Genomic DNA, 225,544 nt, shown 5'->3' with positions numbered 1-225,544 from the left:
TCCACTGTTTTCCCAGGCCACAAGCAGAGAGCTGGATTGGAAGAAGAATAGCCTGGACTAGAACTGGAGCCCGTATGGGATACCGGCTCCTTAGGTGGAGGCTTAGTCTACTACACCACAGCATTGATTCCCACAAATTTGTTTCACTCAATAAATCCAAACTACCACTGGATATCATGTTGAGCTCAGGAATTCCTTTCAGAATTATAGATTGTGTCTTAGCACCAATGTCTTAACACCAGTTTTTTTATTTGAAAGACAGAGATTCAGAGGTGTGGCAGAGGTGGTGGTGGGGAGGACAGAGAGAGAGACCTTCCATCTGCTAGTTCATACCTCTAGTGTCCACAAGTGGTCTCCCTTGTGGGTGGCAGGAGCCCAAGTGCTTGGGTCATCTTTGCTGCTTTCCCAGGTGCATTAGCAGGGAGCTGGCTAGGAAGTTGAGTAGCCTGGACTCGAACTGGCTCTCATGTGGATGCAGGTTTTACAGATGGCAGCTTAACCTGCTGTACCACACCAGCCCTAAAACCAGTTTATTTAAATATGTTTTCCAGAAAGTATCAGAAATATACTATGAACTATCAAGCTGTTGGAACTATTTTTTTTTTAGCAGAAATAAGCTGAAAGGGAATTGAAAAAGACATTTTAAAATTAGTTGAGGGACAAAAGGGCAAATTTATTGGACTTACTCTAATCAGCCATAAGTTCAACAAGCTGACAGGCACGCAGAAAAATTTGCCCTTCTCATTACAGATCAGTATTTCTTTCTCAAAGTACTCTGGACAATTCCTCATTTCAAATGACAAGGTGATTTCCACTTCCTGTTCAGATTTATCATAAGCCCAAAGAAGTACTGCTCTCTGGGTCGATCCACACAAGGACCCTGTTACAGACTTCTTAGAACTCAAGATGGTATCTTAAAGAACCAATAGGCCAATGACCTCACTGTGTGAAAATGAGCCACTGCCTTCAACACTAGTGAATAACAGGCTAATTTCTGTCTATTTAGGTGCAAGACAGCTACCCACATAGCTCTACAGATGTCAGAAGTATTTACCTCTCAAGTTTGCTGAAGTCGTTTCTCTCTCTGCTGAATAGGGGCCTGTCTTGGAGCTAGTAGCCTCAACTAGTCATTCAATGTACGCATTTCCTCCCTGACACCTTTGCAGAGAACCTTCCAAAGAAGTTTCAGTACTTCTAGGAGTTATAAGATCATCATCTATCCAGGGAACCTTTTGTTTTGGCAAAATATCATGCAATAAAAAAGGTCTTCAAAAAGCCTTTTTCCTTTTTGGAAAGAAATGTGTATTGTGTATTGTGAAAAAAAATTATGCTTAGATTTCAACTATTTTGCATCAAAAATAAAATTAGTTTTTTAAAAAGATTTATTTATTTGAAAGGCAGAGTTGGGGCTGGTGCCATGGCACAGTAGGTTAATCCTCCACCTGTGCTGCCAGCATCCCATATGGGTGCCAGTTCTAGTCCTGGCTGCCCCTCTTCCAATCCAACTCTCTGCTATGGCCTGAGAAAGGTAGTAGAAGATAGCCCAAGTGCTTCGGCCCCTGCACCTGCATGGGTGACCAGGAGGAAGCACCTGGCCCCTGGCTTCAGATTGGTGCAGCTCCGGCCTCTCACTCTCTGTAACTCTACCTCTCAAATAAATAACATATATATAAAAAAGGCAGAGTTACAGAGAGGCAGAGGCTGAGAGGGGGTCTGAGAGGGGGTCTTCATCCACTGGTTCACTCCCTAGATGGCCACAATGGCCAGAGCTGGGCTGATCTGAAGCCAGGAGCCAGGAGCTTCTTCCAGGTCTCTCATATGGGTGCAGGGGTCCAAGGACTTGAGCCATCTTCTACTGCTTTCCCAGGCCACAGCAGAGAGCTGGATTGGAAGTAGAGCAGCCAGGACTCTAACTGGTGCCCATATGGGATGCCAGCACTGCAGGCAGAGGCTTTACCTGCTACGCCACAGCATCAGTCCCATAAACTTACTTTTTAAAATTTACTTTCCACACCCATTTTTTGAAATACCCTTGTATTTGCCAATATTTCTGTATTTCCATGACCCTGGGAAGTTACCAGTGCTGTGTTTCAGAGCAGAATGCTAGCCATATTTTTCCATGACAGAATTATCCCTAGATAGGTGGCTAAGAAAAATACTGAACACATTTGCTTGGCTGCTATTGGTTGGTGATGCTTCTCTAAGCCCTGGAGTGCTCACCAAAGCCCTCTAGAAAGTCACTTGGGAGAACACCTGTGCCTGATCTCAGAGATGCAGCTGCCTCCTGGGTTCAGTTCCTATCCTGTGGATCAACAAAGGATAGGGCAAGGGAGGTGAACCCCTTTCTTCTTGACAAGCTCCAGGCATTTCTGCTTTTCTTATCTACCTCAAATCTTCATCCCAGAAGAAGTGAGCCAACAATTTCATATAAAATGTCCTACAGTGGCTTCTAGTTTTATCAAAGAAAGAATATTTAACAGAGGACTTCATAGCTATGTAATCAGTGTAACATTTCATCTTTGCATTGACTCAGCATTCACCAGATACTGTGAAGAGGCATACAATTTTATTATTTTTATTTATTAAATATTTATTATTATAAAGTATCTTGATATAGTGATAGATTTTCTTGAAGACCAGATTCTAGACTTTAGTCTAAGCCCTGTTCATGGATTGTCTCACCTACTGTCTATATCCAACCTGTAACATTGGTACTGTTATCCTCCCTTTAGGGAGAAAGCCATGGAGACTAAGTAATTTACTCAAGGTCAGCACATGGTGGCGCTGTAGTCTGAAGCCAGGGCCTGACTTCTTAAATACCACTGCATTCTTAAGAAGTACACTTCTAATGAGGTTTGACCTGTAGTGTACTAAAATTTTCCATTACCTTCTGTATTATATATTATCTCACAACTAAAAATTGGCCTCTATTCCAAAAAAGATTTTTGTGCTATTGAATACTGGAGATGTTCTGTTCTGTGCTGCCCAAAAGGGTAGTCAATAGCCAAGTATGGCTCTTTAGCATTGAAATACGGCTAGTGCACCGAACTACATTTTAAATTGCATTTAGTTCAAATTTAGATGGCCACATGTGGCTAGTGGAGACAGTATAGGTCACCACAAATTTAGAGGATAAGGAAGTAGTTTTATTTCTTCCAATTTCTCTATGAAATTTAGGTAAATCAATAAGTACTCTGTGGAAAAGAATGAATGAATAATCTTTAAAGAGTAAGTTTCTCATTTCTAAGCTAGGAGCATAAATCTTATTATGTTAGGATTTTCACCATAATAAGGTGTTATAATAAGAACGTAATAAAATATGTAGTCCCAGAGGAGTTCCTGAAGACAGTTACATGATTTGCAATGTTTTTAAAAGGCTGACATTTTATAACTGAGGGTCACTACTTGTTAAATATACTGTTTTATCTTTTTCTCTAATACAAAAAGTAATTTGTTTCCTTTTTCTAAATGGATGCATGGTTGATCTATCCTTTTAAAAAAAATAATGATTACTCGAAAAACAGAGTGACACAGCGAGGGAGACAGAGAGCATTCCCTGATTCATTTCCCAAATACCTGCAACAGTCATGGCTGAGCCAGGCACCCAGAGCTCAACTCAGATATTCTATGTGGGTATCAGGGACCAAGTACCTGAGCCGTCACCTGTTACCTCGCAGGGGTGTGCATTAGCAGGAAGTGAAATCTGGAGTGCACCTGGGATGCGAGCTCAGGTACCCCTATATGAATGGGGCTGTGTCACAACCCTACTCCCAGTTTGTTTCTTGACAAGACATAGGGTCCATGAAAACAGAAGAGGGCTGCTGGTAATGGAAGGATGGGAAGCAGTTTTAGAATTGGAGCCCAATGGACATTTTCTGTAGAAGCCACATTCAAAATTTGTAAATTTGGGTAGAGTAAGCACTGTCAAATTTTCCTCGATACTGGGTTTATCCCGTTACTTATACATCACATATGCACATATGTACTTTTATAATCAACTAATTCAGGATTTTGGACAAAATACCATAAACTGCATAACAGGCAGTTTTAAAAAATACAGTGGGGCTCTCCATCAGAGAGACTCGGGGAGCAGCCAAGTCACGTGGTGGATGTTTCCTGACTCAGCTCAGCGCCGGCAGGGCCCCCACCCCCACCCAACCTCCAATGTGCTAAAAGAACTCATCTCAAACAACTTCAGCTATCTTATTACAATTTGGATTTGCCAGGGCACAAGTTTCTCTTTTGCCTGATGTTTATTAACCTTAGATTTCAAAATCATAAGAGCACTCATCAAAGAAGTATGAGAGCAGCTCCGACTCTGGAGATTTCCAGCCAGGTTCTTTTGCTACAATGAAATCAGCTCTTCATATTTCAGAAACCAAATGTTTCCTTTCTAAACCCTAACTGGTTTACAAATAGCACAATGCCTACAGATACAAAGGGGGAATATGCCTCATTCTCCACATTCAAACCAAAAATGTAAACCTGAAGTCTCCATTTAGACCCCTGGCAGAATGGGGAGATTATTTCACATGTGTTAACCAGGGTAACATAACTGCAACTGAAATCCCAAAGCCACCGCTGTTCAGTTCTTTGTTCCGCCTGCCAGAGACGATGTCGCAGCATAATCAGCAGCAGCAGCCCAGGGGACGCCACCCTCTCTGGGTCTGTGGGGATGGCTTTGGCCACACCAATGCAATGTCATCAGGCCAGCTGCAGGCTCTTCCTTGAGGTTTTGCTGTTGTTGACGACTGTAAGGCTGAACTCCGTGGCCAGGTCCTCCTAGTCATCACGCAGCACTGGTCATGGGACCGCAGAGGGAGCTGCATCCAAGTGGGGGTGGGAAGCTCACAGGCACAGGCCGGCTGCTGATGCAAATCTTCCCCAGGTTCTCTGGTGTCCCTGCCAAGAGGCAGCTGGGAGGGCCCCATGGCTACATGCCTATTGCTGTAAGATTGCAATTTGGCAGCATCCTGGATGTTGTACGGGGACGGGCGGGGGAGGAGATGGTGGGCCCCTTTACTCAGCGCCTCGCCGGAAGGCACAGAAGGATGAATTCATTGTGGCCAGCGGTCCCCGCGCTGCAAGGAGAGTCAGGGGCTTCGAGAGCTCGGGGAGACGCTCGGGCCCCAGGTCTGCTCTCACAGCCCGACTTCCCCCCAAGGGTGTGAGCCAAGGCCGGCCATAGGGGCTGCAGCCCGGGGCGAGGTAAGCAGACCTTTGCAGGTCCTGCGGCCGGCGGCAGGCACGCGCTCGGGAGGCGTCACAAAGGGCCGCGGCCTGCGGAGGCCGCGCGCGCAGCTCTCCAGGGCGGAGCCGACGGCCCGGGCTGGGCTGTGCGGAGGCCGCCGAGGCTGCGGCAGTCGGGGGTGGCCGGGCGGCAGGCCTCCCGGCTCCGAGGTCCAGAGGGCAGGGAGCATGCGGCAGCTGCAGCCCGAGCCTCCGCGCCAGGCCGCCGAGCTCCCCGGGCCCCGCCGCCGCCGCGGAGGGGCGCAGAGCGCGCCGCCAACCGGGCGGAGCTAGAGGCGGGCATTTGCACCGCGTCGCGCCACCCGCAACTCCCCGCCTTCGGCCTGGCCGGGAGCCGTCGTGGCTGATGCGCTGACCGCGGGCGCAGCTGCCGCCGCGCGTGGGGCGAGGCCTGAGGCGTCCGGGCAGCGGCTGCACCCAGCAGAGCGCGGACCCGGGGCTCCGCGGGCGCGCACCCCGCGCCCCTGCCTCCTCCCGTCGCCCCTCCTCGGCGCACGGTCCACCCCCAAGCCTTCCTTCCACCCACCCTAAAGGATGCGCTCCCCCGCGCCCAGCGGCAGAGGCCACCGCTCCCAGAAATGTGTGCGCCTGACCCCCTTCTCCGCGAACCCAGGAGCTGGCGCCCCCGCCCTGTAGGTAGGTGGGTGGGGCGGGGCCGGAGCTCGCGGCCGCCTGCGGCTGATGCTGCCGGGAGAGGCCAGGGGCCGGGGCCGGACCGGCCAAACTTGCCTCCCGCCGCGCTCCGGGGAGCACTCGGAGGTGTGTTAATGGAGCTGGGGCGCAGCCCCCTGCTACTCTGCAGACCTCTTGGTGGGCTCAGGAGGCCGGGCGGGGGCGAAGGAGAGCTTGACCCTTCCCCGGCCAGCCCCTGGGGGCATGTGGGGTGCGGGGTGGGGAGGACAGGCTGGCATGCGGCGGATTGGCAGAGGGGACCGTTGGCATTTCAGCGGCTGAGGTGGAAATGTCACTGCGATTTTCCGACTGGATTAGCAGATGGCTCCTTCTTGTCTTTTTTAGCCCGAACAGGTAGACAGGCGAAGCATTCTGTTAGCGACAGGGAGCAGTCGCTGTGGCTTGCTGTGTTTCATTTCAGAGCTAGCTGGATGTCAAATAAAATTGGTAGACCAGACCTTTCCCGACAACAGTCTAGGGCAGGTTGAAAGAGTCCTTCTAGAAGTCGGAGTGTCCAGGAGGTGGGTGAGGCCGGGGTGGTGTTGTGCTGCCCAGTTCGGAGCCCGCGGCTCGGAGAAGGGCGGTGCTGGCGGTGAAGTTGGATACAGGTGTCGGGTCAGGCTCTGCCGCAGGGATGCGCCGGGTCAGCCAGCAGAGGCGCCTCGTGCTCAGCCCCGCGCCAGCCCGGTGGCAGGGTTTGTGTTTTCGAGAAACTGGTGATGAATGATTTTTTTTCTCCTCCAGGTAGGAACTTTGTGAAACAGAGCTTTTGACAAGATTATCTCTTCTCAGACCGTGATTCTTAATTTTATATTAAGAAGTAAGGTCTAGAGGTTGGGAAATGGATCATTTGTAAACTCTGTTTAGGTTTAGAGATTTGGAGAGATGAATCAGTAAAAACTCCAACCCCCAGTTCCTGTAATCTAGTGCCTTCTGCGTTTCAAGCTTCATCTAAAGACGATTTAGAACTAGCGTGTAGGAAGGGATTCTTGAAAACTTCATGGAAAATGCGTATTATGAAAAAGCTATGCGTGGATTTAAAAATTTTTTTGCCCAAAATTAATTCCATTTTCCATGAACTTTTTGAAGCATGCTTGTTATTTGTTCTGTAGCAGTGAAGTTTAACTGGATTTTAAAAATTACTACTTTATTTAAATTGGCACACTCATCTATTTTAACATGCAGATTTCAATTCTGCCCTTTTTAGGACCAAGGCTATCCTTCTGGAATATGTTATTAAATGAGGTAATTGTCTCCAAGTCCTAATTTCGTGTCTGAGCTTGCAAATTTTCCAGTCTCATTGGTGATCAACTCCATTTAAACTCTCACACAGTTTTAAAGTACAATTCATGTTTTAAAGAAAATTCTGAGTTACTTAAGAGGGCACAGTGATTTGGTTAATAAGTCACATATTAACTTGTTTTATGGTTGAATTATTGTGGTTTGCACTAATTATAAAGTATTTTATTGCAGGTGTAGGTAAAAATAAACCACTTAGATGTGTCTCTGATTACTAAGTAATTAAAAATGTGGTAGGAATACAAATTTTAACTGTCTTCTCAGTATATAGATAAGCATATCCGTTTCCAAGTTTGACAACTCTAGTGGTTGTTAAGATGAGGCATTTGGAACAAACAGGGTCTTGCTGCTTTAAAATGTTAACGTCGTTTTGCAGGAAAAAGAAATCAAGGCTAACCGCATCACATTTCACGTGGCTTATTTTTGTGCAATGATATTTCCAATTTGGATTTCATTTTTGTTTTCCTGCCATATCAATTTTATGAGTCTATATTAGCTTCTTTTCAATCTCTGCTTAAAAAATTTTTCTGGGAGTGGCCGCATCATTTCCTTTCTATCTGTGGTTTTAGTACATCTTTACCATCCTCACTACATATTATCCAGAATTATTTTCATACAATATGGTAAGCCTCAGTTTGTTATTGTTGCTTTTCTAACCTGGTGTCCTCAGTTGTGTGAAGCAATAAACCTTTTAACCTTTTTGCACAAAAGGCAGTAATAAGAGTAAGGATCCAACAGTGGGAGGGAACTTAAGGAAAGATCCAATTTGGTATGACTTATTAAGACAAAGCAGAAATTCTCCATGCAGTAAAGATAATATATTTTGCATGTCTTAAATTTGTAATCAAGGGTATTGAGCAGTTGGTTTACATTGTTTCTTCTTGCTGTCTCCTGTGGCTACAGACAAGTCTTTTTACTTTGCTACAGATAAAGGTTTATTTGTATGTTTGACAAGAGAAGTTGAGTTCTTAACAATGTATTGTAACTCTGGGCCTTGGAGTCACAGTCAACCAAGAGCTGGCTCCTAACCTCACAGTGGAATAGGCAGTTTTCACTTCTCCGTGTCCTACAGCCAATGCGCAGTGCCTCTGAGATTGGATGAGTCACTTCTTGGGTCCTGTCTCCTGAGCTCCCAGTATCTGGTCATCACACATGCTACTGGAGTGCAATTTTAAGACCCAGATTACTCTATCTTATCTTTCTGTATCTTCCTTGAGGTTTTACTTTAGGAACCTCTCTTGCTGAATATCACTTACCTGCCTGTTAAAAAATCCAAGCCCATCATCTTCTGAAGTTCAGTAGGATCTATTCAGTTCACATAGGCTGAACTCCAAGTTGTTATTTGCATATAATTCATAGTATGTGAAGAAAATGTATTAATCATTGGAGTTCAAGTAGAGGGAAAATATTGTTGAAGAATAGTTATTGTGTACTGGTCTCAGCAGTGGTACAAAATGCTTTTGCTTCTGCACAGACGAGGGGATAGGAATTGTCTGTAAATTTGATCAGAAGCTTAATTGAGAGAATTGATGTTTATGGAGGCTTGGCTGAACAAAGACTGAGGAGTCGGCCCATTCTTTTCCAGTGCTAGAATAGTCAGATCCTCCGAGGCTGTGTACTTTCCTGACCTTGTTTTCCATCTTTGACACCCCTCATTGTTCTCCCTCTGAGAGATTCTATTAATCAAGACACTCCAAAGAATCCTATGTTTCAGGGAGGTGGTTAAGGTCATGATCCCTTCTAAGGTTCCTGTTGAAGGACCCTTGCAAGAAATTTAGTTATAACGAAAGCTTTCCTTCACCTGGAAGGTAATATGTATGTGTCTTTTTAGTCATGAAAAATGAGAAACAAATTACTGACTATATTTCCCTTTCTAATTTGGCAACTAGGAAATTTACAACTTAATTTAAATAACCACTTAAAAATTTCTAAGTTAATATTGATGCTGTCACTTTCCCTTTGGTCTTAAGCTTCTGTTCTGTTTCTCTTGCTTCCAATTTCTGTCTCATTATATTTTTTTATTCTACTGGATTATTTTAAGCCAGCCTACAATCTTTGTAGAACAAGGCAAAACATAAAACCAAGTGAAAATATTGCAGAATTGATCTTTGAAGAAAGTATGTTTTTGATGAACAGGTTTTATGGGTTATGTTAAATGTATTTCTGATCAAGTAGTGTAAGTTTAGTGTACTGAGCTTGTATATACAAATACAGGAGTACTGCAAAAAGTTCCTGGAAAATAGAGTTAAAAGAAGTTTATTTTACTGCAAAAAATATGTTGAAATAAATGCATACAAAGGACATTCAAAAAGTTTGTGGAAATATGTATTACAAAAAAACTTTACATAAATTTCATATTTTTTGCACCTATATAAGTTTCTACTCTATTTTCCACAAACTTGTAAAAGTACCCTTTTGTATATAGTCACATGGAAAGCATGTTAGTTTTGTAAAACTAAATTCCACTTCTTTTTTTTTCTATTACATTTATGTTCTCTTATTACTAGTTTGAAGTTGGTAAAGCTAATCAATGTAAGCCAATTCTATCTTGTAAACTTCCTTTGTATGCTATATTAGATTCTTAGGAGATTCTGTATAATAAGAAAGGAGTTGATGTTTACCTAAAAGGCCATCCTAAAGTGGCTTCACACTCACCACTGCATTGGAAGCTTGACCTTCACATAGATGGTTCATGCTTGTTTTAATAAATTGTACGTGGGGTCTTCTCTGAGCCATCGTTATTTGTCATGAAATTTAAAAGACCTGCCTGAAATATTTAACCAGAGTTTCTTCATTCTTACATTTTGACAACTGTGAAGTTGGTTGGATTTTGCCAGATAAATTGTAATTTACATTTAATTGATGCCAAGTTAAGTTTGATATGTTTATCACCCAGCTCAGTAGAGAAATTGGCCTTTTCAGGAATCAGGCACTGGTGTAGTCTTTGAGCCTGTGACATAAAAATAATCTGAATTTACAAGTGTACCCTGAGCAATAAGAGAGGGTTTGAAGAGATACATGGGCAGAATTTTTTTTTTTATGAAGTGGCATCTCATTCTGATAACCTCCATGTCTTTTTTTTTTTTGACAGGCAGGGTGGACAGTGAGAGAGAGAGAGAGGGAGAGAAAGGTCTTCCTTTGCCGTTGGTTCACCCTCCAATGCCTGCTGCGGCTGGCCTGGAAGAGGGGCAACCGGGACAGAATCCGGTGCCCCAACCGGGACTAGAACCCGGTGTGCCGGTGCCTCAAGGCGGAGGATTAGCCTAGTGAGCCGCGGCGCCGGCCGCCTCCATATCTTTTTAAAATTTATTTTTAGAATAGGTAGTACCTTCATGTTGCTTAACAAGTGCAAATAAGCATACAGGAAAAGACTGCCTGTCATCCTTACACACCCACCCCCAACTCCTGCCCGGCCCACTGTTGCCCAGTCCTCAGGCAGCCAGTGTCATCAGCTAGTTGAGACCCTTCCAATGGTGTTTTACACATAAGTAGGCCCTTATGAACACAGAGCCTCTCATTTCTCTCTCACCCACTTCTGTAATTCCCTCTTCCACCTCCACTGCCTCCTTTGGCTCCTCAGATGCCTTGGCCTGTTGTCTGTATTCCGCTTTCCTCTCCGTGTCAGCCGGCCTGCCTTGCTGACTTCCCTCTTCAGACCTGCTAGGGGGTTTCCATCACACACAGGAATGAATCCATACACCTTCGCCCAGCCCCTAGGGCCATGCAGGATTCGTTTCCTACCCCCTGCCCCTTCCAGGCAGGCATTTGACCTACAGTCATTCCTAGCTAAGCCTCCCTCCTGCATTTCATTTTTTCCTTTAAAAAGTCTGATAAAAGTTCGAGGTGTCATCACACACCTGCTTTATCCCCTACGTGTCCTTATACATGGACCCCGAGTTAAGAATCTCTGTTTTAGTCCTACTAGACCGATTGCGTTTCCTGTCCATGTGTGCTCTTCACGCTGGTCCCTCAACTTGGAACACACTCTCCTATTTGCGTTAGAAAGCCACACCCAGTACTGGCATTACCTCCAGGAGCTTTCTTTAGTGGACACTTCATAAACTCCTGGAGCCTTCCTCATGGAATTTAGTGTTTCAAGTAGGTGTCCACACGGGGAACAGATATTCTGCATAAATAGAAAAATCACCTTTCTAGTTAAAATTAACTCTGATTTTGGATAGTGTATAAGATTGGTCCAAAAAAAAGTTGAGGCTTCTATTTAACTATTCATCCCTCTTCTTCCCTCCTCACCCCTCCTTCAGTATAACACATGTCTGTATCATTTGTTTAGCAGCTCTGCCTTACTTGACTAATTCTCAAATCTGTGTTTACACTCATTAAAAATAGCTTTCATTTGGGAGGGTGGCTTTTGTGCCTCTGACCCTGGGTATTCCTCTGTAGTGGGTGCATAAAGCTGAAACCTTCAAAGAGGTGTCAGTAGAGTTTAGGGATCTCATAGGAAAAAAGTTGCTGTTAAGAAATTGAAAGTTTTTAACATTGACCCTGATAGGTGACATGAACAGTCTAGACAGAGTTGCTCATCCTAAGAAGTAACTTCTGAGTGTGTGTGAGGTATTTTTAATTCCAACTCAGGCAATCAGAGGGTATTCTGGGTGCTCAATTTTATTGCAAAGCACTTGGCATGAAGTAATTTGCTTTTCATGACTGCTTAACATAGGATTTAGAGAGTGAGAATTTAATGGCGTTTGCTTAGCACTGTTTGTGTGAAATTTCTGACTGCTAGGTTATCGTAACCACTAACCAGGTGTCTCTTGTAGAATAGGAATAATTCATGAGACAGTTCTGTAGATTCACATGCCTAAGGATCTCTGATTTTCCTTCTGTGATTCTGACCTTCCCATGCAATCCTCAAATTTACTGACTTCTTTTCCCAGATATGTTGACATCAGGAACTGAGAGTTGCCCTGAGTAGCGGTGAAAATACTGTCACCATTGATTAAGAGGAGCCCCTGCTATATGAGAGAAGTCTCCATTTCAGGCAATTAATCAATCTGGTGGGAAAGTCTACTCAGTTCCCTGGTTTCTGGTGATTTCCTCAAGGTACTACCTGTCTGTAGGCTCTCACTGAAATTGCTAGTTAATAATACCCTTTACTGTTTCAAATCACAGAGCCTTCAAATCACAGAGCGAACATGCCTTCTCTTTAAGAAACATTATAAAAAGGAATATGAATAGAACATTCACAAAACAGGAACTTAAGATGCCCAAAACATGAAATAATGCTGACTTCCTTGCATAAAAGACATGCAGATTATAATTAGATTTTAGAAGTTAGTAACAGCGCTGGTCAGGGTGAGGTTGTGTCATATCCTTGACAGTATGAGAGTATGTTGTTACCATACCTTAGATGGACAGTGGTTCAGCTCATGGACTCCCTTGGCACCAGTCATTCTTTTCTGAGTATATTCTAAGGAAGCAATCAGAGTTGAGGCTGAAGTTCAGTGATGAGCCCATTGTCTCTGAGAGACAGATGGTGTAGAATAGAGGTGAGAGCAAGGATGCTTGAGCCAGTTGCTAGCCTGGAATCCTGTTCCATCATCTACCTGTGTGAAGTTAGGCTAAAGTTAATTCCTCCACACTTTGAGTTTTCTCATCTGTCAAGTGAAGACAAAAATAGTATTTACCTCCTACGACATAGCACAGAGAATCAGGTAAAATACCTGCATCCTGGTTGGTACTGAGTAAGTAATTATGAAGTATTCATTTTTTTATCAGGGGTGTTACTGTGAAAATTTAAGAAAAATCCAACAATTCAGTCATTTTTCAAGTGACTGTGCATAAGTATGATAAAATATTTATCCATTTGGCAATATCTAATCACATGGGAGATACTGATAAGAATTGAATAAGTCATCATATTATATGTACAAAAAGAGCCTAATTTGTTTTTAAGGTACATCTGCTTAACAGATAACAGGAAAGTGACAAAATATTAAAATTCTTTCTCCAATAAAGGAACCATAGGTGACTTACATTTTCTTTTTTCACATTTTAATTTGCCATGTATTATGAATAATTGTTAGAATTATTATAATTACTATATCATAGAATTCTTATTTTTTTAGGTTTCTTTACCAAATGCATATTCATTTTGACATATTTTACTTTCTCTTCCTCTTTTCAAATCTACTAATATTTCACTTCCTCAGTATCTTCCCCCACACACCGATGCTTGGTAGTTTCCTTTCTTTAAAAATTTTTTTTTTATTTATTTACCTGTTTATTTGAAAGGCAGGTTAACAAGGGGAGAGAGGGGTGGAGGAAGAAAGAGAAAGAAATCTTACATTTCCTGGTTCAGTCCCAAATATCCACAACAGCCAGGAGGCTGGTAATGCATCCAGGTGTTTCCTGTGTGAGTGGCAGGAGTCCAAGTACTGAGGCCATCATCTACTGCCTTCCTAGGTGCATTAGCAGGAAGCTGGATTGGAAGTGGGAAAGTTGGGACTTCAACCAAGCATTCCAATATGGGATGCAGACAACCCAAGCAGCAATTTAATCCACTATGCCACTCTACACCCTGCTTGGCATTTTATTGGCATTTATCTTGCTTGTGTATAGATCAGCTTCCAGACATTTCTTCAAGTGTAAATAGGCCACGTGAAGTGAGTTGTGAGAGTTTAGTGGTGGTAGCTTTCTCTTGGAACTTTAAGCCAGAGGAATCTGTTTAGGTGGTGGGGGCACCGAATCCTCTGCATGTTTTACACATTCAAGTTTGTCTCCTGCTTTGACCCTGCTTGACCTTGGTGCTCCAGTGGAGTCAGATTCCTCAGTAATCCCACACATACAGGAGGGTGACTCCTACCTCCAATCCATCTGCAACCCTTCCTATCTGAAATTTTTTTCCACATTTCTTCCTTCAAAGTCAGTCTTCCACACTATATTGATACTTAATTTCCTGAATACTTTCCAAACCATCTGTCCTACTCTGATTTCAGATCTTTTGGCACTTAAATATTTGTACCACAAATGGACTGAATATTGGCTTTCTTTATTGCCTAGTTTTGTTATAGTAACTTTATAGGGGTTGCATTTTGTTTTACTCTGTGTCTATCAGTTTGTAGCACAACAGTATCCACTACATGCATATAGAACACAAGAAATTGCCTAAGAATTTGGTAGTCATATTCTTAGAATTGATTTATGAGTTTTTCAACTCAATCATCCCTTTTGCAATCCTTTTTTCCTTTTGTGTCAAGATCAGATTGTTATCTTAGTTGGTGCTCTCAGTGTTAGAGATACTTCTCTGAGGATCTGATAATAGATTTTCACTGCTAAACGTCTAAAAATTAAAAGGTTCAGTTGCTGAGAACCCCAGAGTGAGGAAATGTGTTGACAGTAGGGATCTAGTAATATGCAAACTAATCCTAGTTGCAAGGACAACTCTACCATTAAGTGTAAAATATTGCTTATTTGCCTTATAAATCTGCCAGAGAATATTTGAAGTTCATAAATATATTAAGGTTTTATAAATCTATACATTCTGGAAAGTACCAAATTCCAGGAAGAGTTTTTGCATATCTGCTCTCATAGTGTAGATCAGCATTTTTCAAAGTGGTGAGAAATGGCTGGAAGGTCCGTATCTTTTCACGACTTCCAATTTTGCTCTGTGTCTTTTATATGTTAGTGCAGAAGACATGCTTTTGTATGTTACAAAAATTAGGATTTTATGCTCAGTTACTTCTACTGAATCGGGACCAGAGCTGATGTTGTTAAGCTAGGTTAAGCTGCCGCCTATGACATGGTATCCCGTGTGGGTGCCATATTGAGTCCCAGCTGCTCTGTTTCCAATCCAGCTCCCTGCCAATGTGCCTGGGAAAGCAGCAGGTTGGATAGCCTGAGTTCCTGGGCTCCTGCCACCAATGTGGAAAACCCAGATGGAGTTACAGGCTTCAGGCTTTGACCTGGTCCACTCCCTGCCCTGGTGGCCATTTGCAGAGTGTACTAGCAGATGGTAGATCAATGCTGTCTCCCTTGGTCTCTGTCTCTCTCTGTTTCTCCCTCTCTCTCTAATTCTGCCATTGAAATAAGTAAAATAAATATTTAAAAAAGAAAAAAATACTGGGGCTGGTGCTGTGGTGCAGTGGGTTAAAGCCTCTCCCTGCATCATTGGCATCCCCATGGGTTCCTAGTCAAGTCCTGTCTGCTCCACTTCCTATCCAGCTCCCTGCCAGTGTGCCTGGGAAAGCAGCAGAGGATGGCCCAAATCCTTGGGACCCTGCACCCACATAGGAGACCTGGAGGAGGCTCCTGGCCCCAGTCGTGGCAGCTATGTGGGGAGTGGACCAGTGGGTGGAAGACCCTTCTCTCTCTGTCTCTACCTCTCTCTGTAACTCTTTCAAATAAAATAAAATAATTCTTTGAAAAGAAAAAATGTGGGGACCACTAATGTAAATAAAAAGCATGATATTAGTATTCCATAACCTGAAGTAAGTCAGTTTATGAACAGTATATTCTGTGTCCAGCCTAAGCTGGGAGCTGTGATGAGTTTTTCACATGAACATGCAGGGACAACTTGAAATACATTCCTTGCACTAAAAGAACCTGTGGTCTGATTGGAAGGAATGTGGGTAAGACAAGCAACTAATTAGAACACAAGATCTATGGCCATTACAACTCTGATTGCACCCAATCTCGTCTGATCTCGGAAGCTAAGCAGGACCGGGCCTGGTTAGCACTTGGATGGGAGAAAACAAGGCAAGGTCCTACAGAAGACCATGACTGCTATGTAGCCAACTTTTTATAAGGATGCCTGTCATTGGATTAGGGGCCTACACATTCCAGTACAACCTCATCTTAACTGATTACAAATGCAGTGAGCCTATTTTCAAATCAGGTCACATCCTGGGGTACCAAGGATTATGACTTCAATGTGTTCTTTTTTGGGGGGTGTGAAACAATTCAATTCATGATAATAGATGATCTATAAAAGCCTATAGATGAATATATAAGACAGTGTATAAAATATCAAATGATGCCTTCTTGGCTAAAACTTGAGCCATGCAAATCCATTTTGAGGTAAGTGACAACTGGAAGAAAGGGAAGCTTCCTTGGCTACTTGTGTCACTCGGCAGCTTCTGTCTCTGGGATTTGATATCCCAAGCCTAGGTAGAATTATTCATATAAGTAGTAATATGTACTGTGGGTTTTGTTTTTCTTTTTTTTTGTGGATCAAGATGTTTCCAAGGGTATATTGAGTCTTTTTGTTGTGGTAATGCCACATAACAACCTCAAAACCTCTAGAGTTTAGATCAACAAATTTTTTTTCACTTCATGAAATCGGCAGGTTGACTGTGGTTTGACTGCTCTTGGCTGTGTTTGGTAGGTCTGGGCTTGGCAGAACTGACTCCAGAATTGAAGTAGGGAATTCAGGTCCATTCCATATATCTTTATCCTGGGGCCTGAGCTGAAGAAAGAAAACAACTGCCTTGAGCATGCTCTTCTGGTAGGGAGCAGAAACTTGACATTCTTAGTGCTTCAAGTCAAAATATGTAACATGGTAAATCTTCAGAGTCCATTGGTCAGATCAAGTCACATGGCAAATTGAGTGGAGATGTACTCCTGCTTGATATGCTAGTGCAAAGCTCCACAAAGTTATATATCAAAGAGCATGGGTCTCTTTATAGCAAATGTAAGAGTGTCCACCAAAGAGCCATTTTTTTTCCTTCCCTCCCTCCCTCCCTCCCTCCCTCCCTCCCCCTCCCTCCCTCCCTCCCTCCCTTTCTTCCTTCCTTCCTTCCTTCTCTCTCTCTCTCTCTTTCTTTCTTTCTTTCTTTCTTTTTGACATTTTCTTAATAGCTTACATATCAAGCCATTTAATCACCTTTTAGAAGAAAAATACACTTAAACCATAGACTTGGTTTCTTAACCCAGTCTCCTGGAAAATTATAGTTGATTACCATATATATAAATTTTTTTTTTTTTTTTCAAAAAAGTGGTCATAGTACTCAGAGTGCTGGTTCAGTTTCACTTCAGGCCTAGTTCCTGCTATGTTGATACTTCCCATTTTGTCTTGTTTCTGAACCCATATTGGTGTATTTGCCATATTTTACATTGTGCTCACCAAAGCACAGTTTGCCTCTCCCCATTGTTGCCCAACATCTGAGATAGATTCCAGTAGAACTGCTGTTTTCTTTAGTGTGATCTGATAGAGAACAGTTTTGTTCAGGATAAAACTGTTTTCCAGTTTACAGATGTGGCTGTTGATGTGTAGCCCTGTTGATAAAGAACCATGAATGATTATTTTGGGAGATGTTCTGCTTTTCAGACCTTCCCTAGCAATGTTGGCCCCTGTGACTTGGACCCTTCCTTCCCATTAGAACTTCCTCTGTGTTCATGCATTTTATCTCATATCCAGTTTTTATCCCACTTTTCTTTTAGTTTATTTTATATGACTGTTGTCTCCCTTGTCAAAAATGAACGTCTCCTCACAGTATATTGAACCCTTTTTATATTCATAGTTTTTAGTATAGTGGTAGTCAGATTCTTAGCACATGGTCACTGCATTGAAGAGAATGACTCACAGAGGTTAGAAGGCACAAAGGATTAAGTACAGATTATTAATCATCACTTAGACACTCAAAGTAAATAAATATGTTGAAAGCACATTGAAAAGAGTGATCATGCAGTTACTTTTTATTTTGAAAATGTATTCAATCACACATATCATCCGCAGAAAAGAAAAGTGCATGTGCTTTTCCTTAGTGAATCAGCAATTGGTGGGGGTAGGGTAAACTTTGTATTTTCTTGATAAAGTCTCTGAAGATGCTCAGATTTAATGCTTAAAAAATTAATGTTTATAGCCAGTATTTTAAGTGTTTTTTGCAAAGACATTCATTTGTTTTTTAAAATATTTTATCCATTATATTTGATTTTGTTTTCTTCAGTTAGCTCTTAATTCAATCAATCGATTTGATAACACCCAAATAATAATTAGTAGTAACAGCTTTTTTCTTTAGACTGTCCCAATAGTTATTCATATAGATCTTTTGGAAGTTATGCAGTTCTCAAGTATAAGGAGAAATTCTTCATTTTCTTGGATGTCCTACTCATTGCAAGACATTTGGCATCTCTGCTATCCCTGACTAAATGCCAGGAAGTGTCTCCTACACGACCATGCCCACCAGTGCTTTGGTGGGGGGTGAGGGTGGGCAACTGCAGACATTGAGAAACACCCTTAAGAGGAAAATCAAGTCCTTTGGGCAAGCTAATATTTTGAATTAGAGATTTTTAGGGCCCGTGTTGTAGTGCAGTGAATTAAGCTGCTGCTTGGGATTCCTGGGTTCGAGTCCTGCCTCTGATTCCTGTCTAGCTTCTTGAAAATGTGCACCCTGGGAGGCAACAGATGATGGCTCAAATACTTGGGTCCCTGTCACCCACTGGAAGACCTGGATAGAGTTCCTGGCTCCTGGCTTGGGTATGGCACAGTGTTGGCTGTTGTAGGCATCTGGGGAGTGAACCAGCAGATGGACCATCTGTCTCTCCCTCTCTCTTTGTCAATCTGCCTTTCAAATAAAATGAAAATGAATTTTTAAAGGAAAAGATGTCTCTTTAAAAATTTTTAAATTTTAGTTCCCAAAAGCTATGATTTTAGAAAAACTACACACCTGAGTTTTCAGTGTGCTCTGTGCTCCTGAGGATCACTTAACCCACGTTATTAAGGCAGAACAGCCAAAGCAAGACAGGCCTGGTTAAAATCCAAACTCTGCTAACCTGCAAGATATGTAGCCTTGTGCAAGTTACCCAGGTTCTCTAATCCTTAGTTCCTTTATCTGTAAAAAGGCAATTGCAAAGATTAAATGTATCTAACAGATGTCACTAGAGTCTGGTACCCGGTGAAACGCAAAAATCCTACCCCCTGAGATTTCAGCAAATCCAAAATAGGATTTGAGAAAATCCTATTTTTTCAACACCTGGAGAGCTGTTTTCAAATCTGCCCTCAATAGAAAAACTACATAGTGAGTAAGCGAGGCAGACCGAGTGACTGGAAAGATTATAGGAAGCAAATTTCTTGTTTAGTGCTGACACACGTTGTTTGATCTTTATGGCCGTGTGAATAGTTCATATTATTAATCCTTTTCAGATAAAGAGTCTGAATCCATTCAGGGTCAAAGAGCCGTGAGTTAGTCAGAATGATCAGCTCTGTGTAGGCCCAAAGAAAGAAGCACTAGTAATAACTGCTAATACAGTTCAAAAGAATAATAAGAGGATGAACAGCAGTATTCTGGCTGTTGTCCTTTAGGGTATAAACCCTGAGCTGTGTTCAGGATAGGCATAACCAATGCATTGTAGTGAGCATGAAGTGCATTCAGGAAGTATTTACTGAGGGACCGGCGTTGTGGCATAGTGTGTTAAGCTGCCACCTGTGAGCCAGTTTCCTGTATGAGCACAAGTTCCAGTCCTGGCTGTTCTACTTCCTATCCAGCTTCCTTTTAGTGCTCCTGGGAAGGCAATGGAAGGTGGCCTAAGTATTTGGACCCCTGCCACCCATGTGGGAGACCTGGATGTAGTTCCAGGCTCCTGGCTTCAGCCTGGCCCAACCCTGGCTATTGTGGCCATTTGGGGAGTGAATGAACCAGTGGATGGAAAATCTCTCTCTCTCACTCTGCCTTTAAATAAATCTTTTAAAAGAATAAAATATTTATTGCACTGATTATGTTTTAATGGGTTTAACTGGAAAACCCATTCTTTTAATTCATTAAATTAAATAAATGACCTCTTAAATTTTAAGAACAGAAGTAATGATATGTCTTTGAATGTTCTGGAGATATTTCTTTTAGCAGCTGGCATATTCTTTTCTGTTTCTGTTGCATTGAAATATAATATTCTACCAATCTGATTATTTCCTGATAGAAAATAGAATTTGTAAACACAGAAAATCAGAATTTGGAATATTGATTAAAATTTTTTAGTTGATTTTAAATTTCAGAGGTCAATTTTTTCTAATGATTAAAATTTAGTACCTTTTGTATTGAGTTTTATAAGAATTCTCCAAGATATTTTTAATATGTTGAATGCATTCTGTCATGAATACAGAAATCAGCTTTGAGCAATTTTCTCTCTCTCTCTCTTTTTTAAAAGATATTTGAAAAGCAGAGTTACAATGGGAGGTAGAGAGAGACAGTGAGAGAGCAAACACCACCTTTCATCTCCCCAAATGGTCACAAACAGCCAGGTCTGGGCTAGGCCGAAACCAGGAGTCCAGAACTATATTCAGGTCTCCCTTGTGGGTGACAGGGTTCCGTCCTTTGGGCCATCTTCCACTGCTTTCCTAAGTGCATTGTCAGGGAGCTGGATCAGAAGTGGAGCCCGCTGAGACTTGAACCAACACTCCATTGCAAGTGGTGGCTTAACCCACTGTGTTACAGTGCTGGCCCTGTGAATAGCTTTCTACTTGCACAGAAAGCAGTTAGAGGGGAGAAATCTGCATTTGATCATACAAAAACTTCCTGGAGGCCAGGGAAACACCACAGCTGCCTGTGTTGTTCCCCTCTGCGAAGCACAAGAGAAAACATCCTTTGTACCATCAGTCATTGTTTATCTGCTACAGGAATGTGATTGTCCCTCATAAGGGCTAAAGAGTTTTCTGAAGATAAGTCCCCACTATTGCTTAGATCACTTCAGATGATCTCTAAAATAAATTAAAGTGATAGGATCCATATCATCAAGGTGACTTGGGAAGAAAAGTTTTATCTGGGGGCCAGCACTGTGGCATAGTAAGCTAATCCTCCACCTGTGGCACCAGCATCCCATATGGATGCCGGTTCATGTCCTGGCTGCTCCTCTTCTGATACAGTTCTCTGCTGATGGCCTGGGAAATCAGTCAAAGATGGCCCAAGTGCTTGGGCCCCTGTACCCTGCTCTTTCATTTTCTGCTCCTGTGTAGTGAAATGGACTCTGAGCATACATCTCCTATATCTAAACTTGGCCTCAGAAGCAAGCATATGACTATGTTATTATGTCTTCTAGTAAACTTAGGCATAAGAACTTATTGAAATACTTGTTTTCAGTTACTTTCCTTTTGGGCATCATACTAATTTTTAAAGTTTTTTTTTTTTTTAATTTTATTTGCAAGGCCAAGAGACACAATGAGAGACAGAGAGAGTTTCTCATCTGCTGGTTCACTCACCAAGTCCCTGCAACACCTAGGACTGTGCCAGGCTTGAACCCAGGAGCTGAGTACTCAGGCTGCATCTCCCACGTGTGTGGCAGGAATCAAAGAACTTGCGCTATCACCTGCTGCCTCCCAGGGTGTGCATTAGCAGGGAGTTGGATTGGAAGTGGAGCTCCTGGAACCCAAACCTGCGCTCCAGTTTGGGATGCCAGTGTTGCAAACAGCAGCTTCACCCACTGCAGCACAATCCAGCCCCCAGAGCAGAGTCTTAACTGCAGTTGTAAACACCCCCCCCGCCCATATTGGTTTTATAAAAGTAAGAATGTAAGTAGATTATATGGCTATGAATTTCAGTTTCATATTATAAAAAGACATATAATAAAATATTTGTTTAGATGAGAATGTTGGGTTTGATCAGGATGAGAACTGCTCCTCTCCAGCAATCGCACACAGTGATTGTTGAGCTCACATATGGTCACTTTTGGAGACAAGGAAGCCATTCTGTTTAGGCTGCTCATTGCCTGTCTGTAGCAGTTTTCCTTATGTTGGTTGTGACCTTTCTCCTGTTGTATCTAATGCCTGCTCTTAGGTGCTCCCTTGAAGATCTGTCAATCCTAAATCCTCTGCTGCGTGAAGATGCTTTAGATATTTTAAAACCATTGCCACTTCATCCCCAGTCTTCTCTTTAAGCTAAACCCAGCCAACTCTTTGACTAACCGTGATTAAATTCAGTTTTCAGTCATTAAACTGTTCTGGCTGCTTTAATTTCTCTGTGTTTGACCTCTAGCGTGGAACCTGGAGCGATAGGCAGTCATCCTGAAATATTCTAATCCTCAAAAAGGCTAAGACAGACTCTCATAAGCTTTTTATTCTGGGTTAATTTCGTTAGTGACTGGGGGGAGAATGGGCAGAGGACTCCCGCAGCTGGGTGTTTGGGAATCGCTGTTATCTGACATCACACATCACAGTCTCTGGTGTAACCTCTGGCTCTGCCTCTCGCACGCCTCAGCTTCTCACCTGTAGAACCTGAGATCCATCTGGGGCAGATCCCACCTTGTAACTGTGCACTCCCTCCCACAGAGGCTGAAGTCTTCTTGAGTCTTAAGGCTGTTATCCAGGATGCAGCTGGCTCCTCCCAAGGGCTGATAAGGCCTCTATACTTTCATGCTAGTCAGGAAGACAGCGCCGCGGCTCAATAGGCTAATCCTCTGCCTTGTGGTGCTGGAACACCGGGTTCTAGTCCCGGTCGAGGCACCGGATTCTGTCCCGGTTGCTCCTCTTCCAGGCCAGCTCTCTGCTGTGGCCTGGGGGTGCGGTGGAGGATGGCCCAAGTGCTTGGGCCCTGCACTCCATGGGAGACCAGGAGGAAGCACCTGGCTCCTGGCTTCGGATCAGCGCGGTGCGCCGGCCACAGTGTGCAGGCCGCGGCAGCCATTGGAGGGTGAACCAACGGCAAGGGAAGACCTTTCTCTCTGTTTCTCTCTCTCACTGTCCACTCTGCCTGTCAAAATAAATAAAAAATAAATAAACTTTTAAAAAACTTTAAAAAAAGAAAGAAAAGATCCTGCTTTCACCTGGTGACATCTTCCCTCCAGGTTGAGGTGGAGGTTGCCTCCTAGCTCTGTGAGGTTAGGTAGTCAGTGCATACTTCTTAGTGCAGTAGGTCATTGACTCCCTTTACCCATCTAATCATAGAAGCATCTGCCCACATATCCAGCTCCCATTTCTCCATCTTATTCATAAGCGTATTAGAGAAACTGATCAGATGCCTTTTAAGTGCACTTACCCTGTGTTCAACTCATTTTCCCCATCCACTAGAAGAGTCACTTGTCAAAGAAGGAGGTTAGGTCAGTGTGGTTTGACTAAGCCCGCATTCCCTGGGTATCCAGTCCTCCCCCAGCCCGGCTCTCCACTCGCCCTGACCACCCACCTTCCCTCCTGCTGGCTGTGCATCCTCGTTCTGCCTGATGAGCCCGAGCTCCTGTGCATTCACCGCTGGGGGATCCCTGCTCTGCTGCCTACCCAGCACTGGCCTCACCGGTGACACCTCCCCGACACTCCTCCCCTTTGAGGTGCAGCAGCTTCCCTTTCTGTGTCTGTGGTTCTTTGTAGCTACCAGTGATATCAGAGCTCTCACCACTTCTCATTCTCCCAGCTCATGGGTTGCAGTCCCCTGTTCTTCCTGAGCTTCCTGGCCAGTGAGTGCTGCCATCATCATTGTGTCTATAGCAGAATATTTAGTCCAGGATAGCTTTGAAAAGGGAATCTTTTTTTTTTTTGGTGGCTCTGCTGAATGGTTGGTTTTCTTTCAGAGTTCACAGCTTCCTCATCTGTGTCCTTAATAACCTGCCTTCACTCAGATTTCTGAAATTTTCTTGGGGATATATATGATATTCTGCAGTGTATGGTTTACACAATCCCCTTTCTAGTTTTTGTTGAAAATTAAAATACTTTTGCCTGTTATCAAGCTCTTACACTTTTTTAAATAATTTTTTGACAGGCAGAGGTAGTGAGAGAGAGACAGAGAGAAAGGTCTTCCTTCCATTGGTTCACCTCCCAAATGGCTGCTACAGCTGGCGTGCAGCACTGATCCAAAGCCAGGAGCCAGGTGCTTCCTCCTGGTCTCCCACGCAGGTGCAGGGCCCAAGCACTTGGGCCATCCTCCACTGCCTTCCGAGGCCACAGCAGAGAGCTGGACTGGAAGAGGGGTAACCGGGACAGAATCCGGTGCCCCAACCGGGACAGAACCCGGCACCCCGACCAGTACTAAAATGCAGGGGTACCGGCGCCACAGGTGGAGGATTAGGCTAGTGAAGCTCTTACACTTTTGACAATTCATTAACCTGCCAATGACTTTTTAGATATTTCCTTTTGATTTTTTTTTTTTTCAGAGAAAACTTATGGAACGATCTGGATTTGTCTAGCACAGAGAATCTAGGAACTTGGAAAGAACCTTTTTACTCAAGTCAAAAGAGAGCACTGAAACACCTGTTTATGTGTTTCATGTCAAGTTTCAGTTCTCGAGGTAGAGAATAAAGGCGTAAGAGCTGCTGAGTTCTCCAATAATTTTGCCTCCAAAGACTTCACTTGTTCCAAGTATCAGATTGTAGCTGGTCTTTGATCATCACCATGCTTCAGGCATAACTTTTGTTTTTTTGCTGGTGTTAAGTCTTGGTTTTTGTTGTTGCTTTGCTTTTGTGACATACACGTGGTTATCAGGGGTGTGCTCTCCAACTGCTCACCTTACAAGCTTTGTGGCACATGTTGGTGTCTGGTTCTCTGTCATCTGTTTCCAGTTTCTTGTGACAGTGTCAAGCTTCTGGCCTTGGTTAACAGCGAAATTTGAATAGTTACCCTTTGTTTAGATGACAGTGTGGCTTTGAGAGAGGCCGCACACCTGTCATGTCTCCATAGGAGTGTGAGCATATTCCAGGAGGAAATGTCCATATGCAAAGGTACATTTTGGCTTGTTCCTTAAGTGCTAAACAGCGTGACTGAGCCGTAACCAGTGTTTCCACCATGATTTCATTTGTATATTAGGAAACATGTTATTGGGTAAACAGCCAATGGGCATCGTGGGTACACTGGTGTTTTTTTTCTAGATCCAGCTGGTCATACGTGAGAGCTCAAGGATGCGAATCCAAAAGTCACCCTGTGATGTGCAGGTGCATGCTGGTTTGATATAGTTAGGCACTCTCTACCCAGTCTATTCTGAAGTTCTCTCTAAATGGTACCATGGCCTCAAACAGGGAACACTATGCTGGAAATACAAAAAGCACTTTGTCTTCAGCCAGGCTCCTATAAGGGAAGAATTAGTATGTGCCATTTTAATGTGAATAATGAACTGAATTTAGCTTTCAGTTGAGTATACTGATTAAAGATTGCAAAAAGAAATATTTACATGGACCATTCATTGTATGCTCCCTCATAAAATCCTTTTCGGTCTTGAGCATACTATAAATGCAGGAGATGCTTACAAGCCAGTGTGTGGATGAGTCTAGAGTGTATTGATGTGAGGCGAAGTCAACACCAAATGAACCAAGGGCTTTTAAGAAGTCCATTATCTCCACTTATAATGGGAGTGCAGTTCCTATTAGAGATTGATTTAAGGAGCTCTGATTCTTTACCAAAGCATGAAGTCTGCTCTGTGGTGCCCTGCAAATCATTTTTATAGCTTCCTCTGCTGAGCTCTCTCTGGTTCATCTGCTGGTGGGTTTAGACCCAAAAGGACTCTCTTGCTTAAAGGCACATAAGAATTCCCAGAAACTTAGAAGTCAAAAAGGAGCATATCTTTCATTTACCAAATAGAATATTGAAAAATGAAAAAAGCTTTACCAGTTCTGAGTAGACACAGCAGCACCAGATGTCAGTTCTTGGATCATTTAATCTTTTTCTCTTGTGTTTATTTTTGTCAATATTTTCCTGCTGGAACCAAGCACTAGTTCCTGGCTCAGCTTGTAATATAAAAAATTTCCAATTAGATTGTTATGACCTCATTTTTATTCATGAGGGGAAACTTAATAAACAGATCATCACATTTTTGTGCATGTAGGAGAGGAACTTTAAAATAAACCACCTGGCCCAGGACAGTAACAAGGGCCTGGGATTCTGATTTTCTCTGGAGTCTGAGGGAGGCTGGCGTGACTCTGCATCCTCAATTCTTAATTTGGGTGGAATTCTTACTTATAGACTTGAATCAGTCTCCCATATAATTGACCTTATCCCAAGTTCTGGGTTAAGTTAACTCTTTGCTTAGCTCTTGGATGAATTTTCTGCCTACATCTCTGGAAGGAAGTGTAAGGAAAGTATGAGACATGGTGGCAGTTAATTTGAAGGAATTTAGAGTTTGGGATTGAGGAGCCTAGATAAAATGTTTTTTTTTTTCCAAAGTACAATGATTCTTCAAAAAGTTTGTGGAAAGGGGCCAATGCTGTGGCGTAGCAGGTAAAGCCGCTTGCGGTACCAGCGTCCCATATAGGCGCCGATTCTAGTCCCAACTGCTCCACTTCTGATCCAGCTCTCTGCTATGACCTGGGAAAGCAGTAGAAGATGGCCCAAGTCCTTGGGCCCCTACACACACTTGGGAGACTGAAAGAAGCTCCTGGCTCCTGGCTTTGGATTGGCACAGCTCCAGCCATTGAGGCCATTGGAGAGTGAACCAGTAAATGGAAGACCTCTCCCTCTCTCTCTCTCCCTCTCTCTCTCTCTCTCTGTTCTGCCTCTCTATATCTCTTCAGATAAAATAAATAAATTTAAAAAAACTGTGTAAAATGGAATTGTGTGGATTTTGGTGCCAAATAATTTTAATATGTGCATACAAGTGGTATTCAAAAAGTTCATTGCAACATGTGTATGGAAAAACTGTGGATTTCAAAAATTTTGGAATCAAAACATTTTTAAGTTTAATTAGTTTATTTTATTTGAAAGGCAGAAAGAAAAAGAAAGCTCCCATCCATTGGTTCACTGGTTAAATGCCTACAATGGCTGACAGTGGGCCAGGTCGAAGCCGAGAGCCAGAAACTCAGTCCAGTTCTCCCATGTGAGTCGCTGTGACCGATTACTTGAGCCATCACCATTGCCTCCCAGGAAGCACTGGACATTGTAGTTTCCAGACTACTTTCTCTGGCTCACCTCAAAATGCTTTCTGGCTCCAAAGATTACTGAAAGACATTAGAGATCCTAGCAGGAAGCTGGAATCAGCAGCCACAGCTTGGACTCAAAACCAAACACTGATGTAGGAGATATGCATCCCATCCCATGTCTTAACTGCTAAGCTAAATGCCCACTTGCAGACTTATCTTTGAATTCCTCCTTTGCATGAACATTTTCAGGTCTCCCTTGCAGTAAGATAAAATGTGAAATATGTCCTAAGAGAGGAGAGAGACAAGCACACAAGTGTCAGGGAAGGCTTTACAGCAGAACTGATACTCATGCTAGGTGTGGTCAGAAGGGGAGAACTGATACTCATGCTAGGTGCAAGACCCTCAGATCTGGGGAAGGACTGAGGTGAGGGCAAAGGCACAGGGCTGTGGAGTGGGTGCAAACCACAGTGTGAGGTGGCGCTAACGAGAGCTGGACACACGGTCACAGTCTTTGATTTTTCTTCTTCCTTTCATCATTCCAATTTGGGAATAAGTGTTAACTTGTTGTAGTATGGTTTCCTTGTAGTATGGTTTCCACTCCCACTACTCCATGGAGAAGTCCTGCTGGAGGCTTTCAGTGACCGCCGTCCAGGGGGCAGGTGCATCTCTGTCCCTGTAGAATGTGTGCAGAGGCATTGGATATTGTTGATTCCAGACTACTTTGTCTTGCTCTCCTCAACATGCTTTCTGGCCCCAAACATTACAGAAAGACACTGGAATGTATAACCAGCTGTATTTAAATCCTTCTCAACTATGGCTGATGCTGTTGAATTAGGGAAATTCATTAGTATCTCTCAGCCTTCTTTGAAAGGAAGAAGAGATACCTAACTTGGAATGTGGTTGTAAGGGTTAATAGAGATAACTTAGAGTTAATATGTTGAAGTAAGCGGCTGCAGGCAGGCAGGCAGGCAGGCAGGCATCCGGGATGCTCACTGTGTGCTTCCTGGCAGAATGTGCCTTGCCCTTTTCCCTCTCATTCTGTTGCCCAAGCGTTAGCCTCCTCTATCTCAGATTCCTTGTCTCTCTTGTGTACCTGTTGAAACACTCACCACCCTGAAAGTTTAGCTTTCGCGCCTCCATCAAAATTGAGCCTTTTGTCCTCTGGGGTCTCAGGACTGTTCATTGGAAAGCTGCAGTGACTACCAAATATTTTGGTTGTTTGCATCTCTTACTTTCCCACTGGATGATAAACTCCTTCAGGATAGAGGCATGGCAGGGAGATAAACTGGGTTGAGACAGTGTCCCCACGACTTCTCTACAGTGCCTTACACATAGCTGTCATGCCTTAGGGCTGACTTCATCACCCTATTGTTTTGTCATTTCTTTTTATCCCTAAGTATAACCATATGCTGTTAATTCCTAAGTTTTTTCTGTAGCCCTCACTGCCCTCCTGAACTTTCCATGTGATCGAAGATCTGGTGAATGTCCCCAGCTGGCTATCCCAAAAGGCAAACTGTCCCACACTGATCTTCATCTCTCCCATGTGCAGTCTGCCTTTACCCTGCATATTGTATCCTTTGATGTCCTAGTCCTCCCAGCCACTGAAGCAGAAATTGGGAAGCCATTCTTCATTGCTTCCTCTTCTGTGTCATCTACATTGAATGAGTCACCAGCTCATTTGCCTCCTAACTATCTTTTTTTTTTTTAAGATCTATATTTATTTGAAAGGCAGAGTTACAGAGAGGCAGAGGCAGAGAGAAAGAGAGAAAGAGAGAGAGAGAGAGAGAGAGGAGGTCTTCCATCCACTGGTTCACTCCCCAGATGGCCACAACGGCTGGAGCTTTGCCAATCCAATGCCAGGAGCTAGGAGCTTCTTCCAGGTCTCTCATGTGAGTGCAGAGGCCCAAGGCCTTGGGCTATCTTCTGTTGCTTTCTCAGCCCATAGCAGAACTGGATCAGAAGAGGAGCAGCTGGGACTTGAACCGGTGCCCATATGTGATGCTGGTACTGCAGGCGGCAGCGGCCTTACCTGCTGCTCCACAGTGCCAGCCTCTTTACTGTTTCTTGAATTCATCCCCCCTCTTGCTATACCAGCAATTGCTGCCTTTGTTTGGGCATCTTCTCTCAGCAAGTTTTACTGTCATTTCTTTCTAATGAGTCTACTTCACCCTGTTCCTATTTTGTCTTCTACCTCTACGACCTCTTTATGCCATAACCCCACAAGTAAAACCCTTTGGTGGCTTCTTTTCCTATATATCAGGGAGGAGAAAATTGGTTTTCTCTTGTCAGCCAGCCCCGATCCATTTGGTACTGGCTGCTGCAAACACTGCCATTGGGCACAGAATGAATATTTAGTGACGTTGACAGTGCAGTGGAGTGGGCCAGGCATCACCCGTGGCTCGGATTAAGGTCAAGTGCTTTAGATAGCACAGGATCTTCCACAACCCTGATCTCCCCTGTCCTTATCCATAGCTCCCACCATTACCCTGCATCACATTATACCTTGGAGCAGAGGGAACTATTTTCCCTTCTTGATTTTGTGCAAGCTCTACCTGCTTCCCTCATACTTAACAACAACCTTAGTGTGTGAGAGGCATGCATGAGGTGGTTCCTGCATGAAGTTAAGTGTGATTTTTTTAATTGTTATTGGGGCCAACACTGTGGCATAATGGGTAAAAATGCCTCCTTCAATGCCAGCATCTCATACAGGTGCTGGTTCAAGCCCTGGCTGCTTCTGATCAAGCTCCCTGCTATGGGCTGGGAAAGCAGTAGAAGATGGCCCAAGTCCTTGGGCCCCTGCATTGTTGTGGAAGATGAAGAAGCTGCTCCTGGCTCCTGGCTTTGGATTGGTGCCGCTCCAGCCTTTGCAGCCATTTGAGGATTGAACCAGTGGTTAGAAGAGCTCTCTCTCTGTCTCTCTCTCTCTGCCTCTTCTCTCTGTAACTCTTTCAAATAAATTAAAAAAAAAATCTTAAAAAAATTGTTATTTTAATTGACAAGTAAAAAACTTGTGTTCATCATATATAACATGGTATTTAAAAAATGCACACTGTGGAATGGCTGAGCTGGTTAAGTGTTATTCCTCTAGGCTCTCTTGGTACCTGGTCCCTTCTCCATAACACACATCCCATTGTCTTAAAAACCTCAGTGTCAACCCTCACAGTAAATTCCATGAGAGCAAATATCATGACTCATTGTCTTTGGTCTTCAGTAGTTAACACGATACCTTTCGTGCAGTATGACTTGTGCACCACATTGCATACTGAATTATAATGAATTAGCAAGGAATGTTGATGGATGAATGTCTTTTGCCCTTTTTGATTCAAGTGATTGGTGAACGTCCTTTTGCTTCAGGGTGAAAGGACAGATTCGAGGAGTGTTAATGCAGAAGGTGTAGATTGGCAAATCAGGCAGTCAGCAGCCATTGGAAATTTTTGAACAGGAGAGCATGTAATGAATGTGGTATTTAAGGAAGATTGATCTGGAGACAACCTTTTATTATAGGTTTAAAGCTCTGCTGGCAAGCGTAGGTGGGGTGGCAGGGGTGGGGAGAGGGAGAGGCAAGCGTTTGAAGCCGTTCAAGAACAGCTTCCTGGGTCTCTGTACTTTCATTTCCACATTTGCTCGAGTGGGATATACTTGCTGGCTCCTTTCCTAATATAAAGCGGAACACTGTGGTTATTTTTATTTTTAAAGAAAGAACATTCTTATAAAACACCTAAGTGAGCCTTTTTGCATAGTTACCTATGTGCCATATTTGTTGTGAATTACTTGGAAAGATGGATTATGAGTTCACAACATTAAAAAAAAAATTGCACCTGCATAGCTAGGCTACAATTGTCCGAAGTCAGTGAAGTTTTCATTTGTGTACATTTTGAAATAATTGTTACTATGAGGAAAACTCTTTAGTTGGGCTTTTCATCAGCCCCTTTTTTAGTTTGACATCTCTATTTTCAGGGTAGTTTTGCATTTTTTTCTCTCTCAGGAGCATTTGTGTTTTGTGTTTGACTCATGTGACTGTGTTTCCTGGTTAAAGTTTGTCTTTCATTTGTTTCAAGCCATGTAGTTCTACCCTGCTTTATTCTTAGTATTGGCCATTATAAACTTCTTAATTACAGTTGCTTTGTTATTTTTTATTACAGGGTTATGATTCGTTGATCAAAACGGACTTTTACAAATACTTTGCACTTTTGATTGTTTATTATGGATACCAAGGAAGAAAAGAAGGAACGGAAACAAAGTTATTTTGCTCGGTAAGCATTGACTTTGCAAAGTTGTTTCTGTACTTAAAAAGCATTTATATATCTATGAAGACTTTGTAAGTTTTGCTTGCCCTTTTTTGTTTTGTGACTTCATGTATAGAGCAGGTAATCAGTAGAGGGAATATCTGTCTTTCAGAGTATTTTCAAAATATATCTGTCGTTCAAAATATTTTGCTTCATCCTTTTTCTTAATTGTGTTAGAGGGGTAACATTTGGTTCTACTCTTTCTTGGCCAGTTCTCCCAGGCCAGTGCTGCTAAGAGAATCTAGCGGCCTGCACTGACCTGCAGGTAGCTCTGAATTTCATGTTTGGTGACTTACCTTGAATTTTAAGTTGCATAGGCTTAGTTCCTGCCATACTGTAGCTTAATTGGCAAAAGTCTGTGACACAGTTCAAGCTTACCACCTTATGGGGTGTCCATTACTAAAAAGTGTTTTTGTAGATAGGCGGAGTAGGGGAAATTAAGGCATTGGAATATGTGTCACTTTTAAGGCTTAAACTCTTTCACATATGTACATAAGCAATCTAGTATGCGATTGGTTACTGTTTATAGGCTTAAACTTCTTTGTGGCACACTCACTAATCATAATAAAATGAATGACATGTTAAACATTTATAAATCATTTTGATAGAATTTTTTCACGCTCAGACAATATTCTTTTTTATAGATTGATCTTTGTGTTCTATTAAATTGAAATAATTATTAAGGTCTGAATTTAACCTCATTCCATCCCCAGTTCCCAAAGCATGCTCCTTAAAGATACATTTCCTGTTTCTTAAATATAAGTCTTGGAACTTAATCCAAAATTTGTTTTGTTGATGTATTTATCCAAAAATTATGCTGAATTTTAGGTTGCTCATAGGAAAAGGAAGGAAATAATTTAAGGACTGGCTATATAAGTACTTCATTATTTATATTAAATCAGTCTCTGACATAGGTTAGTTTATAGAAATAATTTAAGGACTGGCTATATAAGTACTTCATTATTTATATTAAATCAGTCTCTGACATAGGTTCGTTTATGCTCACTTTGCCAGCGAGGTAGTTAAGACTCAGAGTCTTATGTCTATTTTATGGAGGGTTCGAGTCAGCATTCAAACATATGGCTGTCTCTCAAGGGCGTGCTCCAGTTAGGAGTAATGAACCATGAAGAAGGATTTTTTGGGGAAGCAAGATTTTTTATTTGAAAGGCAAAGTGACAGACAGACAGACAGACACACACACACACACACACACACACACAGAGATACAGATGGCCACATTGGTTGGGACTGGGCCAGTCCAAAGCCAAGAGCCAGGTACTCTGGTGCCGTGACTCGGATAGGAAACCTAGGACGGATAGCAAACTTAGGAGGGAAGAAACGGGAAGAACTGGGAAAATATCAGAGAGAGAGACTAGCAAACAGCCTAGGGAAAATATCGGAAAGAGAGACTAGCAAACAGCCTAGGGAAAAGCCGGACGAAAAAGGTGCCGGAAGGAGCTATTGAAAGCCTAGGCATAGACTCAGATACGGACTACGGGGGGAAAGCTGGGAGAAATCTCTAAGGTCGAAAGCGAAAGTGAAAGCTAGAACAAACAGACTCGGATGCGGACTGTGGGGAGAGGCCAGGAGAAATGAGGGAGGAGTATTGTTGGAGGAAAGCTTGGGGAAACATACCGGGTAGAGAAAAATGTTAGGGAAATTGAAGCCGCGGGGGGCAGGCCGAGGCGGAGACGAAAGCCACTTTGGGATTCTCAAGTTAGCCCGGGAATAGGGGGCGAAAAGTTAAAACCAGAAGCGGAAACGTAAGCCTGGTTGGGATCCGTCTGATTAGCCCGGGGAGCAAAGGACGGGAAGCCAAACCGTGGGGCGGAGACGTGAGCTGGGTTGAATTCGCCAGGCTAGCCCGGGGAACTTGGATTGAATGCTAGTGGTGGAGACGTAAGTGACGCTGTGTGACTCGCGGAGGCTGCCGTGCGCAGAGAGAGCGTGCGGGGCACAAGTAGATAGGGAACGCTGGGCTAAGTGCGAGACCGCGGAGTGTGCACGCAAAGCCGAGCCGCGCAGATGAGAGAGACGCGGGCTGAAGCGGCTCAGCCGGAAAGCCTCCGAGAAATAGCCTCGGGGCGGGCGCCGGGAGGCCGCGGGGATAAGAGAAACAGAAGTTTAGAAGTAAAATGAGAGCGGGAAGCCGCGGGGATAAGAGGAACAGAAGTTTAGAAGTAAAATGAGAGAAATAGGAATGCTGGAAGATAGAAGTAAAATGGGAGAAATAGGAATGCCCGGAGATAGAGAAATAGAGAAATAGAAAGGCCTCCCCTCAACATGGCAATGAGAAAGCTTGGATTCGGTCTGCCCGATTAGTGAGGCGATGAGCACCTGCGGCGGCTAGCAGCTTATGCGCCGCAGGTCACTGAAGACAGGCACGAATTAACATCAGAAAGGCCTCCCCACAATACTGCAATTAGAAGGCTTGGATTCGGTCTGCCTGATTAGGGAGGCGGTGAGCACCTGCGGGCGGCTAGCAGCTTATGCGCCGCAGGTCACCGAAGACAGGCACGTTATCAACACCAATAAGTCACCCCACAACATGGCAATGAGAAAGCTTGGATTCGGTCTGCCTGATTAGTAAGGCGGTAAGCGCCAGCAGGCGGCTCGACCAAAGTATGAGCCGCAGGTCACCGAACACAGGCACGCATCAGCGCCTAAAAACCTCCTCACAACATGGCGAAGAGAGGACCCGGATTCGGTTTGCCTGATTGATAGGACTTGTAAGAACCTGTGGCAACTCTAGCAAGTAGAGCAGAGTGTGTGCCGCGGGACACCGAAGACAGGCGCGTATCAACGCCAAAAATAAAAAGAAAGGGGGATCTGTGGGGAGCAAACCGGACTAGACTGAGTTACTGGAATTAAGACTTATTCTATGCATCTGCTCTCCCACAATATGGCGCTGGGAGAGAAGTAAACAGCTTCCGCACAGCTGCCTCCAGTTCAACCAATAAACTGTAGGACTTGCTACTGATTGGAGGAGAGCAGCGTACTCGGCGTGTGGGCAGCCGAGTTGGGATTGGCGGAGGAGGACTATAAAGGAGGAGAGAGACGGCATGCACAGGGAACATCTAAGGGGAACATCTAAGGGGAACACCTGTGCAGCCCCCGAGAAAGCCGGCCGGCGGTGTGCCGCTCCCCTGCGGAAGTGGGGAATGTGGCCAGGGGGAACTGCCCTTCCACGGAGGTGGAAGGGACAGTAGCCAACCCGGGAAGAACCAGCAGCAAACCCGGGGAGGGCCGAGCAGACGAAAGAACAGCGCAGGGTCCTGTGTCGTTCCTCCACGAAGAGGGGGAGCGACAGTACTCCATCTGATTCTCCCTTGGGAGGCTGAGGTCCACATACAAAGGCCATCTTCTGCTAAGTTCCCCAGCACATTAGTAGGGAGCTGACTTGGGAGCATAACAGCATGGACCTGAACCAGTGCTCAGATACAGGATGCTGGCATCACAGTCAGTACCACAACACAGGTCATGGAAAGCAGAATTTAATTTACTAGTTGTGGTGAAATGTCTTCTGGTGTTCAGAACCAGAGAGTAACAAGATTGTGGAAGGAAGAAATCAGGCATCTAACAGGTGAAATGTTAGATAGGAGATAGGATGTTTAGAATAAATAAGAACCAGGGCCAGTATTGTGGCACAGTGGGTAGGCCACCACCTGTGATGCCAGCACCCCATATGGGTGCTGGTTTGAGTCCTGGCTGCTCCACTCTGATCCCGGCTCCTCGCTTCATTCTGGCCCAGCCCTGACTACAGTGGGCATTTGGGGAAAGAGCCAACAGATGGAAAATCCCTCTCTTCCTCTGTCTCTGTCTCTCTCTTTCTCACTCTTCCTTTCAAATAAATAAATCTTAAAAAAATAAATAAGAACCATCTAACTTTATGTTGAGATAACTATAGATTCATAATAGATACCCTGTGTTCTTTTTCCAGTGGACCCCAACACTAACATTTACAAGCCTATAATATAATATCACACTAGGACATTGACATGGATATAATCCACCAACTCTATTCAGATTTCAGTATGGTTCCAAGCACTCACCGTGCCTGTGTTTTTTTTTTATCACATGTACAGATACCCACCAGTATCCACCATGACAGCCAACGTACAGAACAATTCTGTAAAAGGGATCCCACCTTTCATAGCTAATGCTCAACTCCCATACAAACCTGCCACCCCGACAACTACTAACACACCCTCAATTTCTGTAATTTGTTATTTCAAGAATACTATATAAGTGGATTCATATACTATATAACCTTTGGCAATTAGCTTTTTAACTTGGCATAATTCCTGTGAGATCCGTCCAAAATGCTGCATTTATCAGTGGTTTCTTTTTTCTTATTGCTTAGTAGTCTTTCGCGGTGGGGAATCTATCACAGCTTTTTAGTCATTTACTTATTAACAGACAGTGGGGTTGTTTCCAACTTGAACTGCCATGAGCAGAGATGCTCGAATCAGCCATATGTGAGCTTTTGTGTGGACATCGGTTTTCAGCTTCTGGGATAAATGTCTGAGAGTGCTGTGATGTGGGATGCCAGCACCACAACCGGCAGCCTCACCTGCTTTGCCACAGTGCTGGTGCCATTCTGTTAAGTGTGTAGCGATAGCTTGCTGAGGTTTCAGTTTGTTTTCCTTCCTGACTGATGAAATTAAGCATCTTTTCATGTGCTTATTAGCCATCTGTATATCTCCTGAATTCAGTGAAATCTCTTTTCATGTCTTTGCCATTTACTAATTGAATTGTTCATTTTTTTTTACTGTTGAATTTTGAGAAATCTTTATATGTTATAGATATTAATCCTTAATCATATATGCGGTTTACAAACATTTTCTCCCAGCCTGTGGCCTGTTTTTGTTTGTTGGTTGATTTGCTTTTCATTTTATTTGGGGGAGAGAGAGAGAGAGAGATCTATTGCTGGTTCATTCCCTAGATGCTGGCAACAGCCAGGACGGGGCCAGGCTGAAGTCAAGAGTATGGAACTCAGTCCAGGTCCCCCATGTTAGGTAGCAGAGACCCAAGTACTTGGGCCATTGGCCATCGCCTGCTGCCTCCCAGACGATACATTAGCAGGAAGCTGGATTGGAAGTGAAAGAGCTGGGGTGCAAACCAGGCACTGCTATATGGAATGTGGGTACCAAGCTGTGGCTTAGCCAGCTGTAGCACAATGCTCAGCTCTGTGGCTTGTTTTCTTATGTTCTTATCAGAGTCTTTAGTAAAGCAAAAATTTAATTTTAATATGTTTCAATTTATCAATTTCTTCTTTTGTGAATTATGCTTTTGGTGTCAATTCTGACAGTCTTCAGCCTAACTCTAGATTTTGAAGGTTTTTTCTTAAGGGTTTTATAATGTATATTTTATATTTAAGGCTATTACCCATTTCAAGTTAATTTTTGTATGAGATTTTTTTTTTTTTGGTTTGCCTATGGATGCCCTGCACGGTGTTTTTAAAAAGGTGTGTGCCTTTTCACCTGAATCCAAAGTGATTCCAATAATAAAAGTAATGGGCAGTTCTTGAATAGCCACCTGCTCAGTGTTAAAGCTCTTCATGTCCCTAAAATGTAGAGTAAGGGGCGACTCTTAAACTGAGAACACAACCCAAACTGTTCTGGAAGAATAGCAGTTTTATCGCCTTTGATATGTCAAATGCCTACCTTGACTTCTTCTGAAAAGTATTCTGAGGCTAAAAAGAAAAACATATCCAAAAGCGCTTAAATGCAACCTTGGGAGATGTAAGATAAGGGCATAAATCTGGAGTGCTATTGAAATAGTACTTGGGGTTGGCGCTGTGGCAGCAGGTTAAAGCTGTGCCCTGCAGTGGCAGCATCCCATATGGGCGCCGGTTCGAGTCCTGGCTGCTCCACTTCCAATCCAGATTACTGCTGGTGCTCTTGGGAAAGCTCTGAAAGATGGCTCAAGTTCTTGGGCCCCTGCACCCATGTGGGAGACCCAGAAGAAGCTCCTGGCTCCTGACTCTGCCTGACCAAGCCTCAGCCACTGCAGCCATTTGGGGAGTGAACCAGTGGATGGAAGACATCTCTCTCCTTCTCTGGCTCTCTCTCTGTAGCTCTGTGTTTCAAATAAATAAATCTTTAAAAAAAAAAAAAGAAATAATATTCAACATGATTTGTTATTGGGAAGTGACAGAGAGGAAGCTGAGAAAGAGAGAAAACAAGCCTGTAGTTTCCTTATTATAATACAATGACCAGAAATGGTCAAGCTATTAAAAGCAAAAAGTGATTAAAAAAAAAAAAAAAACACAATCCCCCAAACCCCGTCATTAGAAGAGAGCCAAAGTTTTGCTTCTTTTCAAATGCCTTTGACAAAACTGTGCCACTGTCGTAAAGAAGAATCACTGACAGAAGTCACCTGGATGCCGGTTTCTGACAGCATGGGGCAGGTTTCTCTGCAGTAGAGTACTTAGAGGCCATGGAAGCAAGCTGTCTGCAGAGGAACATTAAGGGCAGACCAAAGTGAGGACCCCACAGTTTTCTCTTACTGAGTCACGCCACCTGTCTCAGCTGTTTGCTCGTGGTCAGAAGAAAGCAAGGACTTTCCCTGAGGTTCTGCCTGCTACCACAGTGGTGTATCTGAAACCCCAGAACTTGCCTTTCACTTCCGTTTGGGCCTTGCTCCTTCCTGGTCCCCTTTGCGGTGGTTACATGGTGCGAGTGATATCTTATCATGCAGCTTCCTAAACACTGTGTGACTGTTTGGGTAAGTGATTCTTTACCAGAACTCCTTTGTTGATGGCTGTCTCTCTGAATGTAGCATCGAAGTTAAATTTAAAAGATGCTATTTTGATGTTTGGTTCAAAATTTAGTGATTTGAGTGTCACCTGGTCCTTCCTTCCTCATAGCTTATCTTGAAATACTGCTGTGCAAGTTGAAACAGCAAGGGTGGGTTAGTATCACTTCCAGATTCATTCTGGGGAGGTCCTGGTACGTTTTCAGGATCTCCTCACCTTGGCCCCCCTGGTTTCAGGAGCTGCAGTGTAGTGTTGTTCATTCCAGAACAAATGAGTCATGAGATCCTTTCCCATGGGTTTGCAAAGAATTGCTGTGTTCAAAAGCAGAGTCTTATAGGTGTATTAATTCTGTGATCCCTGACAGATATTGAGAATAAATGAGAACTCACTGACGCAAGTAGATTCTGCTTTCTGTCCTGTTTGTCTGTGTGTGATCAGGACCCCCACTTCCTCTTCTCCTGCTTGTGGTTGGAATGCAGGTCTTTTTCCAGTAGTGCCATATGGGGCTGTCTTCCTCCATACTCATTTGACATTATTTGGTTTTTGTGAGTTTCATGTAGATCCCCCTATGCTATTTGTATGTGTGCTTGAAAGTGCTTTGAAAGTGTATTTTTCAGAATCAATGATTAACTGAAGACACCAAAAATACATTTGTATTTTTGAATGGAAGTGGTGTGCCTTGGAAGGTTTACGTTTGTCTCTGATAAGGTGTGGGAGGGCTTGTGCATGGACTCTGAGTGATAAAGCGTCATCAGCAGACCCTGCCTCCTCCAGGTCCCCCCTCCCTAGATCTGCTGGCTCCCACCACCAGTATTCCCTGGTTATCAAGAGAAGCAGAACGGCCACTCCCACTGCATCTCTGCTCTTACCAACCACTGCAGAGCTGGCACCACAATCCCTGCCACCTCTGGCCGCCTCCGTGGTGATGGATGCAGAGTGTAGAACCAGCCTTAGCTCCCACCCTACTTCTCAGATACCTCCTCACCCCTCTCCCCAGCCTCTGCCCTGGCAGTACAACGACCGTGAGCTTATGACCTCAAGCAGAAGACCTGATATTTGAAAATCACTGCTGTGTATACCTTGGGCAAGTTTCCTAAACTTCTTTTACCTTCCATCTCTTCAATTGCTAAATGCAGCATCCCAGCTAAAAATGGGGAGAAGAAGAAGCCCAAATGGTATACCACAGGGAAGACCAGGGCTGAGCTGCTGGTCCTTCATCCCATTCTTCAGGGAAGAGGATTTGCAGACCATTTGAACCTACTGCATAGTTTTTTTAGTGTGCATGTTTAGGAAGTTATATAACTTTTCCATTCAAACAAAACAAACCAGTATAGTTGTGAAAATTGAGCTGATAGAGCGAGAATGCCTGCTACAGTAGGTATTCAAATATTCTTTAAAAAATTATGTATTTACTTACAGAGAGGAAGAGACAGCGAGAGAGTGAGAAAGCAAGAGAGAGATCGTCCATCCTGCACTCAGTGGTTCACTCCCCAACTGGCTGCATAACCAACTGTGCCACAGTGCCTGCCCCCTCAAACACCCCTTTGATAACAAACCATACCTAGCCTCCTGTACCCATCTGTGCCCTCTTCATCACATAGTTCTCATATTGATGCCCTAGTCCCATCCTGTGAACTGTTCTTGGCATTCAGATCAGAGAGCAATGACAACATTACAAGTTGGAATCATAGTTTCCCAAAGATGATTTGTTGGCATCGCTAGGCTCTAGAATATGATAAAACTGAATTATATATTGTGGTCTAAATGGCCTTGAGAAATGTGAAGCATCCTTTTGTTTAACAGTTGGACCACATGTCCACGAGGCTTGGTGGACAGATGTGCTGGCTCTGTGGCTTTCCATGCATAAAATTGGGAATCAGAGCCCCACTACCTCTGTTGCTTGGCATCCTATGAAGTCTCGCATGTGCTGGAGATATGGACCCTCTCAGCCCTCAGAGTCGCCAGGCAGGGATGGGGTGGCCAAGGACCTAGGCCAGTCACCTTTAGCTACGAGCTGCACCTTACCTCAGTACTTGGTGTGAGTACTATCCTTTCTGTACATGCCTTGCTGTGACACAAGCTTGTAAAAATGGATCCAGATTGTTTTTATACCTAAAAGCTAATAAATAGAAATTTTGATGCCCAAATATGATTTGACTGCTGGGGGAATTTGGACTCAAAGGAGTTGAATAACTTCAGTGCAGTGACACAGCAGGTAAGCAAAGGAGGATTTGAGCCCACCTCTGTCCTGGACCCTGTGCTGCTTGCCCAAGGCTGTGTGACACCTTGGTGGCAAAGACTAGAACACAGCTTGCCTGACCTGCTCTCTTCACAGTGTGGGTTGAGTCCTGGCAGCTTAATGTTAATTTGTACATTGTAAACTAATTTGGAGAAATGTATTCTGGATTCTAAAGATCTGACTTAAAAAAAGTAACATTTTAAAAGTAACATGTTTATGATTTGAAGATATCCCATACCACCTGTCTTGTTAGTTTTATCCATCCATAGTATATTTAGCGCCAGAGTATTAACCAGCCAAGGCAATAGGGAACATGCAGTAGTACTCTGCCTGTGTGAGTCAGGGTCTTGCATTGCAGTTTTCCACTTTCTACTCTAAGATAACATCTTGTCCAAAAGAATAATTGCCCATAGTAGAAATGAATGCAGAAATGCATTTAAGCCGAAAGCCTCTGTTTGCCTCTTGGTTAGGACCTGAGATCCCGTGGAAGGCATCACCTGGGCAGGGCTGGCTGACATCCACGCAGTGGTTGACATCAGGATGTATTCTGTGTCTCCAGACTCACAGAGGCAGACTTTGAGCCCTAGGAAAGAACTGTCTCTTTCTGTAATGCCCGTTGTAAGAGTGAATGAACCACGTGGGTAGAGGGGTGTGATATGAACTCTGCCCTTTCTTTAGTTAACAGGCTGTAGATTGTTTTTTATTGCTGGCTAAAGGCCATTAGAGAAGATTTGACCATTCTTAGTATGTCTGAAATTTGAGAAGAAACATACTACCAGTTGTTGGATTTAGATATTCTATCATATCACAGGTTTTAATTGTGTTAAGATTTCAACAGCAAATAGAGGCCGGCGCTGCGGCTCACTAGGCTAATCCTCCGCCTGCGGCACCGGCACTTCGGGTTCTAGTCCTGGTTGGGGCGCCTGATTCAGTCCCGGTTGCTCCTCTTCCAGTCCAGCTCTCTGCTGTGGCCCTGGGAAGGCAGTGGAGGATGGCCCAAGTGCTTGGGCCCTGCACCCACATGGGAGACCAGGAGGAAGCTCCTGGCTCTTGGCTCCTGGCTTCGGATCAGCACAGCGCGCTGGCCACAATGCGCCGGCCGTGGTGGCCATTTGGGGGGTGAACCAACGGAAATAGGAAGACCTTTCTCTCTATCTCTCTCTCTCTCACTGTCTAACTCTGCCTGTCAGAAAAAAAAAAAAAAAAGCAAATAGAGCAGTTTTAAGGATCCAGTCTGCATTTACTCTGTATCATCTTAATATTTGGTCATTTTATTCTGTGAATTTCACTGTGCCTACTGATTTTCATAAAAGTTAATACTAATGGCATTTGTTGGTACTTTTTATATTTTTTCAGCTTTTATTTAATAAATATAGATTTCCAAAGTACAACTTTTGGATTATAGTGGCTTTTTCCTCCCTTAACCTCCCTCCCACCTGCAACCATCCCATCTCCTGCTCCCTCTCCCATCCCATTCACATCAAGATTCATTATCAATTATCTTTATAATTTTTATAATTCATTTGAAAACCAGAACTAGAAGGGGAGAGAGAGAATGTGTATGCATGTGTGTGTGTGTGTGTGTGTCTGTCTGGCGGTGGACTGAGAGAGAGAGAGAGATCACTTATCTCCTAATTCTCTCACTAAATGACTAACAGTTGGGGCTGGTCCAGGATGAAGCTGGGAGCTAGGAACTCTATCCCGGTCTCCCACATAGGTGGCAAGGACCCACATACTTGAGCCATCATCTGCTGTCTTAGCATCTGCTCCATTAGTAGCAAGCTGGATCAGAAGTGGAGGCAGGACTGCCTCCCGAGTACTCCAGTATGGGATGCAGGTGTCCCAAGCTGTGGCTCCACCTGCTGTGCCACAGCATCCACCCCAACTTGTAAGTACTTTACAAAGTGCTTTCAAGACATTCCTCACAATGATCATACAGTAGATATAAATGCAGATGATTAATTTATTGTTTAGGAGGTTAAGGACTTGCCCCCAATTACTTAGCCTCACAATGGCAGTTCTGAATCCTGAATCCCTGAATCCCTATTTACCGCGTTTATATCTCTGTTTTTCTTCATTCTGCATTGTCTCAGTTTACATTGTGTGAAATAATTTTACTTTGAAAGGGAGATTAGAACAGCCTATTAGCATCATAACACAGTAAATAGGAAGAAAATCATAGATGGCTTTAGTAGTAGAATGTTTTAGTTGACTTTACTGGAAACCATACTGATTTCAGGTTCAGGGAACCATCGTTGATGGCTGTTGTGTCGTATGCAATCACAGCACTGCCCAGGAATATTCTCTTGCATGACCTTCATAGCTCTTGCTTGTTTGTTTATGTGTTTACAGTCAGTCTCCTCTTGAGTGGCCATCTAGGGGGTGGAGCCTTTAATAGTTCAGGTCACCCTCAGTGTTTAATAGAGATTGGTATGTAACAAATGTTAAATATTTGCTGACAAACTGACAGACTAAGAATATTTGAAACAGCTTCTTAACTGTAGGATATAAATGGTTTTTGAGTCTCAGTTTTTATCACCACAGAATTTTCAGGATTCAGCAGTTTTGTTAAGAGGTTTTCACAATTCAACACTTTTTTTAATCTAAAAAAGATTAAGAATGTTTCAAAACCATTTCTTACAAAAAATTTGTAATTGCCTTTTTTAACAATATTGTTATCATTAACTCTTGCCTGCATTGTAATGTTGCTTATGGCTTACATTTCCTATTTCTCAATTAAGCTCAGACCAAGAGGCTCTTAAGGGACATTTACATTGCTTATCATACATTACTGTGAAAAACATCCATGGTCAGGTTTGATCGTCTCATGTTTCAAGGAAATCATTAACTTTTTTTCTAAAGAGATTAAAAACAAGAAGGGCTTATAAACAGCCACTAACAGGTATATTGTGCTTAATTTTAAAGGGACAGGCAGAGTTACTTGATTTGATTCCATATAGAGTACTGATTTTTCAGGCCAAAAGTTACAACCCATTGGGGATGATCAATGGGAACCAGCATTTTTTTAATGGACTGGAACAGAACAGATTGCACTAGGCTAAGCTAGGCTGAAAAGAAAAATATCAGAGATGGTGTGTGTAGTAATAAAAAATAATCACTCATAAAAATTTTGTTTTAAATATTTATAAGTGCATATTTAATCACAAAATGATCTTTTATTGTGGGCCACGATCTCAAATGCCTCTAGGATATGGAGAGTGAGGTTATTTTTTTTTTATCATTAAAAAAGGAATTTCTTTGAAAAGTATTCATCTAACACACATTGAGCAGTTGTTCCAAGGCAGCTGTGCACAAAGTGCCTGTTCTGTAAATATCCCTTCCCACAGAACAGTGTCCTTACACTATTAGGATAATGTCAAGGATCAATGACAAGCAGGCTTCTATTTAACCTGAAATCACAGAGTGATTTGGATATCCCAAATTCCAAATAGAGACCAATAAAATTGCAGCAAAACCCCAGGTGGAATTAACGCATTTATGAAGCTTGGATCACTTTGGACCCCCTGTAAATTTCTTCTCTTCCGGAACTACATGTTAGCCATGGAGCCTTGGGTATAGTTTTCTTTAAAACAGAAATGATAATACTGTCTACTTTATAAGGTTGTTGAGAGAATTAAATGCACTAAAATTTATAAAGAATATTTTTTAAAATAAGCACTAATGAATTTTAGTAGAAAATTGTGCTCTATAAATGAGAAAAAGTAAGAATAAATACATATGCACACATCTTATGTAAATTTCAAGCTGTTCTATATCCCACGCCCCCAACCCATCAATTTACATAATCTAGGCATAGTTCTCAGTGAAAGGCCTGGGAGTCCACAGTCCAAGATTCCAAGGGAAGAAAAGTGATTGGAGCCAGTCAGCTGTCCACTCAGCTCTCTTATTGTTTTGACAGTTGAGGACAGTTGCATCTGAACTGGCTCCTGAATACGAATTTAAACCTAGCACTCTTGGCTTGAGATAGCTTTAGTTATGTTGCTATAAACCGAATGTTCAGGCCCCTGCTCCCCCTGAAATTCACGTATTGAAGCCCCAAGTCCCTGGTGTGATGGTATTAGCAGCTGCATGGATCTTTAGGAGATAATTAGGTCACAAGGGTAGAGCCCTCAAGATAGAATTAGTGCCCTTTTAAGAGAGACACAGGGAAGATGTTTTCTCTCTGTCTACAGTGGGAGGAGACAGCGAGAAGGCAGCCAAGTACAAGCCAGGAGGAGGGCTCTCTCCAGGAACTCCAGGACTCAAATCAGCACTGAGACCTTCAACTTCCCAGCCTCTAGAACTGTGAGAATAAATGCAGGTTGTTTCCGGTCTCCTTGCTGACCTCCACGGAGTAGTTATCAGCAGCAACACCAACTAAGATGCTAAGATGTGCCAGCATCCAACGCCTTCCACTGTTGCTGCTCAGAGACCTTTCAGTAAGAGAAAAGTGAGTTCTGAGCCAAAAATTCTTTGTGCCACAGCTCTGAAGCTTCAGTTCTCACACTTGCAATTCAGCTGCTGGTGTCTTTTCCCTGAAAACTTACATCTGAAAATTCCAACTAATCATCTTCATTCTGTCTACCCTCATAAGTCAAGTTTTAACTGCCTAGTTTCCCACGCATCTTGCCAGATTAGTATTCCTGGGCAGAGCTCAGATATGTCACTTCTGTGTCCCAGCTTCTTGCTGGCATTTGAGATTCTTACACAATATGGCTCGTTCCTACCCTTCTGTCTTTATAATATACTTTGGTTTTCTGTGCATGTCGTGCACTTTTTCCCACTTAGAACTTGGACTTCTGTATACAAAGCTGTTTTTTATTCTCCTATAGACAGTGATGAGTGCATCCTTCTGTCAAAGCCATCTTTAATGGTGGCTTTGCCCTCTGGAGGCTTTCAGTGTCATTTTTCCCCTCTTACCCCTTAGCCCTTAGCTGCCCTCCCCTGCCACTTGACTCAGTGGGCATCATGAGGCTTCTTTGTGTCTGCTGTCGGGGTCCCTACCCCAGTTTATGTGTTGGGATTACCCAGTGTCTTTCCTTATGTGTCTATTGTTATTTATTCTCAGTTCTTTTTCCTTTTTATATTCCTCCCAGGATCAAGCCCTGTTTGTCAAATGTATCTCACACACATCTATGGTGTAACAGAGACTGATTTGCATTGTCATGTAATCTTGTAATTATTCCATGAGGTTTTCCCTGTTATCATCCTAATTACAGATATAGTTGCTAAGCCAACTATAGATATGTGCCTTACCCAAGGCTACGTAACTATGTAGTAGCAAATCCAGGTTTCAGCCTGGGTGTGCCTGACCTCACAGCCCACACACTTGATTAAGCTATGTCAAATTGAACTTTCTAGAGCCTCATGAGTTTTAATATGAGGGTAAATGGGAATTACTAAACAATAAAATGATGAAATATGGTATCTTCTGATTTTCAGTAGCACTTGTTCATGGGAACTTTGGGAAGAAACTAGGATATCTGGTCTACCAAAGAAACCTTGAACATCCCCATGTACCAACAAAAAAAAATACAGTCTCCTGACCATATATTTTTGAGGTGAGGAAATAATTCCTCTATTACTTCATTCTAGGTTCAAGGTTGCAGGCTGTAATAGCTGTAACTCTCTGAGCTTGCATACTTTTGTGGTAAATAGGATGAGCAGGTGCTTAAGCCACAGGACATTTGTTCATATAGTTTTACTACCCTTTTCCTTTGTTTATTTCCATTTCAAATAAAGTTTGCATAAACCAAATGATTAGGGTTTCATTATTTTTTCTGTACTCATTTTTGGGACATTGTACCAGTGAACAGACATGTAGGGGCCTTGCCTACTTACTTTCAATTTTTGCTTTTTGCACATAATGGTAATGACAAGGGTAGGGGGCTATGTTTAAGGAGCCCTAGCAAGAGACAGGTTGTTCCAGGATTTGCAAATGTGATTCAGCACCAGACAATGCAAAGTCAGTCTGTCAATAGCTTAGAATATGAAATTGAATGTTCAAGGTGCAAGAAGGGGGAGAGATGAGCTGGTTGAATTGGAGGACTTCCCAGGCCTCTTCCCAAAGCAAGACAGGATCTAGCATCTGTTGAGGCAGAAGGTAGTGGAGAGTGGGAAAAGCATCCCTTCTCAGCAATGCTGTTATGTGGGGCTGGCATTTGGCACAGCGGTTAAAATAACTCTTGGGACACCCACTTCCCATATTGGAGTGCCTGAGTTTAAGTCCCAGCTCTACTTCTGACTCCAGCTTCTTGCTCAGTGCACCCTGGGAAGCAGCACGCGATAGCTCTAGTACTTGAGACACTGCTACTCATGTGAGAAATCCAAATTGAGTTCCTGGGTCCTGGCTTCAGTCTGGCCCAGCCCTGGCTGTTGTGGCCCTTTGGGGAGTGAACCAGTGGTTGAAAGATCTCTCTTTCTCTGTCTTTCCCTCCTTTTCTCCTTCCCTCCCTCCTTCTATTTCTTTCTCTCTCTTCCTTTAAAATAAATAAAAAATAAGTAAATAAATGAATTTAAAAATTCTTTTACTAGAGCTAAGAACCGATTTAATTTGAGGAAGAATCAAAGGTGATTTTGAGGTTTCATGAAGTGAAATGAGAAGTGTAGTTGGTTATGAAATAAAAAATGTTAGGAATGGAGAATATGAAGGAAAATTAAAATATAGAACAACCAGAGAATGGGGAAGATAAAATATGCCAATAAATTTTAAAGTGGTATTTATTAGTTTATTTACGGAATGCTTAAAGACAAAATGGTCAAAATGTGATCTTTTGAACTTATGAAGCAATTAGAGGCCAATTATGCATGTTGTAAGTATTATTTTCTAAACAAATTATTAATTATATTTCTAAATCACCCTGGCTTTTTAAAATATAATTGGCACATGTGCTTTCAAGGGCACATCTGTTGAACAAAGCAGACTGGACTCAGCATTAATTGAGTTCACTTTTGGATAGGTGAAGTAATTTAAATCAAATCCAAGTCTGAGATGATTGAGCTGAGTCATTAATCATTGCGTTAACTTTTCCTGGGGGTGTGAGAATGTGTTACTGTGGACGGTGACAGCCATAGTGCATGTACCTCACAATTTTGAGTGAGAAGGGGCTTTGCTTTTGAAGTTTCATAATACGCAATATAAAGCAGATGAGTTTTGCTATTTTAGATTAACTTTGTTAGCACAGCAGAAAGCTGAATGGTAATTTGGTTATTTCATTTGCAGAAGGTAATTGAAGCAGATGCTGGTGAGGTCACTGGAGACTGCAGTCTCCATCTCACTGGCTCCATCTTTAGTTTTTTTCAAGGGAGGTTGTTTCCTTTTGTTGATCAAGATCAACTGCTTTCGCTTGATAATGAGAGAAATTTAATTTTGCTTACCACAACTTGAAGCTTATGTTATGTGGATGTTTTTCTTTTATAAGAGTAGATGCATTTTAAGTATAAAAATGAGTTATCTGCACACATTTATATGTGTGACAATGTATAATATTTTCCTTTGATAACAGTATATGGATTTTTAAAATATAGAAATCAGTTGTAAGCATATGCATATATATTTTTATTATCTTTTGGTGCAATTACATGAAATTACATTGCCAAAGACTGTTGACAATTAGATTGTTATGCAGCTAATTGAGTTGTGAACCTAATATGTGTAATCTTTACCTTTTTGTTATTTATTTTTAATGCAGAGTAAAACTGTTTCCTAGGTTTAAATTAATTTAGTATTTTCTAATTCAACTACATACTTGACTCCTCCCAGGTCTTTTAATCAAATATAAGACTTTTTCAGAGTCATAGAATGCTTATATTTGCATTTGAAATCACATGTGCTGTGGAGAGAAACACATACGTTGCTTGCGCCACAGATAGACCTCAGATGCCCACACCTGCTAAGTCCAGAAAGTAGAGTGGTGAGCAAAACAAATATGGTCCTTGCTCTTAGGGAGAAGTTTTTTTTTTTTTTTTTTGTCATGAAAATATTAAACAGAGAAAACCGCAAACACATAAGCCATTGTACACTGCCTTTTTTTGCCATTAGGGAAAAGCTGTTATAAAATTATGAGGACTAATGGGAATGTATCCACTTTAGACAGGAGTGATACTCAAGGAAGGCCTCTAGAGAAAAATGGCATTTATATGTCAAGTAATGCTTCCACCTGAGGTCATTAAATGACACATATTTAATAAATTCACTGGGTAATCTGTGTTTTTAGGAAAAGGGCTGGGGAGAGAGGAAAGGAGGGGATTCTTAGGTAGCAAAAAAACTTAGATGAAAAGTCTAAAGGTGACAAAAGAATTGGCTGGTCCTGGATCCACAACACAGCCATGTACCCTTGAGCAGAGCGCTTTTTAAAGAGAATTTTACAAGAGGGGAGAAGAGGTAGACTGAGGCAGGCCATGCAGGCCCTTGCTGGTCATGGGTAGATTGGTAGTGAGCAACTATTTAAATGGAGATGCTGTGAACTGAAATGAGAAAACTAGCAGCATGACAGTTTTGAGAGGACAGCTCAGTAATTTTAAGTTTGAAAGTGAGTTTGAGTTGCTGATGAGACATCCCAGGGGGTCACAGTTAGAGATGTGAATCTAAAGTAGAAACAGTGAAAGCATGGGCCAAGATGGCAACCTAAGAGCTGTTGGCCTCAGCTGTGGGAACACAGCATAACATACAAGGAGAGAGTAGACAATAAAAAGAGAATAGAACTCAGGGGTAGGGAAAGCCCAACACTTAGTGGTCTTAGTATAGAAGGAGAAGTAGGGTGAAGTCCAGAAGAGGCAGAATCACAGCAGCCAAAAGATGAGAGCATGTCAGCGGGGGAGACTCATCAGTAGTCTTGCAAGCAGCTGAGTGGTGAACTAAGCTGAAGATCGAAAAGTATTCATTGACACTGACCATGTGGAGGTCACCAATGAGTGAGAGAAGCCAATTTGATGTGAATGGGAAGGAAGAAGGTGGCCCTCAAACCTCTAGGCAATTCTTTTGGGAATTTGGCTGCATAGGGAAGCCAAATATCCAGGCCTGGGCAGTAGAGAAATACGGGGGTCAAGGAAGGATATGTTTGTTTGGATGGAGGAGGCGTTATGGCCTGCTTGTCCACTGACAGTGATCCATTGGCAATGGATGCCTCGGAATTGCCAGTATGTAATGTCCAAGGATATTAGGAAGCAGTCGAGCAGGAGATGAGCCATACCAAGTCCCATGCACCCTGGCCATCTTCGGCCCATAGCATGGTATAAAGTTCTACTTGTGTATGCTGGTGGCACCGTGGGTTCTCTGCTGACTGCTCACTCTGTGCCAGGGGCTTCCCAGATATGACCTCACTGACTTCTCAGAACAACCTCATGAGATATTTGGTGTTAGTTTCCTCCTTTTTATTTTATTTTGTTTTTAAAAAATGTATTTATTTAAAAGGCAGAGTATCAAAGGGAGAAGAAAAGGGAGAGGGAGAGAGGGAGAGAGAAAGAGAGAGAGAGAGAGAAAGAGAAAAAATCTTCCATCTGCTGGTTCACTTCCCAAATAACCGCAATAGCCAGAACTGGGCCAGGCTAAAGCCAGGAGCAGGAACTCCATCCAGTCTCCCAAGTGGGTGGCAAGATTCCAATACTTGGGCCACCTTCTGCTTTCTTCCCAGGTGCATTCCCAGGGAACAGCATTGGAAACAGAACAGCTGGGATTTGAACCGGTGCTCCAGTATGGGGTGCTGGTGTCACAAGCTGGGACTTAGCCCGATGTGTCTCTATGCTGACCCCAGTTTCCTCATTTTCACGGCAAGGAAGCAGGCTCAGAGTGGTTGCCAACCCTCAAGTTAGACAGCTAGCAAGTAGTGGAGCCAGGATTTCTTCCTACTTGTGTCTAACTCCAAAACTTTTGTTTTTAACTTTTTGTTCTTAACCTCCATATTACCCTCCAAGTAGAATATAATTAGAATAATTCTGTTGCTTAATGGAAATTTTATTTGTAATATTTTAAATGAAAACATTAATTTAGAGGTTTTATAATTTAAAATCATAAAATTATAACAAAAATTTAGGATTTAGAAGTTTATTTATTTTTATTTTTAAAAAATATTTACTTATTTATTCAAAAGACAGACATACAGAGAGGCAGAGGCAGAGATACAGAGAAAGAGAGAGAGAGAGAGAGAGAGAAAGGTCTTCCATCTGTTGGCTTACTCCCCAAATGGCCACAACAACTGGAGCTGTGCCAATCTGAAACCAGGATCCAGGAGCTTCTTCCGAGTTTCCCATGCAGGTGCAGGGGCCCAGGGACTTGAGCCATCTTCTACTGCTTTCCCAGGCCATAGCAGAGAGCTGGGTCAGAAGTGGAGCAGCTGGGACTAGAAACTGGCACCTGTATGGATGCTGGCACTGCAGGCGGTGACTTTTACTCACTATGCCACAGTGCTGGCCCCTATAGAAGTTTCTGTAAAAATCTTATAATCATTGGTAAAAACCTGTTATAATATGCAGTTTGTAATATATTTGTATATCAAACATAGTTTGAGAAGTCCTAAATGTTTCAGTTTAGAAAGTAGAACTTTTGCATATTATTTTAAGAACCAGATCTATAATGCTATGGAGTAGAATATCCTGATGCTGTTATAACATTTTTTCTGAATGATATGGATTCTTGAAATAAACTGTGACAGCATTTTAACATATTATTAGTGTTTTAGTGTAATGCTGTTATAGGTGAGCTGCAATCATTCTTGTCTGTTTAAATGAAGAATACTAATCTTAATGGTATAGGCAGTGATGACTGTGTAGTAGCATGATGCACAGTTTGTTGAGCATGGCTCATTAGGCAGATTGTAGCATCTTCCTCTGTGTACAAAAAGCAGATGACAAGCAGACATGTCCCTACATTTTCGAGTAAACAGCACATAGTGAAATGCTTGTGTCTTTTGAGCTCTGACAGTAGCTGGTAGATTTCTTTCGCTGTATACAGAATTCTGATGTGTCTCCATGACCTTTTCTTGTTGCACAATTTTTTGGGGGGAGAGGGACAGGCAGAGATTAGACAGTGAGAGAGAGACAGAGAGAAAGGTCTTCCTTTTCTCCGTTGGTTTACTCCCCAAGTGGCCGCTACGGCCAGCGCGTTGTGGCCGGCACGCTGAACCAATCCGAAGCCAGGAGCCAGGTGCTTCCTCTTGGTCTCCCATGTGGGTGCAGGGCCAAAGGACCTGAGCCATCCTTCACTGCACTCCCGGGCCACAGCAGAGAGCTGGACTGGAAGAGGAGCAACCGGGACAGAATCCGGTGCCCCAACCAGGACTAGAACCCGGGGTGCCAGCGCCGCAGGCAGAGGATTAGCCTATTTCACAAAGGCTTAATCTTGTGGCCATATCATGTGAGGAACTTCACTCTCCTGTAAGAATAGGTGAGGCTTGTAGAAGCACCTGCCAACATGGTCATTAGATAATGCCCTGAGGACCTGGAAGTAATGATTGAGAAATTAGAAGAAGACAGCATTTTCTTTTCTAAGCATCAGGTTCATGTTAACTTGGTATCCTTTATTTTCCTCACTATCTCCTTAATACTGGCACCATTTCTAACACAGTCATAAATTCCTTTATTTGAAAGATATAGGTCATCTGGGCTGGGATTTTGACTGCATCTGACAAATAGCCCTTTTCCAGCCTGGACTTGAACTTTCTAGCTATACGGAAGTCTCAGGGATGCCCAAGGCTGCTCATTTCTTGCTTGAAACATTCTTGTTAGTTGAAAGTTGTTTTCTAATTCATCATTTCATTGATTTCAAAGTTCTTTGCACTAAAGTAAACATCTTTTGATTCCATTTTCCATGAATTTCCTGAACTACCCTTGTACAGCTTGAACAGTTTTGACTTCCAAACAGGCTGAATTGAATAGCTTTATGCACTATACCATATTAGTGCCACCAGTACATTAGATTATTACTTTTCAGCATTTCAACTTGTTATGAAGGAATTTTCTCTAAATTCATAGAACCAAATTCTCTAGTCCAAACATTTTCCTTTTATTGTCAAGAACATAGAGATACATTTTTCAAGGGACTTGGTGAAATTTTGATATATGTCCCCTGTAACTTGTCCATCAAGATGCCAAGTATCAAGGCACTATTTGAATTATGTTACTTTGTATTCACTCACCCTAGTGTACTGTCAATGGCCCCTAGCAGTGAATAATTATCTTAATTTCATGACACATGTGTGGTTTTAACATCTGCCAGTTCATTTTTCCGGGAGTCATTGTCAGGCTGCTTAGTGTGCCATTTCTAGTTTACATTTTTCTCTTGAAATCAGAGGAATTGTTCTCCACTTTCACTCTTCTCCCCTCTCATTTTGCAGAATTTACTACTAATGGTTGCACACTCGCTTCATATACAACTAGAGACTTCCTAGATTTCATTTTCTTCCTAGCCATTGTGGCTTGTCCATTTTAGCTCTTTTGCTTATTCTTGTTGATAGACCTGCAGAAGTAGATTGGAGCTGCAAAATTCGATCTACTTTCCCTTTGTTGTAATTTAGCTTCACTCATTGTGTCATCAGTAGTTGGCCTATTTGCTTCTTGCCCCTTCATTTTCTTGATATCCCTAAAATTGTCTGACTAGTTTTCCTTTGCATTGTTTGCAGCCTTCTGCTCATTCTGCTTCTGTGTAGGCTTCTGTGGTTGTCTGTCATTTGCTTTTCTCCTTTTGATTGTGCTTTACGTGTGCCTCCTAGCCATCCCTTTATTCCCTTGAAATCTTGAGTTCACTGGGGCATATTTCTTTCTCGAGTTGCTTTCAGCTTTGACCCTTCAACAGGCTCATTTGTGATGTAGTTGACAGAATTTTTTTTTTGAAAAACATTCATCCCTCTTGAACCATTTCCCTTTTATTCTCTGACCATGAGATTAACCTTCCCCTCAGCAAGCATTTGTAGGGATGTATGGTAATAGCAGAATGCTTATACAGTGGTAGCAATGGGATAAGTACTGGAACCAAGTTGACTGCCAAGTGCTGTGGGTATCAGGCAGGAGAGCTGGCTGTTTAGAGGATCCTGGATGTGATAAAAAGATGACACTGAGCTGTCTTTATGTGGAGTAAGTTCTCCATGGAGATGGGAGGAGAATTCCAGGCAGAGAGGAGACCGTGGACAGATGCAGGTACTTGTGAAAGTCAATGGGATTTTCACGAGACTGGGACACAGAGAGATTGTTTATATATACTCTTTGGGGGAGAAACTTGACATTTGGGTCAGTTCTTTCACACTATCCAGTGCTTAATTCCATTGCGTCCTTTTGATTTACTGTCACAGTCTTCAACTAGATGGTAAGAGGAAAACGTTGAAGACCCAAATCCACGAGATTCCCATTCAGAACTTCAAAGACCCTAGGTAATCATTTCAGGCTTCTGCCACTGAGGCTCAGTCTCTTGTCCATGTGTCTAACAAGTTCCTCCAGATGGTTTTGATCATTCTTAGAAAGTTCTCTGCCACTTTCTCATTGTGTTGATGAAACCTAACTAACTCTATCAGGTCAGTCTCTTTGGTTTCATGCCCCCTGACAAGGACCCCCAAATACTATATTCTTTTAACTATTAAAAGATCAACCAAACAAGTACTGGATTTATTTTCTTGGTTGCCAGGCAAAGAACATGTACCAATTCATTGGTCATCTTACTAAGAATTGATTTTGCAGCCTGGGTAGAGGGGATGAGTCCAGAAGAACACAAACAATAGATTTTAACCAGTCCCCCTTTTTAACTGGTCAGTAAAGAGCCTTGAGTTTGAGCCCTTGAAGGCTAAGGATACTCAGAGATCATAGTTTTATACCAGCTTGGGCCGGAGGTTCACTTAAAACTCATAACCAGTTCGAGTGAATACAGCACCAAGTTGATCTCTTGGGGAAATACTGCTGCAGTGGGAAGCTTTTGACAGCACTCATGAAGGAGGGCTCATATCTCTTAGTCTCCTTTGCTGTTTTGCACAGCTGGGGCTCGTCCAGATTTCAGATCTGCAGGTTGGCATCATACTTGGGTCATAGCTTGGTTTCTGGGCCTTCTCCATTTGAAAATTCTGTTACTGATTTCAGTTTCTCTCTGGAACTTCAGAATAGGTTTTTTTTTCTTTCTTTGTGTGTGTGTGTGTGTGTGTGTGTGTGTGTAAGAAAGATTGATTTTATTTATTTGAAAGGCAGAGTTAGAGAGAGAGGGAGAGACAAGGAGGTCTTCCGTCCACTGGGTCGCTCCCTAGATGGCCACAAATGCCAGGGCTGGGCCAGGCCAAAGCCAGGAATGAGAAACTTCTTCCAGTTCTGCCACCTGGTTGGCAGGGGCCCAAGCAGCTGGGCCATCCTTCACTGCTTTTCCCAGGCCATTAGCAGGGAGCTGGATTAGAAGTGGAGCAACAGGGACTCTAACCAGCACCCATATGAGATGCTGACACTGCAGCTTAACCTGCTGCGCCACAGTGCCAGCCCCTCTTGTATTTTATGTAAATTATTTTCTAACTTCTAGAAATTCTGCTTACTGAAACAGGCTTTTTTTCAAAATAAAATTTCTACTGCAGTCTATGTTACCATAGAGTGAAACTATTGGCCATGGAAATTTGGTGATGTGTTAATTTGAGGTCATAAATTTTAAGTGATTTTTATAGTTTAATCTCATTCAAGAAAAAATGGGAAATTAAGGAGAAGTGGAAATTCGGAGAGACAAATGAGCACAGAATGAAGATCACACACATACTTGTAAGACATTCAGTTGAGCAGATACCTGAAACTCAGAAGAAATCAGTGATGAGGGCCGTTTATTTCAGTCAGGGTGGAGACACAAGGCACTTTAGGAGCGAGGCTCTCTCCTCCAACTCCATTGCAGTGAGCACTTCCCACACTGTCCTAATGCAGAGAACCTGCTTGCTCAGTAGATGCAGCCTTAAGACATGACTCTGACGGGGCCGGCGCTGTGGCATAGCAGGTAAAGCCACTGCCTACAGTGCTGGCATCCCATATGGGCTCTGGTTCAAGTCCCAGCTGCTCCACTTCCGATCCAGCTCTCTGCTATGGCCTGGAAATGCAGAAGATGGCCCAAGTGTTTGGGCTCCAGCACCCACATGGGAGACCTGGATAAAGCTCCTGGCTCCTGGCTTTGGATCAGCCCAGCCCTGGCCATTACAGCATTTGGGGAGTGAACCAATGGATGGAAGATCTCTCTCTCTTTCTCTTTCTCTCTCTCTCTTTCTCTCTCTCTCTCTCTCTTTCTCGCTCTCTCTTTCAAATAAATAAATGAATAATAATAATAAAAAGACATGACCCTGAGCTCCCCTCCTCTGCAAACTCAGCCCCCACCCCACTTCTTCCTGTAGAGAAATTATAGAGCAGCTACTGGCCTGCATATGGCCATTTATGTCTCCTTTTTCTCCTTCCTTTTTGTTGGTTCTACAGAGTTGTTTCCTCTGAGAAATAATCATAGACCTTTACAAAAACTGTCATGTTTAACTATAATGCCTTTCACTGTTTTCTAAGAATCATTTATGCAAAAACATTTGGGAGGTAGGACTATCAAGAAGTGATAATCTTTAAAAATAAGATGTACTTTGATCCACAGTAGGAGAGTATTAAAAGAAATATGTGGGTGGCTTCTTTTTGGTTTGTTTTTTCAGTAGTCACAAATGTTTAGTTTTAACCATGGAAAGTTCCCATGAAACACTTATCTGTGTGTCAAATCATCACTAGAGAAAATACAATAATACTTATTAAGATACAAAGCATGTATTGAATATAGATAATTTAGTTTATATGTCTGAACTACAGCTATAAGAAAATTCTAAGAAATTTCATAAAGTATGACCATTTTATTATTTTTAGGGAGAGCAAGAGAGCTTTCATCCACTAATTTTGACTCCCCAAATGCCTGTAGTGGCTGGATCGTCTGGGGCTGGGGCTGGACCTGAAGGCAGGAATGAGAAATACAGTCCAGGTCTCCAACATGGATGGCAGGAACCCAATCACTTGAGCTATTACTGCTGCCTTCCTGGGTCTGCATTAGCAGGAAGTTAGACTCTGGAGCCGGAGATCTCAGTTGAACCCAAGTACTCTGATGTGGCAGGAGGGTATCTGAACTACTAGGCTAAATGCCTGCTCCAGTTCCTGAGTTTTAGGAAGTTATTTAATCACAGTTACCAGATCACCAGTACTTGGAAACCATAAAGGTTTTCTCTTAGAAGAGTTGTATTTTCATCAAATTCTGCTTTCAGCAGACCAATTATAGTCCAAGCTTGCCACATTTTTCAAGATCTAAAGACTAAAAGATAGATAACTTGCCCCAGAATCCTGAAAGTCCCCTAATACTGCAGGATGAAAAGCACCTTGATTTAGTAGTCCTGAGGTACAGCAGGTATCCATTTTATTAGTATGTGATAAAAATTGCCACCTTCCTAACTACCATTCAGCTCAGCTCAGCTCAGCCAGTCTACATTTTGGAGTGGACTCACATGGAGCATCCTTACTGCTTATGCAAGTTTCCATAATTGGATCCTTTTCCCTTTAGTTACAGGCAAGTAAAGAAACAGATCAGAGGCTGGTGTTGTGGCTCAGCGGGTTAAGCTGCTGCTTGAGGAGCCAGCATCCCAGGTTTGAGTCCAGGCTGTTCCACTTCCCATCCAGCTTCCCACTAATGTGCCTGGGAAATCAGAGGAAGATGACCCAGGTGTCTGAGCCCCTGCCACCTCCATGGGAGACCCAGAAGAAGCTACTGGCTCCTGGCTTCAGCCCAGCCCAGCCCTGGCCCTTGGAGTGATCTGGGGAGTGAGTCAGTGGATGCAAGATCTCTGTCTCTCTCTTTGTAACTCTGTCTTTCAAATAAATAAATAAATAAATAAATCTTTGAGGAAAAAAATTAACAAATCAAATTGGTTAAGGAGAAAAAGGAATTTGGGGATTACTAGTTCTCAGAAGATTAAAGTCTTGGGTTAGATTTGACTTTAAAAATTCCTGTATATAGGGCTCTAGCAATGTCCTCATGACTCATTTTTTTTTTCTGTCTTTCCATTCCTTGGGCTCCCTTTGTCAGGCTTTCCTTCATAAATGCTGCCAACTCTGAATGCCCCTGGCACAACAGCAGGCAAAGCAGAGGCCTGAAATGCACTTTCATTGAACTGTCTTAGATGGTGAGCTGGTTCCTGGAGTAACAGTCACAGCTGGGCAGTCTCAGAGGTGGGCATTCTGTGCCTTTGTTGGACAGGCATGTGTCAAGCATTTCCTTCCTGAAGCTAGGATGGAGCTCTACTCAGATCTGGTATTAGGGTGAAGGGTGTATATTTAATGAAAATTGCACCTTGTTGCCAAAATAAGGAGAAATAAAGAGAAGTCTACTACAGTTATCTGTGGCATGTCAGGTGCTGTACTAGGCACTGGAGTCAAAGCTTTGAAAAGTAGAATGATACATATTAAGCCTTTTTAAAACAGGTTTATTTATTTATTTGAAAGAGTTACACAGAGAGAAGGAGAGGCAGAGAGAGAGAGAGAGAGAGGTCTTCCATCTGCTGGTTCAGTCCCCAGTTGGGTGCAACGGCCAGAGCTACACTGATCTGAAGTCAGGAGCCAGGAGCTTCCTCCGGGTCTCCCACAGGGGTGCAGGGACCCAAGGACTTGGGCCATCTTCTACTGCTTTCCCAGGCCTGAGCAGAGAGCTGGATCGGAAGTGGAGCAGCTTGGACTTGAACCAGCACCCATATGGGGTGGTGGCATTGCAGGCAGTGGTCTTACCCACTATGCCACAGTACTGGCCCCCCTATTAAGTCTTAATATGTTTCTAGGCCCTGGAGTGTTTTGAAGGAGGCTCTGAGTATTGTAATTCATTCCACCAGTGAGTGGCTGATTTACTGAAATGACTTTTAAGAAGAAACTTTTCTACCTGAGATTCTATGATTTATGCTTTTCAGAACAATAATATGAAAAGGCAATTTGTTTATTAGTTTAGATAATTATTTTGTTATTTTAAATTATTGTTTAACTTTTTTTTTTTGACAGGCAGAGTGGACAGTGAGAGAGAGACAGAGAGAAAGGTCTTCCTTTGCCGTTAGTTCACCCTCCAATGGCCGCCGTGGCCGGTGTGCTGCGGCCGGCGCACCACGCTGATAAAACTTTTAATACTATGATAGCTTTATGTGGATTTCAGAAAGTTCAATTCAGTACTTATCACTAGATCTAATAATATCTAAATATAGAAGAATTAAAATACTGAGATAGAGTGCCTTTTTGTGTGTATAATAATCATACTCAGGATATAATTGTTGGTAAATGTGCAATTTTAGTTCTTGCTTGTGCCATTGTATAATTGAAATGAATATATGGGTTAAATTTTGAGCCCTCAATTTTTTAAATTTATTTGAGAGACAGAGACAAGGAGGGATCTTCCACCCAGTGGTTGGTTCACTCTGCAAATGCCTGCCACAGCCAGGGATAGGCTAAGCTGAAGGCAGGAGCCTGGAAGTCTCCCAACCTGGGTCTCCCAAGTGGACGGCAGAGACCCAAGTACTTGAGTTGTCACCTGCTGCCTCCCTTAGTTCACATTAGCAGGAAGCTTGATTGGAACTAGATCTGAGACTTGATCCAGGGACTCTGGTGTAGGATGTGGGTATCCCTAGTGGTGACTTAACTGCCTGCCTTAATCCCTTTTTCATAAGGCACTTTTTGCTCAGGATATTGAAGATTCTTTGGCCTAAGACACACAAACACAAGCCATAAGACTTTCCTCTATTCAAATTATACTGAAGTGTAGGTAATATACTCCCCACAAAGAGTCTCAGTAATAGTTGAAAATATATATATATATTTCCCCCGTTATTAAATATTATTATGATTTCATTTTAGTTTTCTTCAGAGGCCATTTTAAATCTCAACCAGAATAAGATCCAGCTGAGTTTTCTTATGGCTTAATGCAGGCTCCAGAAAATCCACAGGAAATTTGGATGTCTACAATTCTAATAATAAATGGTTAAGAGTTTTATAACGTGTATTAAACTTAATAGAAATTTCTAAGAGCAAAACATCTGAAACTACATAAACAAGTGCAAGTCTGTGAAAAATTATCATTTTTTAAAAAGATATTATTTATTTATCTGAGTGGTAGAGTTACAGACAGAGAGAGGGAGAGATAGAGAGAAAGGTCTTCCATCCAGTGGTTCACTCCCGAAATGGCCGCAATGGCCAGAGTTGAGCAGATCCAAAGCCAGGAGCCAGGAGCTTCTCCCGGGTCTCCCAAGCAGGTGCAGGGGCCCAAGCACTTGGGACATCTTTAACTGATTTCCCAGGCCATAGCAGAGAGCTACTGGATTGGAGGAGGAGTGGCCAGGACTCCTAAATTTTTCTCATTTTAAGAGTTAAAAGGGATGATGGGTTGGGGGTGGTGGCAATGTGGCATCCTAGGCTAAGGTTCCTCCTGAGTTGCTGGCATCCCCATGTTGGTGCCCAATCCTGGCTATTCCTCTTCCCATCCAGCTCTCTGCTATGGCCTGGGAAAGCAATAGAAGGTGGCCCAAGTGCTTGGGCCCCTGCACCCATGAGGGAGACACTGAAAAACTTCTGGCTCCTGGCATTGGATTGGCTCAGCTCTAGCCATTGCAGCCATTTGGGGAGTGAACCAGTGAGTGGAAGACCTTTTTCTCTGTCATTGCCTTTCTTTGTCTTTAACTCTACCTCTCAAATAAATATATAAATCTTTTTTAAAAAAATTTAAAGAGCAACTTTATTGGAGATATTGGGCTCTTTTAGTCTCTGTCACATGATTAAATTCAAGGGTTAGATCAATTCATGCAGTTTTACATAGATACCTTATGTTTAGCTTCCTTTATCTTTCCCAAATTAAAGTTTATTCATTTTATCATTCATTTCTCATCATTCATTCATGTGCCATTGTTAGAACACCTAAAAAAAAAAAAAAACTGTGTATGTGGAACCCATGTATGCCCAGCCTTATTTTGATCTGGTCCCAACATTAAGTCCTCTTCAGTAAAGTAAGTGTAACAGAAAAATAATTTAGTTGTTTACTTCACATCTCAGAAATCAGCCAAGCCAGGGACAACTGCATGATATTTAATGACAATTTTAATCCTCCCCCTTCCCTGCATCTCTGACCTTTTACATAGGAGTCAGCCATGACTCCCTGTTTTTGGTTATTTTATTTTATTTTTTTTTTTATTTTGACAGGCAGAGTGGACAGTGAGAGAGAGAGACAGAGAGAAAGGTCTTCCTTTGCCGTTGGTTCACCCTCCAATGGCCGCCGCGGCCGGCGCGCTGCGGCCGGCACAGCGCGCTGATCCGATGGCAGGAGCCAGGAGCCAGGTGCTTTTCCTGGTCTCCCATGGGGTGCAGGGCCCAAGCACCTGGGCCATCCTCCACTGCACTCCCTGGCCACAGCAGAGGGCTGGCCTGGAAGAGGGGCAACCGGGACAGAATCCGGCACCCCGACCGGGACTAGAACCCGGTGTGCCGGCGCCGCTAGGCGGAGGATTAGCCTAGTGAGCCGCGGCGCCGGCCTGTTTTTGGTTATTTTAAAGATTTGTTTATTTATTTGAAAGGCCAAGTTACAGAAAGGCAGAGAGAGAGAGAGAAAGAGAGAAAGAGAGGCAGAGAGAGAGAGAGAGGTGTTTTCCATCTGCTGGTTCACTCCCCGAATAGCTGCAATGGCTGAAGCTGGGCCTATCTGAAGCCAGGAGCCAGGAGCTTCTTCCTGGTCTCCCATGCAGGTGCAGGGCCCAAGGACTTGGGTCATCTTCTGCTGCTTTTTTGTATAAATCTTTCTCATCTTGGTGTCGCTCCCCCATTCGCGGAGGAACGACACTGGACCCTGCGCTGTTCTCTTTACCCAGCCCCTTCCTGGGTTAGCTGCCATTCCCTCACTCGCAGAGGAACGATGCCGTCCTGGGTTAGCTGCCGGCCCCCCCCCCCCACCTCCGCGGAGGGGCGGCACCCCCGCCGCTTTCCCCGCTTCCGCTGAGGAGCGGCACACCGCCGGCCGGCTCTCTCAGGGGTTCCTCAGGGGTTCCTCAGATGTTGCTGGTGCATGTTGTCTCTCTCCTCCTTTATAGTCCTCTTCCACCAATCCATGCTCTGCTGCCCACACGCCGAGCACGCTGCTCTCCTCCAATCAGGAGCAGGATCAGCTCCTGCAGCTTATCAGTCAAACTGATGAGGCAGCTGTGTAGAAGTTGTTTGCTCTCTCTCAGCGCCATATTGTGGGAGAGCAGATGCATAGAATTAGTCTTAGTTCCAGTAATTTAGTCTAGTCTCAGTTGCTCCCCACACTTGGTTCCACATTGTTTTTTGCAGTGCTCTATTTAGGTTCTTTGGCAAAACTGAGACTTTCCTGTGCACTTCAATTCATTAACAGCTGGGGTGGTGCTGAGCTCCCAGGCCCTCTGCAGGTGCTGCCACCCTCTGCATCCCAATGTGCTCATCACTGTGGAAACTTTCCAGACCAAACTCTGGCCTTTAAGGGTTGTATGGAGGTGCAGTTATGCAGGTATGATTGATTAAATCATTGACTGCTGATGAGTCCACTCCGTCTCCAGGTGAGGGTAGGAGGGTGGGAAGAAAGTTACACCCTTTCAGTCTTGGCTTGATCTTGCTCATGGCCAGCCCCCATCTCCAGCTCCCTGGACATGTTCCCTCCTCCCCAGCTGTGAGTCTTCTCATTAGAATACAAAGACGCCCTTATCATTTAAGAGTCCAACTGTTATAGGTGGTTTGTGCCAGAAACAGGGACAAAGACCAAATATTTGCTTTGTTATTGTGCTGCAGGTATTCCCTGAGATCAGTGGAGAGTAAGCTGGTGCCTTTGAGAGGTGACCATTGATGGAGTTTTTTAAAGCGCCTGATCAAGACTCATGTGATGGTCTCTAATATAAATATATGTTTTCTACCTTCAAAAAAATTCATCTAAACTCAGTAATGAAGCAATGCACATCTTTTAGCCATTAAAAAAACAAAGACTCACCTGATGAATGGTCAGTCCCACTGGAGATGGTCCTCAAAAAATAGGAAAACAAGGACTGGGTTTTTTTTTCTCAAAAAATCTCTTCTGGCTTTCACTTTTACATGCAAATGAATCCTCTTAACCTCAGAGTTCTACACTAATTTTAGAAAGAAAAAATTTCAGAGTAGGTTCTATCAACCACCCACTCATGAATGCTGTTTTTGAACAGTGTCTCTTTCCAAGCAAATGGCCAGTATATATCAATTGGAAAAATACCTCTGTGACATTGAATGGCTATACTGGATGTAAACCAAGTAAACTGAGGGCATCTGCCAAGATAACTTTCCAATTTTTATAGCTGACATCTGACTATTTTATTGAAAGAATCTATGATGACTGGATGAGTTATGAGTTATAAGGTGCCTTTTAGTAAATATATGTGTGTGTCTGAAATTGTTCCAAAGCAATTTAAAATTAATAAAATGGATTTTTAAAAGTTGAGAGGAGGGAGAGAAATTGAGCTGGTGCATATTCTAGTTTTCTAATTGTTTTCTTTCAGCAGATCATTCTGCTGTCAACTTTATGTCTCACTGGAGTGTCAGTACAGCATTAATTTATATAATGAACTGATTATTTTCAGAGTTGCATTTTCTGAACCTTTATTTTCCTCCTTGCTTCTTCACTTGAAGCAGTTATCAGGAAAGTTGGTTAAAACTGACAAACAAAATCCCTGGCATCATTGCATTTGTGTTTGCGATTTTTCAGGGTAGCTATGCTTTCACTGCTTGCTTTATTTAAAAAAGAATACAAGAAATCAAACTTTTCTATTTCTCCAGAAGAATTGTGTATCTGAAATATATTGCTGTTATAGAAAAATATGTTGCTAAAATATGCATATATCTCAATGCTGTTTTCTATAAAATTGAGTAGTCAGAGCATACATTTTTGTACAAGTGAAAAACAATTTCTAAAAATCTGACTTCCCCCCAAACCACCCTGGGTAAAAAGACTGGGACTGGCGCTCTGGTGTAGCAGGTAAAGCCGCTGCTTGCGAAGGCGGTATCCCATATGGGTGCCAGTTCGTGTCCTGGCTGCTCCACTTCTGATCTAGCTCCCTGCTGATGGCCCAGGGTAGCAGCAGAAGATGGCTCAAGTGCTTGGGCCTCTGGGCCCACGTGGAACACCTGGAAGAAACTCCTGGTTCCTGGCTTTGGCCTGGCCCAGCCCCGGCCATTGCCACCATTTGGGGAGTGAACTATCAGATGGAAGATTGCTCTCTGTATCTCCTTCTCTCTCTGTAACTCTCAAATAAATAAATAAGTCTTAAAAAATGACTCAGGGCATGCTAAGGAGCTCTGCTAAAAAGAAAAAAAAATAATTGGACAACCTTTTGGCTTTGGGAGTAATCATAAACAGTGAAGGACTGATTTCATGTTGAAGTGATAGACATGAAAATGAGATTCAAGCCTTTAGAAATCCTGCCTGTTAAAGTTTTCCCTCTAGTGTCCCCACCTGAAAGAGCCTGTCTCTAGTCACCTGATAGAAAACCAAAGCTTGTGTCTGTGGCGTGTTCACTGAGTAAACTTGGGTTTCCTTTGGAATTTGTTTCGTCCCAGCCCTGCCTGCAGTGAGCCTTTTCACAGGCATGGTTTGCACGTGGAAGCTAAGACCCTTGCTGCAGTGGCACAGTGCTCAGCTTACCATGGTTTACAACACAAAAGCTACATGAACCAATATGCTAAATGAAAAACAAAGCTGCCCAAGATAGCCAGGTTCTAAACCTTGGGACCTGAGAATGTTACCTTTTGTGGCAGAAGAGCCTTAGCAGATGGGATTAAATTAAGGATCTTCAGGTCAGAAGATTGGTTTGAGTTATCTGGTTGGGTGCTGTAGCTCCATCACGGGTGTCCATAGGGGAGGGAGACAGAGGGAGATTCAGCTGTGACTAAGGCAGTGTGACCTTGAAGCCAGACGCTGTGCTCCTGGTTCTGAAGGTGGAGGAGAGGGCCACAGGAATGCAGCTCTCAAAGCTGAGGAAGTCAAGAGCCCCCCCTTCAGTCTGGCAAATCCGACCGCAGTCCACTGATCTGAACTGTAGGAGAGGAAGTGTGCTGTTTTACATCATCATGTTTGTGGGAATTTGCTGTGACAGTCATAGGAAACTAACACAATGCTAGTTGAACTTTACATGGGTATTTCAAAAAGCTCTTGAAGGGGCTAATGTTCTAATATTGTGGCTCAATGGATTAAGCCACTTCTTGCAACACCAGTATCTCATATAGAAGTGCACATTCAAGTCTTAGCTGCTTTGCTTCCAATTCAGCTTCCTGCTAAAGCACCTGAGAAAACAGCAGAAGAGGTCCAGTAGAATTCCTGGCTCCTGGCTTCAGCCTTCAGCCTTACCCAGATCTGGCTGTTGAGCCATTTGGGGAGTGAACCAGCAGATAGAAGATTTTTGTATATTTCTCTCTCTCTCTCTCTCTCTCTCTCTCTCTCTGTCACTCTGCCTTTCAAGTAAATAAATACACCTTTGTTTTAAAAACGTTCATGGAAAATACATATGATGAAAAATATATGCATGGAGTTCAGTTTTCTTTGCAGCACAATGAATTTGCCTGTTAATTTCATTTTTTTTCATAAACTTTGTGAAATACCCCCGTGTTAAATTAGCCACATGCATAACACTGTTGGAAAGCAAAAGGACATAAACAGCTTCCAGATACTTTGCCACTACTTAGCATTATGTTATCTTCTGTGTTGCAGTGTTTATCAACTTTTTCTGGGTTGATAAGCAATAAAATTCCTAACATTTAAATATAGAATTTACGGGACTTTGCTGATTATTCTTAAACAACACAGTGTTCTGATTACCTGGACCAAGTTTCCTGACTTTCTTCCTCTGTAGCTGAGGTGTAGATCACCATTGTATAAGCTTTCAGTTCTAATTCATCAGTCTAACTTTTAGAAAAGGGACCTAGATTCCCATATGGAGTATGGGAGTACTGTATGTGTAACACAGCCTGTCCTGTTTCACCACTACCAGGCCAATGTTCTACACACTGTGCATCTGTTTTGTGGCAGTGTCGCAGTAATCCTGGTACTGTGGTGGTGGTGGTGGTGGGGTGACTCGTAAAGTTCTCTGACATGTCCAGCATGAACCACCCAAGATTCTGCTTGGAGAGTGTGAAATTGTTTGCATCTGTTTCTGGCCCTGTGCTTTGGTTACTTGAGGTCCCTAAAATTACCTGAGCCCAGCACTGTTTCAGTAGCACAGGGAATCCTGGAAAAGGGAAATTGGCTTTTTGTGGCTTGCCCCAGATCAGCACTGTTTTCTTATTGATCTCTATTAGAATGTGGTTGTCCTTGAATCCAAAGGCAATTCAGTTAAGTGTATGTGTAGCTGTGTGGGAATATACCACTAGTTATTGAACTCAAAACCAAAGAGTTGCTCTTCTTTTCTGTATCAGTTCTGTGAAACCAAAGTAGAAAAAGAAGAATGTACTAGAATTAGGTACATCTATAGATATTTCCAGTGGTTGTTCCTAAATTTTTTGTTTTTATTTGACCATGATTCCAAGAGTTTTCACTGAGGGAGTGTGGTATATATGTATGTATTAACAGTTGTTCTTCTCATGTCTAAGTTTCATTTTATTTGGCACATTTCACAAACAGGGATTTGCAGTAGAAACTGAAAACTCAGCCTCTCTTTATATCACAAAATAAAAATGCATTGCAAGAAGTGATATTCTTCTAGAAATAATAAATAGCTTTGCACTGGTGACTTCATTCACAGCAGGGTTAAATAGCATTAATATGTACAGGGAGGGAAAGAATGTGAATTTATCTTAGTACCTGGGATTTATCAAATAACTTCTTTCCTGGGTTATATATGTTGTGTTTTATGTTCTCTAATTTACTTAGATCCTTAGAAATCTCCAAGTGTACCAGCAGCAGCACAGCAAATTAGGAAGTTCTGGTTCCTGAGCTCTGGTGTGAGCCAAGCACAGGCTCCGGTTAACAGTAAAGTTAGCTTTCTGCACACTATTTAATCATGTGAGCTTACTGTTTTTATTTCAAGGACAAGGACACGAGGCTCATACTAACATGCCAAAGATGCACATCCAAGGAGCAAAATAGGATTTAAACGCAAGTGTTTTTGCACAAAACACTGAGCTTTAGTACCTGTTTCTCTGAGTCTGCGGGTAGCAAAAGTGATCAAACAAACAGGAAAAAAAACAGCCAGACTCTGAAGGTCAGAACAGTGCAGTGACCAGGTTGCAGCCTGAACGGCCAAGGGCGAGATCCAAAAGAAGGCTCCCCTGAGAGAGATGTAGCGGCTCTGCCTGTTTGGGGGAAAGAAAGGGCGTTGGTCTGCAGTCCAGGAATTCACTGCAATAGCTGAATCCCGAGAAGGAATAAATCACTGAGCAAAATCATCTTAGGCAAAATGTTTCCATAGCTGTAGATACTACATTTTTTCTTGTTTATTGACCTTATCTTTACCAAAGTAGAAGATACTTGAGTATCCAAAATCCAACATCAAATTATATAAGTGTAAAGTCAAAGTTCTTCTCTTCCCCTACCCACTGACCAACCATTTGCCCCTCTACACCACCAATCCTGTGTACATACATCTGTATGTTTATATTGTGATTAGTTTGGGTGAGAGGCTTACCTTATTTTTCTCCATAAAAATGAGGTCATACTGTACTACTATTTTATGGATTTTTTTCATGATATTGCATTGTATCTATGTCTTTTAATGCAAGTACTCATATTTCCCTACAGATAATTTTAAGGAGAAATTTTTTTTTATTTAGTAAATATAAATTTCCAAAGTACAGTTTATGGATTACATTGGCTCCCCCCCACCATAATTTCCCTCCCACTCGCACCCCTCCCATCTCCCACTCCCTCTCCCATTCCATTCACATCAAGATTCATTTTCAATTATCTTTATATACAGAAGATCGATTCAGTATATACTAAGTAAAGATTTTGTCAGTTTGCGCCCACACAGAAACACAAAGTGTAAAAATACTGTTTCAGTACTAGTTATAGCATTACTTCACATTGGACAACACATTAAGGACAGATCCCACATGAGAAGTAAGTACACAGTGACTCCTGTTGTTGACTTAACAATTTGACACTCTTGTTTATGGCGTCAGTAATCTCCCTAGGCTCTAGTCATGAGTTGCCAAGGCTGTGGAAGCCTTTTGAGTTCACCGACTTCGATCTTATTCCGACAGGGTCATAGTCAAAGTGGAAGTTCTCTCTTCCCTTCAGAAAAGGGTACCTCCTTCTTTGATGGCCCCATTCTTTCCACTGGGATCTCACTCGCAGAGATCTTTCATTTAGGTATTCTTTTTTTTTTTTTTTTTCCAGAGTGTCTTGGCTTTCCATACCTGAAATACTCTCATGGGCTTTTCAGCCAGATCCAAATGCCTTAAGGGCTGATTCTGAGGCCAGAGTGCTATTTAGGACATCTGCCATTCTATGAGTCTGCTGTGTATCCCGCTTCCCATGTTGGATCATTCTCTCCCTTTTTTATTCTACCAGTTAGTATTAGCAGACACTAGTCTTGTTTGTGTGATCCCTTTGACTCTTAGACCTATCAGTGTGATCAGTTGTGAACTGAAATTGATCACTTGGACTAGTGAGATGGCATTGGTACATGCAGCCTTGATGGGATTGTATTGGAATCCCTGTCATGTTTCTAACTCCACCATTTGGGGCAAGTCCGATTGAGCATGTCCCAAATTGTACAAGGAGAAATTTTGTTTTAAAGAACCATACTGGGGGCTGGAGCTGTGATGCAGCAGGTTAAGCCACAGCCTGCAGTTCTTATAGGCTCTGTTTCAAATCTTGACTGCTCCACTTCCAATCCAGCTCCGTGCTAATGCACCTGGGGTAGCAGCAAAAGATGGCCCAACTCCTTGGGCCTCTGTACCCATGTGGGAGACCTGGATGAAGCTCCTGGCTTTGGCCTGGCCCAGCCCTCACCATTGTACCCATTTGGGGAGTGAACCAGTGGATGGAAGATCTCTCTCTCTGTCTGTCTGTCTCTCCTTCTCTGTCTCTGTAACTCTGCCTTTCAAATAAGTAAATGCATCTTTAAAAAAACTAAAAGAACTATACTGCCCTCATGATTGGTCAGTCATGTATTAGTGTATTAATTTGAGAGAGATAGACATTCCCATTCCCTGGTTCACTCACCAGATCCCTGCAGTGGCCATGACTGAGCTGGGCAGAAAGTGGGAACCTGGAAATTCAATCCCTGTCTTTCATGAGGGTGGCAGGAACCCAAGGACATGGGCCACCCAGGGTCTGCATCAGTCAGGAGTGGAGCCAGACATCAAACCCAAGTACTGTGATATGGGACACAGGCATCTTAACCACCAGGTTAAACACCTGGATTTTTTTTTTAAGATTTATTTATTTGTTTGAAAGTCAGAGTTACACAGAGAGAGAAGGAGAGGCAGAGAGAGAGAGATGATACCGGTCACGGAGGGGAGGGCGGTTGCTGGAGCGAGTCTTGTGGGTTCTTTTCCTCAGCTTAGTATGGAAATAAAAGGCCATGAAACAGTTTGCAAAGAGACAAACTTTCATTTGATTGGCAAACAATAGAGAAAGCATCTGGTCTGAGAGGAGACCAGGCGGAGTGCCTGAGCAGGACACTGGCTTTGAGGAAGTGTCCCGAGTTTTTAATGCATTACTCTCTGTTCATTGGGTTATCTTATTGGGGGTGCCCATTGGACAGAGGGTCTTACATACATATGTTGATTGGCTTGGGGCTCTTAGCTCTGGGTGAAACATTGCAGCCACCCTAAAGGTGTGATTTAAGGCCACAAGGTCACTCAGGATAGCCTGGATCTCCTGGAACCAGTCTGACTTTCCCCAGGGGCTCAGCCCCCTCCTCTGCTAGCTCTGGGTGAAAGATTTCACCCACCCTGAAGGTGTGATTTAAGGCTGCAAGCTTGGGGCTGGTGCTGTGGCATAGCGGGTAAAGCTGTCCTCTGCAGTGCCGGCATCCCATATGGGCGCCAATTCAAGTCCTGGCTGCTCCACTTCCGATACTGCTCTCTGCTGTGGCCAGGGAAAGCAGTAGAAGATGGCCCAAGTCCTTGGGCCCCTGCACCCATGTGGGAGACCCGGAAGAAGCCCCTGGCTCCTGGCTTCGGATTGGCACAGCTCCGGCCATTGTGACTGATTGGGGGGTGAACCAGTGGATGGAAGACCTCTCTCTCTCTCTCTCTCTATCTCTCTCTCTGCCCTCCTCTCTCCGTGTAACTCTGTCTTTCAAATAAATAAATAAATACTTTAAGAAAAAAAAGGCTGCAAGGTCACACATGCAGCACAAGAAGCTGTTAGTGGGGGAGATGCCAGTTGGCCTGGAGACAGGCTGTGCAGCCGCAGCTAACAGTTTGCTTGAGAAGGACATTCTACCTTTGTCTGAAGGGGCCCACAGACCCCAGCCCCACTGGCTGGCCTCAAGGGAGAAAGGTCTTCCATACAGTGGTTCATTCCCCAGTTGGCTGCAACAGCCGGAGCTGCACCAATCTGAAGCCAGGAGCCAGGAGCGTCTTTTAGGTCTCACACATGGGTGCAGGGGCCCAAGGACTTGGGACATCTTCTACTGCTTTCCCAGGCCAGAGCAGAGAGCTGGATTGGAAGAGGAGCAGTCAGGATATGAACTGGTGCCCATATGGGATGCCGGCACTGCAGGTGGTGGCTTTACCAGCTATGCCATAGGTCCAACCCCTGGATATTTTTCACTTTTTTCCTAGAGCTGGTTAGTCCCAGATTGTAGACCACTGTTTGGTGGGAAGTGGAGAAACTGTGGTTTTGTTTTTTAATAAATGTTGTATATGAAGGGTGTTCTGTCTTGACTTCTGAACATTCCCTTTTCTGGCAGCTCTGTCTTGGAAAGAAAATGTAATCAGATATAGGGAAGTACAAGACTCTTGGGAAGGTTTAGTTTGGATTTTTTTTTTTTTAAATAGTAACAGCTTTAGCACATTTCCTATCTTCTCAGCCAAGTGTAAACAGCTAGAGTCAGATAGGACCTTGAAAATCATGTCAGCCTCTTGGCTTTGTTTACTTAGAAGTCCCAGAGAGTATATCCTATTTCCTAAGAAGGTCAAAGAGCTGCTTACCCAGAGCCAAGGCCAGAACCCAAATCTGGGGTCACATCTTCCTGTGAGTGCATACCCTAAGACACCCACTGCATTGTCAATCTAACTGCCCCCAAGTCAGCCATTAAATTTCTGTAGTCGAGGTCATTTTATTTTAAAGGCAAGGTAAATATACACCATAGAGTACTTTACAACAGGCAGTACAGGGAGGCCCAGGCAAATTGGCTCCAACCTAGGTTTGTGAATTCCTGTTGCACAACTCAGCTTTGCCCTGTGACCTGGGGAAATGGCCATGGTTTTTCTCAGCTTTCCTTTTCTTATCTGTAAAACAGAGATAAAATTTCCTACGTCACTGGGCTTTAAGTAGCATAGCGTGATATTTGTATAGTACATAGCATAGTGCCTGATTCCTTAGTCAACTCAGTAGCTGATGCTAGAACAAAGCTCTTTCAACCTCTTCATAATAGCTTTTCGAAAAAGTGAAGCTCAGTTTTTAAAAATTTGACAATACTTGTAAAAGCATTCTTACAGTAGAAAGGAAACTTAAAGGACTATATTTTTGACAAAATTCTTGAATACCTATTCTACAGGGTATACAATTCAAAAGGTACAATGAAAAGTAATTTTTCTTACTAACTCTTCTCCCATCCCTAGGTAATAACTTTTTTTCCGGAAACTCACTTAGCCAATTTTTTGTGCATTATCATTGAGTTTATTTTTTTTACCTTATGTAGCCTCGTTGTTGTTGTTTCTCCCCAAAGAAACCTTTTATTTAATGAATACAAACTTCATGCATTTCATAAGTACAGCTTTAGGAACATAGTGGTTCTTCCCACCATACCCACCCTTCCACCCACACTCCCATCCCTCCTCCTCCTCCCTCTCCCATTCCCAGTTCCATTCTCCACTAAGATCCATTTTCGATTAACTTTATACACAGAAGACCAACTCTATACTAAGTAAAGAGTTCAACAATTTGCACACATACACACACACAAAAACTGTTCCTCAACAGTCGAGACAAGGAGTGTTCAGTCGCTGTATCTTGAAGTTAACGTCTCTTCTTTTTTTATTTTTAGAAACTTAATTAGCTTTAACGAAGTACCCAATAATGATACATCTTTTGCAAGCACTTAAACATAATTATAATACAACTCTTTGAGGACAGAGGTCCTGCATAGGAAGTTAGTACACAGTGACTCTTGTTAATTTAGCAATTAACACTCTTATGTATGATGCCAGTGATCACCCAAGGCTCTTGACATGAGCTGTCTAAGCTATGGAAGCCTTTTGAATTCACAAACTCCATCAGTATTTAGACAAGGCCATACCCAAAGTAGAAGTTTGCTCCTCCTTTCAGAGAGAAGTACATCCTTCTTTGATGACCACTTTTTTCCACAGGGGTCTCACCCACCGAGATACTCCTTACCCTTTGCTTTAGTCATTGCTATTAGGGCTAACAGTTATTCTAGGTCAGTACTGTCCAGTACTTTCTGTGATGATCCAAATGTTCTATTTGTACACTATCCAGTACAGGACCCACTAACGTGAGTCAGTTGAGCTCTTGAAAAGTTTTTCTGATAATTGAAGAGCTGAATTTAGTATTTTTATTTAAGTTTAATTAAATATAATAACCATTGGTGACTGGCTAGTGGCTACTGTATTGGACAGTGCCATGCTGAATACTTATGTCTGTGACATAGAAATGCTAATTTACATTAGTTTTAAAAGTTTATCATTCAGTACATTTTCAGTTATATAGGGCTAATATATTTTATATCAGATATCTAAATAAGGAGATGGGAGTTTGTTTTTGAGAACATGTTGCTTATCTGAGAAAGCTGTGAAATGGGCAAACTTGTAGGAGAGCAGATCTCAACAAGACAAGAATGTAGGCTCATTCATTCAAGAAATATTTATTGAGTTGCCAGTGTGTACTATGCATAGGTCCTGGAGGACAGCATTAACTTTGCCCTCATGAAGCTTTCATTGCATGTGCTAATAAAAGCCTCATCACTTGGTGCTTTTTTTAAAAAAAAATTATTTATTTGAAAGTCAGAGTTACACAGAGAGAAAAGGAGAGGCAGAGAGAAAGAGGTCTTCCATCCGCTGGTTGACTACCCAGTTGGCCACAGTGGCCGGAACTGTGCTGATCTGAAGCCAGGAGCCAGGAACTTCTTCCGGGTCTCCCACATGGGTGCAGGGGCCCAAGGACTTGGACCATTTTCTACTGCTTTCCCAGGCCACAGCAGAAAGCAGTATCGGAAGTGGAGCAGCCAGGACTTGAACCAGCGCCCATATGGGATGCTGGTACTGCAGGTGGTGGCTTTACCCGCTTTGCTACAGCACTGCCCCAACTTGGTGCTTTTTTAAAAAAACAAAGTATTTATTTATTGAAAAGAATTACTGGGGCCGGCGCCATGGGTCACTTGGTTAATCCTCTGCCTGCAGCACCGGCATCCTGTATGGGCGCCTGGTTCTAGTCCTGGTTACTCCTCTTCTAGTCCAGCTCTCTGCTGTGGCCCGGGAGGGCAGTGGAGGAAGCCCCAAGAGCTTGGGCCCCTGTACCCACGTGGGAGACCGGGAAGAAGCACTTGGCTCCTGGCTTTGAATCGGTGCAATGAGGTCCGTAGCAGCCTTTTGGGGAGTGAACCAATGGAAGGAAGACCTTTCTCTCTGTCTCTCTCTTTCACTGTCTATAACTCTGCCTGTCAAATAAATAAAAAAAAAAAAGAAAAATAAAAGAATTACACAGAAAAAAGAAGAGACGACGCATACACACACACACATGCACACACACACACGCACATCTTCCATTTGTTGATTTGCACCCCAGGCCAGGCCAAAGCCAGTAGTTTCCCCCAGATCGCCCATGTGGGTGCAGGGGCACAAATACTTGGACCATCTTCCACTGCTCTTCCCAGGCAATTAGCAGGGAGCTGGATCAGAAGTGGGGCAGCAGTGGTGCCTATACGGGATGCTGGCGGGCATTGTGGGTGGCGGCTCTATCCACCAGGCCGCAGCACTGGCCTCTACTTGGAGCTTTTCCATGGTGAGCTCCACTGCATATCAGTAAGCCAAGGAAGAGACCTCTACAGAGACTCAGAAAGGAACTTGCACAAGGCTGTGGCTTTGGTTGCTGTCAGTGCCCTGAACTCATTTCCTTTAGTAAAAAGAAAAGCTTCAGAGGAAAAGCAGTTTTCCTTCAGCTACTAGAAACGATTTCATCAGCAGTTACTCTGCTAGCTCTGGGCTGGGCCCTGGAAGGAGAAAGTCTGCATGTATTCTATGGTATTGCCATCATTTTAATGTAAAAAAGCCAGCAGATCCCAGTATAGCAAAGCTCCTTCTGCAATAGTCCATCATGCAGTCCTCAGCTTCCTCCTGCCCGGCGCTGGGGTCAGCGTTTCCTGAGAGCATGGCCCCCAAGCGCCCGTCTTCGCTCCTTCCTCACGCGAAGAAGCCAAGAGCAGCTCCTGGCTCGAGGCCGGCGGACACATCGGCCTCTCGGGGTTTGTTGACCAGAGAAAAAGAACAACAAGAAGCAATTGAACATATTGATGAAGTACAAAATGAAATAGACAGACTTAATGAACAAGCCAGTTAGGAGATTTTGAAAGTAGAACAGAAATATAACAAACTCCGCCAACCATTTTTTCAGAAGAGGTCAGAACTGATCGCCAAAATCCCAAATTTTTGGGTACCAACATTTGTCAACCATCCACAAGTGTCTGCACTGCTTGGGGAGGAGGATGAAGAGGCGCTGCATTATCTGACCAGAGTGGAAGTGACAGAATTTGAAGATATTAAATCAGGTTACAGAATAGATTTTTATTTTGATGAAAATCCTTACTTTGAAAATAAAGTTCTCTCCAAAGAATTTCATCTGAATGAGAGTGGTGACCCGTCTTCGAAGTCCACCGAAATCAAGTGGAAATCTGGGAAGGATTTGACGAAACGTTCAAGTCAAACGCAGAACAAAGCCAGCAGGAAGAGGCAGCACGAGGAGCCAGAGAGCTTCTTCACCTGGTTCACTGACCATTCTGACGCGGGTGCGGATGAGTTAGGAGAGGTCATCAAGGATGATATCTGGCCGAATCCATTACAGTACTACCTGGTTCCTGATATGGATGATGAAGAAGGGGAAGGAGAAGAAGATGATGATGATGATGAAGAAGAAGAAGGGTTGGAAGACATTGATGAGGAAGGCGACGAGGATGAAGGGGAGGAAGATGAGGATGAGGATGAAGGGGAAGAAGGGGAGGAGGATGAAGGAGAAGATGACTAATAGAAAACACTGATGGATTCCAACTTTTTTTTTTTTTAATTTTCTCCAGTCCCTGGGAGCAAATTGCCATCTTCTTTTTATTTTTTTCCCTCTTGTGCTCAGTCTCCCTGTTTTTGAGGTCTCTTTTCTCTACACCATGGTTCTCACCTTATTGTGGGGAAAATACCTGAAACAGAATACAATGGGAAAAGAATCTCTACCCCTTTCTGTTCCAAATTCATTTTATCCCTCTCGTCTCGACAAAAACTGTATGGAATCAACACCACCGTGCTCTGCGGGAAAAAGAAACCCTCCTGCTCCCGGCTCTGCTGGAAGCTGGAGGGTGCCAGGCCCCTGTGTAGTAGTGCATAGAATTCTAGCTTTTCTCCTCCTTTCTCTGTATATTGGGCTCAGAGATTACACTGTGTCTCTATGTGAATACGGACAGTTAGCATTTACCAACATGTATCTGTCTACTTTCTCTTGTTTAAAAAAAGAAAAAAAAAACTTAAAAAAACGGGGTTATAGAAGGTCAGCAAAGGGTGGGTTTGAGATGTTTGGGTGGGTTAAGTGGGCATTTTGACAACATGGCTTCTCCTTTGGCATGTTTAATTGTGATGTTTAACGGACATCCTTGCAGTTGAAGATGACACTTTTAAATAAAATTCTCTCCTAATGATGACTTGAGCCCTGCCACTCGATGGGAGAATCAGCAGAACCTGTAGGATCTTATTTGGAATTGACATTCTCTATTGTAATTTTGTTCCTGTTTATTTTTAAATTTTCTTTTTGTTTCACTGGAAAAGAAAGATGCTCAGTTTTAAACGTTAAAAAAAAAAAAAATAGTCCATCATGCAGTTCACTAGGCAGCTCAGACTCAGAGCTGAGCCCCACTGCCTCATTCTGCCACTGAAGGAGGTCCGGATGGTGTGTTCCCCTTTGCTTCTGGCCTTCCCCTCATCTCGCCCAACGGTGCTTGCTTCTTAGCATGAACAGTGCATTACAGTCTTTGGAAAAAATCTTATGCATTTTGAATATGTATTATTTTCATAACATAAATAAATAATAATAATATAGTATATATTACTATAAGTCCAGACAGAGAGATGAGGACAGCCTTTACTGATTGATGGGAGCAGAGATCAAGAAGTAAAGGTGAATTTGAGAGGGGAAAATTTAGGGGTGAGACTGACAGGGCTTGGGAGGGGGTTGAATTAAAAACATACTTCTTTTATGTGATTGTGACCTATTTTAATGAAAGACAAATGCACCATAACAAAATATAGGTTTTTTTTTTTAAACTTGTATTCACGCGATCAGATGTTAAATCTTTCATTGCTCATCAGACACTCATCTATCTGGTTTACATGATTTGCCAGGTATACTTTTAGTTTCCAAAGTAAAAGTATGCATTTGGGGTCATTAAAAAAGCTTGGATGAAATAAGGAGAGTTCATTTCTCTGCCAGATATATATATATATATTTTCCAGTTTACCTACCACTAAATGAAGGGATTACAGATCTCTACTGGGGAGTTGTCTTACTGTGAAAAATGTTGACTTGAAAACAAAAGAGAAGGCCTTTCGATGAAAGCCTCTAAGGGGACTGTTTGGAAAGTGTTCCCTTAAAGCACTTTGCACAGTTCAGCCCTTGCTTCCCCTTGGACGAGCTGTTAAAAATCTATCTCTATGCTTGGGAGAAAGGATTTTACAGACAGCTTCCAGAAACACATGTCTGATTTTCAGTTGCAAGATCAGAGTGTTCTGGTTATATTGATCCCCTCTGGAGAGACAAGTTCTCAGGAGTACTTAAAGTCAAAACAAAAGATGCAGCTGATTGTAGAGTTTCCCAAGTATCAAAGGGTCCTCTGTTTTCTGCGAAACAAATTGGCTATTGCTGTTTCTCTGGCGTTTTTTCAGAAGTAGCAGCTATGTTTGGCTATACGTGTTGACAATAATGGTCTGTATACAAAAGGGGAGAAACGAATAAAACAATGCAACCCATTTTGCTGCTTCCATGTGTGAAAAATCAGTCTTTAATGAGATGCCCCCAGACAGTGCTGCTCTTCACCAAAACACATGCCCCAGATCTGAGTGAGTTTAATTATCGAGGGGACAGCGAAATGAGGACGTTCAAATCGAGTTAAGGTGGAAAAATTCGGAAGGTTGAGAAGCAGTATCTCTTTTCTCTCCTCCTGAAAGGAAGGATTTTTGGGAAGGGAGCACCATGGTTCATCTCCAGCATGCTGTTGATCAGCAAGTGTTCAGGGAACTCAGTGGACGCACACACAGCCAGCATTTCAGGAACAAAGATCATCTCTTGGCACAGGCAAACCTCTCTGCATGAAAAGATCTCTCTATGTTATCTCGCTACCGCACCTTAATTTTAGCCCCATCCCATACTCTGGGATAGGAGAAAGCTTGTGTCGTGAGGAGCATTATTTTACTCAGCGTAGTGAAGAGCCTCCTTCTCTTCTAAGGGGAAACAGTTTAAAATTGGAGGATAGAAGATACAAGTGTGTTTACTGAAAATAATCCCCCTTTGGGCCAGTGCCACAGCTTACTTGGCTAATCCTCTGCCTGCGGTGCTGGCACCCCAGGTTCTAGTCCCAGTTGGGGCGCCGGGTTCTGTCCCCGTTGCTCCTCTTCCAGTCCAGCTCTCTGCTGTGGCCCGGGAGTGCAGTGGAGGATGGCCTAGGTTTTGGGCCTTGTACCCACATGGGAGACCAAGAGGAAGCACCTGGCTCCTGGCTTTGATCAGCACAGCTCACTGGCTATAGCGTCCATTTTGGGGGTGAACCAACGGAAAGAAGATCTTTCTCTCTGTCTCTCTCTCACTGTCTAACTCTGCCTGTCAAAAAAAAAATCCCCCTTATGAGTATCTCGTGTCATTTGGTTTGTGAGTTTTTTTTTTAAACTTGCAAACGTAAAAAGAAAGTTAAATAAGAGATGGAGATTGTACTCAGCTATGACTTGTTTCTACCTCTCACGTCTCCTAGGCCACATGTTCATTTACTAGCCAGTGAAAATCTAAAAAGCTGGCTGCCCAGTGTTCGACTTTGTTGAAATATCTTTTTAAAAAATATTTATTTATTTATTTGAAAGTCAGAGTGACAGAGAAAGAGGGAGAGACAGAGAGAGAGAGAGAGACAGAGAGAGAGAGGGAGGGAGAGAATGAGAGAGATCTTCCATCTGCTGGTTCACTCCCCAAATGTCTGTGACACCTGTGTCTGGGCCAGAGTGAAAATACAAGGTTGGAACTCCATCTGGGGCTCCCACATGGGTGGCAGGGCCCATGTCCTTGGGTCACCTGCTGCCTTACCAGGCACGCTAGCAGAGAGCTTGATCAGAAGCGAGCAGTTGGGACTTGAACTGGCATTGGATATAGGATGCCAGTGTCTCTGGCCACAGCTTGACCCACTGCACCATGAAGCTGGCCCCTACTGAAATATTTTATAGAAGATGAGACCAGAGAATGTCATATATTTTATCATGCTTAGTTTGCATGCAATTATGATTGTATTAGGGGTATTTTACTATTTCTGTTTGTATGTTGATATTACCTCAATTAATCATAATAAAAGACCCTGGTAGTTAAGGAAATACAATTTTCACCATTTAGTATATAAGAAAAACACTGCTCTTGCTGTATGCCATAATTTTTGATATGTTGTGTGTTCATCTTCATTTACTTTCAGGGATTTTTTTATTTCCCATTTGACTTTTTTCTATGGCCCACTTTTTATTCAGGAGCCTGTTGCTCTATCTCCATGTGTTTTTATATTTTCTAGAGTTTCTTAAGTTGTTAATTTCCAGCTTCATTTCATTGTGGTCAGAAAAGATACATGGTGTGTTTCAAATATTTTTTTTGTGTGTGTGTTTGTTGACACTTGCTTTTTGGCCTAACATATGGCCAAAACATATCAGGTCCTCAGCCTGACGTTAGAGCTCTCTTCAGGTCAAAGCCTCCGGGAGGGACCTCTCTAGATGGTCAGATTGGTTTGTTTAGCATTCCAGAGCAAAGCAGCGTAAGATCAAACCTTAGTCACGTAGTATCCTAAAGTTACCCCGGCTTTCTACTCAAATGTTTCCTTATCCTTTGCCCAACATCAAACTGTGCAGATGCCCGAGAGAGCAGAAGAAGTAGAAAGGGCTAAGAGGAAGCTCACTGCTAGGCACTTTCTATCCAGGCATGGGGGAAGAGGTCCTAAATACAACACATGTATGTGTGAGCGGAGTGCGGCATGAATCAGAGGCCCAGGCCCTTGTTCACAGAGACTTTACATTGTGATGAGGCAAAAACGTTTTCAAGAAGGACTAACAGTACAGAGTGACGCATCCATTAATTACACAGCTGAGCATCAAGTAGAAAATGTTTCGAGTTCCTGGACTTCAGTGAATTATGAGAGACTTCATCTCTTGAACATCTTTGACTCAGGAAGAAGGAGGTGAAAAGTGTCAAGTACGTTACCTAATGTATCAGTCGGCTCTTGTGTTAATAATCATGGTAATTATGCTGTGTCACTTCGGCGTTTTCTGTCTCAGGAAATGCACGTTTTTCTTCACCACTCCTGTCATGTGTATAAAGGAACCAAATTGCTCAGACCTGATCCACTTCCCATCTTACCAGAGTGTTATACTGTGTGTGAGCCAATTAGGAAGGACTTATTTGTACAAATGAACTTACCCATCAGTCTAAAAGGGACCCTGAACACAACAGAAGCACTTTTTCTTTCTCTAAAGATTTATTTATTTGTTTATCTGAAAGGCAAGAGAACTTTCATCCACTGACTTACTCCCCATCTGGCCACAACAGCCAAGACTGGGCCAGGCTGAAACCAAGAGCCAGGAAATCTATCCTGGGCTCCTGTGTGCAGGGCAGAAGCCCAAGCACTTGGGTTATCATCTTTTGCCTTCCCAGGCAGAAAACTAGATTTGAAGAAAAGTAACCAGGATCCAAATCAGCACTCCAGTATGGGACGCTGGTGTCAAAAGTAGTGGCTTTACTCATAGCAAGAGTCTTGGGTGATTGCTGACATCATAAATAAGAGTGCCAATTGTTAATCAACAACGGGAGTCACTGGGTACATGCTCCCCACGTAGGATCTCTGTCCTTAATGTGTTTTACTATGAAACTTAAAAACAACACTACTAGTCGAACAATACCCTATACCTTGTGCGGTTGTGTGAGTGCAGCCTGTTGAAATCCTTGCTTAGTATATACTAAGTTGATCTTCAGTATATGAAGGTAATTGAAAATGAAACTCGATGAAGGGCGGGATGGGGGGGGGGCCGCGGGAGGGAGGGAGGTTTGGGGGGGGAAGCCACAACAATACACAAGTTGCACTTTGTAAATTCACATTTATTAAAAATAAATAAATAAATAAATAGCTATATAACAAACAAAAAAAAAGAAAAAGAAAAAAAAGAACTTAATACTTTACCCTTTTAGTATTTTTTATGTTCTACTTAAAACTATTGGTTGAACTCTGTAATTAATACACAATTACTCTTAGGTGTTTAATTAATGCTATAACTAGTACTCAAATAGTATTTTACACTTTGTGTTTCTGTGTGGGTGTAAACTGTGGAAATCTTTACTTAATATATGCTAAATTGATCTTCTGTATATAAAGATAATTGAAAATTAATCTTGATGTGAATGGAAGGAGAGAGGGAGTGGGAGAGGAGAGTGTTGTGGGTGGGAGGGAAGTTATGGGGGGGGAAGCTATTGTAATCCATAAGCTGTACTTTGAAAATTTATGTTCATTAAATAAAATAAAATAAAATAAATAAATAAATATATATATATATAAAAAGTAGTGGCTTTAACTTGCTGTGCCACGATGCAGGTATCACATTTTCTCCTTTCAACGTAATAGTCCAAATAAGGCATTGTAGTAAGGTAATGGTATATCTAGAGGTTTTTTTTAAAAAAAATATTCAACATTTAGTAATCTTACGAAGAATGTTTTCCCCTCAGGCCAAAAGCTTTTCCCAGTAATTTGTTGAGATGTAATATTGAGGGATTAAAATTGAGGAAAGGCCATGAGTCTTCACATAAAAATTTTTAAGTGATCAGAAAAGAAAAAAGACCAAGAAAATGTAATTAATAATATTATTTGGAAAGTGTTTATAATATGATTCCTATGAGCAAATAATTTCTCCAATGTTTTCCTTTTTTTCTCATTTCTAGATTGAAAAAGAAAAAACAAGCCAAACAAAATGCAGAGACAGCCTCAGCTATAGCCTCAAGGACTCATTCTGGGAAAGAAGATGCTACCACAGTAATTTTAGATCAAGACAAGTGTAACATTGCTGTGGAAGAGGAGTATATTGCTGATGAGAAAAAGAAGAGAAAAAGTAATCAGTTAAAGGAGATCAGGCGTACAGAACTAAAGCGGTATTATAGTATTGGTGAGTAGTGATGGCCCTGCTGTGGCAGTTTCATCTGACAAATCCAGTAATTTTTAAAAGACTATAATTTGTAAATTATCATCGTCATCATGCTAACAGTTTATTGGGCTGCTACATGTCCCAGGTCCTTTATATTTATAGTCTTAAGTGATAGGAAAGTAGTGGAATAATGTTTTATCTCATTCAACTTTGTGTTCCCACCATCCAGCAAGTGTTTAGCTCATACTGTGTGCTAATGAGCATGTATCTAATGAATCATCTCTTTCTTTGTATGAGAAATATTGTCTTTATATATATAGTTAAATATTTATTTATTTATTTGAGAGGCAGAATTAGAGAGACACAGAGAGAGAGAAAGGTCTTCCATTCACTGATTCGCTCCCCAGATGGCCTCAACAGCCAGAGCTGCACCGATCCAAAGCCAGGAGCCAGGAGTTTCTTCTGTATCTCCCATGTGGTTACAGGGACCGAAGCACTTGGGCCATCTTCTACTGTTTTCCCAGGCCAGAAAAGAGAGCTGAATCAGAAATGGAGTAACTGGAACTTGAACAGGCACCCAAATGGGATGCCTGTGTCTTAGGTAGAGGCTTTGCCCACCACGCCATGACACTGGCCCTGAGAAATATTTTTATTAATGTATATAGGTGTGCCCCTACAATGTTGATAGAAATGCCTGTCATTTTTAGCATCAGTTAGGCAATAGAAAATTAGTAGCAGACATGGCCTAGTATCTGTCAGTTTAAAAAACACACACACAATTGAGAGCTTTAATTAAATGCAGTCTTAAACAAGTCCACTGTGTTACATAGTTCTCAGAATAGCTATTGCATTTGAAATCACCTTAGCAGAAGTGGCATATCTGTCTTTGCTTGGGTCATACATCTCACGCTTACTGTTCTACCACAGACAGGCCTGGAGTACATTCCAAAGAGACTGCAAATAAAGGGTACCAGCAGTCAGAACATGATGTGTTATAGATGTTATGGCACAGTCGAAATTGCTATGCAAAGAAAGAGAAAACCAAGGGATGTGTCTGAGAACACAGTGCAGAGACAGTCTATGAAATGTTGCCTTACGGAAGAGTCAGGAGGCTTGTTCTGAAGGGCCCTAAACTTGATCCCAGTTAATGCCAGACTTACTGGGAGACATAACTTGTCTCCATGTTCATTGTAGTTTTCTAACAGTGCTCATTGCAGGTAAAAGGGCCTGCATGGATGGGGTCGTAAGTGCTGCATTGCTGACATTGCCTTAGCAGAGACAGATGAGGTGTCTGAAGCAGAAAACACGTGGCTTGTAGCATTACAGGTGGCTGAGATGATTAAATAATGTATTGCATGGCTTAATGGATGCTTTTCATCTCAAGCCTTTCAGTGTCTTATAAAAAGCTGTAATTGTCAGTCTATTGAAAGACATTTTCCGTGTGTGTGATTAATAAACTTCCTCCTAAAATTTAAGGTATTGATTATTATCCCTTATTTCTAAAAACAGGGAGAGGATTAAGAGAGATTGTTTTATTCATCTTCCTTTATAGATGACTTCTTGCTGCATTAGGATAGTTTTTTAATATCTTCTGTTGCATTACACTGAGCCAAAAACAATACCCAATAAAATCAGCTCAGACATCATCTTTTTCCGGAAAGGCTTCCTTGACCCTATCCAGGATACACTTCCCTTCTGCGTTGTCGTAGATTTATCTGATTCCCTGTGTGCAGGCCGAGTTGACATAGGCCCTGTTGTATTAGCTTTGTGTAGTATCTGCAACATTACAGCTACTCTTAAAAGGTATGTTAAACAGTAGATGTGATACACAGATCAGTGAACACTCTGTTATGTAACTTACATGGAAATTCTAGAAGGATATAGGTGGCAAGAAGTCACTGGGCAGAATTATCCTGTGACTTTATCCGGAAGCAGTAAGAGATGCTGCCCATGATGACGATAACAACCAGTTTGGAGGTTTGGGACATTTCTTTAGGGGAACCCAGTGCGTAGATCAAACTTCTGGGTGGGTCTCTGACATCTGGCTATAGCCAGCATGCTCCCACCCTTGCATGTTTGCTGGACCTCACAGGGTCTGGCCTGGCACGCTCCTTACTCTCTTCCCAGGATGCCATTCTGCACCACTAGGTGGAGCATGAGACCTCCAGTCAAGGGTCAGTGCAACTTCAGTTCCCTGCTGCTTTCGATGGCTCTGGTCTAGGGGAAGCAGACAAGAAAATGGAAGATCTTGTTGGCCCAGTAAAGATTTGGACTTCACCCTGTATACAGTAGGAAGGTATTGGGGGAGCTCCGTGATAAATCTGAAATGATGAAGGTAGGCTCTGCTAATCTGGACAGGAAAGGGCCCACTGAGGAGAGATTTTATTTTTTCATCTTCTATTACTGTCAGCAGGGTTCTTGTGAGTTCATTAGTATATCCCCATTAATATATATATAATTTAAAATATGTTATCGATACATTGAATATATTTGCTATATGGATGAGTTAGTAATTAGTACAATGGTTTATTCAAATAATCATAGACACATCAGTTGAGAAAGCAAGCATGGTGTTAGAAACATCCTTAGATATGGAGGTGATGTGTCCTTTTTGCCAGTTTTCCTGTCACCCTAGACAGAAGCTAGGGGAACGTCTAGGAGAGCTGAATTGGTTTTTCCCCTCCGAGAAGAGTTTATGCTCATAGAAGTGGCAGTGTTTGCGGATTAGTGCAGTGTGTGAGGGAGAGAAAGAAGAGTTGAGAACGGGCAATCAGGACATCTCAACAAGGAGGAGGGCTGATCATAATTTGTATTTAAAGATGTTTTTGCGAATGTCAGTGAATTTGTCTAGAGGGGCCTAGATTTTGGGTGAAAGACCTGTAAATTATTACTTACAGGTGAGAGGCGAATGCATACATGTAAAAAATAGGATCAAGAGGGACAGGGAGTCAAAATGAAAATAATGTTATATTGTTTTTAATTTCATTTTAATTCAGTAGGGAAAACTATGATTTGAAATGATTACTATGAACATTAAAGATTTATTATTGAAAAGCTAAGTTCATTCTTCAGAGTGTAAATTTTCCTTAAATAGGTCTCTGACTGTAATAATCACAAAATTAGCCACACTCTTATGTAAGTCCTTCATATTTGTTATAATGGCCATCCAAATTCAATTCTCTTAAAATTTCTACTATCCAGAATTCTTGGTAATATTATATTAAAACATTATATAATCAGAACATAATTTCACTTTCCTCCTTTATTTATATCTCCATCTCTTCCCAATCTCATACCTCCATGGCTAAGTAAGTTTGAACTGAAGAACTCCCCTACCTTGTAATGTCATTTACATTTGTAAAACTCCCATTTCTACCTCTGTTTTCTTAGAAACAAAGATGTGCAGTATTTGAGGATTAATCCACATACATGCCTTTAATATAAAAGTATCTTGTGGTACAATTCATGCCAGCACCTAGCACAGCACCTGTCAGGCAGTAAGCATCAAAAAATCTTCAGAAATAAAGGAGCTCAACCCTTCTGTGCTTGCATTTGTATTAGTATTTGTATAGGACTCATTTTCATTTATTCTCTTTATGTAAACCTAAGGATCTATTTGGTAACGTGTCATATGTTTCAAAATTAGCTGTTAAGTTAAAATTGACTCATGTATGCTGGTATCTTTTAAAATGTATTAAAAGATAATTGCACATCCTGTTATCCATGTTGCATACTCTCCTACCCTACAGTATTTATGTATATTTTATAGTCTGAACAACCCAATTTCTTAGTTCCACATTGTGAGCAGGTAGTGAATTCCTGACAGACCTGTGGAGTGGAAAGAAGTTTCCATTTCTCATGACTTGGAACTTCTCAAGCCTCCACAGGGCCTTCGGGGCCCCTCCCTCTTGGGCCTCGATGGACAGTTGTTTTTTTTTGTCTCCTCTCTCCGTTTTCAGTGTTATTGCTGTTGACTTTTTCATCTAGTTTGCAAAAACTGCTCTACCTAAACAACTCAAAACATCAGCAATGTGCTGAACCTCATTCTATAGAAAAATCGTTCCCAAGAGATTTGGGATCTAGAATTTCAGAGTTGCATTTCCTTAGAATCTCTAGTAGTTAGGGAGTGTGAATGTGTGCAGGCAAATACCTGTGAAACAAATGTCTCCCCTCTAAGCAGACCTGACTATGATCGTTCCAGCTTTGATTCAAGAACACTCCTTCCCTGTCCTGTCACAGCCCCGGCACTCCCGTCTACACTCTCTGTCATACCCGTTCTTGTCACTGGTGAACAAACAATATAGTCATTGAAGCAAGCAGCTGCGTTTTCAAAAACCTTTCAGAGAGCAGATGAGCTTAAACTCAGAGTCCAACCCCATTGTAATCAGAGTGGTCTGTACTCTGCAAATTTCTTCCCTAATTCATCTGTTGTATTATATCATCTTTGTGTGCATTATGGAAACTGTCCCTGTTAGAGAACTGACCAAATGTGGGTTAGACTGAGGGAAGGACTACAGATTAGACTAAATAGGGTCAGTGGTATTTAAGCTTTGAAAAATCAAACTAGAAATGAATTGGGGAAGTGATAAAGGTAATATACTCTAATTCTGTTTTGTCTATTTGGACTGCTATAAAACAAAATACCATAAACTGACTGGCTTACAAACAACGGACATTTATTACTCACAGTTCTGGAAGCTGGAAAGTCCAAGATGATGGTTCTGGCAAATTCAATCTGGTAAAGGCCTGCTTCCTCATAGACCACGGTCTTCTCACTCTCACCTCACATGACCAAAGGGCATGGGATCTCTCTTGGGCCTCTTCTATAAGGGCACTAATGTCATTCATGCAGGCTCTGCCCCCATGACATAAAGACCTCCTAATGGCCCCCACTTCCTGGTAACATCACCTTGGGTATGAGTATTTCAGCATAAAAATTGGCAAGGAACATAAACATTCAAGCCAAATATATTGATGGAAGGATGTGGCCAAATCTTTTTGGAGGGCATTTGGCCATCTTCATCTAGAGTCTTACCTCTGCATATGCTTCGACCCAGCAATCATCTGTGTACAAGTTTACCCTAAGGAAACAATCATGAGCATATTAGAATAACCACAGTGACTATCGTTGCATTGTTTAAAATAGCAAGAAAATGAAGACAACATAGAAGACACACAATGGAATATTGTGTGCTGTTTTTCAGTGATGTAATATAGAAAAACAGTTGATGACATGGACAAATTTCACAAAATATTAGAGTAGAAAAATGGGTTGGTAGTAGTTGTTGATCATTATTACATTTTTAAAAAAAAATACCTCATCTACATGAGGGGGCTGGAGAGCAGCTGGAGGTCTCTGCACCAGGATGCAAACATTGGTTCTCTCTGAAAGGAAGTACAATGGATGATTCCTAGTTTCTTCTTTTTGTTCATCTGTTGTTGTTTTTTTTTTTTTTTAACTGAGTGCCTCAATATTTGTGTCCCTCCAACTTCATATGTTGAAATCCTAATCTGAAAGATGATGGTATTAGAAGGCGGGGGCTTTGGGAAGGGTTAGCCCATGAGGGTGGAGCCCTCATAGATGGGATAAATGTCTTTGTGAGAGAGACCCCAGAGAGCTGCCTTGCCCCCGTCCCCCACCATGTGAGGGCACAGCAACCATGCCCCATCTGTGGGCCACAGGAGGGCTGTCACCAGACTCTGAATGTGCCCGTGCCTTGGTCTCCGACTTCCTAGTCTCCAGACCTGTGGGAAATACATTTCTGTGCCTTATAAGTGATTTATGGTATTTTGTTAACAAGAGCTTGAGTGGCCCTAAACAAGAGTTATGTATAGTTTTGAATCATGTGGAATTGGCTTTTTTTTTTTATTTTCTTCCACAGTTTAAATTTGCCCAATTAAGTCCTTGACCCATTTATAAAAACCCAAAAGCCATTTTGAAAAGAACCTTTGGAGGGTGGGAGAGAGGATAGGAAGGAGAGCAGTAACAGCACTGGTTTTGAGGAAGAGCAGAAGGAATCTATTTTGGACGAGTATCCTGTGGACTAGGTGCTTTGTTTCACTCTTTAATTTGTGATTTGTCATGTTCCTATAGGAGGTAATAGCCTATTTTTTTTTAATTTATTTGACAGAGTTAGATGCTGACAAAATGATCAAAATTATCAGTTTCTTCATTTACTCAGAGTTCGTTACCCAGTTAGCTACTGGATTAGCTCATTCATTCCAGAGCCACAGGAAAGCCTGCTCTGTGTTGGGTATAAAACACTCCATGAGCTCCTAAAGTGCTGTGCCCTGGAAGCACTTGCATTGTAGGCTTGAATTCATTCTGACTCACTTTGGTCAAGGAAAATATTATTGTGACTTGCTCAAAGGAAGGGACGTTACAGGTACTATGTGACCTTTCTTTCCCTTTGTGTCAAAAGATGAAATACACAGGTTATACTGAATACAGAGTTCATTCTTCCTTGTCACATAGTCCCTCTCTCTTCTTTTCCTTTTTATTCTAACAGCTTATGATTTAGATTTTCCAGAAGCTACCCTTGAAATGTTAAGTAACAGAATTGAATATTTCTGTTATTCTTTTTTATGATCAGTCAATAAATTGAGAATTTCACTGAGAGTTTATTTCTTTAAGCAAATATGAGTTCTATGTTTTCTTCAAAGACACTTATTATGATTTTATTTTTTATTATTAAGCTTTGAATTTATCCACATGGATTTGAGAGTGATCTAAATTTTTCTCTCCAAATCTTAGCCAGTGTTCATGCAACCTCATTTAATCATGAACTCTAAGCTCTTTGTGCATTGTGGAGTGCTCTTCCTAAATTGCCTTTTTATTTAAGATCTATTTATTTATTTATTTGAGAGGCAGAATTATAGACAGAGAAGGAGAGACAGATAAAGGTGTTCCATCTGCTGATTCACCCTCCAGGTAGCCACAATGGCTGGAGCTGGGCTGATCTGAAACCAAGAGCCAGGAGCTTTTTCTAGGTCTTCATGTGGATGCAGGGGCCCAAGCACTTCGGCCATCATCTTCCACTACTTTCCCAGGCCATTAGCAGAGAGCTGGATCAGAAGTGGAGCAGCCAGGACACAAACTAGGGCTGCAAGCAGAGTCTTAACCTACTAAGCCACAGCACCAGTCCCTGTCTTTTTTGTTTTAAAGATTTATTTATTTTTTGATAGAGTTACACAGAGAGAGGGAGAGACAAAAAAAGAGAGCTTCAATCTGATGGTTCACTCCCCCAGATGGCCGCAACAGCCAGCATTGAGTCAGGCGGAAGCCAGGAGCATCATCCTGGTCTCCTATGTGGGTGGCAGGGACCCAAGTACTTGGGGCCATCTTCTGCTTTCCCAGACCATTGGCAGGGACTTGGATTGGAAGTGGAGCAGCCAGGCCACGCACCATTACCCATAAGGGATGCCAGTGTTGCAGGAGGCTTCTTAACCCACTTTGGCACAATGGTGTCTCCCTGAATTGTCTTATTTAATCCCTACAACAACTCTTTGTGGGAGGCTGGTTTCACCCCATTTTATACACTGGGAAACCCTCTGTGATGAAGTAAAGTCCCTTACCAAAGTGAGGGACACAGTACGAGTGCACAAGGAACCAGGGGCAGAGGCGGCAAAACCTCCCCAAAGCCTCCCATCTAGCCTGATATTTAGGGGGAAGGCAGCCTTTCCTTATTGACTTATTTATTTGAAAGTCAGAGAGAGAAAGACAAAAATCTTCCTTCCATCTGCTGGTTCATTCCCCAAATGCCTACAACACCTGGGGATGGGCCAGGTCAAAACCAGGAGCTGGGAACTCAGTCTGGGTTTCCCACCTACCTGAACTGTCGCCTGCTGGTTCCCAGAGTATGCATTAGCAGGAAGCTGGAATTGAAAGTGGGGCCAGGACTCAAACCAAGGCACTCTGATATAGGATGCTGGCTTCCCAAGCAGTGCTATAACTATTGCGTCCAATGTCTTCCCCCTTCTCACTCATTTATAATGGTGTTTTTATTTTACACTAAATTCTTTTTAGTTATGACAGCACCAATTTATAATTGCTGTACCTTTGTGTATCAGTAGAGTGTACCATTAGGTACTTACGAAACATTCTTATCAATTTGGCAAATGTCCCTTCTCCCAAACTTTTTAGTTTTGATTTAAGTTACATTTAATTTAAACATTAATTTGAGGGGCCGATGCCATGGCTCACTTGGTTAATGCTCCGCCTGCAGAGCCGACATCCCATAGGGGCACCAGGTTCTAGTCCTGGTTGCTCCTCTTCCAGTCCAGCTCTCTGTTGTGGCCCAGGAAGGCAGTGGAGGATGGCCCAAGTGCTTGGTCCCTGCACCCACATGGGAGACCAGGAGGAAGCACCTGGCTCCTGGCTTCGGATTGGCGCAGTTTTGGCCATTGCGGCCATTTGGGGGGTGAACCAATGAAAGGAAGACCTTTCTCTCTGTCTCTCTCTCACTGTCTATAACTCTACCTGTCAAATAAAAAAAAATTAATTTGAATAGAAAATGAAATATCTACAAGAATGAAATCTCCTATTTAGGAGCAATGTATGTTCCTTTATTCAAATTTTCATTTCTTCAGTAAAACTTTCAAACTTTCTTTATGTATGTCTTCCCATTATTTTGTTATGTTTATTTGTAGATATTTTATAGTTTGATCCCAGTATGCCTGGGACTTTTCCAAGTACAGTTCTATTACGAGTGTAAAAGATAATTATATCTGGCCACCTTAGTGAACAATTTTGTGAATTTTTCACATTTTCATGATAATATTGGTTCTTCACTTAGAAGAAAATTAATTTATTGCCAATAATCAAATTTTCATGGCTGGCGCCATGGCTCACTAGGCTAATCCTCCACCTGTGGTGCCGGCACCTTGGGTTCTACTGCCAGTTGGGGCACTGGATTCTGTCCCGGTTGCTCCTCATACAGTCCAGCTCTCTGCTGCGGCCTGGGAAGGCAGTGGAGGATGGCCCAAGTGCTTGGGCCCTGCACCCTCATGGGAGACCAGGAGGAAGCACCTAGCTCCTGACCTCAGATCAGCGCGGTGCACCAGCCACAGAGGCCACTGGGGGGGTGAACCAGCGGAAGGAAGACCTTTCTCTCTGTCTCTCTCTCTCTCTCACTGTTTAACTCTGCCTGTCAAAAACAAAAACAAAAAAATTTTTTTTTCATTATTTTCTTTTTAGCATTTAAAGCTTTTATGTTTTGCTTTGTCTAGACATTCCAAAACAAAGTCAAATATAAATCATGAAAGTAGGCATTTTTCTATGATATTAATATTGGTTAGTGTTTTATTTATTTAAATTTTGATGTTTGCTTTTGGTTTCCTGTAAGGGTGCATCTCAAGTTACACAGGTGTGCTGTAGGAGAACTTAGAATAGTTTCTCCAGAGACCGTTGATGAACACACAGGTGCCCGTAGTGCATTCCAGGGCGACTGCAGCCTCATTGCAGGGCCGTGAAACGTGACTTCCAATGAATGGCAGGGATTCTGTTCTTGTCTGTGGGGTTTCCAGACTATTTCTGAGGTGTTTCTGTATTCATTTCCACTACCAGGTTTTTTCTTTGTTGTTTTGTTTTGTTTTGTTTTGTTGTCAGGCAGAGTTAGCCAGGAGCCAGGTGCTTCCTCCTGGTCTCCCATGCGGGTGCAGGGCCCAAGCACTTGGGCCATCCTCCACTGCCTTCCTGGGCCACAGCAGAGAGTTGGACTGGAATAGGAGCAACCGGGACAGAATCCGGTGCCCCAACTGGGACTAGAACCCGGGGTGCTGGCACCACAGGTGGAGGATAAGCCTAGTGAGCCGCACCGCCGGCCTAGGTTTTTTCTTTGTGACTTTAAATGCTGTGGTTTGGCCTCATGTGATATTAGATCAGCCACTGTGTATAGTCTGATGGAGTGGTTACCACCAGGCCCCGAAGCCTGAGTAGCTTCGCTGAATTGTTCCTGGGCACAAGTGGAGTAAGGGGAGTGGGGTGGAGATGCTTAGCGCCTGGTCTCTCTCCTGCTGCTCCAGTGGGATCCCTCTTCCACAAAGCTGGGGGTGAGGGCCTCATCAGTGCCTTAGTTCACCCTGAACTCAGGTCATGAGCCCATTATTCCATACCCAGAGGTGATGTCATAAAGTCATTTAGTTTTCATTCTTTTGTTGAAACTGTTGATGTATACGTGTGCCAGGCTTGCATTGCTTTTTCAGAAACATGTTCCTAGTGAATGTCAAAGACTAAGTTCTTCATCATGCTGAGGAAGTTCACTCTCAGTTCCTTAACACTTGCATTTTAAAAAGAATTTTGTTCTTTTTAAAATACAAAGTGGGGGCTGGCACTGTGGCATACTAGGCTTAAACCTCCACCCGCAGTGCCTGCATCCCATCTGGGTACCAGTTCGTATCTCTGCTGCTTTTCTTCTGATCCAGCTTTCTGCTATGGCCTGGGAAAGCAGTGGAAGGTGGCCCGAATGCTTGGGCCCCTGCACCCATGTGGGAGACCTGGAGGAAGCTCCTGGCTCCTGGCTTTGGATTGCTCAGCTCCTGCCATTGCAGCCATTTGGGAAGGGAACCAGCAGATGGAAGACCTTTCTCTCAGTCTCTCCCTCTCTTTCTGTAACTCTATACCTCTCAAAGAAATAAATAAAATCCTTAATAAAATAAAATACGATGTGCTGCTTATTCATCAGATTTGGGGGTCATGTGTCAAAAGTGATCAATTAGGGTTCTTCTCCTATAAGCAAGTTGTAATAACCTATCATGTAATTACCATTTCACTGCTGTGTTTCTGGAATGAAATCTTTTGCTAATGGTTTATAATTCTAATATACTACTCTGTTTGGATTGCTACTTACATCTATTATCGGCATTATTAATATTTTTTTCACCACTGATTCTGTACCTTGCTCTAACCCTGCATTCAACTCCTCATTTTCTCAATATTATGATAGTTCTTCATTTTACACACAAGGAAATGGATGCACAAAGACTTCCAGTAACTTGCCTAACATCACATAGCTATCAAAATGCATCAGAATTACTAGTTGAGCCTAGCTCTTTTTTTAAAAAATAAGATTTATTTATTCACTTTGAAAGTCAGAGTTACAGAGATCTTCCATCCACTTGTTCACATCCCTGATGGCTGCTGTGGCCAGTGCTGGGCCAGGCTGAAGCCAGGAGCTTCGTCCTGGTTTTCCACATGAGTGGCATGAGTCCAAACACTTGAGTCATCTTCTACTATTTTTCCCAGGCCACCAGTAAGGAGCTGGTTTGAAAGTGGAACAGTCAAGACTAGAACCAGTACCCATTATGGGATGCTGCATTGTAGGTGGCAGCTTCACCTGCTATGCCACAACACTGGCCCCTGAGCCTAGCTGATTTTGATCCCTACACCAAGGTGTAAAGATGGTTGGTGACTTAAAGGAGATGCACATGACCTGATTTTATGATGGATATCATTAAATTATGGTAGCCAAATGCATCAGTTTTCATTGTGGTGAACAGGTTCTCCTTTCATAGATCAGGGTACCTCTTTCTTAGAAAGATCTAGAGAGACACAGTTTTTGCACCACTGAATCCCCCTCATTTGGATGCCATGAAAACCACCTTCCCTCCTTAGGTGAGGCGTTGAGCGCACTGTGCTGCCAGCTTCCTGAGCCCCATTCAGAGGATCTTCTGATAGAACTAGATGAGGTGGGGAGAATTGATTGTCCATGGGGAGCAAGGGAGAAGGGGCCACACACATTCAGTAGGAGTCCTGCTACAATTTGAAAACCTGATACTTTTCAAAAGTTTTGTGTGTGGTTGTTCAGATCGTTGGTCGTACCGGGGGTAGGGGAGGTGGTCAGGAGAGAGGCTTCCTACTGTCTGTTCTGTCCTTCCTGAATCTCTGTAGAAATCATGGAATCAAGATCCAGGGAATTTACAGGTGTCTCCTTGTACAATAGTGAGTGACGCCCACTGTCCTGACCTCGTTGCTCCCTGGTGGCCTGTGACAGGAGGTAGCTAATGTCTCAGGTCTGAAGGACACTCATGTTGACTCACTCTTGCTGGTTTTTCTCAGAACCAAAATATCTACCAGGACTACATTCCTTAACACCCCCTTTCTTTCCCCTTAGGGATTCACCAGCCACATCTAACGTACTACTTGAATTCTCAAAAATCCTCTCTTTGAATTTCAACTTCTTTTCTTATCTTTTCCCATAGATGTGTTCTCTGTCTGTGGTAAGCAGAATAATAATCTGCCTCCCTCCTGCCTGAATTCTGCCTGAATTCATGTCTTAATTTGCAAAGCCTGTTAGGTTACATGGCAAAGGTGAAATGAAGGCTATAGATGGAATTAAATTTGCTAATCAGACGATCTTAAGGAGAGCTGCCTAGGGGCTAGCACTGTAGGCATAGTGGGTAAAGCTGCCACCTGCCATGTGGGCGCCTGGTCTGAGTCCTGGCTGCTCCTCTTCCAATCCAGCTCTCTGCTATGGCCTGGGAAAGCAGTAGAGGATGGCCCAAGTCTTTGGGCCCCTGAACCTACGTGGGAGACCCGGAAGAAGCTCCTGGCTTCTGGCTTCAGATTTGCTCAGCTCCAGCCATTGTGGCCATTTGGGGAATGAACAGGCTGATAGGAAACCTCTCTCTCTCTCTCTCTCTCTCTCTCTCTCTGCCTCTCAGTAACTCTGCCTATATTGTCAAGGTGGGCTAATCACAGGGATCCTTAAAAGTGAAAGAGGAAGGCAGACGAGAGAGAACTAGAGAAATGGAAACATGAGAAGGGCTTGGGCAGCACTGCTGTATTTGTAGAAAAGGCAAGGGAACCTCAGAGCTTCCAGAAGGAAAGCAGTGAGACCCGCATCAGACTTGTAGCCTGCGGAACTGTAAGGGAACAAACCTGTGGTTGTGTTTAATTCTAGCCACTAAATTTGTGGTGTTGGCTACAGCAGCAACAGGAGACCAACAGATCATGCCATTCTCCCCTCCCCTCCAGCATCTCCCTGCTCTCACCTGCATCTGAAGGCCCACAGGTGGCCGTTTCAGCAGTGTGTTTGCTTACTCCTTCCTGCCATCCTGCTGTGGAGACCTCACCTGTGGGTGACCCTTCATGGTTGCTTCTTAACATTCACAGCATTGAGACTTTATCTTTGCCACAGTAATAACTCTTCGAGGGGCCGGTGCTGTGGCACATTGGGTTAATGCCCTGGCCTAAAGTGCTGGCACCCCATATGGGTGCCGGTTTGAAACCCAGCTGCTCCACTTCCAATCCAGCTCTCTGCTGTGGCCTGGGGTAACAGTAGAAGATAGCCCAAGTCCTTGGGCCCCTGCACCCGCATGGGAGACCTAGAAGAAGCTCCTGGCTCCTGGCTTTGGATCGGCGTAGTTCTGGCCATTGCAACCAATTGGGGAGTGAACCAGCGGATGGAAGACCTCTCTCTCTCTGCCTCTCCTCTCTGTGTAATTCTGACTTTCAAATAAATAAATAAATCTAAAAAAATACCCTCTTTGAGATCTCACAACCTTCTGCTCCCTGATGCTGTGTTCTTCCCATTACATTTCAGCCAGTGTCCCCACTCCTACGCTTCTGTCTTGTAATCTCTATGCCCTTTGGTTAGCCATTTATAGGTTTCTATCTCCCGGCTTCTGTGCAGCATTTGACAGTGTCAACAATGCCTTCCTTTAACTCTTTCTGTGGCCTCTGTGATAGTATTCATTTTCCTAATCCTTCAATTGCTTCCCTCCCACCCCTTCTATCTGCCATGCTTCCTTTTGTTCCCCAAACGTAAGCCTTCCTTAAGTCCTGTCCTCCAACCCCAGCCCTCCTCCTCAGATTTGTTGTGCGGCCATCTAACCTCATCCTAGACTTCACAGATTGCCTCCACATGGGCTCCTTCATGACAGCCTTCCTGCTGTTCCAGGCCCAGGCATACTGCTAGAATCTCTTTTAGCCCCAGTACTGGAGAAAGAGAGAGTTGTTTTTTAGTAAACTTTTGTCTGGGACCTTTTCTTTTCTTTTCTTTTCTTTTTTTTTTTTTTTTTTGACAGGCAGAGTGGACAGTGAGAGAGAGAGAGACAGAGAGAAAGGTCTTCCTTTTGCCGTTGGTTCACCCTCCAATGGCCGCCGCGGCCGGCGCACCACGCTGATTCGATGGCAGGAGCCAGGAGCCAGGTGCTTTTCCTGGTCTCCCATGGGGTGCAGGGCCCAAGCACCTGGGCCATCCTCCACTGCACTCCCTGGCCACAGCAGAGAGCTGGCCTGGAAGAGGGGCAACCGGGACAGAATCCAGCGCCCCAACCGGGACTAGAACCTGGTGTGCCGGCGCCGCTAGGCGGAGGATTAGCCTAGTGAGCCGTGGCGCAGGCCCTGGGACCTTTTCATATGCAGGAACATATGAATACTCATGTTCTGAACACTCATGTTTCAGGACTTTTGGGGAGGGAACTAAGATGCACCTGGTCTGAGGTTAATGCGGCAACCCTTTTCCTACTCTCCAATCCAGCTCTTACTGCTAAGATTTGTGCAGGGGGCTGGTGTGTGGCTCAGCAGTGCCAGCATCCCACATGGGTACTGGTTAAAGTCCCAGCTGCTCCTCTTCTGATCCAGTTCCCTGCTAATGCATCTGGAAAAGCCACTGGAAGATGGCTCCTGCACCCATGTGGGGGACCTGGAAGAATTTCCTGGCTCCTGACTTCGGCCTGGCCTAGCCCTGTTCATTGCGGCCATTAGGGGAGTGAACCTGCAGATGGAAGATCTCTCTTTGTCTCTCCCTCTCTGTCACTCTGCCTTACAAATAAATAAAATAAATCTTAAAAAAAATATTTATGTAGACTGAACCAGGCCTGGCTTGAAGGGCCTATGTTTTCTTCCTCTGAGGGTTTTGTCAATGAGGTGAGTCCTTATACTGAACTGGGAAAATCCAGCTCTGAAGATTGTTTCAGAGGTGGGGCAAGCAGGAGGTTCAGTTCTTGGTCTGGAGTGGTTTTTAATGAACACCTCCCACTTCCCACCCTGGCAATAGAGGCTTTTAACATTATTGGCCTCAGGTTCCTGAAAGCAGAGTTTGGGTGAGTATAAACTGCTGTGAGGAGGCTGGAAGTGGAGGTGTCAGTGCCATTAGGAAACCGTTACACCTTTAGGGATGCTCGTGCTAGATTTCAGTCCACACACACACACACACACACACACACACACATCCCAACACGCAGCAGAGTACTCCCTGCCCGTGGCAGTTCATGTCTCTTCCTAGCTCTCCAGGGCCAAAGGCCAGAGACCTCTCCGGTGCTTTGTGAACTATCTGCTGCACATCTCGTCTCGGTAGGACACACAGCACCTCGCTCAGTGAGGCACATAGTTGGATGTGTTTACAGCTCACTGCAAAAACATTTAAAAAGCAGTATGATACCTTACTGTGTGCTATGACTATATAAAGGGAGTTGTTAGATACTTAGAATTTACCGTTTACTTCTCTGCTTTCTGTATTGAGCTATATTTCTACATTGTTTTACACTGTTTTGGCTGTGATAGACCTATGATTCTCCCAGTGTAATGTTCTGTCAGTGAGGAGTGTTGCCCACAATCAGACCCATCAGGCTCATTGATGTGTACTGGGAAGTTCATTCAGCCAAATCCACTGGGTATCACATTAAGGCACAAGACATTCAAAGATGGGAACATCGTGATCGCCCCTGAAGGATTGTAAAATCTTTGTGGAGGGAAAGCCTTTTGTTTTTCTCCGTTGAGTAATAATATATGCTTGACATTTTTCTAGCCTATCCATCTCTGCCAAAGAAAGGTAATTTAAATTTTGTACTAATTTGGGTGCGCATAGTTAAGTTTATTGTGAAAGGTTCAGCCAGCATGCAGTTATTGGTAGCAGCTGGGCACCTAGTAAATGCTCGTGAGATGGTGGCTTCTAATAGTATTCTACTCTGGGATAGAGATAACTGCGTGCAGCTTGTGGGAGGGAGGGGGCCAGAAGCTGCCTCAGAGGGAAAAAGGAAGGCTCAAGAAATAGGAAGCATTTGCAAAAGGATATTCAGAGACTGTCCTGAATCAACAGGACCTAAGGTGATGACTGATTATGCTGACAGTGAGAAGGTCAAAGGGTACAAGAAAGAAAGTGGAGATGAGCTATTGAAAGGAGTGAACAACATTCCATCTAAGCCAAAGCCATCTGTGGAAGCGTGTGTCTATGAGTATTAGCCTGTGATATCCATTTTCCACATGAACAAAGCAAAAGCAAACAATATGTGTTTTTCTGATTATTTAGAATGGAAAAATAGTTTTGTTAGCATTTCATTGTTTATATGCCAAGAGCTATGCAAGCTAGATTTTATGTTTTATATATAAATCCACAATCATTAATCCCATCTTCCTGAAGTAATTTCAATGACTGCCTGGAGTGGGGAGGTCATTTTTTTTTCAGTCTTAGGGAATTTTTAGTGTGCCTTTGGTTCTCTGAATGGATCTGATTGGAACACATAAATGACTAGAACAAGACTTCTAGATCAAATCAGCTTCTATTTAAATGTATTTTCTTTCCTCTTGGTTTTGAATTTTAAACAATATAAAGGAAATATTTAAAGCCAGATGTTTTCATGCTCCTGTGTCACCTTCTCCTGCAGTGTCCCTGTATGTGGTCTGTAGGTGATACGATATCGTTGATGACATTTCTCAAGTGGGCTGTTAGTGACACTTCTCAGATCATGGCATGCCATCGCCGGTCAGAGCAGGCCTCCTTGTAATTTACTCATTGATTTCCTTTTACCCTATTCTCTCTTATTTCCCTCTCCCACTCCATGGCATTCCATCGTGTGCAGTGTGCGTAGGCTCCTATGTTTATATGCCCTTGAAAAATGGTTATGGTTGTTTTGTTTCATCTGTTTCAAATGTACATAAATGACACTGTTTTATACATCCCATTCTGTTTCTCCTGATACAAACTTATTGCTGTGTAAACTTCTAATGACTGCCTGGAATTCCAGAGCAGAAGGACCACTTTGTACTTACCCTCTAGCCCCTGACCGCCACCACTGACTTCCAGTAAATAGCCTCAGGCAGGCTACTTATGGTACATGAATGTGTACCTCTTGGCAGGTGGTGCACATCCGTGAGTTAAGTTGCTACATGAAATGAGTCATAATTCACTGGAATGGCTGAGCAGGTTACTTTCTAGGTAGCAACACTAGAATATTCCAATTTTTTGCTTTCTCTGTTTCTCCACCATCATGGTGAGTGTACCTGACTCTTTCTCACCATGCCTTCACACAAGACTTTCAGAATCAAGAGATTCCAGGCTGCCTCCCAAAAAAAAATTAGTAGTAAAATCAGGTATAACTCCAAGAGGTGACGTTGGAGAAGAACCAAGCTGGGTCTGTAAGGAATTACACTTGAGAAAGCACATAATTTATGCTGTATCAAGGCTTCTGTCTTCTTAACTATATTAAGCTGCAGATGTCACCATTGTTGGACTAGCTGGACATATTTGGGGCTGTGACTTGGGGATTGGCCCAGTAATAAATATGTGAAACGTTTTGGGGAAAAAAGGAATATTCAAACTTTTTTTATTTTGGTATAAAATGATGCCTAATTATAATTTGTACTCTTCTGATCACACAGATGTTAGGGCATCTTTTCATAGTTAATTCTATTTTATATTCTCTTGGTAATTTTTATTCATTGTGATATGTCTCTACAATATTCAATATATGGATTAATATACAAGATGTTTTTAGCCATAACAATGGGGCTTAATCATATGCAGCTGTCAATGGTTGAACATTTCTGAGCTATAAGAACAGGACAAATGTATGGTCCAACTTAATACATACAAGTTTTTCCAAATTTTCATTACAATGAGAAATATTGCAGTAACCATATGTTATGATGTATAGCATGTCTCTTATTTTGAATTTATCCTTAGACTGAATTCCTAAGAGAATGATTACTGAATCAGGGAATGAACATTTTTATGGCTGTCATACCTGTTGCAAAACCACTTTCTAAAAGGGCTGTACTGGTTGGCATTATGCAGCATTTATATCATGAGTCTACTGGTTTTAATCCAACTTTACCATCAATATGTGGTACATTTAAAGTATTTTAATAACTTTCAAACTTTACCTTACCTATTTTTTTTTTTTTTTTTTTTTTTTTGCCAGGCAGAGTGGATAGTGAGAGAGAGAGAGACAGAGAGAAAGGTCTTCCTTTTTGCCATTGGTTCACCCTCCAATGGCCGCCACGGCCCGTGTGCTGCGACTGACACATCATGCTGATCCGAAGCCAGGAGCCAGGTGTTTCCCCTGGAATCCCATGCGGGTGCAGGGCCCAAAGACTTGGGCCATCCTCTACTGCACTCCCGGGCCATAGCAGAGAGCTGGCCTGGAAGAGGGGCAACCGGGACAGAATCCGGCGCCCCGACCGGGACTAGAACCCAGTGTGCTGGTGCCACAAAGTGGAGGATTAGCCTATTGAGCCGCGGCGCCGGCCACCTATTTGTTTTGATTTCTATTATTTAATTGCTGTTAGTATTAATCATATACTGAGGTCTTCGTTGATAAATAGTATGCTTTATGAGATTGCTATATTATGTCTTTAGTCCATTTTGTTAGTGTCTTTATTTTAGTCAATTGGAAGGTGAGTTTTCATGTAGTGTAGTTCATGCTGTCTTCAATTTCTGAAAATGAAATCATTTACCTGCAATTTATTCTTCAGATGACAATCAAAACAAATCACATGACAAAAAGGAGAAGAAGATGGTGGTTCAGAAGCCCCATGGTACCATAGAATACACGGTAAGTAAAAACAGAATGGAGTGGACATTTGTTAGTATTACTAGGTTGACCCAGTGTTTCTCCTTTACACATCCCGCTGCTTACCTGGATTTTTCTTTTCTACCTGCTAAATAATGAAGCTTCTCGAGGCCTGCTCTAGGTCATTTCTTTCCCTCTGTATTTTCTTTCTGGAAAATTTTATGTGAAGCAATGATCTGAGGATGTGAAGGTGATCTGGCTGCAACACCTGTCACCACATTGGTCACCAGCATTGCTTGGGCTGATCAAACAACACCTTCCCTCTTTGCTCCATGTCCCTCCCCCCGCCCTCCCAAATCTGGGTAGAAGCTAACTCATCATGCCTACTTGTCTTCCATGCTTGGTGCTTTTTTAAGAAGTGGTGGCGCCATCATCCATTCATGTATACAAGTCACACCCTTATCTTTGTATCTTCTCTTCACTCTCCAAGTTCATTCCTACATTCTGTGTTCATCCAGAAAGAATGGGCTAGAACCTTTCATTTTATACTCTCATAGAATCATATCCCTTTACATAGTATGTTTCAGTGTAGCATTAGTGATTCATTAGTGTGAGTGTTATTTTTATTTTGTGCCTTCAATTTGTGTATCCATGGAGAGACTGGACTCCTTTTTGTTCACCATCGTGTTCATGGCACCTTGTAAGATGTAGACCACCATACTGTTAAAACAATACTAACTTATGCTATGATGTGTACATTACCACAGCACACTGTGTGGTCTGTGCTTATCTCTCTGCCTTCACCATGAAGTTAAATAGTTAAAAATTTTAATTTCTGGAAGTTCCCTTTTATACACCCTCCTAAATTTTTGTAAAAACACTTTACGACTGTTTCACTGTAATCTGTTACTCTGTTTATTCTGAGACATTTTATTGCATTAGTAGATTTTGATTCCAGGGGCAGTGGTAAGTTTAATTCTGTGTCTGCATCTTTATTTTTTCACCATTCCTCATCCTCCTGCATCCTCCTCTCATCTCCGTGTAATTCAAGGCTCACCTAGTGGAACCAGTTCTGCTTCCAGGGTCAGCCACCAGTCTAGACTTAGGGCTGGAGATGGGAACTTCTTCTTTTTTAAGATTTATTTAATTTTTATTTGAAAGGCAAAGTTAGAGAGAGAGAGAGATTTTCCATCTGCTGATTCACCCCCCAAATGGCCACATGGCTAGAGTTGGGCCAGACCAAAACCAGGAACTTCTTCCAGCTGTTCCATGTGGGTATAGGGGCTCAAAATCTTGGGCCATCCTCTGCTGTTTTCTCAGGCTCATTAGCAGGGAGCTGGATTGGAAGTGGAGCATCTGGGACTCAAACTGGTACCCATATGGGATGCTGGTGCTGTAGGCAGTGGCTTAACCCTATAGGCCACAACTCTGGCCTCAGGAATTTCCAGTGACATTCATCAGAATGACTTCCCACCAGCAAGTTTGCCCACTGACTCTGGACAGGGAACGCCTAGGGTATTGACATGACTGCAGGCAGCCAACTTCTGGTGGGGTTTTCTTACAGTGAAGTTTCTCATCTTCTCATCACCCTCTATTCCTGTTTCTCTATTATAGAAAGAGAGAGGTATACACCTAGAGCATATGTCACACATTTTATAGATTTAGGGAATAATACTAATTTGGTTGACCATGGAAAATAGTCCTTTTAATGACTGAACAAATACAAGTAGCTAATCTGAATTTCTTTCAGATTTCCTTGCCTTCAAAATTCTTCATTTGTTAGCTGAGTGACGTTCATGTGCTGATCCCTGGGGAAAACACCGCTGATAAGTCACTGTTCAGGAGCTTTGAGTGCAGTGAAGAGACAGGCAAATAGAAAAATGATGACCTTAGAGAAAATTGCCCTCCCTCTCCTATGCATAGACACTGTGTGTTTTATTTCTTTTCTTCTTACAGTTTTATTTTACATCTCATGGACTTCTACTTCATACTTCTAACTTGTGTCAAAGTAAAAATAGGAAGTTATTGGTATACTGTGAAATTTGTTGATGAGGGAGCCCAGAAATTAATTGAATTTAATAAGACTTTGCTTTTGTTATATTAAGAATTGAGAATGTTTTTATTTTCTTACAAAGTACATGTGGATGAAACTATTACCTTTTCATTTACTCCTATTGTGGCTAGATTAATGTTGTCTATCAAAATTATTAATTCTGCTTTGTATATTGAACCTTTTCTATTACTCTGTTTGATTACTCTAGGCTGGAAGCCAGGATACCCTAAACTCTATAGCATTGAAGTTTAACATCACTCCCAACAAATTAGTGGAACTGAATAAACTTTTCACACACACTATTGTTCCAGGCCAGGTAATTAATTGCTTGTTGAATATGACTTTTTCCCATTTTTAATGCCTGACTATGGGTGTCATGGAATTATCATGTGATAAGTAGATTGGCTTAATCTCTTCTCCTTTAGATTGAAGAATTCTGAAAGTGAGATGAGCACCCTGAAATGATTGACATAGTTTATTATCAATATTGTTAGTGAGTGTAGTAGGTGTTTCCTAGGGCATCAAAGAAAGTTCTAAATTAATGTCATGTTTTCCCTCTGTCCAACAACAGACATTCTTGGAATATTTAATTCAGAATTGCAAGTTTCTTTTTTGTTTGTTTGTTTGTTTTGACAGGCAGAGTGGACAGTGAGAGAGAGAGGGACAGAGAGAAAGGTCTTCCTTTTGCTGTTGGTTCACCCTCCAATGGCCGCCACAGCTGGCGCACTGCGGCCGAAGCACCATGCTGATCTTAAGGCAGGAGCCAGGTGCTTCTCCTGGTCTCCCATGGGGTGCAGGGCCCAAGCACTTGGGCCATCCTCCACTGCACTCATGGGCCACAGCAGAGAGCTGGCCTGGAAGAGGGGCAACCGGGACAGAATCCGGCGCCCCGACTGGGACTAGAACCCGGTGTGTCGGCGCCGCTAGGTGGAGGATTAGCCTATTGAGCCACGGCGCCGGCCAGCAAGTTTCAATTTAGTCTTCTCCTATGGGGTCCAGTATTACCATCATTTTATTTTAAAGTAGGTAGAATTTTTGTCCTTTTTTTCTCAATTTGATATCATGAAAAGAGCCATCAACAAAAGACCACCATTTTTCCCCCAAGATTTTAATTGTAATTGTTAAACTGGGTGAAATTGACAAATTGAATAATTTTGCTACTCCAATCTAGTTAACTTATTTTGAATACCTTCTACATAATGAGATGTTATTAAAATTATATCTATGCAATAAATTTAAATAGTTAAGTCATTAAAAAATAGAACTTAGCTGAGACCAGGTATCCAGTCCCATCCATTAAGTGCTTCATTACCATGAGCAAATGTTGGTTTCCTTGTTGATTTACTAATGCATCTGACATTTCATTCTTCCAGGATAGATATTGCTACTTTTTATAAAAAGTAAAATAAAATAATAAAAAAGGTTTTTTAAAGGCAGAGTGACAGAGACAGAAGGAGAGATACAAAGAAAGAGATCGCTCATCCATTGGTTCACTTCCCAGATGGCCACATCGGTTTGGACTCAGGCAGGCAAAAGTCAGGAGCCTGGAACTCTATTTGGGTCTCCCATATGAGTGGCAGGGACCCAAGAACTTCAGCCATCTTCTGCTGTTCCCAGGCACATTAGTAGGGACAGGAAGTGGAGCAGCCATGACTTAAACCAGCGCTCTGTATGGGACCCAACATTGCAGGTGGCAGCATAACCCACTGTGCCACCATGCCAACCCGATACTGCTACTTTTCAGCACAGTTTTCTTTAGGCAATGATGACATTGTTCTTTGCATTTCTTTAAAGGGCAGCACATAAAGCCAACAGGCTCACATGTTAGCCAGTTTATATTTTAGTGTTTCTGATATTTATGTTCTTGTCAAAAGGAGAAGTTAGGATACTGCTAGTACCAGGTAATTGGGCGGGAGTGGAGGGGGGAGAGACAGAATTTTCAAAAATTAACTAGCTTTTATCTCTTAAGAAAGCAAACAGATCTTGCTCTCTTTCATTGTTGGTGTTATTTTATAATCTGGCATATTGCTGTACAGTGTATAACTAAGGGAATAGGCTTGTATTTGCTTTCTTTTTTTTTAAATTTTATTGTTTATTTGAAAGTCAGAATTACAGAGAGGTAGAGACAGAGAGAGAGACAGGGGTCTTCCATTTGCTGAGTCACTCCTCAGATGGCCGCAGTAACCAGAGCAGCGCTGATCCAAAGTCAGGAGGGAGCTTCTTCTGGGTCTCCCACATGGGTGCAGGGGCCCAAGGAATCGGACCATCTTCTACTGCTTTCCCAGGCCACAGCAGAGAGCTGGATCAGAAGAGGAGCAGCTGGACCAGAACCAGCACTCATATGGGATGCTAGCACTTCAGGCAGAGGCATTACCAACTATGCTACAACGCCTGCCCCTGTATTTGCTTTCTTTTTCCTTTTATTTATTTGTTTGTTTGTTTATTTGACAGAGTTACATAGAGAAGGAGAGGCAGAGAGAGAGAGAAATAGACAGAGAGAGGTCTTCCATCTGCTGATTCACTCCCTAGTTGGCCGCAATGGCCGGAGCTGTGCCGATCCAAAGCCAGGAGCCAGGAGCTTCCTCCAGGTCTCCCACGTGGGTGCAGGGGCCCAAGGACTTGGGCCATCTTCCACTGCTTTCCCAGGCCACCGCAGGGAGCTGGATTGGAAGTGGAGCAGCCAGGACTCAAACCAGGGCTCACATGGGATGCTGGCAGTGCAGGCAGCGACTTCACCTGTCATGCCACAGAACCACCCCCTGTATTTGCTTCCAAGTGACTATCAGTACAGGAACCTATAAAAAAAATTTTGAGTAATTCCTTATACTGTGTTCATAAGTGATCATTACCATATTAAGGACAAGTGGCCAATAACAGTATAAGAACTGTTTGTGTGTACTGCAATGGTAAAAAATTCTCAAAATGGAAACCTCAAAACTTTTTTCCATTTGGCCTTGAATTTATCTTTGTGACCTGGGCAAGTCACTTCCTTTTTTTGGGTGTCAGTTTCCTAATCTGAGAAGCTAGGGGTTGGGCTATATTAACTCATGTTCCTTCCAGTCTTTTATTATGTCCAGTTACAGAACTAAGCAGATACATGCTGTTTGTTGTCCCAGGACAGCTGTATTTGTGCTTTCTACTGACAAAGATAAGGAATCAGAAAGAGTGAAATAGACTCAGGGGCTTTAAAGCTATAGATGACCTTTTCACTTTTAAAGATTGTCCAGTTCTCTGTCTTGGTGCCCGGAGGGGTAAGGTATCCTTCTCATCTCAGCAGATCCGATAAACCAAAATTCGTTTGATCTCCTCTGGTTCCAGGAAATTTGAGACTCACTCTTCAAGAGACTGGTTTGATGATTACCTTGAGGTAGAAAGAAAACTGGTCTAGCTGGGTCCGTGGCCACCTGTGAGAGTAATTTTTAGAGGTTACCTGGAAGCTTACTGAACTAAGATGATGCCCTAGGCTTGTTGCTTCAAAAGACAAAAGCCAAGATGAGCAAAATATGAAAAAACAAAATGGAGGCATAAAATGTTTTTTAGATTAGGCTGTGAGTTCTGATACTTAAATAAAATTTGAAGATGTGTACAAAAGTGTACTTTTGCAAGTAGTTTGTCTTGAGCACTCAGATGTTACCCTGTAGATGGATATATATTTTAGGATGTTTTAATTTTTATGGGATATCTTGGTTTACCTATGCTTAAAAGTTGTTTTCTAGACTACTGAAGCTTTGTTTTATGGGGGAAAAAAACAACACTTCAGCATCTCAAATTCCCATTTGTCGATGTGTTAGAGCAAACTTCCATGTTGAGATGGCACATAGTCACTTGGGAAGTCAAAGCTTCCCAGCCTTCTAATGCCACTTCTATCTGCAACTGATTAAGCATATGAGTAGCCCCTGATTCAACATTTAGAATGGGTCAGGCAATAGAATCCCAGTAAGTTGCTGATACCTTTTAAGAGTTCAGATGCAAAAATAAATTAATAAATAAATTAATTAATTCATGGTGAGTTACTTGTGAGAAATGCCATCCATTTATTCTTCTAGTTTAGCAATGGAAGATGAATTAAGAGAACTGTGTATGCAGACCACACAACTTTAGTCCTTTGTAAACTGCTCTTATAGAATTCTGAGCTTTGCCTTTGCTGTTGAAGATGTTGTAAAAAAAAGTCCTCCAGAACCAGTTGTTAATATTTATTGTTAGTGCACCATTGAGGACAATTAGTTGAGTCTAGAAAATTACATTTTATGAGATTCCATAGGAGAATACTTGCATTCCTGAGAAAAAGATTTTTATCTTGCAGAAATTGGATTCTTCTAACTAATGATGTCTATCTTTGCATTGATTATGTAGAAAGTAATTTTATGTCCTACGGCTCAATGAACATTTCATAATTTTGGAGCATATGTTTTCAGAAGCGGTCAGTCCCTATCATATTTCTTTGACTTTGATTTTTCCCACTTGTATGTATCTTTTGTTGCTACCTCAAAATTTTCTGGATTGAACTGAAGCTTAAATAAAGTTAAAACAGAAATATTTCCCAAAGACACTGAATCATACTATTGATCAATGATAAATTGTTTTATGACTAGCTCTGGTTTCTGTTTTATAACAATACAGGTTATCATTTTAAGATTATAAATATTTTGTAGAAGGAAGTTACTTTGTACAAGTTGTTGGCTGCTTTTTATTTGTAATTTTAGATAACCCAGACACTGATGAAACAAAGTATTGGGATTACTATGTTGATCTGACCTTGTAAGGGTTGTCATGTAAGGATCTTACTACTCTAGCACTCGGGGCCTGCTGGGAGGGAGCAAGCCCGGCTTTGTTCCATTTCTGCCTGACACAGGTATAATATTTAGAAGCACACCTTGCTTCTCTGTCCTCTGTTCCCTTGTACTATTAGTGTGCTTCCCTAGAAAGCTCTTCCCACATTCCCATCCACTTCCCACTTACTCTTCAAGGCTTCACGTGGCCTGCCCAGAATACCCACTTACCTTACTCTCTCCTTTCTTGAACACCTGCAGTGTCTACAGGTGTGTTCCATACCTTTCATAACGTACATTTGTATTGCTAAGTATCATATCAGGGTGTGGGGAGCAACTCGGACTAGACTAAGTTACTGGAATTAAGACTTATTCTATGCATCTGCTCTCCCACAATATGGCGCTGGGAGAGGAGTAAACAGCTTCTACACAGCTGCCTCCAGTTCAACCAATAAACTGTAGGACCTGCTCCTGATTGGAGGAGAGCAGCGTACTCAGCGTGTGGGTAGCAGAGTTGGGATTGGCGGAAGAGGACTATAATGGAGGAGAGAGACAACATGCACCAGGAACATCTATCTGAAGGAACACCTGTGTAGCCCCCGAGAGAGCCGGCCGGCAGTGTGCCGCTCCCCCGCGGAAGTGGGGAAAGTGGCTAGGGGGAACCGCCCTTCCACGGAGGTGGAAGTGACGGTAGCCAACCCGGGAAGAACCAGCAGCAAACCCGGGGAGGGCCGAGCAGACGAAAGAACAACACAGGGTCCTGTGTCGTTCCTCCACGAAGACGGGGAGCGACATCAGGGATTTCTCTATGACAGTTAGTGTTATGGGTTCCATGAAAGCCAGTTCGACTTGGTCATGCACCGAGCAGGTTGCTGTGCAGAGTGCGTAGTGCTCTAAACTCTGGCTAGTGGTTTGTTGATTCTTGGTGCTCATCCAGCTCTTCTGTTGCATTCTCAGGTCCTTTTTGTGCCAGATGCCAACTTTCCTTCCAGTACCTTAAGACTATCGTCATCCAGTCCCGGTGCTACTGTCTCTCCTTCATCATCTGATGCAGAATATGACAAACTGCCTGTATGTATGTTATTCACTTCACACACTGACATTCATTGTATCAAAAAGATTTATTTGTGAGTTAAGGAATTCAACATGTTTTTTGCAAGATTGTATCTGAAATTCCCCCCAAAGGGACTAATTTGTCAATTAGTGGAGACAGTGCATCCTCTTGCAAGAGAAACCACTTTAAATTTAAGGTCTCCAGGAATAAATGCATGACTTGATTGAAAGTATGACATTGAACTCCCAGTGAAATGGATGGATTATTTGTATTCTTCCTTTCTCTAGAGAATGTGAATCAGGAGGCTAATGTGAATTCTTTCCTTTAGGTTATATTCTTACCTTTTTTTTTTTTTAAGATTTTTATTTATTTGAGAGGCAGAGTTACAGTGAGAGGGAGAAACAGAGAGAAAGGTCTTCAGTCCACTGTTTCACTCCCTAAATGGCCATAATGGGCAGAGCTGGGCCAATCTGAAGCCAGGAGCCAGGAGCTGCTCCCAGGTCCCCCACGCAGGGGTGCAAGCCAATCCGACTCCTGGAGCCAGGAGCTTCCTCCAGGTCTCCCATGTGGGTACAGGGGCTCAAGCAGTTTGGCCATCTCCTGTTGCTTTCCCAGGCCATAGCAGAGAGCTGGATCAGAAGAGGAGCAGCCGGGACTCGATCTGGCACCCATATGGGATACCGGTGCTGCAGGCTGGGGCTTTAACCTGCAGCGCCACAGCACCAGCTTCAGATTTTTTTTTTTTCAAGTTAATATACTATACTTGGTATGCTCGCAGAGAACCTTTATGGCTTGATTTATACATGTAACTTGCTTTGAAAAAATATTTTTATTTGATTTTGGACATTTTTGCTTTCATGAGGATGCTGACTTGGCAAGAAGGGCCTTAAAACCCATTGAAAGAGTTTTGTCATCTACTTCTGAAGAAGATGAACCAGGCGTTGTGAAATTCCTCAAAATGAATTGTCGATACTTCACAGACGGAAAGGTATATGGCGACGCGTGTTTCCTTTTCTTGAAATCTGTGGAAAACTAAACAGAGTTACAAATTACTGGAAGGGAGTTTATACTAAAATATCTTACCCAAAGTTTCAGTTAAGGGTTTGTCAAGAATCCATTTACTTGCCTTTGATGCGTACCTGGCATCTTACTTATCGAGGGAATTGTCATCTTTGAGCAGAAGTGTGATTCTGTGTGACCGTGAACTTGTAGTTTAATCTTTCAGTTCTTGGTGTGCACGTGTTAGACAGTATAATGTATGTTTAACAGCAATGATGCAGTCAGACTCACTGAACTTAAACTCCAATGGTGCCATGCACTGGCTCTGACACCATGGGCAAGGAAGGTCTTTACATCTCTTTCCTAAGCCTTCAGTTTCTACATGTTTAAAATAGGAACAGTAATAAAGTTTAACTGTCATAAGGTCTTGTCATTAAAAGACATAATTCATGTAAAGAGCTTACCACATAATGTGCAAAATAGTGAGTTCTCGAGTTGTGTTTGCTGCTAGCAATGCTAATGTTAAAATTAGTGTCTACTACATCCTCTTGGCATTTTGGCTGTTGAGTTTTTTAAAGATGGATTAATTTATTTGAAAGGTGGAGTTGGAGGGAGAGAGAGAGAGAGAAAGAGAGAGAAATTGATTGATTGATTGATTCTTCCATCCACTGGTTCACTCCCTAAATGGCTGCAAAGGCCAGGATTGGGCCAGGCGGAAGCCAGAAGCTGGGAAGTTCTTCTGGATCTCCCATGTGGATGCATGGGCCCAAGTACCTTCTGCTGCTTTCCCAGGCACATTAGCAAGAGGACTGGATCAGAAGTAGAGCAACCGGGACTGGAACCAGCACTCATACGGGATGCCAGCATTGATGGCTTAACCCACCGTTCCACAAGGGTGGCTCCCATTAGTTCTATCTATCTATCTATCTATCTATCTATCTATCTATCTATCTCTTTTTACAAAGAACAAATCCACATTTTATTGAGCCTCCAAAGAAGGGGATGTATTACTAGCCTGTTCTCACAGTAGAGACTTCCTATCAGCTTTCAGATAATAGGAAAAGTGTTATTGATGTGCAATTATAAGTTTATAAAATAAGAATAAGTAGTGCTTGCACAGAGGTAATTGTTATGCATTAAAAGTACCAAAATACATTATTTTTCTAAAGGAAGCCATTTGTATCCTGCTGTCTCCCTGGTAGCTAATACCCCCGTGGCCACTGAAGTCTGTAATGTAATCTACCCAAGCTGCAGACTTCACAGATCCCAGCAGTCTCCCGCTTTTTTTTTTTTTTTTTTTTTAGAAGAGAAGCAAGGTTTATTTGACAGGTAGAGTTATAGACAGTGAGAGGTAGAGACAGAGAGAGAGGTCTTCCTTCCGTTGGTTCACCCCCCAAATGGCTGCTATGGTCGGAACTGTGCCAATCCGAAACAAGGAACCAGGTGCTTCTTCCCAGTCAAGCACTTGGGCCATCCTCCACTGCCCTCCCGGGCCACTGCAGAGAGCTGGACTGGAAGAGGAGCAGCCAGGACTAGAACTGGTGCCCACATGGGATGCCGGTGCTGCAGATCGAGGATTAGCCAAGTGAGCTACGGCACCGGCCCCATGCTTTTTGCTTTTAGTTCTTATGCTCAGCTGCACTCACTTTGGCTGCAAAAGGTCATATTCAAATATATTTGAAACATGGTTGCAACTAGAAACCATTATACTTACTGAAATAAGCCAGTCCCAAAAGGACACATATAATATGTTCTTCCTGATCTGTGATAACTAATTGAGCACCTAAAAGATAATCTATAGAAGCGAAATTGACACTTTGAGATACAATGATTTTGAACAACCCTTGTCTTGACTGTTGAGGAACAGATTTTTATACAATTTATTGAACTCTTTACTTAATATATGTGTATAAAGTTAATTGAAAATAGATCTTAGTTAAAAATAAGAATGGGAGTAGGAGAGGGAGAAGAAGGGTGGGAGTGGGGGTGGGAGGGCAGATAGGGTGGGAAGAATCACTATGTTTCTAAAGTTGTATTCATGAAATGCATGAAGTTTGTATACCTTAAATTAAAGGTTTCTAAGTAAAAAAAATTGCAAATGTAAAAAAAAATATATATGTTGAATGTTGCTGCCTGTGGGCTTTCTCAATACTTTAGAGAAAAATATTGGGATTATTCTCTGGCACTGTGACTCTGAGTCGGCTGCTCCCTGAGCACAGCACAATGCCAGGTACTTGTTGGCCATGTGGTGAGGATTCGCTGAGTGAGCTATGAAGCACTCATTTTGCAGACCAAGAACTGGGGAATCTGAGGCAGGCACGTGGGCACCAGGACCACAGTGCAGCCATGCTGCTGTAGCGGCCATGATGAAGCAGGCTGGGCTGACTGCCACGTGAGGCATGTCCATTTGCGCTGCCTCAGCACCCATCGCGGCATTTTTGCAGCCTGTCTTTCTAGCCCTCATCGTGGAGATGTGGTTGTCACATAGGATGCTGAGGTTCACAATCTCTTGGAATGGCACCAGGAGTTAAAGCTGTGGCTTTGGTTGCTGGAAGCATTTCTGCCTGACGTGAACCTGTCCTGTTCCTCTCTCCTACAGGGAGTGGTCGGAGGCGTCATGATTGTCACTCCTAACAACATCATGTTTGACCCTCACAAGTCCGATCCCTTGGTTATTGAGAACGGGTGTGAGGAGTATGGCCTCATCTGCCCCATGGAAGAGGTCGTCTCCATTGCCCTCTACAATGACATTTCCCACATGAAGATCAAAGATGCGCTGCCATCGTAAGCCACTTCCTTTGTTTGCTAGTACAGGCGGGTGGGGGGAGTCAGGTGCAGTCAAAAAGTGAGGCTATTTGCAAGGCTGAGAGTTTGTGCAGAGGTGAATTTGAAGGTGGGATATTTGGACACTAAAAAAATAAAACCAGAAAAATTAGAAGTAGAAACAGTGCCGTCTATGATACGGGAAGAGTTCAATATATAAAGGCTAAAGGACAACAGCAAAAAGCCAGCATTTAAAAATATTTGGCTTGTTTTTCCAAAAAGCAGTGCATGTTTGGGGTTTTTTTAAATATTTTTTTGGACAGGCAGAATGGACAATGAGAGAGAGAGGGACAGAGACAAAGGTCTTCCTTTGCCGTTGGTTCACCCTCCAATGGCCGCCACGGCCGGTGCGCTGCGGCCGGCACACCATGCTGATCCGAAGGCAGGAGCCAGGTGCTTCTCCTGGTCTCCCATGGGGTGCAGGGCCCAAGGACCTGGGCCATCCTCCACTGCACTCCCGGGCCACAGCAGAGAGCTGGCCTGGAAGAGGGGCAACAGGGACAGAATCCGGTGCCGCGACCAGGACTAGAACCTGGTGTGCCGGCGCCACAGGCAGAGGATTAGCCTAGTGGGCCATTTTTTTTTTTTTTTTTTTTTAAGATTTATTCATTTAAAAGACTGAGAGGGAGAGAGATCCTGCATCCAGTGGCTTGCTCCCCAGGGCCACAACAGTGGGTCTGGGCCAGACCAAAGCCAGGAGCCTGCAACTCCACCCTGGGCTCCCGCTTGGGTGGCAGGGCCCCAAGTACTCGGGCCATCTTCCGTCACCTTTCCAGGTGCATTAAATAGCTGGGTTTGAAACGGAGCAGGCTGGACTCAAACTAGCACTCCAATATGGGATTCAGGTGTGGTAAGCAGGGGTTTCAACCTGCTGCACCAAAATGCCAGCCCACAATGCATGTTCTGAATGAGTTTATGAAGGAAATGAAGTTTCTTGGAAAGAACGTTGGTCAGATGACCAGGAAGTGAGTGAATTGTCTTCTTTTTGGGAGAGCTGTGTTCCTCTTCATCTAAACACCGGAAGAAGCCATCTTCCTAATGCAGAAAGAGAGGTTTTGGGGACATTGTGGTAGCTCCCCCCAACACTGTAACTAGACTGCCTTACGTAGTGTTTGCTTTTTTTTAATCTGAATTATAGATGAATAATCCCTTAGTCCTGATTACTTTGCTGTATGGTACTGTATGGTATTTTTTATTTATTTATTTGACAAGCAGAGTGGACAGAGAGAGAGAGAGAAAGGTCTTCCTTTGCCGTTGGTTCACCCTCCAATGGCCGCCGTGGCCAGCACACTGCGGCCAGCACACCACGCTGATCCAAAGGCAGGAGCCAGGTGCTAATCCTGGTCTCCCATGGGGTGCAGGGCCCAAGCACTTGGGCCATCCTCCACTGCACTCCCTGGCCACAGCAGAGAGCTGGCCTGGAAGAGGGGCCACCGGGACAGAATCCGGCGCCCCGACCGGGACTAGAACCCGGTGTGCCAGCACCGCAGGCGGAGGATTAGCCTATTGAGCCGTGGCGCCGGCCCTGAGTTTATTATTTTAAGAAGAGTGGGAAGCTGCCTCTCCATGAAGAAAGAGTTAAGAAAGCTGAGGGCGTTGACTTCCAGGGACAACCTGATTTCAACTGTCACATAGCCACTGTGTCTGTTCTCTAAAAAAGCCCTCAGTAGGAATCCTAGGAACCCCTCAGTGATAGGAAGGTAGAAGCAAGGCAGGAGGTTCTCACAGTGCAAAAGGGAGCCAGCCCTTGTGACTCATGGAAAAAGAAGGAGAGCTAGCCGGGGAACAAACCTAGACACAGTGTCCCCAGTGGTTTGTGACAGCAGGCTCCCTGGACTCTACCTAACCCCAAGCCATGGAAGCTTGCACAGGAACGGGAGCACTGGGCTAGGGTCTGAGTTCTGCTACCAGGAAGTGTTGACATGAGAGCTTTAGGAGGTGGCAGCAGGTCAGGCAGTACTGTGTGATGAGAGGACCAGAGCCACACTGCCTGGCTTTCCCTTACTCCGCCTCTTAGGGCCCTGTGTCCTGCATGAGCTCCTCAGTACTGTACCTTTATTTCCTGTTCTGTAAATGGAGCTAACAGCGTTGTTCAGCTGGTAGCACTGTGGTAAGAACTAAGCACGTTTATATCCCCAAACTCTTGGAAAACAGCCTGATACTTGCTAAAGTGTAGCCTGTTATATTTGAACTTTCAGTGCAAAGCTGAAGCTCTGTTCATTGCTCTGTGCAAATCTTGTTATCCATGTGATGGAGGCATCTACTGCATCTTAATACACGCCTCTTCATGCCAATGATATGGAGACAGGGGGTGCCCTTAAGGAGCCTGCATTCTGTTGGGTGCCACAGACATGTGGACACAGTCGTAGTTGCAAGGCCCTGTGGATGCAGCAGTGCACACAGCATTCCATGAGGACTCAGTTGAGGAAATGAGGGAATGAGGGACTCTTAGAGGAGGAGCAGGCAAGGCAGTGAAAGAGTTGGTTCAGGAAAGCAGGTGCGAATATTGAGTTCTCTGCAACAAGAAGGAAGAAGATGAGGTTTTTTAAGGTATAATTACGTTTGGAAATGGATGGCCAAACAGACTTTTTTTTATCAGTTGCTGGCTTCCAATGGATTAGTACTTTGCACATCTTCAGCTTGGGTTATTAAGTTTTCGGCTTCATAATAGAAAGGGAGGGTGCATCTTTACAGAATGATTTCTCTCAATGTGAGATTATGTTAGTGATCCAGAACACTGGCAGAAAAAGAAAAGAATTAAGAATTTGCTCCTAATTTATTGAAATTATTTTGGGATTATACATTGATTTCTGTTTTGGATGCAGGTTTATATAGGATTTTTAGTCTGATGAGCAATGTGTGTACAAAATAGCAAAACTGAATGTATGAGTGAAATCAGGATGAAATGAATTTTTTGTTGTCTTCAGAATTCCATCAAATGTTCAATTGCTTAAAATGTCTATGTGACTGAAAGTTTAATGGTAAAACAATAAGTGCAAATTATTTAGGTGCAATGTACAAATCATTTTTTAAAGTGCAAAGGTATTTTTTTTTGCACCAAGGTAAGTACCTTTTAATTCCACTTCTCCATGAACTTTCTGAAACACCCTTACTTGTATAGACACACATATGTATGTATATATTTCAATTGTGTTGACCTGAACTATGATAAATATAACAAAGCCACACAGCAAAGTCTAGGGGATCAGTAAGAGCGGGGCTCCAAACCTGAAGATCTGGTGTAGTCGCTTTCCACACCTGACAGGTGACGCCCATAGGTCAAGCCCCTTCATCTCCCTGGGCCTCTACTTTCTCTCCTGTGAAATGGGAAGGTTGAGACTTCAACTTTGGATCTCTGATCTCCACCAGGAAAAGACATGACTCTGTTTGCCCATGTACTCAACCCTAAGTGCAGGGCCAATGATGCCACCCGCTGGGCATGAACAAATCTGCTGAGACATTGAGAAGAGCCTGTCAACAGGGCCCAGCTGGGGTCTGATCTCATAGTTCACCAGCTGTGCACCCCTGGCCATGTGGCTTAGCCAGTGCAAAGGTATTTTAATGTTCATGGAAAAATGGAATTAAAATTTTATCTTAGTGGCAAAAACTTTTGAAATCCACATGTGGTTTTTCTTCATAGTACACATTTCCTTGATTTTAAGGATCCCTCATATGCATAAGTTTCAAATTTTTTGTACCAAAATAAACTGATGTTTACATTATGCTAACTACAAACTTCTTGAAAGACTTTGGGGGGGTGTGTGTGTGTGTGTGCACATATGTGTGTGTGTTTTAACTCCAGCTGCTACTGAGAGTAGGAAGGGAACTAAAGAGATTATTGAACAGCATGAGGTGCCTGGCTGAGTCTAGAAAATTAACAGCTAAGCCAGATGACAGCATTATGTGCTTTGCCCTCACACAGCCTGGCAGCTGCATTGTATATAAAAAAGCAGATGGCTAAATTAATCCCATTTAGGGAATTGGAAGCCTGGATTACATAGAACAAGAAGGGAGGGGTGGGCAAGGTAGTTTAGGAGCTAATTAGCTGCAGTTGAATGTACTCTGTGGGGGTCAAGTGAGGTAGGAAAGGGCTTGGATGTTTATGGAGGAGTTTTGCTTATAAATCATATATATATATAGTGTATATGTGTATATATATAAATATATAAAGCTGGATATCTCTCTTGCAGGGCATCTTGTAGTATTTTATATGTGAAATTAAATGTTGGCTTCCAATGTGATGATTACACTACAGTATACCAATTGTTTTGACTCTAGGATTGAAGCATATTTATCGTCTCCTGGGATGCCAGTATTGGGCTGAAGTGCAGAGACTGTGGCCCACCCATAGTTTAGAATATGACACTCAGGGACTCAGTGGATGCTTATTGGGCTGAAATGGGTTATGAATTAAAGAGGATTTGTAAAGCATGGGAGCAGGGCTTAACATTTATGTAGACTTTTGTTTTCTGTTGGAAAATGCAAGGATGTTCCATTCAAGTAGTTTATAAAATAACTTCAGGGTAGACAGTCTTGTAACTGGAGAGCTGCCTGATACGATGCTGTTTTGTTGTCATAATTTATTTTAAAGGCAGAATAATAGAAAAAGTACCTGAAGGTGATCTGCCCTTTCTAAAAATATAATTATTTGTGAAATTAAAATGTTTTAGAAAAGAGTTTTTATATTTCTGTACTTCAACTCCATAGTGGCACTACCACTAGTAATGGTAAGTGTAGAAATACAGGGTTATGTGAGATATTTCTTGTTACAATTTTTACATTGTGTGTTTCTTAGCCACGTATTTTAAACTTGGAGAAGATGTCTGTCAATACTTAATGTAACTCAAATCTGGGTAGTAAAGTGTCTGTTATTAAGAAAAACAATTGGGGGCAGGTATTTGGTACAGTACGTGGGATGACCCTACCCTATACCAGGCTACCTGGTTGGAGTCCTGGCTCTGCTCCCAATTTCAGCTTTGTGCTTATGTTCACCCTGGGAGGCAACAGGTAACAGCCCAGTAGTTGGGTTTCTACTTGGGAGACCTGGATTGAGTTCCTGGCTCCTGGCCCTGGCTATTGCAGGCATTTAGGGAATGAGCCAGGAGATGGGAGATTCTTTCTATCTATCTGTCTTCCTATCTTTTAAATACATTTTTAAAGGAAAAAAATAATTGACTGCATCTAAGGACAATAGATTCAGCTGATAAACCAGTTGCCCTGCTTCCATAAAGTAAGATAATATTGTTACAAAAAGAGAGAGATGTTTAAATTATTTAAAAGTATTCTAAATAAGAGGTCTTTTTGGAAAGACTTTTCAATAAATTCTAAAACTGTAAAAGGGAGCTACTGCTATATATCTACAGTATATATAGCACCTCCTTGTGAGTAGCATCTCTTGCATTTCTTTCATGCATAGCAGGGTGTCAGTTATTAGAAGCATTAGCTTCTAGGTCATGAAACCTAAAATTAGGGTTCAAGATCTGTCACTGTCTATAGAGCAGTTAAATGAGTAGCTACTAAGTCAATGAGACTTTCAGTATTAATGCAGTTGTTCTTGATACTATTTAATTAAAATTTTGAATGTATAAGGAAATTGAGTTGTTGATAAAGCATTTCCTCTCTTTTATCCTTTCTTTTATGAAAAATGAAAAATCTCAGGCAACATCACCATTCACATATGTCTTCCAGAACCATCCATGTGTCTCTAGTAGGGTATGCAACTCTCATGGTTCGTCCTTTTGCCATTTTCTTTAGTTGACTTCTGTTTCATTTTGAAGTTTATTTCTGGATTTCATTTTCTTATTCTGAAATCATGTAAGCATAAGTTGTGGTTTATTTGTGTGTTTTTTGGTTGAGTTTTTGTTTTGTTTTTTGCCTTTCCTCCATTTTGTTTTTGGTTTTATTTTTAACATTCCATGTGCACCCACCATTTCTCCCCCAACAGTGACCTACCTCAGGATCTTTGTCCTCTGTACAGGCCTGGAGAGTGGGAAGACCTGGCTTCAGAAAAGGATATCAACCCATTCAGTAAGTTCAAATCCATCAGCAAGGAAAAACGACAACAGAACGGAGAGAGAACCATTTCTTCAGATCCCAAATCAACAGGACCTTTGGAGAAGTCCAGAGAACACACACCTACGAAGCCCTCAGATGGCTACATGTCAGGGAAATTCAAGAAACTGGAATCCTCTAGAGAGACAACCACTGGGTCTCCCACAGTGACTAAGCTCCCCAAGAAACCTTCTGACGCTCACACTGCATTTGAATCTGTGACCAAAGAAAACTCCCTTTTAGGGGAAGATGATGATTTTGTTGACCTGGAAGAACTTTCTTCTCAAACTGAGAGTGGAATGGACAAAAGAGACCCCTCAAAGGAGTGCCTTTCGCTTGACCCAGAAGAGCGAAAGAAGGCTGAATCACCGCTGATCAGTTCCGCTGTGGAAATGCAGGTGCGGTCAGCCTTGAACTTTTCAGGAACAGAGAGTGACGCTGAGCTGAAGGGGGCCCTAGATTTAGAAACTTGTGAGAAGCAAGATATAATGCCGGAAGTAGACAAGCAGTCTGGTTCCCCTGAAAACCAGGTAGAAAACACACTGAACATACACGAAGATCTGGATAAAGTTAAACTCATTGAGTATTACCTAAATAAGAACAAAGAAGGGTCACAGTTATCTGAACATTTGCAGAAGGCAGAATTAAGTGATGGCAGAAGCATTGAGCCAGTGGGAATAGACATCACCCTTAGCAGTTCTCTTCCCCAGGCAGATGATCTCCTGACTGAGGGTAATAAAAAGACAGATAAAACTTGGGTCAAAGAGAGAGGGCCACTTCCACTGAAACTGGACCCTTCCACAGGAGAAAATGTGGATAAAGAGTCTCTCGACTCCTCTTTGGATTCTGCTCTGGACAACAGCTGTCAAGGCGCACAAACAGATAATAAATCTGAAATTCAGTTATGGCTGTTAAAGAGAATTCAAGTACCCATTGAAGGTAAGCTGTTTTTCTGTAATGTCTTTATATTGGGTTGTATAACTATCTTTCTAAAACTCCCTCAAAAAATAGCAAAGGTACTATAATTACTTGAGAACAATTTTTTCTTTCAGTAGAGTATGTCATTGTTGATAGCATTAATTGGGAAAAATATATGGTGTCTATTTTGGAAATTGAACTATGACATCAATTTCTAGAATTATATTTAAAAAATAATTTGAATTTAAAAAAAATCTTTCAAGTAACTTTCCTTTTTCTCCCTTGAGTTTCCCTTGAGTTTTCAACTTTCAAGGAGTACAAAACGTTTCCAAACTAAATTGCAGTATAGCATGACTGGGTCCTCAGTACCATTATTGTGGACTGTCAGAATGCTCCATCATTTGCTGTTGGATTGGTTGTCACACATTTCCAGGCTGTAGCATCCCATAAAATGTGGACCATTTGAAGACTTCAAAGATTTTTCTTTTTATGCTAAAGAAAGTCTGAAAAATGTATTAGTCCCTATAGGATGTAGTGTTATGATGCTGCTGCCATATGTTGTCACTATTCATCACTAAGAGAGGTTGGACACTATAAGTACTCTGTGCATTTCCTGTCACCAATATTGTTGTCATTGAGGAAGATTTTTTCATGTTTAATTCAGATATACTTCCTTCAAAAGAAGAGAAAAGCAAGACCCCGCCCATGTTTCTGTGCATCAAAGTGGGAAAACCAATGAGAAAGTCCTTTGCAACCCATACTGCAGCCATGGTCCAGCAGTATGGCAAACGAAGGAAGCAGCCAGAGTATTGGTTTGCTGTTCCTCGAGAGAGGTGAGTATAGGCTAAGTTGGAAACTGTTGGTCAGTCAGAGTCTAATTGCATTTTTATATTCTTCCTCTTAAAACGCTGAATTATTTCTTGACTAGGACTTTTCTCATGATTATAGATTTTATAATCTCTAGCAGAATACTATTTGAGTGGCTTTCTGCTAAATGGTGGTTGTAATATAGAAAATAAGAACTCATCATAGGTATCGTGTACTAAGCCACATTCATAACTTTCTACCCAGCCGATTTTTAAATGAAGGAAGATTTAGATGTTCTCAAATGCCAGTAATTAGAAGTGCCATCCCATTGAGAATAAAGGAATACCATGGAGCAAATCCAAACCCTCTCAGTGCAGTAAAGAGGTGTGATGATAGGTTTTTTAAAGATTTATTTTGTTTATTTGAAAGTACAGTTACAGAAAGAGAGTGCGCACATCATCTTCCATCCTCTGGTTCACTCCCCCACATGGCTGCAAAGGCTAAGGCTGGGCCAGACTGAAGCCTGGAGCCAAAGGACTTGGGCCATCTTCCACAGCCTTCCCAGGTACATTAACAGTGAGCTGGATCAGAAGTGAAGCAACTGGGACTGGAACCAGCACCCATATGGTATCCTGGCATCGCAGGCAGCAGCTTTACCCACTATGCCACAACATTGGCCCCGATTGTAGTTTCAGAAACACTTATAATCTAAGCAACTAAAGATTCTGTGGCCTTTTGGAGGGGGTTCCTGAGGCTTGACAGCATGAGAAAAGTTTCGGGTCCTCCCTGGGTGGATTTGAGGGGTTGTGCACCTTTAGAGAGATTTGTGGTTATTTTTTAAATTTTATATTTTAATTGATGCATAATAATTGTACATATTTAGGGGATGCAATATGATATTTTGATGTATAAAACCTGAACTGATCAAATCAAGATAGTTTAAATATATATATATATATATATAAAACTCACAAACTTCATATTTCTTTGTGTTGGGAACATTCAAAATCCTCTCTTGCTGTTCTGAAATATACAGTAAATAACTGAACTAAGATCACCCTACTGCACTATAGAAACCAGAACTTATTCCTCCTATGTAATTGTAATTTTGTACAAATTAACCAAATTCTCCCTACCCCCAACCCCTTCCCAGCCTCTGGTAACCACAATTCTATGCTTTAGTTTTGTGAACTCAACTCTTCTGGCTACCACGTAGGAGTGAGAACTCATGGTATTTGTCTTCTGTGCCTGGCTTATTTCACTTAACATAATGTCCTGCAGATGCATCCATGGTGCTGCAGATGATAGGATGTCATTTTTTATGGCTAATATTCCTTTGTGTATAGCGTATGTGCCATATGTTCTTTATCCATTTGTCCACTGGTAGACTCTCAGGTTGATTCCATTCTTCACTATAATGTTGACTACCTTGAATAATGGGAATGTAAACAAGGGATTTGTATTTTGAACAACTGAAGACATTTACTGGCTATGTAGTATGGGATAACAGAGTTAATGGCATAGAAAATACTCAGAAATTCACTATTGAGGATGTTTTTATAATACAAATAATTAGAAAACATCCTTTCTAGCAAAAATGGTGTTACTCTTTAATCTGCATGGTAAAAACATCTTTACAGAGACCACACAATTAGTTTTTTAAATTATTAGACCCACACATAATTACCTTTCCCTGACTAGTCATTAAACATCATCATCTGGGCCAAGCTCTTGGCTGATACACCTGCCCAGAACAAATATACCCAGCAAGCATCCTTAGCATGAATCCTCATAAAGCAAATTAAATTTCAAACAATAACTTGCTGATGATTACCCTGAATGATAATTCTCACCAGGAGACTTGTCTCATTTTAATAAATTACATTTGGCGTGAAAAATAGCAGGATTTTTATTATTGCATTTGCTAAGAGCTTTTCTTTGGCTTAGAAACAAACCCTTGTCAACAGGGACATTAAACATATTACGTTTTGCTTTTGTGTAATACTCATATACTCCTTTATCTGTACCTGCAGCCCACTGCATCTCATTAAAGCCTTCAACGAGGGACACTGGAGGAGTGGGTAGTAAAATATGTGTCTTTTGCTATTATTTCAAAATGTTTCAACAGAGCAAAATAAATTCCCTTAGCCCTGTTAAAATGGGAGTTGTGGAATTAGAACTTCACAGCTGCGCAGAACCTTAGAGATTTTGGCCAATTCAGGATCATCTAAATGAGAAAAACTAAGCACTGAAACTTTTAGCACAGCGTGTGGGTGTGTAAACTTTTGTTCTCTACCAGAAAAATTACCTGTCATAGTTATTGCCTTTCTCTGGGAAAATATATTATTGTTAAAAATATGTTTTTCTCAACTTTATCTTTAATGGGATCGTGTGTGCCAAGAACACTTGTGGAATAGCTCTAGCACTCTCACAATCTAATTATTTTTACTGCCATTCTTTAACCAAGAAGAAATGCTTAACACTGAAATAGTGCTTCTTCTAAGCTTTTGAAACTAGGTCACTTGTTGAATTCATTATACTGCATTTTATAGTGACTCATTTGTTTTTGGGCAGCAAATACTTGGAATATTTATAATTATTATTAATTGACAAAAGGTTTTTTTGGAGATGTTATATAGCACTGTGCTGATGATAATTGTTTTGTTTTTTTTTTTGAGGGGGGGTGTATAGAGATTAGGAAATTTCATTGTAGTAGTTCCCTTATGTAGTTCCATGTCTTCTTGCCCAAAGGAACCCACATTTTACTTTAAGAAGAGAAAAATGAAGCAGTCCTATATCTTATAGTTAATTCCCACCAAAACCTCAAAGTGCACAGTAAGTTCATTTTTTATTCCAGTTTGTGCAGTTCTTCAGAGCTTGAAGCTCAACAGAAGCCCTTCGGGGGAGTGAAGTAGCATCGTGTGATATTTTTTCATTGTGATGGCAACTTGATTCCCTCCCTGCCTCTACCTGAATCTGTCCTTCTGTGTCATGGACCCCAGCATGCAGTGGCATTTCAGTAGCAAGGTGAAGTCACCCATGCAGTGGTTACATTCTTGGGTCTCAGTGTCCTCATGTAGACCTTGTAGATGTGACAACCTGTTACCTTCAAGCTGTCTCAGCTTTTCCTACTCTTACTCTTGGTGCTAATTTAAACATCAAGGCTATATAATTCTACTCCTTTGAATCTTTTTCTTCCTCTTTCTCTTTCTTTTGAGTGGCAGCAAGGGAAGCAGAGAGAGAGAGAGACAGAGAAAGTATCTTCTATCCTTTTGTTCACTCCCTGAATGCCTGCAACAGCTGGGGCTGAGCCAGGCCAAAGCCAGGAGCCAGCAATGCCATTGGGTCTTCCACATGGGTGGCAGGAACCCAAGCATCTGGACCATCATCTGCTGCCTCCCAGGTGCATTACCAGGAATTGGGTTGGAAGTAGAGGTAGGACTCAATACCAGGCACTTTGATAGAGGATGCTGGCATCCCAAGCAGCAACTTAACACGCTGTGCCATGACACTCCGTGCTCCACCATATTTTAATAATCTGGTACAGGATTTCAGAGCCTTGGCACTGTTGGCGTTTTGGGTTGCATGATTCTCTGATGAAGGGGAGTAGAGAGAGGATGCCCTGTGAATCTCAGGGTGTTTAGTGACACTTGTGGCCTGTTTGCACCAGCGGGCAGTGGCACCTCACCAGTTAGGACAAGCAAAAGTATTTCCAGATGTTGCTACATATTTTCTGAAGAACAAAGTCCAGAATTAGACCTAGGCCCATGAGTCTACACCATTCTGAAAGTGGTGGAAGGCAAAACAGCTTAGAGATTTGACTACTTAAATCTGTATTATACTTGATCATGTTCACAATATTTACTTATCTGCATATAGTTTGTTTCCTTTAATAAGCTATTTTCTTAAAACCCCTTTTTCAAAGAATTTCATTAAAACTTTCTTAGACTTCTTACTACTCTATAGTTTTGTATCTATAAAAACAAAATATTCTTTAGAAGAAATGGTGTTACCTGGAGGGTAATCCTAAGTTGATAGAATGCTACAAGCAATTAAGGTTGTTGGTATGGACAGGAATTTATATCTGTGCCTTCACTTTGCATAAGCCTTTGCTATGATCCATGTGAGGTCTGCTAAGAAGACAGTACTGTTTCCAGCCCTGGAAGACACATGAAGATGTCTGTTCCCAGAATGATGGGATTCAAGGGCCCCAGAATGGGGAAAAGTGAATGGAAATTCCTAGGAAGTATGGGTCCTTAAATGGGATATTCTATCCTCTTTAAATAATTTGTTAATTTGAACAAATGGGATTGTGAATGTTAAATAATTAGATACTATTTGAATAATTACAGAATACATACTTCTTGACTGGCACTGGGCTAGTTTTAGATAGTACCTCAGGGTCTTACCTTGAAGACCTTATGACAAGCTATTGAAAATAGATGCTAGCACTTTCTAGAAACTTAGTATGAGAATAGTTCAGAAAATTTGTTGGAAAACAGAATTGCAAGATTATTTTGGTACAAAAATTTTAGACCATGCATATGCAAGGTCTTCCTATTAGTCATGGGAATGTGTATCACCAGAAAACCATCCATTTTGATTCTTTTTGCATCAAAATGCTTTTTTTTTTTAAATGAGAAACAGACAAAGAGAAAGGACAACACAAAGAGAGACAGACAAACAGATGGAGCTCCCATCTGCTGACTCATTTGCCAAATGCCTCCCACTGCTGGGGCCAAAACTGGGAGCTGAGAACTCAATCCAGGACTCCCACATAAGTGCCAGGGACCCAACTATTTGAACCATTACCTGTTACCTCCCAGGGAACACAATAGCAGAAAGCTAGAAATTAGAAGTGGAACCAGAACTGAAAACCAGGCACTCCAACATGGGATGTGGGTATCCCAACCAGCAGTTTAACTCCTGGGCCAAATGCCCTACCCTAAACTTACCTTTTAATTTCATTTTTCCAAGTTGAAATTACTCTCATGTATGGTTGTATTACGTAAATTTGGACACAATTAAAAAACATACCAAAATTCTCAATAGTAACAGACTATTTCTGTTGTTGGAAAGAGCCAATAATTTCTATCCAAATTAGAACTGTTTTCTTTTTTCTAATTATCCATGGCCATAATCTCTGAATTGTTTCACAGTAAGTTGTTTTTATATTATCCTGCTTCTATAATCAATATGATAAAATAGTAATAAATAGCAGGAATTACACAGAATTTGCCAAGTCATGTGTAAATGTTTAATCCATGCTGAATTAATTGGTTAGTGTGATTTATATAATAAGTAAACTCATGAGGAAAAGGCAAGAAGAGAAGAGGAGGGAAAAAAAAGCATGGGCTTAAAATTTCTTAACTTAATAATCATGCTAAGAATTTTAGCAATACTTGAATATACAGATAAGCCAAAAGGAAGTGGGAGGAAAATCTATTTTCAGATTAACTTTTTTCCACTTAATATGCTGTGCACATTTTCCACATCATATGCTGCGTTATTACATATTCAAGAGCACTTTCAAAAGTTCGTGGAAAATGGAATTAAAAAGGAAGTATTTTGGTGCAAAAATTTTTGACATCTATGTAGTTTTTTCACAATCACATTTTATTTATGTGTGTGTGTGTTATCTATTTGAAAGGCAGAAAGAGATCTTCCATTCACTTCCATTCACTCCCAAAGGCCCGCAATTGCCAGGGCTGGTTGTGGTGAGAGCTGGGAGCCCAGAACTCTATCTGGGCCTTCCATGTGGGTGGCAGGGATCCAAGTACGTGAGCTCACATGCTTATTTCCAGAGTGCATGTTAGCAGGAAGCTGGCATCAGAAGCAAAGATAGGACTTAAACCCAGGCACTTCTGTATGGGATGCAGGTGTGCTAAGCAGCAACTTAACAGCTGTACCAAATGCTCATCCCTGTATTAAGCATTTTCCATGAACTTTTTGAAGACTCCATGTATATAAAAATATAGTTGGCATTGGCATTGGTTTCTGATTGATTTAATCACACATCTGCTTTGGATAATAAATTTGATTTTTTAGCCATTAATCATCTTTGTAAAAATCCTTCAGGTAGTATTAGCAAGTCAAAGAATATGTTTGCCCATAACGATGTGGCAATTTATACACCCACAAGTATGAGAGGGTCCTTTTTCCACTTGCTTGGCAGTCTAAGAATTATGAGCCTTTATCAATTTTATAAATGAAAGAGGAAGCAAATGTAGATTTAAGGTATTTCTTTTATATATATATATATTTTTTTTTTAATTTGACAGGTATAGTTAGACAGTGAGAGAGAGACAGACAGACAGACAGAAAGTTCTTCCTTCCATTGGTTTGCTACCCAAATGGCCGCCACAGCTGGTGCTGCCCCGATCTGAAGCCAGGAGCCAGGCACCTCCTCCTGGTCTCCCATGTGGGTGCAGGAGCCCAAGCACCTGGGCCATCCTCCACTGCCTTCCTGAGCCACAGCAGAGAGCTGGACTGGGAGAGGGACAACCGGAACTAGAACCTGGCGCCCATGTGGGATGCTGGCGCCGCAGGCAGAGGATTAACCAAGTGAGCCACCGCACTGGCCCCTTAGATATTTCATTTTAAAGTTGAGTGAACACTTTTTATATAATGTTTGAAATAGGGTAAGGCCAGTAGTGGCCTGAACATGTTTACTTTTTGTGATTCTTTTAATAATAAAATTTATTTGTACCTTGATATACAAATGTATATTTATTTGTTGAAATATTCTAAAATGACATTTCTCTATTTTCTGATTAAGATCAGTAAACTTTTGATTTATGTAAGACAGACAGTTGTTTTATGCCTGCACACATATATGGAGTAAACTCATCACATGTAAGTTGCTTTTGTTTTAGAAGTATGATATTTTCTTCCATAATTTTGGAAACAACTGCTATGGCCAAGTGCTTGTAATAGTTGGGGTGTTTTTTTATTTTTAAAATAAATGTAAGTAATGTACACATGAGCACACAGGTATCTGTCCTTTCAAATGACGTTCTCCATGTTGCGTGTATAGGTTTCAGATTCTGATTTGTGAACTAGAGTACTACTTCCTGTGGTATGTATTATCTCTCCAGAGCTCCTTACGATGACTCAGCTCTAAGAGTAGAACCAAGCGTTCAAGACCCCATTTTTAGGAAGCACATTTAACAGAGGTGTTCAATGGAAAGCTAGCTCTATGGACAAATAATAGTTGCTTCTAGTTAAATATTTTCCACAGTTAGTTCTTGGTCCCATCTGGATTAGAGCTTTATAATCACAGTTGCTGCTCCCTTAATAGGCTTCTATAGGAATTTCTTAGTCTTATTTTCTATTCTCTACTATTTTTTCTAATTTTGGTATAATAGCATATATATTTTATTTTATCTCTAATCACATTTTAATTTTGAGATTACTTGGCAATCTGCCTATTTGTTTAAAGACTTTATTAGTCTAGTCTGTGTTGGTGTTAAAGTATATAATAATAAATGCAAATTGGGACTTATTTCCTGTTTTTTTTTTCATTTTGAGTAGTAACAACCATATATACAAAGATCATATAATAACCTTTTCATCACTAAATCTATATTGTTAAAAGTGACTAGTTGATGACCATTTGAAGTCAGGATCTACTTTTTAACTGTTGAGTCTTGTTGTTTCTAAAAGTTTTCACTTCTAGTTTTGGAAAATTTAGAGCCATGCCAGAAAGTCATGAGTACTGAGCTTTTCATGATGTGCTACCCACCTGACATCTTATTCATTATAAAACAATAAGTGCCGCACTTCACTGGAATCTGCTATGATTTTGGTCCATGAATTACAGCCATATAAAATGCATCATATTACTCTGGTTGAACACACTCTTTTACAGAGATGATCCTATCATATCTTCAACATCCAAAGTATAATTGCTACTCTTGAAAATTCAAAGAGGATTATTTAAAAAATAACCCTTCAGCTCAACCACCAGTTTCCCTAGCTCTCGGTTGGAGAAGGTTTAAGAAGTAGGGAGGGTATGACATAGGTTCCTCCTCTCCCCCTGACTTTGTACTAGGTGTGACACTGTAGATGGTGCTCTGCATGAGTTACTTAACATTCCTGATAGTTCTGTGAGGCATTTGGTGTGTTATTCCCATTTTACTAATGAGTAAACTTAGACATACTGAGTTTAAAGTAGCAGATACCCACTTTGGAATTTATACTCAACTCCATTGGATTTCAAATCCCATTCTCGTCACCCTACGCTAGAATAGGTAGTTGAAATTTCATTAACTGTACTCTCTATTTAGGCTGACAAGTTACTGAAATGGGAGTGGGAGAGGGAGACTGTACACACAGAGCCATTTTTTGGAAAATGAGAGAATGAAAATTGTATCACCAGGTTTGTTCATCCCCTTGGACATTCCTGAAGTGCCTATCATTTGATCAGATATGTTTCAGTAAGTATGGATAGAGGAATTGATTGATCTTTATGGATGGCATTAATGGCCACTCATGAACTGAATGGAGATGCTCTAATAAGAACTTTGTATGGAAATTAAAAACATGATTGAAATTTCCTCACTATATTTGTTTTTATTTTCTGACATTAGGCGTTTTTACTTAGTTATATGCCACTTCTCCATTAGCTCATTATTCCAGTAAACTTTTATGTACTACAGTGGTTATCTGGTCAAAAGCAGAAAATTCCATCCTCCAAAGCTAATATCATAAGATCAAGGTACGTTATTGTATATTACTCTTATTGTGAACATAGCACCTTGTACCTAAAATATTCTCTAGTTCCTCCCCTTAAAATCTCTGATGTACTGATGTACCGTATGGCTATAATAATCTTCTGAAAGAAAGGTATTGTGATCTTGTTATATTGCACAAAAACATCTTCAGCCTTCAGAACTAAATCCTGAGACTAGCATTGTGGCATAGCGGGTTGGGTGGCCACCTGCAGCACTGACACTGACATCCCATTTGGGCATCAATTCTAGTCCCAGTTGCTCCGCTTCCAATACAGTTCCCTGCTGATGTGCCTGGGAAAAGCAGTGGAACATGGCCCAAGTGCTTTGGCCCCTGCACCCATGTGGGAGATCTGGAAGAAGCTCCTGGCTCCTGGCTTCAGTCAGGCCCAGCTCCAGCACTGTGGCCATTTGGGGAGTGAACCAGTAGGTGTAAGATTCTCTCTCTCTCTCTCCTCTCCCCCCACTTCCACTTCCCCCTCTTTACATCCCCTCCCTCCTTTTCTCTCTCTCTAACTCTGCCTTTCAAAATTAAAAAATAAAACAAAAGGACCAAATCCTAAACCTCTTGTTCGTGTTTAAAAGCCCTGTGCAGTCTGGCCTTCCTTCCCAGCTTTTTCGTAATCTGCTTGATTCTGTGGCTTTCCTGACATTGATCATTTTTTTGGACCTTGCCAAACAAGTCTAGGAGTCTAGGACCTTTTAGGCTTGGCATCCCTTTCAAACATGATATTCTTGAGCTCTCCCTTCTCTACCTGTGTAAATCCGTTTCTTCCCAAACAAAAGGCCCTATATTGATCGCTCCCTGGACTGGCAATTTCAGCAATTTCCCAGCCTACCTTTACTGGTAAACAACACGTAGGTGTAGGGGAGGAATCGAGAGTGTGCACCCTTTCCCCATAAGGGAACAACCGGTCTTAGTTTCTGAATTCAGAAATGTTGGGGACTGAAGCCTGAGGAAGAACATATTCTGTTAAACAGATAGGCAGGTACATGGAGTAATGATGCCCAGGGCATGCCAAACTTAGCTTTATAATAAGACTATCTGGGACCCTTTAAATATACTGTATACCCAACTCCTTCCCTGAATATTCTGCTTCTTTGCCCTTGGGTTAGAATGCTGGAATCTGTTAGGCACCCTCCATATTGTGATAAACAAAAGGTCATTATTTTGTCATTAATTTATTTAAAAGTCACATAACTTTTAGCACGATTGTCACTCCTATGTCTTTGACACCTTTTTTTCCCTTCTCTCTATTGCTCCTTTCCAGATTTTTCCTTCCTCTGCCTTGACCTCTTTAATGGCCCTCTCTCTGCACCCAGTTGTGCAGTTCTCTTATATGCCAGTCATTCGTTTCCAGCTATCTTCAGTCTAGAACTTTCTGCTATACCCCAACACATGTTACATACAATCTTCAATAATTGAGTAATCCTTGGATCAAAAACACTTAGACTAACCATGCCCTTCAGGTAGTTTCTTATTTCCAACTTTATCCCCGCTACTGTCCTCATAATTGGTGCCCCATGCTTTCTCCATTATGATAAATAGTACCATCAGCCATTCAGTTTCTAAAGCCTAAGTGTGGACAGAATCCTGCTTCTCAGTTGCCTCCCTGTGTTGATTGGTCACCATATCCAGCTTATTCTATATATTCAACATCTCCCAGATCTCTTTTTTGATTCTAACACTTCTATGGACTACTGGCCATGTTTCAACTTTAAGAAGTGTACCTCTGACATAACAGATGGTTTGCTTGGGATGCCTGACTTCCTCCTCCATACACACCTCACCCACGTGCACATAGTAGTTCAAATGTGTCCTCTAAGAGACTTCCCTGTCTGGGTTAAATGCTCCTACACTGTCCTCCCAGATCTGTCATGGCACTTACTGCACTCTTCTAAACATGTGTATTACCTGTGGCTCTTACTTACTGGACTTTAAGCTTCCCAAATATAGGTACCAAGTCTGTTGACACTGTGTCCTAGAAACAGTGTAGAATTTAGAATATAATAATTATTTCTAAATGTAAGTTGGGTAGATACATGAGTAAATGAGCCTATAGTCTATAGTAGACTTTCTCTCTCTCTCTCTCTCTCTCTCTCTCTATATATATATATATATATATATATATATATATATAAACTATGATAGTTATTCCTTATAACTAAAATATATAGACTTTATAAAATGCTTAGAAAATATGCAAAACCAAAAAGAAGAAAATTAAAGTCTTGTGATTCTGTTAAACAGATTCGTTCTGTTTCTGTAGTCTTTCTGCCTTTCTTCTATGGTGATCAATAATACTGAATAGACCATACATACACTCCTTTATTGTGAACTGCTTTTACTTAAAAGAATATCTTTCTCTGCCATTCAGTATTCTGTCATCATGCATTTTAGTGGACAGGCCTTGTGGGGAGCAAACCGGACTAGACTGAGTTACTGGAATTAAGACTTATTCTGTGCATCTGCTCTCCCACAATATGGCGCTGGGAGAGAAGTAAACAGCTTCTGCACAGCTGCCTCCAGTTCAACCAATAAACTGTAGGACTTGCTCCTGATTGGAGGAGAGCAGCGTACTCGGCGTGTGGGCAGCCGAGTTGGGATTGGCAGAGGAGGACTATAAAGGAGGAGAGAGACGGCATGCACCAGGAACATCTATGGGGAACATCTAAGGGGAACATCTAAGGGAACACCTGTGCAGCCCCCCAGAGAGCCGGCCGGCGGTGTGCCGCTCCCCTGCGGAAGTGGGGAATGTGGCCAGGGGGAACTGCCCTTCCACGGAGGTGGAAGGGACAGTAGCCAACCCGGGAAGAACCAGCAGCAAACCCAGGGAGGGCCAAGCAGACAGAAAGAACAGCGCAGGGTCCTGTGTCGTTCCTCCACGAAGAGGGGGAGCGACATAATGGTGCCGTGACTCGGATATGAAGCCTAGGCAGGGCTTAGTGTCGTTCCTCCACGAAGAGGGGGAGCGACATAATGGTGCCGTGACTCGGATAGGAAACTTAGGACGGAAAGGAAACTTAGGAGGGAAGAAACGGGAAGAACTGGGAAAATACCGGAGAGGGAGACTAGCAAACAGCCTAGGGAAAAGCCGGACGAAAGAGGTGCCGGAAGAAGTTATTGAAAGCCTAGGCATAGACTCAGATACGGACTACGGGGGGAAGCTGGGAGAAATCTCTAAGGTCGAAAGCGAAAGTGAAAGCTAGAACAAACAGACTCGGACGCGGACTGTGGGGAGAGGCCAGGAGAAATGAGGGAGGAATATTGTTGGAAGAAAACTTAGGGAAACATACCGGGTAGAGAAAAGTGTTAGGGAAATTGAAGCCGCGGGGGGCAGGCCAAGGCGGAAACAAAAGCCACTTTGGGATTCTCAAGTTAGCCCGGGAATGGGGGGCGAAAAGTTGAAACCAGAAGCTGAAACGTAAGCCAGATTGGGATCCGTCTGATTAGCCCGGGGAGCAAAGGACGGGAAGCCAAACCGTGGGGCGGAGACGTAAGCTGGGTTGAATTCGCCAGGCTAGCCCGGGGAACTTAGATTGAATGCTAGTGGCGGACACGTAAGCTACGCTGTGTGACTTGCGGAGGCTGCCGCGCGCAGACAGAGCGTGCGGGGCTCAAGTACATAGGGAACGCGGGGCTGGCGCGAGGCCGTGGTGCAGACGCAAAGGGCGTGGAGACCGCGGAGCGCGCGAAGCCAAGCCGTGCAAAGCCGGGAAGCCGCGCAGATGAGAGAGGCGCGGGCTGAAGCGGCTCAGAGCCGGCGAGGCGCCGAGAAGCGGCCTCGGGGCGGAGCCTGCCGGCAGGGCGAGGCGCCAGGAAGCCGCAGGGATAAGAGAAACAGAAGTTTAGAAGTGAAAGAGAAATAGGAATGTTGGCAGATAGAAGTAAAATGGGAGAAATAGGAATGCCCGGAGATAGAGAAATAGAGAAATAGAAAGGCCTCCCCTCAACACAGCAATGTGAGAGCTTGGATTCGGTCTGCCTGATTAAGTGAGGCGATGAGCACCTGCGGCGGCTAGCAGCTTATGCGCCGCAGGTCACCGAAGACAGGCACGAATTAACATCAGTAAGGCTTCCCCACAATACAACAATTAGGAGGCTTGGATTCGGTCTGCCTGATTAAGGCGGTAAGCACCAGCAAGCAGCTCGACCAGAGTATGAGCTGCAGGTCACCGAAGATAGGCACGAACCAACACTAATAAGTCTCCCCCACAATACGGCAATGAGAAAGCTTGGATTCGGTCTGCCTGATTAAGGCGGTAAGCGCCAGCAGGCGGCTCGACCAGAGTGTGAGCCGCAGGTCACCGAACACAGGCACGCATCAGCGCCTAAAAACCTCCTCACAACATGGCGAAGAGAGGACCCGGATTCGGTTTGCCTGATAGATAGGACTTGTAAAAACCTGTGGCAACTCTAGCAAGTAGAGCAGAGTGTGTGCCGCGGGACACCGAAGACAGGCGCGTATCAACGCCAAAAATAAAAAGAAAGGGGGATCTGTGGGGAGCAAACCGGACTAGACTGAGTTACTGGAATTAAGACTTATTCTGTGCATCTGCTCTCCCACAATATGGCGCTGGGAGAGAAGTAAACAGCTTCTGCACAGCTGCCTCCAGTTCAACCAATAAACTGTAGGACTTGCTCCTGATTGGAGGAGAGCAGCGTACTCGGCGTGTGGGCAGCCGAGTTGGGATTGGCAGAGGAGGACTATAAAGGAGGAGAGAGACGGCATGCACCAGGAACATCTATGGGGAACATCTAAGGGAACACCTGTGCAGCCCCCCAGAGAGCCGGCCGGCGGTGTGCCGCTCCCCTGCGGAAGTGGGGAATGTGGCCAGGGGGAACTGCCCTTCCACGGAGGTGGAAGGGACAGTAGCCAACCCGGGAAGAACCAGCAGCAAACCCGGGGAGGGCCAAGCAGACAGAAAGAACAGCGCAGGGTCCTGTGTCGTTCCTCCACGAAGAGGGGGAGCGACATAATGGTGCCGTGACTCGGATATGAAGCCTAGGCAGGGCTTAGTGTCGTTCCTCCACGAAGAGGGGGAGCGACAGGCCTGACTTCTATAATGATATGTAAAATAATAAGAAAATATATTCTTTTCTTAAACTTATTTTATGATGAACATGTGTCCAAGTTCTAAGGACCCTCCTAAAGACTGATCAAAATGCTCTTCTTTTTTTTTTTTTTTTTTTTTTTTTTGACAGGCAGAGTAGACAGTGAGAGAGAGAAAGACAGAGAGAAAGGTCTTCATTTACCATCAGTTCACCCCCCAATGGCCACTGCGGCTGGCACACTGTGACCAGCACACCACGCTGATTCGAAGCCAGGAGCCAGGTACTTCTCCTGGTCTCCCTTGGGGTGCAGGGCCCAAGGACTTGGCCATCCTCCACCGCACTCCTGGGCCACAGTAGAGAGCTGGCCTGGAAGAGGGGCAACCGGGACAGAATCCGGCACCCCAACCAGGACTAGAACCCCGTGTGCCAGCGCCGCAAGGCAGAGGATTAGCCTATTGAGCCACGGCGCCAGCCTCAAAATGCTGTTAACTGGGGCCTGTGCTGTGGCGCAGAGGATTAACACCCTGGCCTGAAGCGCCAGCATCCCATATGGGAGCCAGTTCCAGACCCGGCTGCTCCACTTCTGATCCAACTCTCTGCTATGGTCTGGGAAAGCAGTGGAGGATGGCCCAGGTCCTTGAGCCCCTGCATCCACGTGGGGGACCCGGAGGAAGCTCCTGGCTCCTGGCTTCGGATTGGTGCAGCCCCAGCCATTGCAGCCAATTGGGGAGTGAACCAGTGAATGGAAGACCTCTTTCTCTCTCTCTGCCTCTCCTCTATCTGTGTAACTCTGACTTTCAAATAAATAAATAAATCTTAAAAAAATGCTCTTAACTGTGCCTTCTTAGAGAATAAAGAATGAATTGAAGGAGTTACAAAGGACCTAATTTTCTAGGATGAAATCTTTAACCACAGTTAATGTGAAATTTTCTGATCAAAAGTCACCTTGCTTTTGATAGTATCAGGACTAACTTAGAATCTTTAATGATCTACAGTGCCAGCAAGACCATAGCTTTGAACATTCTTTTAGATACTTTCTGGAACAACCTAGGTTCAACTTAGTAGCCAGATCAGGTAAAGTTCAGAATACAGTCTCTGTGTGAGTTTTACACATCAACCACCATTACGTCATACTGTAATCTGATTGTGAAAACGTCACTAGTTTTTAAAATGTTTTTTGTTTTAAACTTAAATGCTTGCTCTTCATTTCTCCCCTGGTCATTTTCTTTTTGTTTCATCAATTTCAAAGTCTAGAAACTTATCATTCTCCTGAAACACCTTATTAAGCAGCCACCCTTCGGTAACCAGCTTTGGCAGATGCCTTGAGTTAATCATTGACTTTATAACCAGATCTTAGCTCATAGAGACGCAGCCTTTTTGTAAGGGAGCTTGTCACACTGGTGGCCTTACTTGCTGGCGGAGAAGCAAGCACCAGCAGTTTGGAGAGTAGTTTGGGGCCCATTTCCAGTTTGGGTGCTGCACACAGCGTCTGGGAGTGAGTATACAGAAACAGTAATTACAGCCATCCTGCTATCCGCCATGTTGCTTCCTGTAGCTCCAGTTAACTGCAATCTGAAAATACGGTACAGTAAGGTATTTAGAGAGACAGAGATCACATTCACTTAACTTCTATTGTAATAATTGTTTTGTTACTATTTGTTATTATTGATCTATTACTGTGCCTGAATTTCTCAGTTGGACTTTATCATACAAGAGCATGTTTAGGAAAAAACATGGCCTAAACACATATAGGTGTGGTTCAATTGGTTCCAGGTATCCACTGGGGGTTTTGGAACGTATCCCTGGTGGACAACGGAGGAGTAATGTATTGTACACCTAAAGGCCTAAAGGGGCCGTGCTGAGCAATGGAAACAAGGGAGGCCGGGGAACAGGGTTGAATATAGAGCCCAGCTCTAGGGACAGCTGCTGTGTATCTTTAGGCTGTGTGGGAACAGAGGCCTGGCGTTGTTAGATCTTCTCATCTTTTTAAAGGAGGCTGAAATATGGATTGTGCATGTCAAATCTTCCTATTTCAGTATTGGCCACTGTTTAGTGAAAAAAAAAAAAAATGCTTCTGTTGGTGAGTTCAGATAGTGAGCTGCCAGCCTAAGGCCTCTAAGCATTGATCTTAATATAAGGTTTTACTTTTTACTGACTTTTAAGTGATCCTCTTTGGAACAACAGCTGTTGTTTTCAGCAATGATTCTTGAAAGAGCTTTCCTACTATGAGGGTTCTTCAAAAACAAAGGTTTGTGGAAAATGAACTTAAAAGATATTAATTTTGGTTTAAAAATTTGAAATACGTAGTTTTTTTGTGATGTGTGTTTCCCATGAACATTCTGAAGACCCTGCTATATGTAGTGTTTGATAGCATCTGTGGTTTCAGGCAGCCATTGCAGATCTTGGAACATAAGCCCCACAGTAAGGGGGAAGTACTATATACAATACAACATTGTTAACCGTAGGCATGCTGTTGTACATTAGGTCCAAAGAAGTATATTTGTGGTCTGTTATTTTCTTTGGGTTAACAATACTAAAACCCTTTTTTAAAATGGGCATTATACCAGAGTATCACAGACCATTGGTTTCATTTGGAATTATGGAATTTTGAAACTGCAAGGGCTAAATAGAGCAAGGAAAGCTCCCCTTTTTGCATAAGGTCTTCTGGCCAGGCCACTGAGATTGGATTTTAAAAGGGAATAGTTCTGTCGCAGCAACCTCTGTGATGAGTGCTTTGCCCTCAGGGGCTTCTGTTGCTGATTCCCTATGGAACCTGTGTTGGTTTTAGACTTGAGTGCATGTGAATAATTTGTAATGGGCAGTACCGGTAACCATGGGCGGCATGTACATGCAGTCATTACTTCTAAGCCACCCTCTTTTCTTCTTCTCTTTCCTTGTGTGTCTTCTTTCAATATTTCCCATTCTTTGTACCATAATATGTTTTAAGGTTTTTTTTTTTATATATGAGATACAGAGATAGGAGGGAGAGAAAGTGTGCATGCCAGTGAGCACTCCCATCTGCTGGTTTGCTTCCAGAATGCCTACAACTGGCTGGGGCTGGGCTGTAGCCACAATCAGGAGCCAGGAACTCACTCCAAGTCTCCCACATGGGTGACAGGAACCTAACTACTTGAGCCCTCATCACCACATCCCAGGGTCTGAAACATCACGAGATGAGGGTCGGGAGCCAGAGCCAGAGCTGGAGATTGAAGTCAGGTGCTCCGGTTTGGAATCCGGGCATCTTAATGCCCACTCCTGGAGTCTGTTTTAAATACAATAGCTATCAAATTGTTTAATGTTTCCTGCTTATCATTTTAAAGTCATGGATAGTTTAGAGGTTATATTTTTCTGTGTATAGTCCTGGTTTCTGTTCTTGCCACTCAAGTAGCCTCTGATAGGGCATTAGAATCTTAACTGATGCTGATTCATTTTGGTCAAGCCTGTTGGTTTATGCAGTGGCAAGTTTTTAAGTCATGACATAGAAGGGACTTTCTCAGAGACTTGTCTAAAAGTAAACTGAACTGAACTTGCACATTTAATACTGCCTGACACCAATAGGAGGAGCTAAGATTTTTTTTTTTTTAATGTTCACTTTAGAAATCCAGGCTAAGGAATTTTCCTAGAGCCTTCAACTGCTAACAGGTGGTATCGGTTTGGGATTTCAGGTCTGAGAAATCTACCTTTTTTTTCTACTTTACTCATAGCCTTTTTTTAAAAAAGGAAGTAAGGGTGGAAGGAAGCAATAGTAAATTAAATTCACCATAACTAATAGTCTTGTTTAATAAAGTAGATTATAATTATACATTAGGCATGAATGGTAGAATAATGTCTGAGTCCAAGTATCAATTCACATAGAGCTTTCATCCCCTGGGCCCTGCAGCTTTGTCAGGAACAGGTGTTTATGATGAACTAGTAAAACCAGGACAGCAGGGCTGACCATAGGAAGTGGTAAAACGTTGTTTAGGACCATGCACTGACCCGATGCTGGTTGTGGGTCCACCCCCAGGGGGATGTGTGACCTTGGGTGAGTTCATCTGTATCAGCGTCTGCTTCTTCACCCACCAAATGGGAATGATTTAAAAGTGACCACTTCATGGGCTTGCAGTGAGAATAAGTGAGCTTGCCCATGCCATGGCCTCTGGGAAGTTTGCCTGACCCCAGACTCACAAGGTTCCTCACTAGGTGGCAGCTGTAGCTGCTGCTGCTTTTCCTTTGCTTCTTTCTTCCTACTCCCTTCTTCCCTCTTCCTTCTTCATCTTCTTCTTCATTACTACCACTGATTATTTTTTTAAAGAATTATTTTTTACTTATTTGAAAGGCAGAGTTACAGTGAGAGGAAGAGAGACAAAAAGAGAGAGAGGGAGGGAGATCTTCCATCTGCTGGATCACTCCCCAAATGGTCACAATGGCCATGGTTGTGCCAGGCTGAAGCCAAGAGCCTCAATATTCCTCTGGGTCTTCCACATGGGTGCAGGGGCCTAAGGACCTGGGACATCCTCCACTGCCTTCCCAGGGGCATCAGCAAGGAGCTGGATCGGAAGTGGAGCAACCGGGACTCAAATCGGTGCCCAGATGGGAAGCCGGCATTGCAGGCAGAGGGTCATCCCACTGCACCACAGTGCTGGCCCCTACTACTGATTATTTAAAGCAGCATTGTACACACAGAGCCAGCATGGATGCTGAAGCAATGATGCTAGGTCATCTGGCCAGAAGAAAGAGTGCATTTTGGAGGGTGGCACAAAACAAAGCTCTCAGGAAGCCCCAAGGAGTTTGAGGTGATGTGAAAGCCCGTGGGGGAGACACTGGAAGGACTTTCAGGCAGCCTGGTGAGGACAGCGCAGTCGTGTTTCACATTGTTTCCCCCTCTCTGCCATTTTTTCTTGGTCTCTTTCCAGAACTACTTCTCCTTCCTTAAAAATTAGCACTTCCCAGGCACCAGTACTTGACCTGGTGTTTGTTCTCTGAATCTCCCCTGCTTTCTCTTGTGTGTGTGTGTGTGTGTGTGTGTGTGTGTGTGAGAGAGAGAGAGAGAGAGAGAGAGAGAGAGAGAGACAGGGACAGAGATGAGAGATCAGGCCTGCCTCTTCAAAAGCAGAGAGCAGCCAGAGGGGCTGCGATTACTGGTGACTGTGTTGGCTCAGCCAGAATCCCAGGACGGTGTGCTGTGGCAGCTAAGGCTCAGAGATGCTCCATGATGCCAGACCACAGGGCGAATCCCTGGGGAGCCAGCAACCAGGTGGTCAGCAGCCTTTCCCAGGGCTAGCAAATTATGACTGAGACACCATGGAGTCTGTTGACTTTCAAGACAATCAGCTTCAGCAAAGTGGTGAGGGAAAAAAATAAGATGTAAAAACTCCACCTTTTAGCAGAAAGTTATCCGAGCCAGGCTTGACTTAACAAACGCATACACCAAGAGGTTAATCCAATCAGCATGGAAGAATCTAGGACTGAAGAGGACTTGGAAAATATGCCATCCCAAATCTTGACAGCACACTCTGAAGGGCAGGTGGAGGGGGGGAGGGAATTCAGGAAGCAGCGGCATCCAGAAACATTAATTTTTTCTAATGGGGCAGTAGAAGCACATGTAGGGGTCAAGATGGAGTCAAGGGATGACAAGATGGGGGAGACGGGGCAGAAATAACAGACGGCGTTCAGCAAGGAGTGGGACCATCAGGAGGACGGGGAGAAGAGTGAAAGTGGATGAAAGAGGGAGTGCCGTCTTCTGAAAAACAGCACCATAGCAAGGAGGGCAGGGGGAGAGCCTGGTGAGGACCGCGCTGCAGAGGACCCTCTGGCCAGGAGCGGGCAGCTGGGATGGAGAGGGGAGAACTTGAGGACATGGAGGTTGGGAACAGCTCCTGTGTGTCAGAGAAAAGGGAAAGAGCCTGGAAATGCACCGAGGGCGGTGGGTTTTTCCTGGCCACGGTTAGGGGCGTTGATTGCCACACAATCCGTTAAGCATGAATAAGCAAACACAGCAACATTTATCATCCCGAGATACAAGTTGGAAACATGACTGCACATTGGGGAGTTTCTGGGGTCTGTGTGCGTGTGTTTCCCTAAGAGGGTATTTGGAAGGGTAGGTGCAGAAGGATCATACCCATGGGCCTCTAGGGGGATGGAAAGATTGGCCTGCAAGGGTGTCAGTCCAGGAGGGCTCTGGGGGACAGGAGAAGGGGCAGGAGCAAAGGTCAAGGTGGGAACCCAGCAGGTGAGGGGGAGGATTGTGCAAGGTGGAAGGCAGCAGGACAGGACTTGAGATCTTTTCCAGTTTTCAGGGTTGGGTTCTGGGAACTAACCACTTGGAAAACCCAGTGGGCCAAAAAGAACCATTCCAAGAATTAGGTTAAATAAACATAAGACAACTTTAACCCACAAAGAAAAACGATGAAGTCATAATAAATAGTAAAGTAGCATAAACAAAGGAGAGAGAATTGAGCAAAAGTGGAGCTGGATTCCTGCTCTTTGGTCTCCAGGGGCCTGTGAACTTATGTAAGAGAATGGATTCCAAATAAATTTTAATTTTCTCTTTTGGAACAGGCCATTTGAATCCCTCATTCCTCTGCTGTTCCCACAGAGGCATCATATGAGGCTGCCCTGGAGAGAATGGTGGAATATTAGGCACGAGGCTATTTATTGCTGAAGCGAGTTGGGGTGTGCAGTGCCTGAATGTCTGAGAGAAATGACATGACCATTCCCCATCGGGGTGCCCCACTGCAGGACACGCCTCTGAGATTTCCCAGCTCACTTTCCTGAGATTGGGCCGACTCTGTTGGCATCAGAGATAGAGCCCACCGCCTGAGGAGGAGGGAGGACGTGGAGGGAGTCTGCACCATGTTCACCGTGTCCCCAGGCACAAAGCACAGTGCTGACTGGCTGGGGCATGGGCCCTGGAAGACAGAACTGTGAGCCTGTAGGTGAGAGGTGCAGCAGCAAGAATGAGTCGGGACTGGGCAGTATGTGCCCTGAGGATCACCAGGATGCTCATTAATAATGTTACTTCCATCTCATTAATAAAACTCAAACCCAAGGAAGTAGTCGACTCATCCTGTGATGTGAGTCATGTGAGTCCTCTAACTACGTATGGAAAGAAGCAAAAATGCACTTGTTCCCTTTGGAGTTCAGCATTTACTTTTTTTTTTTTTTTTTTTTTTTTGAGAATACCTTTCCTGTTCTGTAAGGACGTTTTCCTCCTGTGATGAGTCCAAGAAATCCAGTGCTAAAGCTGCTCTTGACCCACCATTGGCTGCTGCAGCATGGGCCACTCTCAGCACAAACAAACCCAGAGCCTTGAATGTTACTTACTGCAAACCTGGCGGTCCCAAAAGAAGAGGCTTGGAATAAGCCCCTCAACCTGATCACCCAAATTCTTGCCCTAGGCTGAGATATTTCTTCTAGAACGAATGACATCAGCGGGCAAGAATGCTTTATGCCAAAACTGACCACCCACCCACCCACTGCCACTTGTTTCTGCTCCTGAGAAACACACACAGCCATTTCCTCCCATAGTGTGCCCTTAGTGACGGGTCTGGGCCTACATCCCAGCACCAGCAGCGTGCCATGCTCAAATGTGTCTGCTCCTGAAGTCATCGGGGCGAGCTCAGACAGCTGCCAGCCCCTTCGCTGGAGTATCCCTTCAGCAGTGATGGGGTGTAGAAGGGGTGTGTTTCCTCCAGTGTGCTTACCTCTGTTAGACCCCACTTCATTCAATAGAGCGGCCAGAAATGCTCAGCTTCCAAGAAGGTTTTAAGCCCTACGTCTTTCTTAGGAAATCCTTTAGACTTTATAAAAAATTCCCTTTAGTCCCCATCCACCCTCCCAGTAGGAACCAATTGTCTTCATCAAGAAAGGTGTGCCTAATTATACCCTCCCCGGCAATAAGAAGTCTGCTTATCTTAAATCTGCAGGACTACACAAAGAAACTAACGTCCTTGTCAGCAGAAACGGAAGTAACAGGCGACAACTAAGCGAGCTTTCTTTCTTTATTTCTTTATTTCTTTATTGACTGTCATTTCTCACAATTGGTGTTTTTAAATAATGTCTAAGAAGAAATGAAATCTTACCTCCAACTCCGTGACTCATTCCCTTGCCGTCTTGCTCCAGAGTGTATGACAATGTGAACTGTTACCATTCATTTCTTGGATTGTTTGCGTCTTCACTGAATGTTCACGTTGTTGACAACTTCCTCCAGGAGAGTAAAATGTGAGAGGGCGAATGAACAATGCCTTATGGAAAGTGGAGCTAGGGACCGGCGCTGTGATTTGGCAGATTAACATGCCACCTGCAGTGCCAGCCAGCATCCAATGTCTTGAGTGTCGGTTTGAGTCTAGCTATCCCTCTTCCAGTCCAGGTCCCTGCTGCCTACCTGGGAGACCTGAATGGAGTTCCAGGTTCCTGGTTTCAGCCTGGCCCAACCCTGGCTGTTGTGGTCATTTGGGTAATGAACCAGAAGACAGAAAATATACAGCCCCCTGAATCACCCATGAGTGTGTGTGTGTGTGTGTGTGTGTATGTAACTCTGCCTTTCAAATAAATAAAAGAAATCTTTAAAATATGTAGTTAGATGTGTGTGTTGTGTCATAAGTAAGAAATTACATGGGAAATAGTTCAGAAATCAATGTGCAGAAATCGGAGAACTTTTTAGTGTGGTAGAAAGGACCCTGCGAGCTGTTTCTGCTGAGATAGGGATGGCTGTCAGTCCTTTATGTCTAAGGAGAGCTAGTTGAATTAAGTGACATCCCGTATTCCCCCAACCCCGCTATAATACTCTAAGCTCACGTAGACAGTGACAGTGCACAGGAACTATTGCCTAAGGAGCAGTATGCTCCAGCCAGAGATCACCAGGAACAGGCCCTGGAGCCGAACGCATTTGGTTGAGCTGCTGCCATGAGGGAGCCGTGGGCCATCTCCATAAGCGGCTGTGAGAGAGGGGGTACAGAATTTAGGTTTGAGTTAAGAGACTTTAGGGGAAGACTTCAGAAAGTAGGACTTTGTTCTAGAGGGAGTGCTGTCACAAAGCAAGGGAAATTCTGTGATTGACTACCTTCTTAAAAGGAGAACTATTAGAGATTGATGCTATAATTGATTAAAAAATCATGGTTATTCATACTCCCCAGTTTAGGGGGATGTTTGGCCATTTTTGTCGGTGGAGAATATTTGTGATTTTTGTGTTCAGATGTGATTACAGAGTGGTCTTGTTTTCGTCGCCATCACAGAGTGGCCTTAGCTGATATTGCCATTATGTGAAATTGTTTATCACCAGTAGAACACCAGGGCTCAGGGGTGAGTGCCAGGCCAGCACCTAGCAACACTGAAGCTGAGGTCACAGCACCAGGCTGGATCCCAGGTGTTGGGGCTGCTTTGCTGTTTCTCCCAGTAAGACACCCAACAAATGATCAAGAAACCATTTGTGGTTTTCATATTTAAAAATTTTTAACATGAATGTGCACATAAAAAGTGTCAACTCTTCCAAAAGTTAGAATGATGTATATTTGCCTCTCTCCTCCAAAAGACATTGAAGATGGACTTGATTTTTAAGTTTTGGAAAAATTAAGAGTTAGAATTGTATACTTATCAGATCCTTCTGGAATGGTGATTTATTTCATGTTTTCTTAGTTAATTTTTAGTAGGTAGGAAGGTAAAAGTATTATTACCCCTATACAGGACAACATGGTATTATATATCAAGACTATAGATGAATTTTTCCTTTGATGATGCAGTTCCAATCTGGGACCATTATCCTACAGCTATCTGTGTACGCATGAGAAATGACTCACCTGTGACGTTAATTCATCATAGCACTGTTTATTGCAGCACAATCTTGGAAATAATCCAAGTATCCAACTTTGGAGGATAATTATACAAACAGTGGTAATCACGCCGTAAAGTACTTTGTAGCTAGGGAAAGAAGTGAGAAAACAGTTACACACTGATGTGAAAAGAAATCTAAGATATATTGCTAAGTGAAAAAAAGTTAAGATAAAGAATTAAAAAGACAGGAATTATGTATTCATATTTATATCTAAACATTACAAATACAGGCAAAAATGGATAAAGTCACCTTTGTGAGGTGGACAGGAATGTTAAAAGGAAACTTTTCATTACATGCCTTGTAAAATATAATTTTGATATTTGAATCATAGAAATGTACCTCTATTTTGAGAATTAAAAGTTTAAAGAAAGATCGATCTGATATAAAACATGTCTTTCTCCCATGCCATTCTATTCCCCACAGGTAAGCATTTTGATCAGTTGCTCATGTTCCTTTCAGAGTAGTCTGCTGTGTTAGTCAAGGCTCTCCAAAAGAAACAGAACCAATAGGATGTGTTGCACACAGAGAATAAGGAGCTGGCTCTTGGAATTGTGCGGGCTGGTAAATGTGAAAGATACAGGGCAGGCCAGCAGGCTGGCAGCCCAGGGGAGAGCTGATGTCGCAGGATCAAATCTCGGCAAAGTCCAAATGCATAGTTCTGTCTTCTCAGTGATATGGGAAATGACCCTGTAAAATCTATATGAAAATGTGGCCCCTGAAAGTTCCCCAGAAGTCCCATCTCAGTGCCACATAAGCCATCGAAATTTGGGGTGCCATATGATATCACCATATGCTTATTAATAAATCCCCAATATTAATAAGCCCGAGAGGGTTCTTGCCTGATACTTAGAGAAGAATTCTAAATACCAGCATAAATAAGCAAGGCAGCATGGTACCTTTTCAGCTTTTATTTAGTGAGAAAGACGTAGAGGAGAGTGAGAGCTTTATCTAAGAGAGGGGTAAATCTAGGTTATACTAAGCACCAGGAACCAGCCACGTGGCATCTAGGCCAGGAAGCCTAGGGCGGGTGGCCCGAAGGCCACGTGCCCTGGAGGCACAGGGCCACAGCAAGCCCCCTCCTGGCCAGAAGCCAGGGCAAAGAAGAGAAGGTGGACACACCGTGTCCCAGGCTTTTAACCCACTTCCAAAAGGGAGTGGTTAATTAACCTGATTGGCTGGTGGGCACCCAGGTGTGGTCAGGTAGGGGCATGAGGTCACACAGGGGTGTGGCAAAGGCATGGTCTTCCAGCTCACAAACCTAATCGATTTTAACCTGTATGCCTGCCTACTTCATCAGGGGCTCAATCTTTTTTGCTTAAGGCCTGTAACTGATTGGATGAAGCCTGCCCACAATACAGAGGGTCATCTGTTTAACTCTCAGTTTACTGATCTGTATGTTAAAAATGTCTTCACAGATATTAAAGTATTTTTATACATTAAAATTGCTATATTTGGTTAAAAAAAATGTCTTCACAGAAACATCAAGGCTGCCGGTTGACCAAAACTGAGTACCAGGGCCTGGCTGCACTGAAGCATAACTATTATATCTCTGTATAATTATAGCTTATATCAATATCTATATTTAGCTGTAATATAAATATTAGCATGCCACAAACACTTGGTCTTGGTTGGTTACATGTTTTAAAGAAGAAATCTAAAAAGAAATCTTTAAAATACATAAAAATTAGTAATTCTGTACTATGGGGAGGAAGAGGCATGATTTTTTTTTTAACTTTTATTTAATGAATATAAATTTCCAAAGTATAGCTTATGGATTACAATGGCTTCCCCCCCATAATGTCCCTCCCACCCGCAACCCTCCCCGTTCCCACTCCCTCTCCCCTTCCATTCACATCAAGATTCATTTTGGATTCTCTTTATATACAGAAGATCAGTTTAGCATACATTAAGTAAAGATTTCAACAGTTTGCTCCCACACAGAAACATAAAGTGAAAAATACTGTTTGAGTACTAGTTATAGCATTAAATCTCAATGTACAGCACACTAAGGATAGAGATCCTACATGAGGAGTAAGTGCACAGTGACTCCTGTTGTTGACTTAACAAATTGACACTCTTGTTTATGGCCTCAGTAATCACCCTAGGCTCTTGTCATGAGCTGCCAAGGCTATGGAAGCCCCCTGAGTTCACTGACTCTGATCATATTTAGACAAGGTCGTAGTCAAAGTGGAAGTTCTCTCCTCCCTTCAGAGAAAGGTACCTCCTTCTTTGATGGCCCATTCTTTCCGCTGGGATCTTACTCACAGAGATCTTTCATTTAGGTCCTCTTTTTTTTTTTTCTGCCAGAGTGTCTTGGCTTTCCATGCCTGAAATACTCTCATGGGCTTTTCAGCCAGATCTGCGTGCCTTAAGGGGTGATTCTGAGGCCAGAGTGCTACTTAGGACATCTGCCATTCTATGAGTCTGCTGTGTATCACACTTCCCATGTTGGATCATTCTCTCCCTTTTTTATTCTATCAGTTAGTATTTGCAGATACTAGTCTTGTTTGACTAGTGACTTTGACTCTTAGACCTATCAATGTGATCAGTTGTGAATAGAAATTGATCACTGGGACTAGTGAGATGGCATTGGTACATGCCACTTTGATGGGATTGAATTGGAATCCCCTGGTGTGTTTCTAACTCTACTGTTTGAGGTAAGTCAGCTTGAGCATGTTCCAAATTGCACATCTCTTCCCTCTCTTATTCCCACTCTTATATTTAACAGTGAACACTTTTCAGTTAAGTTTCAGCACTTAAGAAGAATTGTGTATTGATTACAGTATTCAACCAAAAGTATTAAGTAGAACAAACAAAAAAAAAATACTAAGAGGGATAACATATTAAGTTGCTCATCAACAGTCAGGGTGAGGGCTGATCAAGTCACCGTTTCTCATAGTGTTCATTTCACTTTAACAGGTTTCCTTTTTGGTGCTCAGTTAGTTGTCACCGATCAGGGAGAACATATGGTATTTGTCCCTTTGGGATTGGCTTATTTCACTCAGCATAATGTTTTCCAAATTCCTAACAGGGATAACTTTTCAGTTAAAATTTAAACACCTAAGAATAATTGTGTGTTAATTACAGAGTTCAATCAATCGTACTAGAACAAAAAAAAATACTAAAATGGATAAAGTATTACATTGTACATCAACCGTCAGACAAGAGCTGATCAAGTCACTGTTTCTCATAGTGTCCATTTCACTTCAACAAGTTTCCCCTGTGGTGCTCAGTTAGTTGTCGCCAATCAGGGAGATCATATGATATTTGTCCCTTTGGGACTGCCTTAATTCACAAAGCATGATGTTTTCAAATTCCTCCATCTTGTTGCAAATGACTGGGTTTCGTTGTTTTTGACTGCTGTATAGTATTCGATAGAGTACATGTCCCATAATTTCTTTATCCAGTCTACCGTTGATGGGCATTTGGGTTGGTTCCAGGTCTTAGCTATTGTGAATTGAGCTGCAATAAACATTAATGTGCAGACTGCTTGTTTGTTTGCCAATTTCATTTCCTTTGGGTAAATTCCAAGGAGTGGGATGGCTGGGTTGAATGGTAGGGTTATATTCAGGTTTCTGAGGAATCTCCAGACTGACTTCCATAGTGGCTTAACCAATTTGCATTCCCACCAACAGTGGGTTAGTGTCCCTTTTTCCCCACATCCTCGCCAGCATCTGTTGTTGGTAGATTTCTGCATGTGAGCCATTCTAACTGGGGTGAGGTGAAACCTCATTGTGGTTTTGATTTGCATTTCCCTGATTGCTAGTGATCTTGAACATTTTTTCATGTGCCTGTTGGCCATTTGGATTTCCTTTTTTGAAAAATGTCTGTTGAGGTCCTTGGCCCATCTCTTAAGTGGGTTGTTTGTTTTGATGTTGTGGAGTTTCTTGATTTCTTTGTAGATTCTGGTGATCAACCCTTTATCAGTTGCATAGTTTGCAAATATATTTTCCCATTCTGTTGGTTGCCTCTTCACTTTCCTGACTGTTTCTTTTGCAGTACAGAAACTTCTCAATTTGATGCAATCCCAAATGTTAATTTTGGCTTTGACTGCCTGTGCTTCTGGGGTCTTTTCCAAGAAGTCATTGCAGGTACCTATATCTTGCAGGCTTCCTCCAATGTTCTCTAATAATTTGATGGTGTTAGGTCATAGATTTAAGTCTTTAATCCATGTTGAGTGAATTTTTGTGTAAGGTGAAAGGTAGGGGTCTTGCTTCATGCTTCTGCACGTGGAAATCCAGTTTTCCCAGCACCATATATTGAATAGACTGTCCTTACTGCAGGGATTGGTTTTGGATCCTTGATCAAATATGAGTTGGCTGTAGATGTTTGGACTTATTTCTGGTGTTTCTATTGTGTTCCATTGGTCTATCCATCTGTTTCTGTACCAGTACCATGCTGTTTTGATTACAACTCCCCTGTAGTATGTCCTGAAATCTGGTATTGTGATGAGAGGCATGATTAATATATAAAGGCAAATGTTTCTCTGAAGGGAGGAGAGAACCTCCACTTTGACTATGACCGTGTCTAAACAAGATAAGAGTCGGAGAACTCAAGGGGCTTCCATAGCCTTGGAAACTCATAACTGGTGCATAGGGAGATTACTGATGCCATAAACAGGAGTGTCAATTGGTAAAGTCAACAACAGGAGTCACTGTGCACTTACTCCTCATGTAGGATCTCTGTCCTTAACGTGCTGTACACTGAGGCTTAATGCTATAACGAGTACTCAAACAGTATATTTCACTTTGTGTTTCTATGGGGGTGCAAACGACTGAAATCTTTACTTAATGTACACTAAACTGATCTTCTGTAAAAAAAAAAAAAAAAAAAAAGAAAGAAAGAAATTATCAATTCCCAACTTGACTCTCACTGGGATTAAACATGACAATAGGTCAGATCTGATTTCATCATCATTTAAAAAAAATCATCTATTATTTTTCACTTTATGTTTCTGTGTGGGAGCAAACTGTTGAAATACTTACTTAAGGTATACTAAGCTGATCTTCTGTATATTAAGATAATCGAAAATGAATCTTGATGTGAATGGAAGGGGAGAGGGAGTGGGAAAGGGGAGGGTTGTGGGTGGGAGGGACGGTATGGGGGGGGAAGCCATTGTAACACATGAGTCGTACTTTGGAAATTTATATTCATTAAATAAAAGATAAAAAAAATATATATATAAAGGCAAATGATTTGGAAACTCATGTTTACTGTATATAGTTTCCCACAAATTGAAAAGAAAAATATTGATGCCATAAACCACAAAAAGGCAACTCACAAAAGAACAGTCTAACCAAGAAGGAAACATCTCCTGACATGTAGAGAAATGCACAGTGAGTCAGGTAAATCTTTTACCCAGTAAACTTATTTATTAAAAGAAAGGTACCTAATGGTGTAATGAAACTTAGACATAAACTGCAAAGTTGGTGTCAAAGAAAGTCGCCATCCTTTTAGAGGCATTTTGGGAGCATGAGTCAGGAACCATAAAGTCATGCCATTGGTCCAGTAATCCCTTTCTGTGACTTAACAGGCAGTAATTCAAGAGATGGTAAAAGGCATAGACTATGCAAGAAATTCATGGCTGGAAAATGTTGGGAATAACACTAGTTATTATCTTGATTTTAGAAATACAAGCAACATTATTCATACAATCCAAGAAATAAAAGCAATCTGTCCTGACAGAGAAATGAAGACTAAATGTGGTTTATTAATTCATGAAATGTAGCCATGAAAAACAAATACAACATTAGGTATACGGTAAAGATGTAATGTTACATGTAACACTTGTGTCTTGGCTGTGATTGCAGGAAAAGAAAACTGTGTACAGGCTATATATACACGTAGGAACAGGAAATGGGAATCTGGAAGCCCAAAAATAGTTTGACCCATTGGAATATTAAAGTTGTGGGTCAAATTTATGTTTTGTTTCAGTTCCATTAGCATCATTATAATGTTTTAGCATAATTACTACTTTTGAAAATTTCATGAGAAGTTAACATTGTCCCAAACAGTAGCTTCCAAATGAAATGATCAGTTTGCAATTACAAGAATCTTTAAAACAGTCATTTGGTTCTATTGCCCTCTCTGCTGTGATGATATGGAGTCTAAAATCAGAATTCTCCTGAGTTTCTCATTTAGGAGATATTTTTAGAGGAACTGGACTGTTCTTTGCTTAGGAACCAGCTATCTCTGTATTGATTAAGCTTAGAGAAGCATCAGAGCTTCTATATATTAAATATGTATAAGAGAACAGAGAAATTGGAAGCAAAGTACATTCCAATGGCAATAAAATTAGATGTCTTTTTAAAAAATTATTTTAAATTTATTATGGGGGGGAGAAAGGAGGAGAGAGAGGAGGGGAAGGGAAGAGGATGGAGAAAGGGAGAGAGACAGAGAGAGAAGAAAAATCTTCCATCCATTTGGTTCATCCCTCAAATGACAAAGCAAGGAGCCATGCACTCAATCTGGTCTCTCACACTTGAGCCATCATCTGGTGCCTCCCAAGGCATGCATTATCAGGGAGCTGGATCAGAATCAGGAAGCAGGACTGAAGCCTGCACTCTGATATGGGATGAAAGCATCTCACGAAGCATCTAGACTGTTTCGCAAATGCCCGGCCCTAGATCTCGTTCTAATATTAACATAATAGCTAGTGTTACTCCTGATACTTTTCTAGTTATCACAGGTTTATATTAATACATATTAAATACAATATAATAGTATTTTGACCTACATAAAGACCCAATGGAGTGTTGTATATTTTTATTCCTAGCTAGAATTTCAGTATTTTCTCTCAGTGAATACAAGTGTCCAGTAAATGAAGACCCAATGATGAAAACACATTGAGTGTAAATATTTCATTGGTTGTTTTACAGTTTATGTTTCCTCTGTTGATCTTTCCCTCAGATTGAAAATACAGTTTTGACAATTTCCCAATGCCTATGGATTTCTGTCCTCATTTGTTGACTCTTGTTTTCTTGAGTTTGGAAGGCTACTCAGAGAATCTTGACAGAAGGAAATTTGCAAATAAACAAAATGGATTTGCCAAACAGGAAAAAGAGGTTGTAGGTATCCAAGTCCTTGCTAGTGCCTACCAGAAAGCAGAGTGGGTGTTAACGCCTTTGGTGACTGTGTTTTTCAGGGTGGATCATTTGTACACATTCTTTGTTCAGTGGTCTCCTGACGTCTACGGGAAGGATGCCAAAGAGCAAGGCTTTGTTGTAGTGGAAAAAGAGGAGCTGAATATGATTGACAACTTCTTCAGTGAGCCAACTACCAAGAGCTGGGAGGTGAGTACTTGGGTGGAGTTATGCTGCCATGGCCCTGTCAGCACAGTGTGTAGTTGAAATGATCTCCAGTTTGGACTCGAAGCAGCTTGCTGATAAAGTACACAATGAGACCCAGGAAGTTACAGGGCAAGATGACTTTAATTATGTGTGTCAGAAGGACAGTACCACCAACACCATGTATACATGCCCACAATTCATTCTGATCCCACTCTACACATCCATCTGTATCCTCACTCTTAGCTGCATGCTGCCTTTGAAAGGTCAGAATTTTTTTTTTTGTAAAGGGCCAGATGTTAAATATTTTTGATCTCATATAATCTTGGTGCAACTACTCACATCTGCCACTATAGAGCAAAAGCAGCCCTTGAAAATACATACGTTAATAAGCACAGCTGTTTCCATTGCATACCATTACTATATATCTCAAAATTTTACTCATTTTTTACTCATTTTTAATTTTTTGTTTTTAATCAAAATTTTTTTCAGTAATTTTAATGCTATCTTTGAAAATATTAAAGACTTTATTTAATATGCCAAACAGGAGCAGATGGTGGGCTGAATTTGGCTAACAGGCTGTAGTTTGCCAACTTCCCACCCCTCATCCAATCAGACAAGCACCTTTTTTGGGTAGCGCCCTGGAAATCTGATGATGGATAAGACAGGCTGGCTGTGCCTAATAAGTTCACAGAACTGGGAAGCTGGGAGATGAGACAGGGAGACATATGCCTGCCTCCTTCCTACGGCTAAGCCTTTTCCTCATCCTGTAGATCCCTACTATCTGGTTCCTTGAGTCTTTCCAGCTCTGCTCCTCTCTCAGAGCCTACAAGGCATTTCTTCTTTCCCAGCTTAGACAGACGGTTAGCGGATTCAGGAGACACCTGTATTGAATTCCTGGCTTCAGCCTTGGCCCAGCCCTGGGCAAATAAATTATATTTTAAAAAATGTATTTAATGCTGCCAAATCCCTTTTACCCAATATAGAAAATTTGAGCTCCTTAATTTGGCCTGAAATAATATTGTTAATTTTTTTCCGAACCTGCATGAAACCGTGTCTTCACTAGGGATGCAATGGATGAAATCAGTAGAGCTTCACCTCAAGGAATTTAAATAAATCATTCAATATAATGTAACAGGTGGCAATAGGTGAGGTGCCAGGTGCTTCAGTAGTGTGTAGTTAGTCTCTAGGCCCAGCCAGGGGCATCAGGAAATACTTCCTGGAAGCATTGATCTTAACATAGGTCAGAAATTAGAGTCTGCATAGTTGGGGTGGGATTGAAATAAAAACAGATTGTGTTGGTGAGAGAAAAGTCTGTGCGGAGAAATGACCCAGAGGAGAAAGAGCATGGGCATTCGATGGATGGTTCAGCAAACATTTACTGGGGTGGAAGCAGAGTGTAAAGCTGAGGGAGTGACAAGAAATGAGGCTGAAAAAGAAAGAGCAGATCTTGAAGGACCTACTTATCCAACAGTAGGAGTTTGGCCATTTCCTTAGGGACAGTAGGCATGGTTTTGAGCATGGGGAAGCACACTGAGATACACAGATTGAGTGGGCAGCAATAGATTAGAGTTGGACAACTCTAGAGGCTTGATGGCCCATTAGGAAGGAGACTTTTCAGGAACTGAGAGGTAATGGCTGCTGAGAAAGCATCAGGAAGGGTGGAGATAGTTGGGTGTCTCCAAAAGACAGAGAGAAGGTGTAATTCATAGACATTGTGAGTTAGTAGATTGGAAGTATCAGGAATTTGTCAAGATTGCTCTTGGTTGGTTTTTAAAGTGGGGAGTGGAGTGACATGGTACCTTCTTGTCACTGAGCTAAAGTGCAAAGCAGAGGGATAGGATTTATCCAGAAAGGTTCTGTGTTCTGGTTTCAATCTCGGTTTGTACCCTTGGAATGCCCAAGAGACAACTAAGCATGAAACTCACAAAAGAGATCTGAAGACACACTTTTGAAAACCGCTAACAAAGCTGAAGTTGTGAGCGCAGCTGAGGTCATCCCAGGAGAGGGTATACAGTGAGAGGAAAACCGGGCTGAGAACAGAAACTTGACGTTTGCCAGCATTAAAAAGAGCCACGGCGGAGTCCTTCAAGGTAACCAAGAGGGAGAAGCTGGAAAGGGAGAGGGAAGCAAGCGAGGAAAGCCAGGTCTCAGACACGGCGGCAGGAGGAAGTCCCTGTCAAAAATGACCAAGAGCTGGAAGGGTCAGAAGACACGAACAGAGAAGTTGGGTCTTTTGGATTTAAAACCAAGAAAGTAGTTGGTAGCTTTGACAAAAGCAGTTTCATTAAAGTGACAGGGTCAAAATTTAGATTCTAGTAGAGGGAGAGCAAGGAGAATTGGTAAATGAGGGCAAAGAACTCACTTAGTTTTGGAGAGAAGAAATGAGATGACACAGTAAAAGCTAGGAGAGATGAGGTGGGGCGAGGGTTTCCCTCTTGAAGGGAGACTGACATTCTAGATGTGAACAGAGAGGATCTTAGAGTAGATGGTGTGGAAGATAAGGGATAAGGTCAGCAATAACTGGAAGAGTGGGTCCCTAAGAATGTGCCGGTGATGTGAGCTGTATCATATTATGAAAGAGTTTTACGTTTTTAATGGTTCGGTGGTATATTTGATCTCTTTATTTAACAGTTCCACTGTTGAGGAATCATTGCCTTGATTCGAGCTTTTCTCAAGGATGAAATGATCTGCAACCCTTATTATTCCCTTAGTTTCCCAGAAGTGAAATTTCATGGTATTAGGTACAAACATGTTAAGGAAGGTTCCTGGTTTTTTCATATAATGCCGGCCTAACTTGCCCACATGTGAAGAATACCGTTCTTCCTGTTTCAGCCAGCAGCGGGGTATTATTGCTAAAAATTTTTTTTTCTAGTTTTTAAGATGAGAACTGATATCTAGCAATTTGTTATTTTGTTGATTACTCTTGAGGCTAGAATGAATATAAATAGTAGCCATTTGTGCCGGTTCTTCCCTATGAAGTCTACTCATTGCCTTTGCTCATTTTCCTAAGGGCTCTAATTTTTTTTTTTTTTTTTTTTTTGACAGGCAGAGTTAGACAGTGAGAGAGAGAGAGAGAAAGGTCTTCCTTTTCCATTGGTTCACCCCCCAAAATGGCCGCTACGGTTGGTGTGCTGTGGTCGGCGCACTGTGCCAATCTGAAGCCAGGAGCCAGGTGCTTCCTCCTGGTCTCCCATGTGGGTGCAGGGCCCAAGCACTTGGGCCATCCTCCACTGCACTCCCGGGCCACAGCAGAGGGCTGGACTGGAAGAGGAGCAACCAGGACAGAACCTGGCACCCCAACCGGGACTAGAATCCCGTGTGCCGGCGACGCAGGCAGAGGATTAGCCTAGTGAGCTGCGGAGCAGGCCTAAGGACTCTTCTTAACTCCACCGCTTGTTTTGAGCTCTTTGTGATGAAGGATTTTTATTCTTTGTCCCTTGTGTTTTTGAAAGATTTTCCCCATTTTGCTATTTGTCTTTCAATTTTTGATGGTTTTTATTATGCTTCTTTCTTCTAGTAACATTATGTATAGTTAGCCCTGCACTCTCAATTTAAGATCTTACTCAGGCTACAATTGGCTTTTTTTTTTAATGTATGGTAGATGATATTTTTAATTTTTCCCCAGAACTATCTAATGATTTGTTTCCTGAATCACATTGTAATGTCTTATATTGGTGCTTTGCTGTCTATTTAAGGTGTCACTTAACCACACAAGTGAGTTCATACACTCCTATGCTCAAAACCCTCAGTGGCCCCCACTGCCTTGAGCAATTGTTAATCACCTGAGCAATCACTAGAATAACCACTGGGGATTTTTTTTAAAAAATGTCTATTTGTTTGAAAGGAACAGCCCCCCCCCCCCCCACCACACACACACATCCTCCATCTGTTCCCCACATGCCCACAACCGCCTAGGCTGGGCCAGGCCAAAGCCAGGAGCAAGGAACTGCATCCGATCTCCCATGTGGGTGGCAAGGACCCAAGTACTTGAGTCCAGTCCCTTATCACTGGAGACTTCTATTCGGTGGATCTGGAGGAGGAGTTTCAGAATCCGCATTTTCCGGAGTTCCTAGTGATTCTGAAGAACAGCCAGGTTTTACAGACATTGACCACAGGATAAACTCTAAGCCCCTTCAGGGCATCAAGCTTCCTCATTCTGTACTCTCACTCCCTCCCCAGCCTCATTCCTCTCCCTTGCCTCTGCTTGCCTTGCTGCCCTCCTGCAGCCTTAGAAGCCCTAGAGTCATCTCTGCACCTGGCTGTGCCCTTCACCTGGCATCTCTCCCCCAAACCCTCCCCTCCCCAGAGCTCTGCAACTGAAGCCCCTTCATGAAAATCCATCTCAGAGCTCCACAGGTGGTCCCAACCTCCTTTTAGCATTAGTACCCCATGAGGTGGATGCATTTAATTTATAGTTGTCTCTCTGCTGTCTCTTCACCTAGTGGAGACTATGGACCGAATTATGTCTTTGCCCCTGGCCAAACACTTGGTATTCACAGTCGGAAAAGAAGCCCTGAGTAAAGTTAGCTGCCAGGAAGGGCTGGTATTTCTCCTTCCAGTTAAGATGCCTGCATCCCACATCATTGTACTTGGATTTGATATCAAGCTCCAGCTCCTGCTGGCTGTTAATGAATTTTGGGAATGAACCAGCAGATAGTAGCTATCTCTCAGTCTCTCTGTCTCTGAAATTACAGGAAAAAAAATGGGAGTGAGCAGTTAAGTTGCTGCTTAGGATGCCTTTATCTCATATCAGGGTCCCTGGGGTTAAGTCCCAGCTCCGCTTCTGATTCTAGCTTTCTAGTGATGTGCAGTCAGGGAGGCAGCAGGTGATGGTTTAAAGGGATGGTGCCCCTGCCATCCACATGGAAGACCCAGACTGAGTCCCTGGCTCTCAGCTTCAGCCTGGTCCAACTCCAGCTGTTGTGTTGTGCACACTGGGTGAGGAAACCAGCTGATGGGAGCATGCTATCTCTTTCTCTCTCTCTCTCTCTGCCTCTCAATAAAAATAAAAATTAAAAATAAATAAAGAAATAAAACTGATTTTTAAAAAAAAAATGTTAATTTTTGTGAAGTGCCAGGCACTGAAGAAGTGCTCCTTCACTGGCACAAAATCCCAGTGATTCTGCTCCACGTTGTGTCCAGGCCCTTGAGTCAGTTCTGGCTGACCTGGGATGGCTACTAATCTGCAGGGAATCCTATTTGTAACTGACCCCCAGGATGAATGGTGCAGTAGTACCCTTAGCCCCTTCACAGCCCCCAAGACCAAAAGGCTACTTCAGATCTGGGAGAGTCACAGAAAGAACACTGAAAATTGACCCAGTGGTGATCTCTACTTCTTTCCAACTCATGACATCTAATCTGAGGAGTGGAGAATCGCCATACTTACCATCATTAACACTGATTGTACAGTGTAAGAGGCTACATGTTACTCTGCTGGCATTATGTAACACTACATCACAGAGGGGCCGGTGTTGTGGTGTAGAAGGTTAAGCTGCCGCCTGCAGTGCCAGTATCCCATATGGGTGCTGGTTCAAGTCCTGGCTGCTCTGCTTCCCATCCAACTCCCTGCTAATGTGCCTGAAAAAAGCAGCTGAAGACAGCCCAAGTACTTGGGCACCTGCACCCACATGGGAGACCTGGATGAAGCTCCTGACTTCTGGCTTCAGCCTGGCCCAGCCCAAACATTGTGGCCATTTGGGGAGTGAACCAGTGGATGGAAGATTGATCTCTCTTTCTGCCTTTCAAATAAATAAATAAATCTTTTTTTAAAAATTTTCAAAAAAAAAACTACATCATAGAAACCAGACGTTCTCCCATGTTTTTGAAGTCACTTATGCCCAACAAATCTGACATGGCATTGGAGTGAAATGCATTGTTCTCACTTTAATGAACCTACCTCAGTTAAAGGCTCTTTTTCATCTTTGCTTGGAGATTCAAACTAATGCCAGGAAGTGTACACTGTATTTATAATGGAAGCTTAGAGTTAACAGTGGGGCTGGGGAAAATACTCTGAAAAGACAGGGCCAGAAAAGCTAAGTTCACCAGCAGACAGTTACCAAGTAAAACATAAGAAGAAAAAACGAGAGAGAAAAAAACAACAATGGGGTTTTATTGAACTGTTGGGAAATCACCCTTTCAAAGGTGAAAGTGTCATTTTACAGTATCACAGCCATGCCTGACGGGAAGTGGGTTTGCTCTCAGTCCTAATTTGGGCGTGTTCCTGTAGAAATGTTGAACTCTCTCCTAAGGAAAACAGAAACTCAACCTTGCAGGAAACTAGATACTGAAAGCAGTTGTAGCTTGGCGGCGTGGCTATAAGTCTGTGTGGTGCAGAGGTGGCTAGAAAACAGAAGTGCTTCTCTTTGGACAGCAAACCTTGCAATGAGAGGCCGGAGGGTGCCCTTGGACATTCAGATTTTCTATTGTGCCAGACCTGACCAAGAGCCTTTTGTGAAGGTAGGTCGCAGTGTGTCCCTGAGGGCTAAGCCAGGGCCCGGAATGCTCAGAGAGGTTTCTGGCGTTTGTTCTAATGAGATTGGATTGTGCTGACATTTCAACCAGAGCAGGTATTTGATTCATTGTGCAGATGGATATGGTGTAGCTGCTCATTCCCGTTAGAGTTACAAATCCATGTTTGATTTTTTTTTTCATCTTACACCCGATTTTGTACTTGTGGTAAATGTAAAATCCACCAGTTATCTTATTTCGTATATTTAAAATGCTGGCTTTGCGATTCTTTGCTACTGTTTTCTCTGTGTTAATACTCTTTCAGGAGATGATAAAATTTAAAAACTGATTCCTTTCCTGTAGATCTGGCACAGGTGACAGCTGGTAGTTTTTATTTATCACTGTGTGTTTTAGAAATTGAGTAAGTGCATCCTCGGAAGCTTGCACTGGATGTAACTTACATGCTATTTCTCTGTAATACAGAAGTCATTAATACTGGCTTCCCTGGAGTGTTCATGAATTATTTGTAATACATATATATCCCTCAATTTCAAAATAATGCATTTAGCGAATTCATTCATTTAATGCATTCATTCATTTAATTCATTCATTTAGCATTTAGAACTGCAGCTCACTAGGCTAATCCTCTGCCTGTGGCCCTGGCACACCGGGTTCTAGTCCCGGTTGGGGCGCCTGATTCTGTCCTGGTTGCTCCTCTTCCAGTCCAGCTCTCTGCTGTGGCCCGGGACGGCAGTGGAGGATGGCCCAAGTACTTGGGCCCTGCACCTGCAGGGGAGACCAGGAGGAGGCACCTGGCTCCTGGCTTTGGATAGGCGCAGTGCCATGTGGGGGGTGAACCAATGGAAAAGGAAGACCTTTCTCTCTCTCTCTCTCTCTCTCACTGTCTAACTCTGCCTGTCAAAAAAAAATTTTTTTTTAATTTTAGAAAAAAAGAACTTAAGAGGGGCAAAAGATGAATTTTTTGGCAATAAAATATCAGACTTTATTTATAGGTTTATGAAACATATAGAATGTTAAAAACACTGATGCCCTCATCTCAGAAGCATCATATAAGGGATCACAGTAGATTAAAATGAATAAAGGCATGCACATATGTGAAAATGCAGTGCCATATCATATCATGAAGTTAGGTTATCATGAAGATGGATTTTTAGATGAAATGGACTTTGTAGTTCGTAAGTATAGATACCACTAATGAATGTTGTAGACAATAAAACGTTTCTCAGTTTAGAAGGGAAAAATACTTTGATCGGTTCTGAACTGAACATGAAGAATCAGAACCTAGTTGTAATTTAGACTTAAGCCCCATGCTTCTCTTGTGGTTGCTCCTGGTGGTTGTAGTCATTCATTATTTCCATCAGAGTTGGTTGCTACGTTGACAACCTTGAGATAAAATGTCAGGAACCTTGATTAAAAACTATACTTATCTTCCCGAACTCCCTATTTATAGAAGATGTACTCACTGAATTATCTCTGATTATTTCCTTAACAACTCAAATATAGATGCAGGCTACAGGAGACAAATGTAGGGTATATGTTGCTTATGGAGGTATATACAATTCTCAAGGACTGAGCAATCCACAGCAAGAGCAGAACTGGGATACTCAGGACTTTATATGTATTATAAGCTTCAGCTGCAGTGTCTTGAATTCTGCATTCATTCTGAAATTGAAAAATTAGCCATTTCTGGGGCAGGCATTTGGTGCAGTGGTTAAAATTGAGATGCTGCTTGGGATGCCTGCATCCCATATTGGAGTGCCAGTGTTAGAGTCCTGTTCTGCCCCCTGATTCCAGCTTCTTGTTAATATGCATGCTGGGAGACAGAAGGGGACGGTTCAAGTAGTTGAGTCCCTGTCATTCTTGTAGGAGACCCAGATTGAATTCCAGCTTCTGGCTTTGGCCTGATCCAGCCCTAGCTGTTACCTCTCTCTCCTCCCACCCCCCACCACCTCTCCCTTTCTCTCTCTCTCTGCCTGTCTCTGATATAAATTAAATTTTCTATAAAAAAAATACCCTCGTCATTTTGCTAGAGTCCTGTTCAGTTTATTTCTTGCTATCAAAACTCTCCCTTCAGCATGGTATATCTGAGGGAGTTTGACAGCAGCTGGAAGAAAAGCAAAATCCATCCTCCTTGGTTGTTTGCTCCCTGTAGATCATCACTGTTGAGGAGGCAAAGCGCAGGAAGAGCACGTGCAGCTACTATGAAGATGCAGACGAGGAGGTGCTGCCGGTCCTGCAGCCCCACAGCGCGCTCCTGGAGAACATGCACATAGAGCAGGTGCGTTTCCTGGGCCTTGAAAGTATTTCCCAACCCTGACAGTATTTGTTCTTCTGACTTGGGGTGAAGAGTGAGTCAGGTTTGAGACAAGGAATGGCAGCAGCTCTTCTTACTTATTTATATCTCACTTGTATTCCTTAGTAAGGAATGTATATCTTATATACAATATATCTTACTTATATTTCTTAGTAAGGAATCTCTCGCACTTCCCTCATTAGCAAGGCCTATGTCCCATTTGCTGCTTCAGAAAACTTAACAGCAGGGGTAGGCATTTGGGCATAGTGGGGTAAGCCACTGCTTAGTACACTGGTACCTTATACCCAAGTATCACATATCACGTCCCAGCTACTCCACTTCCTATCCAACTCCCTGCTTACGTACCTGGGAAGACAGTGGATAATGACTCAAGTGCTTGGGCCCCTGGACCCATGTTGGGGGACTGGATAGAGTTCCATATTTCTGGCTTTGGCCAGTCCTACTCCTCGCTGTTGTGGCCACTTGGGAGTGAACTGTGTATGGAAGAGCTCTCTTTCACTCTCCCTTTCTAGAAGATGAAAACAAAAAAACACATCGAGAACAGTTAGAACAATCTTCCCTACCACCTTCTTGGGAGCATTAGGAGATGTCAGACTCTAAGATCCTTCTGTCAAACCTGAAGCAAAGTCATTTCTTACCTTAAAAGTATTTTTCATGTCCTACCATAGCCATAATGTACTTCAAATGGACAAAGTTATCCTAGAAGTTGTGGCATGGTTCTGATGACTTTCACTTTAATAGCTGATGTGCTTTGTTTGCTTCATGAAAAGTACTTGTTTTTCTGTCATTTTCTTTGTGTATGTATAAAAATTTGTTACTTGGATTTTATGATCTAATGCGCTTATGTTTTATTTGAGAGACATCAGAGGTATAATCACACACACACACACACACACACACACACATCCCATTAACTGGTTCGCTCTCAGATGCCTCCCAGGTTGAATCTGGGAGCCAGGAACTTAACCCCATCCTTGTGGGTGGTAGGGGTTAATTACTTTGAGCTACAACCACTGCTTGCCAGGGTGTACATTAGCAGGAAAGTGGAGCTGGGGCCAAGAATTGAACCCAGGCTTTCTGTTATGGGATGGAGTCATCTTAACCAGTAGGCCAAGTGCTCACCCTCTATAATATACTTACATTCCTTAGTAAGGAATCTCTCGCACTTCCCTCATAGTTATCTTAGAAACCTGAATTTCAGAGAACTTAATCAATCAAGTTTCCGTGCCCTAATTTTACAAATGAGTCAGAAAAGGCTCAGGAAAGCCAATAGACTTTACCAAGCGCTTATAGAGATGGGATTCATGCCAGCTCTGGAGCTGATTTTAAATACTGCATAGCCTCCTTGAGTAATGTTTTTAAAATAATGTATATTATTCATACTTATGGCAGCCGAGTTTAGTATAAACATTGGTGTAGGTGAAAGATATGGTTACAATAAGGACAGACTCCCTCTGACTTCTCACATAAAACACTTGTTTTCTTACTCTCACTTCTGTAGGAAGCTGCAGTTGTCAGTAGCAGCTCTGAGCCAATGAGAATTTAGAAAGAATAATTGGAGGGGCTGGCCTTGTGGTACAACAGGTTAGGCCACTGCCTGCAATGCTGGTACCCCATTTGGTGTCAGTTTGAGTCCTGGCTACTCCACTTCCTATCCAGTTCCCTGCTCATGTTCTTGGGAAGGCAACAGATGATGGCCCAAGTGATTGGGCACCTGCACCCACAGGGCATACCTGGTTGAGGTTCCTGGTTCCTGGCTTTAACCTGGCCCAGCCCTGGCTGTTGTGGCCATTTGGAGAGTGAACCATTGAATCTAAGATCTCCCTCTCTGTAACTCTGATTTTTTCAAATAAATAAATAAATCTAAGGAAGAAAGGGTAAAAAGACAATTGGAGAAATACAAAGTGACTTAAGAAAGTTTCTGGGAAGTGGAATTAAACAGTGATGAGCATTTTCCGTGAGCTCTTTGAAGACCTTCCCATGAGCTGTTTGGTCAAAGTCAGGTTGGAGGGTAAAGGAAGAGTATCTAGTTCATATCTCTAGCTACTTCATTCTGCATCTTCAGTGTACAGTGGCATGGGAGAACCCCACAGTGAGACTCCCAAGGGGTCCTCTGGGTAGTGTCCCTGTCAAGGTAAATGCTGTCCATCAGTGATTTCCCTGTTTGGTTTTTAGTTGTTTTATAGTGGGAAATAGTCACCCAAATAAATAGTCACCCAAATAACGGTATGTAAGAGTCTGATTTTGAGTCTGAGTCACAGGTGGTTATGTTCTGCTTCTAGTTTGTGAGTGATTTGTGGGGGACCCATGTATTTACATCTCCTTCTTTGGCCCTGCAGCTGGCCCGTCGCCTTCCAGCAAGGGTACAAGGGTATCCCTGGAGACTGGCCTATAGCACGCTGGAGCACGGAACCAGCTTGAAAACTCTCTATCGGAAATCAGCATCACTGGATAGCCCTGTCCTGCTGGTCATCAAAGATATGGATAATCAGGTGAGGCCTTGTTCCTCTCATATGAAACATTTTAAATGTGATTTTCAAACCTACCCAATAGTAGAGAGACCAGCACAATGAAGTTCCATTACCCAGATATGACCGTTCGCAAGATTTTGCCACATTTCCTTCTTCTGTGTGTTTTTTCTTTATATTTTTCTTTGTTAAAGTATTTTGTGGTAAGTCCCTATCATGCCATCCCACCTCAACCTGTCTGTCATCTGTAAAAGCAAAATAGAGCATTTCTCCTAGTCTCATTCTAAAGACTTATTTTTGCTATGCTTACCGTGGATTTGGAAACCATAATACTTGACAACCAGAAGCTGGAAAAGTCCAATCTGGATTTGGAGATAGTAGCAGAAATACATTCTGGTGCTACGCCATAGTCTTTTTTCTGTGTTGCTACAGTCCTACCCAAGAATGGTTGTGAGGGAGAATCAGTCTAGGCTAGGGTGTGTCCTGCCTGGAGGGTCCAGCTGTTGAGAAACATCAGGGTGTGTACTGCACCATTCTGATTTTACTCTCACCTCTGTTAGAGCTGGGCTTTCTTGGAGACACTGGTGAAATCGAGCTGTTTCTGCATGTATCCTACATTCTTTCTTCTTCCCTCATACAGAGTGGAATCTGTCCAGGTTCCTTTCATTAACTACCCCATCAGGCTTGTGTATCACTAGAAGGCATTATTCACATCTGTTCTTCATTCTTTTCACTTTGATCTGTGTTATGTTAAGAAGAAATCCTTTAAGATTTCTAAGATAGGGATGCCATATTTTTGTACTTACTGGTTTTCAAACAGATTTTATTCAACCCCCATTCATTAATTTATTCATTCAGCAAATGGCTAACTATGTGTTACAGACAGGGCATTGTTCAACATTGGAGAACTTACTGTGAAGCACAGAATCAACATGCATCATTTTAGGGGAAGCAGAACTTTGCTGTCATTGTGCATCTTAGGAAAAGTTAGAAGAGCTTGGGTACTAAAGACTCTCTTTCTTTCTTAGGATTATTTACTTCATTGAAAGGCAGAGTTACAGACAGAAGGGAGAGACAGAGAGCTTCCATCTGTTGGTTTGCTCCCCAAATGGCCAGAACTGGGCCAGGTCAAATCCAGGTGCCTAGCACTCTATCCAGGTCTCCCATGTTGGTGCAGGGGCCCAAGAACTTGGATCATATTCTCCTGCTTTCCTAGGCATATTAGCAGGGAGCTGGATCTGAAGTGGAGCAGCCGGGACTCAAATCAGTGCTCATATGGGATGCCAGGTCACAGGCAGTGGCTTAAGCCACTGTGTCACAGTGCCAGCCCCGACCCTGTCTTTCTTAATGGTAACCTTTGTGACTTTATAAAGAAATAATGATCGTTTCAGAGTTGCAGGGAGGAATTGAGCTGCTTTTGATGTTACTATTATTATTTCCTAATTGATGGCATTTTGTTTGATAACAATCCATGCTGGAGTATTGGGTGGAGTCAATATAAAACTTAAAATAACAACATATGGTATCAATTGCAATTATCGATGGGTTTAGTGAAGTGTCTGAGAAGTTGAGTGCTATGTGTTGAGTGAGGTATGACTTGGTTATGTTAGACCACTCATACAACCCTTCCCCATAAGTATAGATTAATTCTACTTACTTACTGAAGACACCAGACTTTTTGGAGAACATGATGGTCCACACAGAGCAGGTGTGGATGCAGCACAGTCTCACCAGGCTGACTGTCAGCAGCTGCGTGCAAGAGGCCTACAGCTGAAGCTTATACTGTTTGTTAGGGGTGGAGTCTTATGATTCATGCACCTTGGGGCACTTGTATTGTTTGAGGGCACCTGAACACTAACTCTGCTTTCCCCACCCCACCTACCCCCAAGGAAAGAATGTGGCTTGGCTGTGTTTGGGAACATGACAGAACAACTCCTGTAAATGTATCTGAACATAAATTAAATGAAGTTCTAATGTAAAAATATTTCATAGGCCGAATGGTAGCTGTTAGGAACTCTGCAGAAACATTCAGTGAAAGAACCAGAACTGGTGGAAATTTTAAAAACAACAATCACTTAAAGTCTGGAAGATGTCCTAAGGGCATGCAGAGTGATATTCTAGGACATTTGAGGTACCACCTTCTTACCCTCTCCAACCCCCAGCTCAGAGTGACAGGAGTTCTCTGGGCAGGAGTCCGTTGTGGTGGACCCCCTCTAGGTGCGGGTCCTCAGCACTTCTTAGCACTACTCAAGGTCTGGATTTCAGAGGCTAAAAATCTAGGCAAGTGTGGCCTGTAGATAAGAGATTCTGTTCCTCCATCCAGACCCACTCACAGAGCCTTAGGCATGGCAGGCTGAGATACAGGGATCTCTCCTGCCCTTGTTCCAGTGCCCAGGGCAGAAGTTCCACGCCAGGTGAGGTAAGACAAGACCACAGGATACTGCCCCTGCCTACCACCCTACCCATAAAATAAGCTTGTTCCTCCAAGAGAAGAAAGCCATTGTCCAGCCTCTAATCTAGAGCAGTGGCTTAGAAGAAGCAGGTTGTAAGACATAGAGGAACTGACTTACTCAGATCACTAGAGGAAAGTTCAGGGCACTCTAGAAAACCATGAAAGTATTTCTGGTAAACAAGAGGATTATTTTTTTCTTAAAAGTCATTTCAAACTAAGCTATATTGGCTCAATCATTTTAAGGATCTGGTTTTAATAAGTATATTGATATACATATTGATATCGTTACAGATCTAAAATAATGAAAGTTTGGTTTTCTTGGTGAAAAGCCTGGCTGTGATTCGCTAGTGACTAGTTCTCCCAAGCCCTCACCTTTGTGTGCAAGGTGCATCTTGTTGTTTACTGTTCCCAGTATGTTATCTGGTACTCACTTAAAAAAATAATTGTCTCCATGGTTGAGTTTGGAAGTGTTGGGCCAAACTGTTGGCTTTTGACAAACAAGTTCTCTGAGTTTTATCTGATGGGTTTTCCTTGCATTAGGAATCTAGGCAGCTGGGCCACTGGGGTTCCAGTTAGAGCTGGGACATTTTGTTGATTCTTTTGTTAGTAGGTCTTTTTACTTAACAACTATAATTTGGTAATAATATCTGCCAAAAGAGGTATGAGGTCTGGAACAAGACCGTATCAAAAATATTTCCTAAAGCTGTTCTTTGAGAGGTTTAGGTTTAAAAGTTGGTAACATTTCTGTTTTCCTTTGACAGATTTTTGGAGCATACGCAACTCATCCTTTCAAGTTCAGCGACCACTATTATGGCACAGGCGAGACTTTCCTGTACACATTTAGCCCTAATTTCAAGGTACCTAGATGGGAGAAATATCCAACTTCCCAATGGCACAGTGTCACCAGGGAGGTGGTAGGGAGGGGTGGCTATGAGGGCACCAACTGGCTTGTAACCTCTTCTGGACTCATGCCAGCCCAGGTTAGCACTTCATGACACTAACACACAAACAGCTTCCAGGCCTTGGGAATTGCTCAGCCTGGGACCCAAACAGGGGCTGCAGCTGGGAGCAGCTGGAGACTGCATTCCTGGGCCAGGTCTGGCAGCCCAGAGCTTGCTAGGTCAAGGGGTAGTTTCCTTCCACACAGAAGTTCTACCTAATGTTCACTGTTTGTTAATTTCTCCAGATTAAAATGTTTGTTCTCTGTTGTGTGTTTCTACCCCTAGGTCTTTAAGTGGAGTGGAGAAAATTCATATTTTATCAATGGAGACATAAGTTCTTTAGAACTTGGTGGTGGAGGGTAAGGTTGTGGTTGTTGTTACTGTTACTGTTTTACCACCTGATTTGAGTGGATCTGTTTAGTCTCAGCTAACCATGATATTGGTGTCAGGTGACTTTTAGCTAATCTGTGTGCTAAACACATGACCTAACCACTGACACAATCAAAGTGACCTAGCACATGACACAGAGTCACAGGTAAAATCATTTATTTATATGCCTAAATGAGCAACTATTACCACTTATCTTTTAGAAAAGACATGTAGTTTCAAGGAAATATAGGAAATATACCCTATATTTTACAAGCATGTTAGAGTTTTGTCTGTGGCATAAAAGAAGGAAGCTAGGGCAAGGGAGGGCATTAAGTGCTCCACATATGAGAAGTATTTTCATCTTTCTTTTTTTTTCCATATTTTCAGGGGACGGTTTGGTTTGTGGCTAGATGCTGATTTGTACCATGGACGAAGCAACTCTTGCAGCACTTTCAATAATGACATTCTTTCCAAAAAGGAAGACTTCATAGTTCAGGACCTGGAGGTATGGACATTCGAGTGAAATTCAGACCGCCTTAAAACACAACGTTGAAAAGACTGGGTTCCCTTGGCCCTCCTAACGTTGGCTGGAAAACAAAGTCCCAGGCCAGGCTGCCCCATCCCACCATATTGCTTTCTTTCTGCCGTCATCTCAGAGCATGATCACCTTGCAGAAAGATTCCGAAAGGTATGTGTGGAAGGCAGGCGCTGAAGAAGGAAATTTGAAGTCCAGACTGTTGAAAGACTTTGTACTTCCACTTGCTTCAAATCCATGCAGTGAGGAATCAGAGTGTTTATAGATATATGAGTTAATGCAATTTTTATTTTTGGTAACTGTGAAAAAAAAAAGATACTGTGGAAATATATACATGCCTTGTGTATTTATCAACATAATTTTCATTACCAAATGTACAGCTATTGTTTGCCGTGGGAAAGGTTTGTCTCATTCAGAAAAATTGAAAGTACACAGCACTTAAAGGGAATAGTTTTTTTTTAAAAAGTGTTTTATTTATTATTTCTAGTTCATTGTCTACAATGTGTTGGCAGTTTTTTTTCTTTTAATGTGTCAAATATTGAAATAAAGAAATATATACATTTTGTGCTATGTTTTGGGGAACAAATCTGTTTGATTTATATAGTTTTATATTGAATTTTTTTTGCCCTGATTGTTTAGGGTGATAGGCCATCAGTAGCATATGTGTATGTATATATACATATGTGAGTATATAATACTGAATTTTTAAAAGCTCATTACCAATGTTCATTGATTTGTCATATTATAGAACAGCTTTTTATTTAGCCATTATAAAGGTACGTTTTTAGTTTTTCAACCGTGAACATATTTGTGTAAAAAAGAATGTACCACTTTTCACAGTTATAAGTTGATATTTATAGAAATGGATACCTTTATGAATCTAGACTTAGGACAGACACCCCTTTGGAAAAAAAAAAGTTTTACTTCTTATAAAATCATGTGTGTTAATAGCAAAAACTTTATTTTCATAGTGTTTTTTGCACAGCTTTCCCTAAGTGTTTACATTCATGAGCAGGCCTCTATTTTAAAGGGGGTTGGGTGCTTTAATTTCTGCATTTTTGAAAATCAAATGAAAACTGTCAAGTTGGACCAACTATCTTGGTTTCTAGATATTTTTTTTTATTTGAGAAAAAGCAATGTAAAGAAATTTGGAATTCTTTAGCAGAATTGAAATAGAAAAGAAAACCCCTTTCTAAAATACCAACCCATTTTCACATCATAAAAATCTTTTATTATAAGTATAATAAAGCCTTGTTAAAAATTTAACCAATATTATTGATTGTTAGACTTCTATGAAAGCCAAAGACTGCTGATGAAAAAAAAATTACAAATAATAGCCAAAGTTGAAAACTGGACTGTCGTAAATTATTTCCTCACTGATCTTTGAAAGGACAAATTCATAACAAGTAGTACTTATGCATCTGCATTTAAAAAAAGCTCTTAGAGTATTTAATTTAGATTTTTCTCCTATTTTAGACTATTTGTAAGGGAACAAACTTTCCAGTGACCACTTGTCAGATCAACAACTATTATACTCCCTTTCCATTCCATGCAAGTTTAAATGAATGCTATAACATGTTAAATCTGTAGTCCAGGCATATTTTTCACCCAAGTTCTCCTATTGAGAACTCTTGATTAACAACATTATTGGCAGTTTAACTTTAATCTGCTTGTTAAATAATGTGTTGGTGTGAGATACCAGGAATGTTTCATGTTGATCATATTTACCATTTGCAACCATATGCTATTAATAAACAAAATGGTCATTTTGCATATAGTTTACTCTTACCTAGTTTAGTCCATGATACTATACTTGTGAGAGCATATCCAGATGCTATGTTCTCTATTTAAAACAGTATTGTCCAGTCAGAAATGTGTGATCCTTCCTTGATGGCTATTGACTATATGTAATGCAGTGCTATCCCAATATTTTCAATAAAGGAATTTATGCACTCAGTGTGATTTTCTTTCCCAAGGATTTATTCATCAGGCATTTAATTGGGTACTAGAGTGTTTGCTTTTGTGAGATGGTGATGAAATAGCTGAGACTAAACAAGGTGCAGCACTAGTGTTTTCATTGCCACCCTGGAAACTCTCTCTTCATTCCCTGTAGCATCCCCGCCTCTTCTCTCATCAGTTCATGGAAATTGCTTTGTTGTAGTTACTCCAGACAAGTCTTGCTCTGTCTACCAGCCTCTCTGCTCTAAATCCTCCTGGCTGTTCTGTGAATAATGACTTCCTCCTTTTAACATCTGTCTCAACCTGCTTCCTCATTTCCTTGAGGGAGGGACACTTTCCCACTGGCTAAGTTTTCTTTGGCATCCTGTCACCTAACTCCTAAAGATGAAGACACCAAGCAATTTTCATTGCTTCTAAATCTTTAAGTTCATAAGTCCCTATCACAGGACTTAGGTAGGAGGAGGCAACCAAATGTTTCTTCAGGCTCTATTGAAAATGATTTAGGTATATCCCCATTCTGAAAGCCACCAGGGACACCCAGAACTAGTATGAGAAGTATGCTGCCCTTAATTTAACTTCCCTTTCCTTAATTCCGTTTACAGTTTTAGACACACATGAAACAGAAGTAATAAAAGATTTGCTCTCCTTTTGAAGGCATTGAGGACCTCTCAAGCCAGAAAGGGGTTCTCAGATTTATGTTCTTTTTAGGACACTTAACCTATTTTTACTAATTTAATCAGAGAAAAGTAAAAGTGGTCAGAAGCCAACAGAAATGTCAAAAACTCTAGATAAAAGAGCCATACTCACTCCTTGTGCAAGTCTCAGAAGTGCCTTTGACCACTTCCTTCTGCCTAATCAGATCACACTCTTTCTCATCTAGGGGAAGCCCCTGGCCTATTCCCACGTCCTAGCCTATGATCTTTATTCACAGTGATCCCCTCCCAGAAGCTGTCTTTAGTGAGAAAGTTAAACTTCACAACTCATACCAAAGTCTTTAAGTCTTAAGTCTTAAGTCTTAAGGTCTTACTCCTTTACCTTACCTTCTGTTTCAACTCACTAGTGGTTCAGAATAAAAATTATATAGGGTCTCCCTGGTAGGACCAATCAAGCCATCAAAATGGTGTTTTTTTATAGGATAGTTTGGCAACCTTTTATCTTTTAGATCAGCACTGTGCAGTGGAACACTCTGTGATGGTGGTGATGTTCCACCATCCTCATCCTTTGTGATAGCAACCAGCTATCACACTAATGTCCAACACTTAAAATGTGCCTTGGTGTTGAGGGAGCTAAATTTTCTATTTCATTCACTTTTAATTCATTTAAGATAGCCATATTTGACCAGCGGCTTATCATATTAAGCAGCACAGCTTTAGATCAAGATGTTACTACCAAATTTTATTATCATCAGACTATGCTTTCTCACTGAAACATAACCTTCAGTTCCAAGGATCTGCATCTTTCTCTTATCATTCATTATATATTTCTACACAGTCTGGCACCACCTGAGATTTTAGCATGTCTCATAGTCTTAAGGTAGTCGGCTTACAAAGCAACCAGAGAAATGCATTCTGTAGACTGTTTCCATAATGAAAAATTGAGTCCCTATGGGATTACTGATCCCTCTCTCTAACCAAGGGTAATGAAACCTCTCCTAGTGCCCAGGGCTGTCTCACATAAGGTTTTCCTGATGTGGCCATAGCACATGATTTGTTCTTATACTGGATGTGCTACTGCCTCCTTGGAGGCACACCATATCCTTAACAGACACCTATCCACAATTCATGATAAGGGCCACAGGAAAGAAAAAATGAACACATTATTTACATAGAGTTAGTAATGGGACCCTTAAGAATGCCTCCTGGGGCCAGTACTGTGGCGCAGTGGTTTTAAGTCCCAGCCTGCAATGCCGGCATCCCATATGGGTGCAGGTTCAAGTTCTGGCTATTCTACTTCCCATACAGCTCTCTGCTATGGCCTAGGAAAGCAGTAGAAGATGGCCCACAGTGCTTGGGCCCCTGCACTTGCATGGGAGACATGGAAGAAGCTCTTGCCTCCTGACTTCAGATCAGCTCATCTCTGGCCATTGTGGTTATTTGGGGAGTGAACCAGTGGATGGAAAACTTATCTCCCTGTCTCTCTGGCTCTACCTCTCTCTATCTAACTCTTTGAAATAAATAAAAAAATCTTAAAAAAAAAAAAAAGAGAGAGAGAGAGAATGCCTCCCACAGTGCTATTCGATGGCCACTCTTCCTTTCCCAGATTGCCATAGAGGGTGGGAAGATTGCCACATGTACACCCAGAGAAATTACCTGCATGTGGAGAAAGTTTTCAATATCAACCTGTTAGAATGAAAGGCAGCCAAAATTCGTGGGAGGGAGACAATTAGATTGCCTTAGTGCCATCACCAAAGGACCACAATTTGACTAAACCCTCCACTGTAGCATTATGGAAAGTAAACCTGAATGAAAAGCCCACAGGAGCATTTCAGGCATGGAAAGCCAAGACACTGAGGCAAAAAATGTCCTACGCGAAGGATCTCGGTGGGTGAGACCACAACGGAAAGAAGTGGTCATCAAAGAAAGAGGTATTTTTCTCTGAAAGGAGGAGAGAAATTCCACTTTGTTTATGGCCTCGTCTAAATGCTGACAGAATCTGTGGATTTGAAAGGTTTCCATAGCCTAGGCAGCTCATGTCAAGAGCCTCAGGTGATCACTAACGTTATACATAAAAGTTTTAATTGCTAAAGTAACAAGAGTCACTGTGCACTAACTTCCTGTGCAGGACTTCTGTTCTCAAAGAGTTGTATTATAACTATGTCTAAGTGTTCCCAAAAGATGTATCATTCTTGGGTGCTTCTTTAAGGTTAATTAAGTGAAATTCAAGTTGCAATGACTTTGATTAGCCCTTGTCTCAACTGTTGAGGAACAGTTTATTTTTTGTTTGTTTGTTTTTTACCATGCACATTGTTGAACTTTTTAGTATAGAGTTGGTCTGGTGTATAAAATTAATCAAAAATAGACTTAGTGGAGAATGGGACTGGGAATGGGAGAGGGAGGAGGAGGAGGGGTAGGAGAGTGAGGGGGGGTATGATGGGAAGAATCACTATATTCCTAAAGTAGTACTTATGAAATGCATGAAGTCTGTATTCCTTAAATAAAACGTTTCTTTTGGGGGAAAATTAATTTTTTAAATTTATTGATTTGAGAGGTAGAGTTACAGAGAGTGAGAGGGAGAGACAGAGAGAAAGGTCTTCCGTCCGTTGGTTCACTCTCCAGTTAGCTGCAACAGCTGGAGCTGCACCGATCCGAAGCCAGGAGCCAGGTGCTTCTTCCCAGTCTCCCATGTGGATGCAGGGGCCCAAGGACCTGGGCCATCTTCAACTGCTTTCCCAGGCCATAGCAAAGAGCTGGATTGGAAGAGGAGCAGCCGGACCAGAACCGGCGCCCATATGGGATGCCAGCACCTCGGGCAGAGGATTAACCTACTGTGCCATGGTGCCAACCCCATAAATAAATAAATTTTAAAAAAAGAAAGTATGTAAAAAAATCAAAATGAAATGAAAAAAAAAAAAGTAAACCTGAACTAACTTGACATGACCCTTTGGAAAAATGCTGAACAAGAAACACCCACAGGATACACATTCACAGTCAACAAGCTTAGATGATAAGGCATGTCTTCGTGTGCTTCTACAGCCAAAATCATCCTCGCCATGACATCATTTTATAAACATTGGAATGGAGCCAGTTCAGCCTTTAGTTTCCACAGTAGTCCTCCTGGGCTTTACCTCACTCTCCTGTGCTTGAGATCAGATCCCATGCTTCCATCTTCAAAGATTCCAGTTAACAAAAACGATCTTCCTACAAATATAGGAAACACCATGTCAATCTTGAGAGTTATTACTTCCTACCCAACAAGACCGAGTCTTGTTCCCTTGTAGCACCTTGTTTCCCTATTAGATCCTCCAAAGGGCCAGAAAAGTGGATAGGTTTGATCTGGAAGTGTCCCAGGTGAGTGTTGGGGGCTTATAGCATGGGTCCCTTTTAGAAGTTCTGGTGATATGGTTAGATGACTTGGGTAGAGCTCAAAACTTTTTTTTTTCATAAAATATTTATTTTTTGAAAGGCAGAATTACAGAGAGAGAAAGAGGGAGAGATCTTCCATTGCTGATTCACTCCCCAAATGGCTACAATGGCTAGGGCTGTGCTAGGCCAAAGCCCGGAACCAGGAACTTCATCTGGGTCCCTCAAATGGGTGGCATGGGCCCCACCACTTTCCAAGACTTATTAGCAGCGATCTGCATCTGAAGTGGAGCAGCTGGGATGCAAACCAGATGAATTCAAAACTTCTAAAGACTTCAAGAGGTGGCAAGGCACAGGGGTTAATGTATGGATTCACTAACAATAGATATCCTGGGTTTTAATGTCAGCTCTAGAGCTTACTAGCTGTGTGACTTTGACTATGTAATGCCTATGTGTTTCATTTTCCGTATCTTTGATAGTATAATTATAGCCACTCCAAGACTATATAGTTATTAAAGCACTCAAAATAGTGCCTTACATATAGGAAGTACTAACAAGTGTTACATATATAAAATAATAGAGGAATTCCTCCTTTCAGTGGAGAAACTATCTAATGAAAAATAGATTACAGGAAAGTTCATATTTTAAGTTAGTAACATTTCAATTTGAAAACTAGATGCAGACAGTGTAATGACTCATGCTCTTTACATATTTCAATGGTTTTCTTTTTTAATTTTCTAAAACATTTTTGTTAATGTATGAAAAGCAGAGTGACGAGAGAGAGAGAGAGAAAGGCAGAGAGAGAAAACAAAGATCTTCCATTTTCTGGTTCATTCCCCCAAATGCCCACAACAGCCAGGGCTGGGCAAGGCAGAAACCAGGAGCCAGGAATTTCATTCAGGTCTCCTACGTATGTGGCAATGAACCTAAGTACTTGGGCCATCATCTGCTGCCCCCAAGGCACATTAGCAAGAAGTTGGATCAGAAGTGAAGGCAGGGGGCCAGTGCTGTGGTATAGCAGGTAAAGCTGCTGCCTGCAGTGCCGGCATGCATCCCATATGGGCCATGGTTCGAGTCCCGGCTGCTCCACTTCCAGTCCAGCTCTCTGCTATGGCCTGGGAGGGCAGTGGAGGATGGCCCAAGTCCTTGGGCCCCTGCACTCGTGTGGGAGACCCGGGGGAGGCTCCTGGCTCCTGACTTTGGATCGGTGCAGCTCTGGCCGTGGTCCATTTGGGGAGTGAACCAATGGAAGGAGGACCTTTCTCTCTGTCTCTCCCTCTCACTGTCTAACTATATTTGTCAAATAAATAATAAAAAAAAATTGGGGAGTGAACCATCAGGTGGAAGACCTCTCCCTCTCTCTCTCTGCCTCTCCTCTCTCTGTGTAACTCTTTCAAGTAAAATGGATAGATCTTTTAAAAAAAAAAAAAAGAATTGAAGGCAGGACTTAATTTCAGGCACTCTGATCTGGGATGTGGGTGTCCTACAGTAGCTTAACTCTATGCCACAACACTCACCTCTGTTTTCTTCTTTTTCAGCTGTGAAAGTAACATTCATACTAAATTTATCAAACAATACAGAAGAAAACCCAGTAAAATACCAATGTTTCTGTCCCTATATTCTCAGAGGTAATAGATAAAAAAAATTCCTTGTGTTTCCTTCTACAGCATTTCTGTGCATGTACAAGCTTATTTATATCTTCTTCATATAAACAGACACATATTATGCATACTATTCAATTAGCCTTGTTATTTATTTATTTGAAAGGCAGAGTGAGACACACACACACACACACACACACACACACACACGGGGAGAGAGAGAAACCTTTCCACTGGTTCACTTCCCAAATGGGCACAACTGTTGAGACTAGAGCAGGCCATAGCCAGGAGTCTGGGACTCCACTGGGGTTTCCTGGGTGAGTAGCAGGAACTCAAGGACTTGTACCATCATTGGCTGCTTCCTAGGAACATTCTCAGGGAGCTGGATTGGAAATCCAAGACACTCTAATATGGAATATGAGTGTCACAAGCAGTAGCCTTAGTTTGCCTTTTTAACAATATACCTCAAACATTTTATATCAACATATATAGTTTTAGATCAATCTTTATTATAAACATCTGTCATTGTTTAAACAGTTCTTCATTAACAAACTTTTAACACTTTTTTTGGTCTATCACAACCAATTTTTTAAAGATTTATTTGAAAGACTTACAGAGAGAGAGGAGAGGCAGATAGAGAAGAGAGAGAGGGAGAGAGCGAGCAAGAGAGCTTATAGCCCCTGGTTCACTCCCACAATGACTAGAGCTGGGCCAGGCTGAAGCCAGAAGTCTGGAGCTTCTAGATTTCCCACATGGGTGCAGGATATGGCTTTAACCTGCTGCACTGCAGCACCAGTCCCTACAACCAATTCATAATGAACAATCTTATAGCTAGAATTTTGTGTGTTTATCTATTCTATATTTGTAGGACACTTTTTATCAATGCATCAGTGTATATGCTTTAAAAAAGATACTATGAATTACTCCACTTCAAACATTATACTAAGGAAGAGTGTTTTTAACCTAGTGGTCAAGGAACCCACATCCCCCATCAGAGTACCTGGGTTTGATAGCTGATTCTGGCTCCTGACTCTAGCTTCCTGCTAATGTAGACCTTGGGAGGTAACAAGTGATGTCTGAAGTAGTTGGGTTCCTGCCACCAGTGTGGGAGATCAGCATTATGTTCCTGGCTCCTAGCTTTGGCTTGGCTCAGTCATGTCTCCACGTACTCCAACCCTCACACAAATTTTTAAAAATTAATAAAAAAGTTATACGAGTTTACATCAACTATGTATGAGCACATCAGTTTTTTCACACCCTGACCTATACTGGCTAGCTAATCTTTTTTTATTCTTTGCTCAAAGGGTATGTTATTTCAATTTTTATTCTTTAATCATGGATGAGGTTGAACAACTTTCTACATGTATTACTCATTTATGTCTTTTTTCTGAATAGTTTGTCCATGTACTTTGTGTATTTTTAAAAAAATATTATCTATTTTACTTGAAAGAGTTACAGAGAGGGAGAGACAGAGAGAGAGAGAGAGAGATTCCATCTTATAGTTCAATCCACAAATTGCTACAAACTGCCAGAGCTGGGCCATGCTGAAGCCAAGAGCCAGAAGCATCCTGCAAGTCTCCCACATGGATGCAGGGGCCCAAGCACATGGGAAATTTTCCACTGCCTTCTCAGGCACATGAGTAGGGAGCTGGATTGGAAGTAGAGCAGCCGAAAATCAAATTGGCACCTATATTGGGATGCTAGTGCTGTACGCAGTGGCCTAACCCACAATGCCACAGTGCCAGCCCATTTTGTTCATTTTTCTATTGAGTTAGTCATCTTATTTTTACCAATTTTAAAGTATTCTTTGTATATTCACAAAATTAGCCTTTTGTCATGTATATATTATACATATTTTTCTGTTTAAATATATATATATATTAAAGATTTTATTCATTTATTTGAGAGGTAGAGTTACAGACAGAGAGGGAGAGACAGACAGATAGTTCTGTCGCCATCCGATAGTTCACTCTTCAAATGGCTGCCATGGCTGGAGTTGAGCTGATCTGAAGCCAGGAGCCGGGAGCTTCTTCTGGTCTCCCACATGGGTGCAGGGGCCCAAGGACTTGGGTCATCTTCTACTGCTTTCCCAGTCCATAGCAGAGAGCTGGGTTTGAAGAGGGGCAGCTGGGACACAAACCAGAATCCATGTGGGATGCCAGTGCTGAAGGCAGAAGCTTAGCCTCCTATACCATAATGCCCACCCCTCTGTTTATAGTTTTAAAGTAGATTTTTTACACACAAGGGTTTTAGCTATTGTGAATTGTGCTGCAATGAACAGATAGCTCTTTCATATACTGATTTCTTTTGGTTTGCGTAAACTCCCAGGAGTGGGATAGCTGAATCATATAGTAAGTCTATATTCAGATTTCTGAGATATCTCCATACTATCTTCAAAGTGGCTGCACCAAGTTTACATTCCCACCAACAGTGGATTAGGGTACCTTTTTCCCCACATTCTCACCACCATTTGTTGTTTGTTGATTTCTGTGTGAAAGCCATTCTAACCAGAGTGAGATGAAACCTCATTGTGGTTTTGATTTGCATTTCCCTGATGGCTGGTGATCCTGAGCATTTTTTCAAGTGTCTGTTGGCCATTTGAATTTTCTCTCTTGAAAAATACCTGCTCAAGTCCTTTGCTCATTTCTTGACTGGGTTGTTTGTTTTGTTGTTGTTGAATTTCTTGAGCTCTTTATAGATTCTGGATGTTAACCCTTTATCAGTTGCATGGTTTGCAAAAATCTTCTCTCATTCTGTCACTTGCCTTGCCTTTTCACTTTGCTAAGTGTTTCTTTTGCAGTGTGGGAGCTTTTCAGCTTGATATAATCCCATTTGTCAATTTTGGCTTTGATTGCCTGTGCATCTGGGTTCTTTTCCAAGAAGTCTTTGTCTATGCCAATGTCTTGCAGTTTCTCCAAAGTTCTCTGAAGATTTGATGTTATCAGGTCATTGATTTGGGTCTTTGATCCATTTTGAGTGCATTTTTGTGTAAGGTGTAGGTATGGGTCTAGTTTCATACTTCTGAATGTGGAGATCCAGTTGCCTTAGCACTATTTGTTGAAGAGACTGTCCTTGCTCCATGGATTGATTTAACTCCTTTGTCAAAGATTAGTTGGTTGTAGATGTATGTATTGATTTCTGGAGTTTCTATTGTTTCATTGGTCTACATGTCTGTTCTTGTGCCATTACCAAGCTGTTTTGATTATAATTGCCCTGTAGTATGTTTGGAATCAGGTTTTGTGATGCCTCTGGCTATATCCTGACTTTTACAACAAGATGGACACAAATGAAAACCATTATATTTAATGAAATAAGCCAGTCCCAAACGAACAGATAGCATATGTTTTCCCTGATCCAAGGTAACTAATAGAGTACATAAAATGTAATGTTTAGGAGTGAAGTGGACATTTTGAGATCTGATGTTTTTTTATAGCTCTTGTCTCTTCTGTTGAGGGACAGTGTTTTTTTTTCTTCATACTATTTGTTGAACTCTTACTTAGTGTAGGGTTAACTATACAATCATGAAGTAAACTGAAAATAGATCTTTATAAAAATTATGAGCGGGAATGTAGGAAGAGGAATAAGGGTTGGGACTTGGGTGCTGTGGTGGGGGAAGTATCACTATGTTCCTATGTCTGTATATATGAAATACATGAAACTTGTATAACTTAAACAAAATTTAAAGAAAAAAAAAGAGGCCAGCGCCATGGCTCACTTGGCTGATCCTCCACCTGCAGCGCTGGCGCCCCGGGTTCTGGTCCCGGTTGGGGCACCAGATTCTGTCCCAGTTGCTCCTCTTCTAGTCCAGCTCTCTGCTGTGGCCCGGGAGTGCAGTGGAGGATGGCCCAGGTACGTAGGTCCTGCACCCACATAGGAGACCAGGAGGAAGCACCTGGCTCCTGGCTTCAGATCAGCACAGTGCGCCGGCTGCAGTGTGCTGGCCGTAGTGGCCATTTCGGGGGGTGAACCAATGGAAAAGGAAGACCTTTCTCTCTGTCTCTCTCTCACTGTCCACTCTGCCTATCAAAAAAAGAAAAAAAAAAAAGAAAGAAAGAAAATGGTTCAAGGTGCCGGTGCTATGGCATAGTAAGCCAAGCCCCTGCCAGTGGCTCTGACATCCCATATGGGCACTGGTTCGTGTCCTGGCTGCTCCTCTTCTGATCCAGCTCTCTGCTGTGGTCTGGGAAAGCAGTAGAAGACAGCTCAAGTGCTTTGGCGCTAGTACCCACATAGGAGCCCTGGAAGAAGCTCCTGAATCCTGGCTTCAGACCGGCTCAGCTCTGGCCATCGCAGCCATTTGGGGAATGAACCAGCGGATGGAAGACCTTTCTCTGTCTCTCCCTCTCTGTGTCTATAACTCTATCTCTCAAATAAATAAAATCTAAAAAAAAAAGTTCAAAAGATTATTTAAATGAATCACAAACTGTCAACTTATGTTGCACTTAGGTGATGGAATTTAAAGAAGATAGCAAGGCATGTGATTACCTGGATTCTCCCATTCTAACTCATAGTGGTGATTTAGGTAGGAAGGAATATGAGGCAAAGCAATTAAGGAGGACAGTTTATAAAGATCATTTTTCATAAATCAATCAATGCAAAGTAGGACAGTGTCTGGTACTGCTGACACATGTAATAAATATTAGCTAGAGGGGCTGGCACTGTGGAATAGTGGGTAAAGCCACTGTCTGCAGTGTTGGCATCCCATATGAGCACCAGTTCTCGTCCCAGCTGCTCTACTTCTGATCCAGCTCTCTGCTATGGCCTGGGAAAGCAGTACAAGATGGCCCAGGTCCTTGAGCCCCTGAACTTATATGGGAGACCTGGAAGAAGCTCCTGGCTCCTGGCTTCACATCTTCTCAGCTCTCTCTGGCCACTGGGGCCATCTTGGGAGTGAACCAGAGGATAGACAACCTCTCTCTCTCTCTCTGCCTATGCATCTTTGTAACTCTGCCTTTCAAATAAATAAATCAATCTTTCTTTTAAAAAAAAAATTAGCTAGATCCTAACGTCTCTGCTTCTTTGCACAGGTTACTTAGATGCTCTCAGTTTCCTCAACTATAAAATAAGATCAATAGTTCCCACCTCTCATAGATGATATGAGAATTAAATGGATTAATATGCGCAAAGTGCCTTTACACAGTACTGTATTAATTTACTTTTTAGAGAGCCACTCTTTTCCTTTTCCTTCACTATGGTTTCTAAGATTCATTTATGTTATTACTGTAGTCATACTTTATTTGTGTGTATCTGTGTGTGTTTACTATTCATTTGTATGAATATACCACTCCACCACTACTTACCCATTCTCCTGTGAGTTTTGCTTTCAGTTTTTGGTTTTTGCTTTTTGGAGTGTATGAATGAATGTTTGGCTTTGAAAGACAGTACCACAGTGGTTCACATAGTGACTACACAATTCACATGTCCCTCAGAGTATCCTGCTCAACATCTGATTTTGTTAGTTTTGCCAATCTCAAGTGTGTGTGATGCTATCTTACTGTGGTTTGCATTTCTATGATTACTAATAAGGAAGAGCATTCTAATCTGCTTTTTTAGCCATTCATATTTTTGTGCGCTGTCTCTTCATGTCTTCTGTTTGCTTTTTGGCCTGTCTTCTTGAGAGGTCACATGACCCCCCGCTGTTCTTGCCATAAGAATCATAGAAATTAGTCAGCCTATTAATCCTATAGACCTGTGCTTCTCATGAGGATGACAGTTTACATGAGATAAAAGAGTCTCAGGGCCCACAAATATATTTTCTCAAGAGTCTTCCTTAAGCCCACTGTAGCTAGAGAGAGCGAAAAAGAAGAATTTTTGACAGTTTGTGTTTTGTTTTGCAGATGTGGTTATGTATTTGCACTTATTAATTTGTTTATATAATTTTTAAAAGAAGTAGCATTAAGTAGTTCTGTTGTAATAATAACCATTTATTGAGCACTTCTGTTCTAGCTGCTATGCTAAGTACTTTACATGTACAATCTGAGTCTTTTCTAAGATTTTATTTATTTATTTATTTATTTGAAAGGCAGAGAGACAGAGGGAGGGAGGGAGGGAGAAAGAGAAAAAGTGTCTTCCATCTGCTGCTTCACTCTCCCAGAGAGAGAGAGAGAGAGAGAGAGTCTTCTATCTGCTGCTTCACTCTCCCAGATGGCCGCAACAGCTGGAACTGCACCAACCTGAAGTCAGGAGCCAGGAGCTTCTTCCAGGTCTCCCACACAGGTTCAGTGGCCAAAGGATTTGGGCCATATTCTACTGCTTTCCCAGGCCATAGCAGAGAGCTGGATTAGACGTGGAGCAGCCGGGACACTAATTGGCGCCCATGTGGGATGCTGACACTGCAGGTGGTGGCTTTACCTGCTATGCCACAGTGCCGGGCCCTGATTTCAGTCTTTGTAATAGCTTTTGATAGTCATAAAATAGGTGCTACTATTATTATTTTCCAAATGAGGAAATGGAAACCCTGAAAAATTAAATAACCTGTTCAAGGAGGAATCGCTACTAAATATAAAAATGGATTTCAACTTGAGGCAGTCTGACTCCTAAAGCCATCCACAGGAAGTATAAAGGGAAAATGCTGTGGGTGCCCAGAAGCTATGCAGGGAGTTGATGAGCATCTGGGGTTCACTGAGCAGGGAAGGAAATGAAGATGGGAAGGTAGATGAAAGAGCTGAAACACCAAGACTAGAAATTACTAGGAAGCCAGGGGAGTACCAAAGGCCCTGGGACAGCTGCTTGCAGAGGTGTGAAGACATTTTGAAGTGCAATGTTTTCATAAAATCTGGGTAAACATCAAGTTAGTATTATGCCACAGGCATGAATTGTGTTAAGGAGGAATAGAGACAAAAGGCTCTGGACTCTTTTTGGAGAAGCCATGAGTCACAGATGCTGAAGCAGTCTGAGGTAATGGCCAGCAGGAGTTTGGCAGCATTTGTGAGCCAAGTGCTGAAGCTTTCTGTGAGTTAGGGCAATGATCTAGAAGCCGGCAGATGGTGGTGACTGCGCTGCTTGCTCTAGCATGAGACTCAGAAGGCAAAAGGCGGGGAGTGGGTAGGAGTGGAACCACCTGAACGTGGCAGCTAGAAGTAAGAGAATGCCAACACTGCTTCCAAACCTCTCAGCATGTTGGCCGTGGGAGGAACAAGCAGCTTTTGCTTGTCAAGGCTCAAGGGAAATGATGCCAGGTTTCAGTGAAGGCCAAGAAAAGAGGGCTCTGTGAGGAGGTTGAGGGTGTAGAGGGCTTATAATGACATTGTGGTTTTTACAGCGGAAACTGTCAAAGGAGGTCAACTGTGGTGGGAAAAGCAGCCTGGGACAGTTTGGGTATGAGTAAAAAGAAACTATTGCTTTGAACGTAACTAATAAGAACAAGGATGGGTGATGCAGATGAGCAGGACTAGCCTTGAGATTATAAGAAAATAATTACAAGTGAATTTGAAAGGAAACCAACATTAAGATGTCAGTTGCTGATTGACCTCCTAGCTGTTTCCTTTTGCTTTAGGGGAGAAAGTGACTCTGATGCTACTAGAACACTTGTGAGACAGACCCCTCTCTTATACACCAAGTAAATTATCCTGGATAGGGCCAGTGTTGTGGCACAGTATGTAAAGCTGCCTCCTGCAATGCTGGCATCCTGTATGGGTGCTGGTTCAGGTCCCGGCTGCTCTGCTTCCAATTCAGCTCCCTGCTAATGGACGGGAAAGCTGCAGAAGTTGGCTCAACTGTTTTGGACCCTGTCATCCTGTAGGAGACCAGAATGAAGCCCTTGGCTCCTAGTTTCAGGCTGGCCCAGCCCTGACCATTGCAGCCATTTGGAGAGTGAACCAGCAGATGGGAGAGAGATGTACCTTTCTCTCTTTCTCTCTCTCTCTCTCTCTCTCCCTCCCTCCCTCCCTCCCTTTTTTTAAAATAAATCCTAAAAAAAAAAAAATTAAAAATTCTGGACTGACCAAGTCATCTTCCTTGTCCCATCTTCTCCATTTCTAAAATAGAGATAATAACATCATCTCTGAGATTTCATGAGAATCAAATAGATTTATATGAAGTGCATTAGAAAATTATAAAATTCTAAATGTACATTAGAATTACTGTTCGTCACAGCAACTTTTGTTAATGCTGAATTCCTTATCAGAAATGCAAGATGTAGGTATGCTTTGTTCTTTTAAAAAAATTACATTCTATGCTTTATATGAGGAAATGGCTTTTAAGAAAGCATTATGTCAAAAAGCAGAAGTGTTGGGGTGAAGGTTTAGCTTAGAGTTTAGGACTCTGGTTCCTCTATTAGAATGCCTGAGTTTGTAGCTCACCTGACTCATCACTCCAGCTTCTTGCTAATACAGACCTGGGGAGACAGCTGTGATGGCTCAATAATTGGGTCCCTACTACCCATGTGAGAAGCCTAGACTGAGTTCCCTGCTCCCATCCCAGCCCCAGCTATTGTGGGCATTTGAGGAATAAAAGAGTAGATGGGATCTCTTTGTGTTAGAAAATGTCTTATCTGTGGCACCTCCTTAAGACCTGGGTGCCATCTTAGGCTCTGGCCCCCAGACCCATCTTACACAGTAAGCTTCAGTTCTAAGCCCAGCCTGGCTTGCTAGAAGTCAAGTCACCAAACGTCCCAACCAGAAGCATCAGCTCCACCCCTACCCTAACAGGATTTGCTGCTCCCACTTCCCTACCTTCTGCAAGGCTATAACAGGACCTGCTTCCTGCACATGCGCTCTTGACTTATCTCTCTTGACCCCCCTCTCTTTCCACCCTCTCTCCCTTTACCCCAGCCTGTCGGGTTTCCTCCACCCGACAATAAACCTTTCCTTCAGCTCTGGTGTTTGGTGTGTTTTGTGGTGGCCTTACACTTTGTCTGTATCTCAAATAAATAAACTTAAAACAGAAGTGTCCTACTTTTCAGACAAGTGAGTAAAATAATTCATCAGGGCAATAACAGAGATGAGGAAGTTGTCGTAAGGAGGAGTGGTGTTTTTCTTCCATCTTTCTCTTCATTACAAATGATTTACAGTTTCTGCTTAAGAACAACAGATCAAGACTTCTCTTAAAGTCCCTTAGCAAAGCTCAAAGAGCCACAAGTCTAGATTTTGGGCCACCTGCCAATGTTTGTTCCAAGGGAGCTGTAAGTTGAGCAAATTAATGACCAGAAACTGGAAATTTCTCTCCTTTCCCCTACGTAAGTGCTCCTCCTCGCCTTCCTTTGCCCAGACCTTTCACCTTCCACCCTCAATCCAACAGATGGAAACCAACAGTACCCCACACAGCCATGTTAGCCTTATTTCATTTTTGTTTTTCTTAAAGAAGGGAGAAATCATTTACTTTTTTTAACCTTTGAAAAAATCTAATATTTTTGCAACACTGCTAAAATAGCAAAAAAATTTATCCTTATCCACTAAATATAATCCAGGGGAGGTCTCTGTATTCATGTCCAGGAAATCTCCATACAGGATATGAGAAAGGAGTTGCTTATTGTGAACATGGTATTTGATCAGATTTGAACTCACCAACATACTTTCCACATCCTCACTGTACGATGGAAAGAAAGATGACACTGTATCAGTAAATGTCTTGTGTCTTCTGATATCATGGCAGAACAACTCAAAAATTTATAGAATGAGATCATCTATAAAACAACAAAAAGGAGGCATCAAGCCCTAGTTTATCCATCCAGAGACCAGTGTTAATGGATCCTTTCCGTCACTGTCTTCCAAATCCATATGCATATTTAACAAACATGGAATATCATGCTATCGTCTAACTTCTTTTACTTAGACATGTGTCATAGCACAGTAGCTAAAAACACAGGTTCCTGGCCGGTGCCGTGGCTCACTAGGCTAATCCTCTGCCTGCGGTGCCAGTACCCCAGGTTCTAGTCCTGGTTGGGGCGCCAGATTCTGTCCCAGTTGCTCCTCTTTCAGTCCAGCTCTCTGCTGTGGCCCGGGAGGGCAGTGGAAGATGGCCCAGGTCCTTGGGCCCTGCACCCGCATGGGAGACCAGGAGGAAGCACCTGGCTCCTGGCTTCAGATCAGCGCAGTGTGCTGGCCGTAGCGGCCACTTGTGGGGTGAACCAATGGAAAAAGGAAGACCTTTCTCTCTCTCTCTAACTCTGTCAAAAAAAAAAAGTACACAGGTTCATGTTAGAGTGCTTGAGTTTGCAGTTTTGCTGTCACTAATGGGATGGCACTGCGTAAATTCCTTAACTTCTCTGCAGACAGGGATGGAGGTTTTGGACAGAAAAATGACAAAATCTACAGCTACAAGAGTTAGGTTGCCATCAGACAAAATCAGAAGTCTATGAATAAAATGTTTGTAGAGATTAGCAGTTCAATCTATGGGCCCCTGAGTGAACACATCACGTATGCAGTTGGATTTTTACTTGGAGAGAATTATGAGCAGAGTTAGAAATGTGGGAGTCAGGGCATCAAGATGGAGCATGGAGATTGGACAAAATCATGGAAGTAATTGTAGACAGGCAAGACCAGGGATTGAGGACTGGGACATTTGGGCACTAAGAACTGAGAGGGGAGATAAAAAGAGAGCAGAGGAAAAGTTTAGGAGGAGTGCAGAAAACCAAGAACAGAGTGACCTGGAAGCACATGGAAAAGGTGCATAATAGAGGCAGACTAGTAAAATGTGCCAGATGCTGCTGATATGTCAGAGAGGAAAAGGAGTGGAAATAAACCTTGAATTTGGCAACGTGGCCACTTACCATCTCCAACAGCACTTTGAGTGCAGTGAAAGCTTTGAGGAAGAGTAGGTTTAGGAGAGAACTGGAGGAAAGAAATTGTAGAGTAACAAATGCTATCGGGTCCTGATTGGGAAAGTCGGTATAAAAAAAGTTTTCATTTTAATGTGGGAGAAATGATAGCATGTTTGTAGGTGGATTGTAACGATTTCAGTAAAGAGAATAAAATCGATGACACAGGATGTTAAAAGGGGAATTTCTGGAATGATGTCCTTGAGTGGGCAGGAGAAGATGGGATTTAGCGTGACTGAAGGAATTAGCTTTGATGTGAGCACAGACTGTTTATCTTTCGTAACAGTCAGAAAGGCCAAATATATGAGTCATCAGTTTGGAAGGAGTCTGTTCTCTTCTGATTACTTCGATTTTTTTCATTACATCCATTTTCCTTGTTCATGGCAGTTACACAGGAAGTGTCAAGACTCCCAAGATGCCCCTCATTTCCAGTCTTCTAGCTTTCATAAAGCTTGTACTTCCTGTAAGTGTTCTTCTCCCTTTCTCACTCCTGAAACTTTTCCACTTATCTTTAGGAATGTAGAAGGCATAATTTCAACTGTGTATGACAATGTTTGTTTATTTACACAATGACAATACTGAATGGTAAGGAATTTTTGCAAATCTGATAGTGAAAAATGTTTTTCATTATTTAACTTGAACATCTCTGGGTTTCTACTAAGGTTGGGTATATTTTCCATATATGTGTTGACTGTACTTTTTCTTTTACTGAATAACTTTCATATAAGCTGCTTACTTTTCATGTTTTTTTTTTTTTAATATTTATTTGAAAACCAGAGTTACAGTGAGGGATGGAAAGAGAGATTTTTTTATCCCCTGGTTAATTCCCCAAATGGCCACATGACCAGGCCTAGGCCAGGCTGAGAAAAGAGCTTCATCCAGGTCTCCCATGTGGGTGCAGGGGCCCAAGCACTTGGGCCATCCTCTGCAGCTTTCCCGGGCACATTATCAGAAGTGGAGAAGCTGGGACTGGATATGAATCAGAACTGAAATAGAGCTAGATTAGAAGTGGAGCAGCTGGCACTCACATGAGATGCAGGCACCGCAGCAGGTGGCTTAACCTGCTGTGCCACAGAGCTGGCCCCAGCTGCTTATTTTCCTATGGCAGCTTTTTTCTCTTTCTGGTTGTTCGGTTGAAAACTCTTCCTATGTTAGGATTACTAATCCTATTTCTCCTGAACACTGCAAATAGTCTTACTCTCCCCCCCTTCCATTTCCCTTTGATTTTCAATGCAGCTTTTGACATTTATGGATATTGTTCAAAATGTTTATTTTATATCCATCAGTAATTTATTTTATAGAATTCATTTTAGGCACCTATGTCTTTTGCTTTCTACCCCAAGACAAAATTTTCACCTACATTTTTAAAAAATCTGGCTTCATTTTTTTTACACTGATATAAATATTTCATCAGTAGTATATCTGGGTGTCAAAACATGATGCATTTTTTTCCCCTTGAAATGGTGGCCAGTTGTTTCAATTATCTTTATGTGTTAATACCTTATACTGGAAAGCTTCACTGCTCCCTTCCTTACTGAAGTTACCACCCAGCTGGCAGTTTCCTGCTGAGGGTAATTCCCTGGGGAGTGCTCTTAAGAAAGGATTTGGGGGCCAGCTCTGTACAGTAGCAGGTAAAGCTGCTGCTTGCAGTGCCAGCATCCCATATGGGCACCCAGTTGCTCCACTTCTGATCCTGCTCCCTGCTGTTCTGCCTGGGAAAGCAGCAGAGGATGGCCCAAGTGCTTGGGACCCTGTACCTATATGGGAGACCTGGATGAAATCCCTGGCTCCTGGCTTCTGCCTGGCTCAGCCCTGGCCATGGTGGCCATTTGTGGGGAGTCAACCAGTAGCTAGAAGATCTCTCTCTACCTCTGCCTTTCCTTCTCTGTAACTCTTTCAAATAAATAAATAAATCTTTAAAAACAAAATAAAAGAAAGGATTTGGTTGTCAATTGGGTTTTGGTCCTAGGCAGCCTCTTAGCTTCATGGCAGCTTGCCAGAAACAGCTCCTTCCAGAAACCTGCTATTACCTGGTACCTGAAGCAGTGAGAAAAAGAACATTACTCACTTAGCGTCAGGGAGAGAAATGAGAATGAACAATAAGAAAAGTTGAGCTTGAAAGAACAATAGCAGCAGCTACACCACCAGTGCTGCCATTGAGAAAATGGAATTTCAGCTTCCATTTCCTTTGTGTAAAATCCTTCCCTGGCTGGTGCCGCGGCTCACTTGGCTAATTCTCCACCTGTGGTGCTGGCACCCTGGGTTCTAGTCCCGGTTGCTCCTCTTCCAGTCCAGCTCTCTGCTAAGGCCTGGGAAGGCAGTGGAGGATGCCCCAGGTCCTTGAGCCCTGCACCTGCATGGGAGACCAGGAGGAAGCACCTGGCTCCTGGCTTCGGATTGGCGCAGCACACCGGCCACAGTGCACCGGCTGTAGTGGCCATTTGGGGGGTGAACCAACGGAAAGGAAGACCTTTCTCTCTGTCTCTCTCTCTCCTCACTGTCTAACTCTGCCTGTCAAAAAAAAAAAAAAAAAAAATCCTTCCCTTCAGAGACCCAGAAGAAGATCCAGGCTCCTGGCTTTGAATCGGCACAACTCTGGCTGTTGCAGCCATCTGGGGAGTGAACAAGCAGATCAAAGCTCTCTCTCTCTCTCTCTGCCTCTCTATAACTCTGCCTTCCAAATAAATCAATAAATCTTTTTTTTAAAGAAATCCTTTCCTTCATTCATTCACATGATTTTTCCATTGCCCATTTTGAGGCAGCTAGGCTGGATGTTATAGTAAAAAAGGCCATGTCCCACCCACAGAGAACCTGCATTCTAGATGGAATGCTATGGGGAGCTACTGCCTCATGTAGGAAACATCTGTCCCAGGTATAGGATGCAAACAGCACACAACAACAGAACAGTTTAACAGTGCATGAATAGGCAAATCAACATGTCAGAATACAAAGCATGGAAATGGAAGCGTGGGTATAAGAATCTGAAATGTAATAAAGGTAGAGTTGGAAAGATGGTGAGTATAACATAAGCTTTCTTGGGTTAATAGGAAGGGAGACACCTAAGTAGGTGAACTAACATGATACTTACCTTGCACTGGTGACAGTCACTCTGCTGTCATTCCATCATCTCTACTTTTGGTCTTCATCAGTGTAGCTTGTGGTCTCTGATTCCCTTTGTGTACCTTTGCTTTTTTTTTTCCTGCGAATAATGTGTTCAGTCTGTTTATATCTGCTGCCTTAAATTTCTTTACTTTCAATCTCTCATAAACCCAACTGGAATCAGGCTTTCTCTCCAACTCCACCACTAAAACTATTTTACCAGCTTTTCCAATGATGTCTGTCCCAGTTTCTCCTTTTTCATCCTGACAGCAGCTTTGACATAGATGAGCACTGCCTCTTACTGGAAACACACTGCTTTGCCTCCAGGGCACCACTCCTGGTTCTCCTCTTGTCTGACAGTATACTTTCCTCAGTCATACCTGACCATCTCTCATTTCTCTGATTTCAAAATGCTAGAGTGCTGTAAGCTCAGTCCTTGGGCCTTTTTTCTACTTGTACTTACTCTTTTGGAGATCTCTTCTAATTTCATGAAGGCGAATGTTCTGCATGCTGAAGAATCTAAGATTGAAATCTCCAGCATAGACTTCTCCCTTAAACTTTAAGCTCATATGTCTGATCACCAATGACACTGCTGCTTAGGTCAAATAGGGATCTATAGTACATTGTATTATTGTTCACAATATCTGTTGTCTTTCCCAGGGATAGGACTGCATTTACCCTGTTCTGTTGATATCAGGTAGGCCATGTGACTTGCTTTGCAAAGTCAGCGACATGAGTGAGTCACTTCTGAGAAGAAGCCTTAAGATCCATCATGGGACTCCACTGTGTTCTTTCCTCCCTCTGTCCTGATACCAGAAACACCCCAGACAGAGGCTGTTTCTTCTGTCTAGGTCTTAAGATAAGTCCACAAAGCCAGAGCTGACCGATGATGGACACAAATGAGAGTAAGAAATAAACCTTTTTGCTTTAAGGCATTAACATTTTTGGAATGCAGCAAACTTAGCCTACACAGATTAAAATAGTATTTCACATTAACATACCCAGAACCTAATGCCTGATTTTCCCTAGCCACTTGCTCCCTGCAAACCTGCTCTTCCCACAGAGTTCCCCATATGGGAAGTGTCAGCTTCAGCCTTGCAGTTTTTAGACTAATAACCTTGGACTTGTTCTCGACTATTCTCTGAATCTCAGTTTCCATATATAGATCATGGGGATACATCAATGCACAAAACAGACACAAAAATAAAAATTTCTGTTGATACTCCATTCCTCGGGGGTGAAGAAGATAACAATAAAAAAACTACAGTAAACTAAATTTGTTGTATATACAATATATAATACATATTACTACATAACAGTAAATATTTAAACATGTAAAAGGTAATGCATGCAATGGAAAAAATAGACCAAGGTAAAGAGATACTACTAGGGATGAGGGTGAGAGGATAGGGTACAAGGACTATCAGGGTTGATTTCATTGTGAAAGAAATATGTGAGCCGAGACTTGAGAACTGCAGAACTCTTGGCACACAAAAACACTGTCCACACCTCCGTACTCAGCTGATGAAATTTTAACAATGCTTCTCACAGCATACGTTCCGGTCCCTGGGATGCCCCAGCAAACCCCACTGCAATGTCAGGTGAATTTATAATGTTTGTTCTAGCCAACCCTATCATCAAGATACGCCCTTTCCCTTCTCTTGAGTAATTACTAAAATGGGCTTACAACCATGTATCTGTATCCCCTGTACTCAGAAGTTATCTTTCTCAAGGACAAAAAAGCCATTCCTTTGCAATGTAATCATGAGGAGGGACAGGGCCCGTCTCCCAGTTACTATGGGATGACAAAATCTCCCAGCCGGCCTAGTCACACTTGCACTGACCAACCTTTTACAACATTTCACTTCTTTCATTGATTCCTAACCCACAACCCATTCTTCCTCCCTTTAAAACACCTAATCATAAAAGCATAAATAAAAATTGAGCTCAACATCACCCATACTAACAGTAGTTATTGAATAAAATCCGTATCACCACTTTAATGTTCAGCTGTGTTTATATTTGACAGACTTGAAGGAGTTGAAAGGAGTACAGAGGCCTGTAGTAGACAGCGTTACAAGGAAAGGGACAACCAGGGCAGAAGCTCAGATATGGGGGCCTGCCATACTCCTTGTTACTCCAGTAACAAGGAGTCTAGTGTGTCTGTAGCAATGACAAACATTGGTGGCAGCTGGTATCTGAATGTAATAGGGTAGGCAGATATCATATAATTTAGCATTTCATGACCTATTAGGGGTGAATACTTGAGCTTTTAGTCTCAATGGGATAGGGAACTACTGGGGGATGTTAAGGAGAGGAAGGACATGATCTTTCATTTTACTTCTTAATATTTGTATTTATTTGAAAGACAGAGAACGAGAGATATCAAGATCTCTTTCATCAACTGGTTCACCTCCTAAATGGCAGCAACAACAGCCAGGGCTGGGCCAGGCTGATGCCAGGAGCCAGGATCTCCATCCAGGTCTTCCATGTAGACAGTGGCTTAACACACTGGTTTACAATATCTGCTAAATATCTGCTGTGAGGTTTACATTTTTAAAATAAGTTTTAGTTATTTATTTGAAATGCAGAGTTACAGAGAGACAGAAAGAGAGAGAAAGAAAGGTCTTCCATCTGATGGTTCACTCCACAAATGGCCACAATGGCTAGAGCTGGGCTGATCTGAAGCCAGGAGCCAGGAGCTTCTTCTGGGTCTCCCATGTGGATGCAAGGGCCCAAGAATTTGGGCCATCTTCCACTACTTTCCCAGGCTATAGCAGAGAGCTGAATTGAAAATGCAGCAGCCGGGATTCGAACCAGCACCCCTATGGGATGCCGGTACAACAGGTGGCACTGGCCCCTGAGGCTTACATTTAAAAAGTTCCACTCTAGGTGCAGTGTTGAGACTAAACAGTAACATGGAGTCAGAGGGTAGGCTTAGAAGCAGGAGTCCAATTAAGAGGTTATTAAAATAATCATATGAGGGATGATGATGGCTCCGTCAAGGGTGAGAACAGTGACAACGTATGACTCTGGATGTACTTTAGAGAATTTACTGACAAACTGGATTTTAGGAATTAAAAAAAAATCAGGCCTGATTTCAGTTTTGTCCTGAATAACTAGCTGAATGGGGCTTCTTTCAACTGAGAGACAGTAGCAGGTTTGCTGGAGGAAGCAAGGAAGAGCTCTCATTTCAGGGAAGAGTTCTACACTACACATTTTAATTTGGGAGTCACTGGCAAATATATGTTGTTGAAAGCCACTGACTGCATAAGATGATCATGAGAGTACAACTAAAGAGAAGAGAACCTAGGACCAAAGCCACCCAACAAGAAGACAGGCTTAGAAGAGGAGGCAGCAAAGCAGACTGAAAGGAAAAGCCAATCAGAAAGGAGGAAAAGTCACTAAGTATGCTATGATGGAAACCAAGAGAAGAAAGTCTGCCAAGGGGAAGAAAATGACTAACTGTCTCTGAAAAGCTGAGGACTAAAAAGTGACCATTAGATTTAGCAACATGGAGGTCACTGGTGACCTTGACAAGAGTTATTACAGACAGAGGTGGCAGCAAAAGCCTGGAAGGAGGCAGTGAGATAGAACAGAGGCAGGATTTGAGTTGGTCCAAGCAATTTCTTCGTGTTTACAAAAAGAAGCTCTGGCTCTCAGTTCTTCACTGAGATGCCTGCCTGGTCTTTTCAATGAACTCAGCTAGCGTGCTTACGGACTCTGTCCCATGTCTGAAATTCTTTTCTTGCATGAAGACAAGAACTTCTGATTAGGGGTCTCCTAGAACAAAAGGACTTAGATCTAGAATATGTATTTTAGAAAACCACTTACTATCATGTTCTCAAAACCGTGTATATGAAATTTGTTCTCTTTATATAAATAAAATATAAAAATTTTAAAAAACTTCATATGTAAGGCATACGAAGCATTTGGGGCCAGTGTCGTGGTGTAGTGGGTAAACTTGCTGTCTGAGCCTCTGGCATCCTTTATGGATGACACTTTGAGTCCCGACTATTCCACTTCCAATCCAGCTCCCTGCTGATGGCCTGGGAAAGCAGCAGAGGATTGCCCAACTACTTTGGTCCCTACCACCCAGTGAGAGACCCAGAAGAAGATCCTGGCTCCTGGTTTCAGCTTGGCCCAGATCCAGCCATTGTGGCCATGTGGGGAGTGAACCAGAGGATGGAAAATTTCTCTCCCTGTCTCTCCCTCTCTGTCCGTAACTCTTTCAAATAAACAGACACATCTAAAAAAAGAGAAAAGGATATGTCTCCAGAATATTTAGGGAATACATAATTCAGTAAGAATCCACATTTGAAAAAATGGGCAAAAAGTTTGAACATTTTATGAAAGAAGACACACAAATGACAAATAAACACATGAAAGACACTCCTTGGTTTTCAGGGAAATTATAGCAGCTAAACTGTTCAGTGGGACACCCACATCATATGAGTGCCTGGGTTCAAATCTCAACTGTGCTTCCAGGTCCAGGCTCCTGCTAATGTACACCTTGGAGGGTAGTGGTGATGGTTTCTAGTGATTTCATCCCTGCCACCCACATGGGAGAAATGGATTGATTTATAGGCTCCTGGCTGCGGCCTGGCCCAGCCCCAACTATTGTGGATGGAGGATCTATCTCGGTTTCTCCGTGCCTTTCAAATAAAACTTTAATAAATAAAAGGAAGTCTGTTTTCAAAAAAGTTTAGTGGGTTCTGGGGACAGATAAACCTTTCTCTGCACTTTCTCACTACCAACCAGTCTTCTGTTGATGTCAAGAAAACAAAGAAATAACTTAGGAAGTTATTGTACTAGTCAAGGTGAGGCACAAGGAATCATTGGCAGTGAATTTCTGGAATATCTGAGACGGTCAACAGGGCACCACATTCACTTGGCTGGGTGGAATATGAAAGGCTACCTTTTTTTTTTTTTTTTTTTTTTTTTGAGAGAACGAGAAGAGGGAGTGAGGGAGACACACAGACAAACAGACACACACACACACTCTATCTGCCCATTGACTCCCAAAATGTCCCCAGTGGCCCCAACCACCTGAGCTATCCTTGCTGACTCCTAGGGTCTGCATGGGCAGGAAGCTGGGGTGCCCAGCTACTCTAACCTTTAGCATAACACCTGCTCCTAGGCCCTAATTTAGATTTAGCTAGTACTGTCGACAACAACAAAAAGAAAACCGAGACGTCAGGTTCAGGTTCACACATCCTGAGCTTATGCTAGTAAATATGTAGCACCACACGTGATCTATACTGAAAAGGCTCTAGAAATTTTGGCCGTCCTCTTAGAACCTATGCATGTTTAAAATCAACCTTTAAGAACACTTGAGAAAAATAAGGGTGACACTCGTACTCTTCTGATACTCTGCTGTATGACGGGACTCGCAGGAGCGGCGATCAGAATACCCACCAGGCTTCACTCGGCAGACGTTCGGCGCCCCAGTGATGTCACCCGACGCACGGCGCGCTCCTCCATCTCGGCGGACGTCGTGCGTCCTTACCAACGAGGCGCCGGGGGCGGGCGACTCCAGGTAATGTCCTCGCTCGCCACCTAGTGGCTCCCGGAGGCGCCTTTCCTCTACCGGCGGCCTGGATCAGCGCATGCGCCCACCTTCCTGCCCGCTCCACCTCCAGGCGAAGGGCGACGCCTCGAGATAAAAGCGAGTAGGTGCGGGAGGCGGCAGCTGCGCGGGCCTAGGGGTCCCGGAAAAGCCAAAACTCTGTTCTGTAGGGACCCGCGCGAAGGCAGCCGGGGAGTGGGGGAGCTGACGCATGGAGCCGAGTCCCGACTGTGATGCAGCAGTCACTGCAGGACCTAAGGCGTCCTCCACGGAGACGTCCGCGGTCGCCACCAAGTCCTCGGAAGCCGAGGACTACGACAGCAAGTGCGTGTTCTGCCGGATCGCCCGGCAGCAGGAAACCAACACCGAGCTCCTGCACTGTGAGGTGGGCGGCGAAGCGCGGCCGGGCCACGGGAGGCCCGAGTTGGGGCGCTCCCGAGGCGGAGCTGTTTGTGCGCTGGGGTTGGGGAGCCGGGGCTCTGCCCAGCCCTGCAGACGGCCCCAGTGTCCCCGAGTCCCCCACCCTTGCTTCGCCCCGGGGCCGGTTCATGTCCCCCAGAGCTCTGAAGTTAGGAGAAGGGGAGAGGTGGTGCCAGCGGGACCTGGCCTAAAATGGCACTTTGTGGCTTGTGCGTTAATTACACGGATTCCCCCTAACTCCCTTCTAGATGCGAGTTTTGATTCGGATCACTTTAAGACTGATATTGAAAACTACTGGAAAATAAATCATGGCAATTGTGGAAAGCTGAGTCTCAAGTCCAACCATTGCTTAACAACCTCTGATTTCCCCTGAAATGTTGTCACTGGGATGTGTGGTAATCTGAGCCCTGAGCCTTTGCCAAGATATTGTAAAACAGATAACCTGATACACACCTGATCTCACTGGTGCCACTTTAGAGAAACAACCTTCTGGGAGAATCGGCGACAAAGATAGTGTCCGTTGTAGTTAGCCTTCCCTCCTTGCTTAGAAACAGATTGAATTCCATCAACCACCTTGTTTTGGAGATCCAATTGGAGAAGACAGTAAAGGCCAGTTTGTATAGAGGTTTTATCTTTGTGTGTGTGTGTGTGTGGTTGTTAAGATTTATTTATTTGAAAGAGTTAGGCAGAGAGAGAGAGAGAGAGAGAGAGAGAGAGAGAGAGAGAGAGAGAGATTCCATCCACAGGTTCACTCCCCAAATGGCCACAGGCTGGGCCAGGCCGAAACCAGGAGCCAGGAGCTTCATCTGGGTCTCCCATGTGGATGTTTGATCCCAAGCACTTGGGCCTTCTTCCACTGCTTTCCCAGGTGCACCTGCAGAGAGCTGGATCGGAAGTGGAGCAGCCAGGACTCAAACCTGCACCCACATGGGATGCCAGCGCTGCAGGCAGCAGCTTGATCTGCTATGCCACAACACTGGCCCCAGGTTTTTATCATCTTAAAAGGCAGAGTGAATACAGAAGAGACAGTTGATTACCAGGCCCCGTGCATTTTAGGTGTTTTGTGAGCCCGCGGAAGGGGCAGCTACCCAGATTTGAGGGGTTGGGGAAGGCTTTCCAGAGCAAGTGAGCCCTAAGTAGGAGTTGACCAGATAAGGAGGGGAGGAAACCATGTCCTAGCTGAAGAGAACTTTATCCAGGGGAACGTACATTGGCCAACCAGCAAGGGAAACCCCACAGTGCTTTGTGCTGGGGTGAGGAGTTGCCTGAAGGGTTTTATTCTTTGATGTATCCTTCCACCACCCTGGTGGGGAATGGTTTGGAGAGGACCAGAATGACCAGAATGGCCGTAGGGTGTTCTGTCTGTTAGGAGGCAGTTGAAGTAACACAGCCTGATGATGCCTTGAAATCAGAATGTGGTAGCAGGGACAAAGGTGGATCAAAGTAAGAGACTTCGGTGGTGAAATAGGCAGGACTTGCTAGTGGAGATGAGTCCGTGATTTCAGCTGCAGGCAGTTATGTCTTCTGGGTGTCAGGGACTTCTGGCAATGCTTTGAGATCCTTTTGGTGGTACACACTGTGTGCGTGTGGGAGCAGGGGAGCTACTGTCCCCTACCAAGTAGGGGCCAAGGTTTTTGTTAATGTGCATTGCACAGGACAGCCTCCCGTCACAAGGAATTACCCAGCCCCATCGGTAGTGCTGAGGTTCTGAATCCTTGATGTAGATTTGGTAGAATGAGGAAGTGGAAAATGCTTTCTGGCTAGAGTAAACTGATGGTGGTGGCACCTTGTCATCAAGATTAGGAACACAGTAGAAGCACTGGTGGCCAAAGCGATGAGTTTGGTTGTGGAGTTGAGAGTTTGAGGTGAGTGTGAGGTAGCAAGCGAAGTCAAGTCTGTGAAATGGTTGAATAATCTGGCCCTCCAGAGAGAGATCTGGGTTCCTTGCTTAGATTACAGGAACTGATTTTGTAGATGGAAATTGAAAAGAGATGCGTCCCCTAGGAAGCAGAAAGCAGTGAAAGGGAGTGAAAACACTGACGTGGTCAGGGACAGGCAGAGGATGAGGACCTGCAAAGGGAAGAAAGCTAGCGAAGCAAAGAAAAGGGGGTGTGCCAAGGAGCAAGGAGTTGTCTGCGGCATCAGCCTTCCCTAATCCTCGGAGCTGGGTGAGCTGGCCTCTGTGTGCTTGCAGCAAGGCCACACGAGATCACAACGGGCTCTGTCCCCAAGACGGTGGTCCTAGACCTTGAGAGCAGTTGCAGTGCAGTGGTGAGGCCCGAGGCAGTGAGAGTGGACTGAGAGGGACTTGTGGGATGAAGGAGTGGAGACAGCCAATGTAGATTACAGAGCCGAGCTCTGGAGCTAGGGCGAGCAGAAGAAGCGCAGCAACTGATGGCCAAGCACTGCGGTGAGAGCCAGCAGCCAGCGGTGGCCCTGAGTGACCGACAGTGGCCGAGGAAGTGTCCTGGGAACCGGTGGCAGCGTGTGGGCGGCAGTGCAGGACCAGTGCAGAGTGGCAGCCAGTTGGGGCAGATGGCATCGTGGATGGCATCATGGACGAGAAGGTGGACCAGTGGATTGAGCAGCTGCTCAAGCAGCTGAATGAGCGCAAGCAGCTGTCTGAGTCCCAGGTCAGGACCCTCTGTGAGAAGGCTAAGAAATCTGGACAAAAGAATCAAATATGCAAGAGTATGTCCAGTCACCATCTGAGGAGATGTGTATGGGCAAGCTCACAATCTCATGGAACGGTTTAGAATCGGTGGCAGATCAGCAGGTACAGGTTACTAGTTTGTGGGAGATTATGTTGACAGGATATCATTCCATTGAAACAATTACACTGCTTGTAGCTCTTAAGGTTCATTACCATGGATGCATCATCATTCTTCTAGGGAATCATGACAGCAGACAGATCACACAACATTATGGTTTCTATGATGAATGTTTAAGAAAATATGGAAATGCAAATGTTTGGAAATATTTTACAAATCTTTTTAAGTGTCTTCCTCTCACTGCCATGGTGGACGGGCAGATCTTCTGTCTGCTTGGGGACCTCTCACCACCTCTAGGTACACTGGATCCCATCAGAGCACTTGATTGCTTACAAGAAGTTCCCCATGAGGGTCCAATGTGTGACTTGCTGTGGTCAGATCCAGATGACCACAGTGGTTGGGGCGTAGCTCCTCGAGGAGCCAGTTACACCTGTGGGCAAGATATTTCTGAGATGTTTAATCATGCCGGTGGCCTCACATTGGTGTCTAGAGCTCACCAGCTGGTGATGGAGGGATATAGCTAGTGCCATGACCCTAATGTAGTAATGATTTTCAGTGGCATTTCAGCTCCAAACTGTTATCATTGTGGTAGCCAAGCTGCGATCATGGAACTTGATGGCACTGTAAAATACTCTCTCTGGCAGTTTGATCTAGCACATTGTAGAGATGAGCCACGTGTTACTCATTGTACCCCAGTATTTCTGCAATGAAATTTTAAACTTGGACAGTATTGCCATGAACAGTATATAACCTAATGGAATTGGGAAGAGCAACAGTAACTCCACAGTGTCAAAAAATAGTTAACCTTCGAAAAAATTGTGCCATATAAAAATACAAAACTTCTTATGATCCACAGCTGTGGCCACCTTAGAATGAACCAGTTCATTGCACGCTGAAGTGACATCGTTGCTCAAGAAACCAGTTCCTGGCATAGTGCTATTAGTAGTTACTTTGGCTTCCTCCGAGAGGCTGCATGGAATAAGATGTGAAAATTAACACCTTGTGAATACCATAACTTCCGTGTAGTTATAGCTTTACTTAGCATGACTGTAGAAAAGGACAGCAACAAACAATCATTGGGGGTTAATGAGCACTTTAAAAAATAAGTACCAAGACCTCCTTGTACCTTGTGGGGAGCAACCGGACTAGACTGAGTTACTGGAATTAAGACTTATTCTATGCATCTGCTCTCCCACAATATGGCGCTGGGAGAGAAGTAAACAGCTTCCGCACAGCTGCCTCCAGTTCAACTAATAAATTGTAGGACTTGCTCCTGATTGGAGAGCAGCGTACTCGGCGTGTGGGCAGCCGAGTTAGGATTGGCGGAGGAGGACTATAAAGGAGGAGAGAGACGGCATGCACCAGGAACATCTAAGGGGAACGCCTGTGCAGCCCCCCAGAGAGCCGGCCGGCGGAGTCCCGCTCCCCTGCGGAAGTGGGGAATGTGGCCAGGGGGAACTGCCCTTCCACGGAGGTGGAAGGGATAGTAGCCAACCCGGGAAGAACCAGCAGCAAACCCGGGGAGGGCCGAGCAGACGAAAGAACAGCGCAGGGTCCTGTGTCGTTCCTCCACGAAGAGGGGGAGCGACAGTACCTGGGAGTTTTGAAATAGTTTTTTTTTTTTTTTTTCGGAATACCATTTAATTTAATTGTATGATTTGTCTGCACTCAGTTTATTCCTTTCTCAAATCTCACCCCTACGTCATTCTTTGTTATTTTCCGGGCCTGGTGAGTTGTTTTGAACATCCTGTAAGATGATGTTATTGCACAGAGCACTGCAGTGTTGTTTTTTTTTTTTTTTTCCATAATAAACTTTCAGAACCAAGAAAGCCAGATTTTAATTGTATCAGTTAATAATTTAATATAAAAGACTGGTGCCATTTATTATAAAAGATAATTGATAAACTTATAAATTCTAGGTAAAGAAAAATAAAAACCAAGGCCACTGCATTAAAGAAAAACCCAGCAAATGTAGACAACTTCATAGGAATTTGGCAAGCAGGAGGAATTGTTGGTTAAGAGAACACTTTTTAAAACAGGAAGATTTTGGTAGGGGAGGTTGAAATGATTCACACAGGAGAGGGCATTGTTGTTAAGCTGAGGCTGGTGAGGCCCCCATTTCTTGTCAGAGTGGCAGTTCGAGTCCTGGCTACTCCAGGCTTCTGATCCAGCCTCCTGCTAATGCAGATGATGGCTCAAGTACCTGGGTTACTACTACTCACATGGGAGAATTCCTGGCTCCAGCCCCAGCACTTGTGGGCACTTGGGGAGCGAATCAGTGGATGGAAGACCTCTCTCAGGCCTCCCTGCCCCCAATCATTCTTTCAAATAAATAAAACTGGCTCCCCTCAGACTTTTCCCCCGGAAAGAAGGAGACTCATTCTCTCATTCCTCAGTCAGCTTTTGAATGTGCGTGCTAGCACTGATAGAGGCTTTGGGATACCGTAGTAAAAGTATATGGAAACCCCAGGCCTCATAGTGCTTATAGTCTAGCCACAGTAATAGAAGCAAAACAATTAGGAAAATTGGGTGCAGCCTTGAAGGATGTGAAGGAACAATTGAGTGGTTATTTGGATGTAGAGAGCTAGAAGAAGCTCCTCTTGAGCCCAGAAGAGACAATTAGGGGAACCGAGGGATGGTTGTGCCATGATGAGGGTCAGGTGAGGTTGAGATGTCTTTTTTTTTTAAGATTTATTTATTTGAAAGGCAGAGTTATAGAGAGAAAGATAGAGCGAGAAAGATAGATCTTCCATCCACTGGTTTGCTCCCCAAACTGCTATAATGGCCAGGCTGAAGCCAGGACCCTGTGACTCCATCCTGGTCTCACCCACATGGGTAAGGGCCCGAGTATTGGATCTGTCACCTGCTTCCTTTCCAGGCACATCAGCAGGGAGCTGGATCAGAAGTAGAACAGCTGGGACTTGCATCTATGCTCATATGGGATGCCAGCGTTAGAGGTGGTGGCTTATTGAGGTACCTTTCTCTGAAGGGAGGAGAGAACTTCTACTTTGACTATGACCTTGTCTAAATATGATCAGAGTCGGTGAACTCAGGGGGCTTCCATAGCCTTGGCAGCTCATGACAAGAGCCTAGGGTGATTACTGATGCCATAAACAAGAGTGTCAATTGGTAAAGTCAACAACAGGAGTCACTGTGCACTTACTCCTCATGTAGGATCTCTGTCCTTAGTGTGCTGTACATTGAGATTTAATGCTATAACTAGTACTCAAACAGTATTTTTCACTTTGTGTTTCTATGTGGGTGCAAACTGTTGAAATCTTAATATATGCTAAACTGATCTGTATATAAAGAGAATCAAAAATGAATCTTGATGTGAATGGAAGGGGAGAGGGAGTGGGAAAGGGGAGGGTTGCGGGTGGGAGGGAAGGCATGGGGGGGTGGGAAGCCATTGTAATCCATAAGCTGTACTTTGGCAATTTATATTCATTAAATAAAAGTTAAAAAAAAAAAAAGAGGTGGTGGCTTATCCTTCTGTGCCATAGTGCTGGCCCCTAACATTAAGTTTTAAAAATGTAAAGCTGTTACCACCGTTGTTTAGTGAGTAAAGCCACCGCCTGTGATGCCGGCATTCCATATGGGCACCATTTGGTGTGCTGACTGTTCTACTTCTAAATCCAGCTTCCTGCCAGTGCTCTTGGAAAAGCAGTGGAATATGGCTCAAATGTTTGGGCCTCTGCTACCCACATAGGAGACCTGGATGAAGCTTCTGGCTCTTGGCTTCATTCTGGCCCAGTTCCAGTCATTGCAGCCATCTGGGGAGTAAAAACCAGTGGATGGAAGATCTCTGTTTTTGTCTCTGTAACTCTGCCTTTCAAATAAGTAAAAAAAATAAATCTTACAAAAAAGAAAAGCAAAAACATAAAGCTGTGGGATGGACATCTGGTTCAGTAGGTCAGATACTTCCTCTGATGCCCACATCCCACATTGGAATTCCTGGGCTCAAGTCTAGGTTCTGGTCCTCTTCCAGCTTCCTGCTGATACACTCTGTGGGATGCAGCAGGTGAGGACAAGAGCAGTTGAGTCCCTGCCACCCATGTGGGAAACCTGGATTAAGCTCCTGGTGCCTGGCTTCAGCCTGGGCCTAGCACTAGCTGTTTGAGAAAGTTTGGACAGGAATCAGCAGATTCACGATTTCTGAATCATGAATTTGTTTCCCTCTGTATCTGACTTTTCTTTATTTTTTTCTTTATTTATTTATTTATTTTTTTTTTTGACAGGCAGAGTGGACAGTGAGAGAGAGAAAGGTCTTCCTTTTGCCATTGGTTCACCCTCCAGTGGCCGGCGCGCTGCGGCCAGCACACCATGCTGATCCGATGGCAGGAGCCAGGTACTTATCCTGGTCTCCCATGGGGTGCAGGGCCCAAGCACCTGGGCCATCCTCCACTGCACTCCCTGGCCACATCAGAGAGCTGGCCTGGAAGGGGGCAACCGGGACAGAATCCGGCACCCCGACCGGGACTAGAACCCGGTGTGCCGGCGCCGCAAGGCGGAGGATTAGCCCAGTGAGCCGCGGTGCTGGCCCTTTATTGTTTTAAACATTTATTTTATTGAAAGGCAGAGTGACTGCAACAGCCAGGGCTGGGCCAGACCAAAACCAGAAGCTCCATCCAGCTCTCCCATGTGGGTAGGAGGGGCACAAGCACTTGGGCCATCTTCCACTGATTTCCCAGGCATATTCGCAGGGAACTGGATAGGAAGTAAGTCAGCCAGGACACAAACCAGCCGCAGCTTTACCTGCTGCTCCACAATGCTGACCCCTTAAAGGGGTTCCCTTTAAAGTCTGCATAGTTGTGCGATTCTCCCCATATCCAGCAGCAGCCTCTGTGTAGGTTCAGACAAGGTGCACAGTTGTGTTAACCAGATTTGGGTCTTGCTGTGTGGGTGTTACAGAGGTACAGAGCTTACCTCTGAACTGCAAATTAAGAATTGATGGCAAGAGAATGACTACAGTGATAGACTATGGAAACTGCTAATTGAGGCAAGAAAGTAAAGTTTATGAGCTGTGACAGGGAGAAGCAATCAGTCCGTTTGTTGTCCATCTGTTGTCTCTGGGGACTGATCCATAGCCTCACAGGGACCCAGCTTTGTCTGTAGATGAACATTTATCTCTTATTTTACTAGGTCTAAAATTAGGATCTAGAGATGTGGAATATATTTTTAAATTTTGCGGAGTTCACTATTTCTTAGATTCATAGGTATTACCTTTAAATTTTCTATATTCACCAATACTAAGGAGAAAAATAATAGAAAATAGATATTAATAGTCATGGGGAACTTGGTTTGTCTGAAAATGTTTATCAAGAAGGAGGTGGAATGGCCCAGACTTCTGTCTCAGCTTACTTCTTGGCCAAAGGTCAGGATTAGGAATGTAAAAGTTAAAGATTAATCAGTTTAAAAAGTGAATTATTTCACATTTAATATGTATGTTATATATAAAACATAGATGCATATATTCATTATAAACATAATTTACATAAAATGTTTATATACTCATTGTAAGCATTTACAGTGTTAAGATACATATTTATTCACATATATTCCTGGTTATTTAGAAACTATTGGGTTTCTTTCTAGTGAAGTAGACCTGTAACTAAGTGCAGAGGTGATAATTTGATAAAGTAGCCTCTCCTTAGCCCAGGAGTCAGTGAGGGGGGAGTCCTAGTAGACATCTGAAACTGTAGGTAGTAAGGAATTCTATCTATATTTTGTCTTTTCCTATACGTGCATACTTTTTATTTAGTTTAATAAATTGTCACAGCAAGAGATTACAATAATAACATCATAGATCAGTTACAACAGTATACTGTAATAAAAGTATTTTTATGTTTGCAGATTATTCATGGGATTTTCTATTTAATAGAAAAATAATAGAGAGCAAACTGTAGCTAAGTGGGGATCACTGTAATTGGAGTTACCAGTGGTATTTGGGTTGGTCTGGGAAACCTTTTAGGGGAAATCTAGAGAAGATTCCTCATGCCGCAGAGCTCCCTATATAGCATTTTTTATTGTGTTCTGCAGAATTAAGACTAGGCAAGGCTAAACCCGTACGTCCTCAACTGGGCAGGTGTTATTCCTGGTGAGGTAGAAATCAGTACTTTGGCAGGAGGAGGCAATATAATATTCGTTTTACCTATGATGCATATATACATCATATGTAGACTACACAAATAGAGTATATCTTTTTTAGATTTATTTTTTATTTGCTTGAAAGGCAGTGACAGGGAGGGAGGGAGGGAGAGAGAGAGAGAGAGAGATTGATTGATTTTCCATCCGCTGGTTAACTACTCAAATGGCTGCAATGGCCAGGGCTGGGCCAGGCCAAAACCAGGAGCCTGGAGCTTCTTCCAGGTCTCTCATGTGGGTATAAGGGCCCAAGGAGTTGGGCCATCTGCTGCTGCTTTGCCAGGTGCATTAGCAGTGAGCTGGACTGAATTGGAGCAGCTAGGACTTGAATTGGTGCCTATGTGGGATGCCAGCATCGTAGATGGAGATTTAACCTGCTACACTACAATGCCGGCCCCGTATATTTTTGTTATTAAAATATCAAGATATTTGAAACTGCCTTGGAAAGGGTTAAGCCTTATGTATACAAAATTATTTAGATTATTGATTTTTTAAGATCCATGAGCCATTTCTGCATATGAACCTCACATTGGTGTTTAAAAAGGGAAAAGGTGGTAACTGAGCTTACTTAACATCGACATGAATCTTCCCCCTTTCTTCTGCAACACAGGCTCCAAGGGGCTTGTGCGGCTCTGAATGCTTAAGCAAGAACCTTGAGGCCCAAACCACCTGGCAATCTGGGTTCAGGTGGTCAAAAGGCTTCTGGAATGAATCTTCACTGGATGTTCTCATCTTGTGATTATTTCTTTCATTTCCTATTTAAATGAATGCAGGATTGAGCCACTTAGAATGTATCACCTTCAACAAATAAAATATGATTAGATACCAAAACACACACACACACACACACACACACAAAATCATGGTAGGCCGGCGCCACGGCTCACTTGGCAAATCCTCCGCCTGCAGTGCTGGCACCCCGGGGTTCTAGTCCTGGTTGGGGCGCCGGATTCTGTCCCGGTTGCTCCTCTTCCAGTCCAGCTCTCTGCTGTGGCCCAGGAAGGCAGTGGAGGATGGCCCAGGTCCTTGGGCCCTGCACCCACATGGGAGACCAGGAGGAAGCACCTGGCTCCTGGCTTCAGATCGGTGCAGCGCGCTGGCCGTGGCAGGCATTTCGGGGGTGAACCAACGGAAGGAAGACCTTCCTCTCTCTTTCACTCCCTCTCACTAACTCTGCCTGTCAAAAAAAAAAATATATATATATATATATCATGGTAGTGGATTAGGCTTCTTTAGAGGGGTGATAATGGAAAAATGATTGCAAAACACTGACTTAGACTTCACTTGCTTGAGAGCATCCTGGGGACATGCCTCCTTATCTGTGATTCAGAGAGGAGGAAGCAGTGTCATTTTCCACTTTTGAGTGGTGTTTCTTGTGGGAACACTATTGGCATTTGAGGGGTAGGGCTCTGTTTTATTGCTAAGAACTTTTCCACCTGTTGCAAGATGTTTAGCTTCCCTCACTTCTGGGCAGCATCCACAACCCAAAGAGTGCCTGTGTACCTCGACTGTGATTGAGAAACACTGCTTCAGAAGAGCTACACTATGCCTGTTAGGTCCTCACTGGCAGCTCTGCTGACAAAAGACGAATGGCTCATGCTCATCTGTTGGCACTCATGAAGCTAATGAGCAGATACTAGAATGAGGCTGGGGAGAAGGGGAAGAAATGAAGCAGATCTGTGTCTTGCCCTGTTTGCCAGCTGGAAAAGCAGAAGTGCCAGGAAGATGGCTTTGCCTCAGGTCAGCTTCCCAAAGCATCTAAATGCACCTTATTTGACAAGATCCAAATTCTATTTAAGATTTTTAGTTTAGTTTCTGCCACACAGAAGTATTTGGGATGGAGGTTGAGCGCCAGTCTACCCTATGCACTGTAGTTTCTCTGTCGTATATATGTTGATGGCTAAAGTCAGTAGTGATAATCACGTTAAGATAGATTGACTGTCCAGTCCGTTATCAAAAGAGGTAAAAATTGGTTCTTGCCTATGGTGGCGGGAGATGCAAAAATATTTACTCATTTATAGAACATAAACAATGAACTGTATATCTGTGGTAATAAAATGTCATAGGAAGGAGATAACTAGAAGAAAAAAAATCTAAGATGGTTTCCACTCGGGGTGGTAATTAGAAGAGGCTGAGAAAGATTGGTCTAATCAAACTGTGGCTACAATTCCTACTTACAAAGATTTTGTGCAAGGAGAGACTGAAAGATTGGGGAAAATCCATATCTGTTCCTGGCAAGGTATCTGAATATCCCATGGCCCACTATATATCACCATATATATATATATATATATATATATATATATATATATATATATATTATTTTGAAAAGGATGCAGGAGTGTGTAGTAGCACCTGTCATCTATCTGTTCCACAGTTTTGCAGGTTTTCTATGTGAAGTTCCCTGATAACTGTGGTATGCTCATATTGGGAGGCTTTCCAAGGGTCCATATGCAAAGCAGCAAGTGAAAATTCTTAGTGAATATCACTAGGGGTGGATACTCAGAATTCTGTGTTTTAAAGTCACTTGAGATAATTCTTTTCTTTGTGTGGCTATTCTAGGTACATTTGTTTCAATTTTTAGGGATTGCTTTTTTTTCTAAGTTCAAAAAATACTAAATATTTACATTTTCAATGCAAAGTATATTTGGTTCCTCTTCCTTCACAAGAAATATTGAAAAGTATTTTTGGCTTATCCTTCTATTGTGAGTAAATGTGTGTCATATATCAACATTTATATTCCTGTTCCTTACGCAAAAGATAGATTAACCACTCTCCTGCTCCCTTCTTATTTGTCTTACACTTAGGAATATATAATGGAAAAAATGTCATAATTACATAGAAATCTACTTTATTTCCTTTTATAACTACTGTATATTCCACTTTATGGATTTAGCATGATTTATTTATCTAGCTCTTAGTTGAACCATGGATATTTGGGTTATTTGTAGTCTTTCACTATCATAAATCATGTTGCCAAGGATAGCTTTATACAGATATTATTTCATATTCTTTGCCAGCATATCTTTTGAATGGGAGGATAATCTTTCTTAAAATAGAAAGTGTAAGTCTAAATAAATAATGGTTTGACTGGGCGTAGCAATGGGAGTGAGGGCCACATTAGAGACCAGGTTTCAATATGTTGGAAAGCCTGGTGGAAATCTAATTCAGTCACTGTGTAGGCTGATTAAGGCATCAAGTTTCTTGACTTCTTGGCAGAAATTCTGTCTACTCTAGTGATGATGATAGTTATTTTGATTGGTAGTTTTTTTATTGATCAGCATTGGGAAAGTAAAGTACATACGACTTTTTGTAAAGAAAACCTTACAACATGAGGGTTGGGAGATGGGCAGAGAACGGGGCATTGATGGTTCATTCTTATGGCTGATTCGTGGAGTCTGAGATGACAGATTTTTAGGAACTTCTTTGTTTTCTTCCCTATTTTCCTTTAGAGTGACACTTTCTAGTTCTGTTAATCTAAAGAAGCGTTACTTTGCTTCTGGATTTTTACAAGTTACTGCCAAAATTGAGAAGAAATAAAGAATTTAAAATGGTGTTATCAGCCAATCTGGGAAATATGATTGTGGCAATTTTGCTGTGTTATATTTCACTCTTAGTATTAATTTTTTCTCAGCTGGAAGACTAAACAAGTAATGGAAAAAGTAAACAGTCAAAAACAATATGGTCTTTTGGCGGATCATTTTGAAACACATTCTAGTATTTACATTTGCTGCTGGATGGCAAAACTATAATAATGGATGGCAAAACTATAATAATGGTATTAAAGTGGACATATTTTAATTTTTGCTATTTTAGGATAATCAATATTATCCATGGATGTGAGGCCGTTGGTCAAATTGGATTTGGGCTCCTGTCGTAAGAACTAATGAGTAACAAGGCTTTCAGGGAATTTTTCTGAGAGAAATTAATTGAGCTAACACTAATACAGACTTCCTGGATACTGTCTTGTTTCATTTATAAAGATTTAATTGTTTATTTATTTGAAATGTAGAGGAATGGGGTGGCGGTGCAGAGAGAGAGAGAGATCCACTACAGGTTTGCTTCCCAAATAGTGCAAAAACCAGGTGTGGGCCAGGGAAAAATCAGGAGCCAGGAACACCATCTGGGTCTCCCACATGGATGGCAGAAACCCAAATATGTGGGCCATCATCCACTGCCTTCGCAGGTGCATTAGCAGGGAGCTGGGTAGGAAGAAGAGTAGCTGTTTGTAGCAAACCTCTCTGATAATGGGATGTCAGTGTTGCAAATTGCAGCTTAACCCACTCCATCATAACACTAGCCTCTGTTTTAATTTTGACTTTATATTTTGATATAAGATATGAAGTAAATAACTTAGTATATGTTTTCTTTTGGGAAAACTCAAAACTGAAATTTTCATAGCTTGAAATATAGCTGACTTTCTTTCCTGTTTTCTGTATATTACTGTGTGGAGTAAGGAAAACCAGGATATGGATGTCATATGTATAATGGATTGAGTGCTTATGTTATTACTAAACTGGAATTTGAGTGTTTCAAGGTTTTTTTTTTTTTTTTCAGATTTGTTTATTTACTTGAGAGGCAGAGCTAGAGAGGTAGAGACAGAGAGAGAAGTCCTCCATCTGCTGGTTCACTCCCCAAATGACCACAACAGTTAGAGCTGGGCAGATCTGAGGCCAGGAGTCAGAGCTTCCTCTGGGTCTCCCATTTGCACGCAGGGGCCCAAGCACTTGGGCCATCTTCTGCTTTCCCAGGCCATAGCAGAGAGCTGGATCAGAAGAGGAGCAGCCAGAACATGAATCAGCGCTCACATGGGATGCTGGTGCAGCAGGTGGATACTTATGCTACTGTGCGACAACGATGGCCCCTAGATTATATTCTTGATATAATGAAAGAAAATGCCATTCTGGAAAAAAATAAATTAAAGATTTCATCTTGCTGTGATTCTGTAGTCAGACCTTTAAAAGTATTTATTAATGAGTTATTCATAATTGTTTTCCTGAAATGACTTATGCAATTCTCTGGAATAAATGAGTATCTGATGAAGGAAGCTAAATCTTGGGGCTGGTGTGTGGCATAGTGGGTTAAGCTGCCGCCTGCAATGCTGGCACCCCATATGGGTGCTGATTCGTGTCCTGGCTGCTCCACTTTGGATCCAGCTCTCTGCTATGGCCTGGGAAAGCAGTGGAAGATGACCCAAGTTATTGGGCTCCTGCACCCATGTGGGGGACCTAGAGGAAGTTCCTGGCTCCTGGCTTTGGATTGGCACAGCTCCAGCTGTTGTGGCCATCTGGGGAGTGAAGCAGCGGATGGAAGACACCCCCCCCACCTCTTTTCTCTGTAACTCTGCCTTTCGAATAAATAAATAATTTTTTTTATTTTAAAAAGCTAAATCTTTCTCCCTGATCGGTGACAACTGACTGAACACCAAAAAGGAAACCTCCTGAAGTGAAACGGACACTATGGGAAACGGTGACTTGATCAGCATAGCCCTGACTGTTAATGAACAACTTAATACATTATCCCTCTTAGTAGTTTTTTTGTCTGTTCTACTTAATATGACTGGTTTAATTCTGTAATTAATACACAGTTATTCTTAAGTGTTAAAAATTAACTGAAATGTGATCCCTGTTAAACATAACAGTGGGAATAAGAGAGGGAAGAGATGTATAATTTGGGACATGCTCAAGCTGACTTGCCCCAAATGGTAGAGTTAAAAACATACCAGGGGATTCCAATTCAATCCCATCAAGATGGCATGTACCAATGCCATCTCACTATTCCAAGTGATCAATTTCAGTTCACAATTGATCATAATGAAAGGACTAAGAGTCAAAGGGAGCACATAAACTAGTCTAGTACCTGCTAACACTAACCGATGGAATAAATAAAGGGGAGAGTGATCCAACATGGGAAGTGAGATACTCAGCAGACTCATAGAATGGCAGATGTCCTAAATAGCACTCTGGCCTCAGAATCAGCCCTAAAGGCATTCGGATCTGGCTGAAAAGCCCATGAGAGTATTTCAGGCATGGAAAGCCAAGACACTCTGGCAAAAGATCTCTGCGAGTGAGATCCCAATGGAAAGAACAGGTCTTCAAAGAAGGAGGTACCTTTCTCTGAAGGGAGGAGAGAACCTCCACTTTGACTATGACCTTGTCTAAACAAGATAAGAATCGGAGAACTCAGAGGGCTTCCATAGCCTTGGAAACTCATGACCGGAGCATAGGGAGACTACTGATGCCATAAACAGGAGTGTCAATTGGTAAAGTCAACAACAGGAGTCACTGTGCACTTACTCCTCATGTAGGATCTCTGTCCTTAATGTGCTGTGTATTGAGATTTAATGCTATAATGAGTACTCAAACAATATATTTCACTTTGTGTTTCTATGGGGGTGCAAATGGTTGAAATCTTTACTTAATGTATACTAAACTGATCCTCTGTAAAAAAAAAAAAAAAATTATCAACTCCCAACTTGACTCTCACTGGGATTAAACATGACAATAGGTCTGATCTGATTTCATCATCATTTAAAAAAAATCATCTATTATTTTTCACTTTATGTTTCTGTGTGAGAGCAAACTGTTGAAATCCTTACTTATTGTATACTAAGCTGATCTTCTGTATATTAAGATAATCGAAATTGAATCTTGATGTGAATGGAAGGGGAGAGGGAGTGGGAAAGGGGAGGGTAGTGGGTGGGAGGGACGGTATGTGGGGGAAGCCATTGTAATCCATAAATCGTACTTTGGAAATTTATATTCATTAAATAAAAGTTAAAAAAAAAAAAAGCTAAATCTTGTCTTCATACAGTTGTCCAGTAGGGCTTAATTGTGACATAAGTACCACTTCCCTATCAGTCTGAGATTTGTGATGTTTAAATCATGCTAGCACAGCATTAGGAAATTCTTTTTAAAAATTCACTAACACATAAATGTTTTTGCCTTTAGAATGAAGACCTAGTTTGTTTCAAAGATATCAAGCCGGCAGCACCTCATCATTATCTTGTGGTGCCAAAGAAGCACGTTGGAAACTGTAAAGAGCTAACGAAAGATCACATAGAATTGGGTAAGATGATGGCAGTATTCTTCATGGTTATATCATCTTGAATTGACATTCAGTGTTAGCTGTGAAAACTGAAAAAAAAATACCTACTAGGTATTATAAGAAAGCAGCATTATGACTTTTGGAAACTTTTATCATAAAAATTATTAATCTATATAAAAATAGAGAAAATAGTGTTCCTATGTATTTGTCACTTAACTTCAGTATTTATTAACTTGTGGTCATAGTAACTTTTATTTCCAGTTCACTTTTTTACATTTTTTTAATTTAAGATAAACAAATTTCATATATACAGATTTCTTGACATAGTGCTAATCCCCACCCTACCCTCCTTTCTCTCATAGTAGATTTAAGCAAATCCCAGAGATCTTGTTATTTAATTTTTTAAATCTTTAAAAGATATGCTGCTTTATGCTAACTTTTTAGTGATGATTTTGGGTTGAAAGTGAAAAGTACTATGAAAAATTACAAGCAGAAGTTATGATGTGACAGAAAAGTATATTTCCTGATAGTGAGTTCTTGTTGATACTGCCATGAGTCTCCTATGTAGATGAATTAGCACCTTAGTTGAATTATGAGGTTTTAATTATGAACTTTTAGCTTCTGAAAAGAATCTGAATTTTGCCTCTTGCAGGATTATTCCACATTTTCCTACTCATGCCCTCTATGACTTAAGCTGTCATTTCTTAAGACTGCTCCAAATGGCTTTGATAGCCTTTGTCATTAGGGTCTTGGATTAATTTGATCAGTGCTTTAGGGTAGCTTACAATAATGATAAATTGTGGTAGAATTTTTAAAGAGGGATAAGAAGCTTCTTTAAGATCTTGATGTACCATTGATTAATGTTTATACCACCACGTTACCATTTTTTATTTTATTTTTTAAATATTTATTTGGGGGGAAGGGAAAGAGCTAGAGCAAGAGAGAGAGAGTTTCCATCTGCTAGTTCTTTCTGCAGATGCCTGGTATGGTTGGGGCTGAACCAGGCTGAAGCCGAAAACTAAAACTCAATCTGGGTCTCTTGCATCAGTGGCAAGAGCCCAATTTCTTAAGCCATCACTGTGGCCTCCCAGGATGTACATTGCCAAGAAGGTGGAATCAGGAGTCAGAACCAGGTATTGAACTCCAATCTGATGTACTCTGATTGGAATGCAGACTTCTTAACCAGTGTTTGTTTTTTTTTTTCTAAAGATTTAGTTACTTATTTGAAAGTAAGAGTTACACAGAGAGAGGAAGAAACAGAGAGAGAGAGAGTGAGAGAGAGAGAGGTCTTCCATCTGCTGGTTCATTCTCCAAATGGCTGTGAAGGCCAAGGCAAGGCCAGGCCACTGTCAGGAGTCAGGAGCTCCTTTGGGATCTCCCATGTGGGTGCAGGAGCCCAAGCACTGGGGTCATGTTCTACTGCTTTCCCAAGCACAGTAGCAGGGAGTGGCACAGGAAGTGGGGTAGCTCTTCCTCTAGCACTAGCACCCAAGGATGCCGCCGCTGCAGACAGTAGCTTTCCCTTCTATGCCACAATGCTGGCCCCCTAATTGATGTCTTTGCCACAAGACCAAGTACTTGCTCCAGCATTACCAGTCTTTAAATTCTCATTCCTGTGTACTGCACAGCTTCTTAGTCATCTGCAGTGTTATCAGTATATTTCAGAATATACATGATTATAACTAGAGGGTAGCCTTTGTGCTTATCAAGATCATATCCAAATTAAATTTACTTAACTGATTGAAATATGCTAGCATTTCTCTTTTCTTGTTAAAAGTTTCAATTTTTGTTCTTATGATTATTGGAGATCTCACTTTACCTTTTTAGGAATTTTTCCATTTATCATTAAAGTTTTCTAATGGACTGGCTTATTCCCATTTGAAGGCCATAAAACACTAAGGGAAGAAAGGTGATAAGGTAGCAAGTTTGGAACCCCAAGTCATTATACAAATGTTTGGCTAGTAGGGGCTAATCTGACTTGTAGGATATTGTATCTCTGTTTTAGATTCAAAGATACATTAAAAGTTTTTAAATTGACAAAATTATATATATATATATTCATGTGTACAACCTGGTGTTTTAAAATATGTATACATTGTGAGTTGACTAAATTGAGCTAATTAATATGTACCTTACCTTAACACCTCTATCATTTGTGTGCGTGTGTGTGTGTGTGTGGCAAGAGCACTTACAATAAATACATTGTTAATAACTATAATCACCATGTTGAAACAGTAATCTTGCTTTTATTCCTTCTATATAACCGCAATCTTCTATCTTATAACCCACATCTTCCCTGGTACCCACCATTCTATTCTCTGTGTCCATGAGTTTAATTTTTTAGATACCACATACAAATGAGATCATGTGTTATTTGTCTTTTTATGCTGCTTGTTTCACTTCACATAATGTCCTCCAGGTTCATCCATGTTGTCATAATGGACAGAATTTCCTCCTTTTTTAAAATTGGGTAGTATTCTATTGCATATGTATACCACAAGTTCCTTACCCATTCATCCACTGATGGACACTGAGGTTGATTCCGTATCTTGGCTATTAGGAATACTGCTGCAGTGAACACACTCTTCATCTTAGTTCAGTTTCTGTTTAACTACTTGGTATCCTGGTCATTAGAATTCGACTGCAGTATGATCAGATTTCCTCAGCAGCCACCTTACCTCTCAGCAGTTGTCCAAAGTCTGTGTGGTGTTGCCCTGGGGCTCAATTTGAGCCTTCATTTCAGTTATTCATAAGCAGTAGCTTAAAGCTGTTGAATGTGCTTTTAAATGTTTGCCCATTTGTTAGGACTATTGACTAGAACTCTAAAGATTAACAGCAATTTAGTGAATTTAACATCTACTGGAGTGTAATATTTCTTTCTTTTTTATAGTTGAGAGCATGGTAACTGTTGGAAAAGCTATTCTTGAAAAAAATAATTTCACTGACTTCACAGATGCAAGGTATGTATACTTATAGATAGAAAACAATGTTTCTGAAATGTTATTTCTTCATGAAAATTGGAGCAGAGGAAGCAGAGTTTGTGGGTTAGATGCATTTTTCCCCCAAAGAAACTGTTTATTTAATGAATACAAATTTCATAAGTACAACTTTAGGAACATAGTGATTCTTCCTATCATACCTGCCTTCCCATCCCTACTCCCACCCCACCTATTCCTTCCTCTCCCATTCCCAGTCCCATTCTCCACTAAGAAAAAAAAAAAAAAACAACTGTTCAACAGTCAAGACAAAGGCTATTGAAGTCATTGCTCCTCAAAGTGTCAATTTCACTTCTACAGTTTTCCTTTTAGGTGCACTATTAGTTATCACAGATCAGGGAGAACATATGGTATTTTTCCCTTTGGGACTGGCTTATTTCACTCAGCATGATGTTTTCCAGATTAATCCATTTTGTTGCAAATGACAATTTCTTTTTTTTTTTTTCCACGTGTAGTACTCCATAGAGTTCATATCCCATAATTTCTTTATCCAGTCTTCAGTTGACAGCCATTTAGGTCAATTCTGTGTCTTAGCTATTGTGAATTGAGCTGCAATATACAGAGGGGTGCAGATAACTCTTTTATTTTCTGATTTTATTTCCCTTGGGTAAATTCCCAGGAGTGGGATGGCTGAGTCAAAAGGTAGATCTATATTCAGATTTCTGAGGTGTCTCCAAACTGATTTCCATAGTGGTTTTACCAATTTACATTCCCAGCAACAGTAGATTAGGGTACCTTTTCCCCCACATCCTCACCAGCATTTGTTGTTTGTTGATCTCTGTGTGAAAACCATTCTGACTGGGGTGAGGTGAAACCTCATTGTGGTTTTGATTTGCATTTCCCTGATGGTTGCTGATCCTGAGCATTTTTTCATGTGTCTGTTGGCCATTTGGATTTCCTCTCTTAAAAATGTCTGTTTAAGTCCTTGGTCCATCTCTTAAGTGGGTTGTTTGTTGTTGTGGAGTTTCTTGATCTCTTTGTAGATTCTGGTTATTAATCCTTTATCGGTTGCATTGTTTGCAAATAATTTCTCCCATTCCGTTGGTTGCCTAAATCGCTGTTTCTTTTGCAGTATAGAAACTTCTCAGTTTCATGTAATCTGATTGTTGATTTTTGCTTTGACTGCCTATGCCTCTGAAGTCTTTTCCAAGAACTCTTTGCCTGTGCCAATGTCTTGCAGAGTTTCCCCAATGTTCTCTAGTAATTTGATGTTATCAGGTCATAGATTTAGGTCTTTAATCCATTTTGAGTGGATTTTCATATAAGGTGTAAGGTAGGGGTCCTGCTTCATACTCTTGCATGTAGAAATTCAGTTTTCCCAGCACCATTATTTGAAGAGACTGTCCTTGCTCCAGGGATTGGTTTTAGCTCCTTGGTCAAATACAAGTTGGTTGCAGATGCTTGAATTGATTTCTGGTGTTTCTATTCTATTCCATTGGTATATCCATCTGTTTTTGTACCAGTACCAGGCTGTTTTGATTATAATTGCCTTGTAGTATGTCTTGAAATCTGGTATTGTAATGCCTCCAGCTTTGTTTTTGTTGTATAAGATTGCTGTAGCTATTAGGGGTCTCCTGTGTTTCCATATGAATTTCAGCATCATTTTTTCTAAATCTGAGAAGAATGTCTTTGGTATTTTGATTGGTATTGCATTGAATCTGTAGATTGCTTTCAAAAGAATGGACATTTTGATGATATTGATTCTTCCAATCCATGAATATGGAAGATTTTTCATTTTTTGTATCTTCTATTTCTGTCTTTAATGTTTTGTTGTTCTCTTCATAGAGATCTCCTCAGCGTTTTCACAGTCCTGGCACACAGGCCTCCCACAGTCATGAGCACCCAGCCCTCAGTCTTTTCTCCCCACCAGACTTAGGAGTCTTTGCTTGGTTTGTTGCTGGGCGTGAACATGAGCTGGCACAGCCGTTACAAATGTCCAAAATGGTGCCTACTCTCTATCAGCTTGTTACAAGGTGACTTTGCAGGATGACTGGGGAGAGAGAGAAAGCGTGCATTCCCTCCCCACTTTGTTTTTTCTACTCTAGTTTGGTGGGTACACTATCGCTATCCCCCAGGGGTCTCCAAGCTGGATTCCCTCTAGGCTCTTCCTGCAGCTCTTTCGCCAGTGGCTTGGGTTACTGCAGTCTGGTCTCACTTTGCTTTCCAATGCTGGTGCAGAGGAAGCTCTTGGCTGGTGGGGTCCTAAGTTGTGTGCATCTTTGCCCTCCATGTAGGTCCATTGTATTCCTCCAATTTACATAGTTTCCTCTACTGTTTTCTCCCTAACTCTTCTCTGAGACTCTAAATGCAGTTTTCGTGAAAGTGAGAATATAGTTCATTGGTGGTGTATGTATGTATATGCGTGTGTGTGTGTGTATATATATATATATAAACATTTATATTTAATTTATATATATGTAACCTATATATGTATGTAGTATAAATTTAATGTAATTTCTTCCACTCCTGTCTCCACATCTTCTAAAAATTTTCATTTATAATTTGAACAGACAAGTTTATTTAGGCAATGGGTACATAAGAAGTCCACTTTTCTTTGTTCAAACAATGCATTTCTTTAAATCTGTGTGAAGTAAATTTTCTTAAATAAATATTTTACCTGATTTAATAATTATTCTACTTCTAGCATAAAATTAACTTGAATTCATTGCCTGCTGAACTGAACTCTGGCACTCACCAGAGTTTGAGCAAAACCACAATGTTTAATTTGTAAACCCTTTTTTTTTTAAAAAAGAAGATTTTATTTATTTACTTGAAAGTCAGAGTTATACAAAGAGAGAAGGAGAGGCATAGAGAGAGAAACGTTGGTCTTCCATCCACTGGTTCACTCCCCAGTTGGCCGCAATGGCCAGAGCTGTATTGATCTGAAGCCAGGATCCAGGCGCTTCTTCCTGGTCTCCCATGTTGAGGGCAGGGGCACAAGCACTTGGGCCATCTTCTACTGCCTTCCCAGGCCACAGTAGAGAGCTGGATCAGAAGTGAAGCAGCTGGACTTGAACTGGTGCCCATATGGAATGCTGGCACTGCAGGCAGCGGCTTTACCTGCTACACCACAGCACTGGTTCCTGCAAACCATTTTTAATTAATCTAAGTAATGGGTTTCTTCTTAAAAAAAAAATTCTAACTTTGCCTTATGTGACCCAAGCAGTACCAAGGCAAGTATAGTATAGTGGAGATTACTTTTAATAGTTCTTTTTTTTTTTTTAATGATTTTTTAAAATTTATTTGAAAGACAAAGCCACACAGAGGGAGAGACAGTAAGAGAGACACAGAGAGATCTTCTATCCACTGGCTCACACCCACAAGGGCTGCAACTGCCCAGTCTGGGCTATGCTGAAACCAGAAAACAGGGTCTCCATCCTGGTCTTCCAAATGGGTGGTGGAGGTCCAAGTACCTACATCATCTTCCACAGCTTTTCCAGGCACATTAGCAGGAAACTGGATCAGAAGCAGAATAGGTGGGACTCGAACTAGCGCTCTGATAGGGGATGCGAGTGCTGTGAGCGCTAGCGTAACCCACTGTACTACACTGCTGGCTACCCTTCTAATACTTCTTAACCAGAATTCAGAATAGGTTTGAATTCTAATACTGCCCAGGCTACATATTGTGTACCGTACTTGTGCTAGCAGCATTAGTCTTTCATTTAACCTAAAAGATAATACCTGCCTTGCCTACTTGCAGGCACAAATGAGATTATGTGTGTGAAAATCTTCTGAAACTTAAATATTATCTAAGTGTGATAATGACAAAGAGTAGAAGGTATTCGAGACCCTTTGCCGGGAAGCTATACATTTCCTTTCCCAGTCACTGGAGTAATGAACACTGGACAAGGAGTCAAATATTCTGAGTTTAGCTCTAAGTTTTACTACTCTGTGACTTTTTGGATCTTGGCTTCTCATCTTTAAAATTAAAGAGTTGAGGGGCCGGCGCTGTGGTGCAGTGGGTTAAAGCCCTGGCCTGAAGTGCTGGCATCCCATATGGGCGCCGGTTCAAGTCCTGGCTGCTCTGATCCAGCTCTCTGTTATGGCCTGGGAAAGCAGTAGAAGATGGCCCAAGTCCTTGGGCCCCTGCACCCGTGTGGGAGACCCGGAAGAAGCTCCTGGTTTTGGATCAACACAGCTTCGACTGTTGTGGCCTTCTGGGGAGTGAACCAGCAGATGGAAGACCTCTCTCTCTCTGTCTCTACCTCTCTATGTAACTTTGTCTTTCAAATAAATAAAATAAATCTTTTAAAAAATAAAAATCAAAATAAAATGAAAGAGTTGAGTGAACCATTGAGTTGCTTCTAGCTTCTAGATTACTTGGTTCTACGTTATATAAATCTTGTTTTACAGAGGGAAAACCTGGTCTCTCTATTCAGGTACTGGTGGCAGCTTTTCAGTATGTGCTGCGTATCTGACTGTATTTCATTGGTCCCAGAAGATGAGTGCTACAGGATAGCACTTCTCCTTGCCTTCTTCCCGAACTCTGGTTGCTCCTAGTTTGAACAGGCAGATAGTTATAGGCTTTGGTTTTGATACAGGTATGCTTCGCTTCAGTCAGTCTAAGTGGACTTGTAAAACTATAAACTGATTTTAAGAGATTAAATCATATTTAAAAATTTATACTATTTAAAGGAATTATCTTAAAAACGTGGCACAGCACATTAAGCTTCTACCTGCAGTGATAGCATCCCATGTAAGCATTGATTCAAGTCTCAGCTGCTCCAGTTGCAATTCAGTGCCCTGCTAATGCCCCTGGGAAAAGCAGCTGGTGACGGCCCAAGTACTTGGGCCCTTGCCATCCACATAGGAGACCCGCATGGAGTTCCTGGCTCCTGGCTTCTGCCTGGCCTAGTCCTAGCCATTACAGCCATTTAGAGAGTGAACCTGCAGATTGAAGATCTATTTTTCTCTCTTCTCCCTCTTTCTCTGTAACTCTGCCTTTCAAATAAATAAATAAATCTTAAAAAACCCAAATTTTATAAAAGATAATTATGATGTTACTACATAAATTTACCACATAACTTGTTACTACATAAATTATTTAGTAAACAAACAGTAGATGTTTTTAGTAAACAAACAAGAAATGGGGATAATAAAGATTTTTTAAAATCACATGATTAATCTCACTACTGGTATATTGGTTGGTAAGAAATTACTGAGCACTTTATTAAAGGAGAAGGCATACTCTTCTGGCTATGTCTTGCAATAAAGGAATACCACTAGAGTGTCTTTTTTTTTGGTGGGGGGAGGGATTCATTGCAGGAACATATTTTAGAAAATTAAAACTTACTGTGATAAGACTGAGGTGATAAGACATAATGCCATCTCAATTTAGAATGGTTATTGTGAGGCATAATATGCTGTTGAGGTCTTCCTTGATAAAGAGTTGTTACCATGAATTTCAACAAGAGGTGGAGAACTGTGTGAATACTCAAAAGTGTTTAAAGAGATAGATGATTTTGGGCCAGCCCTGTGGCCTAAAGGGTTAAGCCGACACCTGCAGCACTGGCATCCTATATAGTTTCGAGTCCCAGGTGCTCCACTTCCCATCCAGCTCCCTGCTGGTGTGCCTGGGAAAGCAGCGGATGACAGCCCAAGTGCTTATGTCCCTGCCATCCATGTGGGAGACTTGGAAGAAGCTCCTGATTCCTGGCTTTGGTCTGGCCCAGTTCTGGCCATTGCGACTATTTGGGAGTAAACAAGTAGGTGGGTATGCTCTCTCTCGTTCTCTGTAACTCTGCCTTTCAAATAAAACAATCTTAAATAAAAAAAAGATGAGTGGTAACTTGTCTACCTTAAGTAGCCTCTCTTGGATATCTTAAATATTTATTTGTTTTAAGCTGGTCATTAGCTTTAAAGTACTACAGCATTGATCTGTCAATCATCTTTTATCTTTCTGCTTTAGGATGGGATTTCATATGCCTCCATTCTGTTCCATTTCTCACTTGCACCTTCATGTTATGGCTCCAGTCCGTCAGTTTGGCTTCTTATCAAAGTTGGTTTATAGAGCTAATTCCTATTGGTTTATCACTGTAAGTATTACAGTTTTACCACCAGCATATAAACATATCAAAAATGTATGTCCTTTTTGTTGTAGTTTTTGTTTTCTGTGCACTTACAGCTCTCATAGTTTTGGTCACCAAAAATACTTTAAAATAGCTGCTTGTAAGGACAGCGCCGTGGCTCAAAATTACGAGCAGGGGGGCAGTAATACGGAGTGGAAAAATCAAGCACAACCGTGACTGGCTGATCAAAATTAATATTACTGGCCGGCACCGTGGCTCACTAGGCTAATCCTCCACCTTGTGGTGCCAGCACACCAGGTTCTAGTCCCGGTCGGGGTGCTGGATTTTGTCCCGGTTGCTCCTCTTCCAGTCCATCTCTGCTGTGGCCCGGGAGTGCAGTGGAGGATGGCCCAAGTACTTGGGCCCTGCACCTGCATGGGAGACCAGGAGAAGCACCTGGCTCCTAGCTTCGGATCGGCGTAGTGTGCTGGCCGCAGCTGCCATTGAGGGGTGAACCAACGGCAAAAGGAAGACCTTTCTCTCTGTCTCACTGTCCACTCTGCCTGTCCAAAAAAAAAAAAAAAAAAAAAAAAAATAGCTGCTTGCATGTATCCAAAGTAATATTTTAATTTTGAGGATTTTCTAGGTCATCAGATCTATAAAAAGATAAGCTATGTCTCAGTCTCCTATTGCAAGCAAGGGATCTGATGTGGATGAACCATGGCATTAAGAATCAAACTGGATTCCCATCTGGCTCCATTGCTTACTTGAGGGATCATGTGCAAGTTACTTAAACTTTTTTAGACTGAAGTTCTTTATCACCTGCAGCCATACCTAGCCCTAAAGTTGACGAGAGAGAGAAGTTAATTCATGTCTAAAATGCTTAAAACAGTACCTTACCAAATAGTAAGTACTCAGGAAATGTCAACTACTACTTCTGAAATCATAATCACCAACATCATTGCCAAAATTGAGTATTTATAATTTTTGATGGTTAGTTTAAACCCCTTTTAAAAGGGATGAAATAGTACTATCAATTACCAAATCTGAGTTTGAAACCTGGAGCCTGAAAAATTCAAAATTCTACCCTGCTGAGTCAAAACTGGGACTAAAATTGAGAGGTTTCTAAGCCTGTGGACTGTCAAGCCTTGGTTATTAAGTGGCTCTTTCTCTATGGTCACTTGACAGGTAGTTTACTCAGCTCTTATTGTAATGAGCCCATGATGATATGATGGCCTGTATTTACTTTATCTGAACAAATATCAAATAGTATTTATTTCTCATTAATTAATGAATAGTATTATTCTAGTCATAGGCCATAAGAAATTAAAAAGTACCTCATTTCTAAATACTTTGTATGTCAAGCATCTCTCTCCAACTTGTCCAGGTGATTTTATTTAAATATATATGCATATATATATTTAAGATATGTCTATAGTTATCATTTGATTTCTATGGAGGGTTGGTTCTAGGTCTTCTCCAAAATATCAAAATCTGTGGATGCTCAAATTCCTTACATGTATCTACCATTATAATATCATGCAGAGCGTTTCACTGCCCTGAAAATCCTCTGTGCTTTGCCCATTCATCCCTCTCTCCCTCCCTCCCTTCTAACATCTGGGCACCACTGATCTTTTTGATTTCTCCATAATTTTGCCTTTTACAGAATGTTATACAGTTGGAATTGTATAGTATGTAACTTTTTTAGATTTGCTTTTTTTATTTACTAATATAAGATTCCTCTAGATATATATTTTTTTAAACTTTAGTATTTACGTTCCTTTTCTTATTGAAAAACTTCAATGAAAAATACAGTGTATGTAACACACTATTTTATACAATGTACCTTTACTATCCTATTGTTTATAAAACTATTCAGATTTTCTGTTAGATAATTTTAGGAATACATTATGTAATAACCAGCTTTTCTGGGTGGTTATACATATACAATAAGGATGCTGGGAGAACTATTTGAAAGAGGCTATTATACCTAGAGTATTTTTTAATTACAGGCTGATTCTTTGATTGAAAAATTAAGAACATGAATATTTCAACAGTGGAGATTTTCCAAATCTTGGCTCAGTATAAACTAATATTTTGGTTACTTGGAAGACGAATTGCAGTTTTAAGGTTTGTTGGGTTTTATGAATGGCACTGAGTAACCTTAAATCTTTCCTGATTATGTTTCTTGAGATCTGTGACATAGTTATATGAATACTTTGTCACTGACTTCTTTAATGTTTACTTGTCTAAGGATTTTATGTGTAACATACTACAGATAAATTTCCATTTAAAACAAATTCTGATTCTATATTTTTTAAAAATTCAAATATTTCCATTCCTTAGGAGTCAATTGCAAAAGTGATTTATTTATGAGGAGTAAGCTGATATAGAAAATACTTTATTGGAACCAGTTTATTACTGTGAAGGAGAGAAAAAATTGTTTATTTCTTGACAAAATTCCAAAATAAAGAATACTATCCTACACAATGATCTCTGTGCTGATGAAAACAATTACCTGGGTCACTTTTTACTGCTATTTAAGATGCTGGTTTTTATTTCCTAAAGCCTAGTATCTCTGATAAATCAATCCTGAATCCTATATGAGATATATATAGTAGTCTTGCCATATCTGTGAGGAGTATGTTCAAGACCACCAGTAGAAGCCTGAAATCTTGGAAAGTTGTGAATCATATGATGCATACATACATATAGTAAAGTCTAATTTAGACCTGTAAGAAATTAACAATAATAGTTCATCTTAAAATGGAAGAATCATAACAATACATTGTAGCAACAATATAGTGCTTTGTGGTTTGGGGCTATTAAGTAAAATAAAGGTTACTTGAACATAAGAACTGTGACACATGACAGCTAATCTGCTAATTGAGATGGCTGCTAAGTGATTAATAGGCAGGTAGCATATACAGTATGGTTACATTGCCCAGAGCAATACAGGCAGGATGGAGCGGAATGGCACAAGATTTCATCATGCTGCTCAGAACAGCACACAATTTGAAGAATTGTTTATTTCTGGAATTTCTCATGTAGTATTTCTGGATCTTGGTTAGCCAGGAATAAATGAAACTTTGGTTAAATGTGGACTCCTGTAATAAAATTTCTAACAGGAATTACAATCAATCTAACAGAATTCAGTGTAGTAGAGTTCTGCCTGTAACAACATGAAAGAGAAGGAAATATAAAGTGGTTCTATTATTAAAACTGGAAGAAATGGTTACTTAATAGCATATTCATTTCTGTACCGAAGGGAAATTGGAATTAAAAGTAGCTAGGTCTTAATTCTAATTTATCATGAAAAAGGCTTGATTTGAAAGTAGATATATAGGCTTAGATGAGACTTTATTTTAATAATACAATGTTAATGTTCATATTTCATGAAGCTTTTTGGTTAGGAGTTGTCATTTGGTACTAATCTACAGTCAACAAGTGAATGTGAGAATGCAGAGCAGGTGCTGAAAGCTAATCCTGTGTTGTGCTAGTGAACATAAATGAACAAAATTATTAATGGAATTATCACAAATAGGTTGAGATTATTCATTTTCTTTTTTGAGTTGATATGAAAAGTCATTTTGTGTAATGAAATATTTATTATAATGTTTGGTAAGAACATTGGGAATCAATCTTATTTAGTTGGTTTTTCTATTTATTCATTCAACAAATACTTATTGAGCATTTAACACATACCAGATACTGTCAGAATCAAGAAATAAAGAAATGAGGACAGTCTGCCTTCAATTGCTGATTAAGGGGTGAGACAAAAATCAGTGATTAGAATTTAGTTGTTAAGATCTGTAATGTCCACAAAGGAGGAAAACAAGTGGTAGGAACACTGAGCATTCAGTACTCAGTATTAGTCATGTAGACAGCTGAGAAAACCACATGTACTTTCCTTGAGTTCTGCTTTCTATTTTGTAATTGACAGGGATGTGCAAATTTGAGCTTATTTACTGGAGGTAGACAGAGGAATTTGGAAATAGGATTATGGACTCTCAAAATGAGATTTACAGGTTTTTAATAATGCTTTGTGAGATAGTTCACTGAGCAGCTACATAGATTAAGTTACAAATTTCTAGAAATCACTTAAAATGGCCAGCTTCAGGGAAGGAATTTTCAACATATGCAACTTCTGTATGTTTTACTATAACAACTTGAAATAATGTAATTGACATTCTAACATGAAAGTATTTAAGGAATTTTCAAATGTCTTAAGTACCTCTTAAAAACGTAATTAGCCAATTGATTCAATTTATATCTGCTTATACCCTCACATACAAGCTTTTCTTTGTTGGGAAGCCCCTGGGAACTCATTTCTAGTGGAGGTTCTCTTTATATATGGAGACTAACAGTCAAATTACTACAATTAAAATTCACTTAGCCTGTTCATTAATCTAAGTATTTGGTTACTCCCTCACTATCTATAATGTTAGTTCAAGTTTATTCATAACCTGTCTTAAATATGTTTCACGGTGTATTAAGGACATTATACACGTTGTTTTACTAGTTATGGAATTGTAAAAATATTATAATGAACTATTTCAAATTGTGTGTAATGAGCTCTAAGAAATCTAAATAAAGATGGAAAAATACTGTGTCAAATATTGCTTTTCTGGGTTCTGTTTTTTAGAAATTGTTTAGTTTCATTGTATTGGAAAGGCAGAGAGAGAGAGAGAGAGAGAGAGAGAGAAAATGAATGAATCTTCCATCCACTGATTCATTCTCCAAATACCTGTAGAAGTTGGACCAGCCTGAAGCCAGGAGCCAGCATCTCAATATGGGTCTCCCACATAGGTGGCAGGCACCCAACTATTTGAATCATCACTGCTGCTTCCTAGGGTGCATATTAACCCGAAGCTGGAATTGTGGAATTGCAAACAGAGCCAGGACTAGAATCCAGGCACTCTGTTATGGGATGTGGGTGTCCCAATTGATGTCTGAATGACTGTACCAATTTCCTGCCCTGTTGGACTCTTCATCTCTTCATGTAGTACTAAAAGCAGAGGTGGAAATGAAGTGTTTGATAAATTGGTTTATCATAATGTATGAAAATTTCGCTGTTAGAGATACAGACATACCTCTTATTTTATATTAAAAAATCCAAAAGCACAGTCTATTATTACAACACTCATATATATCTAGGTTGCGATGTCAAAAGTCACTAACAAAGTTGATCCCTACAACTTCCATTAATTTTTTAGTGTGTACCGGGTACAAGTACTCAGAGTTGCTAAAAATGAATCTGATATTTGTTAACTGTTTATGAGTCAGCTTTTATTCTAAAAACAAACAAAAACCAGGTCACATTCAACTTAAATCTACTTAATGAAAATGTCTAATTTCACCAATAAATAAAGAGAATCAAATCCTCACTGTATTATTATTATTTTTTTTTTTTGGACAGGCAGAGTGGACAGTGAGAGAGAGACAGAGAGAGAAAGGTCTTCCTTTTGCCGTTGGTTCACCCTCCAATGGCCGCCGCTGCAGCCGGCGCACCGCGCTGATCCGATGGCAGGAGCCAGGATCCAGGTGCTTTTTTTCCTGGTCTCCCATGGGGTGCAGGGCCCAAGCACCTGGGCCATCCTCCACTGCACTCCCTGGCCATAGCAGAGAGCTGGCCTGGAAGAGGGGCAACCGGGACAGAATCCGGCGCCCCAACCGGGACTAGAACCCGGTGTGCCGGCGCCGCAAGGTGGAGGATTAGCCTAGTGAGCCACGGCGCCGGCTTCCTCACTGTATTATTAAAAACCACAGTCGTGCATTAATTGAACAAATACTTAAACCAAATATCATTCAAATGAATATTTTCTATTCTTATAAAGAAGTAACTCCAGCTCCCTTTTCTAACCCACTTTCCTCAATTTTCCCAGTTTTGTTTTTGGCAACTCCAATCTTTCAGTTGCTCAGGCCCCAAATTTTGGGATCATCCTTGATGGTCTCTTAACAGCAAATACTGTTAGCAGTGCCTTAAAAAATATACTCAGAATTTGACCACTTCTTATCACTTGTACTGCAGTCGCCTTGACCAAGTTACCATCACTCAAGATTATTGTGGTAGCTTCCTGTGTCCCTGTTTTTGTCTTCACCATCCTTCAGCCTATTCCTAACACATTTACATTTTCAATAAATACAACATGTGTGCTGGAATGTTCCTTCAGGCCTCCCTAAAGTTCCTGAGCACTTTGCCCTCAGAAAACTTTTGGCATCAGTGTTTCGCCTTGAAGGAACTTGAAAAACAAATCAGTTCATTCCTCTCAGTGCCCCGTGTCTGCCTTCTCACTCATCCTCACTTAACCCTGAATGTTGCAGGAATCTCATTACTGTGCTCCATGCCTCCAGTTGCTACCCCTGTAACACAGCCTCCATTAGAGTCTCTTCTAAATCACTGACTGAATTACAAAATGGGCCATGCAATTTTCTTATGACATCTTCACCACTTACTACCAAGATAATTCTTGAGCCATTTCATCTCTATCTTCTGCACTTGTCCTCAATGTGCTAGCTATTTTTACTATAATCTGAGCACAACTTTGAAAATCTATTCACCCTTCAGGTCCAACTCAGACATTACCTTCTCTGTGAAGGCTTCCCTGATAACCTCCCATTTCCATCTGCAGCACCGTAATCTCAGGTGACTTTCATTCTGAAAGTCTACACATCAGCTGGATTTCCTAGCTTTATGTGCTTCATGGTAGTTAATATCCATGACCAGTATAACTCAAGTGTGAAACCTCTCTGAGTTCTCAAAGTGTCCACTCACATCAAGCACTTAAAGTATATAATAAACCAAACTGATAGCACTGTGGAAAAAGTATCTTGTGGCTCCTGCCATTTTGCTCTCTTTTCGTCTACTTTTCTCCTTAACTTTGGGTTATTTTTCTTTTCTCATTAAACTTGGTTTAACTTTCTGTGAGGCCTTGATTAGCCAACTTGCCCAACCACAGGAAACTAACTTAAGCAGGCTAACTCTAGATATTTTCTCAGCCAAGGAGATTCTCTCAAGATTAATTTTCAGTCTAGCTGGTAAGAAGGGAGTATTTTGTTCTTGTTACAACTTCCTCAGAGAAAAATATTTGCAGCACTTTGCAAACTAATCACAAATTTCTCAAAGATCGGTAAGATGTCAGAACATTATTTCTGGTACCTGGGCCTCTCGAGCCTCCAAGCTCTTGAGCCCATCCCCTTCTCGTGCAGGAATTATTTTTAAACCTTAGTGTGCTTCAGAACTACTTGGCAGGCTCCTTTAAAACACTGCAGGGATTCCACCCCGATTTCTGATTCAGCAGGTTTGGGGTTATTAGGGCAGGATTTTGCATTTCTAAATGGTTTCCAGGTGATAGACATTGATGTTACCTCTCAGTACCACACTTTCAGAACTGCCAGGAGGGATTCTTAAATATGGCTGCATGTTAGAAGTTGACAACTGGGAACATTTTAAACTTTATATTTAGGCAATACCAAGATAAATTAAGTGTAAATCTCTAGGGATAGATTCCAGGCCACAGTATTTAAAAACAACAAACCCTAAGTTAACTCCAATGTGCAG

General features: G+C 42.3%; 2 protein-coding genes, 1 long non-coding RNA gene and 2 pseudogenes across 16 annotated transcripts; 4 read left to right on the top strand and 1 right to left on the bottom strand.

Annotated features, from left to right (window-relative positions):
* The first annotated feature begins 5,067 nt into the window (after window positions 1–5,067).
* NCOA7 (nuclear receptor coactivator 7) lies at window positions 5,068–167,551 on the top strand. 9 transcript variants are annotated; one of them, XM_070073629.2, is made up of 16 exons: window positions 5,068–5,208; window positions 31,077–31,187; window positions 80,754–80,974; window positions 99,648–99,727; window positions 101,947–102,054; window positions 107,465–107,578; window positions 108,424–108,549; window positions 111,160–111,344; window positions 117,361–118,373; window positions 119,017–119,185; window positions 149,903–150,050; window positions 158,668–158,793; window positions 161,169–161,321; window positions 164,511–164,606; window positions 164,976–165,049; window positions 165,447–167,551. In XM_070073629.2, exons 2-16 carry the CDS (start codon window positions 31,138–31,140, stop codon window positions 165,580–165,582), a joined length of 2,799 nt encoding a protein of 932 aa, XP_069929730.2. In that variant the 5' UTR covers window positions 5,068–5,208; window positions 31,077–31,137; the 3' UTR covers window positions 165,583–167,551. The 9 variants fall into 9 exon arrangements, with proteins under 9 accessions (XP_069929730.2, XP_008261693.4, XP_008261695.4 ...); XM_008263471.5 differs by having other exon boundaries at window positions 117,328–118,373; XM_008263473.5 differs by lacking the exon at window positions 5,068–5,208 and adding an exon at window positions 5,358–5,886.
* LOC100345495 (protein SET-like) lies at window positions 73,695–75,375 on the top strand (annotated as a pseudogene). Its single transcript, XR_016233768.1, has one exon. The product of XR_016233768.1 is annotated as a protein SET-like (transcript).
* Window positions 165,220–192,578, bottom strand: LOC103349883 (uncharacterized). Of its 5 annotated transcripts, none has more exons than XR_016233769.1 (5): window positions 192,447–192,578; window positions 187,018–187,128; window positions 182,677–182,795; window positions 171,338–171,410; window positions 165,220–165,893 (listed from the first exon to the last, which is right to left on the bottom strand). It is a non-coding gene; the product is annotated as an uncharacterized LOC103349883 (long non-coding RNA). The 5 variants fall into 5 exon arrangements; XR_016233770.1 differs by lacking the exon at window positions 165,220–165,893 and adding an exon at window positions 170,715–170,959; XR_016233771.1 differs by lacking the exon at window positions 171,338–171,410.
* On the top strand, window positions 191,981–222,600 carry HINT3 (histidine triad nucleotide binding protein 3). Its single transcript, XM_089332742.1, has 5 exons — window positions 191,981–192,982; window positions 208,883–209,000; window positions 211,870–211,939; window positions 217,884–218,010; window positions 219,996–222,600. The coding sequence occupies exons 1-5, from the start codon at window positions 192,809–192,811 to the stop codon at window positions 220,026–220,028; spliced, it is 522 nt and encodes a 173-aa protein (XP_089188868.1). The 5' UTR covers window positions 191,981–192,808; the 3' UTR covers window positions 220,029–222,600.
* LOC149126484 (serine/threonine-protein phosphatase 2A catalytic subunit beta isoform pseudogene) lies at window positions 195,429–196,631 on the top strand (annotated as a pseudogene).
* Window positions 222,601–225,544: the final 2,944 nt, after the last annotated feature.

Source organism: Oryctolagus cuniculus, chromosome 5 (assembly GCF_051225735.1).
Source record: "Oryctolagus cuniculus isolate XC-2025 breed Fujian yellow rabbit chromosome 5, ASM5122573v1, whole genome shotgun sequence".
Classification (NCBI taxonomy): Eukaryota; Metazoa; Chordata; class Mammalia; order Lagomorpha; family Leporidae; genus Oryctolagus; species Oryctolagus cuniculus.
The sequence above is the reverse complement of the archived record's forward strand: the minus strand, read 5'-3'. Positions and strand labels throughout refer to the sequence as shown.

Bases quoted from the DNA above. Each gene is read 5' to 3' on its own strand.
- NCOA7 (XM_008263471.5), top strand. From the start codon at position 31,138: ATGGATACCAAGGAAGAAAAGAAGGAACGGAAACAAAGTTATTTTGCT. The intron at 107,579-108,423 runs GTATGTATGTTA...TGCTTTCATGAG, and splicing joins CAGAATATGACAAACTGCCT to GATGCTGACTTGGCAAGAAG. The intron at 118,374-119,016 runs GTAAGCTGTTTT...TGTTTAATTCAG, and splicing joins AATTCAAGTACCCATTGAAG to ATATACTTCCTTCAAAAGAA.
- HINT3 (XM_089332742.1), top strand. From the start codon at position 192,809: ATGGAGCCGAGTCCCGACTGTGATGCAGCAGTCACTGCAGGACCTAAG. The intron at 211,940-217,883 runs GTATGTATACTT...TTTCTGCTTTAG, and splicing joins ACTGACTTCACAGATGCAAG to GATGGGATTTCATATGCCTC. The intron at 218,011-219,995 runs GTAAGTATTACA...TTTTAATTACAG, and splicing joins ATTCCTATTGGTTTATCACT to GCTGATTCTTTGATTGAAAA.